At 45.0% G+C, this 252500-nt stretch overlaps 14 protein-coding genes and 1 pseudogene across 20 annotated transcripts in view; 8 read left to right on the top strand and 7 right to left on the bottom strand.

The window, feature by feature from the left end:
* Positions 1-19920: 19920 nt before the first annotated feature.
* htr1b (5-hydroxytryptamine (serotonin) receptor 1B) lies at positions 19921-21072 on the bottom strand (the record flags this gene model as incomplete). Its single annotated transcript, XM_084451040.1, has 1 exon — positions 19921-21072. The coding sequence occupies one exon, from the start codon at positions 21070-21072 to the stop codon at positions 19921-19923; it is 1152 nt and encodes a 383-aa protein (XP_084307166.1).
* A 21184-nt stretch (positions 21073-42256) lies between these two features.
* LOC311319479 (snake venom 5'-nucleotidase-like) lies at positions 42257-53971 on the top strand (the record flags this gene model as incomplete). Its single annotated transcript, XM_084451039.1, has 9 exons — positions 42257-42598; positions 42908-43130; positions 43318-43510; positions 44065-44258; positions 46723-46877; positions 47943-48051; positions 51529-51678; positions 51977-52177; positions 53619-53971. 9 exons carry the CDS (start codon positions 42257-42259, stop codon positions 53780-53782), a joined length of 1731 nt encoding a protein of 576 aa, XP_084307165.1. The 3' UTR covers positions 53783-53971.
* A 1369-nt stretch (positions 53972-55340) lies between these two features.
* Positions 55341-83144, bottom strand: LOC311319159 (sorting nexin-14-like; the record flags this gene model as incomplete). Of its 3 annotated transcripts, none has more annotated exons than XM_084450626.1 (28): positions 83025-83144; positions 82837-82910; positions 82511-82589; positions 82362-82405; positions 82175-82262; positions 81863-81947; positions 80695-80851; positions 80337-80412; positions 80141-80185; positions 79841-79921; positions 79056-79170; positions 77685-77840; positions 77365-77489; positions 76524-76582; positions 75920-75946; positions 73680-73812; positions 67238-67424; positions 66565-66648; positions 64213-64313; positions 63049-63160; positions 62747-62787; positions 62504-62623; positions 61462-61585; positions 60196-60360; positions 57561-57656; positions 57177-57268; positions 56303-56359; positions 55341-55465 (listed from the first exon to the last, which is right to left on the bottom strand). In XM_084450626.1, exons 1-28 carry the CDS (start codon positions 83127-83129, stop codon positions 55424-55426), a joined length of 2670 nt encoding a protein of 889 aa, XP_084306752.1. In that variant the 5' UTR covers positions 83130-83144. The 3 variants fall into 3 exon arrangements, with proteins under 3 accessions (XP_084306752.1, XP_084306751.1, XP_084306753.1); XM_084450625.1 differs by having other exon boundaries at positions 55424-55462; positions 82837-82901; positions 82989-83144; XM_084450627.1 differs by having other exon boundaries at positions 55424-55462.
* Positions 83145-84762: 1618 nt separating this feature from the next.
* Positions 84763-104922, bottom strand: LOC311319285 (heterogeneous nuclear ribonucleoprotein Q). 4 transcript variants are annotated; one of them, XM_084450787.1, is made up of 12 exons: positions 104809-104922; positions 102754-102913; positions 101472-101590; positions 100995-101102; positions 100570-100683; positions 99805-99981; positions 98806-98941; positions 97828-98033; positions 90822-90971; positions 90385-90506; positions 89927-90252; positions 84763-86172 (listed from the first exon to the last, which is right to left on the bottom strand). In XM_084450787.1, the coding sequence occupies exons 2-12, from the start codon at positions 102899-102901 to the stop codon at positions 86144-86146; spliced, it is 1635 nt and encodes a 544-aa protein (XP_084306913.1). In that variant the 5' UTR covers positions 102902-102913; positions 104809-104922; the 3' UTR covers positions 84763-86143. The 4 variants fall into 4 exon arrangements, with proteins under 4 accessions (XP_084306913.1, XP_084306914.1, XP_084306915.1 ...); XM_084450788.1 differs by having other exon boundaries at positions 84763-86169; XM_084450789.1 differs by lacking the exon at positions 102754-102913 and having other exon boundaries at positions 104809-104904.
* An 8746-nt stretch (positions 104923-113668) lies between these two features.
* On the top strand, positions 113669-114766 carry LOC311319478 (5-hydroxytryptamine receptor 1E-like; annotated as a pseudogene). Its single transcript has one exon. The product of its transcript is annotated as a 5-hydroxytryptamine receptor 1E-like (transcript).
* Positions 114767-119419: 4653 nt separating this feature from the next.
* cga (glycoprotein hormones, alpha polypeptide) lies at positions 119420-120501 on the top strand (the record flags this gene model as incomplete). The annotated part of the gene is made up of 3 exons (XM_084451038.1): positions 119420-119513; positions 119912-120102; positions 120427-120501. The coding sequence occupies 3 exons, from the start codon at positions 119420-119422 to the stop codon at positions 120499-120501; spliced, it is 360 nt and encodes a 119-aa protein (XP_084307164.1).
* Positions 120502-121233: 732 nt separating this feature from the next.
* Positions 121234-136475, top strand: znf292a (zinc finger protein 292a; the record flags this gene model as incomplete). The annotated part of the gene is made up of 8 exons (XM_084451037.1): positions 121234-121383; positions 126764-126918; positions 127140-127218; positions 127731-127866; positions 129183-129385; positions 129531-129667; positions 129927-130068; positions 130182-136475. 8 exons carry the CDS (start codon positions 121234-121236, stop codon positions 136242-136244), a joined length of 7065 nt encoding a protein of 2354 aa, XP_084307163.1. The 3' UTR covers positions 136245-136475.
* Positions 136476-137499: 1024 nt separating this feature from the next.
* Positions 137500-146319, top strand: orc3 (origin recognition complex, subunit 3). The gene is made up of 20 exons (XM_084451270.1): positions 137500-137627; positions 137769-137823; positions 137924-138021; positions 138275-138419; positions 138870-138974; positions 139099-139271; positions 139587-139729; positions 139954-140113; positions 140800-140913; positions 141083-141216; positions 143204-143267; positions 143485-143601; positions 144204-144283; positions 144377-144510; positions 144623-144711; positions 144809-144906; positions 145047-145188; positions 145300-145416; positions 145712-145791; positions 145954-146319. Exons 1-20 carry the CDS (start codon positions 137604-137606, stop codon positions 146057-146059), a joined length of 2178 nt encoding a protein of 725 aa, XP_084307396.1. The 5' UTR covers positions 137500-137603; the 3' UTR covers positions 146060-146319.
* Positions 146320-147549: 1230 nt separating this feature from the next.
* On the bottom strand, positions 147550-150579 carry LOC311319852 (akirin-2-like). The gene is made up of 6 exons (XM_084451475.1): positions 150447-150579; positions 149458-149654; positions 148985-149134; positions 148488-148637; positions 148317-148388; positions 147550-148146 (listed from the first exon to the last, which is right to left on the bottom strand). Exons 2-6 carry the CDS (start codon positions 149633-149635, stop codon positions 148136-148138), a joined length of 561 nt encoding a protein of 186 aa, XP_084307601.1. The 5' UTR covers positions 149636-149654; positions 150447-150579; the 3' UTR covers positions 147550-148135.
* Positions 150580-156996: 6417 nt separating this feature from the next.
* Positions 156997-158451, bottom strand: LOC311319475 (cannabinoid receptor type 1A-like; the record flags this gene model as incomplete). Its single annotated transcript, XM_084451036.1, has 1 exon — positions 156997-158451. One exon carries the CDS (start codon positions 158449-158451, stop codon positions 156997-156999), a length of 1455 nt encoding a protein of 484 aa, XP_084307162.1.
* Positions 158452-177087: 18636 nt separating this feature from the next.
* On the top strand, positions 177088-185356 carry LOC311319474 (interferon-induced GTP-binding protein Mx-like; the record flags this gene model as incomplete). Its single annotated transcript, XM_084451035.1, has 12 exons — positions 177088-177135; positions 178533-178729; positions 179571-179705; positions 180196-180350; positions 181207-181345; positions 181454-181652; positions 182097-182175; positions 182521-182643; positions 182784-182916; positions 183044-183153; positions 184832-185017; positions 185126-185356. Exons 1-12 carry the CDS (start codon positions 177095-177097, stop codon positions 185354-185356), a joined length of 1728 nt encoding a protein of 575 aa, XP_084307161.1. The 5' UTR covers positions 177088-177094.
* Positions 185357-187112: 1756 nt separating this feature from the next.
* Positions 187113-190462, top strand: LOC311319859 (peptidase M20 domain-containing protein 2-like). Its single transcript, XM_084451482.1, has 8 exons — positions 187113-187518; positions 187732-187880; positions 188051-188193; positions 188441-188595; positions 188762-188888; positions 189032-189139; positions 189320-189479; positions 189964-190462. The coding sequence occupies exons 1-8, from the start codon at positions 187132-187134 to the stop codon at positions 189977-189979; spliced, it is 1245 nt and encodes a 414-aa protein (XP_084307608.1). The 5' UTR covers positions 187113-187131; the 3' UTR covers positions 189980-190462.
* A 1368-nt stretch (positions 190463-191830) lies between these two features.
* Positions 191831-208863, bottom strand: LOC311319316 (gamma-aminobutyric acid receptor subunit rho-1-like; the record flags this gene model as incomplete). The annotated part of the gene is made up of 10 exons (XM_084450835.1): positions 191831-192133; positions 192851-193047; positions 194782-194934; positions 195315-195455; positions 196410-196492; positions 197612-197835; positions 198373-198440; positions 201050-201156; positions 201392-201448; positions 208757-208863. The coding sequence occupies 10 exons, from the start codon at positions 208861-208863 to the stop codon at positions 191831-191833; spliced, it is 1440 nt and encodes a 479-aa protein (XP_084306961.1).
* A 2052-nt stretch (positions 208864-210915) lies between these two features.
* tonsl (tonsoku-like, DNA repair protein) lies at positions 210916-235128 on the top strand (the record flags this gene model as incomplete). Its single annotated transcript, XM_084451034.1, has 28 exons — positions 210916-210965; positions 211117-211212; positions 211925-212067; positions 212995-213178; positions 213505-213634; positions 214619-214790; positions 214977-215091; positions 215895-216091; positions 216652-216804; positions 217918-218043; positions 218661-218853; positions 219096-219151; positions 221172-221261; positions 221615-221687; positions 221947-222110; positions 222353-222476; positions 223503-223744; positions 224299-224794; positions 227068-227246; positions 228454-228554; positions 228720-228876; positions 230008-230086; positions 230355-230662; positions 231779-231950; positions 232919-233094; positions 233218-233291; positions 234595-234716; positions 234917-235128. Exons 1-28 carry the CDS (start codon positions 210941-210943, stop codon positions 235126-235128), a joined length of 4359 nt encoding a protein of 1452 aa, XP_084307160.1. The 5' UTR covers positions 210916-210940.
* A 15666-nt stretch (positions 235129-250794) lies between these two features.
* Positions 250795-252500, bottom strand: part of stac (SH3 and cysteine rich domain) — a gene marked incomplete at both ends in the record, with an annotated part of 43209 nt that continues 41503 nt past the window's right edge. The window contains 2 exons of the mRNA XM_084450717.1: positions 250795-250893; positions 251968-252105. Of these exons, the coding sequence (XP_084306843.1) occupies positions 250795-250893; positions 251968-252105 (237 nt within the window). The remainder of the gene's footprint in view (positions 250894-251967; positions 252106-252500) is intronic.

Below are 252500 nucleotides of genomic sequence, written 5' to 3'. Positions count from 1 at the left end.
TAAAGAATCACACCAAACCTAAGTTTTAGTATAAATATAGTGTGGTTTAAGAAAGTACCAGGCAGCTCCCTACTAGACTATTAAGATGAGTGGGAGAAACACTTTTATACCATAGCAAATTCACACTACCAGTTGGCTGAAGTATACTGTGTCTCACCAAATAAGTGACCTGCAAAAAATGTTGCATGCTATTTATGGGCTGGGGTGGGGGTGGGGGAGGGATCATCACAGATAAAATTAAGTACCCTCGTATTCAAACAGTCCAAAGCTGACAGTTGTTCCGGGAAATTAATTGGCCTTCACTGCATTATCCTTTCCCAGCTCTGAGTTGGGGAGACCCCATGGGACTTCTGCTGCGGTCCCTGAACGGGGGGAGGGGGGGTAGGAGGGAGGAGTAACAGGCTTGTGTAGACAGGGGGGCAGTAGCTGGGGGGGGGGGGGGGGTAACAGGCTGTGTAGATGGGGGGGAGGAGCGATGTCAATAAATAAATAAATAAATACACTTTTTTGTATAGCACCTTTCATACAAATAAATGCAGCTCAAAGTGCTTTACAACAGAGAATGTACATGCACAGAGTGTCACATAATAATAGACTTAATGTAGGAAAATAAAATGGAAAATAAAACACGATAAAAAAAATAAGAATCAAGTCAAACACGGTGTAAAAATTACGATTTAATAAAATATTGTACTGGAGAGATATAAATTTAAAAAAGAAAGAAAAGTATAGTAGCCCGCAAGTACAAATGGAGCTAGTTAGAAGCTAAAGTGAAGAGATACATTTTTTGCTTTCTTTTAGCGAGCTGGCTTCCCTGATATCTATAGGTATTGTGTTTCATAGCATAATTGACAAAGACTGCACTCCCCATCTTCCAACTGTTGCTGGGAACCTCTAGTAAACCAGCAATGTTCTTGAAGGCACGTAGCCTAGTTGACAAGGGAGTTAACAGTGTAGCTTGGTCCTCGCCCATTAAGGGCTTTGTAAATAACGAGGAGGACCTTAAAATCAACTCTAAAAGTTACTGGAAGCCAATGCAGAGCAGCTAAGACTGGACTAATGTGCTCTCTCCTCTTGATTTTTGTTAATAGTCGGGCTGCAGAGTTTTGAATGAGCTGAGGTCTCTCAGTGGTTTTTTGGGGGAGGCCAGTGAAGAGCGCATAAGTGGAGCTCGGAGGTGGAGAGCCAGAAGAGTGGGTCAAAATGGAGCCCATTTATCATGCTCTCAGATGACAGGTAGCAGGGGGCTGGGGAAGAGAGGGGGGGTTAAGTGGCTTCCAGGAGTAGGCTGGGGGAGGCAGCCAGGGCTGGGAGGTAGGAAGGGGAGAGGGGGGGGGGGGGGCAGATAGGGTGGGGTCAGGGGGAGGCAGGACAAAGCACCAAGGAGAGAGGGATGGAGGCTGGAGTAAACGAGGGAGGGCCGAGGAGTGGAGCTCAGAGGATGAGCCCGGGAGAGATGGAGGAGTGGGGCTAGAGAGAGAGGAGGGGAGGAACCAGGGGAGGTAGGCTGGCTGTCAGCTCTCCAGAGGGGGCTGGTGTCTGTCCCAGGAGGGCGGGGCCGTTTACTGGGCGAGAGACCACCACTGATGCCTGTAGGCTACGTAGCCAGACCTGTCACGCTGCCTTCGCCCATGTCTTTTACAGGCCCTCCCTATAGACGCGCTTGGATGTATAGTAATTATGGTGCTTCTGAAGAACTGTTGAAACAGCTTTGAGATCAGGGGCAGGAGAGAGAGAGAGAGAGAGAGAGAGAGAGAGAGAGAGAGAGAGAGAGAGAGAGAGAGAGAGATTGTCTTAAGATTAACTGGGACCTGCTGGTAGAGTGGTGGAGCTCAGAGACAGAGGATATTGCGATGGATAGGGGGGATGCTGAGACAGTGTCAGTGCTGAAGGGTGTGTGTGTGTGTGTTTGTGTGTGCTTGTCAAAGACATATTACTGAACGGGCCCAGGGGCCCAAGAGCTCAGGGGGCCCTTTGCATTTCTTGTCGCATAGTCAAAAGGCTTAGTCATTCATTAAATAACAGAGCCTCAAAAATCCTGCTGAAAAACTTAAGCAATAGCCTAAACATTCACTTTGAACACATCACAAGAAAGAAACGATCATGATACCTGTAGTTTTTAAGTGAGTGTTTATAGTATTTTAGAGGGGCTGAGTACCCCATGCAATATGGGCCCTTCAATTCTTTTGGGGAGAAATCCAAAAAGTAAGTCCTCCCCACAGAGTTGAGGTCCCTTGAGTCAAAACCGAGCTGAATAAAGCTGCTTTTATTGTGAGTTTTCTCAAATCATCTGCAAGTTGGGTGCCATCTCATTAGACAAATTCAAAAATGTGATAAATGAAATGGCTGGGGGGCCCTTTACGTGTCTGGGCCCAGGGGCCCATCATTTCATAATCCATCTACGGTGCGTGTGTGTGTGTGTGCATGTGTGTGTGTGTGCGTGTGTGTGTGCGTGTGTACAGTATGTGTGTGTGTGTGTGTGTGTCTGTGGCGCATTGTATTGGAGAGAGTACATCCAGACCTGATAACTGGTTATTAGTGTCATGCCACTCAGATCCTCAGGTACTGAACTTTTAACAGTTCCAAAAGCCAGGACCAAGAAACACAGAGAGGCAGCTTTTAGTTTCTATGCCCCCAACCTCTGGGACACCCTACCGGAGTGCCTAAGAAGGGCCGAAACAACGGAGGTCTTCAAGCGAGATCTCAAGACGTACCTTTTCGACCTAGCCTACTGTACAATCACTAGCCAGGACCTTGAGACACAGAAAGGCAGCCTCAAACCTACCTGTGAATCCTCTGTATACATTGGTATTTATCCTGCTATGCACTGTATGTATATCAAGTTGTGTACAGAAGCTGGTTACCCTGAAACAGGCTTGTTCTGTTCTGACAGCTGTGTTGCTTCAATGGCTCAGCGTGCTACTAACCGTTTTCTGCCTCCCCTAGTGCCTCTCTCTCTCCCTCCTACCTTCTAACCAGGTCCAGTGGATGCCCTACTGTCGCCCGCAGACCACCCTGAGTCCGATAGATACCCCCGTGTCAGCTGTGGAAGTCGTAGTATTTAGTACACACACACACGTACACACAGACACACATCAGTCCACATCCAGCTTAGGCCTGGACCTGATGCTCTTAGCCTTTCTTGCTCTGAAAATTAAATTTAATGTAATTTATTGCTCTATAAATGTTCTTAGCCATTAGACAAATATATTCCAGGACCTTGCTCCAGGTTGCCTGTTTTAAATATCTGTGTGGTTTTTATGGCTCTATGTGCTACTAACCCTGTTCTGCCTTCCCTCTCCGTAGTGCCTCTCTCTCTCCCTCCTATCTTCTAACCAGGTCCATGGGTGCCCCACTGTCACCAGCAGACCTCCCGGAGTCCGATAAATACCCCCGTGTCTGCTGTGGATGTCGTAGCATTTAGTTAACACACACACACACGTACACACAGACATACACCAGCCCACTTCCGGCTTTAGGCCTGGGCCATAGCAAACACACACCAGTATTTGCCATGTCTCTCCTATGATGCTCATGCCTCTCTTACTCTGAAATGTAATTTAATGTAATGTATTGCTTTATAAATGTCCTTAGCCGGTAGACAAACATACTCCTGGAGCTTGCTCGATCGCCTTGTTGAGAGGGGTCAGGGAAGAATTTTTACAGCTCACTTATCTGACCCCTGGGTGATTACTGTTTTTTTGCTTCCCTCTGGAATATGTAGAGGTGGGTCGTATGCCCACCTCCCTTGTTCTCTGTAAAGCGCATTGTGTTGCCTCTGGGTATGAAATGCGCTATACAAATAAAGCTTTGATTGATTGATTGATTGATTGATGTTCATTATTAATTTGTAGTGTAGGACAGCAAGAGGACAACCAAGAGCTCAACCAAGACCAGTTCTCAGGACAGTCATTTCCTCATCATGTTTAAACTGTGCTGAAGGACAATTATGTCTGTTATTTATTCAAACTGTCATTTTTTTATGACATTCACTGGATCACTAATTACAGATATTTCATTCTGTAGTCATTAACTACATGTTTGACGGTGTCGGGTGAGGGAACTTTGCTGGTCAATGAAACTGACTTGAGTAGACTTTTGATTAACTGTCACAGTGGCAAACGTCCGTTATGGAAGCTGTACCAATGATGAATGTGTCACAGAATATGTAAAATGGTTTAATTTGTCGCCAAATCTAATGGCCATAGACTCCAAAATCATTCATTCATAAAGATGGTAATTCTTTAATCTCACAGTAAATATGTTAGTCCTGAGAATCCTTCTCACATAAAATACTGTATGACCTCTGTGTTTCTCATAAAGGGAACTGCACATTAAAGGAGCCAACTGTACATCGAGCCAGTTTACGTATATTGATTATTCATGAATGTATCATGTTTATTCATATATCGCTTGTAAAGTGGCACACATCCTACAGCCCCCTCCTTTACTATCCTGAAACCTGCCTTCTCAGCAGTAGAACATGGTACGATACATTTCCGGGGCCTAACAGAGCGCTAATAGCTTCTGTGACATTTTAGTGTTGTTGTTTTTATGGCTTGATTACCGTTACCGCTAATCTATTCAGAGGGTCCCTGGTTGAATATGTGCTCTCACAGTCATCCAAAGGTTAATAGACAATATGTATGATCCACGAGGTGGGTAAAAATAGAACTCATTTGAATTCTTCAAGGCTCTTGGTGAAGCAAAATGTGAGGTAGATCCTGTATTTTCATCTGTGCTGGTTCTTTGTGGGGTATAAGCAGATCAAAGTATGATGCTGGAACTATCTATGAATGTCACAGTCAAATACACTAATGACAATAATGACCCAAAGTCACCTACAGACAGGATTGATCAATGTCATATCTGGCACATTGTTTTCCATGCTCACACAGTGATTTATTGGTTCATTTCGACCCAAGAGGTCTTCATCAGGTGCATCAACCAGAACATGTGAGGTTGAGAGGAAACAGACAGGTCCAACATGGGGCCGTTGTCAAAATGCAATTAAGAAATTACCATAAGCAATCAAGACTCACATAATTTATAACAGGACTACTAAAATACCATATGGAACCATAGCCTCATTATGAATGGTGAGTTACAGTAACAACATAGAGTGAGACCCTTTTTTTCTTAATAATTAACTGGTTAGTTATTGGACATGGGTGTCAAATTAATGGAAACAGAATTGATAGATCTCACCAATTGATCTCTCAAATTGGAAAGGCACTTAAAGACCAGGGATGGGAACTCATTAAAAATCTGTTAAAGTTTGAAGTCAGACTCAACTATATGCCAGTGTGTGAACTGACTAGAGTCAGAGGACTTGGAAGGGCCCTCACCAAGGGGCCCTACTATAGAGAAGAATGACAACAGAGTCCACAGTAGATATGTGTTTGATGGCCCCCAGGGACCACGATGATCAATGTTGCTCTGTTTATTTATCATCTGAACTCAAGGGGTGAGTATTTGGTAAAGTATAAGGGGTAGCCATAGTTCTTTTTAGTTTTATCTTTAGACTGTAGACAATCACCTTGTGTCTGTCTGTTTTTGGTCAATGTAATTTTATTTCTTAGCACCATTCATACAAATCAATGTAGAACATAGTGCTTTACATAAAAAGATGGATAAAAACATAAATCATGTGAACACAATGAGAGCAGATTAAAAGAACCAGGCCAGGTCTAGCCTGGCTTATGTGTGTTGGCTGGCTTGTTTCTGTGCGAGACTGGTAGGACGGTAATGTCTGATAAATAAAGATGGGTCTTGTCACCTGGACACATCAGTTCCAATGTTTCCAATGCTAATCCAGCACAATGAGAGCGGGATAGCTAGTAAGCTCATGGGCTCACAACAACTAGTAGGTGCTCCCATAACATTAATGGTAGCGGTCAGTGGCTAAAGCAGTTACACTGATGATTCCTGTAATGTTAGCTATTTTGCTGCAATGGGTTCAACTTTTGTTTCTGGATAAAGGTCATGACTTGCTGTTTTGCACTTCCCTTTAGGTGGTGAATAAGTAGACCCAGGACACAGTGGGTTATTTGGACATCTACTAGGATCTTGATATTATATTGATATGAAGATATGAAAGTAAAATATTTGCTCTTAGAAGTAAATTGTAATTAAAATGGTTCTTAGCTAAGTTAAAATAGCCCTTTTGCTTAGGTAAGTGAAGTTTCATGTTTATCTGACACTTGTAAATATGAGCGCCTCTCCTAACTAGGCCGACACCGATTTATTTTGACGGCAAAGTGAATTGACCAGCAAAGGACTGTTGTCTGGCATGAGCGAGCGGAATGCGACAACGGGACTGAGAAGGGTTACATTTCAACCAGATATTCCAGTGAAACCAGGTAGTCAAAATAACTTACCTGATATAAAATGGACACCGTAAACGCATTTTTGATGATGTCCTCAGTCCAGTCCGTACGCTTAATAATGGCGATTTCGTCTGTCTTCCTCTGCTACCGTTTCAAGAATGCGCGTGCATACTTGTGCTGACTAGGCTGTAAAAGGGTCTATAATTAACAAAAATGACCCACGCTTGTTACATAACTTCTATAACATCCAGTGACAAAATATGTCATGGTACCTTGGTATGTCCACACCAAGGATTGAACTCACAACCTTTGCAGTGATAGGCAGCGCACATGGAGGTATAATATAAACAGCGCACTATCCACTCGGCCACCGCTGACCTGGGAAATCTGTGGAGTCTTTTTGTTTTGATGTTCTGGGACCACTGCCTCTTCTGGTAGCAACAATGGAACTGCAGGTCAACAATGACAACAGGGAAGGAGCGACAAATAGGATTCCCTCTTCTTGGTGTGTCGGCTTACAGCCAACACAAAAAGAAATAGAATTTTAAAAAACCCTGTGTGTGTGTGAAAGAGAGAGAAAGAAATGTAGAGCAAGAAAAAGTGTTTGTGTGTGTGGGTGTGTGTGTGTGTGTGTATGAGAGAGAAAGATAGAGAGAGAGAGAGAGAGAGAGAGAGAGAGAGAGAGAGAAAGAGAGAGAGATAGCGCTACTGAGAGAAAGTGTGTGTGGGTGTGTGTGACAGGGCAGAATGAGAGGGGATGAGGCCCAGCACTTATTAGCATACGCATCTCTCTGCCTGTGCGCAGCTGTAGACACGCCATGATCTCCATCTGGGGAAGGGGGATGCTGTGAAGCATGTCTCATGATAGGGGCCTCATCCTGGGCTTGAAATAACCCATGATGAGGTTACTCTGGGGAGAAATGCTGACTGCTCTGTGTGTTGGTGTGCGCGGGCATATGTTTGTGTGCGTGCGTGAACTGGAGGCTGACTAGAGTCAGAGGACTTGGAAGGGCACTCACCAGGGGGGCCCTACTACAGAGAAGAATGACAACAGCGTACGCAGTAGATACATACACTGTATGTGTCTGATGGCCCCCAGGGACCACGATGAAAATAAGTTGTGAACGTTATTGTGTCTATCCCTTTCAAAGTCAAATATGTTGCTACTGTACATCTTTTATCACTGTTCTGCACTTTTTGACAAGAAAAAGAACAAAGAGAAGAAAGATATACTGTATACTGTACCGTTTATTTCTTCCACCATATCATATCATGAGGTGGGTTGGGTGTGAATGTTTGAGATTTTTGAGCCTATTGATTACCTTATTGTTATTGTCGGGTGAAATCCTTGTATCTCCAAAGTGGCACGTTTCCAGAATGTTGAAAAGACCATGTCCAATTTCTATGTTCTATGTTTTTGAACATAAAAATTTGTTGTTTAGAATACATATTATTGGCCCCAGGGCTGGAAGGCATACACAGGTTGTAAATGGTAGTTCCAGCTTTCAATTTATGTTAAAAAGGAAAAAATTAGTTACAGTAGAAGGTTTTCAGCCGACAGGGTTAGGGTTACAACTCTATGCTAGGCAATCATAAATAAGTAATTACAGTAGCTGTCTGCTATGAATGCAGGTATTATCTGAGTAGATATAAAAGGTCAGTCAGCACATCCACTCCTAGGATCACTTGTATCAAAGATATTGCGATTTGTAATTTTTGCAGATTACACTTTTTTTTTTATAGTTCTGGACATGATTTAAAAACTTTAGCAAATACAATTGAACAATAAATGGTCAAACTTAAACGATGGTTTGATGAAAATAACTTATAATTAAAGCAATACATAGTGTTTGCGCCCCCACAGGCTCTGCGAGTAAGTGTACTGTCGTACTGTCGTAACGTTATCAGATTGTCTTTTTCTTTTTCTGGCTTCCTCCGTGATGTTTTGCTTCGGTTTTCTCACCTCCGCCATGATATCATTGAGCTAAAAAACACATGATATCCATAGACGCCGGAATAGTTAGTTACTACTGTGTTGTTTAAGCACAACGTTGCGCATGCGCACTTCGCCTGAATGCTGCGTCCCGGGGGCACAAGTTTTAAAAGGTAATATATGTCAATGTATTATCTTTCGGACGATTCTGCGTACTTTTAGTAAATCTAATTGGAGAATTAGGACCAGACATGTTTGTAAAGGTCCAAATATCGCGATGCATTGCTTTAAATCTTTTTTTTTAAAAAGAAAAAAAGAAAAAAAATTCTTGTTACCTTTCAAATTAATAACTTCTGGTGGTAGGGAGTTCCACGCTGACATTGCCCTATACATCACCGCACTCTTTAATGCATTTGTCCTAGGTTTTGGCATAGTAAAACATTCCAATGCCACCTGTCTTGTTAAATACATATGTATATCACTTGTATAACTAATAGATTCATATAAATAATATGGTTCCTTCTTCACACAAATATTTCTAAAAAAATAAATAAGACTGGCCATCAATCTTTGTTCCACCATAGACCACGATAAGCTCTTATGCATTTTTATTACATTTGTTCTATTCCTACATTTAAGTGCTAAGCTAGCTGCCTTATGTTGGGCAAGCTGTAGTTTAGCTGGATCCTTTTTTGCAGCACCTGACCACACAGCTGCACAATAATCTAAATGTACCAAAACAGAGCTTGTATAACCTGCACCACCGATGTCTCTGTTCAATAATCAGCACATCTCCTAATCACTGCTAATCCTCTCCCCATTTTATTATATAATTTATGTGTGTAGACCATGACAGATTTCTGTCTAACGTTACACTAAGGAATTTTGCTTGATCAACTTGTACAATTTCTGTTTTATCTAATGCTAAATTTAATTTAGGATTTGACTGTAACATAAATTGAGTTCCAAATAATATACTCTTAGTTTTGGAAATATTTAACACCATTTTATTATTCTTAACCCACTCCAATACCTGCTGCAACTCTTTATTAAAGGAGTAGTAAAGGGAAAATACATGTTTAGCCCTGTTTTTAAAACTAGCACTTTTGAGAAAGTCTGATAATTGCTCTACCTACTACCTACTTATGACCAAAACGGTGGTAGAGCAATTATCAAACTTTCTCAAAAGTGCTAGTTTTGTCAACGTTTTGATCTGAACCATTGTATACGATCATACATGTAAGTAACCTTAAAACAGGGCTAAACATGCATATTCCCTTTACTACTCCTTTAATATGTGCAATTTGTAATCCTTTCTTTGGCAAATTAGGCCATTCAACTTCGTCCCTTATGTCGTCCAGTACTGATCATCCTTGCAACCTCCTCCCCTATAAAACAAGTTGGTAGCCTATAGCTACTATGTCTCAAGCTTTTTACTAGTATTTGCTGGGCGTGCGATCAGCTTATCATACCTTAGACCCCGTTTACACCTTGCATTAAAATGCGTCTCGTATCGAGATTGTATCTAGATAATCATTTAGCATGATTACATTTACACCTGGCATTAATATGCGTTTCGATTATCTTCAACCCGATCCGTTTGAGATCCGATCAACTCTGTCCAGCTGACAATCGAACGTCACATCCTGTTTGTGTTTGAATATTTTTGTCCAACCAAATTGAGAGTAGACACTTTTGTCTTGTCTGGACTCCAACCTTGACCAGGATCCATTTTAATGCATTCTTGCTAGCTGCCATGGAAGCCTGCTCCTTGCTGGTCTGGAACCGGCGCGTTCCAACGGCTACGTATTTCCACCCACGTTGTTGATATGTGGATTTAAAACGCATTTCCATTTACACTTATATTAAATGTGGTCAAAATGCGTCCCTGACCACCTCCGGAGGTGGTTTGGCCGATCAACGTTTTGGGCGCATTTACACCTGTATTTTCATGTGGTTTAGCACAATCAGATTGCAATCTGATTAACAAAAACACATTTTAATGCAAGGTGTAAACGGGGTCTTAGATAAGCAATTTCACCACGACTTCTTCCTTCTCTGGCGAACTGCCCCAGTGTAGTCATTAATGAAGATGTTAGTCCCTTTCAACTTCTTTGCTCTCTGGAATACTGCAGATCTATCCCTGAATCTCAGAAATGAAGCCACTACTGGTCTTGGTCGGTCCGCTGGTGTGCCGCTGTTCCTTTTCGCCATTCTGAACACTCGCTCCAGCAGAAAGTCCCCTGGGAATTGTAGTTTCTCCTTGAACAGCACTTTCACCTTCTCATCCATCTCAGTCCATCTCTCATTCGTAGACTCCTGAATGCCTTCGAACACCAGGTTGTTTCTTCTGGCCTGTCCTTCCAGGTATTCACCTTTCTCTGTCATGGCTCGCAGGGATTCACTCATAGAGCGAGATTCACTACTTGCCGACTTGAGGTCATCAGTCACCTTTGCAAGATCCGTTTTCACTTCGTCCACATCTTTCTGAGTGAACTGCAGGCTTGTTTTCAGCTCGCATAGCTCCTTTTGTCGCACCGTTTGTTTGATGAGTCAATCAGCATCTCCACAACTCCCTTGAAAGTTCTTTCTTGCTGTTGTAGCACATCCAAGAAAAAATGTTTTTGCTGATGTAAGAGCTCACGTATTAGTGTCGGTGAAGCTGTCTCATCTTCAGCCTCGTTTCCAGGCTGTGCATTCTTCTTAGGAGGCATATCTGAACCTCTGCAAAGGATAGCCTGTTGTGGTAGCTCCTGGCTGTTAGCTTGGGCTAACAGCTAACAAGTGTTAGCTTCTGGCTGTTAGCTTGGGCTAGCCTGGTGGCAGCTGGCTAGCCTGGGTTAGCCTCCAAGCACTCAGAGTAGGTGACTGATTATATTGTTGGAAAGTTGGAAAGTCTTTAGTGCAAATGTAACTGAGTTACAGACACTGAAAATTATGCACAAGGCAAAAAGTAAAACATTACCAGTTAATTTACAAAAGTTGTTTGTTTTCACTTCAGAGAATGATGACCACAGAAGAAAATATGATTTTAAGCATCAGTATGCACGGACCACATTAAGACAGATGTGTAGGGTACTGCAGTGGTGGGTGTCAAACTATGGAACTCCTTGCATAATGAGCTAAAGCACTGTAGTACAATATTTCAATGAACATTCAGACTCTATGAAGATGCATAGTTGGGTTTTGACCTTGGATTATTATTTATGTATTATATATATTATGCATATGTTTGGTTTGGTTTATTTTGCATTGCGCTTGTTGGTGGAATGGGCTGACAATTAAGCAATGCTGTGCTCATTTGAATAAGGGGGCAGGTAAAAATAAGATTTTATCTACATCCTGCTCCTTTTTGATCATGGATGATGATGTGGAAATTGAAGCATTATTTGTCTGTTTAGATGATACAATTTACTCATCCATGTGAGAAATAAAGATGTTCATTCATTCATTAAAGAGATTTTCCAGCTGGTATGAAGTAAAACGATTGTTCTGCGTGGCATGTCGGGGAACGTTTATCACAATCACTCTCAGAGAGGCAGGCAAAACCCAAGGTGTGCTGTGACAGCTGAAGCCTGTGAATAAGCCTAATGAAGGGACTAGCCATCACTCCCCACATAACCCCCACAAAGTTCATCAACCTCTGGTAGAGAAAGAAGCTGTGTGAGTTTAAATGGACAGAAATAAATGTGTGAGTAATACCTCATTCCAGTATCAAGCCCTTTATTTCTGTACCCACCCAGACCAGTTCCGGCCCAGATCCATTCCACCCCAGACCTGCTCCGGCCTCAGATTGCACTAGAATACTATGTCCAGAGTTATCAGTTCTCAGAGCTGGTTCCTCCACGCAACCGCTGGTATTGCTGTCTATTTTCAAGGAGTGATGAAAGTGACAATGTCTGACAGGTGATATCCGTGTCTTCATTGATTGATTATCACTTTGGTCGGATTGGTTCACACCAAGGTCAACTATTATTAGTGGAGGGGAAGGATAGGTAATGGAGTGACAGCCGGGAGGAGCTGGGGGCTTTGTGGGGGAGGGTGATGAATGCTGGGGGCCTCAGAGGGCAAGGAGGTTGCCATCTGAACCATAAAGCTGCATACAAATTAAGTATGGCTTGAAGCTTTACAGCTTCATCAAAACTGCACCAACCTCACTCATCGTGCTCCAGGGGGGAACATGTCTATGTTCCCCGGGTCCTATGTTACCCGGGTTCTATGTTCCCTGGATCCTATGTTCCCCAGGTTCTATGTTCCCCGGGTCCTAAGTTAACCCGAAATGCAAAAGAAAAACGTGATTATGCCATCACATGTTAATGACAAATTAATAATCGCAGAATTCCGTGCAATAATCGCAGAATTCCGTGCATAATGCGAGGTTTGCATGATTTCATGCCCGCATTTTTTCACATCAAGTTTCAGAAATGTTGCATGTTAAAGGAGTAACAAAGCTAGCATTTTCGAGAAAGCTGATAAGTGCTCTACCACCATTTTGGTCATACAATAGATGTGGATGGGCATCTTGAAAAATCATTCAAAAACATTAACGTTAAACTCTCGATTTCAAAGACAAGAAACTCACCTAGGTGTTAGTTGGCGTTCTTCCATATAATTCGCCATAAAGTAAGCTTCTAGTTCATCTGGAAAGGCTTTTTAAAATATTTAGCTTAGAACTATTTAGTCGCAGCACATACGTGTGTAAACTTCCGCAAACTAGGTAGCCTAGCAACATAAACAATAACAATAGCTACCGTAAGTAGTTCCGCTTCCTGAATCCCCTCTGCGGATTGATCTATACATCTACAACGGTCGCTTCAATACAAGTCAATGGATTTCATAAAATGATCAATAAAACCCTACAGGATTCGTACTTTGCGGCGAATTTGATGTCAGAACACCAACGGACACCAATTACCCCCTCGGTGTGCTTCTGAACATAGAACCCTTTTTTGGGGGGAACATAGGACCCGTGGAATATAGGGATGACCCCCTCCAGGGCTACGAGCTACAGATGAAGAACTCTGGAGGATAAATCAGACCTGTTTAATCATTGTGTACAGTACTAACATCTGCATGTTTTACAAACCACTAATTCAAGATTCAAAATTTAAGATCTGTATATGGTTCACACATACTAGGAATTAATCAGATCAGATCATGCAAGAGAAAATATGTATTTATTAAGAATTAATATACTGCATACCGTCACATTAATTCGACAGGAAATACTCTCTTTCCATGCATCATTGAAGAGGTTGGCCAAGTCCTGTCACTTTCCCATAGACAAGCTACAGTCAGGTGTCTGCTGAATAAGCAGCAATCTGGATGAATCCCATTCAACCATCATCCTTATGACAGAAAGAGGTCGTTCTCTGAGTCTGTAATGAGACCCTGTAAATGGAAAGTGGTGTCCAGGAGCCTAGATATCACCCATTTACTCAAATGCACTCATCCCATGAATATTTTAATACTGTGACGGTGGTTTTAAATGTGTCCTCATAACTTATGTATATGTTATATATATGTGTGTGTGTGTATATGCAATTAGGTGCAACTAAACAGTACAACTGAAATTACGTTGTTGTTGCTGTTGTGCTATTCTTCGCCTACTGTGAGTATTCCCATTAGAAGAACTAAAGACTGCAGTGAAGCTAAGCTAACATCAGTAAGCTCTGTAGAGGCATAGGCAGCCTTCTACGGTAGGTGTGGGTAGTAGGCTAAAGCTCCACCTCAACACATGTTTTGGGGAGGCATGGGGGTGGGGAGATAGCTGGGGAGGCATGGGGTGGAGAGGCATGGGGGTGGGTAGACAGCTGGGGAGGCATGGGGGTGTTTCTATAAAAGAATCCGAGCTTTGCTCTCAGCTTTGTTGACTCTCGTTGTCTTTTATCATTGTCCTTATTCAGCTCTGCGTATGTGTTTTGATTTCAATAAAAGACGGCACCCAATATCTCACACAATACCACACAGTCCAGTGTCCCTTTCCAGGTGTATTCCAAATGAATCTCTCCAACACGGGATTTGAGCGACAATCAAAAGCTGTTTTATTACAGGAGGTTTATAGCATACAAAAGACGATGGCATCTAGTCTAATGTCAGCTGGCCTGCCTGCGGCTGTCTGCTCCAAATCAAAGCATCTGAGCTTGAGCACGGTTCTTATGGTTCAGGGCGTTCCACCCCCCCCTCGTCTCTTCTCCGATGAGACAAAGTCTTTCCCTCAATCACAGTCACCTCTTTTGGCAGGCTGATGGCCTCCATGAGCTCCCTGACCAACTCCCCATTTTAATGGGCTTCTCTAATGCTGACAGGAAACCTCTCTGTTTCCAAAGCTCTCTAAAGTCATGCCATGTGCATACCGACCGACTACATGGATGTCTGCAGTCTTTCCCTTTGAATGGAAAGTGATGGGAGGCATTTCACGTAGGTGATTACGCAACGCCTGATGATAGATGGTTGAGTTGTGTAAACTCATTGGCGTCCGAGTGAACTGATATTGATCTCCATCAATAGTGAAAGCTGTCCACGGTTGCACCTCTTCTGCAAGAGGGACACTGTAAAAGCCGTGTGTCATGTGTGTGAAAGTTATTTTTATCCTTATTATAAACAGAACACTTTGTTGAGACTTGAAATTCATTCACATGTGTCACTGAAAACCGTGTTGTTCAGGTTCCAGGGCACTGAAAATGGTGGACGGGTCTGCCACTAGGGGCGCTATCTTATCCACATACTCGGCTTGACTTGGCCACTTTGTAGTTTGCACAGAGGCGCCGTTCACCTGAAGGCTTCAACACAGGCCACGCCGGGCTGTTGGAGGCCCTGTGAGTTCTCTTCAGAAATCCCTCTCTCTCCTCAAAGATTCTAAGGAGGGGCTTGATCCCCTCGACCGCGCGCGAGGAGAGTGGATACTGATGAGTACATGGAGGAGGCCTGCCTGTAAAGGTGACCGGTTCCATTTTCAGAAGCCCACAATTTTGTCTTTTGCCTAGATTGGCAACTATGCTAAGTCAGGTTTGTTTACCCGATTCAAATTCCATTTGACTTTCTCTTGTTGGAAATGAAGGGATGAATTGATTTGTCAACACATCAAGACCCAGTAGGGGTTATCCTACCGGTCCCACCTACACAGAGGTCATGAGAGACACAGGTCCCAATTCAAGCAGGAATGGCCTGGTTATTCTCACCCTAATAGGCTCCCCCCCCCTGCACCAATGCACCATGCATGCCTCGCTTTCGCTCTCTCATTTTGATGTCGGTTCCCTCTAGACCGCGATGAGGAGTGACTGTAGCCACCCCCCCCTCGCATCAAGGAGTAACTCTACATTTTGGCGTCCGTTCAAGGTGGTTGTTACATACAGGCCTTCTTGTAACATGGCAGCCTAGGACGTGGAGCGGTGGCATCTACTGATAATGGGGAGCTGTATGAAGTTGGAACAGCTGTTGTCTCCTCTGTTTACAGTTCTTTCTCCAATGGCCTCTGCTCCCACAAAAATGACAGCGCTCTCGTTTATCATCCCTAGCTCTGAATGGGATCTGTGGAGCTCTGGCTTTCCTCTGTACTCTCCTGACCTTGGTGGTGATTGCTTTCATTAGAGTGTCACCGATCAACGGGTGACTGGCCTGAGCCATGTTCACATCACCTACATCGCATGGATGTTTTACACTAGCCGACCAGCATTCAAGATTGCCCTCTGCACCGACAGTAACACCCCCCGATCGTAGGGGGCGCAAGTTCGAAGCAGCTGGTGGCAATGATTTACATTTACGATCCCTCCTCTCCCTCCTGAGCTTGTCAGGGGGCGGAGGGCGTGGCTCCTCCTTTAACCTCTCGTCATCGCTGTCTTCATCTGACGGCATTGTCAGCCCCGCCCCCTGCAGTGGGACGGGCTCACTTTGGTAAGATGAGACAGACCTCGGCCCGTCATTGACGGTGTTCCTCCTCCTCCTCCGACTCCCCTCCCTAAGCCTACTCTTCCTCTCGCTGATAGTCAAGCGACTGGCTTACTGTAGTTTGTCTCTGGTGCGGCTGTAGGGGAGGGGCTGAGTCGGGAGCTCCAGCACTCTGCTGAAGCAGATAAGGTTTGAGTCACACACAGTATGATTTTATCACAGTGACCTCACCAACGCTTCCCTAGACTGTATATATATATACATAGGCCTATGCATACATACATGCACATCTAGCTTCCATATGCAAGAAGCTCACCGAGGGGGTAATTGGTGTCCGTTGGTGTTCTGACATCAAATTCGCCGCAAAGTATGAATCCTGTAGGGTTTTATTGATCATTTTATGAAATCCATTGACTTGTATTGAAGCGACCGTTGTAGATATGTAGATCAATCCGCAGAGGGGATTGAGGAAGCGGAACTACTTATGGTAGCTATTGTTATTGTTTATGTTGCTAGGCTACCTAGTTTGCGGAAGTTTACACATGTATGTGCTGCGACTAAATAGTTCTATGCTAAATATTTAAAAAAGCCTTTCCAGATGAACTAGAATCTTACTTTATGGCGAATTATATGTCAGAACGCCTAACTAACACTAAACACCTCAGTGAGTTTCTTGTCTTTGAAATTGAGAGTTAAACATGTTTTTTGAATGATTTTTCACAGTGCCCACCCACATCCATTGTATGACCAAAACGGTGGTAGAGCAATTATCAGACTTTCTCAAAAGTGCTAGTTTTATCAACGTTTTGATCTGAACCATTGTATATGATCATAAGTAACCTTAAAACAGGGCTAAACATGCATTTTCCTTTTACTACTCCTTTAAGCATAAAAAAGACGATGGCATCTAGTCTAATGTCAGCTGTTCTGCCTGTGGCTGTCTGCTCCATATCAAAGCATCTGAGCTTGAGCACGTTCCACCCCCCCCCCTCGTCTCTTCTCCGATAAAGACTGTCTTTCTGGTTTCTTCTGTGGCTTATGGCCTTGGGAGGTCAAGCTAACCTACGCCGCCTCTGCGCCCAGGTCTCTATCTCTATCCACAGAATGTACCAACGCTGGAATGTCATCCTTATCTCATAAGTCTATGGAAGGGAGACACAGTTTCTTACAGAAACTCTGACCGACAGCCATACTCAGGGGTCAATCATCAGAATTAGAAATAGCTGACAGGATCAGATTAAACCAACTTTTCTCTGAAAAACAGCCATATTCATAAGCTTTTTTGTTAACTCCTCAACAAGGATAACTTTTCATCGTTGAAAATACCCAGATATTTAAAGGAGGGCTCTCTTGCAATGGCAGTAGCATCCAAAGAGCAGATTTTTGCCTCAGTATCCTGCGGTGCATGGTATCTAGTGAATAGGATACATTTTGTTTTTACAGCATCAGGACAAGTTTAGACAGTGCTTCCCCTATATGGAGCAGATGTGTAAAGAACTGTATCATCTGTGTAGTAATGTACCTTACAACCTGAGGAGGCAATGATTATGTTATTTATGTATAAAGTTAAGAGTAAGGGCCCTAAGATAGAACTCTGTGGCACTCCTTTAGTGACCTCCAGAGGTGTAGATTGAAGACTCAGGAGCAATACGTTGTCCTACTCGAGAGATAGCTTTCAAACCAGTGGCAGGCGTTTTGATCCAGGCCAACTGAGGCCAGACTTTCTAACAGAAATCGGTGGTCCACTGTATTAAAGGCCTTTGACAGATCGATGAATATGGCAGCACAGTGCTGACCACTGTCCAGAGCACAAACAATATTGTTTATAACAGGGGATGCTGCTGGACAGTGCTGTGCCCAGATCTAAAACCAGATTGCTAAGTATTTAGAATGCAATTTCTGCTCAGGAGAGGGGGTCTATCTTCAGTAGGGAGTCACCCACTTCTGATTCAGATAATGTATTAAAAAAGAAACTACAGGGGCTTATGTTAATTGGGAGCGCATGAGCTGGATTGCGTGAGTCATTCTGGTTATCCTGTCTGTCGTAGCGAGTTAGCAATATCCATCGGGTTTAGCCTATCAAATAAATGACCTGCAGTGATAAAGTGATCATTAAAAACATGACAGATATCAGCCTTGTCACTTATAGGACCAGATCCAGATAAAACCTCCTGGGGGAGTGTCGGGGTGGAGCTGTTTGTCATGGATTTGATTGTTTTCCAGTATTTAGCTGGATTACCAGCACTTGAGTATAGTGAATTTGAATAGTGTGTAGAGTTTGCTTTCCTGGTAATAGTAGGAAAGCAAAATGTACATACTATTTAAATTCACTAGATGCTCACAGTGTAGATGTAAGGGAGGGTGGAGGCCTATTTGTCATTTGATCCTGTGTTCCTTTTATTGTTCCGTCCACCAGAGGGAGCCTCTCCTGTCTGACCATCAGAGCTAGGGGTCAGTTGAGACCAGGGAGGAACTGACTTCTAGATGTGACCAGTTCACAACATATCCTCAGTCATCAGTCTGAAACAGAGCAGTTGGAAACAGAGGGAGTTGTAGCAGCAGGCTTTTATTGTACAGCATTTTCTCAGAGTGAAAATATGAGGTCCACACAACCAGTCAGCAACCCTTGGAGGTTTAAAGCAATATACTTCGCAAACAGATGACGACAGACGGATTTTATAAATGCTCAAGATACGTTGTTTCTGATTATTTGTCTCTCACGTTATGTAACCGAAGGCAGTGGAACTGACCGATACAGCCACACATGAATACAACTCCTACGTAGGAATACACAGTTCAAACCCACTCACAGGCAAACACCATGTCATGTTTGTTCAGTAGAATTGAACTTATCCATCTGCTGTCAGCCACAGTGAGTAAATATCACCCACCATAAAGTCTGTATGTGCATGGCTTGGCTTCACATTCAGTTGATGAAAAACCTGGTAGGGGATCCACACAAGGTTATTATTTTTTATTTTTTTATGAGGAAGGTTATTGGAGAGGACCCAAACAATTCAGTTTTTATTTGCTCAAGTAAGATATTCTAAATGAAACATGGTGACCTTGTGGCCCATGAACCAGAGCTGTGGGTTGAGCCAATAGTGAACCAATGCTGATTAGACCAGACAAGCCCTTTCCATCACTTATCCACAGAATAAAACATCACATAGATACATGTCGAGTTTTGCAAAGAAAACAAAAAATATATTTTACATACACAAGTATGCAAAAGAAGTAGCCCACAATGTCATGTATAAATAAAGTTGTTTTGAAATACATCATATCACACATATAACATGTAACCTGTGAAGTACAGATATACTGTAATCGTGGTTTTAAAGCAGCATCTCCAGACGCCTCGTGCAGCCTGTCGAGGCGCCTTAATAGGTCAGTCACCATGGGAATAGCGCGCAATGTGCTGCACCAACATGTCCCGCAAATGGGAATCCATGCAGAACACGAACAACCTATCTGAATTCATTCATATTGCGTTTTTTTTTATCAGTCAGACTAGACACCTAATATGTAACATTTCACCTGGATATGACTATTGCTTAAAGTTGTCTTCTTGGCCCAAATACCTGGCTTCCATAAAATCAGTGTAATTATATAGCCTACGTGTATCTTCTCTTGCAATACAGCGTCACCTTATTTAGTTCAACCGTGACAACTTTTACGTTATAAGAAGCTTTTCTTATACCAAACGATTTTGGAGGAGAGAATGGGCTACAGGGAAAGGCTTAGGTGACGTGGAAGACAGTTACATTTTCAGGACCTGCAACATCTAAAGCGCACGAGTTTGTGGAAAGCTTTCTTAAAGTCATCATTTGACATGGTGTATATGATGGGATTGATCAGAGAATTCAGATAGCCAAGCCAGGTGAAGAAGTCAAACAATTCGGGGTAAAAGCAGGTTGTGCAGGTGGTCACCACCAGCGTGTAAATAAAAAACGGTAGCCAGCATATGATATAGGCGCCTAAAATGATGCCCAGTGTTTTTGTTGCTTTTCTCTCTCTAGCAGCTGAGATTCTTTTCTTCTCCAAAAGCGCGTCTGACACAGTTACTTTCACTTGGTTGTCGCTCGCCAGGGACCCGGTATCACTGGAGTGCGCATCGTGCCTCCCGCACTGCAAAGAGCTAGTCGACGCCACGGACCCGGGGGAGTTGGTGACCAAGTGCGCTGAAGTGAGCCGTTTCCCGTGCACCTTCTTGGGGGATTGTTTCAAAATTAGCCTACGGACTTCCACGTAAATCCTTCCGTAGAGCGCAATTAGCAACAACGTGGGGATATAGAATGCCCCGAACGTGGAGTAGATAGTGTAGAATATATGATCCGTGTTGACGTTACAGCTGGTTAACTCCTCCGCCTTCACCTGGCGCCAGAAGAGGGGCGGCAGGGAGATGGAGATGGCGATGACCCAGACGGTAACGACCATCGCCGCCGCGCGCGCCGGGGTGCGCTTCTTGGAATACTCGACGGCATCCGTGATCGCCCAGTACCGGTCCAGAGCGATTACGCACAGGTGAAGGATAGATGCAGTGCAACACGTTATATCTGAGGACAACCAAATGTCGCATATCACCTGCCCCAGAGTCCAGGTGTGACTCACCGTATACAGGACGCAAATAGGCATCACCAAAATGGACACCAAGAGGTCAGTGACGGCCAGAGAAGCTATGAGAAAGTTTGCCGGTGTTTGCAATTTATTAGACTGTGAAATAGTAGCAATGACAAATGCGTTTGACAAAGTAGTAGCCAGAGTGATGACGGAAAGAATCACGGCCAAACTGGTCTGATAGGCAAGACTCTTGGCGCTCTCGTCCAGTTTTGATGAATCTGTCACAAACGTGTCGTTCGTGGTGTTCATGGTGTGTCCGTAGAGCGCAGGAGTGGGCTTGAAATTATTTGACATTTCCATCCCTTCGGGCGCTTTTCAGCATCAGAGATTCCCAATAAGTCTTTGAGATTTCACACTTTTCTATGAGACGCAACCCATATCCCCACAAGTAGCCTATCAAATGTCCATTTTCTCTTTCTCGCTCTCAATCCAACTGATCAAAAACAGTACAGCCTGCCTATTTATTGTTTTGGGGAAAGGAAATTGGGTCCGTTTCTTCTTCATTTTCGTTCATTGCAGTTACGATCCGAGTGTCGTTTTTAAGGTGAAACAGTACGTTTTGATGGAAATATCCATTTTACGCAATCGAAATAATTACTCGTGCATAAAAAGATACAACACAGTGTATTCAAAGTTTGCATCAAAATGTTGAAAAGTAGAATAATATTATAATACATAGGCCTACATAGTGCAACAGCAGGAAAACGCACCAAAGCTCTCGTGCGTAATCCTTAGAAAAGTGAAGTTATCTTGCTGTCTGCGCTGTCTCTGTACTCCACTGGTGAAAAACCCAAAATTCTTGGTTTTATACAGCTGCAGCCCGTGACAGAAAACAAGGAGCATTGATCACAGTGTTTGTCCATACTCAGGACGAGAGGTAGGTATACCTACTGGGTCTTAGTGCCCCAGCGCTCCTGTTGTACCTGTCACAACCGACCATGCAAAAATGTTTGATGTATTAATTCTAATTAAACAATTTAAATTTTAAATTGAAATAGCTTCATTCCTATTCATGAAAAAAAAAGATTGATGGAACCATTTATGACAGTAGCCAACCACATCTGAAAAAAGGTTCCAAAGAAAACAGTAAAGCCTAATTTATACTTTGTGAGCCGTGAGCCACATTTTGTGGCTCATGGCTCACGGCTCTGTGCATTTATACTCAATGAGCCGTGTCCTGCTGTGTCCATGGCAACGTAGAAGCTGCAGGGTAGGCTACTCGCGCGCACCTGAGCGCAGCCTCTCCGTTTCCAAACAATGCGACATGGCAACCTCACCTCACCTCTGCTTACTGTACCCCGCAATTATTATTGCAGCATCAAAGACTACAAAGTAACACAATCATGCTATCTTGTTACCAAACAAGAACATGTTTCTCATCTCCTAGCAACACAGAACGCTTAGTCTCTCCAGGCTAGTCAACCAATCAAATATGTGCAACATATAATGACGCGTTGTGAGCCGCTAGAAATATGAGCCTGCGAGACGTTCCAAAGGATGTCAATGAGCCAAAAATGAAGTAATATATACCAAATAAATACCACATATGAGCAAATATAACCTGCTCCGCTATAATGAAACTGTTAAAACTAAGATACCTGGATAAAGAAATATTTTTTTCGAAACGATATATTTGATTGAATTGTGATTTGATGGTAGGTAGACAATGCTAATGCAGGGACATGCAATACAGCGGGGAGAGCAAAAATCCACATGAACGTGTAATACCCTCTCCTGATTGGACACTGCTACGCGTAAATTAGCATAAAATAGGATGGATGTCTATTTTATGCTAATTAGCTCGCGACTCCACGACGCGCCGCCAGTGCGTTTTCCCCGCGACTGGAAGATCATTCGACGCAAACGCTCTCCATTGGTTTTGAATTGGACGCGGAAATTGACGCGAGTGACAGTTGACCAGTTGGGAGGGCCAGGCCCCCAGGATTCGAAATCTTAAGTGAAGCCCTATTGAACCGCGCCATCTTGGCAAATTTGTAGTTCTTCCGGTACCTTTTGTACTTGCGCAGTTGTGCTTTTCTGACCTTCCGGTGCCTTTTGTACTTGCGCAGTTGTGCTTTTCTGGCCTACGCGCGTCCACGAACAGGTTCACATTTATGTGAAATGTAGACGCACGTTCCCGGCTCTCCCTGCTTTGAGTTAGCAATGAAAACCGGCTTGCATATTAACCTGTTTTTGTCAAATATATCCATTGGAGACATTATTTTTTTTATCCAGGCATCTTAGTTTTAACTGGTTAATTATAGCTGAACATGTTTTGTTTGCTAGTAGATGGTATTCATTCCGTTCACAATAACGTTATTGCAGCCAGGCTAAATTCCTCCAGGGAGCCAGTGACCGGCGAGTTGAAGAGCTTCACTCCCCGCCAGCAGGAGCTTTGGCCGCTGCTACGGCATCTCGGATAACCCGCTGAGTTCCTGGCTGCTATTTCACATTCGCCCTTGATCAATCCCAATACCGCCATGGTAATAATGAATCAATCGTTCAGATCGGCAGTGCTACATGCATGTTACAACATCATTGTTAGCTTTATTAACATAACCATAGTCTACATTTATCTCTCTAACGTTGGGCTATCCATCTTACACCAGTCGGCCATTCGATATCAAGCTAGAAGCGGTCAACGCCAACGTTGACCGAAAACACCAAAACTTAACCATGTAGGCTAATTATTGTGGATTGTTGAATGGCAGTGCATCGTTTCATCGTTGTGCCTACACATCAACTCATTTTCAATGTATGTGAATAAATTCCTGTTATTCTAAAAATATCCCGTTTCTGCCCATTTCTGGAAAAGGCTAATAATTGCTATGCTAAATGATCACTCCAGTTTATCACTGTATCCCACTACCAGTGGCGCAGTTCAATAGGGCTTCACGTTTGATAGCGGTCAGTGAATGGAGTGGCTGTATCCAGTTCTATTAATATATCCATGGGACGGGCCCATAGACATATACACTAGACGCCCCATTGACGTTGATTTGATTGCTGCCGGACGAAAAATGCGGCCGCCATCTTGGTCCGGTATGGAGCTCCGCGAGTAGCCTACACTAGTGATAGGTCAGTCGCGAACGATACGGCTCTATATGCCGGCTATTTTAAGTGAACGATGATAAATACATAGTTGTTAGCTGATAGATACAACTAAAACTGTTGGATGCTGCTGTTTTGCACTTTGTAATTTTTTATTTTATTTATGTATTATTTATGTTATTTGACTGTTATGGATAGTTCAAAGACAAAAATATGTGTTTCTTCTTATCTTCTAGAGTTATCTCTTGATGCAGGGTTACTTTTACTGACTGAAACTGCTGAGAAGAGCGGTTGTCACGTGACAGCGGTACCGGACCAATATGTCGGCCGTATTTTGTGCCGCTCAATCCATTACAATTCATCTCGTGTATGTTCGCAGAGGCATAAAACAAGCTTTACCTCTACTGAGCTTGAACAACATTCAAAAACATGCACGTCTCTTCTATCTCAATGTGTCTGACGTTCATAAATAAAGGTTTAATAGATCATGCCCAAGCCACAGGACAAACAACCTGAAAACTGGACATAGGGCCAAGAGAGTCTCAGCCTCAGCAACATGATCAGCCGCGTCCTGATCAGGCTGTAGTAGCAGCAGCCCGTACATAGTGTGCACAGGACCATGGACAGCTACCCCTATAGAATAATAATATAAATATATCTATTCAGCTATCTCTGACCTGGTACTTTGTACCTTCCTAGCGCATTCTGTTGCCTCTGTGTATGAAATGTGCTATACAAATAAAGTTTGATTTGATTTGATTTGATTCCTCCACCTCTACAGCCAGAACCCGTAAATAGGAGCTTCCAACCAGGCAATCAGAGCAGTAGACAGGCCCCCACCTCTACAGGATAAGACCACAGACATGTGCCCAGCTGACCGTCCTCAGTGGAAGCCTGGACCACTGAATCATATTCATTAGGCACTCGATCTTGTTTTTGACTGGAGGACACCCGTCAGGTTTTCATGCTTTATGGCGGCTTCATCATGCTTTATGGCGGATGTTACTGACATATATGGTGTTCTTTTTTATTATTTTGAATGTTTGGCGGTTTCCTTTTCACAGATCACCGCCCGTCCGCCTTTCCGATTATGATCTGCTGATCACTCCAGGCTGACCTGTACGGGGATCATAAATATTCAGTATAATAATAACCTGTCGTGCAGGTGGACAGAGGGGAGAGATTGCCCTTCATGCCTCCCACCCCCTACAGGAGGCTACTGTGTACGACCAGCCAGACACTAGGGGTTACGTCACACGGTGAGGCTTCTACTTATTCATCCATCTTGGTTTTGGTTTTATTCATACATCATCATGGAGCATTTTAAAGCTTTTAGTAGTGTTTCCTGGTGATATTCCAGTCTTTTTTATACTCCGCCTACGCACTTGTCAGTGAGACTTGTTTCATGTTGCAAAATACTTTCTGTTATTTACAGTCAAGAAAGCTGTCAGGAGTCTTGAATGTTAGATATACAGAGATACTGTATATTCGTGGGCTTTGTGTTGGGTCTGCTCTGACCTCCCTCAAAGGCAGACGTCTGCATGACATGAGCTGGAAGATAGATCACACAGTTTGTCTTTGCTATCACCTTTCAAAGAGGAACCTCTGCGATGCATCGATTGTGGGTCGTCTAGACACTGGAGCGGTGTGGGGAATGCAATGTTGATTCCTAACACGTGTCTGACTGTGTCCGCAGTGTGTCCCTCCTTCCTCCCTTGACTTCTACATACACAGAGGTGTTTCATAGTAGTCATAGTAGTAGTCATAGTAATGTAGTTGGGACATGTCCACAATGCTGTTTTTTAATACAAAGGGCCAATTCCAAATCGCCTCCTAGAACCTACACTCTTTTCCTTGAAAGGGTCTAGAGAGATCAGGTAGATGTGAGAACATGATGAAGACCAAAATTATGAACTCTCCTTCATGGCCAGGGTTCCTGAGGGAGTGGGGTTAAATAACTTATTTGTTTACCACAGGGAAGGGTTACACTTCCCATACTGCTTACACTTAATCCATAGGGTCCGTGTAGGCATGGGCCATGCAAGGTTAATGATACCTATGACCGTAAAGGCTGTGCACACCTTCAAATCCTTGTGGACGGGTGTGTTGGAGGTCAGGTCCATGGAGGAGAGATTCCCGCACACGGTCCTTTACTTCCAAACAAACATGGGAGGCCTGCCCTCAGTACTCAGCCCTCAGCACTTTCAAACAGGTCGGCTCAGTTTGTTTTTCTGCATGCTATACTGAATTGGATAGCGATTACTGAGGCTGTCTAAGATTCATGGGATGTGCGTGATAACTGTGGGGGAACAAGTGATCGAAGTATCGAAGTCAATCAAAGAAAGCACCAGAGAGGAGGGAGCTACCAATATACTAACACACATTCTCATTAAATGTGTCATGTCCGTTGTTCATTGCACAAAATAATTAATGGAACTCACCCACGGCTACAAATGAATTTTTTTTCTCCTAAGTGACATTTTGTATGCAGGCTTGGAACAAAGTGGAACATTTCTCACTGGAAGCGTTGTGTGCTTTCTCTTCCTCCAATTATTGCTTTGAACAACGATAATAATTAATGAAAAAGGTATTATTGATTTAGCAATAAAACTGTTATGCTCCGGCCATTCCTCCAGCCCCCTACGGCGGTCTGACCCTCCGCCTCAGAAGAGCCTCAGGCTGGGAATGCGCTTCCGGCTCGCCCCGCGGCACACCTGACCCCCGTCGCTCACCAGCACACCTGCTCCTCATCTACAATCACCTCCAGCCCTTCAAGAACCTGGCCTGCACTCAGCTCCATGCCAGATCTGACCACGACCTCACATGGTAAAGTATAGCTTCCTCTCTACTCTTTCATAAGATAATATCAGATGCACTTTAATAATCCCCGGGATGGAGTGGGTGGCGGGATTAGGGCGTTACAAGCTTCAATGTGTTTTTCTACCCACACACATGAACACTGAGCATGACTTGGGCATCTGTTGTACTTTAAGTACTGTGTGTAGTGTATAGTTGTTTTTTTACTTTGGAAATATTGCCCATTTGCACTTAAAGTGTATAATCTCTGATATGTTTTATTATCATCAACCTCTTTTCCTCTTTTTATCTTTTATCCTTGTCTACTGTTTCTTGAACCGTGAACCAAGCCTTTTCGCTTCAGAGATTTTGCCTGCTTTTCTGTGGGTTTTGTTACTCCCTTCCCCGCCACTTTTCTTTTTGCCTGTGGGATCCCGGAGCCCTGCGGGGGCCCTGCAGAGCGAGCCTGACCTCTCTCACCTTTGTTTTCCTGCACCTCTTTTTTTCACCCCTGTTTTTGTCCATTAAAACCACCCGCTGGGTTTTGCACCTGCCTCTCGAGTCGTGCGTCTGAGTCCAAAACCAACAAGGTCATAACAAAAACTTTTTTATTCAAGCTGATGTCCTTGGTAATATGTTACTCACCTGAGGGAAATCTGTTCCACTCATTGCATTGTCATGCTGGATGTGATCAGCGCCCTGTGTGGAGGCTCATAATGGATGAATCACTACTTATATCTCTGCAGGCTTCAACAGATTATTAGTTTAACACATCTGATATCGAAACGCGATGCTCGTCTGCGTCTTGAGTTTATAGATAACCAACACAATGCGGCGCTGGCTTTGGTGTACTGTCTACTTGCAGCCTCTTTTGACTAAATCTTTTCATCTAAATCTGTTTAAAAGAGTAGTAAAGGGAAAAGGGAAAATGTATGTTTAGCCCTGTTTTCAGGTTACTTATGATCATATACAATGGTTCAGATCAAAACGTTGACAAAACTAGCACTTTTGAGAAAGTCTGATAATTGCTCTACCACCGTTTTGGTCATACAATGGATGTGGGTGGGCACCTTGAAAAATCTTTTAAAAAACATGTTAAACTCTCAATTTCAAAGACAAGAAACTCACCGAGGTGTTAGTTGGCGTTCTGACATATAATTCACCATAAAGTAAGATTCTAGTTAATCTGGAAAGGCTTTTTTAAATATTTAGCATATAACTATTTAGTCGCAGCACATACTGTACGTGTATAAACGTCCGCAAACTAGGTAGCCTAGCAACATAAACAATAACAATAGCTACCGTAAGTAGTTCCGCTGAAAACATCCCCTCTGCGGATTGATCTACACATCTACAACGGTCGCTTCAATACAAGTCAATGGATTTCATAAAATGATCAATAAAACCCTACAGGATTCATACTTTGCGGCGAATTTGATGTCAGAACACCAACGGACACCAATTACCCCCTCGGTGAGCTTCTTGTCTTTGAAATCGAGAGTTTAACATGTTTTTGAATGATTTTTCATGGTGCCCACCCACATCCATACCTAAACGTGGTAGAGCAATTATCAGACTTTCTCAAAAGTGCTAGTTTTGTCAACGTTTTGATCGGAACCATTGTATATGATAGTAATTAACCTTAAAACAGGGCTAAACATGCATTTTCCCTTAGATACTCCTTTAACTCTGCTGTCTAGATTGTGTTGCCAGTGTCTTCCCAGTTCTATGTAACCGTTTCTAGTGGCTGTCCTGTTCTGTCCAGTTTATTACTGTTCTGCTTCTCACTTGGTGGTTATTGTAACCCATACGTTTCGGCATGCCCAGGGCAGGATTAGAACCATGCCCAGGGCGGTATTAGAACCAGGGCGGGATTAGAACCATGCGTAGGGCAGTATTAGAACCAGGGTGGGATTATAACCATGCCCAGGGCGGGATTATAACCATGCCCACGGCGGGATTAGAACCATGCCCAGGGCAGGATTAGAACGGCCTTGTGTGACCCAGTTGAGGAGCAGCAGAGAGCAGAGAGCAGATCATCACCATGACTCTACCCATCTATCTCCTCTGATCACCCAACAGACTACAGATTACATATTACAGATTACAGTTGAGGAGCAGCAGAGAGCAGACAATCACCACCTATTTGCTCTCATCACCAAACAGACTACAGCACAGCACGGCACGCACATCCAGTCTCAAAACTGGTCCAACAAGGGCTATTTTTAGTCAGGCAATGAGGTGGTCAGCAAGTGTCCTACTATCCCTACCAGACCACATGCAAGCAGACAAATATTTTATTATCCTTCTTTTAATCCTTTTACAAAGTCGACAAGTGTTCTTTATGTTTCTAACAGGTTTTGGGACTTTCTCTAAATGTGTCATTCCTCCCCAGACAGGAGGGATTTCCGTTTTTTGTCAACGCTGGCATGGAATCATTTGTTGACAGCTGGTGGTTGACACCAACTAGGGCAGGCGCCGAAGGAGGTCAGATCCCTGTGTGTGGATGTGAGGCCCCGCCACCCCCGCAAACTGATCACTGTAGGGAATGGTTTACTCCAAATGGTTTACTCCAGATGGTTTACTCCAATCCCAGTTTGAGATGGGCAAGATGGAAGAGGTGAAAGAATTTAAGTTTGCTTTCATGTAAACACCCTGAAACGGGCCAGGAAGATTGCGCCCGACCCCTCCCACCCCGGCCATAATCTCTTCGTGCCACTCCCCTCAGGCTGCAGTCTACCAGGACCACGTCTGCACGCCACAGAGGCAGCTTCTTCCCCACGACCATCAGCCTCTTCAACAAGGCTTGTGTTCCCCTCTGACCCTCCCCCCCAGCTCCACACTCCACCACTGTTGTTACTTGCACATGACCGCCAAATGTACTGTACATAGGACATCACGCCACACACACTATACTGTATACACACACACACATACACATTACATTTTGCACACTCACTGTATACACTGACCGCACTGCATATTGAATATTGTTTATCTTATTTTACACTCGTATTTTGTACTTGCTCATTTGCACTGTCCTGTCTTTGCACCATCCCATCTCATCCCGGCATCCTGTCCAATATTGTCTCCATGTCGTGCACCATGCCTGAAAAAAAATCCTAGTATGTTGAAAAACTACAATGGCAATAAAACAAGTTATTTTCCATGACAGAGGACTCTCAGAAGACCAACTCTACGGGTCAGGGTGTGGTGACTCGGGCTGTGTAATGGGTCAGGTCAGTGTTTACTAAGCGGCTACCTTTAAGTGCTCTTCTCAACTGCGAGCATTTTCCTGGAAGGGAGCATGTGACAGGACACAGTGCTGCTGATGGATGATGATAGACTGGTGGGGTCTGCTGATGGATGAAGATAGGCTGTCGTTGGGACTAATTCCATTGTGGTAAAGGCTGGCTGGTGCTGAGTGAGGAGCATTTAGGTGGCAGATGCAGACAGTTCCTGGAAGTGGCCTCATTGGCTTTCTCAGCAGCAATTTAGTTTTGGAACTGGTTCAGATTCAGATTCTAAATTGGCCTACACTTTGTTGACAGGGGATGGCTGGTTAATTCATGGAGACAGGCAGGGTTGTGTACGGTGACGGTAATCTCTGTCCTCAGACGTGTCTGAAGACATATCGTGTTGTAACCGAACCACAAAGACACACGCATTTCATAATATATACAGTAGAAATACTTTACTCAGATGGATGAAATGAAATTGTAACAATATACATGAACAAACTACAGTACTCTACAGTTAGCGCACCAAGACCTTGACCAACAACACCAGGGGTGAGTTCAGTCTGAAAACGGTGTGCCGTTTTGCTACAGTTTCATACAAACAAACAAACATGTTCGGTGAGAGGCAGCACATAACACTGTGTACGTGGCGAAACAGACACACACACACACACAAATGGCTGGAGCATCCACCGATGAAACTTCTCTCTGCTCATAACCCCTCCGACGTCCTTCCCCCAAGGGCAGCCGGGAGCAGACAGTAGGCAGCGCGCAGGGGACGCACCCGGTGGCCAAGCAAGTGCTTCTGTCCGTCTGTCCAATTCTTCTCATCTCCATCGAACACTAGATGAGACCAACGCGAACTCTCTATCTTTCTACTGATGGTGCCATCACGCTGGGCCCATAACCTGTTAAACACAGTGTCTCTTGTTCTGTTGTTGCGTTAGTGCTACACACACCATGACATTAAATAGAGGACAAACAAACAAACGTGACCACAGGATTGCAGGATCAAGGAAGCAACAATTTATTTAGACATGCGCAGTCACATTGATCAATCAATCAATCAATTATTCAATCTGTGGGAGAGCAAATATACAGTATCAACCGTTAGCGATCTGTTCTTCTGCATGTTATTCATATTGGGTTCTTAGGGAGGAAACCCTTGTGAACACAGAGAACATGCTAACCCCACACAGAAAAGCCTGAAGACCTTCTTGCTGTGAGGCGACAGTACCGGTGCCGCACGTAAGCGATGTTGGGGTTCAGTGTCTTGCTCAAGGACACTTCGGCACACTCCGGAAGCTGGGACCTTGCGATCCCCAGCCGGCCGCTCTACCTCCTGAGCTACATGCCGCCCCGTTTCCGGGTTGAACGTTTCCTCGAAGCGGTGTGAAGCGGTGTGAAACGGGCTTTGAGGTATGTTTTCTCTTGTTTGGTGGGTGTGTCAGAGGTGTTGCCCAATCAGCAGACTACTATACCTGCGTAAACCCAGCCATGTCTTCTCAGCTGCCATAGGTGCAACGCTTGCATAACACAACAGGGTGTCCACCACCGTTTCCGTTTCAATAAATGCTTTGCAACATTTTGTCGGGGCTGAACTCACCCTGATACACTTCCTGTGTTACGTTCTGTAAAGGTCAGGGGTCATCATAAAGGTTAGTAATAAAATAGTCATGTTGAGCACATTACAACATATCATGGAATACCTTTTGAGACACCTGAAGATAAACCTCCCAAATCTCAAGGTGCATGGAGAGAAACGCCTTAAACCTGCGGTGTACTTGCTTTTAACTCCGCGTCTGCTGCGTAGCTACCACGCATCTCCTGTCTTCCTTTGGAGCGTTGGCTGCATTTGATTGTGCAGGTCGTCAGAAATTAATGCTCCACAAGAAAAATATGTGCTTGCCTAAGCGTACGCATTGTTAAACAGCAAGTATAGGCTACTGCAGGCTTTAAAAAACAAGGATTGCTGTGCGGCGGTGCATCGCTCTATCAGGATCACTTCATGGCTACACCTACAGGGGCCATTTGGCGAGATAATCCCAGAGTCTCTCCGCCATGTGATGAAAGAAGATGGATGGCGTCATGTTGTCTCCTCACGGCGGTGTGCACACAGAGATTACCGTTGAGAGCTAGTAGAGGTCATCAGGAGCATAAGCCCCTGGCATCTACAGCACTTGACGTTGTTTGCAAAAGGTGAGATAACATGTTATCCAGCACCTCCTGCTGGGCGTCAAAGATGTTTGTTTTCAAAAGGGAGGGAGGGTGAGGGCTGTGTGTGCATGTGCGTGCACGTGTGTGTGTGTAGGTGTGTGTTGCTGGACTAATCCTCAGTGGACACAGCAGTGCTAATAGCACACATCAGCAGGTGTGTGCTGTGAGAGTTTGCAAGCAGCAAGCCTCATTGACGTGCCAACACTCTACCTCCCAGTCAGCACTCCTCTACAAAACCAAGGCCGTGGAGAATCTGTGTTTGGAGAGGAGGCCATTAGGGCCGTACAGCACCTCTGTCTCTCGCGATACCAGACCTTGGAGATCTCCGCCTCCGAAAGTCTGGAGACGTTGTCATAGAAATTTAAGCTTTTCAGAGATTATTGGCTTGGCCTTTTGTTTTACAGTCTTCTCCTACCTCCTGTTTGCAATCTCATACTTTTTGAGATTCAAGAACCCCTGCCTGTGTTTCTCATTTATGGCAGGATGACATCCCCAGGGGGGGGGGCAACCAGGCCTTTATTGTCTGAGAACCTGTGACCTCCCATTGTTGCACTGTCTTTTCAGCCCATTTGGTCATTTCCCGCTCTTTCCTATATCACGTGTCTGAACTCTTGCCATTGTTGATGACGTCTGCCATTACTGATGACGTGTGAATGATGAGTTAGCCAATCGGATCTTAGAAACGTCATATCCGGGTATAACTTTGAATATAAGACCGCGCAAGACCAAACTTCTTCACTTTGTGGGTGAAACACTGTTTCTTGTGTTCAATTTCCTTAGTCCAGTTGCAACTGTATGTATTTTGGAATAAAGAACGGTTCAAAAGTCTTTGAACGGTTGATAAGAACCTCGGCAAAACTTCTTACTTTTGATTCATATTTGATAGTTACACGTGCCATATTTGATAGTTACACGTGCCTCATCATCGTAAGCTGTGTAAAAACCACTATATGACAATAAAAGTTAAAAAAAATAAAAAATAAAATTCTATTTAAAAAATCCACCCACTTTTAGCAAGAATGTCTTCAGCCTCTAGTTGAGTGTAGTGTTTAGAGACTGACTCGTGAGTCTACCTTGACTCGCACGTCGCATTACTACACTCACCACCACTGGTCATCAGTTAACTCTCTCCGGGTCGCGCCTGCTGCTCCACCTACACTCCAACTCGCACCAAACGTCAACCGCTTGTTGAAGGAGAGGGTATTAAAACATGAACATATCTAATTCTCAGTTTAGTTCAGTTTTTTTTTTTTCTTTTTTTTAACAGTACAAAGAAAGTGAAAAACAAAAGGAGGTGGATGGGATGTTGGAAGCCCTAGAGGACTTATTTGAGAACCAAAATAATAATGATAAGAATACAAAACATGAATCACAGTCTGTCTTGCTCACATGTGCACTTGTGAGCACATGTGATCAAGTGCAAGTGCACATCTTGCACTTGCTCACATGTGAAGTCAGGATCCATCACTGAGCCCTCAATCCCTGTGATTATGAAGGTCAAAAACATACCCTCACTGAAGACACTGAGACTGGTTAGAATGGAAAAGATTCAGATGAGTTAGATGGATTAGACTGAGATTGGTTCTATGTATCAGATAGCATGGGACTGATGATAAGGCAATGCTACATACATACATGCAAAGCTATTACAGTCTGAACTACAGTGTGTTAAACAAAGGACCATTCACCTCTGGTCCATATTTCCTCCATATACTATGGGAGTCTTCAAATGGGGTAGTTATACCAAACATAATTTGTCTTTAATAATTAAATAATAGTCCTCCAAAATAATATGTTAGAAGGATTGTCTCCTCTTGTGAATAAGAGTGAATGCAGTTTGCCAGCTTTATGAGCAGCTGCGGAGCTGTCCTCCCCTTCTCAAGACAGCCATCCCAGTTGGGACATTGCAAGCCTCCAGGAGGTTAGAAAAGCATTAGAAATTTGATGATTCCAAGAGGGAAAGAGGAGAATATAACACGCCTGGGTGTAACTAAGCCAGTTCTTGTGTTAATTTGACTGAAATCAAACTTTCGTGAGTGATGCTTAAGTCATGCACCAAACCCCTGCCATTTGCACTTCAAGGCTTCAATCTTTACTTTTAATGCGGTACAACTTTTCTCTGCTAATGACATCAGCCAGGCAAAGCTTAGCTCGGCATTCCATCCGAAGCAGTGTTTGAAACTGTCAAAGGGTTTGAGCATATGTGTACTTTGTCTGAAGACCTTGAAACATAATTGGCGTAGAGAATGCATACTCAGTATCTGATCTTGTTAAACCGTGGGGAAACCATTCAAGTTTTAACACAGTGTGACATTTTTTGAGAAGCTAGCATCTGTGAATAAGTATTTTGCACACCTGAATCAAGTCTCAGTGACAGGTGTGTAGGAGGGGAGTACCTGCAGTACTAACAGTCTCACACAGCCTTCATTTGCTCAACAGAATCTTCGTTTAATCATACAACCTAAGTGAAGGCAGTGTGCAGGCGGTTCTCTTTCCTCTGAGAAGCTAGCGTCTTCCTTTTCAGGAAATACTTCTATTGTGACTCATCATGCGATTACACCTGGACTTGGATAAACAGTAACATGTCGTGTGACATCATGGTATGAGTATTCACTTGTTCCAGCATTCAAAAGAGACAAGTTAGAAGAGGCTCTCCTTGATTCCTGATCCTGAACACACTACTCAATTCATGACCCCGTTCCAATACCTTATAAAATACATACATTATGCCTCTTATAGAGAATAACTCATATGAGATGATACACTGGTAAAGGCTGTGTAGAGGAGCACATGATTTATCTCAGAACAGACTCGGGCAACTCAGAAGGGCAGAGAGGAGGAACCAGTAAATCCATCAAAATGAAAAGTAGATGTATTATCCCTCAGCAGCTGACGGCCACAAGGTGAACTGCTGGGATGCAAGGAGATCAGTTAATTCCCATGGGGAACTACATTTAATGTCTCTCTCTCTCTCTCTCTCTCTATGTTTATCAGTATACTGCACTGTAACTTTTATTCCTGTATTCTATTTGTCCTGCTTTTTGTTTAAATGTCTATAATGACTTGCTTTTTGTTTTAATGCTTTTAATTTGTCCTGCCTTTTGTTTTAAATGTCTATTATGTCTTGCTTTTTGTTTTAATGCTTTTAATGTCTCATGTAAAGCACCTTGGATTGCCCTGTGGCTGAAATGTGCTATATAAATAAACTTGCCTTGCCTTGCCTTGCCTCTCTTTCTCTCTCTCTCTCTCTATAATGATGCCATTTTTACTGGTCGTTAAAGGTACAGTATTAGCAGGGATTCCCATTGACGAATCAGTGTTTTGTTTCGACGGCAAACAAAAGAGGTTTCAATCAGAGAAGACGACACAGGGTGGGGAACAGGGCTTTGCTGGAGTTGTGTGGGAATAATCCGCAGCAGTCACGGTGAGGGTCAAATTATTACATTTAAATGAATTTTAAGTGAAGTATTTGGTTTACTTCTACTATTCGTGCCAGTGAGCTGAGTACAGGTACCAGAGGTGGGGATGGCTTCTGTCACCTGGCTGCAGTGTGGTCGTGGCGCCCGCAATGTGACTCGATGTGACTCCAAAATCAAAATTAAGGTCAAATGAAAATAGGACAACAAAAAAAAACACTTCGCGTTCACACCCTCTCCTAATCTCTCTTGACTCTCTCAACCTCCCTGTCAAAATATGTCCCTATCCTGTCAAAATATGTCCCTATCCTGTCAAAATATGTCCCTATCCTCAATTTGAAACAGTTTGGTTATATTCAGTGCAGTCCTTGTCCCCCACACGATGAAATTGAAGGGGGAGACATTATTGACCCCTGTACGTTTGTTTGTGCATGCATGTGTAAATGCTAATGGTAAATGGACTGCATTTACATAGCACTTTTATCCAAAGCACTTTACGATGGCATCTTATTCACCCATTCACACACACATTCACACACCAGTGGCAGCAGCTGCAATGTAACACGCTAGCCTGCTCATTAGGAGCAATTTGGGGTTGTGTCTTGCCCAAGGACACTTCCACATGTGGACAGGAGGAGCCAGGATTCGATCCCCTGTCCCTACGATCATTGGACGACCGGCTCTACCTCCTGAGCCACAGCCGCCCCCACGTGCGTGCACGTGTCTGTACCAGAGCCGACCACCTGAGGGCGCTCGCCACAATTCATTTTTCCCATTGTCAAGTACATTGTGTGTAGTGTTTTGTACATAAAAAGCTATGCTTGGTGTCTCAGTAGTATAGAAAAGTATACTTTTCTACTCAGAAGCCTATCGATTTTCTGAATTCAGAGTTCAGAGCTTGATGTGTTTAGTAGCTCTTTTGATGCCTGTTCTAAATGTTAGGATTCTCATGTGTAGTATCAGGGTCAGGAGCATTATCATTAGTTCTAGTCGTGATATTTCACAATATAGATCAGATCACTCTTATTTTGGTCGTTGGGTCATGCTGGGTAATCAGTGATAGAGTATGGCTAGCTAGGTCATATGTGTCCAACCGTGAAGAAGTTAGTCATGCATTTAGGTGGGGAGTCTGTGGAGATTGGTTGTAGAGCTGACAGCTGAGCATTAGACTTCCATGTAGCCAGCTGATCCACTATCACGTGATTAAAGTGAAATAGCCTACAGCTATGAATGGGCAAATTAAGAGAGGATTGTGGAATGCATACTACGTGGAGTTAGGAACATTCCAGTGGTCTCGCTAACAGCCCTCTCCTCAGAGGGGAAGGGCAGGAATGTACCCACTCACACGTCCCCTAATCTTTATTCCCTGTTTCAGAAAGCTGGGGCCGGAGTACATCAGCATACCCCCACTCTGAGGGCAGATAGCACCAAAAATGGGAACGTTTTCTGACCCTTTGTCACTGGCTGGAGCCAGGGCTGGAGAGGAAGGAGGACAAACATATGAATGCGTAATGCAAATGTGTTTCTGTATGTAATTTCCCAAATCTGAACCAATCAACTGCGTGCATTTATATCGTATACTCTTTGAATATGTTTTTTGGTCATGAAGGATGTTATGAACAGACGTTGACCTGTTACTGAGTTGCAGGAAGTTCCGATGTGTTTAACAAAGTCATGTTTGGTAGCAATCTGTAACAAAATGGGTTAACTGTACAGAAAGTTAATGCGAGTATGTGCTCGAAATATACTCTAAGAATAAGAGACCATTTTGTGATCAGGATCAGGGAAAGTCAGAGGATAGGATAAAGTCTGGGCTCCATGGCCAGATGAGCTAGACAAGTTGACCATCGTAACCCGAACCCCGTTCAGGGAGGGCTATAATAACTGGTGTTTCCTCTCATAGGCCAATCCTAATAAAAATATATTGAATTCCTTCATTTCAGACTGTTTTTTATACTTAACTGCATATTATTATGCCAAGGCGTCTATTCTCCTCCGATTGTGTCAGCGCTCGCGATCGGCCCCTCCGTTTGGCCTCGTGAAAGTCAGTTACAGCACGCCATGTTAAGTCTACGGGAAAACCAGTAAAACCAGGGTAAGCCAGGAGCCTGCTGGTTATCTCTGCCCCAGTGACAGCGCAGGGCGAGAGGTCATGTTTTCGGTAGCGTGTGTTTATTGGTTTATTTGTTAGTAGCCTTGTGAGACCGTTCTGATCTCTCGAGCTCACATTCTGTTTCTCTCGCAGATCAGTCTGGACACTCACCATAGAGATCCGCTTGTGCCCCGAACAGAAAACGATCTAGCCAATCAGCGGTCTATGAGGAAATACTAGTGGGTATGCTGGGCGGGTTTAGGTGTGCCAACAGTAAGGGGCGGTCGAAGTTAGCGTGTGATAGACAGTAATAGACAGATGGTTCATCCAATCACCTGCCAAGTATTTTTGAAAGTCCCTGCCCTTTTCCAGGTTCCGAGAGTTCCCAGATGGTTATGAAGTAAAACGTCAGGTTAATTTATTAGCAGGATTATGCAAAAACTACCGACACATTTTCATGAAACTCGGTGGAGGGGTGTAGCAGTGTAGCATGGGCGAACTTAGAACTCATTAAATGTCGAATTTCGAAACGCCTCCGGCTAGACTCGCACATGTGACATAATTTATGCTGAGCACAGGATTGTGGGTCAGAATAGCCAGAAAAGTGTGCTGGCTTGCATACTGCAAAGTACCTGTACGCCCGGATGTAGTAGAACATCCTGGTATTTTTTCCATACTGCATGTGGCTTACTATGTATTGGGACATACAATACATTTTTGGCATACTATAGTATGGAAGTATGCGATTCAGAACGCAGACCATTTCTACTTTACTACTTTATGTTTTTTATTTCAGTGCAAGAGAGCTTCCCAACTTAAAACACATTTGATCACATTTTTCATATAAAGCGGCACTGCATTATGCAAGCAGAGTAACCTTCAGCATTGAACTCTGGAGGGTGTAGCCTACATACAGTACATTCCCAAAGACGCACAAGCTCAGAGATTCAGTTAAACAGCCTCCCAGGAGGCTCTACAAAAGTTGCTTGCTTGCTTAATTTAGAGACGCAATACAATGTAGAGTAACTGTATGCACATCTTCCTGTGCAAAAAATGTGTAACATGCACACACGAGTCGATACAGTAATATACTGTAGGCGTGTTTTGCGTGCGTGTTTGTGACTAAAATGGGTTTGTGGCGGCAACATAATTATCTCGTCTAGACCGGCAAAGGCAGGTTGGCACGACCTCCAAAACGAGCCTACAAATTTATCCTGTGTGACGAGCGATAGTACTGCGACAACGCCACCTACCGACTCGCACCCCGGGAACTATACAGTGAGGGAAATAATTATTTGATCCCCTGCTGATTTTGTACGTTTGCCCACTGACAAAGAAATTATCAGTCTATAATTTTACTTTAACTGTGAGAGACAGAATAACAACAACAAAAATAAAAAATAAAAACATTTCAAATGAGTTATAAATTGATGTGCATTTGATCGAGTGAAATAAGTATTTGATCCCCTATCAACCCGCAGGATTTCTGGCTCCCACAGACTGGTTAGTCCATGAGGCACACAAATTAGTCCTCTCCCTTTGTGCTCCTAATCTTGAGAGTGCTCCTAATCTCAGCTCGTTACCTGTATAAAAGACACCTGTCCACAGAAGCAATCAATCAATCGGATTCCAAAATCTCCACCATGGCCAAGACCAAAGAGCTGTCCATGGACGTCAGGGACAAGACTGGAGACCTGCACAAGGCTGAAATGCAGCTTGGTGAGAAGGTGACAACAGCTGGTGCGATTATTCGCAAATGGAAGAAACACAAAATAACTGTCAATCTCCCTCAGTCTGGGGCTCCACGAAAGATCTCGCCTTGTGGAGTTTCAATGATCATGAGAACGGTGAGGAATCAGCCCAGAACTACACGGGAGGATCTTGTCAATGATCTCAAGGCAGCTGGGACCACAGTCACCAAGAAAACAATTGGTAACACACTACGCCGCAAGGTCCCCCTGCTCAATGAACATCTGAATGATTCAGAGGAGGACTGGGTGGAAGTGTTGTGGTCAGATGAGACAAAAATCGAGCTCTTTGGCATCAATTCAACTCGCCTTGGCCGGGTTTCCCAAACGAGTTAAGAAGCACTTAACTCCAAAGTACTTCTTAACTCCCATACAAAGGGTTGCTTAAGAAGGGTTCCTTAAGAAGGTTGGTTCTTTATCGGGAAACCCGGCCCTTTTTTGGAGGAGGAGGAATGCTGACTATGACCCCAAGAACACCATCCCCACCGTCAAACATGGAGGTGGAAACATTTGTCCTCATTCCTGAACGCAGTTAAGAAAAGGTTAACAAGAAATGTCTTATCTCCACAGAACAGGATTTAAGAATGCGGAAATGCAGTCAGATTGGAGCGTTATTCAGCAAGGGCTGAATTTGAGAAATCCGAGGTGATTGCGTTCACATCAATTCAGACATCCTAGGCTTGAAATAATAATAATAATAATAATAATAGTAATAAATGAGAATATTTGTACCATTTCCAATTACGTTTCACATTTATAGTCATGATTCTACGAGGCATCATGGTGTCCTAAAATAAATAAAAGCACTACACAAACACTGCAAATGGCAGTGAATAAATAAATCAGCACTAAACTCAGTCGCTATAGGCTACTCACTCAGCACAACACCACCTTATATTCCATAGTCGTCAGAATGGACACATCTACATTCTGTAAAAAAAAAAAACGTGAATATCCATAACTAAAAATATATCATATAGGCCAGTATAGATGGGGCATATAAAGACCCACAAGTAGCCTACTAATGCATTTAACTAAACTGTACAATTTAATCTGCTCTCAGCACGTCCCATCCCTTTCATTAGGCTATATATTTTGCATTTTGTATTCAAGTACATACACGTCATGTTTTCTATTGTTTTGTATTGGGGGTTTTTCACCTTGCTTAAAGTCGCACAGAAACGGACGTTTGAGATCATCTAACTTCAGTAGTTTGACGTATTTCCGACGCAAACAAGCTATGAGGGTGGTACAATGTTTAGACGAATTTAAATTTAATTTAATTTAATTTAATTTAATTTAATTTAATTTAATTTAATTTAATTTAATTTAATTTAATTTAATTTAATTTAATTTTAAATTAGACAGATTCGATAGAAGGATAGCGTTGATTGACGGGTGGATGTCGTGAGATTACTGGCCTAAAATCTAAGGTACCTGTTGTCGTAATTGCACGTGACCTACCGTTTTCCAGGAAGTAAGAAATTACTGTACTTTGATATAAGATTACAACAAAAGTAGAATTTTGTAATTTTGGCGGTTTAAGAACACATTTCCACGCGTTCATGAATCCGGCGGGGATCTTTCGTAGGGTTGGTCTTACGAAAGACATGTAAGAAGACACTTAAGAAAATTTTCAGGAATGGGGTCTAAAGAGGAATGTGACAAAATCCCAGATGTGTGCAAACCTGGTGGCCAACTAAAAGAAATGTCTGCAGTGGCGTGCACAGACATTTTGGGGGGCAGGTGCTCAGTGAAAGATTAGGGCACCTTGCGCGGCGAGATGTTGACGGGGGGGGGGGGGGGGGGGGGTGCTGACAGATAATGGGCCACATACAGTAGGCCTACACTATTAAAGAAAAAAAAAAAAAACTTTCAAAAGGGCACTTGCCTTGTCCAGGGGGCAAAGGGCACGTGCTCTAGCACCACCTCGTGTCTATCTGTGCACGCCCCTGAATGTCTGAGTTGTGTTTTTCTGGACTTTTTCTGTTCTCACTGTTTAAAATAAACCTACCATAAAATTAGGCTATAGACTGATCATGTCTTTGTCAGTGGGCAAACTTACAAAATCAGCAGGGGATCATATAAAAAAAATTCCCTCACTGTAGCTAAATGGTTTCCCCTTAGCTCCATGAGTTTCCCAAACAGGCATTCTAGCAAATGAAGCGCAGAAGACATAATTCAGTTCACAACGTAGGCTATTTATTGATTAGGCTACCACAGTGTTTATAATGGCTAGACCTCTAAACAAAGGGTAGATCTCAGCTCAAAGAAAAAAATCTAACAAAGCTTACATGTCGGTCGGCGTGTTGAGGAATAGCCTACAGTAACTGGAAATAAGTAACTGTAGGCTATTACAGTAGGTCTATATGGCATGGTTAATATAAACAAGGCCTCTGCGGCAAAACAGCCGTGGCTCCTGTAGTGCAGGCAAAAGGATACATACATGTGTGTATCATACATAGCTTATTTGACCTCGGAAGACTGAGACCTCGGAAGATTAGAATGCCCCCCCCCCCGTACTATTACCTGGTGGTGGGCACGCCTGCCCCTCCAGCAGCTCGCGATGCACTCCCTTGATTTTGATACATTTCCACGGAGAACGGCCTATAGACAGGCCTAAACACCCCTACAGCAGAATACCATCCTCTCCCCACCTACCCAAAACAACATCCTCTCCCCACCTACACCAAACAACGGGAAGGGCGGCACTTCCCGAGCAGAAAGCAACCTTTCTAGTCGGCACCAGAGTTGGGTGGAAAATTCACCATCTGATAAAGGCAAACTGACTTGGACGGTACCTCCCCTGCAGACACGAGGACGCTCTCTTAAAGGGACGGTACTATAGTATACCCGTCACAGTATCAGTATAAACTTAAATCCGCCAGTTGCTGTCAACTCTTCTGCGCGTTTACGCACGCCGAGATGGGCATCTGGACCTCTCCGTGTCAGCGCGCACGCCTGGCTTTGCTCTTTCTCCCCGTGATCCTTGAAAGTGTTTCAGCTTTTGAGCTTACGCTGCTTCACACCAACGATTGTCACGGTCGGATTGAGGAGACGAGCCGGGAGTCGGGAAAATGTAGGTCTGGTGGTCTTTGCTTCGCAGGAGTGGCCAGGAGGTACACTAAAATAGCAGACATCCGGAGCAGGGAACGCAATGTGTTGTTGCTGGACGCTGGAGATCAGTTTCAGGGGACGGTCTGGTTCAACTACTACAAGGGCGCCGAGGCGGCACATTTTATGAATAGGCTCGGATACGATGCTATGGTATGGCACGCATTCAAGACTCGAGTTTTTATTGGCTCGCCTGCGAAACCTTACACCCGTCAAGTTAACTGAGCCGATTTTATGAGCCAGGTTCAGTGCTTGACTATGGCTATTTGATAGCCTACTTGAAAGTTGATTCATAATCCATATTTATGCAAGCAAGTGTGCATGCATGCATGCACGCACGCACACACACACACACACACACACACACACTCGCACAAACAGTAAAAGATTAGACAAAACAGTATCAACTGTGCAAAAAAATCGGTTGATATACTGTACAGATTGTTTCCTGGTCCCACACAGGCTTTCGGGAACCATGAGTTTGACAACGGGGTGGAGGGTCTGCTCAGTCCATTCCTGAGGGATGTCAACTTCACGGTGCTCAGTGCCAATGTCAAGGCAGACCAGACGCTGGCCCCAGTCATCAGCGGCTACTACCAGACCTACAAGGTGTTCACTGTGGGCGCGGAGAAGGTGGGCGTGGTGGGTTACACCACAACAGAAACCCCAGACCTATCCCTACCAGGTAAGCTACATAGAAATAGTCCATTTAATGTAAACACACTTCTTTTTACAAGGTATTCTTTATTTGACTGTTTGAAGACATGCCATTTAGTAGACATTTTTTGTCCAACTTGACCAACATGTGAATATATTTCATATAGTCAGCTTATAGCACGTAGGTGAACCCATTGCCTCTGTCCACTCATTAGGTCCACACCTGAGGTTTGAGGATGAGGTGGAGGCTCTACAGGTGCAGGTGGATAAACTGATGACTCTGAGGGTCAATAAGGTCATCGCTGTAGGTCACTCCGGGTTCCAGGTGGATCAAACCATCGCCAAGCGAGTGAGGGGTGTAGATGTGGTCATCGGAGGACATTCCAACACTTTCCTCTACACAGGTAAGTAAGGAACTAACAACTTATCTGTCTTCCTCATTCTTTCTCTCTTTCCTTCTGGGTACGCATGTAAAACAAGATACGACAGAAATCTGAAAATACAGGTTAAATGTCACAGAAGTCAAATTCGAAAACAAAGCACAAGCAGTTAGAAGTTAGCTCTTCCTCTTTCTTCCTGTATCGCTCCCTCTCTCGTTCTCTCTGTCCCACCCCCTCCATCTCACTCCCTCCATCCCTCCCTCTCTCTCTCCTCTCTGGCTTCTGTGGACATTTTAAAAGGCAGCTGAAGACCCGTCTGTTTAGACAGGCTAGCCATGTGTGTCTGTATTTCTATGTTACTGTCCTGGCTCTGTAATTTATTGTACTTTTTTCTGATGTTCTGTGTTTTTAATTCTGTGAAGCACTTTGTGACCTGTGTGTATGAGAAGTGTTATACTAAATAAACTTTAAGCCTACTTACTTTACTCTCTCGCTCTCCCTTCTCTCTCTCTCCCACCCCCTCTCTCCATCTCTCTCCCTCCATCTCTCTCTCTCTCTCTCTCCCTCCCTCCTGGCAGGCAGCGCCCCGTCCTCTGAGGTTCCAGAGGGTCCATACCCATTCATGGTGCGGTCAGAGGATGGCAGGGATGTCCCGGTGGTCCAGGCCTTTGCTTTCGGGAAATACCTGGGATACCTGAAGGTGACCTTTGACCCAGAAGGGAAGGTGGTGAAGGCTGCTGGGAACCCCATCCTGCTAGACAACAGCATACCCCAGAGTAACTTGCCTGTCTACCTGTCTGTCTGTTAGTCTTGACCATCTGTCTGTCTGGACTGTCTACCTGTCTGTCTGTCTGTCTGTCTACCTTTCTGGACTGTCAGGGGCTGTCTACCTGTCTGTCTGCGGGTTTGCCTGTCTGTGTGTCTACCTGTTGTTGTGAACATTTCTGTCACAGAGTATTGTTCAGGAGAGATTCAATGCAAAACGTTCTAAGTTTAACAAAGTTTATTATATGCAAGCATGCAAGCAGCACAGTAGTCACATACAACACATGCAAACAGCGCAATAACATACAAACACCCCCAATAACCCGTCTCGAGAAGGAGACCGTCAAATCTCAGCTGCTTCATGCACACAGCAGTCTGCAATTTGAGAAATGGCGGCCCAGATCTGCGGTTACAGTCAACATTTAAACATTTAAAATAAGAAACCTTGGTGTCTCAGTTACTTCCCAGCCTTCGCTTCCCACCCCCCAGTCTAGCTGGATTCCTGTTTTGTCGACAGAGAGACTGGCATGGCTGGGGTGCGAGCAGAGACAGTTACTTCTTCAAAAACAGCATTCTTTCTGTAGCCAAGGTGTGAGAGGCCAGTTCTGTGGCCTAAACAGCAGACATAAAGAGATCTAACTCTGGTCTAGAATGTCAAATTAATTTAAATAATATCTAATAACAAATAATTTCCTTTACACTGTCTGTCTACCTTTCTGGACTGTCTGTCTGCCTGTCTGTTTGGAATGGCTGTCTGCCTCTGCCTCCCTGCCTGCCTGTCTGTCTGTCTGTGCCTGTCTGCCTGTCTCCCTGCCTGTCTGCCAGGACTGTGTATCTGTCTGACTGTCTTGCTGTCTGTCTGGACTGATGTATGTCTGGAGAGGATTTGTTATAGTCAGCAATCTAGTGTATTCTGTCGCTTGGAATCCAAAACATGTTCCCATAAATTCCATATATCATTATACATTATCAGCATCATAGACCATAGACATGTTGTGGCTCGGTGTTGCCTGGAGGGAGGGAGGGAGAGAGAGAGCGAGGGAGAGAGAGAGAGAGATCGGGAGAGAGATGGAGAGGGGGTACGAGAGAGAGAGAAGGGAGAGCGAGAGTAAAGTAAGTAGGCTTAAAGTTTATTTAGTGTAACACTTCTTATACACACAGGTCATGAAGTGCTTCACATAATTAAAAACACGCAGAACATCAGAAAAAAAGTACAATAAATTACAGAGCCAGGACAGTAACAAATACAGACACACATGGCTAGCCTGTCTAAACAGACAGGTCTTCACCTGCCTTTTAAAATGTCCAGAGGCCAGAGAGGAGCGAGAGAGGGAGGGATGGAGGGAGTGAGATGGAGGGGGTGGGAGAGAGAGAATGAGGGGGAGAGAGATGGGGGTGCGAGAGGGAGATATACAGGGAGAAAGAGGAAGAGAGAACTTCCTGTGAATCTTGTGAGAGGGAGAGATACTTCTAACTGCTTGTCTTGTTTTCTGTTTTCTAATTTCATTTATGTGAATTTTGCCCTGCATTCTCAGCTTTCTGTCACATCTTGTTTCAGAAGGAAAGAGAGAAAGAATGAGAAAGACAGATAAGTTGTTAGTTCCTTACTTACCTGTGTAGAGGAAAGTATAGGAATGTCCTCCGATGACCACATCTACACCTCTCTCTCGCTTGGCGATGGTTTGATCCACCTCGAACCCAGAGTGACCTACGCCGATGACCTTACTGATCCCCAGTCATCAGTTTATCCACCTGCCCCTGCAGAGCCTCTGTCTGTCTGTCTGTCTGTCTGTCTGTCAGTCTCTCTTGCTGTCTATCTGGCTTGCCTGTCTGTTTGTCTGCCTGCCTATCTGGACTGCCTGCCTGCCTGTCTATCTGCCTGTCTGGACTGATGTATGTCTCGAGAGGATTTGTTGGTAACACTTTATTTTAGGGGGTTAGATTTTGTGTGATTTTAAGGTGGAAAGGCAGAACAGAACACTTCTTGCTGTGAGGTGGCAGTACAAAGCACCAAGCCACAACACGTCTATGGTCTATGACGTTGATGATACAGGCACAATGAAAAATGGAATATATGGGAGCATGTTTTGGATTACAAGCGAGACAATACACTAGATTGCTGACTATAATAAATCGGTAACACTTTATTTTAGGGGGTCGAAATTACCTAGTGATTTCCTAGTAATAAGGTGGTAATTACCGTGTGAAATTACCTAGTAATTTCCTCATAATAAGGTGGTAATTATGAAGTAATTTCTTAGAAACTAGGTTGAAATTACCTAGTAATTTCCTAATAATAAGGTGCTAATTATCAAGTTATTTTGTATTTTAATAAGGGGGTGATATACTAGTAATAAGGTGGTATTTTATCAAGTAATGTAATATAAATAAGGTGACAGTAAGCAGCAGTAATGTCAACGTAATGAGGTGATACAACTCCTTGTAAAGTGGAGTGTGTGTGTGTGTGTGTCTCAGACCCGGCAGTTCTAGCGGAGGTGGAGGAGTGGAAGAAGAACCTGGCCCAGTACTCGTCCCAGTACGTGGGAAAGACCTTGGTTTTCCTCGACGGCACCTTCGAGGAGTGTCGCTTCAGGGAATGTAACCTTGGTAACCTAATCTGCGACGCCATGGTGAGTGACCGTTGCACGGTGGCATTCTTCCTTATCCTGTCATCAACCAATCAGATTCAGAGAATCGTTCACCTGCAGACCAGTGGGTGGCTCTGTGATTTGGTTGTGTAAATGGAAATACCGCCTCTATTATGCTGAGACACAGATGAACTAAGCAGCTGTTGTTCTGTTCTGTGCTGAGTTTATGGTCCTAATGTTTACTCAACTGTTGTCTCTGGATTTGAGTTTGATAATTGACATTCAACAAAAACAGCAACAAACACATTTGATTTGTCACGCGGTGAGACACATGCACATCACACGGTGTAGAGCATCCACTGCTCTTAACCCATCCCGACGTCCTTCCCCCAAGGGCAGCCGGGAGAAGACAGTAGGCAGCGTGCATGGGGACGCACCCGGGGGGGCAAGAAAGTGCTCCTGTCCATCTGTCCAGGAATGGACAGCGTTAGCGATCTGTTCTTCTCCATGTGTTTCTGATATTGGGTTCTTTGAGAGGAAACCCTTGCGAACATGGGGAGAACATGCAAACTCCGCACAGAAAGGCCCAAAGACTTCTGGCTGTGAGGCGACAGTACCTAGTACCTTACGAGATAAGTTAGGCCATCTTTATAGGCCTACTTATAGGAAGGGGGACAGGAGAGAGGAACAAGGGAGGAAGAAGGGCGGTCTCCGATCCCCCGCTTTGGTTTCGAAATCGGACTCTTTTTTTCACACACCACCACACCAAGAGATCAGTTCCACAGGAAACACTGATAGTAGGATTTAACAAAATAAACGCACAGCAACAACAGTTGTCAAATCCTAATGCCAAGAAGCCTGTGTGAAAATGCCTACAGTTACAAGGGCATGCCTGTACAAGTCCCTGTAATAACCTAGAGAGAGCCAAGAACTAGAACCAGTTAAAGTTAAGTTGCTATTGCAGAATCCATCACTTCTTCTTTCATCTGTAGACGCTCAACACAATGCAAAGATACTTGTTGAGTTTAGGTCACTTAAGTATTTGTCACCATATATCCAATCTTAGAACAGCTTCTGACTGCGTTTTGTAATGGCTTGTTCCCCTAGGTTCACCACAACATTAAATACGCTGATGAAGTGCAGTGGAACCATGTCGGGTTGTCTATCCTCAACAGTGGAGCAATAAGAAATTCAATAGATGATCGCCACAACAATGGTGCGTCTCATTTCTGCCTGAAACCTATTCATCCCATACACTCACTGTAGCTTACTGTCGTTGTGATCAGTGCAGTGTCTTGTGTTGCAGAAAATGAACACTGCTGAACATGTTATACTGTAAACTGAACCCCCAGTAATGCTTTATTTGAAGCGGTGCGCATAAGACTGCCATGATGCTGTCATGACACTGTCATGACAATGACATGACACATGAGGAATCTTTATGACTGTTTATGACTTGTCATTAAGTGTTATTCGGTCAATTATGCAATTTCTAATGCAAAGTTGACATTGTTTGAGATGTCTTTGTTATGATAACTTGACATTAACCACGACGACATAACCTGTCATAAATGTGACCTAGCAGGCCTAATTATCAAAAATAATGTCAACTTCACATTAAAATTACATAATTGACCGAATGAAACTTAATGACAACATTCATTAAGATTTATTCATGTTTCATGTCAATGGGCCTCATTCACCAACGAATTTAAGAATTTCTTGGGAAGCATTTCTTTTTAAACTTCATTAACGCCATTTCCAAGAAGATTCTGGCATTCATCAATGTTCTCACATGTGGGAACTAAGAACAGAATCTACGAATACGGAAGAGCAATCTTAAAGGTTGATGCTAGAATGGACGGGCTGGAGGGCGAGGGGGAGGGAACTCCGCCGCACGTCATCAAATGCTCACAGCGGCATCAACCAATCACAGCAACGTATGGTTTCTGGCAAATTTCTACATGTAGGACTGCACTCGCGCTAATCAACTGCCTGAACGTCAAGAAATACCTCCTTTCAGTTAAAATGTGGTTACAACATCAATGTGTCACAAAACATACATTTGTTTTGATAATCTGTATTAGTTCAAGCTAGAAAGAGAAACGATATCAAATGAAGGGTCCTTGATATTGTAGTGCTCAGGATTATGAAGAACGAGGCAAACAACTTCTCTTATATAGGCTACAGGCAACTGCGTGTACAACAGAAAAAGGATATATACAATAATAATTTCATAATGACCGCTGCAAGATTGTATCAATAACCATTTGTAATCTGATTATAAGATAATTATTGTTATAAAGGGTTACTGACCATCATATTGATGTATTTAACTCTATATTTCATATAAAACCCAACCCACAACACTGAGGCTAGTTAACAGCTAACGTTACCTGACTTTGCTAGCTGTTGATTTCTTTACCTTTGGCATTGTAATGCTGGTCCACATTGTAAGAAATAAGCTTAGTCCTCGACTCTTCCTCCACTCCTTTAATGAACTCGGCGGTGGTAGCAAATTTCTGAAAGGGATTGCAGCAGTGGCGATTGCTCCTATAAACCAGGGTAAGGCTGGCTTACCCATACAAATCCAAATAAAACTAGATTTGTGCGCCTTCTGTCAGTGAAAGAATGCAAGAAAATCGATTTTCAGACTGTTTTTGATTTAAATGTGTCTTGTATTCTGCCATATCGCTTCATTTTCATCCGTGTTTAGCGTTTTGGTAGTGCTCCGTCACCCCCTACAGTCCTCATGGAAATACAGTCCACGTTACGGTCCGTTGACAGCTGTTTTACTAGCTAGTCATTCACTTAAAGGAGAATGCTTGTTTTTGACAACCTGGACCTTATTTACGGCATATTATAAGACGTTTGACTCACCGAGATAACTTTGGTGTAATTCGGAGGCCTGTAGAAGAAATTTAAAATCCAGCGTGAGCCAAGTATATCCATGTAATGGCGGCTGATGGGGCACTGAGAATGCAGCTTCTAAAAAATCTATTTTCTGCCGGTTGTTTTTCATCAATCTGTCTTTATGAATCGCTAGTTGTGCTTACATAGAGCGTAGGCCTGTTGTGGTTTTTCACATGCCTCTGTAATATGATCTTTAGAAACGTCTTTAGAAACGAAATAGCTTCCCCACTTGCTCCAGCACGCATGCGCACAGCTTAACTTACATGACTACCAAGTTATACAACACATTAATACTAGGGCTGGGTATCTATACTGATTTCCAAAAATGAATGAATTAATGAATTAATGAACTATTCATTCCTTCATTTATTCATTCATTCATTAAATAAAAGACACGCCTTAATACAGAGCTATAACGTTACCTGTATCAACCTCGTCCTCATCATCACCCATCCGACGTGACTTCTGTACATTAATCAGCAGTAGGCCTACCAAAGACTTTTCATTCATGTTCATCTGTCGGCTTCCCATCCACTAAATATTAACAGGTTCAACTATTATAAGCCCCATTCAACTCTGCCTGTACAGCTAGATAAACTCTGACCACTAGACAGGGGCGTAGGTTTGATTTGAGCTTTGGTAGGGACACACTGGGTTGTTGTTTCACATAGTCTGGATTGAATCTGGGTGGTGGCCGAATTAGATTAATTTCCGTCGCCACTGATTGGGCAATGTGACAACGAATGACAAGGTTTATCCACAAAACCTACATCTGTTGAGTCAGACTATAATCTCACCTGTAACCCTGATGCATCTTCTGCCTCTCCTGATCCTGCCTTTCTGCTGCTTTGACCCCAAAAAATTACAATGTCCATTTATTTTTCTTTAATCTTTTTTTCTGGTGGCATTTTGCCCTCCACTCACCATCTATCATAAAAGGGAAATGATTGACAATATCAAACTACTTGCAGACAGGAAACACTCTTTTCCGTGTAGCCTACAGCCTATTCTTTGTAGCATATGAAATATGAACATATGCATCTTTCTAAAATGGGTAGTTACAGCCCTTGATTGTGATTGGCTGAGACGTGTTCCAAGCCCGACGGTATCGGCCGACGGCCTGTACCCAGCAAGCCAAATGACGTAATGACGACGTCTTTCTGAGTCGTCTCTGAAAGACGTCGCCATGACTTGCTGGGATTGCTGTAAAATGAGTTATGATTGTGTTTACTTCAAATCAACAGTTGTATAACATTATAGGATTGCAATACTAGGCTATAATATTTGTATCATTTAACTTAATGGTTTTCATTATTTTACTACGTGAGAGTGCTGTCTGTCCAGCGCGCCAGGTCCAACTGTGTGCTCTTCTCCGGATACAGCGTTAACTGAAAGAGTAGCCTATCACCCCATGCATTTTACTGACGCTGCTTAATATGACAGGTGGAGTCCGGTCTTTAGATATTCTTTTGGGCATGTCGCGTTGACTGTGTAGGCTATTTAATAGGTTACTTTTTTTTTTAGACTGTAGGCTATTGTATATTGTAGATTCTATCACTTTGAGATTCTGCACTGTTCTGCCTTGCTATGTTTATGAACCAAGGCAGAACAGTGCAAAATGTCAATGTGATAGAATCTACAAAATATTCTCGTAGTAGGAAGTCTACTTGGCTAAATTAAAATCGGATTGATTGATTGCTTTTTTCCCCCCGCAGTAACTCTATACACAATGCCTTTTGTTTATGGTGTGCTGTATGATGCTATGATCTGTGTGCTCCAGGTACCATAACCATGGAGGAGGTGCTCTCAGTCTTACCATTCGGCATTACCATGGACCTGGTCCTGCTGAAGGGCTCCACACTGAAGAAGGCTTTCGAACACTCAGTCAGGAGATATGGCAGCAACACTGGGGAATTCCTCCAAGTCTCAGGTACCAGTCAGCCAGTGAGAAACCAGACAGTGAGGGATCAGCCAGCAAGGAACCAGGCAGTAAGGAACAAGGCAGTAAAAAAAAACAGGCAGTAAGGTACCAGGAAGTACAGTACCAACCAGTAAGGAACCAGCCAGTAAGGTACCAGGAAGTAAGGGATTAGTTTGGACACTGTTCTGTAGTGTATACTGAGACATTTGTAAGGCGTGTTTTGAATTGCTCTCTCTCTCTCTCTCTCTCTCTCTCTCCCTTTGCACAATGAGAGAAACCCCTGCATTGTCTCCTGCCCTCCCTACAGGAATCCATGTGGAGTTTGACGTCTCCCGGCCGGCTGGGGAACGGGTGACTGCCCTGAGCCTGCGGTGTACCCAGTGTCGGGTGCCCAGATATGAGCCCCTGGACCTGGAGAAGAACTACAGGCTGGTCCTGCCCTCCTACATGGTAGACGGAGGAGACGGCTTCTCCATGATCAAGGAGGAGAAACTGAAGCATGACACTGGTGAGCTATAATAATATAATAATAATCTTTATTTATAGAGCACATTTCAGACACAACGTGCCTCTCAATGTGCTTTACACAACATAATAAATACAAAATGCAAATACAATAGACAACAGAAAAACACAAACGTAAAATTCAGGCATGAGAAAACAATGTAAAATAGGAATGACATTATGCTAACAAAATTAAAAACCTGCATTGTTATTACTCAGTGGGGAAATGCCCTTTTGAACAGGTAGGTCTTCAGATTTTTCTTGAATGTATCCACGGTGGCAGAGTTAAGTTAAGTTAAGTCTAGTGGAAGCTTCATTTGACCATCCGCGCCTAACCAGGTCTCAGTCAAGCATATAGCATCTAAATGTTTATCCTGAATAAGATAATTTACTATAAAAGATTTGTTTGTCTATGACCGGACATTCCAGACGGCCATATTTAGCATGGTTTGAGCCACTGGAGTTGTGGGCAATGGAGCTGGGTAATATAGAGTGGACTGTAGTGGCACAACTAAAAGATTATCCCGTTGGACATTAGAATATATAGTTTTTGAACTCCTATTTTTGATCAGGACAAGGGTATTCTGCGGTTCCTGGGTGCTCACCGATCCACACCCACCATGTGCCACTGTACCAGTCCAGACTAGTCACGTGGGCCCCAAGTACCTCAGGTAACTCGGGTGCAATGGATTTGTCCCGAAAGTCTAAATTCTACTGCGTTTCTCACAAAATAGTGTGGACAAACAAAACTATGACTGGAACGGCAATGTGATAAACCTCTGTGTCTTAAGCCCCAGACGCACTGGAAGAGTCTGACGCTAGCGTTTTGAAGAACACCAATTGTTTTAAATGGCCTATCACGCACCAAAAGCATTTTGTGGCGAGTCAAACTGCCTTGACGCTTCTACTCTGAACTTCGAACATCTGGAGAACATCTGGACCAACCAACCACACTTTCTCTTGCTCGTGAGGTTAGGGTGTCTCCTCCTGCCTCCTCTTTCTCTGCTTCTCTTTCTCATGTTCATGAATGTCACTCTCTTCTCTCTACCTAACCTCATTCAGTAAACAATTAGTTCATACTTTTGAATGAATTATCAAAGTAATCATTTTACTCAACAGTAAGTGAAAAAGTAACATGATAATGAACGTCCATTACTGAATATAATTTAAGTTTCCCAATTCATAGCATAATGTTATTAGGGAACTAACTATATTTCTCCAAATGCAATGCTAAGTCCATACTGAGGCAGAACTGCATGCTGGTGATGTAAGGTATGGATTTCACTGGGAAACAGCTGGTGTTAAGATTAGCCTTCTGGACACTCTGGGTCTGTCAAACAGCTGTTTCTCTGAGCCAGCACACAAACATTCACCTATTAAGTGTAAACAAACCTTTAAACGCCCTGACCATGAAGACAGCCTGATGGCTCTTCTCTCCCCTGCAGGTGACATGGACATCTCGGTGTTCTCCAGCTACCTGTCTGCCATGAAGCGTGTGTACCCAGCGGTCGAGGGCCGCATTCGGGTCAGAAACTCTGCCGTGTCTGCTGCCGCCAGCCGCTGTCTGGCTCTGCTGAGCCTGTTCTGGTCCATATCCACATTTCCCTGAGGGACAGACCAGCATATACAACAGCCCTGGAATCTGGAATCCCTCAGGGTGTGTGTGTGTGTGTGTTGGGGGGTCATGGTAACACACACACCTTGTGGATCAAAATAAGCAAGTGAATGTATTTAGTAGACCTAGGCCATCACAACTTGCAAATACTGTTTAGCACTTGGGTTTGACTTACCCATTGCAGAGTAACCAATGGGTCATTCTTATAAGTTCCAGTTGTGAGACAAATGAAATGCACCTCAATGAAGGTCCAGTTCTGCTCCAGACCATAAGAGAGATTGGTGTACTGTTTACCTCTTTGGGTAGAGGGGGGAGGGGGGGGAAGAGAGATCCTCTCCTGCTCTACTATGGTGCCAGCGACTAGGGGTATTTATATGTTTGAATATTCAGAAGCTGAATGTCTTTTTGAATATTATACCATATGTAAATTAACATACACAAGCCATTGCCTTTTGCATTGTATATGTTCTATAACATTCTATTTCTGTTTCGTAATGTTCACTGACATCTTGACTGCCATGTAAACAAGTGCTGTATCTGTGCCAGTGTTTCACCTGGACAGAAGCTCCCCAGGGATGAACACCAGGACCCTTCATATTCCACTGCATACGCTATACAGTGTAGGCTACTATACTGAAAAAGTTGTTTTGCCTATTCAGCTTTCCCAAAGAGTGTGTATGATTTTTTTTTTTATTACAAGGCGTCCTTACCACCATTTAAGAGTATAACTTTGAGTGTCACTTTCAAGGTTTTCTGACCGGTCTTGTGAGGACGAGCAGCTGCGATCTTTCAGATGAGTCACATGTGGGTCAGACAGGGTTGACAGCCTGAGGAATCTTAAACACGCCCTCCCACGTACACCGCACACACTTCTGTTTTAGTTCTAACGAGGTAAATGCAGCCTGCTTCACAGTAAAACACATACTTTTATATCAATAAATATTTTTGTATCTTAAATACCTTATCATGAGTACTCTCAATGACATCCTTCATTTCCAGTGTTATTCTCACAAGTAATTCACATTATAGAAAACTGCTACAGGGTTATAAAAGGACAGATTATGGAGAGTTACAGTAGCAGGAAGAATGATCAAAGGTCACAGCGGTACCACAGGCCAGGTGCAGTATATTTACAGTTATACATGAATGGGTTCCCTAAAAACAGATTAAAGGTAGGATAGGTGATCTCGGAGAAACCAGGAAGTGTAAGCTACTGTAGATGCACTTCCTTTGATCAAATCTAATATGCGAGTCATGCAAGCAGGAGCGCTCCGAAGTCCCGGCGTGAAATGAGCTTCTCAGTCATATTGTCATAAATGAATCGGTCTGAATCAAAACATTTTGTCCCACTGCTTCTCTTCGTAAATCAGACCGACTTTGCTCACTCTACTCAACTACCAGGAAGAGTCAGCTAGATATTGAAAATCCAACCAATCCAAAAAAATAGGAAGGTTGACAGGCAGAGGGGGGGGCGGGGGTACTGTAGGCCATCCATTTCATTTCCCTTTAAGTCTTGTCTTGGTCTTCACAGTCCTAGACTAGTCTAGACGTGTGTCCAGGAAACCAAAGCACACATAGTCTATTACACATGCAGCAAGAGGAAACGGAGACTGATAAAGGCATCCCTTCCTCTTCCTACATCCACGGAGCCATGAGGGAGGTCTCTTTCTGGGCCTGCTGGAGAAACACAACACACAGACGCTTCAGGGGGCTGAGGGACGGGCAAAGACATATTACGGAACGGGCCGACCAGGCCCAGGAGCCCAAGAGCTCAGAGGGCCCTTTTAGTCATTCATGTCAATAACAGAGCCCCCAAAATCCTGCTGAAAAACTAAAGTAATAGCCTCAACATTCACTTTGAAGATGTCACAAGAAACAAACCATCATGATACTTTTTAATTGAGTGTTTATCTATGGTACTTTAGAGGGGCTGAGGACTCCATGTAATATGGGCCCTTCAACTCTTGAAAATCCAAAAAGTAAGTCACCCACAGAGTTGAGGTCCCCCGAGTCAAAACCGAGATGGGTAAAGCTGCTTTTATTGTGAGTTTTCTCAAATTATCTTCAAATTGAATGCTGTCTCATTGGACAAATTCAAAAAGGCGATAAATTAAATGGGGAGGGGGCGGCATCATTTCATAATCTGTCTATGGGGACGAGGAAACAGACAGTGTGTGTAAAAAAAAAAAGACGGGACAGGCCTTTTCAAAGGAAAACGGCAACGCCCGAGAATTTCTCCTGCTGCTTAGGAAATATAACACACCCAGTGCAACAGTTACATAGCCTTATGAGACCATAGTGGAACTGAATGTGAGCTCGTTAGATCAGGATGGTCTCACAAGGCTAACAGTCACAGGGCTGAGGGCTGTTTTTCCAGACCAGGCTAACCTAGCCTAAGAGGTCCTTTCTAATGGAGAATGGAGGCCTGGGAGTAGGCTACATACTGTACTAACACATCCATATGTGTCTCCTATTCAGGCCAGATGTTTGTGACATAACTCCTAATTGATCTACCTTGTTTAGTTCAGGGAAGAGCTCTTGGATGGCGATATCCAACAGTACGTAAGTCAGCTGTGGAGACAGACACAGGCAGACAAACATGGATGCTTCATAACAATCAAAATTAGAGTCTGATTCATGCACTGGTATTACCAAGAGAGACAAAGCATTATAAAAATGGTGGAATCAGTCCAACTTGGTTTATGTGTTAACTTTACACAGTGAAGGTATATGTGGAGCATTCTGGCCACATGGGGTTTAGCATGTACCATATTAGCATAGGTGACTGTCTGACCCTCATAGTTTTCATATACTGTACCACAACGACTCAGGAAACACTTCCCCGAACCTGTCTAACTTCAGGAAACACTTCCCCTAACCTGTCTAACTTCAGGAAACACTTCCCCTAACCTGTCTAACTTCAGGAAACACTACCCCTAACCCCCCATTCAGGAAACACTTCCCCTAACCTGTCTAACTTCAGGAAACACTACCCCTAACCCCCCATTCAGGAAACACTTCCCCTAACCTGTCTAACTTCAGGAAACACTTCCCCTAACCTGTCTAACTTCAGGAAACACTTCCCCTAACCTGTCTAACTTCAGGAAACACTTCCCCTAACCCGTCTAACTTCAGGAAACACTTCCCCTAACCCCCCATTCAGGAAACACTTCCCCTAACCTGTCTAACTTCAGGAAACACTTCCCCTAACCTGTCTAACTTCAGGAAACACTTCCCCTAACCTGTCTAACTTCAGGAAACACTACCGCTGAGTGTGTCTGTGGGTGTGTGTGTGCATGTGTGTGTGTGCATGTGTCCATGTGTCTGTGTCTGTGTGTGTGTGTGTGCGTGCAAGCGTGTGTACGTGTGTGTGTGTGTGTTTCTGTACCTGTTTGTTAAGAACAGGTTGTTGCAGTCCATCGAAGAGTAGACGAACTCCTTCATACTTGGCCTCTTCTCCAATACATTTTCCCAGGAAATCTAATAAGAAAACCTTTCTGTCATATAACTCTTTGTTTTTTTTGCACATTAATGTTTTCAATAGCACATTAATGTTTCCTCATTGCTTGGCCTCACACCAACATATTTGTATAGGAGAACAATCACTTATCACTTTGTGATGGGAAATGTACTCACATTTTTAACTTGGTATGTCTGTAAATCAGACAGTGACTTGGATAACACATTTGGGAGGAACTCTAAACACTTTTTGAAGAGATAAGAGCTAGAGACGTTTAATACTCTCAGTGAGATGACAAAAACCAGGACTGACCTGGAATGTATTTCATCATCTCCTCAAAAGTCTTCTTGGCCCTCTTCTGCTTGTCAGGTACAGAGCGGGGAGCGCTGGTCTCACAGAACACTGCATCTGCAACACCAGAAGAACACAGACGAAACATCTACATTACATTACAGTCATTAAACTGACACTTTAATCCAAAGCGATTTACAATAATTGCATTGAACGTAGGAAAAGACACTACTTGGCATAGTGCATCTCCTTTCTAAAACAAGTGACTAAGAACATAATCTAGTGCTGAAGGCAAAGTGCAAGAATAGGAAACTAAAAATACAATAGGTTCTTTAAGAGGGAGGATTCTGGTAGTATTTCTTGAAGAGGTGAGTTTTGAGCCTGAGGCTAAAGATAGGCAGCGACTCTGCTGTCCTGACGTGAGTGGGCAGTTCGTTCCACCACTGCGGGGCCAGGACAGAGAAGAGCCGTGACCGTGTCGATCGACCACAGGGGCCTCGGAGTGACAGACAGCCAGTCACCCTGAGGTAGCAGAGCGTAGTGGTCGGGAGGGGGTGTAGGGTTTAACCATGGCCTGGAGATAGGAGAGAGCTGTTCCTTTCATTACCCTGTAGGCTAGTACCAGAGTTTTAAACTGGATGCGAGCTGCTACAGGGAGCCAGTGTAGAGAACGGAGAAGGGAAGTTGTGTGGGAGAACTTGGGATGGTTGAACACCAGGAGAGCAGCAGCTTTCTGGACAAGTTCCAGGGGTTTAATGGCTGACGCCAGGGCCCCAGCAAGGGGAATGTTACAGTAGTCCAGGCGGGAGATGACCAGGGCCACGTAGCCATTTCGTCAGTGAGGAAAGGACGAATCCTCCTGATGCTGTAGAGCAGGAATCACACAGGCCTTACCTCACAAAGGCCTTACCTCACAAGGAAGGACATATTATCAAATGACTCAATCCAAAATCAGCTATAGTCCCTGACCAGGACCTGGACATGAGCATGTGGACTTGGTCCCCAGGCGCCACTGACGAGGCTGCCCACAGCTCCTGGCTGCTCCTGGAGGAGGACGGCTTGGGATGGGGGAAATGCAGTGAATGAATTCCACCAGCGGCCACTGTAAATGCATGTGTTTGTATTGTGTGTCGCCTCTCACTAAGGTGTGTGTTGAATCTAACTGTGTGGCGAATAAACGATCCTCCCAGGTCCAGTAATTATTATTACAGCATGAAGATTAAAGCGACAGAGAAAACTCCACCTTCTCAGTCTCAGTGCCCCAGGTTGTAGTACAGTATGGTCAGACCAAGTGAAGGTGGTAGTATTATGCAGACCAAGTGAAGGTGGTAGTCTGATGCAGACTAGGCTTGTCACGGTACTCTGTACTTCGGTACTAATTCGGTACTTACATTGCTGCGGTACTGACGGTACCCGTTTTTCCATGGTACCGAAGGTACCGTGTTTTCTATTTAATTTGCCGCTTGTCTTCTTCTACGCTGCTGCGTGCTGCTGTCCAATCACGGCGCACCACCCATGACAGCAGCGTAGAAGAAGATAGTCTGGGGCCTCGTTCGCAGTTGTTTCGCCGGTCTAGAGCGGAAGCGTGATGATGCATCGCATAATCTTCCGGTCTGGACCGGAAGAAGAACAGTTGTTGTAATGTTTTTACTGTAGGCTGCACATGGTGAAGTTTAGAGTAGATAACATTCGCGATGGCATCACCAGGCATAACACCGACGAAAATTGTAAAAGAAGATGCGAGGAGAACTACCGGTTAAGGAAAAATAAAGCAAGCGGAAGTAGGAGGCGTGTTATGCTTTATGTTATGTTATGATTTATATTTCGGTGCTAGTAGACCCAAGTTTGGGGAGATGCCATTTGGGGAAGAACCGTGATGGGGATCTCTGTTCCTTTTTATGACCTGCGCTAGCCTCTTGCTAGCAAGTTAGCGATAGCACTAGCGTGTAGCACTGTTGACACTTGTCACTTGGTTTGTCTAAATAAACGCGTCGTCATTCGGTCGAAGCTGTGTGATGAGCGAGCAAGAACACTACACAGTTCAGTTGAATTGCTGCTTGCGGTACTCATGCACGTTGTACTTTACACGCGTGCATGTATTACTCACACACGCGCGTACGCCGTGGTACCGAAATTGGTACCGAGTACCGTGGAAATTTACTGGTACCGGTACCAACTACTGAATTTCTGGTACCGTGACAAGCCTAATGTAGACCAAGTGAAGGTGATAGTATGCAATTAAATTTCAATGAAATAGTCTCCCCTGACCTTCATTCCCCCTTATTCCGGCGCCTATGTCTCTTGGTTCAGACCAGGTGTGTATGGTTCTGTTTGGGTCCTTGGTTCAGACCAGGTGTGTTGGTTCTGTTTGGGTCCTTAGTTCAGACCAGGTGTGTATGGTTCTGTTTGGGTCCCTTGGTTCAGACCAGGTGTGTATGGTTCTGTTTGGGTCCTTGGTTCAGACCAGGTGTGTATGGTTCTGTTTGGGTCCTTGGTTCAGACCAGGTGTATATGGTTCTGTTGGGGTCCCTTGGTTCAGACCAGGTGTGTATGGTTCTGTTTGGGTCCTTGGTTCAGACCAGGTGTGTATCGTTCTGTTTGGGTCCTTGGTTCAGACCAGTTGTGTATGGTTCTGTATGGGTCCGGGGGCAGGTACCTCTGAGCAGGGTGATGAGTGAGACCAGCCGGTGCTCTTGGACCACCTGATCCAGTTTGAGCTGCAGGTAGTGGTCTGTGTACGCCTCCAGCGTGTTCTTCAACAGGATCCTACCGCCCATCAGCAGGTGGTGCAGCCAATCAGGGATGTGGAACACCACTCGGCCTGCCAATCACAAGGAGTCAGGAGGGAGGGTGTGGGCGGTACTAATACTGTAAGTCATGTGGTACTGAGTGAGGCGCTGCAGAGTTTCCCCTAGGATTGTTTTCAGGGGGAGAGGTAAGCCCCCCAAACTACTAGTTGTCGCAGACATGGTGTTGGCAGTGTTATCATAGCAGACCTGCAAACTCTGGAGTAGTGAAAAAGGTGACGACATACAAAACTTAAACCCTCTAGATTCACTGAAACTACCATGGTTAACATAAAAAAGGTGACTGTAGCCAAAAAGTGACAAGTTCACAGGTCTGCATAGACGACGTAAGGCGTTTGTTAGCATAGCTATCTATGTTTGTTAGTATCCGTGCATTTCTCTACACTGAGCTGAAATGAAACGAGTGCACATAACTTAGGTAAATAAATACTAACAGTATTTATTTACAACAACGTAAAAACATATTACTAGAAAAAAAAACATTTTCTGCAGAAAATGCATGTGAATGATGAAAAGAAAAGAAATCGCAAATGCATTGCTGAAAATGCGGCCTAGCCTAAATGTGAAAAATGGGAGCTAACTTGAATGCAACGCCATTTACAACACATAGCCTCGCTAATGTTTTCCTACATAGTTACTAACATCAGAACACATACTGTGCACTAAACTATGATTACATTATTTACGTAGCTAGCTAGCAACTTAAAATATTTCCATTTCATCATCTCTCAGAAAATGTCCGCTAGCAGCAATGCTAATTTTCACTATGTTAAACTCCATTGATTGATGCTAAAAATTAGCAATCTAAAAGTCTATATTTATTTATTTTTTGTTCAGGAGGGGCGGGTGGTCCCGTTCGGGGGGTGGTACACCCTCCAAGGCAATGGTAGGGGAAACACTGTGCTGTGTGTGTGTGTGTGTGTGTGTGTGTGTGTGTGTGCGCGTGTGTGTATGTGTGTAGGCTATTTGTGTATGTGTTTGTGTGTATTTGTGTGTGTGTGTGTGGGGGGGATGGCTGTGGGTGTGTGGCTGTGTGTGTGTGTGTGTGCGTATGTGTGTGTGTGTGTGTGTGCGTATGTGTGTGTGCGTGCGTGTCTGTGTGTGACCATACTTACCCACATACATTAGGTAGTCATATACGCCCTCCACAGTGATCATCTCCATAAAGTAGTTCTGGTTGTGTCTCTTCTCTGCCGTCTCCGATCGGTTGGCATTGTTCTTGAACAGGTCATTAAACAGCTGTCATAGAGAGAGAACATAGGGGATGAACACGTCATGAACAGGTCTTTAAACAACTGTAATAGAGAGAGAACATGGGGGATGAATACGTCATGAACAGGTCATTAAACAGCTGTGCGGCACGCAGCTCAGGAGGTAGAGTGGCCGGCTGGGGATTGCAAGGTCCCCGGTTCAATCCCAGCTCCCGACCGTGCCAAAGTGTCCTTGAGCAAGACACTGAACCCCAAAATCGCTTATGTGTGGCTCAATACCTAGTAGGTACTGAGACCTTCTTTTGGGAGGAAACCCTTGCGAACATTTATGTATTGGCTGTCCATTTATGTACCCTCCCCCTCAATTGAGAGTTCCCTCCACAGCTGCGAGTGAAACTTAATTTGGAGTGACACTCGGTGGTGGAGTGGGAGTGGGTAGGGGCTGGTTTGGGATTGGGCCACTCGGTGGTGGAGTGGGAGTGGGTAGGGGCTGGTTTGGGATTGGGCCACTCGGTGGTGGAGTGGGAGTGGGTAGGGGCTGGTTTGGGATTGGGCCTCTGTTTCTCTCAGCGTCAGCTCCTCAAGAGCAGACATGTTGTTGTGATTTTGGAGAGGACAGAGGACTCATTAGTCAGCATAGATGAACATGAGCACAGACGGTTTGTACAGCTACAAGTAGCCATACTGATCCCTGGAGAGAAACAGAAACATCAATTTTACTTGCAAATGAGTAGATTCGCAAGTGGAATTGATGTGTATGGTATTTCTCATCAGAGATTCTATTGACTGTAGTGTTCGTAGTTATGACACAGAGACTTGGGTCATGAAAGTCCTATCAATCCAGACTTTATCATTCGATCTTTCCCCCCTTTACGACGCCTGTGCACGCATGTGTGTCAGTGTGTGTGTGTGTGTGTGTGTGTCTGCCTGTGTGTGTGTGTCTCACCTTCTTGTCGTTCTCTGAGGTGGGACTGAGGATGGTGAGTTCAGGGCGGCTGGGTTTGGGTTTGGGAGATTCACAGGAGTTGAAGAAGGACTGAAGGAAAGGCTCCAGGTGCTGTCCTTTCTGAGGGAGACATTATTACTGTTTACAATGTTTCGAAAATATATTTCCATATAAATAAAGGTAATCCATAAGCAACATTATCTCATCCAGCTGACTTGGGTACCGTGTGAATGTCTGACTTACCTCCTTAATCAGTTTGCTAGGGACTGATTTTATAATCTTCCCTGTGAGACAAAAACAAACAACATCTCCCATGAGCTTTTGAATGGTAGAATACCAGATACCAGTACTTAATACCAGTACGTAATAACAAAGTCAAATTATTTTGTTTTGTTACTTAATGTGCACTTGATTCAGATATCCTTGCATGCCTGGGTGGACAGGTTTTCTACTTTTAGTACAATATCATACATTCCATTGCACTGGACAAGGAAAATCAAGCATTTTGAAACAGGCAGCGGGTCCTGTCCATGTCACATGGGTACCTAGGTTGACATCAGGCAGCATCTTATCCAGGAACTGTGACTCCATGCTGTGTGGAGACAAGAAGTCCGCCAGCAGCTGACTGTTGCTCAGCTCGGGATGCTGAAGAAGTTTCTGGAAGATGTGAGAAATCAGGACGACAATCTTCGTTTTGTTTACACATTCATTCACAAGATTAAGGAGTACAGATGGGCCAGATGAAGAGATGAACTTGGATGAAGTCCAGGGGTCTTTTACACACACACACACACACACACACACGCACACACACACGTACTGCATACACATTCGCACACACACATACTGCACACACACAGACGCACGCACAAATGTACTGTAAACACACATGTACTGAACACACACACCCACACATACTGTACAAATAAACTGTACACACGCACACAAACACACACACATACACACACACACGTCGTAACATGATAAAGGTTGTACACGAAATTCCTAAAAGCAACATGCATAACAGTTATGAAAATGTCACTACACTTATCTCCGTGCAAGCTTCAGACCATGCATACACACATACTCTAGGGTGAAAAAGATATGGGTGATATGAAGAGAAGACAACCCTGTGGATGAGCTGGTTTTTCTACACTGTACTCTGAGTTAACACTATTATTAGGTGAGCTTTAATAAAATGTTCACATTTCAAAGTTTCTGTTAGGTCTACTGTCATTCAGCATCACAATGGCTCATCTCAGCCATAGGCAGATTTGTGAAATTACATTTCTTGGCTTCTCTCGATGCAATTGCTGAAAAGTACAGTATGTGCCACTAATTATATACATATGGCTTGCTTTATATAAAAATAATCCATTCAAGACTGATTGTAGCCATAATCGGGTGGATCACGAAGCTGTTTCACATGCCCCCAATTTTAGAATTAGTTCTGATTCATGATTGGAAACATAGGCCACGTTTATTAACCACAACTTTTTGCTGCATATGCAAGTCTTTGCCTTCAGACATACGCCACTAGATACTACATATACACAAAGGAGGCGCCAAATCAATACTGGACTAAAATTAGTTTTTAATAGGAACATTTTATCAAGACTGATTTTAGTTCAAGTTTGTGTTTGGACAGTCAATGTGGTTGACAGGATGATGGGGAGGTAGACAAGTGTTTTAACATGTTTTCTTGCTACCTGAAGATACTCCTGGAACTCTTCACGTTTGGAGGTCAGGAACTCATAATTCTTTGGACCGATGATTCTTTTGGAGGGCAGCTGTGCATCAGGAAAGGAGCCTGTGGAAACAAATGAACCAGAACCACGACGGGATAGAAGGATGAATGGTCCCACCCACTGACAGCAAAACATGTTCAAGTGAAATGACTGAGCAACAGGATTCCCATTCGGTTTGTGACTCGGTTGATACTTTGGCAGACGAGAGTTGTTGGTACGAGACTTGAAAATTGACAAATCATCAAATGACACTTCATCCCGGGTTGGTTACAATCAAGTGTTCATGAGAGGAGAACACAAGTACATACAACATTTGAATGATGACGGAATGACACAATATGATTGGACAATCAAAGGGTGGTATGAGAGTTCATAAGCTGGAGAATGTTTTAGAGGCAGGCTCTGGTTCGACTTGAACTGGTTCCGGACATAAGTCCACGGTGGAAACTGCTGGTGCATCACTTAGACAAATCAGAGTTCAACAAACAGCAGCGTTTTCCAGTAACCTGAGACTGGCTATACCCCAAGGACTTTATTCTGGCCTAACGAGAAGGCGTTTGAATTGATCGCATTTACCCAAAACATCTTTCTTCTTCGTCGTATGGGTCTGTTGTTGCGTCCCCCGGCTGAGGGGCTATCCTTTTACCACCCCAAGCCTGGGTGAGGAGGTCAACTGGGCTATATATCCGGGCACACCTCTAGGAGCCATGTCACCGTTTCGTCATCCACCACCTTCAGGCCATGCATTCCGTTGGGTGTCCGGTATATCAGACAGTCCTGGATGACGTGGTCTGCGGTTTGTTCCTTGGCGCCACACTCGCACAACGCACAGGATGCCAAGCCCCATCTGTGCATCGATGAGCGGAAGCGTCCGACGCCGGTCCGGAGACGATTAAGCCTTCACCTCCCACTCCGCAAGCCAGGTGTAGTCCGCCCATCCTGCCTCACTGATGTTAGATCTCTGCATTGCTGCAGGAGATCTCGTGCGGCAGGCACAAAAGGGTGTCTCGACTTGAGGTGCCGGGGAGGCTCCGCTGTTACAGTGAGCCTGTCTTGGAGCAGGTGGTTAGGCTCCACGGCCCGGCAGGCGAGACGTGCTGTGGTTCTTGGGCGGTGGAGGCCAGCGGGCTGGATGCCTGCAGGGATGGGAAGGATGTCCACAGGAGTGTGACACAGGCATCCTGTCACAATGCGCAAGGCTTTGTTGATAGGCGAATCGATGAGGCGGGAATCTCCATTTCAGGAGGTGTGCCACTAGTGTCTGCGTGTCCTGGCTCAGGGCTCCATGGCCTGCCAGTCTCCAGCTGAGTACACCAGAGCGAGGTCGTCTGCGTAGGCATACTTCCTGGAGACAGTGATCGGCATGTCGTAGGTGCAGATGTTATAAAGGAGGGGGACCAGGACAGATCCCTGGGGGACGCCGTTCTTAAGGCGTCGCAATCTGCTTTGCTACCGGTGGGGAGGGTAAAGCTGCGGTTTCGGACAAGCTCCATGATCATGCTGACCATCTGCCTGTCCGGCAGCAGGCAGAGCTGCTTGCAGGTGTCGTAGGCAGACGTCAAGTCTATAAAGATGGCTCCGGCCTTCTTTTTGGCCGAAAAGCTGTCCTCGATGTCTTGAGTCATCAAAGTGACTTGATCTATGGTCGATCTCCCGCGTCGGAACCTGGCCTGCTCCTGTGGGAGCAGCGGGTCGATGATTGGTTCGATGTGGGCATAGATGAGACGCTCAAGGATCCTGAAGGGGATACATAACAGAGAGATGGGGCGGTAACTCTTGGGGTCCCCTTCAGGCTTGCTTGGCTTAGGGATCGCGACAACTAGGGCTCTTCTCCAGATTTTGGGGATCTCGAGCTGGCGCAAGCAGGAAGAGAGGAACGCTCTTAACCAGGACTGTAGTTGACATGTAGTATAAGCTCTTGGCAGATAGAATCAGGCCCCAGAGCTTTCCCTGGCTTTACATGCTGGAGGGCAGCAGCGAACTCCCCTGGTGTGAATTCACCGGAGATGTTACCGCTGCTAGGAGTTGTGGCCTTCCAGAGGTCAGACACTTCTTTTGCCACAAGACGTGACGATTCACGGTCTTTGCCCTCGTATGTCCCACTTTTCACAAACTGTGATGCAGTTTTGTTTGCAGAGATGGGGCAGTGACGGGGGAGTGTCTGAACCTACCAGTGAGCCAATACATCTTTATTGCGTGGACTCGGCAAATGCCCACATTTGTAAACTGATAATACTCTGCTAACTCCTATAATACTTACAATGAAACTGTAAAACTATAAAACTTACTGTACCATAGAACTAGAAAACTTACCATGGAACTCGGTGAGTTTGGATTCCAAGACATAGAATTCCAAGTATCTTCTGTAGACAGACCAGTGTTCTGTCTCGTGACCCACTGCAAAAACAGAAAAAAGAGATAGAAAACATTAGCATTGCATGCCAGTGGTACCTCCCCCTATCCTACTCCAGAGAAGCTGGCAGTGGTCCATGTCTCAGGCTCCAGACCTACGCCAGACCTGCCCTGTGCCCCAACTCCTCCAGTCTTTTCCCTGAAGCTCTTCTATGCTCCCCTATAGATAGTCTACAGGACTAATGTGGAGAATCTGTCTCTCTCTCTTTCTCTCTCTCCTATCAGACTCCCTCTCTCTCTCTCCTATTAGACTCCCTCCCTCTCTCTCTCTTATCAGACTCCCCCCCCCCCTCTCTCTCTCCTATCAGAATCCCTCTCTCTCTCCCTCCCTCTCTCTCCTATTAGACTCCCTCCCTCTCTCTCTCTTATCAGACTACTCTCTCTCTCCCCCCCTCTCTCTCTCTCTCTCTCTCCTATCAGACTCCCTCTCTCTCTCCCTCTATCTCTCTCTCTCCTATCAGACCCCCCCTCTCTCTCTCTTATCAGACTCCTCTCTCTCTCCCCCCCTCTCTCTCTCTCTCCTATCAGACTCCCTCTCTCTCCCTCTCTCTCTCTCTCTCTCTCTCTCCCTCACCCGCCTTCCTGTCGTTGCGTTCCACGTCGATGCAGAACACGGGGGTCCTCTCTCTCTTGACCTCGTCGTCGTAGAAGTCGATGTACGGGATGGTGATGCTCCAGGCCGACAGGTTCCTCGGCGTGCTGGGCGTGCTGGCCGCCTCCAGGGGAGAGTCGTCCTCCAGAACCATCATGGCCTCCTCCACCTTGCGAGGGAGGGGGATAAGAGGGTTACCTTTGTGAGTAACAAATCACAAGAAATAATAGGTGTACAAGTGTGCTAAAAACAGGAAGTGGAGTCCTAGAACAGGAGCTAGCATAGCTAAAGCCTGGTTACTGGAGCATCTAGAGAGTTAGCTGTGGAGGATCTGGGGGGGTAGGGTTGTAGTTAAACACATACTGAGGTTGACATCCTCTGGAGAAAGTTATGTTGGGGAATAAAAACACACACTGACAAATGAGACAAGGCACTGGGTCTCCTCCAGTGAAACAAACACAAGCATAAATCATCCCGCCGTCAAGTCAGCATCATCAACTGTTTTGTTGGTGCGGCTGGCAGCTGCTGTTTTGACCTAATGTGATTAGGAAGAATGTTCTCTGTCTGAAAGTGAGAAACCGGTGTTGACAAACAACACTGGCTGAACCGACGGGTCAGGGCCAGGCTGTCGAACGCACAGCGGAGCGGAGCAGTCTTGTCGCTTGCCTGAGTGTTCCTGAGTGATGTGGATTTGTGCATTTTCTGTATGTATGTATATTTAGAGTGTTATTATACATATGTATGTATGTATGTACACCTATATTTATGCATACTGAATGTATATATTTCTTGTAATTTAATTTAATCCATCATGTATATTATCTATGTATATTCTTTATTCCACTGTAGTTTTTTCGCTGCAAATTTCCCCCACAGGGATTATTAAAGTATATATCTGTCTGTCTGTCTGTCTGTCTATCTATCTATCTATCTATCTATCTATCTATCTATCTATCTATCTATCTATCTATCTATCTATCTATCTATCTATCTATCTATCTATCTATCTATCTACTGTATGAGCCAGTAATATTTTTTTTATAGCTGTAGTCTGTAGCTTCAGTGCTACCATACAAGCTAGCGACGAGGGAATATTCCATCTGCCATTGAGGGAATATTCTGTCTGTCATGTAAAAATTCAGTCTGCTTCAGTCTCACGGTTTGTGGGTTTGGGTACCCATAAGGCCAGAGAGGAATGGCCTCCTATGTTGCTGAGTGGATCTCGGCACACGTGCACGCTTTGAACCAGGTGTGGCCACACTGAACTCACCACAACAAGCTTTTTTTCCGTCTTTATCAAATTATAATAATGAGCAGAGCCAAATAGCAGTCTACAAAGACATGGTTTTCACATAGGAGCTCAATCATGTATCTCTCTTGATTCATCACTGTAATATTTAAATGTTTTAAATCTGATGAAAATCTTACATACGGCAGCCTTAAAGAAGTGGTAAAGGGAAAATGCATGTTTAGCCCTGTTTTAAGGTTACTTATGATCATATACAATGGTTCAGATCAAAAAGTTGACAAAACTAGCACTTTTGAGAAAGTCTGATAATTGCTCTACCACCATTTTGTTCATACAATGGATGTGGGTGGGCACCGTGAAAAATCATTCAAAAAACATGTTAAACTCTCAATTTCAAAGACAAGAAACTCACCGAGCTGTTAGTTGGCGTTCTGACATATAATTCGCTATAAAGTAAGATTCTAGTTCATCTAGAAAGTTTTTTTTTTAATCTTTAGCATAGAACTATTTAGTCGCAGCACATACGTTTGTAAACTTCCGCAAACTAGGTAGCCTAGCAACATAAACAATAACAATAGCTACCGTAAGTAGTTCCGCTTCCCAAATCCCCTCTGTGGATTGATCTACACATCTACAACAGTTGCTTCAATACAAGTCAATGGATTTCATAAAATGATCAATAAAACCCTACAGGATTCATACATTGCGGCGAATTTGATGTCAGAACACCAACGGACACCAATTACCCCCTCAATGAGCTTCTTGTCTTTGAAATCGAGCCTTTAACATGTTTTTGAAAGATTTTTCAAGGTGCCCACCCACATCCATTGTATGACCAAAACGGTGGTAGAGCAATTATCAAACTTTCTCAAAAGTGCTAGTTTTGTCAACGTTTTAATCTGAACCATTGTATATGATCATAAGTAACCTTAAAACAGGGCTAAACATGCATTTTCCCTTTACTACTCCTTTAAGATACTACATCTGATCAGTGTTGGGCAAGTTACTTAATAAAAGTAAATAAATACGGATTACTTTCTCTAAATTGTTATTAGATTACTTTACTATTTTATTCTGTGAAAAATAATCAGATTACTTATTACTTTACATTCAAGTTACATTTTAAAACCAGATCATTCCTTACCCTAATCATAGAAGAGCTGATCTAGGATTGGTTTTGCGTCTTAGATCATAATAGACACTAGAAAATCTAATCCCATACCAGCACTCTTCATACATTCTGGACCCTGATGACTTAAACAGTCAGTTCAGCCACGACTGCAGCGACCACATGCGCACATCAACCAAATGAAAGGGAGAAGGCATGCACGTTACTTAAGGTAATCACATTTTTATAAGGTCAGTATCTGTTATCTGATCACTGAAAATTCTTATGTAATCCCTTACATTCCAAGTTACCGGAAAGTAATCTGATTACAGTAATCCATAACTTTGTACACCCAACACTGCATCTGACACAGATACATCTATTTTGATGTAGTCTGAAAGTCTGAGTTCATACAACCAATCATGAATCAATGTAGCTTAATCTACTACTCAACAGATGATTATGAGAATGTGGAAGATTACATCATAAACTGTACATTCACCTAATAATTAAATGACTCACTATTCATCCAGCCCAGATGGTCCTCCTAACCTGTTATTGAACATGACTGAGAGAGTGACAGACTGTCCAATATGCTGTGACCCTCCAGGCACCTGGTAGCTAGTATGTAATCAGTCACTTTTAAGATTTGGCTTAATCTGTTACCAGGAAGCAACCCCTATGAAACACCTGTCTCGTTAGTAGGCCTATGGATCTCTAGTGGGAGCCAACACACGGGCATCGATCACGAGGGCGTACCACACTAACAAATGTGGACGTGGACGTATTAAAGATGCAGGAGCGGAAAGTAGCGGCGAGCTAGCCAGATGTATGGAGGATCGAGATGACTGGAAGCGCTGATGGAGGGCTCGTCCTAGAGACCGAGAGAGAGCTCTCTCATCTTTACTCCACACTGCCACCCCGTGGTGGCTGCAGGTACCGACCCAGTCAAGACCAAGAGGGCAGTCATGGGCAGTGTTTGGGTTTGCTGACACGTGGTCGTTGTTCCAGACCAGGGGCCTCATTTATCATTGAGGTACGCCTTCTTTTACACGGTCTTTTTCGCGAGTTCAGGCGTACGCCATTTGCCCCCCCCACATTGCGATTTATCAAGCCGTAAGGGCGAAAATTTAGTCGCCTTTCTCCGCGCTTTTGTAGGACACCTCTCCAGTTGGCGTACCGATTTACACGGTGTTCTACGCCCTTCTTGAACACAGGGGGAACTGGCGACGCCGGTGGTGCGTCGGTGAATTACTATGTTTGACGGAGAGAATAAGAGCGACAGTTCATGAACGCACAATCATGTAGGCTACTAGGCCAATTCAGCACAAACATATATCGCAATGCAAGATTAGACGTGTCCTCTAACCGGCTCATTCATGCTCCGATATGGATTTGTTCCCCAAAATGAACCTATGCGCTGTCCCAAACCTTTCCGCGCTATATGTCACACACCTAATGCAGGCACTCCATCAAACGGCAATAATTGACCAATTAGATTGTCATTAATATGTGATCATGTGGACCTGTTTGCTCTTTGGTAAGCATATAAATGACAGTCCTCCTGTGCGTAATGCGAGCCTAAATGAATCCGGCGCTACTCGGCCTACTAGCCGAGATAGAACTCCAAAGAGGTGACGGCGATGGCGACTGCACCCACATAAGGGCACCATCAGTGAATGAATACGTCTATGTGAATCGCTAAAATGTGCACACTAGAAATACCCAAATCATATGTGACGCCGACATGCTCATCACAAGTGTAGTGGCACGGTGGCCTGGCTCCACGCATGACTCATCCTGGCGCACAGCAGGGTAGGGCTAGACTGGAGGCAGGCGCTGCGCGTGACGGCTGGCTTGTTGGTGTGTCCATAGCCAAGATACATATTCTTTGTCTTATTTACTTTTAATCTTTATTAGCATTTTCCATCCATACAACGACAATACAATAAAACATAAAAACCTACAATAACAGCTTATGGGTACATCCATCCATGCAGCTTTTTTTTCTTACTCAAATATGACAATTTTAATATTAGTGGTATCATCACACTTCCTTCTATAATCCATCCATTTTTCCCATCTCCCTTCAAACTTTCCTTCCTGCATCCTCAATGCATGCGTGAACCTCTCCCTAACATACATCTCCTCCACAACACCCAGCCACTGCTCCTTGGTTGGGCGTTCCACCTTATACCAAGCCCTCGTTATTGTCTTATTACTAGCAACCAATAGTACTTTCACTAGGTATCTGTCCCCTCCTTGTACATCATCCCGTGTTATGTTTGCCAAGATATATATTCAAAGCTGATAAGAAGGTGGAGGCACTGGAGGCTGCAACTCGCGGGGGCATGACCGTCAGGTCCAGGACCACTGCAGACTCCCCCTCCTCTGAGTCCCACCCCACGTCAGAGTCTGGAGAAACAATTTCAATCATTTTCTTTGAGTTTGTCTGTGAACTTGATTATGCATTAAACATTTCATTGTGCAGCCATATTCATTTGATATGTTTTTCTGTTGGCAGTCAAATAAATGCTGTGATTTACCGGGTGATTTAGATGAGTATTAATCTCCCATGGGGGACAATGTCTAATGTGGTCCAACATTATGAAGTGATCATCTGGGGTTATTGTTACATGTTTGTGGTCCTAAATCAATCATAGCCGGCCACATGATGTTGGGAATGTTTGCTTCACTCGCAGCCACATGTTACAGTAGGCTATGTCCGTGTATGCCCAACCCTAGATGCACAACACGTAGCTAAAGTAGGCTACTAAGCTGTAGGAGCAAACAGACAAACGTAGGCGATTTATACCTTCCGAAGAGGATTGCCTTCCTCATGTGGACCTCACCAACTAGCACATGCACCTCCGTCTCCGAAAAGTTCCTCTTCTTCGCTCTTCGTTCCATGTTTCAATGTACCGCCTGGGTGCTCCACGCTACCTTTTTAAGCCGGTTCCTTCCGGGAAACCACGTTTGTCCACTCACGGTTGTGACCATATATGGTTGGATTAGGGCGTGGAGGGGGCGGAACACGGGGCGCGTGCGCGTACGCTCCCTTCCCCGCCCGTCTCGGATTTACCGTGCAGAAAAGGGCATACGACATTTTTGATAGATCCGAAAAGCGTGTAAATATTCTCGTCGTACGCTACATTGTGCATTTTCCGCGTTTTCGTCGTACGCCCTCTTTTACACCTGAATTTACACGCTCTTTGATAAATGAGGCCCCAGTACTGTGGTTGAGGGTATACACCTGAGCACCACCGATGAAAGAACTGTTATAGATGAGAACTTACTGTAGAATAAAGGGTTCTATCAGGGGACAGTATATCACTGAGATATTGCACATCAAAGCTTTTACAACACCAAAGGTTATTTGTTCTTAAAAATGCTTTCAAAAAATAGATGAATAAATACCAGTGCAATGGAAAAACTGTTCACAAGAAACCAGAACCCTGCTTCTCAGATGCTACACCAGTTTTAACCAACGTCTGCAGAGGGGGAAAGTTACAAGCGTGACAATAGTCAGTGAAAAATCTCCCAGAAAAGTAGCGATCACACGGTACAACTGTGTTTCATAGTGTTAGTGGGATTACACCCCTTAATGATCCCTTTGTCAATATGACCACAGTATGTAAATCTCATAATTGTACAGTCTGTCTATGTTTGGTCCCTGTAAGTAATCAACATTCCAGCCACCCTGGAGCCTCTCCTCTCCATTGTTAGTACTACCACAAAGATGTTGGTACTGTACAAATAATATCAATCACAAAGCAAAGTTCAAATTCTACCACATTAGACATGCACAAACATCCCAATAATTAAAATGTCAGACACAACTCTTAATAGCTCCTAGGGTCACACACTGTGGTGAACTAGCTATCAGAGTACAGCACAGCGACTCCTTCAGCCCCAAGTGTAACCGAGTGAGACGCGGAGCAGCCGGCGAAAGGACCGAGGGACCGTCACTATCGGTGCCAACCAAGGCCCGGGTTCCAATCGCACCCTGGGCGTGCCCTGAAACATTTTGGGGGTTACATGAGCGCAGCTCCGCCCTGCCGACTCACCATGTCGTCCTCCCCCTCCACCAGGCTGTAGGACGGCAACATGGCGCCCTCCATGGTGGTGCTCTTGAACACGCCCTTGATCTTGCTGCCGATGCGGCTGATGCCGAACGACTCGCCCCTCTTCGAGGTGTTCCTGGTGGGGGGGGGGGTCAAGGAGAAGACCAGGGGTCAGTGTGTGTGTTGGTGGGGGGGGGTGCAGGGCTGCATGCACACGGCTTCAGCACATGCACCGAGGGGGAGGGACTGCCGGGAGGGAGGGGGGGGGGGGGGGGTTGGAGTTTCATTCAAGAGGGGAGGAGCCAGGGAAGCCATCACATCAGACCACAGCTGCATGTCAGCGAACCTCACAGAGGAATGCCTGGGGCTCCCTTTAAGGGGTTGCGGGATAAACTGGTCGGCCATGGGGAGGAGTGGCTGGTGGTTTTAAGGCACAGATGTTGATGGAAATACCATTGACATAATCACAGGTATGTTTCAGGATGTCAAGAAAAGCTGTCAAAGAAGAATTTAAGTAGGATAGCATACAGTATTATCTGACATACTGTATCTGAGATATGTAGTATAGTTATATGCCGCTATCTAGGATGATACACACACACACACACACACACACACACTCTTTCAGTCTATAGGAGCAGTGTCAGTAAATCCAGATAGAGGACAACAGAGCAGAAACATGAGGGCGTTGGCAGGTCCCATGCAGAGAGGAGAGGGAGGAGGGGTCATGGTGTTTGTTGGGGCGAGGATTGGGTGAGGGCTGAGGTGAGGGTTGGGATCAGGAGGACTGGGTGAGGGTTGGCAGAGGGACGACGACAACGCCACACGGCTAGTGGATATGGACACCCTGACTTACTTGGGCGAGCCGTGGCGAGGAGTTAGATAGCCGGGTGGGAGGGGGACAGTGGACTGGGCATGGAAGGGGTTAACTGATGCAGGTGAGCAGGAGCCGGTGGACAGGGAAGATGGAGACTCGGGGCCCCAGACACAGTCCCACTCCCAGGAGCTAGACCCGGACCCCCCCGAGGTCAGTCAGCCAGTCAGTCAGGCAGGCAGGCAAGAGTGATGGCACAGTTAGGCCAAGCCGGGCCCAGGAAGTAGACAGAGCCATGGGGGTCACAGAGCCACAGACACAAGCGCAGTCCATGGCGGCGATGGATGGATGGATGGACGGACGGGTTGATGGACGGATGGGTGGATGGACGGATGGCGGTGAAAGAGAGATAGACAGGGAAAGTTAGCCGACAGGGCTGCTGGCGGCGGCGTTCACGCAAGCGGGGGGGCGTGAACGGAGAGTCGCCATTCTCTACAAACTCCTCCTCTTTTACCTCCTCCCTGATAGCCAGAGCACATGGCTGCCATGACCACTGCCTTTACAACAAATACTGTTCCTTATATACTACATATGAGGAGAAAAGCAACAGGCTGTCCTGCCTTCCTCGCGCCTCCTCTCTCCCCTTCCTCTCCTCCCTCGGAGGTTCGTAACGTGTCCATCATTAGCTTCGGGACACCATCCTGATCTCGCCAGCTCGCAAACTAAATTTTAGTTTTTCTCCGCAGATCAGTCTGGACTTCCTCCTTTCTAGAACGATTATTCTCTGATTACGGGCCAGTCAGGGATTGGGTTCTGACCGCTGTTCTGCCCCACAGTAGAACATTGCCCCTAATTTGTTCCCGTGGCAAAACAATCTCCCGAAGCAACGAGCAGTAACGGTAACGTTAGTAGAATAAACAGCCATAAGTGCAGTTATTGCAGAAATAGACTCAATAACAACAATTGAATAAGAACAAGAGCACTAGCAGAGTTTCTCAGAGGAAAATATGTTTTAGCTTTTCTTACGACTGGATTTAGCAAAAGTTTTGTTACACTGATTGGCTGAAGGAGTTAGTCTGACAAAGCAGCTCACGTGCACAATAATTGTTCAAGGTCGGGGGAAGGTCAGACTGACCTGTGGAGAGAAACAGAATGTGAGCTCGCTAGATCAGGATGGCCTCACTAGGCTAGTCCATCATGCCTTCACGCCTCGCTTCAGGAAGATGTACCTCAGCTAGGTCTGGTAAACCAAAGCACAGGGCTGAATCTAGGACAGTGTAGTCAGAGTTTGTTACAAAGGCAGCAAGGTTTCCTCACACTGCCTTCTTCCATATCTGGTGTGTGTTGCTGACCATCGCGCCTACAGGCAGGGGATATAGCCACTGTCTGGACACCACACTGAGGGCCAGGCCAGAAGGCGCATACTCACCGGATATCATCCAGACTCAGGCTATTTCTGGAACAATAGGCACAAAAAATGAAATCTAGGAAAGGCTACATAACCAGTGGCCCTGTTCTGAATTAGAAAAAGCAACAACAACACACACACACACCACCACACCCCATGATAACACGTCAGGGGACACAAGACTGTACTTTAGTGCAGTGGTAGAGGTGTGTGAGCAGGTAACAGGGTTGAGGTGTAACAGGGTAACAGTGTGAGCAGGTAACAGGGTTGAGGTGTAACAGGGTAACAGTGTGAGCAGGTAACAGTGTGAGCAGGTAACAGGGTTGAGGTGTAACAGGGTAACAGTGTGAGCAGGTAACAGGGTTGAGGTGTAACAGGGTAACAGTGTGAGCAGGTAACAGTGAGTGGTGAATGAGCCAGAAACACAAAGAGGTTCTCTGGGAAGAGAAGAGAGCCACAAAGCTCCTCTGTGGCGTCCAATCATGTCTTTTACTCTAGAAACACCACAGACACACAATAAAGACACGCTTTACTATACTGTACAGTGAGGAGAGTAAATACAGACAGCCTGTGGTTTCACACAAACAACAACCACCACAACAACAACAACAACAAAAACACCCACCTGCTTAGCTTGGAGTTGCGGGTGGGGGATTCGGCCCCCCTCAGAAGTTGCCGGAAATACTGAAGGAGAACAGACAGGGAGGCAGGACAGGGACGTCATCATACACACAGTATTCAGGCCTTCAGCCTTCACCACATACAGTAGCTACTGTAGCTCACCAGTGGTCACTGGGTTTGCCCAATGTAACTTCACAAGTTGAATGTTGAAGTACCTATTTATTTGTAGTTGACGGAAAACAATAACTTGAACTGAACAATAATGCTAACGCAGCGTTTAGGTGTTAGGTGCTAGTGTTACTTTCCTGATAAATAAATCAAATAAATCAAGAGTTATGACTAGTTGTGTGACTATGTTTAGTGGCCGTACTTAGCCATACACCCCCTCCATTCAAATCGAAACAATACGCCAGGAGAGATATGGGATCTTTTAATGCATTACTTCCAGAGTGGCTATTCAGGCCGGGGTTTGTGGCTGGACAATGGAGGCTGGCTGGGACTGGGTGTGCAGCTGTATTCAATGAGAGCGCCTGCGGAGAGAGTAATGCATGTTGGCAGCTTGGCGCGCGGCCAGGGTGAGCTCATTGGCCAGTGGTGGGTCCCGTGTCGATGACACAGACGGCAGCTGGTGGCGCTGGAGGGACTGGCCGAGCATGGAGCAAATTAAACCCTAGACTTGCCCCTTAGACTCCAGCCCCAGACCCTAGACTTGCCCCTTAGACTCTAAATAGAGTGTGTGATAGAAGTGGGATAGATGCTAGTATCTAGGATGCAGGGACTGACGAGCTGATTCGGTTGTGCAGGTCGTGTCTGGGGCGATCATGCATTTCCGTGTGGGTGCTCACCTCATCGCTGTGGCAGAACATGGGGGTGAAGACGTTCTCCAGGAGGGACAGGACGTGCTCGTAGGCCTCGAACAGACAGCGCATGGTCTGGAGCTTCACCACGCCCACATAGGGGCCCTCGGCGACTGTGGAGAGGGAGGGAGGGAGGGAGAACGCCTCAGATCGCGCCGCCGCGTTTGACCAAACCCTCAGGCTGAACTCTTATTCCGTTTACAAGAGAAAAAAAACCAAACGAAAACGTGTGGGAAAAAAAACCTGTAACAGCTGAGATATGAGTAGCAGTTAGAACCAGCGGTGCCTGCGGCCGCCCCCACACTCACTGTTGCGTATCTCCTCCACTATGAAGGGGTCGAAGCGGATCTTGTCAACACTCTCGTCCAGACAGTAGGTCTCGTAGATCTGCTTCACCTCCTCGTGGAGCATCAGCATCTCCGCGTCCGACAGCTCCGGACACAGGATCTTATCGTTGAACTCCTCTGGGGGGAGGGGGTTAAAGGGCAAACTAGGGGTCAGGCCAGGGTCGTTTCCAAAAACAATCTCAAGTCCATTCTCAGTCTAGACTCCCGCGTTGACCACAATCCACTGGGTGCGTGTCAGAAAGATGATAGTGGCTCTGACGCTGTGCTTTGTAACAAGTTGCTGATACCTATCCAGTGCTTTCAGACGGACTGTATTCAAGTGAGCTTAGAGAAATAGAATAACGCTTGTTTCAGAACAGACGCCAAGGATCTGCCTGTAGCAGGCAGGTGCTCTGAGAGGCCTGGTACACTGAGTGACCCCGAGCAAATCAGGCCTGACATCACATTCAGATTCTCTTTCACTTCAGTGTGAAGTGCCTTGGAGATGAGAGTGAGATGATAAGACTACAACTATTACAGACAGCTCCCTGGACACAGGACTACAACTACCACGGTCTTCTCCCTGGACACAAGACTACAACTACCACAGTGTACTCTCTGGACACTACAACTACTACAGACTTCTCCCTGGACACAAGACTACAACTACCACAGTCTACTCCATAGACAATGCAACTACTACAGACTACTCCCTGGACCCAAGACTACAACTACTACAGTCTCCTAGACACAAGACTACAACTACTACAGACTACTCCCTGGACCCAAGACTACAACTACTACAGTCTCCTAGACACAAGACTACAACTACTACAGATTACTCCCTGGACCCAAGACTACAACTACTACAGTCTCCTAGACACAAGACTACAACTACATTACATTACATTACATTACAGTCATTTAGCAGACGCTTTTATCCAAAGCGACTAACAATAATTGCATTTAACGTAGGAAGAGCCAATGTACTACTACTTGCCAGAACTCACAAGTGCATCTTCTTTCTAAAACAAGTGACTAAGAGCATAATCTAGTGCTGAAGGCAAAGTGCAAGAATCACAATCTAAAGTACAGTGCAATACAATACAATAAGTGCTTACTACCACATACTACTCCCTGGACACAAGACTACACTACTGGAGCACAGCCTCCCTGGACACAAATCTACAGCTACTACAGTTTACTAGACACAAGACTACAGCAAACTGTAGCAAAGATGCTAGGGGATGTTTTGGGACAGGCCAGGGACGGCTCTTTTATTAAGCTCATTGCGTTACATTTTTGGTTTGAAACATGTCATGTAAATAGCGTTGGGCTGACTGCGGTCCTTACCTACGGTCAGGCAGAACTGGAGCACGTGAACGGCCCCCTCCTGCTTCAGGAAGTTCATGAAGCGAAAGAGGAGGTCCTGCTGCTCCCGGATCTCCTTCAGCTCCAGCTTCAACACCTGGGAGCAGGGAGAAGAGAAGAGGAGAGGATGAGAGGGAGGGAGGAGAAGAGAAGAGAAGAGAAGAGGAGAGAAGAGAAGAGAAGAGAAGAGAAGAGAAGAGAAGAGAAGAGAAGAGAAGAGAAGAGAAGAGAAGAGAAGAGAAGAGAAGAGAAGAGAAGAGAAGAGGAGAGGAGGGGAGGGAAGAGAAGAGAAGAGAAGAGAAGAGAAGAGAAGAGAAGAGAAGAGAAGAGAAGAGAAGAGAAGAGGAGGGAGGGAGGGAGGGAGGGAGGGAGGGAGGGAGGGGAGGGGAGGAGAGGAGAGAAGAGAAGAGAAGAGAAGAGAAGAGAAGAGAAGAGAAGAGAAGAGAAGAGAAGAGAAGAGAAGAGAAGAGAAGAGAAGAGGAGGAGAGGGAGGGAGGAGAGAAGAGAAGAGAAGAGAAGAGAAGAGAAGAGAAGAGAAGAGAAGAGAAGAGAAGAGAAGAGAAGAGAAGAGAAGAGAAGAGAAGAGAAGAGAAGAGAAGAGGGAGGGAGGGAGCCGAGGAGAGAGGAGGGAGCCGAGGAGCGGAGGAGGAGAAGAGAAGCGCAGACATGATCAGGTCCACGAGGAGACACAGGAGGACTGCTCTGTATGAAAGGCGGTGGATGGGACGGAGGACTAATATAGTGTAGATGGAGTCCTTGCTACTTACTGAGGTCTTCTTGTTTCTGGTGTCAGAGTACTTCTGCAGGAAGGGGACCAAGGCTGAGCTGGGCTCTGTAGCTGCCTCAGGCTACGACACACACACACACACACACACACACACACACACACACACAGTCAACAGGAGACCATGATGTAACACATACTCCACTTCCATCCATCCTAAAGGCTATAGCACACACCCACACACATACACACAAATGTGTGCACACACACAAACGCTAACCTATCAACACCCTCTCACAAACATTCAATACAACAAAAATTATCAGTTGACGAATTAACTTACTGGAGAATTGTCAATGAATATAAGAAGCAAATGGTTCACCGTGTCCTAAAATAGTAAAGAGATCACAGGTTAGGAAGGAAATCCAACAAAAACAATGGATATCAAGTCCCTTTTGTCCGATTGAGGGACATTCTTTCACCGCAGGCCCTGACAACCCTGTGACCTCTAACCCCGGAGCTCGACAGGACAGACTCACTGGGTCAGCCAGGAAGTCCATGGAGGGAAGGAAGACAGAGCCAGCCAAGACCTCTCTTATTAGGAGAGTGAGAGATCTGAAAACAGCGACAGGGAGACCGGGACAGGAAGTGGGAAACAGAAGAATAAAGAAGAGAGAGTAACCCTGTCTCGTAGCAACCGACGATTACAGCTGAGCACTCAGGAGTGCACTTACAATTTTAAACAGGAAAATGAAAGCAAATGATTCGCTGGAAAGATGACAGCTGCATCATAGATCCACACTGAGGAAGGATTATAGTGGAACAGCTTTTCAGAGCCCGGTGAAGTCCCCCCCCCCCCCAGACTGGAGGATGTGAGTGTGGCCCAGCGCCCGGTACCTGCAGTCGGCGGCCTTGGGGGGCAGGATGTAGGGGAACAACATCTCTGTGAGCTTCCTGAGGTACAGCAGCTCGTCTCGCCGACTGCGCAGCGCCACGTGGAGGTCCGGTCCGTACTCCTCTAGAGCGGCCTGCTGCAGATACTCGGAGTTCTTCACTGGGGAGGAGAGGGAGAGAGAGGGAGAGAGAGGAGGAGAGAAACAGAGAGAGAACTCTGTGTTTAATTCTGAATAAAGAAGAGAACCAGCACTCACGAGATAGACAGTATAGTCTTTAAAGCTACATGAGATAACTCGGCACTTTGGCGGCCCCTCTGGTCGTGATCAAATCGGCACTGCGTTTTAAGAACCACACTTCCCACAATCCAACACTCACTCGCTGTAACGATGGGAAAAAAATGATAACAAATGCGCGTGGCGCACACTGGATTGGAAGATTGTAGCTACTTTCTGGAAAGATGGCTTCAACGCAGGTAAATACTGGTCTTCTTTCTTGTATGTGCATGTAGATTTTGTTTCGCTGGACAAAGTGTTTGTTGTCTTCCTGATATTGTGACACACAAAACGTGTCACTTTCGTTTCCACCACAAGATTTCCCGCCAGTGTACTAGCCAGTACACCGAAATACTAAAATAATAAATTCACAGGGTCTCATGCAGTCTCATGTCACGAAAATTATTTTTGGGGTCTTGCTAAGGCCAATTCATAAAGTAATAGCAAGTAAAAGTGAATATTGAACCATGAAAAAGTTATCTCATTGAGCTTTAAGGTTTAATGGGCAAACGGGCCTGTTTCAGCCTTAAGCCATCAGCATGAGGCCTGATGAGGCCGATATGCGTCCATTTGCCCATCAAACTTTAAAGACTACTGTATACTGTCAGTCTATACTGTCAGTCTATATTGTCTGTCTATATTGTCAGACTATACTGTCAGTCTATACTGTCAGTGTACTGTCAGACTATACTGTCAGTCTATACTGTCAGACTATACTGTCAGTCTATACTGTCAGACTGTACCGTCTCGTGAGTGCCTGTGCTCTTCTTGATTCACTGTATCTCCCTACCGGGCACCCGTGACTGTTCATTGAAACCAGGAGTTGTGCTCAAGCTTCACCTTCTCTTTTTAGTTCTCTCAGAGCAGTGGATGAATGAATCAGGCTGATCCGTTACCTCTTTGTCTTGCTTTGCTGATGATCTCGATGTGCTTCATGGAAACTTTCAGCAGTTTCTGTGTGATTAGGGAGGCAATGTCCACCTGGACCAGGGGTGGAAAAGGTCATGAATTATGTTTTCATCCATCTGATATCACATATCAATACATCACATATCAATACATCACATATCAATACATCACATATCAATATATCACATATCAATACATCACATATCAATACATCACATATCAATACATCACATATCAATATATCCCATATCAATACATCACATATCAATACCGTCCAGGGGTCTGACGGTTGTTCTCACCTTCTGTGTTCTCCTCACAAGCACGGCGGCGACAAAACGCAGAGTCACTCTCAGCTCGTCAACGAACGCCTCGTCACCTGTGATATCCCTGCCAGGAAGCAGAAGTCAGGTTATACAAATCACATGTCGGCTCTCAATGTGTTTTAATGTTCAACGGAGCACATCTCACATAGATGCCATCACTTACCTATACCAGGGGTACACAAAGTTTTCTAAAACCAATTCCAGAATCTTGGAACAAAGCGCAAAAACAACATTAGATTAGAGCATGGGTATAAATGTGCTAAAAAGGTAGGAGAGAAATGCAAAGAGAATGGTTTTATTCAGTGCCCTTACTTCTGAAAGAGAAGCATCCACTTTGGAGGGAACCTTCAAGTCCAACCACGGTTGATAGTTCTCCAATAATAAAGTTGGCCTGTCGATAGACGGATTTAAATGAATAAACCCCCAATGCCCTACTTTGGATTTTCATGCAGCACTACTCGATAAGAGCTTCTGGGCACTCGGGTTACTCAATAAAATCAAATCACGCCGAGGTACATAATCTGGCCACTAGGGGGGAGTATAACACCAAACATCTACAGTGCAGGTAATGAGCTGGCTAGAGGGTTGAAAAACAAAACCTCTTCAAAGCGATTCCCACGCTGGACAGTGTGTATCACCTGTGCCTCTTGCACTTGATTTTCCCGCAGACCGCACAGCTGTGCCCCAGGGGAAAGAGCTCCGGCTGGTCCAGCTGTTGAGGCAGAATCATGGATGATACCCCAACTCAAGACTCTGGGTGTTTCTGTGAAGACGTGACTTTTCCTGTGACCTCTGAATGAGTGTGGCTATCATTAAAAGACTTCACCTTGGTCTTTGGCTTTACGGACGGAAGGATGTTGGGCAGCAGAGACTCCGGGGCCAGGGAGCAGTAGAAGGTGACGACGCCCGCCAGGAAGGACCAGAACACCATGATAATGTGCAGGTATCTGTTAACATTACATACGGGACACAAACACACTGATGGTTAACATAGGAAATGGCAAAAACCTTGGTTGTTGATGTCGCCACAGTCACTAAGAAAGCTATCCATGTATGTCCTATGTCTTCCATTAATCCTAAATATGAGAATGATGATGATCAATCAATCAAAGCTTTATTTGTATAGCGCATTTCATACACAGAGGCAACCCAATGCGCTTTAATGATGGTGATGATGAAATAGGAGGCTTATTTCTCAGTGTATTTAGGAACAGAGACTATAGTAGGTACCTGTTCAGCAGAACGGTGGACAGGAGGAGGACCAACAGGAGAAAGCAGAAGACGGGGTACTGGCGGCCAAGCTCCCGGACAAGGTCCATCCTCACCCGGCACCTCAGCGTCTGCAGACAGGCTCGAACGCATCCCATCTTATATATAATAATAATAATATATATCCCATATATTATCTTCGGATAATATAAACACACACATAATACGTTGCGTTTTGGACTGGGCAGTGAGCATTATAGTGTTGGGCGTTTTCCACTCATAAAGACTGCGACATAAATTTGAAAGTGTAAAGATATACCCAGGAATAGATAGACACGGATTCACTAAAAAAAAACTATCCTCACCATAAATGTGGATCCGCGGCCTAGTTGGTCAGGAAATGCATTTACTTATCATGCAGCCGGCGACATCTGTTTCTCTGTTGACAAGTCACGCCGCGCAGAGGCAGCAAAACAGAAACGCTCAGTTGAAATTAATATCCTAACTGTCCGCTAAACGGATCAGCGGCAATTGCGGCGTTTTTCGACACTCTTGGCTTAATAAAAACATGACTTATCCTTTCAAATGCGCTTGCATTTCTCCAATATCGCCTCTGTCTGTTTCATGCGTGCCGTTATTTCTGCAGCGCGGCTCCGTCACTGCTCGATGTCACCTCCGCGTCGACGCGCTGAGTAACGGAGCCGCTTCTCCACCCTGGGGGCCACATCAGACAGGGTCTGCGGCTCTGCAGTGTGAGAGAGCCTCCAAGCTCCTAAAAGTGACCCGTTTTTGCAGTCTCAAACCAAGATTGATGCCAATAAGCACAAGTCGGTGTTTGATCTAAAGCTATTTATCATCACCGATCTATGGAATGGGGTTTTCACAAAGCTGTCTTACTGTGTCTGAGTCAGACTTCTGCACCAAGTAAAATACGGATTTTTTATTTTTTTTACTTCAGTCCATGCTCCAGATTTTAAGTTTTTAGGTTTTACTCAATGCCAAAGTCAGGCTTACTCAGTTATCCAGCTTTGTGAAATCCCACCTGGTCTCCAACGGTCGCTCTTATCCGCTAGCCTAGTTCTCATTGCGCTGTATGTCTGCCAGGAGCCGAGGCTGGAGGGAGGGCCTGCAGATTCATACAGGGAACAGTTTGGACACATCTTAGCACAACACGAATCCTCCGGTGGTGTTTGAACTCCTCCAGTCTAAGATACAAACATCAGACAGCACCCGAGTCCACTCACCAGGAAGATGTCATCCAAACAGTAAGACAACAGATAGAAATCAAAAACTTTATTACAAAAATAAGTTACACTCACCTCCATTGTACAGTATAAAACAATTTATTTGCAGGAATGCAAAAAACGTTGTTGGCCACCAACAATAGTTTAAAACTGCTAACATCTTTTTTCAAAAGGTGGTTGTAATGATTTTATTGAGAGGGAGTTAACTGTGTACAAAACCGGATGAATAGCTCAGTCTCCTTTATGCTATACATGGAATACAAGTCATAGCTGCAGTATCCCTTTGACCACTGTGATGACCAGGATCCCTCAACAACACCCAGCCACAGGCACACATGCTGGCTGGCTGGGGCAGTAGGAGTTCATAATTCAATCAAGACAGAAGAGGGAGACTGGACCTCTAAAGCAGCTGGTCTCACCATGGGGGAGGGACCCTCTGTTAGAGGATTTTGCCATGATTGGGACAGGTTGTTTTTTTTCTTTCACAACAGAGATTAGTATTATAATGATGGGTGCTAAACATAATTCTGTTGTACATCCTTCAAAATTACTCTATTGGTATTTGATATTACAAAAAACACAAATCCATAGTTTCAGTGGGAAAGGGAGACCGCAGGGCTTAGTCAAAGGCAGTTGGGGAGCCTCTGTGATGTTCGAAGCCTTTACAAAAGTAACATTTTTTTTCCAAACTATACAACCAGTAACTACATAATCTGAAGAAGCAAGGCAGCTAATTCAGTTCAAAATAGGACAGAAGCAGGGCTTGTTCCGACTCATCTTATGAGATTATTTTGCATGCCCAGTTTGACTGTTTGCAGTGTCAGAGCTGCAGCAAAACGACTATATTACATTAAGTACATCGGTTGGCGCTGCTGCTCTTGTGCATATTTTGTGGTGAACAAGCCCTGCTTTCATCAATATAGTTTCCCTATTTACAGTACAGGCAGGGTGGTCTAGTCCTCTGTACTGAGGTAGTCAACCAACCCTTTAAAGACAAGTTCTGAAAAGAACCACTTTCCTGGAATGCCTGACTTATTCATGCCAGGTGGCTACACCCTAAAAACCTGCAAATGTTCTTTCAAAAACATCCAAATCAAACCATTTAAGATTAACATGGATATTCCGACAATAAAAATTGCGATTAGCACAAAAATATACAATAGCATCAAGCTCCTTTGAGCCACTTCAAACTAAGAAACTTAAAAAGTGCAAATTCTTCAATAATTATTTAAAAATGGCATTTTGAGGGGCGGGGGAGGGGGAGATTGTAGGGGGGGCTTACAGGGGGCGGTGGCAAGTCTTCTAAAGGCGCCGGTCTTCTTTTAAAGGGGGAGGGGGGGGGGGGGGGTGGCAGTTTTGAGAGGGGGAAGATGCTTCTTTCTGTAAGGCTGGAATATCATTGGACCTTTTCGTCGAGTTTTTCCATCCACATCCATTGCAGCTTACGGTGTAACCCCACACAGCAAGTCAAGTCTTCATCACCACAGACAGGTCAGGACCGGCCTCGACCACGCTTCCCTGCTGGCCACGCAACGAGAGAAAGACAAGGATGACATTAGAACAGGATTCTCTCAAAACACAACACACCCCTTACGATCATTTATCCAATCATGGGTAGGGATGGGAATCGGAAAACTGGTTCTTGTTGAGAACCGGTTCCCAGTGAATCGATTCCTTGGAATCATAAGCCAAAATCCATAACGATCTCGCTATCGATTTCTGACGTTGCTGCGCATGCGCAATGTCGTCACACGCACGCTGTCTTGTTTTGTTTTATTAGACCGCGGTAGAAGAAGCCAGCAACATGTCGTCTAGGCATAAACCTTGTGGTTACATTTCATGCGACAAGATGACAACACAGGTTTTTGCAAGCATTGCAAGTGGCCATCTCATCAAAGGGGGGAAATACTACAAATATGCAAAAACATTTGGCCACACAGCATGCGATAACTTTGCAGGAATGTGACGTTTTTGATGCGCTCCGGAGTGACCACAGCAGCGCAGCCAATGTTAGTGTAGTCGAAGGTAAACTCCTCCAGAGTCCGTCTATTGTGTTAGTGCCATTTATTTAATTGTGTAAACCAGCTTTCACTATATGAATAATCTCCATTTCCATCCATGTAATTTAGATGACATTCAGACAGGCTGGTGGTCGTCTGTCTGAAAAAATACTGATTTGTTTATGTCAGTTTTATTTTTAGTTCAAGGTGAATACACCTAAAAACCGCACTGTAATTGGCATGTTCAAAGTAGTACATATAAAAGAAAATGTATGTTAATAAACCTGTTTGTATTCTTTTTTGCCCAATGAGAATCGTTAAGAGAATCGATAAGGAATCGGATCGATAAGCAGAATCGAAAATGGAATTAGAATCGCTAAAATCGTATTAATTCTCATCCCTAATCATGGGCCATGACAGGATGTAAAACCGGCTTCTATATTCCCAACAGGTTTCATGCACACGTTGGTCAGGGTCTGCAGGCAGGCTGACAGGACGCTAGCTGGGGGTGCTGAAAGAGGACACCTGTCAGAGATTAGCAGTGACGCCAGCCAGCAGGTGTCCCTTTCCACACACACAACCGGACGAGCTCAAACCACGTTTGGAGCTGAATTCTGGAACTTTCAGTGTGCGTCAGTCAATTTAAAACACACACACTGAACCTGTTGAACCCTACCGATGATGCATGTCGTCAGCATGTAGTTGTTTAATTAAAATGTTAAAAGCAAATTCCCAGCTAATGATCGTGGATCTCCAGAGCATCCAGGAGCTACGCAGAGCTGGGCCTCAGAGCACCCATACTTATTCAGAGATCCTTACTGCACCTGAAGAACAAGCCTCTAAGTGCATAGCCAGACAGCGCAAATCTGCATTTCCTCTAACGGCATGACTGACTTTATCACGGTTGATCATATGACCTAGTCACCTAGCCATACTCCATCTCTGATCTATCCAACATAATTGAACTACCCAAATAAGTCATCTGATCCATGTTGTGTTTGTGAAATATAACGACTATAACTGCTCTTATTCAGTTGGGGGCCTATCCCACTCTATACGGCCATCTAATGGTTGGGGACATTGAGCGAACGTCAAGGGGGGGGCATCGTTGGCCCAAAGATGCGCCGTTTCAAGTTTCATTATCGGCATGGACAATACCCGCCCACTGACTCCCATTCAGGTGGGTATAAGGGCACGACGAGATATCGTGCCACGCCCACAAGATATTGAAAGATATAAAAACGTGACGACATGCATCATCCAGATTAAACTGTCTCGTGATAAAACACCAGTGGATTCCTCCCGGCCGACCGAATCTAGTTAGCCTGGTTTTGAGCAGTCTGAAGGCGATTAGTGTCGTGATAAGCACAGAGAATACAAATTGACCTATTGACCTCCATTTAGCTGGGACTTTGCAGCTAAATGATATTTGCAGCTAACTGATATACATTTAAATTAATTTGACCCTTGTACGTTAAGTGCGTTTGGCGTGAGAGCTGTACCTTAGTGCATGTACAACACCATGTACAGTTGTGTAAGTGGAGTGGGCTTTTCTATTTTCGATTTATCTATAGAGTTGGCATATAGGCTCATTATATTTTTTTTTAAATAAGTATTTGAAAGTAGTGAATCAGTGATTAAAATACTTAATATAAAAACAACCTCAAGCGATTAACATTCTGTAGGAAAAGAATACTGAAAGAAAATGTTTATGAAACAAAAATGTTTATTAAAACTGAACACCTCTAGCTCTGAACTCTGGATTTAGAAAGTCGACGATTACTCAGTAAAAGTATAGGCTATTCTACTCAGGAGCCCAAGCATAGTTTTTTATTTACAAAGCAAAATGTATTTGGTTATGGGAAAAATTTGTGCCGAGCGCCCCCAGGTGGAGGGCTCTGGTACACGTGACGAATGCAAACAGGCACCAGCGTACAGGGGTCAAATTAATTAGGGCTGCCCCCTGAAAGTCGACAAGTCGAATCATCAGTCGGAGACCCTTAAGTCGACAGATTCTTCAAGTTGAGAAGTCGTTTTTATGCTCCACTGTCAAGATGTGCTGGTGGGCTAAGACAACTTAGCCTGGTATGACCATCCTGATCTAGCGAGCTCACTGCTTCGCTCCGCAATATTGGTCTGGCCTTCGCCCCATAGAGAGCGATTATGCCTTGACGGACAAACACCTTCAGCCAATCAGCGTTCAGCAAACTTTTGCCAAATCCAGTCGGAAGAACGGCAGAAACGTCTTTTCCACCAAGGAACTCTGCTAGTGCATACTCTTGTTCTTGTTTAAGTGTTGTGATTAAGTCTATTTCTGCAATAACTGCACTTATAGCTGCGTTTATTCTTCTAACATTAACGTTACCACTCGTTGCTTCGGGAGCCGCCATGTTTGTTTAGCGAGCGGCAGGCACACAAACCAATCAGGGGCTGCTTTCCACTGTGGAGCGGGACAGCAGTTAAAACGCAGTCCCTGATTGGCCCAGTATGGTCTGGATTTTGGCATAATCGCTCTGGAGGAGGCGAAGGCCAGACCGTTCTGTGTTAGTGAAACAGAATGTGAGCTCGCGAGAACGGGATGGTCGTACCAGGCTAAAGACAACTCACCTGCCTTGTGATTTATAGAGGACAGGCCAATCATTCATTTTAGACCTAGACTATTTCTGTAGCTATTTGTTGTGCAGTAAAAGGAGACTTCAGACTGATCTAGCGGACGGAAGGAGGCAGGGAATCCTTCTCCCCTCCGCTGTGTGCCTAGCCTACTGTGCGCCAGCAATCACCAAACGGACTAACACAACACAAAACTGCTTTCCTAGATCAATCTTCTTGTATTACCTGAGATATATCCGCTAGGGCTGCACAATATATCGTTTATGCATCGCCATGGCAATGTGTACATGCGCAATAGTCACATCGCCAGGGCCTGCAATGTTGTTCTCTTTTTCCCCTGCTATGTTAACTCAAAACATGTCATGATACAAAACTTTTGCTCAACTTTTTAATTTTGATGACTGTCAAAAACTAAGAGAAGCATTATATTATTAGTAGGCGTTTTGAAGCGCAGTCAAGACACTTGGCTACCGGTGTAAGCAGATGCGAGGATCACTGTTTAGTTCTAACCTCATATAGGACATCGAGAGGTCGGGATTTGCCCTTTATGACTTGAGCACAAGAGACAAAACATGAATTTCATTACCAACACGATAGCTCAGCCCTTTATCTCTACACACACAGGGGAATGACAATGTCCTCCCCCCTCCCGCCCTGCCACTGACCTCTGCTTGTTCCTGGCCCTCCTCTCTGGGAGAACCCCGCTCGGCCCCTGGGTGTGACGGCGCCGCGGCCCCGGGATGGGGTGACCCCTCCGCGGGCTCCTCCGCGGACTCCCCGGCCTCGTCCGGTGGTTTGGAAGTCCTCGTAGCCGTAGTAGGGGTCTTCGTATCCGCCTCGGTAGTTGTGGTAGTCGTATCCGTAATAGTCGTAGTAATCTTCATATCCGTAGTAGTCCGGCTGGTATGAGTAGCCTCCCCTGCCGCCCCGGCCCCTGCCTCTGGTTGGAGGGGGCATGTGGGGGGGGCCGTAGTAATAGTAATCGTCATACCTGCGAGGGGGAGGGGCACAAGGGAGAGAATGCTTTAGTTCAAAGAGGATAAATTAGGTTAATGACTGCAGGTGACAACGACGACAACTATATTTCTATCCATTCAGACTACAGTAAGGACGTTCTGCTTACATCTGTGTTTTAGCCGCTTGCCTCTGGGCTTTGCGTTCTTTTCTCTTCTGGTCGGGTGGCTTGGCGAAGACTATTTCAATGTGTTCTCCCTCCAGGTCTTTGTTGTTGAGATTATCCAGCGCCTGTCAGGAGAGGAGAGAACGGTCATAGCTAGCTACTAGACAGACGGATGGATAATTTATTGATCCCCAGGTGGAAGTTGTTCATAAAACTAAACTGAACAATGGTACCACATCTCTATTGTGGAGCCCAAGGGTTAGATAGAACAGACTGTCCTCAAAGTCTCTTCTTCTCAAACCACATTTGGAGGAGTATTTCGAAGGGGAGGAACCTCAGTCTCCTCCACTGAACGTTGAGAAGCATGCGAGAAGCGAGAGGACCCGAGGACACTAGTAAAGACTACTGAGATCCAGCCGAAGGTTTGCTGCGGTCCGTACCTTCACAGCACCGTCCCTCTCCTCAAAGTGGATGAAGGCGTAGTCCTTGAGCTTCTTCACCCGCTCCAGCTTGCCAAACTGACTGAAGGCCTTTTCAAGTATCTCCTCGGTAACAGTACTGGCAAGGTTCCTCACAAACAGCACTTTGACCTGGCAGCAAGAGAACAAGGCAGAGTCAGACAGTTTAAGGGGAGACACGGTAGGTGAAAACATCGTTTTTCAACGCCCTGGTCAAATTTGAGATTTTGTGCTAGTTTGCTTCCATAACATGTCTTCTTTCATACTAGTGGAAATAAAACATCAAAAATACGCATTTAGATGTTTATTTTACTTCATTTAGTCTGTTTGCGTCTGTAGATTCTTCCTAAAATCACCAAAAGTTAGCCTTTTTTCGGAACGTCTCGCAGCGTTTTCTTTCGTCTGAATCCGGTCATCCGGGTATCGTTTTAAAGATCTGGCTCTCGTGCACAATGTTATCGCAACCAAACCTGATAGTTTCATTTGTATCAGCAACCAATCGTGGAAATACAAAGGCGGGTTTGATGCTAACCGTGAAATCTCATTGGCTGTTGTGGATTTCTGAGAACGTGATTGGTTCAGCGCGTCATGTGACACGTTTCCACTTCCTTATATCTAATCCAAACAATGCCGTCTGTAAAGCGTTCTAAACGTAATAAGCAACAACGACAACAGTGTTTGCCCGCAAGGTTGAACAGAAAACATGAGAAACTAAATGGAAATGTTTACATTTATGAGATATAAAGTGCCTATTCGCGCAAGTTGTCATTAGCCGGTGCTAGCATGTCCAGTGAGCAGCAGGGAGATGGGGCTGGCGTTAGCATGTCCAGTGAGCAGCAGAAAGATGCGGCGCGTTTGAATGAGCTGATAACTGGGTTGATTTGTCCTAATTGTGCAGGGACTGGTATTACAATTAACATAGATCCTCAGAATAGTGGGTTCTGTAGTACTTTGCTCTTAGAGTGCAGTCTTTGTGAGAAATGGCTATCGCAAAAGTGTCTACACATCGACTCGGCTTCATGATACAACTAGGAATGATGTTGCATTTGATGTCAATGTGAGGATGGTCCTCTTAGCGCACGAGTTAGGGTTGGGGTATGCAGCTCTCCAAAAGATTAGTAAAGTGTTGGATCCCAGGGCTTCATCTGAAAACGTATCAGAAACATGACAAGAGGGTGACAGGTAGGCTATTGAAACGTGTTCCCTCTCTCTCTCTCTCTCTCTCTAGCCAATATCAGAAGCCTATACATATGCACAGTAGTCTCTCTACCTGTGGCATATCTACATGCATCCATAAACTGACCAAATAAACTGTTTTAATTTCAGTTGCTGAAATAGAGAGAGGTCTGGAGTCCTTTCACAGAAGCAGAGAGCAGATTAGGCAGGCATATGCAGATGTGGACCCAGAGGTAGGTAAGCTGACTGCCAATAAATGCAAAATGTTACAAAATTATTACAGTTATTGAGAATTATTATAATAATTCTCAATAACCAGCGTTCAGTGGACAACATGAAGGCGGCAATATGGGGTAGTCCGCTTCACTGATGACAACCCCATGCGCACCAGGAACATATTGTGGTTTTAGAACAGTTTTGGGGACTGCAGCTGAGTGGGTTCTACAGACCAGCTGCTTAGAACAGTTTTGTGAACTGCAGCTGAGTGGGTTCTACAAACCAGCTGCCTAGAACAGTTTTGTTGATAGCTAGTGTGGTGCCATCTGAGGAGTGACTGTAGACCTATGACGGCGTAGCTTGATGTCTCCTATGGTGTTGCTTTTGACGATGGTTATATCACTTGTTTGTTTGGCAATCTATATTTAGCTTCTATTGGTGTTTACCCTGCATTGTTTACCACATCTTGTCCTGTGTATTTATGAATCAGCTTACTCTTCATGTTCATTCATTCATTCATTCATGTTTTCTCCATGTAAAACGCTTAAAAAACACAAAAAGCTAGATAATCTGTTTTCTCATGCATGTCCTCGTCAAATGTGTCTATCTTTGTCCATGATCTGTTTAACAAAATAATACAAGCTTTCTAAAAGGGAATGTTCTCTTCCCTACTAACATTGTCTCGTCTCTAGTCTCGTCTTACTAACATCCCACTCGTGGGCTGTACCTTGACGTGGTGAGTGGGCTTCCAACTAAACAGGTCTTACTTCTCTATACAAAATGTCTACTCCTGGACTATTCTGAATCCACAACATGCTGTGTTATTCAGTTTTCAGTTTCTATGTGTTTTCAGATGTTGTGTAATGTTGTTACTAATGATGTGATTGGATATTGTGTTTGTAAATATTGGTTTACAATGCAAATGTATGGTTTTTTACAATACAAATTTTCAAAGCCCGTTTTCTCAAAATGAGTTATTTATCATCTTAGGGACATCAAAACCACCACTTGAGTAGCACCTACATACACCTAACTTTCCAGTTTTGTTCCAATCCATATTCTGAGAGTTTGTCCAAGGGGGATTTTTTAAATTTCATTCATAGCCTGATTTATATAACAGTTTATCCCTAAAACATGGCGAAAATTGGTCTTTTTATGACTGTTGACAGTATTTTCTGATTTCTGAAGTGAAGAAAAGAGATATCAAAAATCCCCCTTGGACAAAGTTTGAATAGGGATATGTGAACAAAATGAAACAAGAATTTTGAATCTGGCTTGAACCAGTTAAAAAAATTGATTTCCCAAAATTATGCAAATTGGCGCATATTTAGCGCATATAATGCATAATTTGCATATTTATCCATAAGATTTCAGAAAACTTGTAATACAAAAAAGATGCTCCTTAATGTACCTAACAAACTGGGGGAGTTTGATGGTGATACCTATTAAGGCTTTTTTTTTTCCTATTCACCTGGGGTGTCTCCCCTTAACTGAATGATTCACATCTGGGACAACTTAAAAGAGACTGGCAACCAGAGTTGGGGGTTACAGTTAATAGTACTCAGATTATTTTTTTGAAGTAACGCATTCGTTTTTAAATATAATTAATCAGTAATGCATTGCATTTTCAATTAAGCAATGCGTTATTTTTTACATTTAAGTTCCTTTTGCTTCCGTCATTGTTATAGTGGAGCGACTAAGAGCTTATTTTGGTCAGAATCTTTCAGTTGATGATGCACAAAGCGTGAAAATTGTCATGAGCAGTCTCCATGGGTCACTCTACAAGTATATTGTCCTGGACATTTGAAATGTCAAGATGGCGGCCATTTTTCAAGATGGCTGACACCTTAATGGAGCAGTGAAGAGATAATGGTTTATTTGGTGGTACAAGCATGACAATTGGCATGAGCAGTCTCTGTGGGTCACTTGACAAGAAGCCACCCACAGCCACTTGAAATTTCAAGATGGCGGCCGCCACCTTAGTGGAGTAGTTAGGCCCAAGTAATCATTTAGTTGGTGATACAAGCAAGAAAATTGTCATGAGCCATCTCACAGGGTCACTTGACAAGAAAATGCTGTCAGACACTTGAAATGTCAAGGTAGGGGCCATTTACAAGATGGCTGCCGCCCGCCATGTATTGGGTTCCTCAAAAGGCCGTCAAGGCTGTTGTGTTTTGTCTGACTCCTCGCCCACGACCTATCCAGTTCGGTAAAACTTGCCAAGAGTCGCCTCCCACCGGCATAACTCACAGGGTTCACCGAAGTACACAAGCTCCCTTACCACGACAAGGTAACAGTCACAAGGGAGGCTTTTTTTTAACCAACAGCCACTAAATTGATCAAATACTAAAAACAAAAAGTAACATATTAGCACAGTTGTGGTTCTGAACTGAGTGCTCTAAAATAACCTTGTCTTGAAATGAATGGCTGTGGGTGGCTTCTGGTCAAGTGAACCACAGAGAGGGCTCAGGCCAATTTCCATGCTTGTACCACCAAATAAACCATTTATCCCTTAACTGCTCCACTAATGTGTCAGGCATCTTGAAAAATGGCCGCCATCTTGAAATGTCAAATGTCCAGGACAATCTTCTTGTCAATTGACTCATGGAGACTGCTCATGCTCCACTAGAGGGAGAGAGAGTGAGAGTGAGGAAGAAAAATCTGTGTCCCGACATAATCCTGTGGGTGTGTCAGTGTGCGCACGTGTAGGCTAACATCGTGCCTGTGGAGAGATTGTTTAGCCTGGGAAATCTCATTCTTACCCCCAAGAGGAACAGACTATCTGACAAGAGTTTTGAAAAACGTCTTCTCATGCGTTACAATCCCCCCCACTTTGGAGTACCAGAACCAGAGAAGGCTAAACTACTGGTTGGGTGAGTCAGTGATGACGAATGAGTGAGAAGAATGAATGAATGTGGATTTTCGTGGCTGCTTAAAGACTGTTCAGACGATTTGAAAAAGTCTGTACTTTTAGTTAGGTGGTGTGGAGGTGTCTATTTTTGACAAGGCTATGGCTATAAGCCTATATGCACTTCATTTGTCAATTCATAAATCAGATGTTTATAGCAGAGAATATTGTGATTTGAAAAGCCTGTGTTTAGAGCCTGCACTTTATTTTGTTATTTTATTTCATGAGCTATTATTTTAATGTTTAGGCTACTATGTACTTGATAGTTTGTATAGCCCATGTACCTAGACGTTAAACCAGTGATGAGGTCTAATACCGTCAGCTGCAATACCTTGCCTGTATTTTTTTCCATATCCATCAGTTCAGCTCGCTCTTTGATAGTTTAATAGGAAGGAAATATAGGCCTACCGTTATTGGTCGAGTGAATCTGTGATTTTTGAAACGCAGAATGCACTATAAATTTGTTGCCTAGGCCTAAGTGTTTTTAGCCTGCTCTACTTTTTCTTTATACATTTTTGGAGTTACTATTGATTTAATGTTTTGCCTACTATGTACTTCATTAAGCCAGTCGTGGTTAATAAGTTAACATTCCATGGTTACATGATGTCGGCGACAATGTGCCTCTTCTATGTTTTAATGTCTATCTGTTCAGTTATTTGCTCTGTTGGCCGTTTAAAGGATAATGTTCGTTTTTGACAACCTGGACCTTATTTACGGCATATTATAAGACGTTTGACTCACCGAGAACTTTGGTGTAATTCGGAGGCATGTAGAAGAAATGTAAATTCCAGCGCAAGCCAAGTATATCCATGTAATGGCGGCGGACGGGGCACTGAGAATGCAGCTTCTAAAAAATCTATTTTCTGCCGCGAAACGGTTGTTTTCAACAATCTGTCTTTATGAATCGCTAGTTGTGCTTACATAGAGCGAGGGCTTGTTGTGGTTTTTCACATGCCTCTGTAATATGATCTTTCGAAACGTCTTTAGAAACGAAATATAGCTTCCCCACTTGCTCCAGCACGCATGCGCACAGCCTGGCTATTCTCCGTCTGTAGGCTACACTCGCGGCTCACATTCTCTACGCTACGATCGGCTTGTTGGTGCCTGGAATATTGTGTGCAATATGGCTGAATATTTATCAGATTTTGAGGATATAGAAGATGACTTAGAATATGATGGAAGCCGATCGTAGCATCGTCCTCTCGAAGATGCTTCAAGCGTGCATATGAGGGGGAAAAAAACTGTTGCGCTGCTCGCTGCAGTGACAGAGCGAGGAGAGAGAGAGAGAGTGCGCGCGCGCACACATACTGCACCGCGACTCGGGGATCTTGGGAGAGAGAAGCAGAGCGCCATTAGCCTACAAACAAACACGGCTTCACTGTCGCATGAACGCAACTCAATATATACGGCTCTTATTAAAACACTGTCTTTCTTAAAGTATCGATACTTTAAAGTTGGGTATTGTACCGTTTTTGACAGAGTATCGCGGTACTTTTCTAGTATCGATACACTGTGCAACGCTAGTAGAGTGAATAAATTGCTACAAACAATATAACGAATATGTGCATGGAATTATAAAGGAGTTTTCATGTTTTCTAATGCAGAGGAACTCTAAAGTACTCGCTGGGCTCACACTGGGTTTTTAGGCCGATTTATCCCTGATTCAGCCCTCCCGACAATCGGAGGAGAAATCTGGTCTGGAATGTTGGTCGGTACTGACGCTCGGCCCAGATGGATCTTGTAATGTGAGGGGTTTACAGATCCAATCTGATACCTCCCAATCGGGTCGCAGAAACCAGCGGGTTTGAGATTCACAAGAACATGTTAAGATTCTCCTTATATGTGTGATGCAACCCGATTTCGACATCGGTTAGGATTTTAAATATCCTGTAGTGGGAGCCCGGCATAAGAGTACTGTAACGTGTTACTTTTCTCAGAGGGTATTATGCAGTACGTAAGTTTACTTTTTCATGGCAATAACTAAGTAACTCAACAAGCTTCTTTTCAAAGTAGCGTTCCCCAACACTGCTGGCAATGTTTTAATTTTTGCATCAAATTCAAAAGGAAGAGACCACGTAACATTTCGCTCAGTGTTGACTTTGTGTCATGTCTTCAGACTCTGTACCCTACGACTGTCCTATGACGACGCGCGGGGTATATTGCAACAGGGTCTGCTCAGTGTCCATTCAGATCTTAGCGGTAAGCTATCAGTGTAACCAGAGTTACTCCAGTAAAGATTAAGGATGTCATCATGTGGACACTGTATACAGAAGCGTTTCAACATACGTTTCACATTGCCACACCTAATCACAACGTGGCCATAATATATCTATAAAAGATAAGTTGATGGAGTGAAAGTGGGGATGAGTAACCATCCAACATTCCCTCCCGGGGGACATGCCTCTCAGACCTGGATTACACCAATGCGTATTCGCATGACTACGTATTCAAACCGTGAAAATGATCCCACGATTACACGGGCGTTTTGGGCACAAACACTACAACGCAGCTCTGGACTTTTGTCCCGAATACGCAGCTCAGGGCGTATTCCAAAGCCTCGTGGGTCGTTTCCGCTGCAGTAGCGTAATTGCTAGGCATCAACGGAGGAAAATATAAGCTCTTTCTTTTGCGTTGAATACGCATCAGTGTAATCCAGGCCTCCTTCACAACGCCTCCTTCGGTCCTCACCTTGGCCATGACCTCTGGGTCGGGGTCCTCGATGGGGTCGGCCCACTCCACCGTCACCACGTTCCCCCACACCTTCACCTTGCCGCTCATCAGGCGCCGGCGGGCCTGGGCGGCGGTCTTGTGGTCTTCGTACTCCAGGAAGCAGAAGCCCCTGTTCTTCTTCTTGTCATCCGGCTGGTGGTACAGGATGACATCGTTAAGACCCTCTGTTGAAAGACAGGCAGGGGGAGGGGGGGCAAGAGAAGAAAGAAGTTGGTGAATGAACAGAACAGCAGTGTCATCTTACTGTCAGACCTCTTTGGAAGTTCTATCCATTTCCCAGCAGGGCTAAAACAGGAGTTTCAAGAACACGATTGAAAGTCTGATCTTACAACACAACTGACATCAGATCTGGAGGAAGTGTTTCTCTCTCTCTCAAGGGCTTTGCCTCTGCACAACGACTATCTTCTGTCTCCAAGCGACTGTGGTGGTGCTACAAGTGTGGGGTACGTTATAACAGTGCCTGCTCAGTGTCCATTCAGATCTTAGCGGTAAGCTATCAGTGTAACCAGTTACTCCAGAATACAGTAAGGATGTCATCATGTGGACACTGAATTCAGAAGCGTTTCAACATACAATTCCCACAGTCATTACACACACCACCTAACATACAGCATGTGCAATAGTTGGTATGTGCAACAGATTGAAAGACTATACAACTAGCATTTCAAACTACAGCTATGCAATGCAAGCATTAATACAAACTGACTAAGGTGTACCTTCTGGCCATGCAGTTCACAGTGTGTGATAAAAAGTGGTGACTGTCATTCATAAATAAACAAGAGAAAACTAAGTGTCAGAACATCATTGCAGGGCCAGGAGAAAAATCCGCTTTAACAGGAAAGAGAGGAGCAAGAGTGTGTTACTGGCTGGCTGGTAACCTACAATTCAACTGTTCCAGTCAGTAAGTCTACACACGGTGAAGCTGGCTTTCTGTACCTGTGACTTTCGCGAACTCTTCCACAATCTGCTCTTTTGTTTTACTCTTGGGGATGGAGCCAACAAACAATCTATTATTGGCCACTGAGATGCACACGCCGATGTGTTTGCCTGGTCGTATTTCATTGTTGTTGCACTGCGAGGGGGGAGGGGAGTGGCAAGAGAGGGAGAGAGAAAGAAAGAGAGCATGTCATTTAGTTAGCAAATCTAGGCTGAGACATCCATTCCTATCATTACTTTAAGAGAGGAGGTTGACCACATGCGGTAGCACGCCTGGGTCAACTATGTAACAAAGGCTTGTCTGTGAAAATAAAACTTTTAAAATACAATTCACACAAGCGTTATGCGCTTGATTTAGACCTTGCAAAGCTGAGTTTGCACTTTTGAGGGGCTTTAATGATATAACTATCAACTATCTATTATAGACACCACTGCAGGACATTTGGGACAACAGCTATTCCACCCCGAGACTGGTATATAGACTTGAGCCTTACGAAAACCTACACACATATTCACCGCTAACACACACAAATGATAAGACATTATGATACCAGGCATGCCTTCCTGATGCATTTCACGTTACCTTCACCTAAAATCAATGCTTTAAAGAAAACTAAGGTAAAGATGATGTCAAACTGGAACTACCCAGTGTACCTTTAAGATAAGTAGTAAAAATAAATTAACAGCAGCACTTATTCAAAAAGAAATCAGTTTAGATTACATGATATTCTGTATGTGAAGGTTGATTGTATTTGTGGTGCCAACTAAATTCACCACTATGCACTAGTATTACGTGTTGAGTATTTGTTTGCTTTAACCGTTTACTGTTAAGATTATTTGATGGAGTTTGAGAGAACTACTAATTGTCTATTTTGGTTTCATTTTGGTTTTATTGATATTGTGGATTGTACTTAATGTCTGAATGTATTGTGTGGTCCCCAGGAAGAACCGCTACTACCGAGGTAATAACTGATGGGAATCCCAAGTAAACGAGCGCACCAGCTTGACGGCCTCTTGCGCAGCCTCTTTGGTGCAGAACGTGACGAAGGCGTAGCCTCGGTTGAGGCCGCTGAGCGGGTCCATCATCAGGCGCAGGTCCCAGACAGGCCCCGCCTTCTCAAACAGCGGCACCAGCTCGTCCTCAAACAGATCTCTGGGGATCTTACCCACGAATATCTGAGGCGGGAGGGGGAAAGTAGGAAATTACCGTTTAAAATTAGAATTTTAAATGGGAACATAAGAGGCGTGAATTCAAATCAATGTAATGGATATTGTATGAAGTGGTATCCTGTGAAAATTCACCCTCTGTCTATCGGCTACTGTGGTGGTGCTATGAAGACAATAAGGTACGTTGTAACAGTGTCTGCTCAGTGTCCATTCAGATCTTAGCGGTAAGCTGTCAGTGTAACCGGAGTTACTCCAGTAAAGAGTAAGGACGTCATCATGTGGACACTGAATACAGACAATAATGATCTTAAACGCTTGGCTAGCTAGTCAGTCAAGGAAAAAGATCAACGACGTCAAACACCCTGGAATTACTGTTTAAATCAGGTGTTAGAGCAAAAAGGGCCTCCTTCCTTCCTCTGTTCCTGGGATACATCACAGACCTGAGGGTGGCAGGATAGGCATCAGCTGTGTAGAGGAGCACAGGCCTTCGCCTATACAGTCACGTCAGATCAGACATCACCTCAAGGAGGAAGGCTGCACTTCTAGAGGATTAAAATGGGGGGGGGGGGGAGTAGCGTAGGGGGCGGGGCTACGTACCTCTGTACCAACGGTGGGCTGTACCCCCGAGTGGGCGGAGTCTGGCGGGGGACCGCCATACTTCCTCTGTCCCGTGGTCACGTCGAGCGTGTAGCCAGTCCTCTCCAAGAGGGCCTGGGACCGGGAGAAACGGGAGTTTTAATAAAGCACCGCCCCCAAGAAGACGAGTAGCGTCAGAGATAAAAATCCTCCTTCGCTTAAAATCACCTGTTTGTTTTCCGGTGTCCAAGAGCACACTTGTCAACTTGCCTTGAAGGTGTACATATCAACCCCGCTCATAGAGAATTACAGCCATATGATCGGTGTGGCCGCCTAAGCATAGACTGTTAACGTGGCGATCGAGTTTCAGAACTCCTGCGTGTTTCACCAAATGCTTTGACCATATATGGCAGCGAAAAGGGAAGTGTTGGGGACGTCCTGCTCACCTTGATTTTAGCCTCATCTGGTCCTTTGCTGGAGTCTGAGACTTTGGTCCCCTGTTTCTCTCTCTGTCTGTACGTCTTCATTACTCCACACAGAAAGGCACTTTTGTTCTGTGGAGTACAACAGGATACTACATAAGCGCATACACAATTAAAATTGATTACATTAGAACAAATGGCAGGGTTTCTGTGGACAGTAACCAAAATGTTCGGGATACTCATCATGATACCGATTGTATGGCTTAAAATCAATCAGTGTGTCCTACTGCCCAATACAACGACCAGTCCACCCTCCTGTTCGTCTAGCCTACACACACCTGAACGTGAGAGGTCGCTGTTACACACACACAGCTGGCACGCACGCACACACCTGAACATGAGAGGTCGCCGTTACACACACACACAGCTGGCACGCACGCACACACCTGAACATGTGAGAGGTCGCTGTTACACACACACGGCTGGCACGCACGCACACACCTGAACATGTGAGAGGTCGCTGTCCTTGAACTGCAACAAAACCTGCAGAGCCCCGTCTTCGTTGAACTCCTTCAGAGCCTCGATCGCTCGGTCATCTAAGTCACTGTGTGTCACCAGACCTGCAGCAGGACAGGAGAGCACCAGAGAGACGTCGTCAGACCAATGACAGGCACCAACAAACACAGGATGGCATGCAATTTCATCCACAGCTCATTACAGTCTTACAGGGATGTCAAATTAATGTTAGAACAGTTACTTTCACTGTTTATTGTTGTATTGTCATACTGATTCTGATGATGTCTGTCTAATTAAAGATTTCAAAGATTGGAAATAATGGAACCAAAGAACAATCATTTAAAAACATCCGGCCAACACAGTCAGCCCTATGCTGTAGAGTGGAGCATTGTGTAAGAACAGCACTTTCTTCAACCTTTTTTTGCAGAACTAATCACAACAGATGTTATGGTGTAACCCGATCCGGCGGTCCCCTGCACTGTGGGGCTCTCCTACCGAGAGTCTGCTGTAGAGAGGAGGGCCCATCACCTGGCCCAGACACCAACAGCTGCTGTCATTGTTTCGGCTATATGCCCATCTGGCTGATTGGAGGCTACTCTCCTCTTGAAGTAGCCTGACCCCAAGTGGACCCGCCCCCCCCACCCCCACCCCCCCGACTACAACCCTAAACACTTGTCGCCTAAATCTGAGTCAGCTACGGGAGAGTCTAAGAAATATGGTGAGGATTCCACCTGACCTACTATGAGTGGGGACAGGGTAAAGCGCTTATGTTACTGCCATACTGCTTGTACCTATGCAGTCTTCTTAGATCTAAGCAGGTGAGTAGGGAGGTAGGGGTCTAGGGATCTATCTGGGATTCACAGCCCTTGGCTGAGAACGGGGGAGGACAGGGAGACCTCCACACAACGGCAGCCTGACGGACAGAGCTTCAGCTTCCAGCATCACCGTTTGTGATGTCAGAGGTGTGTCCAGAGGCATTTATGTCTTCTTCTGTCCAAATGTGTACATAACATCGTAAGGCAACTGGACATAGGCACGCAATAATTCATTTCACACCAATGTGGTGTCTTTCATTTTTCCTTTTTTTGGTTAAACACTGCAGTACCCATTTTGGTAGGAAACCACAAAAAGTTGCTTGAGGATCCCAATTCCCACATTCAAAGGTGATATATAATATATAATATATATATATATAAAATGACAGCACATGCAATTGCAAAAAAAAAAAAAATTTGTGTGAATATGCTGGATATTCAATGTGCCTTACCTGCTATGTAAATTTCGTCTAGTTTTTCAGCAACTTTCTGTGGTAAACCAGCTTCTATTAAAGTCTGGAAGTTCTCAGAATGGGTAACTGCAGAGGAGGTTTCCATAGGTTCTTCTGGACCATTTCCATTAATATGTTCTGTGGCCATGTCTCCAGAAATCTGTGCAAATGCAATGAGCCAAATTAATTCCTGGGGTTAAGGGCAAAACTGGGTGGCTTTTCAGGAAGGTGCAATGTTGTAGTGAGGAATATTTCAGGCCACAATGTAAGGTGCAGCATGTTTGAGTGCCGGGCATGTGGGTAAATGGAACAACGTCAGACATCACATTGAATTGGTAAAGGTGTTAATTCTTCATGACAGTGGACCAAGTTAATTTCCCGCCTTGGGTATCTGATAAGGACTTGACTAAAGCAACAAGTTGGCTGGCTGGCTACTTCTCTGCTCCCTGTCAGAGGGGCTTGGTCAGATCTCTAGCTCGTCTGGTCTCTAGCTCGTCTGGTCTCTAGCTCTAGCTGGGCTGGTCTCTAGCTCGTCTGGTCTCTAGCTCGTCTGGTCTCTAGCTGGTCAGATCTCTAGCTCGTCTGGTCTCTAGCTCGTCTGGTCTCTAGCTGGTCAGATCCCTAGCTGGTCAGATCCCTAGCTCGTCTGGTCTCTAGCTCGTCTGGTCTCTAGCTCGTCTGGTCTCTAGCTGGTCAGATCTCTAGCTCGTCTTGTCTCTAGCTGGTCTGGTCTCTAGCTGGTCTGGTCTCTAGCTGGGCTGGTCTCTAGCTGGTCAGATCCCTAGCTCGTCTGGTCTCTATCTGGGCTGCCCTCCCCAGCAGGGCCCGATAGATGAGACACGTGTTCCTCCTGCACCGTCTGGAGCCCGTGTTTCCGGTGGCTGTCCAGTCAGCAAGCATGTGTACCGTTACAAAATGTACCAATCAACTCAGCTAGCCTAATATCGCAATGCATTTCGACAACTTTTGTAACTTTTTTGTAACTAGCTAACGGCTAGCAAACTAGCTGGCTCTTATTGGCTGGCCAATGTCAAAAAAATATGTAGCTAGCTAGCGTTAGCTAAAGGGTGTGCTGACTTCACGAGTGTGGCAAGCAAAAGAAGGATTGCAACTGAAATATTTTGCAGCTAAATGTAAACTTGTTCCCAAACTGTAACACTGGGCGATATTATCTGGTTAGGTAACTTAACGTTATACACGTTAGCTAACTCACTGGCATGTCTGACCCACTAATGCTCAGCCAACTCTGAACAGGCTCATATTTAACATAGTCGAGCCATGAAAAATCCCTTTCCAAATGTGACTTTAGCCACAGACCTCCAATAATCGGTGCTCATAATTGCATTAATTAAAGGCTAACCGTAACGTTAGCTGTCAAATTGTCTTTCCAGACAAGTGGGTATCCTCACTATCAAGCGTTATCTCGGTTATACCCGATAGCTAACAGGCTAGCTAACGTGACGTGTGGCCTACAGCCTGCACCCTGACACATGTTCAGCTGGCTAACGTGTTAGCTTCTCCCCAGACAAGTCTGTCAGACAATAACAAAGCACACTAACTACCTGTGAATGGGACTGGGGTGGCTCTCTGATGAGTATGCATGTGATAGTCAGTGTTTAAGTGCTGAGGGGGGATCACCATGTTAGTTAGCTGTATGTCAGCTCTGTCTCAACAACACAGAGTTTAGCTTTAGCTAGCTCAGCTAGGGCTAGTGACCATGAGCACGTCCTTCTTCATCTGTCACAATGAGCCAGCCAGCTAACTAAGGTAAAGATCACTTCCCCTTCACGATCATGCGAGGGATCATGGCTAACAAAATTGCTTTATCGACTGTAATTTGTCTGGTTATTTGCAGGTTGTGAGGAGGCCTAGCTAGCAGGCTAGCTTCATGGTTTTGTCAGCGTGCCGCCACATAGGAAGAGTCCATTTTCAAAAAGCCGGTCTGGACAAACCCCGTCCCAACCACCAGTTTCCACATTGTTACAAACACCACACGATATCTGACTGTATAGATCAATTAATGAAGACGTGACTAATGAGTTGCGTTCGTCATACCTGCCGATGGATCACCAACTTGTATGGTGTTGATTATTTCGGAAGGAAAGTGTGATAATTAAAAGAGGAAAAAGTGTAAAACTCCCGGCACTGGTCCGGCTCCACTCATTCACTCTTGAGGATGTAAAATGGCTGCCACGTTCACGCCGCGAGTTGGGTCTCATCGACGGGGTTTCCCGGACACCCGTGCACGGGCTTGCCTGCTATGCATTTCTACAGTAGCCCGGTGGAGGAGGATTATTGACAGCCATGCATGCACATGCAACGGTGCAGACTATGGTGTATTGTGTGTGCATACTAAAAGCAGGTCAAACCAGACTTTGCATGTCAATCCAATACTATTAGTGAAGCTTTTTCGCATAAAACTCTTTACTATGAGATTGTTCACATCACAAAACTCAAAAGAGCTCAGTGTTTTGGATGGGGTTGACAGGCACATTATTTAATGACATAGCATTAACAATTTGATATGCAAACAATATCACATTAATTAATATGTTTATATTTTGCAACACATTAAAAATGCAACATACTATAAATATTATGGGGGGGGGGTAAATTATGCAGCATAGCCTAATCTTTGTCGTTTAGGTGATAGGCTACATTTAGGCTATAGGCTAGGTAAAGTACGCCTACTCTTTATTGGGTGTTCCTATGTGTCAGGACAGTGCTGGGCAGTTGCTCGGGAGCTAAGACCCTTATAGCGCAATGGTTGAGACGGACACCCTTGACATTTCCCCTTTTCACCACACTGTGTCACCCTCTCCACGGACCTGGCCAGTAGCTCGATGGGGGCAGTGTGTGAACAAAGAACTTCAAACGTCCGGAATGAGAGTCTAATCAGATATATAATAAAACCCATTATTATTGTAATTCTGTGGTCCAATTTCACTCATCATTACATGATCTTGCTTAGGCCTACGTCATTTGTCTTAGGAATCCGCTGGGAATGATTTCTTCGAATAGGCCTAAAAGACATAGGCCTATAAAATCCTTATTTATTGTTAAGGACAAACAGTATTGAAATATAACTTATGTTCCCGTGCTTTTTACCCCACTCAAACATTTTATCTAACATTCTGTTTCATCCTTATCTCATCCTTGTAATTTGTGTATTGTAGTTATTTGTACCCTAATGAACACATCTCAGAGCCAGCAGTAGGCTAAGATTTAACTGACCGTAGGCTACACTGTAGCCTATATTAAATGTGACAAATAAAATAATTTGAATCGGAATCCTATGAATTCCATAACAAGCTACTCCTATAGCGTAGCCTAGCCTACACATTCCAAGCCACTCAAAAAAGCCCATAAATGTAATTAATGCCATTGCCTATTGAGTGCCATGGCTAGTGCTTGAAGTCCTTGTTCAGGTCATGTAGACAAATTGTTGCATTAATTGTATTTAAAGGGTCTCCCTTCATGTCCCTAGATTACTTAGTTAGGCTTTAATTCAACAATGGCCAGCGCTGTTGTGAAAAGGGACTGAGGACTGTTGGTTCTGGACTTAATGTGCACCTCTCTTATCATTCTCATAAGAATGATAATGCCTTTCATCAAAATATGTTGACTCCATAAATAAAGTTGATCCCTATTTATGTACATTATAATTGCAGTATGTAGGCTACATTTAAATATTGCTATGATAAATCAAGAGGGATTAGTGACGGAAGTTTGAAGACCGCTGGATCCGCTATAGCTGTGAGGATTTGGTAGGAGCCAGAAATACAGGCAGGAAAAGTAGGTTCATGGGGTTTAATCCACATTTGTAGACTGGCACACAGGGGATCACACCAACATGAACAATGGATCAACAAAGACCAAGGCAAACATGAGGGCTTAAATACACAGGGAGAACAATCAAGGAAAGAGGTGCATGTGTGGAGACAAGACCAGGAACAGGTGTAGACACACTCAGACAATTACTAGGCATACTCTGTATCTAGTGCATTTTCCACTGGGGACTATGGACTAGAGGGAAGCTAGGGCACAGGAGTAAGGGGGCTAGAGCATAAGGAACTAGGACAGGGACTGGAGTTGGACTAGGGAGGAAATTAGTGGGCTGGGGCTGGGAGGACAGAGACCGGGGCGGGAGCTTTTCCAGGAGACACAATAAAGTAGGTTGTTTATACACAAATAAAGTTTGATTTGATTAGGGGCCAAGCATGAAGTGCGAAGCCCCTATTGTAATTGATGGTATTATTAGGGCCCGGGCACTGGCGGTGCGAGGCCCTATTGAAATTGTAAGGATTATTCTCCTACCTTCTTCTCCCCAAACAAATGCCTTTTTGGCGGCCTTAACTTCAATGAAAACCCTTGAAACTTTGCATATCCGTCAGTCCCGGTGAAAATGTTGATATTTCATGGGTGACGGAAATGGGCGTGGCACAACGGCTCAAGGAAAATTTTAAACGGAAAGCCCCACCTTTCAGTTTGATGTAGGCAAACGAAATTCGGTGGGCATATGTAGTTCACCAAGACACACTAAAATGTCTCTTGGAGCTATACCCAACATCCAACAGGAAGTCAGCCATTTTGCTCTTAAAGTGCCATTGTTTCCTTGTTTTTACCATTTCCATGCCTCGTACTTTAACAAACTCCTCCTACAGATTTCATCTGATCAACTTCATATTCGGTCAGCTTTATCTTAAGACATTTGTGATCAAAATGAATTTTAAAAAAAAAAGTTTTCACCAAACACCCTTGCCGTGGCGCCCCGCCAAATTTTGACATTTCGCCATAAAACAGGAAGTCCTCATAACTCCTCCATACATTATCGGATTTGTCCTTCTTCTTCTTCTGTTGCGTTTCCGGCAGTGTAGACGCGTCGATGCGTACTGTATTACTGCCCTCCACCGGTCAGGAGTTGTACTGAGTACCTAAAGCAGCACTTCATATTCTATCATACAGTCCCGTGTTGTGCAGGAATTGTAGCACTGCTTCTGTGATCAGCTGGTGGTTCTCACTCAGGCCAAAGAAAGAATGAAGGGAGAATGAACAGACTCCTAATGCAGTCAGTGATCTGTACAAGGACTGTCTCTGCTCTCTGTACCGAGTACATTCCATAAAAACATGCTTCCCCACTATTCCAGCATGACCTGGGACCCAGCAGAACTTCACCTCACAGCTGGCCTACGCAATTCTATACAGAACAATCATTATGTCATGGATAAGATCGGGCCGTGCTTCTGATCTGCCCTCTCTTAATGCAGCTGCGGAATCTGAGCATATGAACACCCTGTCTGGTTGCACATCTTCAACCCACCACAAGGCCCAGAGGATAGCCAGCAATCCTGTCACAAAGACAGAGCTGCCGTTAGAGATACGCAGCCCTGATCGAAGGTCCAACTGTGCCACATAGACCCCAAACCCTGCCCTCCCACTCTCTGGATCCCTGGACCCATCTGTGAAAATCCCCAAATGTGTCACCATTTCACCCTTAAGAAATGTCTCTACCGTTACCGGGACCCCCTCCTTGTCTACCTCTTCTAAGGTCAGGTTAACGTCCCGCTCCTGCATTAACCAGAATGGCACCGGAGCCCAGGTCCTATGACTTGAAATTATTGAGTGCTCCATGCCCACCTCACCAGCCCACTGGTTAACAGTGTCAAAAAAAGATCTGTGTTCAGCCCCGCCCCCAGACTCCCATGACCCTTGCAACAAACATTTTGCGGGAAATGCTTGACCAGCACCGCGTCCAGTACTGCAGCCCTAACTTGAGTCGCCTTAGGGACAAGGGCATTTCGCCCATTTACACTAACAGAGCAGGCACCGGAGAGGTTCTAAACGAGTCTCAGTGCCCTAGCCTGGAGCACATCTAGTTTGCTAAGTTGTGACTTGGAGGCTGACCCATAAACAAAACACATAATCAATACTTGATCTTATCATTGCTTGATATATTAGATACATGGTCTCCCTGTCTGCCCCCCAGTCGCATCCAGCCAAACATCTCATAGTATTTAGCACTCTTTCACTCTTTTCCACCACCTTTGATATGTGACCTGCCCACGTTAGTCGTTCATCCATCCAGACGCCAAGGAATTAAAAAAAATTAACCCTCTCTAGAGGAGACCCATAAATACTCAGGTGAAGATTTGGGAGCTTCCTTTTAAAACCAAAGACAACATATTTCGATTTTGACGAGGAGATCTTAAGTCCCCACTTGTCTCCCCATTCCACTATAGAATTCAGGGCTCTCTGGGCCTGCTTTAAGATAAACCCGATATTCCTACCTCTTTTCCAAATGGCCCCGTCGTCAGCAAATAAGGACTGTCCAAACCCTCCTCCAATATTAGTAAATATATTGTTGATCATTACATTAAACAGGACTGGGCTGATAACACTTCCTTGCGGGGTGTCATTTTCTATCTCCACTGTCTTAGAGCCCCCCCCCCCCCCCCCCCCACTCTCACTTGAATTGTCCTCTTCCTCAAGAAGTCTGGGATCCAATTTAACATCCTGCCCCTAACTCCATAGTCATACAGCTTAATTAGCAGCCCCTCCTTCCATAAAGAGTCATAGGCTTTCTCAATATCCAAAAACACTCCTACAACGACCTCTTTATTCACAAATGCCTTCTTGATGTCTTGCTCAAGAACTGCCACTGACTCCATGCCAACCCTGAAGCCATTCTAAAACTCTGTAAAGAGACCCCTAGTTTCTAAGAAATACACTAATGCACTTTGCACGCTGTGCGCATGCGTGCTGGAGCACGTGGGGAAGCTATTTCGTTTCTAAAGACGTTTCTAAAGATCATATTACAGAGGCATGTGAAAAACCACAACAAGCCCTCGCTCTATGTAAGCACAACTAGCGATTCATAAAGACAGATTGATGAAAACAACCCTTTCGCGGCAAAAAATTGATTTTTTAGAAGCTGCATTCTCAGTGCCCCGTCCGCCGCCATTACATGGATATACTTGGCTTGCGCTGGATTTTAAATTTCTTCTACAGGCCTCCGAATTACACCAAAGTTATCTCGGTGAGTCAAACGTCTTATAATATGCCGTAAATAAGGTCCAGCGTCCAGGTTGTCAAAAACGAGCATTCTCCTTTAATGTCTCAAGCTACGGGGGAATGTCACCTCCGGGAAAAAGAGCACTGTCGTCAGAATCCATTGGAGAAGTTGCTCTCTCATTGGCGCGCGGGGAGACAGGACAGTGCCAAGCCTCGGACTGCATTCCTCCGAACCGATGTGATGACGTCCAGGTGCAGACGCATAATGTCTCATGTAAAGCACCTTGAATTGCCCTGTGGCTGAAATGTGCTATATAAATAAACTTGCCTTGCCTTGCCTTGCCTTGCACGCGCCAGAGAACACATTGGGTTGCAGTTGCACGTACTGCAACTTTAAAGTCATTCTTAAATTACAATGGATTCTATTAAATGTGATCTGAGAAGAGGAGTTAATCAGAGGGTATGGCTGTACTTCAATCATGTATTAACTTGCAGTGATAACTTTCACTGTTCTTATTTAATGTGTAACCTGCAGAGGGAACAATGATGAATAGGCAGTGGTGACTATTACATTAGGCTTGCCTGGCCTGAGGAAATTGCCTTTATCTTTCACGAAGGAATATGGAGCAGAGGAATGATTATAGGACAAAGTGATGATGAATGTTTGACATTGTTGGATTCTGGAATGAGTCGATGGAGGAGTCTCAATAGAAATGTATTTCTGTGTGTCATCCCCTTTAATGGTATGAAAACTCAGGCTGTATGGATTTGATTCGAAGGATGGCCGGCTACCAGAATTATATTTTACTTGTACTGTAAACCAATGACTATGGAGGGATTGAGTGGAAGGAAATAGGCAAGGTGAGACAAACATTTGAGACAAACTATTGAAATGCAGCCTGTAGTCTACATGACATGATACTTGTTGAGGAAAACTTGTGTGAGGAAAAGTAGCCTAATGCTGAGAAGTCCATTTGAATATTGTTGACATGATACTCAAGCAATCTATGCGTCTCCTCTCACCTGAAGAGATATTCAAATGTCTATCTGGTTGCTCTTCATAATAAAAACTCACAGATCAGTCACTGTGTTTCTAGTCAAAGATCCAATGAGGTTCTGTATCCCATTTCACATAGGCCTATTACATGTCTTTTGTTCCAAACAAAGACATTCAGACATTGAAAAAATATTTTTTGCATTAGTGATGCCATATCCAGCCATTGAAATGAGATAATACAGATACAATATGTTTGTCTATTAAATTAGGTTAAATGTCCCTTAACGTTTTCTATTGAGGTGTCACTCAAAAACAGAAATTGATAACTAGTAGCCTTATTTCAACACAGCCTAATTTGCGAAACAGAAACATTACACCTTTTTGTTTGACTGAACCAAGTTTGTTGATCCTCACCTGCTTTTGGATAATGGACTGAATTACATTATGGATTATTGATTGGATTATATTATGGATTATTGATCGGATTACATTATGGATGATAGACTTAAATATGTGAACATTTTGGAAAATGTATTATAGCCTATCTTTTAAATTTTTTGTTGCTTGTTTTAGTTTCAACTCTATATCCGTTATTGTGTGATGACAGATACAGTGTTCATAGCATCTCAGTTTACTCCTCAGTAGAATGACCGTGAATAGACTCCTTAATCTCTTGTGCCACCTTGTGGTGAGACTCTTTCTCTGTCTCACAGGGAGAGAAATTCTCTGAATATTGCCCCATGTGGCTTGCAACTCTTGTTGTAAATAATCTTTTTTAATTCCTTCCAATATGTGCTATGACTCACTTAATCAACATTTTGTCATTCCAAATAATTTGATTGTATTAAAATGTCATATAGCGTATAGTGTCCAGAGGAGAAAAGGATGCAGAAGACAACTCCTGTTATTTATGGGTTTCTTTATGTCTCTTGAAAAAACCAGGCCAGGTCCAGCCTGGCTTATGTGTGTTGGCTGGCTTGTTTCTGTGCGGGACTGGTAGGACGGTAATGTTTGATAAATAAAGATGGGTCTTGTCACCTGGACACATCAGTTCCAATGCTTCCAATGCTAATCCAGCACAATAAAAGTGGGATAGCCAGTTAGCTCATGGGCTCACAACAACTAGCAGCAGCTTCCATAACATTAATGGTAGCGGTCAGTGGCTAAAGCAGTTACACTGATGATAACATAGTCATCCCCACTGGGAACTCCGGTCTCCTGGGTGGGAGTCCAATGATATCACCACTACTCTACTTGTGCAGTGGAGATCGGCGGGTTGGTTTTGGTGTCCTTCTTCCAGTCCCTAGTGTGGGTTGGGGTTAGAATATGGGTTGGGGTTGGGACAGGATCTGATCTATAAGGCAAGGGGTAAAGGTTGGAGTGAAAGGATCAGGGGTCAGTGGAGTCTGGTGGGTCCTAGAACCGGGTAAGCCAGGACGCAAGATTACTTTTCGCAAGAACACCATAGAGTTTAGGGTTAAGGTTAGGGTTAGGGTGAGGGTCAGGTGTAGGGTTAGGTTTAGGTTTAGGTTTAGGTTTAGGTTTAGGTTTAGGTTTAGGTTTAGGTTTAGGGTTAGGGTTAAGGTTAGGGGTTAGGGTCTTCCTTAACCCTAAACTCAATGGTGTTATCGCTAAACTGGGTTGCGAAACGCGTAGACGCAGCCAGGACCAACAAAGCACGCACGCACGCTGGGGGGGGGTGCGCTGTCAAAGCCCTGATGGGTTTCACAACACCAGAAGGGCGCTGAGCATTGGCATTTATATGTAAAAACATACAGGAAAACTATAGTAGCCTAGGCTGCTGATGTTTTTTTAAACATATCAATAAAGGCCAATAATTTGAGAGCGAGCGAATAAGAGGGCAATATTTAGGCCGAAACAACCAAGCTTTTAGGGACACACTAAATAAACTACAGAGACATTAAGACAACAATGGCCAAGCACCACGAAGAGAATGACAGGACGATAAAATACACCCCCTTAGGACACAGCACTCAATAGCCTACTCCCCTACTTCACTAATCAGTGTTTAGGCTACTAGCCTACTAGGCTACTAGGTGTATTATCCCACCGCTCCAGGTCTTGATTTGGTCTTGATTTGATTTGGTCTTGACTTCCGTAAGATAGAATCATTTTATCTGGCCTACAATGTTAAGTGAATAACAAGCTAGTAAGACCGGTGTCAATGGACCGTAACGTGGACTGTATTTTCATGAGGACTGTAGGGGGCGACGGAGCACTAACAAAATGCTAAACACGGATGAAAATGAAGCGATATGGCAGAATACAAGATGCATTTAAGTCAAAAACAGTCTAAAAGTCGATTTCAGGCTTCCCCTTATGGTGTCAGAACGATGGCTTATGATCAAGTTTTCAAATCAAGTTTTATTTGGATTTGTATGGGTAAGCCAGGATTACCCTGCCTTATCGCCACTGGTAGGGGTACCAATAATTTGCAACACTTGGGACAATTTAATTGTTCCTATCAAAACGTAAACAACTATAATTCCGCACCAAAACGAAGTCCATTAGGCTACGGCACTTGTGCTCAAACACCACAACGCCTTTTATCAAACTGAAATAGCCCTGCCAGTGCTAACCATCTCTGGGCTACTGTATTTAACATAATAACATCGCATTCATAAGCCATCGTTCTGACACCATAAGGGGAAGCTTGTCAACGACATGCAACAACAGGTCCTTTAAAGTCCGAATTTCTGAGAAAAAAGTCAGAAATAACTTCTGAGCCTACAGAATTTCTGACTTTAAACTCAGAAGCTTAAAAAAAAAAACTCAGTTGTTGGCCCTAATGCTCTTCCGTACTAATCTCACTATCCAAGAGTTCTGGTAAACACTTTCTAAAACCTTCCCCTTCTCCACAGGTGCTGCAAGTGTGATGGAGGAAGCATGGGAGCACCAGAGTGTGGGGTCCATCCGGGGAGCTGGAGGATAGCTAAGGTAGCGATTCCTCTCAGTGTGGTTACTCTCTTCACTGCTTTATTAAACGGGTCAGTCATTCTTGTGATCCTGACCACCAAACAACTACAGATCCCAGCCAACTACCTGATCTGCTCCCTGGCAGTCACAGATCTCCTGCTCGCCATCTTGGTAATGCCGCTCAGCGTCCTCTACATCACCACAGAGAGGTGGCTTCTGGGAGGTGTAGTCTGTGAGGCCTGGCTGGCCATGGACATGGCCTGCTGCACCTGCTCCATCCTGCACTTGTGTGCCATCGCGCTGGACAGACACCGAGCTATCGCCAACGCCTTAGAGTACGCCTGCAAGAGAACCCCTCGAAATGCCGCCATCACGGTCACTATAGTATGGATCATCTCTATCCTCATCTCTGTGCCTCCTCTGTTCTGGAGGCACAGCCTTTATGACAGCGCCATTATCGGGGGAAACTACACTCGGTGTGTCAGAGAGCACAGTCACATTGGCTACACCATCTACTCCACCTTCGGGGCCTTCTACATCCCCCTGGCGCTCATCCTGGTCCTCTACTGGCGGATCTTCAGTGCAGCCAGGACACTGTACCGCCGACGCAGGCCCTCAGAGCCTCTCTGAGAGAGGGGAGATGAGGGTCGGAGCTTCCTGTGCGGCTGCAACTCTGCACAGTCCCCGTGCACGTTCGACCAGTCGACCTCCGACCCGGAGTTTCACAGCACGGAGCTCGGCAGACTCGGCTCCTCCGCCTCTGTGAGTCAGGCGGTGCAGGAGAGGATCCGCGAGAGGACCCAGATCCGCGTCTCCAGGGAGAGGAAGGCTGCCCGGGTCCTAGGGATCATCCTGGGGGCCTTTGTGCTCTGCTGGTTGCCCTTCTTCGTCAAGGAGCTGCTGGTGGGTCTGTGGGTACTGCAGCAGGCTTCGCCCCAGGTGTCTGATCTCCTCACCTGGTTAGGGTACATCAACTCACTCATCAACCCCCTGGTCTACACCAGCTTCAACCAGGACTTTAGGCAGGCTTTCCGAAAACTTTATGAAAAACTCAAGAGAAGAAAGTAGTGTTACTAGGGTGTGTGTGTGTTTAGATCTGGGTGGTGCCAAAGCTAAAATTCAAGAGAAAATGTTTGATGTTGTGTTGCCTTGCTCTGCTCTGATGAAGGTCTGACGACCAAAAGCTCAGCAACACTGAGGCCCTCTACAGGAAAGGACAGAGCAGATTGTTCTACCTTAGGACGCTCAGGTCCTTTGATGTGTGTAGCAGGCTGCGGATGTTCTACCAGTCTGTGGTAGCCAGCACACTGTTCTCTTTGCCGTGGCCTGCTGGGGAGGCCACACCAGGTCTGGGGAGACAAACAAGCTGAACAAGCCTGTGAGGAAGGCTTATTTATACAGATTATATGTGTGTGTGTGTGTGTGTGTGTGTATGTATGTTATATATGATATATGATTTATGCATACTGTATTTATTTCTTGTACTCTATTATGTACATTCTCTACCGTTTATTATTTACTCTAACCTATTCTGTACATTCTCACAGCTGAAACGTGGGTGGATATCTGTTTTATACTATTTTGGCTTCTTCTGTGTTTCTAGCAGCTTAGCTAAGATCCAGCCAGGTTGAGCGGTGGTCATCCTTCATTGTCTTTTTGAATAAAATTTGTTCTATTTGAAATGACGCGAGGCCCTATTGAAATTGTAAGGACTATTAGGGCCTGAGCACAAACGAACGAAATTCGGTGGGCATATGTAGTTCATCGAGACACACTAAAATGTCTCTTGGAGCTATACCCAACATCCAACAGGAAGTCAGCCATTTTGCTCTTAATGTGCCATTTTTTCCTTGTTTTTACCATTTCCATGCCTCGTACTTTAACAAACTCCTCCAACAGATTTCATCCCATCAACTTCATATTCGATCAGCTTCATCTTAAGACCTTTGTGATCAAAAGTTATCAAAAATGTAGTTTTAACCAAACACGCTTGCCGTGGCGCCCCACCAAATTTTGACATTTCGCCATAAAACAGGAAGTCCTCATAACTCCTCCATACATTATCCAATTTGTCCCATATATATTTAGCTTCTTGAAGGTTCTGTCCTGAACACATCTATGTGCAGGGTGCGATTTGTAAAAATAAAATAAAATTTCAAATAAAATTTAATGTCCAGAAATTTACACAGGAAGTCCGCCATTTTGCTAATTTCTGACATTTCCGTCCCTCGTACTTTAATGAACTCCTACAGATTTAATCCGATCGACTTCATACTCGGTCTACTTCATCTGAAGACCTTTCTGATTAAAAGTTATCAAAAAAAAAGTAAGTTTACTCAGGGGCGTAGGTTTGATTTGAGCTTTGGTAGGGACACACTGGGTTGTTGTTGTTTCACATAGTCTGGATTAAAACTGGGTGGTGGCCGAATCAGATTAATTTCCGTCGCCACTCGCCACTGATTGGGCAATGTGACAACGAATGACAAGGTTTATCCACAAAACCTACATCTGTTGAGTCAGACTATAATCTCACCTGTAACCCTGATGCATCTCCTGATCCTGCCTTTCTGCTGCTTTGACCACAAACAATTATAATGTCCATTTTTGTCTTCTTTTTTTCTGGTAGCATTTTGCCCTCCACTCACCATCTATCATAAAAGGGAAATAACTGACAATATCAAACTACTTGCAGACATGAAACACTCTTTTCCGTGTAGCCTACCGTCTATTCGGTGTAGCATATGAAATATGAACATAATTACGCTGGACTTTGACTATTGAACTGAATTGCATAAACAAACCAGACATCTACGTCTCGTTTGTTTAGCCTACTATGCAATTCAGTGGGCGAGTGAACCTAGCTAGTCATTGCTCAAACCTAGGAGTTTGCAACGGTTATACCAAAACTGATTTATTACTAGCTAAAGACAACTGTTATGACAACATTAAAGCACCTTATCTCTGCTTCAGCAAACGTTACGAGACCTAACTTATAGCTAATAGCAGGGGCAGGGGGAGGGGCAGGGGGAGGGGCAGGGGGAGGGGCAGGGCGAGGGAGGGAGGGAGGGAGGGGGGAAAAGTAGGCTACTGTACGTTGTTGATTGGATAGCTTGCTAAACGCAGCTCGCACGTTGTGAATGGTAATTGAAAACTACAGTTTTCAATCTGTATTATTTTTGGTAGGGACAATTCGTGTTGCCGTGGCTTTGGTATGGACATTTCCATAGCGTCCATAGGCTACCTAAAACTACGCCTATGCGTTTACTAAACACCCTTGCCGCGGCGAATTTTGACGTTTTGCTATAAAACAGGAAGTCCTCATAACTCCTCCATACATTATCCAATTTGTCCCATATTTCCATGTCATATTTCTCACGTTTCATGAAGGTTCTGTCCTGAACACATCTATGTGTCAGTATTGCGTCATACTTATAGCGCCACCTATTGGTGAAACAGGAAGTCCTCAAAACTCCTACATACTTTATCCCATGCTTTATCCAATTTGCACCAAATTGCTCACACTTCATGAAGGTCGTGTCCTGGACACATCTGTAGGTCAGTATTGAGTCATACTTATAGCGCCGCCTACAGGTCAAGCAGGAAGTCATCATAACTCCTACAGACATTGTCCGATTTACACAACATTTCTCACGATTCATCAAGGTACCGTCCTGAACACATGCGTCAGTATTGAGCATGGATGTATTATTATGCTTAGAGCGCCACCTACTGGTGACAGGAAGTTTCTCTCAGTACTGGACTAGCTAGCACACCCTTTAAAGGAGAATGCTCGTTTTTGACAACCTGGACCTTATTTACAGCATATTATAAGACGTTTGACTCACCGAGATAACTCTGGTGTAATTCGGAGGCCTGTAGAAGAAATTTAAAGTACAGCGCGAGCCAGTATATCCATGTAATGGCGGCGGACGGGGCACTGAGAATGCAGCTTCTAAAAAATCTATTTTCTGCCGCGAAACGGTTGTTTTCATCAATCTGTCTTTATGAATCGCTAGTTGTGCTTACATAGAGCGATGGCTTGTTGTGGTTTTTCACATGCCTCTGTAATATGATCTTTAGAAACGTCTTTAGAAACGAAATAGCTTCCCCACTTGCTCCAGCACGCATGCGCACAGCGCGCAGACTGGCTATTCTCCATTACGTCTGTAGGCTACACTCACGGCTCACATTCTCTACACTACGATCGGCTTGTTGGTGCCTGGAATATTATGTGCAATATGCCTGAATATTTATCAGATTTTGAGGATATAGAAGATGACTTAGAATATGATGGACGCCGATCGTAGCGTAGAGAATGTGAGCCGCGAGTGTAGCCTACTGGAGAATAGCCAGTTTGCACTGCTGCTCGCAGCCCAAGTTCTTATTATTTTTTCAATTGCAGGCAAACACCACAACAGTTAATAGCAAATAACTAAAGCTCTATCAAAATGAGTTCAACTGAGAACCCATTAAAGAGCGTTTAAAACAGTATGTACGATCATGATTACAATCATGTAAATACTGTACTGGACCATTGTAATTTGGATTACAACAAATACAGGTCTGGGAGTGAAAAAAAGCAATGACAGTTACAACATAAGCTAAAAAGCCCTTAAATCTCAGAGACTTATTGTGCCATCCTCCATGCCTATTGAGTTACATTAGTCTAATGCCAAGGCCTAGTCACCAACGCAACCAGGCTCACAAGAAGTAAAAACAACGCTAATTTGAAAGATATAGAGATAGTGAGAATGAATATTCATCCTTGACATTTAAAATCAGAGGTGAACAGATGAATACTCTTGTCGCAGACGAAGCATGTACTGTATCCATGCCCCAGGACATGAAAGGCACGTGTGTGCTGAAAAGTCATGGAAAGGGAAAGCAGAACAACTCCAAATGTAGTCATTGGGATTTTAAGTACTTTTAAAATGTTACATTCCACCTGTAAAACACTATGCCCTATAACAGTACACTTTGTGATCTCAGTGTAGCACTGTCCCAGAGGAATATATAGCATACAGTACAGAACTTTAGTGTAAGTGGCTATGAGAAACCTCATTCACTTAATTTCATGACAATCCAACTTTCTTGTATTGTCTCTTTCATGCCAATCACTATATTGTTTCTGTTTATGAGCCTAAATGAAAACAGTAAAACGAAGGCCCTCAAAGTTCATCATGGCTGTTAACAAAATATATAATTGGTTGACTAACAACTGACCATGAAATCTGATAATGCAACTTCCTCCTGACCTTTTCATGACATCATTACCATGGTTACCTGGAGGCAATCCATCTGTTTCCAGGATTATTGGTACTCAGTATGGAGGGATGAGGGGTGCGTGTTATGACATTTGAGGGTGCACGCAGTTCCTTCTTTAATTCAAGGGATTACCAGGCAGCTAAGTAGCCAATGAGCTAATTACTAACAACAATCGCTGATAAGGCTGGAGTTTTTTTTTTTTCTCATCCCGACAGAGCACATGGGCAGAGGGACACTGGTATAAAAATGCATGGATGGAGGCAGTGGCCTCTTCACTGAACTGTCTCCTGCTAAAGCACCAAGAAAGGTAATGTCCTTCATCTCAGAGTTTTTGTAGTCCTATACTGCAGCGGTGTATTTTTCACTTTTATGTGAGGTTTTAAATGGATGAGAAATATCTTAGATTATGCAATAAGGTCTGTGTTTCTGTTTTCTCAGGTTATCACCATGACCAAGATGTGCTCATTGAAATCAGCTGGATTGTCTCTTGTCATCTTGACAGTACTGCTTTACATTGCAGATTCCTACCCAGACAGTGACATGACAAACAGTAAGTTAAAGTCGCACAGAAACGGACGTTTGAGATCATCTAACTTCCTTAGTTTGACGGAAGTCTTTTTTGCTTTGCTTTTTTCATTTCTGTGCGACTTTAACAGACTCCAAATGAACAGTGTCTCTATGTCATGAAAATAGACAGTCTTTGTTGATGGTTCACATCTAGGGTGAAATTTAACAGCTGATTGCTTTCAAGATAAACTAGAAGCAAGCATGTCTCAGTGTATCGTATTGCAGTAATATAGAGTTGAGATCTTTTACACTAGCAAGGCTGAGGCAGCATGGCATACTATCTTTATTTCCTTATACAAATTTGCCATGCATGACATCTAGAATGTTGATGACTGTTCATCCAAAATTCTGTTTCTAAATTCTATGTTTTTATCTTCATAGTGGGCTGTGAGGAATGCAAACTGAAGAAGAATTTTGGCTTCTCGAACATATTGAAACAACAAATCTTCCAGTGCGTGGGCTGTTGCTTCTCCAGAGCTTATCCCACACCTCTCAGGTCCAAGAACAACATGCTCGTTCCCAAGAACATCACCTCTGAGGCCACATGCTGCGTTTCAAAAGACAGCCACCCGGTAAGGATCAGTTTTGATCTCACAATATGACAGTGTGGGGGGTGTAGTGTAAAGTACAAACCCTCTTTGCAAGACAAATCCAAATGATTGCTGTAGAATCCCTGTCAATTTGATAAAATAGCTTACCTCTGGAATACAATTATCCTATTGTAACTTATTTCCTGTGGAATCACTTTCTTTCAATTGTAATTGTAATTTTGTATCATCCCACCATATACCATCCTATATGACATGAGTGGCAGTATGAAAATGACCATGCAGTGATTGTACAACTGAGACACTGTCTCACTCTCAACCCACCCAATCCCCATCTCCTCCTCTCAGGTGCCTTTCTACGAGTTCGTAAGGAACCACACAGAATGCCACTGCAGCACCTGCTACTATCACAAGTCACCATGAACCAGAGAACAACAACGGAGACCTCCACATAGTAGCTCAGTTTGGTGTCTTAGGAAAAATCATGAACTAATAAAGACAAAAATGGTTGCGACAGTGACAATATTCCTAACACTCATACATGTGTTTTTGTGATTATAATAATAGACTAACGCTATAGTGTACTATGTTGCTAAAGTCGAGGTAAACTAAACTCTGAAAATTGAAATTCAATAAAATGCTAAATACATGCAGATTTAGTTTTGACATTATTTCATATGTACAGTAGGCTATCATTGTGTTGTGTAACGTATGACAGTATCACATTGAGTGACACTGTCACATCATGCTGTGTAACACATAATGTTGTGTAACATTACTGTAATGTAGGCTAATATCAACCTGATTGATCCCTCAACCTGACCTAACATTATGGATAATACTAGTCTATCATTTCACAGTGTATTTTTTGAACCAACTCACAATTATACACCTGCAAAGGGGTTGACACTGTGAATAAACTCATACATTAAGACATACATTAATTTAATCATAGCTTACAGATAGATTTACCTTCTGATTAGCATGTGTCATTGTAAGGTCATTGATGCTTTGTTGACATCAAAGGAAGTGGAGCAGCAGCAGCAGCCAGAGCCACTCTGCGCTCCCCTCCCCCCTTGCGTGTCCGTGCGTGTCCGTGCGTGTTGAAGCCTGGCAGCGTGCATCTGTGCGTACGCGGCCGTGATTGTTGTGAAGATGGCGGATGGGGAGACAGAGAAGGAATATGACACACGGAAAGCTATCGAGGTGCTCCGAGAACGCTTCCAGGAATTGACCGCGACACTCAAAGAGAGCCCCAGATCACCGTCGGAGGCCTCGTTGCATTTCTGCCAGGAATTCTGCCAAGTAAGCATGTTTCCTGTCCTGCTCATCCTAGGTGGCCAGCTTCCTGGCCGTGATGCGCGTGTACGTTAGCTCGACTAGCTACAACAATGTCGCTAGACTAGCAAGCGAAGCACATAAGAAACAAATTACCCCGTATTTTTTACCGTGCAAATCTAATTCCTTAGTGTGCATGCACATCGTTTTAATCTGACGATGCATGGTGTAAGATGGTACTATGCACTGTGTGCACGCATCATTCATTTTTTTCCAGGCTATGCTGCTAGTTAGTTAGCTAGCGGCTAGCTGGAGCTAGCTGGTTTGCAGGCTCCCTGTGATCATGCAGTTGAAAGATGGATCAATTAACGTCGGGTTGCTTAGCTAGCGACGTTTCAGTGAACAAGTGCAAAAATGCATTAAGGTTTCGCCCTCTATATGAGATAGAAACCCGTTTTAACCTTCCAGGACCAAGGTAATGCAGGTCTTAAATAAGCCGTAGGCCAGCCGCTTCAACATCTGTCCATTTGTCCATTGTGTTCAACCAGATCAATAACATAGGTGCCAGAAAGAGGCCTCGGCAACTGATTTTAACTTTACACTCAAGAAATCATATACATTGATTAGCAACTATGCAAACCAATGTTGGAAAATTCACTGTAGCTATTTCTCTGCCTAGATAGGAGCAGTTTTGGTGGGGTGGGGGTGGGGGGGTGTTAGCTTTTTTTTTTTTTTTTTGTCACCCCTCAGCATCAGGTCATTAGAAATTGAGAGAAGTCAATAAAGATGACAGATATCTGAATGTGTTGATCTTTTGATTCACTGACATAATGACAGAGCTTGTGATAAACGTGATAACTTAACCTATGGCTGTAGTAAAGAGGTGCTTTTCCATAGCCCTTTCTTCAACATGTCATTCCTCACGCTTACTCCATCAGGATTTTCCAGCCTTGTAGACTGTAATTAGAGGGATGGATTGTTGTGATTGCAATGCAAGTTGTTCTTTGCAGATTGCCTCTAGAAGGGTGCAGGCAGGGGGGCACTTTCATTGAACAGAGACTAGGTTTCCCCTTCTGCAGGGAGGGAGAGAGGGGGATCGACCAGAAATGTGGTTTATCTTATTTTCCTGTCGCCCCTGCATCAGTAGTACCACTAGACTATACTGATGTGGCATCACCGGTTTGTAAATAGGCTATATATGCTTTATTACATACATGGAAAATATTCTATCTTTTTCTGTGAATATTAATTTTGCTAAATTGCCTACCCGAATTTGAACATCTACCTATAGTTAATCACATCAAATGGCAATTAGGTGTTAGATTGATATTGTATTTAAGATTGTTTGATGATCAAGGGTTAGGCGTGGTTGTAGCGCTTACAGTTCTAAATAAGCCAACAGTTTACAGTTCACTTATTCACTAACATGGCATAGCCTACTCCTGATTTCACTTATTATTATTCACTAACATGGCATAGCCTACTCCTGATTTCACTTATTATTATTCACTAACATGGCATAGCCTACTCCTGATTTCACTTATTATTATTCACTAACATGGCATAGCCTACTCCTGATGATTTCACTTATTATTATTCACTAACATGGCATAGCCTACTCCTGATTTGACTTGAATTGACCCAAACTGTGACTAGTCCCCATAATAGGTGCCTTTTGTTATCCAACCTGATTGTATAATTTATTGTAGGCCTATATATTTTTTGTAAATTTTGTACATCTTGCAAACTTTATACTGTATATTATACCTTTTTGCACTGCCCTTTTGTGCCTATTGTACCTGTGTTGTGTGTATTGTTGTGTGTATTACTGCAAAAAAGGAATTCCCCCTCAGAGATTATTAAAGTTGATTATCTATCTATCTATCTATCTATCTATCTATCTATCTATCTGTCTGTCTGTCTGTCTGTCTGTCTGTCTGTCTGTCTGTCTAGACAGAGACAGACAGAGAGACAGACAGACAGAGAGACGGACAGACAGAGAGACGGACAGACAGAGAGACGGACAGACAGAGAGACGGACAGACAGAGAGACGGACAGACAGAGAGACAGACGGACAGACAGAGAGACAGACGGACAGACAGAGAGACAGACGGACAGACAGAGAGACAGACGGACAGACAGAGAGACAGACAGACGGACGGACAGATGAACAGAGAGACAGACAGATGAGTCATTTAGGCCCACTAATGGGTTCAGTTGCACCTCAGGCCAGTCCCTCCTCTCCGACGTAAAGACCGCAGACTCCAGACTCGCAAAGACCGAATGCGTTTTTGTTTTTAACCGGCGAGAGGCAGCAATGCACTTCCCGTGCCTAGTCTGCCGGAACTTCAAGTAGAAGAAGAAGAAGAAGTCAAAACAGCACAGATTGGGTGTTTTGCTCAGCGTGTTCCAGGCAAACCAAATCGCCTGAGATGTTTGACGCATTCGTAATATAGCTATCTCTGTGGGCTTTTGGAAATGTTCAGACTTTGTGGAAAAAGCAAGTTTACACCGTTTGAGAACCAACCCGCATCTGAGAAGGAGGAGGAACCACAGGAGAACATCTGAGAAGGAGAAGGAACCACAGGAGAACATCTGAGAAGGAGAAAGTGATTATTACACTAATCAACGTGCAGTTGTATTTACCAAGACAAGTTATTTTCACCCTCTTTGAAAATGTACAATAGGTGGCTTCAGCACACTGGCAACTCAACAGGATGCTCAACGCTGAACAGGATTATCAACGCTGCATCAAGTGCATCAAGAATGTGTGAAATAAATGTAAAAAAAGTACAAGTACATTTACATTTAAAGTAATAAGTGTTGCTTTTTACATGCAGCTTACATGCAAAAGTCCTTATGATATAGACTTCAATTGTTCAGTCTTTAATTAAAATCAAAAGGATTGCATGTAATATTAAAACATGTTCAGGCACTCCACAGAGGTGGTGCAGGAGGAGGAGGAGGAGGAGGAGGAGGGTGGTGGTGGTGGTGGTGGTGATGATGAGGAGGGATTTCTGAGATAACTTAAGGCAATCTAAATTGGTCAACATAAAAGTGACAACATAAGCGAGATTTGTCAAGGTCTGTGCCTCCAGGGAATGCATTTGTATTGTTTAAATATTATGTTGTACAAAGTATTATATTAAACACATGCTCATTTAAAGTTGCTAGAGATAACATGTTTATGTTGACAAATCTTTTTCTTTTTTTTGTATTAAAACCCTTAACAAGGCTTGTGAGCCTGACTCCTGGTTGCTCCTGATATTGTGGGGTACCAACGTCATAATATTATTGTTAGAGGTGGGAACCAAAAACACATTCATTTTGGACTGATCAACATTTTTTAAACGCTAAATTCATAATCAATATTTTTTGTGGGGAAAAGCAATACATTTATTCCGCACCTTTCTAAATGTTTTTTTTTTTTTTTTTTTTATACATATGATCAGTCTATGATGTTATCACCCTTAAAAGCTGTTCTGTAAGGATTTATTTTACTCTACATCTTAATTGTTGTAGTCATTACCAGAGAAACCATGCATTCCATTATCTATTCTCAGACCAAAGCACCAAGTATCCTTTAAATACAGGGAAAGATTGGGAAGCTGTAGCCTGGAAGCCATACTTCCTCCAGACACCCAGAACGATTTGAGTGGGCGGGAATACTTGCCTTAAGCCAATCAGCGTAACAAAACAGATCAAAATTTTGCCAAATCCAGTCAGAAGACCAGCAAAAGTTTATTTTCCGCTGATAAACTTTGCTAGTGCATTCGCTTGTTCTTCTTTAATTGTTGTTATTGAGTCTATTTCTGCAATAACTGCACAATATCCTCTATTTCATCTACGGGAACAACCAGGGACTGGTTAAAATGCAGTCCCTGACTGGTGCCCCACTTTCTGGGAAATCGTTCTGGGCGGCTGGAAATCCAGACTAGCGCAAAACCTTTTTCTTTCTTCTTTTGCGAGGAAGTCTGGCTTCCAGGCTAAAAAGTCTGCTTTTACTGAAGTAATACTACTCATGTTCATGGTGGGTAGGTTCAATACCTTTAGAAGATGCAGGATGAACTTCGCTCCACCCGCTGGAAATCTGAAAGAAGCAGTGAGCCCAGACTGAAGGACATGGGTTCCACACACTTGCGAATTTGCAGTTTTTCCACTTTGGGTCTCTCAGATATTCAGAGCATATGCTCGGATGTTTACTCTCCGATGCCGTGACAGACTGAAAGCTCTAAAGAGAGTGCAACACTGCATTGGTCCCAAGTGTGTGGAAATATTTTCTTTCACGTTGAACTCCTACAACAATTATGATATGTATCCTTCACCAGGACAGAAAGATGCTCGGTCTCTTAGCACCCTGGGTTAGGGTTATCCTTGTAAAAGGAACAGCTTATCCTGTCCTTACCGGACTTGTTGTTTGAGTCCTTGGGTTTTCTGAAAGCACTGAGGTGTTTGATTTTCCGTTGTCATCGCTGCCATGATCGACTGTAACTAATCCCCTCCATCTTTTTTCTGAATCTCATAAATCCCTCGGTTGTGACATGAATCTTCCAGTTTCCGTGCTGACTCTTTGGCCCAAATGGAAATCTGACAGCATGTTTTGTTTGTACTCCATCCACAAGAATTGTTTTGCCTGTTGCTGCTATTTAATATGACGCCGTTGGCGCACAAATGAGTATGTGCTTATGCAGAGGACGTCCGTTGAGTAGGCAGTCCTTCGTGTGGCCCAGGACACATTCACGTGCACACTGCCAAAAGAATATTGGCCATATATTGGCCACCTCCAAAATGGGCTCTGAGCGATCGGCTGTCAATGTGTCCCGGGTGCATTCACACCTGTACTTAGAGCTGTCCACTTGTGATCGCATCACCAAGGCGCATATTAGGGCTGCACAATTAATCGTGAATTAATCGAAATCGCGATTATGACCTCCGCAATTAACTAATCGCAAAAGGCCACAATTAATGTGATTAATAATTTTGCTTTGAATTGAGTGTGCTAGGACTACACGGACGAATCACAGGCGCTTATGCTGTCTGTCCAATCACATGCATTCCCGCTGAGTGCGCTGTGCGTAGCAATTTCACTAAGAAGACAGATAGCAGTGTCACAAGAGTACCTGCAGCCGTGAGTAGTGAAAAAATGAGCGAAAACGAGGTCAGTGAGTTGGTAGCAAGAAAGCGATCAACGTCCGTGATTTGGGAGCATTTTGGTTATTATATATTAATATTATATATTAAATATTAATCACAATTATTAATCGCAATTACCATTTTGAAGCAAATAATCGCGATTATTATCTTTTGTCATAATCGTGCAGCCCTAGCGCATTTTAAAGCCAAGTGTGAACAGGGCCTAACATACAAGGAGGCACTCTTGTCATGATTTGATTCTCTGACCTGTAGGTCCTTGTGGAACATGCAAGCCGGTGGAAGACAGATGAGGACCCACTGCCTTTGCTGGAGGTGTACACCCAGGCTATACTCAGCTATGCAAAGGCCACCCCTTGTCTCTCCTCCGAATGTGAAAATGTGCCACTTGTACTTGAAAAGCTAGCACTGTGAGTACAAGGAAAATTATGTCAATGTCTGATGTGGTTTCCTTGTAATATGTTGATTTTTTTCCAAAATAATGTTTTGTCGTAATACTGTGAGATTTCCACATAGGCTTGAGTAGATCTCCATTATAGAAATCTAGACTTTCAATGTAAGGAAATATAAGTGAGTAATGCAGAACTTTAGTTAAAGTACCCCTTTAATGTCTGTGTTGCAACACCTGCAGGAGCTGTGTGGAGCTGCTGCTCTCTCTGCCAGAGCTTGTCCCTGGTGCCTTATGGGAGGAGTTCCAGTCCTCTGTGAAGGTCAGTGTGCTCACTAACTGAAAAGTAGGCTGATGAAAGTGGACCCAGGGTGAAATATTTGACTACAAACTCCTTAATAACTTATTACATACATACATGCATCCATTCATTAAATCCATCCATCCATCCATCCATTCATCAATTCATTCATTCATTCATTCCATCTATCCATCCATGCATTCCTTCATTACATCCATCCTTTCATTCATTCATTACATCCATCCATCCTTTCATTCATTCATTACATCATCCATCCTTTCATTCATTCATTACATCCATCCATCCTTTCATTCATTCATTACATCATCCATCCTTTCATTCATTCATTACATCCATCCATCCTTTCATTCATTCATTACATCATCCATCCTTTCATTCATTCATTACATCCATCCATCCTTTCATTCATTCATTACATCATCCATCCTTTCATTCATTCATTACATCCATCCATCCTTTCATTCATTCATTACATCCATCCATCCTTTCATTCATTTCTTTGTAATTTACAGATGGCACACGGCCTTTTGCAAGAGTGTGGCAACACGCAGCTTCACATGCTCTCAGCTCTGGCCCAGGAACATGGCGTGTGGTCCAACTCCACCCTCCGCAGCATCCTCTCCAATGAAATGCCTGAGATGGAGAGAGGTGAGATGTTTCCCACGTCTGTGTAGAAATGTGTTTTTTGGCGAAGTACCTGGCTAGGGGACGCGTGTCCACATATGAGATGAAAATGTCAGTTGTGATTATAGTTGAGAGCAGGATCTGCACAGTGGTGAGGATTCTGAACTAATCTTGAGGTTGGTCCACCTTTTAAAGGAGTAGTAAAGGGGGAATCATGTGTAGCCCTGTTTTAAGGTTACTTATGATCATATACAATGGTTCAGATCAAAAAGCCTACCTAGTTTGCGGAAGTTTACACACGTATGTGCTGCGACTAAATAGTTCTATGCTAAATATTTTAAAAAGCCTTTCCAGATGAACTAGAATCTTACTTTATGGCGAATTATATGTCAGAACGCCAACTAACACCCCCTCGGTGAGCTTCTTGTAAGTAAGCTTTATTTATATAGCGCTCTTCACAGCACGGATGCACAGAGTGCTTTACAGTAATAAATTAAAATGGCAATACAACACGAGACAAAATTAAAATGACAGAACAGAAAAAAACAACATTGCGAGCAGCAAGGCGTTATAGATGGCCAAAGGCCTGCCTGAACATGTGTGTCTTAAGAAGTTTTTTTAACATGGGTTCAATGGATGGCTCTCTCAGGGCCTGGGGAAGAGCGTTCCAGAGTCTTGGCGCCACCGCCTCAAATGCTCGTCTTTGAAATCGACAGTTTAACATGTTTTTGAATGATTTTTCACGGTGCCCACCCACATCCATTGTATGACCTAAACGGTGGTAGAGCAATTATCAACTTTCTCAAAAGTGCTAGTTTTGTCAACTTTTTGATCTGAACCATTGTATATGATCATAAGTAACCTTAAAACAGGGCTAAACATGATTTTTGCCTTTTCTACTCCTTTAAGGCTGGAGAGTAAAACCTTTATTTTGACTGCACATTAGGGGTGGGAATCAGTAGTGATCTCATGATTTGATTCAATTTCGATTCTTCGGGTCACGATTCAATTTCAAATTCTTTCTTGCAGATTCGATTTTCGATTATGATATAATTTTCATTATACATTTCCACCATTTGACTGCAGTAAACCATTAAATACAGGAGGTCTCGTAATGGTAGGGGAATCACTGAAATACACCCCTAGCACAAAATTATTGGTAATATAGGATCAAATCCCAAAATAAATGTATTATGAGGGAGGAGGGGGTTATTTAAAAAAAAAAAAAAAAATGGGGGGAATTTATGAATCGACGGATCGATAATCGTCAAATAGAATCGCGATTCTCATATGAATTGATTTTTTTTACCACCTCTACTGACCTCTTCTCGTTCCCCTAGTTCATGAATTTCTGGATTTGGAAGGACCCACACTACTCACCATGCGAATAAAGCACCTTATGAAAGACGACCATGCCGAGAAAGCAGCCGTCCTGGCCAAGGTGTGCGCAGAGTATCCGGGATATGAAGGAAAAGGAAACTTCAAGCAAACACACCTGGTTTACACGTGTATGACGAAAACACAAGAGCAACTCATGGAGGAGGCAAGTAGTTACTTTTACATGGGGACATTCTACTCTATACCTGTATGGGAATCTCTTATTTATCAACTAACACGTATTCTCTCTCTCTCTCTCTCTCTCTCTCTCTCTCTCTCTCTCTCTCTCTCTCTCTCTCTCTCAAAACCAGATGGCACAGGTGGACTGTAAAGATGCTCTGGAGATGATCTGTAACCTGGAGTCAGAGGGGGAAGAAAGAGCAGCTCTCTGTCTGTGCTCTGTGTTCCTGAAGAGACAGTTCCTCCTGGGAGATGTGTATTGTGCCTGGTGAGTTATGTCCCTTCATCTGTACTTCCCACTTGTTCTCATCTCATCGTTCTGTATTGCCTGTGCCGTCTTAACTGCATCACCGAGTGGGTGGATTTCTTCAATGAATCCATACACTCTTGAATTACCCACACACAATCTATGTTGGCTATTGCCATTTACTGAAAAGCCTTTTTCTTCAGACTGCCAGCAGTTGTAAGCACTGTGCAGCTGTTATATCATGCTTCTGACTAATGCTTTATTTTCTGTGACCTCACAGGGAGCTCACTCTCTTCTGGAGTAAACTGGTGATGCGTGTGGAGTCCTCGACAGAGGCGTTTCTTGCTCAATGCAGGAAGATGGCCCTGCTCTCTAGGAGTGTGTGCCACATCCTCTTCCTCATAAAAGTGATCCAATCTGAGGTGAAACAGGCTACTTCTGTAATTGCAGATTTAGCATGTTACTTCATATGTTGCTGCTGTGATATAATGTAAGCAAACGTATCCCTATGATTCACTTGTTTCGTTTTCCTCAGGTTGAGGGGACGGGACTACCGGCGTGCATTGAGATGTGCATACAAGCTCTGCAGATGGCGTCCAACGACAACACGGACAGCAAAACGACCATCTGCAAAACCATCTCCTGCCTTCTGCCCGCTGACCTGGAGGTCAAGCGGGCATGCCAACTCACTGAGTTCCTCCTCCAGCCTACTGTGGACTCATACTATGCGGTGGAATCACTCTACAATGAACCAGACCAAAAGCTTGAGGAGGAGGAAAGTCTGCCAGTACCGAATTCACTGCGCTGTGAGTTACTGTTAGCCTTGAAGACACAGTGGCCTTTTGATCCAGAATTCTGGGACTGGAGAACCTTAAAGCGCAATTGCTTGTCACTGATGGGCGATGAAGCATCGATTGTGTCGTCGATCGACACTCTCAACGACACTGACGACTATGAGGCGGAGGCAGCAGAGCGAGGGCCTGAGTTCACTGACCTGGAGGATTTCCTCACGAACGCAACGAACGAACTTAACGAAATCGCAGACGAGAAAGAGAAAAACAGGGAAGCTAAGAAACTGAGGGAGCAGGGGTTTGTGTCCGCGAGGTTTAGGAATTGGCGGGCCTACATGCAGTATTGTGTTTTGTGTGACAAAGAGTTCCTAGGTCACCGGATTGTTCGTCACGCACAGAAGCATTTCAAAGATGGCGTCTACATGTGTCCGATTTGCGCGGACAGTTTTGAGACTAGGGAGGTTTTAGATCCACACGTAGCGTCACACGTAAAGCAGTCTTGCAAAGAGAGACTGGCGGCTATGAAAGCCCAGAGCAAAGCCCCCCTACGCAAGCCGCCCCAGTCCCCAGGCAGCCAGTCTAAAAGTCTAAAAGACACTTTTGTGAAGGTGGAGGCCAAGGCCAGCAACGATCACACCAGTGCCGTGTCCTCAGTCCAAGTCAGTCCCCCGAAGCTCGCCCATCCCAAGTGTGAGCAGGAATTCACAGACGATTGCTCCTGCCCCGTTACCAACTGTCACAAGGTTTTCAAGTTTTTCCGTCATCTGATGTGCCATGTGAGAGCGCACAAGGACGATGAAGAAGCTGCCCATTTCCTCAAGTTACAGAAGCAGAAGGTGGTGTGCCAGTACTGCAGACGGCACTTTGTTAATGTCAAGCACCTCAACGATCATTTGCAAATGCACTGTGGCACCAAGCCATATTTCTGCATACAGCTGAACTGCACGGCCAGCTTCAACTCGAATTCTGAGCTCCTCATGCACAAAAGACTACACACTGAATTTAAGGCACAGTGCATGTTCCCTAATTGCGGGAGGGTTTTCGGTGAGGCGCATCTCCTGTACGACCATGAGGCGCAGCATTACCTTACATACACGTGCAGGATTGCCGACTGCGGGAGGAATTTTGATTCGCACGAACAGTTCAAATCCCATCAGGAGAGCCACGGCCCGAATGACGCTCCCGTCACCAGTGAGGCCCTTCTGGAGGCTAAAGTGGAACCATCGTCCACCCAGTACATCCCGAGGAAAGAGGAGAGATGCTCAGCCTTTGTCCGCCTGGAACGGATAAACACACAGGATTACATGAGGGACGGGGCCCTCAAATCAGCCTCATCAGCATCGAGGGCCTCCCAGGTCCCTAAGGAACTGGGCCCCGTGAGAGTCAAACACTCTGTCGAGAGCATGTTAAATTCTGTCATGAGCCCTGCGACGGAACCACAGAAGTGTTACACTCCGTTGACTCCGCCTCCTGCGTTACAGGTGGGGAACAGCAATCCGGATCCTCGCGTTCCTCACCCTGTGGCAGCAAACAGCGAGAATCCCACACATCCCCGTACAGATAATCCTGTAGAAGAACCCGTGAGAGAACCCGGTAACGGAGTACCTCCTGTCAGTCAGAAAGCATTGCTGCCGATTTTCCCTACGCCACAGATTAAGCTTGAAAACCCTTTCTCGATGCTAGGGTATCCCACCACTCCTGCTGCTGTGAGCGGCAGCGATGAGAACGCCCACGGCTGTCCGTTCGATGGCTGCCCGCGTTCTTACAGCACCAACAAAAGCCTATCCAGGCACGTGAAGAAAATACACCCTGACATTTTCGAAGATTGGAAACTGGCCAAGAAGTACAACAAAGTGGCCAAGATAACGTCGAGAAAGGTTTCGTCCAGCAGGGCTTCGGACGTCAAGTCGCCGGGCCAAGAAGACGGGGCGCAGCTTCACCTGTCACCTCTATGCAATAATACTGGGTTACAACAGATGGAATACCCAGTGGTGTGTTCAAGCTCGCCCACTCCATGCTATCCTGTCTCTGTTGAGCCAGTGCCTATCACTCCAATGATCAACCACTCCATGTACCCCCAATGGGGCAGCCCCCAGAACCCCACTGGACTGATCCAGGCAGACATGTCTCAAGCATGGTCTTCATCGTCCGTCAACAATTGCTATGCAGATGCCTACCATATGAGTGACTACCCTTCCAGGAGCTTAGCCCAGTGGCAATCAGACCCATATCATACCCCGGCTGGTCACCCCCCAGACAAGGAGCATTCAATGGCAGCTATCCACATTGGTAATATCCCACACGCTACTTCAGAATCAAGTTTGATGAATGAAATGTCTCAATATGTGTCGAGCTCTCTTATGTTGGATAACGGGCTACAGATGCACAATGGTGGACACCAATACGGGATGGTCCATTCAGACGTTCCTCCAGATAGTGTGGACGCTTCCCTGATGAGAAAGAGCTCTGTCAATATGGCTGGCCAGTTAGGTAATGTGAGCGTGTCCGCTGTTGAAAGCATGCCTGGGGGAAGTTATAACCCTTCCTATGTTTCTAATGCATCTTCCAGTCTTAGCCCAAGGCCCCCGATGGAGATCCCAGCTAAAGAAATGGGCCGTGACAGCCAGCCCACACCACAAGGCGCGGTGGAAGTCGCCAACACAGAGCGTGTGACTCCCAGTTACCCACTTCCGATGGACAGCTCTGTAGACAGCATAGTGAGTCCAACTGTGCAGACAGATTTACCATATGAAGAGGAGGCAGAGTCTGAAGCCGTCCCCCCGGACGACAAGACTGCCGAAGTTGAGACGCACAAGGGAAAACGCAGCAGACAAAGCAAGAGGACGAAATGGCCGGCTATCATAAAAGACGGGAAGGTCATCTGCAGAAGGTGCTTCAGAGAATTCTCAAGCACCAAGTCCCTAGGAGGTCACCTGTCCAAACGCTCCCAGTGCAAACCGTTGGATGAAGTGGACCTGACGGCTGATTTGCCTATGTCTTTTCTGGACTTTCTCAATGACCCGCATGTCCCTGATACCAATGGAGCAATGTACAACATGGCTAATGGGGATTATCCACAGGAAGGTGGTAATATTACTACTCCAAAGCCCGGTGAAATGGCGCAACAGGAAGGCAAAAAATCTCTGGATTCCAATCCATCCTCTGGTGGTCATCCCAACCACACAGCAGCGCCCAGTGGCAGCCAAACCGTTAACAACAAGGAGTCTAACCTCATGGACATTCAAAACGCCTTCCAGAGGTTGGATCTAGTTGAGGCTGCTCGTGAGAAAATGTTGGCAAAACGCTCCTCGGAGCAAGCTGTCGTTCACAGTGCAGTCTTGGACAGGGATCAAAGCGGAATACCCAAAATGAGGGTCAAAAAGGAGGAGCAGTTTCGTGACAAAGCCCTTAAGCCTTTTAAGTGTGAACAGGATAGTTGTGACTATGGATTCATGACAAAAGAGGCATTATTTAGACACCTCAGCCGGATGCACGATTACTCTTATGAAATGATTGAGGAACTGAAGAAAACCCCAGTCAAATTAGCTCCATATCCTTGTCAAATTTGCCCGAAAACATTCACCAGAACCACAGGCCTGAGAATCCACTATGAAAAGGTGCATCGCCTGTCAAAAACCGAGATGGCCAAGTTGAGGGTGGGCTGTCGCAAAAAACGGTCAAGTAACCCCGACACAGACACGGAGCCAGATGGTAGTAGTCACGGAAACGCGTCCTCAGTTGGGACAGCTATTATTAAACAAGAACCACTTGATGTTGCTATTGGCGGGCTGATGGAAAGCGTGGATCAGGAGGGAGGTTCGAAGGCCCCTGAAGACATCGCAGCTGCAGATGCAGCAGAACAGGTTCCAACGCATCAAGTTGCAGTTGAGCAGGTGCACCCGCCAGAAAACAGCTCAACGAGCTCTGAGAGGTCATCGTATGAATTGGCGTTGCCACACAAGGCTAGACATGCCCTAGAGGAGCGAACTGAGCCGGCCCCGCTGGCTGCCCACTCTCCCAAGGTGGACCAGAAGCCGTCAACTGTAACAGTGCAGGAGGCCCGTTCAGACACATCTCTGGGCCAGGCAACAGAGGCCACGCCCGGCCAGTCTGACTGGAAACCCGGACCCTCCCCGGAAAAACCCAGCAGCTCGAAAAGCACGCCGTCAAAGGACGAGGGCCAAGTGCAAAGGAAAGAAAAACCCAAGAAAAGGGTAGGCCTTAAAATGGGCGACGGCGACAGTTCGTTCAGCATTTATAGACCTTATCGCTGTGTTCATGAAGGATGCTCTGCAGCTTTCACCATCCAGCAGAATCTGATCCTACATTACAGGGCTATGCATCAGTCCTCCCTCCCTCAAGGAGACCACGATGCTGGGAAGGTCAGTGTCGCTGCTGGACAAGAAGCAGAGGTTAATGACAGCGAGGTCAGGTGTCAGGTGAAAGACTGTTCGAGGATATTCCAGGGAATCACAAGACTGATTCAGCATTACCTTTTGCTGCATAAATTTACTCGAGATAAAGCCACTGCGATGGTGTCCAGCATGAAGGTAGGCACATTCCAGTGTGACATGTCGCAGTGCACACTCTCCTTTGACTCTGTGGATAAGTACATTGAGCACATAAAGAACTTCCACAAGGAAATTAACATCTCTGAGAGTGGTAGTGTGGATCAGACGTTCAAATGCGAGCATGAGGGCTGCGACCGCGTCTACACCACGCGATCGAACCTGCTCCGTCACCTGATGAAGAAACACGATTTTGTGTGCGACGCCAAGACACAGCAGAGTAAACCGACAGCGGTCAGTCCCAACAACGGGAAGGAAAATATTGAAAATAAATTCAAATTGAAGAAGAAAAACACTAAGAAGAAAGATGGCAGAACGCTGGAACACTGGACCAGCTTTGGTAAGCCCACTCTCAAATCACACGACGAGGCATCAGCCATGTGCACCAAAAAGTCATCTTTGCAATACCCGTGTATGATAAAGGGCTGTGACGCAGTTGAGCGGGCTGAAAGGAACATATTTCGACATTACACCACGCATGGCCTCACAGAGCGTTACATCGAGGACCAGAGGAGCCTGTTTATATTCTGTAAAAAGCTCTCGCGCTCCAGGTTCAGAGATTCAAATAAATCCGAGGGCATGTCAACAAGCTCCTCCTCAGTGGAGTCGGACTCCGATGACAGTGACGCCGAGAGTTCAAAGGTCAGCAGTCAGGCGCAGGAGGCATCTGAAGACATGGGCAAAGATGAGGCCAAGCTATCAAATGATGAGAGCTCTGAATCCACCACTTCCACTGGTGAAGAGAGGAGGAAGAGAGGTCGTCCGCGGAAGTCCGATCAAAAACCAGCCTGTCCAGAGAGAAGGTCTACCCTGAGGACTCGCTCAGCTGTTATGACGGAGAACTCAGATCCGGATGCCGCCGCGTCCCCAGAGGAGCAGTCTGAGGATGGGGAGTCGTTCACGCCTCTGGGGTTTGAGAGCTCTTTTCTACAGTTCCTGGAAACTGCCGACTCCCCCGATACTCCCAAAAGGAAAATGACTGAAGGTCCTACCACAGAGCTGCCACCGAAACGGCAACGGACCCTACAGCAGAAAACTGCGAACATCATGAGCAAAATACCAGATGAATTCAAAGGTTGTCAAAACCTTGTGGATTTTAGAAATCCTCTCAATCTCAAATCGGTGAAAAATGTTAAGATTGTAATGGACAAAACTTTTTCAGATGGTGCTGAACTTTTGTTAAAGCAACTTCAAGACATGCGACCCATGGTGATCATAAAAAAGTGGCTCTATAGTTGATAGTTGATGAATAGCTCACATACTGAGGTTTTTAACTCTCCACTCTCACTCAGGATATGAGAAGCAACATGCTGCGGACAGGTGTGATGATACCACATCAGATTTACAATAGCTCACAGTTTTTGGTCAGTTGATCGTTAAATATTTTGTATTTTATGAGATGTATGCTACAGTTGATTTGGTTTCTGTATGTTATTAGTCACAAGAACCAGGTAATCTATAGAACATAGATTTTAGACTTGTTTGTATTTATGATGCTTCTAGTACTAAAAATTGTTTTTGCTAAATTGAGAATTTTAAGGAAAAACAGAAGTCTTTTATATATCCCTATGGGATTTTTCCGTTGTGTTTGTATTTATTTTTATTTTTTTCCAACACTAGTATCTGTAATATTTACATGTCTTCCACAAAGTGTTCAATAAAATGTAACTGTTTGCTTTTGGAAACCCTCTACAGATCTTTGTGTGTATGTTCTAAGCTCATTATAAGGAAGGATCATCCTCAAGGGCTGGGGACCCTTAAATGAATAATTCACCCAAATATGAACTTCCAGTTTCCAGCCCAGTTTTTAGGCACACATGACTATTGAAAGACACCCTGCAGGCGTGAAGATGGGCTCAGCCATAGCTACAGCACAGTAATGCCTTGGATCCAACAAATAAATCCATACATGCAGTAGTCCCTTAACCCACACGTTGCAAATATCGCCCTAGGTCTATCCAGTAGTTTACAATGACATGCCTGTACAAATCCATACGCTTGTTACTGTATAGTTTTTATGCATTTGAGCGCTCATGTTGCTGCAGTCTCTGCTGTCACACTCCCGGGGCGACATAGGAATGCCCCAGTTATCGAGTAGACTTTAGTTTAATAATATATATATGGATGCATACAATAATGAACATTATAATTATAAGAATTAACGAATGAATGCCCCTGGTTAAATAAAAAGGTATCCTTGATTTACACAGTGGGCATTTGGTGCGTTCAAGGTTCAGCAAAGTTGTGTAATGTGTAGGAGTTTCAATGGATGGAAAGCGCGCTTCTCCGCCAAGCCGATTTCATATTTGGTTCACAACAATTACTGTACTCTACAAGTTATCATATATCGATCGTCGGGTGGGATTGTGTTGATGTAGCCCTCGGTGGTTTTACAACATCAGTGATGGTGGCATTGTTTTGAATGCACCCCCAGAGCTCAGCCCAAGAGCTGACACGTGGGTGGCTACGTCAATACGGCGGGAGAAGTGTTGCACATTGTTGTGCATGTTCATCTGGATGGAAAGAAGTTACGCTGTCCAGCTAGCTGTGTGTTCAAAGTAATAAAATAAAATACGTAGGTCAGCATTAAGACCCGAAATGGCAACGTCGTCATTGTCAAAGGTACTCTAAACGGTTGTATTTATACCTGGTATTTTATTCACATCCGGAGGAAGTTTGCTTGCTAGAGTTTGACATAATGTGTGCTGCTAGCTTCGCTAACGTTGCTTTGTGCCGCTTGTCATAGTTTTGTCTTTCCCGCAGGGCTGTTTTGTGTTCAAGCCTAGTGTTAAGAAGAAAAGTAAGACCGTCAGCGTGGGTGAGTAATCCCTAAATATGCCACATTGTTTACAAAGCATCTATGGTTGCTTTGACAACATTGAGTGAATGTAATGGTGTGCCTCCCTTCCCCTCCACAGAGGATTATTTCACTAATGGCAGTGAAGATATAGACAATAGTAAACTAAGGTTCAGGCTCTGCCGGACTCTCCAGGACAAGATTAAAACAGACACTGAGGTGAATATACTCTGATTTCTCCCTATCATCACAATCACCGCCAGGTTTAGTTCACCACAATCATCAGCACTGTCTATGGATAAAAGTTATGATCATTACTCAGGCATGAGGGCAGTCAAATTATGTTTTTAATCAAACGGCAGTATGTGTATGCATGAGACTGAAAAGGATTAGGCAGGTGGTGGTGTAATATCTTTGCTTATATTCAGGGGTTGCTTACTCCAGACTTGATGTGACTTATGTCCATTCGCAGGCATTGCAGGACGAGCTGAACAGGAAGACCCTGGATAGCCTCCTGGAGTTTATCAGGAAGTGCGCCTCGACATTCCAGCGGCGCTCAGATGACTGGGCCTCGCGTATGAGAGCCAGCGAGATCCCCACGGCCGCCCTCGGGCTGGGTACGAACCACGCATCCTCATGCATTACATTACTTTAGTTTATCAGACGCTTTTACCCAAAGCGACTTACTATAATTCCATTAAACGTAGGAAGTCGGTGTGCCACTACTCGCCAGAACTGTGCATCTCCTTTCTAAACAAGTGATCAAGAGCATAATCTAGTGCTGAGGCCAAAGTGCATGAGTAGAAAAATATAAATACAATATCCTTGTAGTACTTCTTGAAGGGGTGAGTTTTGAGACTGCGGTGAAAGATGGGCAGGACTCTGCTGCCCTGACGTCAGTGGGCAGTTCGTTCCACCACTGTGGGGCCAGGACATGCGTTTTTTACAGAAGAATCCTTGTTTTTTCCAACGCATCATGTGTTTATGTAGTGTTGCCCAGTAGAGATGGTATATAACTCAAATGTGTCTGTCCACCCGTCTCCTCTCTACTCCTGTTGTTCTCTCAGGGGTGAACGTACCAGATCACGATATGACTTTCCAGAGTCTGGCTGCCATCCTCCAGCAGTCTGTCACTCCCTATGTGGTCTCCCTACAAGCCAAAGAGTGTGGAAGTTAGTATCTGGAACGCCCTTATATTTGAAGTTGTCAATAAGAAAATAGGTTTGGTTTTGACACAGCTGTTCATTCGTGTCTCTGACCTCTTGGTATTGTGTCTTCAATACTCTCTCCTCTCAGCACTGAAGCACCTCATGCAGAGGGTCCTCGAGAGGCTGATGGGCACCAGTGTGTCCGTGGATGATGAGGAGGAGGAGGAGGGAGAGCCTGAGCAGCGCACTACCCCGGCCAACCAGAAGAGGGTGCACTGCTCCCTCAGCACTCTCTGTGACTGGTACAAGGCCAAGACTAAGGTAGGAGGAGAAGACCACTGCTCAGGACTTTAGACTGCCAGGCGGAATGTGTTGCTTGTGATGCTTCTTGTACCACTCCAAAATGCGAGTCCAAATATTGATCTTCTTTATCAGTCTTTTTCTAGCGTCCTGTGTTTTTTTATGTTTCTTTGTCCTTGTTTTTTTGTGTTTTGGTGCTTTTTGCCATTGATTTTATTTATTGATGTTTTGTGAAACACTTTGTGACCCCTGTCTGTGAAAGGTGCTGTATAAATAAAATGTACTTACTTACATACAGTCTTGACTCTGAGGGTTATGTTTGTGTTTTCCTCATAGAAATCTTCTACTGCAACCCCAGGCAAAAAGCGGAGCTCTGCCAGCATGGAGGTGCCCCAGCAACAACCTCCCGTCGTAGTCGTCTTCAAAGACTTAGAGGCGTTCAACCCCAGAGTGCTACAAGACTTTATCCATATCTGCAGGTAGCACACCTACCGAGGTCACCTCCCCCGCACTCTCCCTGAGAATCATTAAGATTGACATTCTCAGAACTGCAAGATATAGTGCCTGTCTACACATTGCACATATTACCTGTGGAAAGGTTACACAAAGGCCTTGTCTGTCTGTCATGCAGTACACAAGACAGTGTGCAGAGTGTCTTCGCTCACTAAGCCTTCATCTTCCTGGTTGTGTTGTGTGGAAACAGTCGGTACGTGGAGCAGCTCCCCCTGATGTTTATCTTCGGCATCGCCACGTCTCCCAGCACCATCCAGAGCATGCTGCCTCACTCCGTCTCCTCCCTGCTCTGCATCCAGCTCTTCCAGTCCCTGTCCTGCACGCAGCACCTGGCCACCGTCATAGACAAGGTGGGGACAGTAGTTTCCTGTTCCGGGTCAAACCGCTAATGCCGAGCTCACGCTGGAAGATTTTCAAAATCCTAACCAATTTCGAAATCTGGTTGCATCACACACACAAGGAGAATCTTAACAGATGTTCTTCTCAAGAATCTCAAACAAGCACACACTACAGGATTTGAAAATAACAGGTCATCAAACACTACAGGATGTTATCGTGCCCGAGGGGGCAACTAACCACTGGTCTCGCTTGTAAAGTAGTGACGTAATAATCTAAATATCAAACATTCGATATGATCAGGGTATCTGATAATGGGTCTGCGAGCCAAATGGGAGGTATATGGTTGGATCTGTAAACTCCTAACATTACAAGTCAATCTGGCCCAAACATCCATACCGACCAACATTCCAGACCAGATTTCTCCTCCGATTGTTGGCAGGGGTGAATTGGGGTTGAATCGGCCCAAAAATCGTCTAGTATGAGCCCAGCATAAGATCTACCCTGTAGTTGTGCTCTGAGTACACCGAGGTAGGATGAGATTGGAGATCCATCCTCACGAATCTTGAATTTTTTCACTATCATCTCCCAATATAGTTTTTACTCACTACTGATGCTATTTTGAGTCTGTCCTACCTGTCCGGAGTATAAGATCCAGACCTTAGTGGAAATGTCTCTCTCTACGCATCTACCTCTCCAGCTGATCCTGACGTCCAGTTTCCCCTTCAAACTGAGTGCTAAGGTGCTGCAGGTGCTGATCAGCATCTTCCTCTACCACGACTTCTCAGTACGCAACTTCATCAAAGGCCTGCAGGTGAGGAGAGATTCATCCAGTGTGTGTGCGCGCGCGTGTCTGGACGTGCGCAAAGATGTGTACTACCGTGTGCACAGAGCTGTTTCAAGTGAAGGCTGTGTATATCTTTGTGTGTGTGTGTCTGTGTGAATGCCTGTGTTTCTCTGACTCCAGTCTGCCCCCTCTGTAGCTGGCCCTGCTGGAGCACTTCCACTCCCAGCCTCTGAGCGTGCTGTGCTGTAAGAAGACTGAGGCTCTCAGCCACGCCACACAGCTCAGCCAGCAGGACCTGGAGAGGGTCCGACAGCTGCCCTCCTTCAGGAGGTAAACAACTGTCTGAACACTAGGGCCGGCCCGAGTAATTCGAGTATTCCACTATTTGTTTGGTACGTTGGTATTCAGAGCTCAATTTAATATTCGGAGTATTCGTTTTTTGTCCCGATACTCCAAACCGATACCAACGTTACACTGAGTGACTCGCAAAAGTGCAACTGAACTGAAGTGGATTTCATGTTCGTGTTTTCTCCCTCAAAACACTCTCTGTGGGTCGAAAATGATTCTTAAATTGACAGCCCTAATCCAGCTATTAGCTTGCTATTTAGCAAGCATTAGTTTTCCTTTGCAAACGCGACACAAGCACGTTGGTAGGGAGAGAGTTGAAGTGAGGAAAGCTGGATCATGTAGCCTACGTTTGGTAGAAAACAGCCCAAAATGTTTTTTAAGCCATTTTGAGTTTTGATGACTTTGGTAGGCTACTATCAGCCTCTTGTTTAATGTGGTACAAAATAGATTTTTATAAAACTGAATTGGCCAGAACGCAAATATGAAACCTTGTCAGAACGTGAAAGTGAAACCTAAACTTGGGCAAACTGACACAGTCACAAGTCATGATAAAATAAACCCACACATGATTACATCATGAACAAAAACAGCTAGTGAGCTAAACAATCTAGCAACAATCTACGAGTAGCTGGAGGAAAAAGTTGGACAACAAGAGAACGACTGTCTGGCGCATTGCTCCACTTGTCACCGGTAGATATAGACTTTGCAATGCTACCACCTAGGGATTGAGAACAAATACTATTCGCTATTCACGCGTTCCCACCAACAAGTACTTGAAGCCTGTAAAATGGTATTCGGGATAGGCCTTCTTAACACGCATACACACACGTATCTTACAATGTAAGTAAGTAAAGTTTATTTAAAGGTGAATGCTTGTTTTTGACAACCTGGACCTTATTTACGGCATATTATAAGACGTTTGACTCACTGAGATCACTTTGGTGTAATTCGGAGGAATGTAGAAGAAATTTTAAATCCAGCGCGAGCCAAGTATATCCATGTAATGGCGGCGGACGGGCACTGAGAATGCAGCTTCTAAAAAATCTATTTTCTGCCGCGAAAGGCTTGTTTTCATCAATCTGTCTTTATGAATCACTAGTTGTGCTTACATAGAGCGAGGGATTGTTGTGGTTTTTCACATGCCTCTGTAATATGATCTTTAGAAACGTCTTTAGAAACGAAATAGCTTCCCCACGCGCTGGATTTTAAATTTCTTCTACAGGCCTCCGAATTACACCAAAGTTATCTCGGTGAGTCAAACGTCTTATAATGTGCCGTAAATAAGGTCCAGGTTGTCAAAAACAAGCATTCTCCTTTAATTTAGCACCTCTCATAGACAGTCACAAAGTGATTCACAGAATTAAAAACAGACATCAGATAAAAGTACAATAACAGAGATAAGACATAAACATACGGCTAGAAAAATGCCTGTCTAAGCAGGTGAGTCTTTAGCTGCCTTTTAACAATGTCCACAGAGGCTACAGCTCAACCTGTGGAAGGACATTCCACAGCTTAGGCACTATAGATTCAATGACTCGGTCGCCTTTTATCTTGAGCCTCGTTCGGGGGACAATCAATAGGCCCTGATCGGACGACCTCAGTGACCTGCAGGCAACATATGGGTGGAGAAGGTCACCCATGTGATCACAAAGACCTTGAACTGTCTTGTGAGATGGGCTGCTACAGTAGGTGATGTAAGATTGCCTTGAGAACCAATGGTTCTCGAGCCTAGCGGCCCATAGGACAGGAGCCTGTCTCCTGATTCCTTAGCGTGACTTACCCCCTTACTCACAGGGACTTGCCCCCAATGCAACCCTTGATGCTGAGTGCCAAGTACCATTTTTTATAGTCTTTGGTATGACTTGGCCAGGGATCGAACTCCCAATCTCAGGGCAGACACTCTAACCACAAGGCCACTGAGTTGGTCAGACATCAAATGTGATGTGCCTTCCTTCATTGTTTGTTCCAGGTACGTAGAGGCGCAGGAGCCCCAGGAGCAGGTGGAGCTGCTGACCAGCGATGAGCACGTCAAGGTAAAGGCCCTGTCCACAGCCACCTCAGACTGGACTCAGCCCATCCAATAAAAGCGGGCTGGGCGGGGTGGGGGTGGGGGGTGGGGGGTAACAAGTAACATTTTCTGAAGAAAATGTGCGCAGCCAAAAGGTTTTACTTTAAAGTGGGAGTTTAAAGCCTTAATTGTTAGTATTTCGATCAGGTCTAACCTGTTCTTTGCGACTTCGTTCTGCTCAGGAGGTGTGTCAGAAATTCCTGAAAGAGCTTCATAAATACCACAAGAACTACTACCCCATCCTGAGGTGTCTGCACGTCCTGACCGCCACTCTGCCCAAGTTTCCTCTGGGGAAACAGGTGAGAAAGTGTCATAGAAATTGTTATCCTCAGCCTTGTTCTTTGTTTTACAGTTTCACTCTACCTCCATCAACCTTTCACATGCTAAACCCCTGGCTGTGCTAACCTCATTTATAACATCACCAGGAGGTCGATTCACCCCAGACTTTCAGTCTGGCCTAGAGTGACCTTCCATTATTCTGTTGTCCCTACCTGAAACCTATTCAAAATGTACCGCTCATTCTAATATCACGTGTCTGAACGCTTGACCACTGTTGATATCTGCCATTTATTATGACGTGTACAGATGGGTTAGCCAATCAAATCTCTGGAAGCATCACATCCGTGTATTGCTTGAATATAAGACCGCTCAACTCAAGACTGTTTCACTTCTGTCGGATGAACCACTCACGTGCGTTATCCTGAAGTCCTTGCGCTCGTATGTTTTTTTAATAAATCAGACTTAACCTCTTTGAGCGAACCTTGGCAAATCCTTTACTTTCAATCAGATTTATTTCCACTACAAATGTTCGCCAAAACAAAGTTCTGCTGCCGTTACCAGGGCATTGCCAATGTGCTCTGCTTGTTCATGGAAATGTATCATCCGTTTTCCTCCTTTCCAGATTAGAGAGCTGCACATCTCATGTTTGGAGAAGAATGTGTGGGGGAATGAAGAGTACCAGTCTGCCATGCAACTCCTCAGGTGAGGCTTCAGAAGTAGGCCGTATCTCTCCGCCATGTCGAGCGTACGCTTCTCCAACAAGCCGCTGACGAGAGACCCATGACTCCCCTCCAGGATGCTGGCCAAAGACCAGCTGTTCACAGCCCTGCAGACGTGCGCCGAGATCCTGAAACCTGGCAAGACCAAGAAGACGAGGGCTGCGCTCGTCCAGCTGAAAGAGTTTCTGGTCAGATTCGACCAGCTGGACAGTAAGTAGGGATGACGGTGACGGTTATTATTCAATTGCCAACTCTGAATATTTATTTCCTTCTTATCTGACCTTTTTGGTATTCTGTCTGACCCCAACCCTGCTCCTATCAGATGCCCCCACTGAGAGTGCTGATGGGGAGACCCTGACGTCTCCGGGGAAAGGCCTTCAGAAGAAGACCGATCTCTTCCAACTGCAGAAGGTACAGTAGCTCTCTGCCTGCTAGTGTGTGACAGGTGTGTTCCTCCTCACTATGACTGATGCAGTATAACGTATCCTTATTCTCCCCCGTGTCCCAGTCACTGCTGGAGATGAAGGATTCTCTCCGATCCAAGAAGATGACTCGGTTTGAGACCCTGCGAAGCGAAGCTCTAGCGTTCATCGACGGCCTTGTGAGGTGAGAGAGGTGCCATGACGCACGGTCAGGAATTAAGTCAGAGGTTTTGATTTCTCCAGGCTTTGTCCAAAGGTTTAGCACTGAGGACGCACTGGGTAAAGCTGATATGGTGGTCATTCTGTATACCTTTGTTTTCCCAGGATGCATCTGGCCCCGCCAGAGTCCCAGCCGTTGTACGAGGTGTACTACTACAGTTCCTCGGCCGTCCTGAGACGCCACCTCAACGCCACGCCACGCACCTCCATCCAGACCGCCCTCAGCAATCCCTACCACTACCTACAGGTACCTGGGTCCTAAAAAGATCATCCCTCCCTCCCTCGCTCTATCCATCCATCCATCCATCCATCCATGGACGTGAAGATGATGTTGATAACGCTGATATTGTGTTGTTAGAATGACAGCCTCCGGACCGAGGATGGGTCAGTGTCCAACGCCGCTCCGGACATCTGCATTGTGTACAAGCTCCACCTGGAGTGCGGCCGTCTCATCAACCTGTACGACTGGCTGGAGGTTGGTCTCATCACAGCAGTGTGAACGTGTGGATAGTAAGGATAGGATAAATTGATGTGTTGTGTCAATGTAATGTACGTGTTGATGTGTCTTAACAGCTCCAGGACCATGACGGAAATAAGTGTTTACACTTTCTCATGTTATCCTTTGGATTCTTGTTGTCTTAATCCATCAATTAATAAATTAATAGTACAGTGTACGTACATGTTTCCGGGTTAACCACACCTTTCTCTGGAGTTTGGCCGCTGAGTTTGATGCCTTAACGGCTCATAGTAACTGTATTCATGTCTTCCAGGCTTACGCCACTGTGGCCTCGGCTGCAGAGGGCAAGGATCCTGACTCGGCAGATTACGGCAAAGTGGATGAACTCAAACAGTATCCTCTCATTCATTGTTCGATCTCTTTATTATGTTTTATTTACAAAACGTTATGAGAATAAATTGTGTGAATTGTGCCAAGTCAGATTACCCTTAAGGGGCCTTTAGACAACACACCCACCCAACGACCGCTTGTTCCTTCACCCGCTCCCCCCCCCAGCGCTCGTTTCATCCAGGCGGTGTCAGAGCTGGAGTTCCTGGGCTTCATCAAGTCCACCAAGCAGAAGACGGACCACGTCGCTCGACTGACCTGGGGGGGCTGCTAGCCTCCGTGTGCTGCAATTAGGTGGCATGGTTGTCTGTTACGTTATCAACTAGGCCTTAAAGAGGGTCATACTGCTCAATCATGAATTGGTTCGTTTTGTTTTAAAACGCCTATGTCAGCATCGGACCATCTGGCAGGCGACTGCGTCGGAGGCCGATTGCTGCTTGGAACATCCCTCTTTCTTTCCTCTTAGCAGTCAGATCGGATCATTGACGGGCCTGAGTGACCACCACCACCACCACGCCAGTACTGTAGCGCTGGGGGTGGACTTAGCACGCCGTCTAGACGAGTCATAGCCCCGAGACCCTGTTGTACATGTCAGTCAGTTGTATTTCTAATAAAAGCTTATTTAAATGAAATGTATTGTACTGTGTGTATGAATAATACAGTTTAAGGATGGGTTCATTATTCATAAAACATGTGCCCAGTAAAGATCCACACTGTCACTAATATGAATGAAAAACTACTTACATGTCATAGTCAAATTACATTACATTTACATTAGTTTTTTAGCAGATGCTTTCATCCAAAGCGACTTATAATTGCATTTAACGTACTGTAGGTAGTCACTGTACTACTCGCCAGAACTCACAAGTGCATCTTTCTAAACAAGTGACTAAGGGCATGATCTAGTGCTGAAGGCAAAGTGCAAGAGTAGCTAAATATAAGTGCTTAAGAGGGAAGATCCTGGTAGTACTTCTTGAAGAGGTGAGTTTTGAGCCTGCGGCGAAAGATGGGAAGCATTGACTGCAGTCCTGACGTCAGTGGGCAGTTCACTGCAGGTGGCGGAATTACTCAAAAAGCCAGTTTTCCTTATAAAACGAGTCAAGTTTGTGATTAGATTTTTTTCAGTATCCCATTACGTCACAACAGGAAGGTTCTGGTTGCTGCAGATGGGTTAAGGATGCATACAAATTGAATAATTAAACTGGAGTTGGATCTCTCCCTGTCCCGCCCACCCAGATATGGAGGTGAACGGACTAGGTAAGGTATACCATTTCCTTGGGATCTGGGGTTAAATGTACCTGGTAGGGTATACTATTTCCTTGGAATCTGGGGGTAAATGTACCTGGTAGGGTATACCATTTCCTTGGGATCTGGGGGTAAATGTACCTGGTAGGGTATACCATTTCCTTGGGATCTGGGGGGAAATGTACCTGGTAGGGTATACCATTTCCTTGGGATCTGGGGGTAAATGTACCTGGAAGGATATACCATTTCCTTGGGATCTGGGGGTAAATGTACCTGGTAGAGTATACTATTTCCTTGGGATCTGGGGGAAATGTGGTCCTTGCTCTATTGGCTGCACCAAGCCGTCAGTGAGAATGAGTCCAGGGCAGTAGTGCTGTAGCAGTCGTGTCTACATGATCAAGACTCTGTGACAAAATTAACCTTCTAAAGGCACGGTATCAAGCTTACAACAAGATCTTTATATCCTCTTCACAACATAACACACTACAAACATGTTTAAAACATTTTATTGTTTGGTTTTTCCACTAAGTACATATAATTGAAAGTAATACCAGGAAAACAAAAATGTCAAAATAAATAACATTTGGATAGGGAGAAAAATATCAAATGAACCCAATTTACACTCCTAAAGTCCAATACAAAAAAACATGAACCAGGGGTATCGGCAAAGACTTTGTCTCATCGTACTAATCCATATCTTCCACTTGCTCATAGATTGACCAGCAAACCTTACATGAATTTCTACATTGCTTTATCATATATACATGTAACAAAGAAATAAAACAATGAATAACAAAGTTGGAATGCCAGGTGTCTTTATAAAATCAAGAGAGGAGTGTAAATACAGGTGCAGCAGGGAAACGTAGGCCACTGGTATAGAGAGAGAGAGATGGGGTCCATGAATTTACATTAGTAAGCACCTAAGTTGCTTACGACAGAGTGGTAACCACTGACAACGGCTTGTACAAACCTTTGCCCAAAGGAGAAATATGGCACAGTAAGAAAAAGTTTCATAACTGAATCCCTTGCAACGGATGGTTTCAGAGATTTTTTTTCCCTCAATAGCTCGCAGTAAAGAGAAGGTCGCCTGGCACAGTCGTCTCCCTCAGGAAACATCTGGAAAAGAACAGATAAAAGGAGACGGGAACCAGAGCTCCATTAGTATTTTGATAGTATAACCTTTACCGTCTGTTCCCACTGAAATGCCACAACAGAATCCTTCACAAGGAACCAGGAATGACAGATGCCCTGCGAATTCAAAAAAGGGAGAGGAATACAACACTCACAGCTTGCAGGTTGCTCTCCAAATCTTCGCATCAACTGGTCATGTGTAAACTTCACAAACGTGTCATATTGTTCTGTAACAAAAAGGGGGACAGAGAGGGAGAACAGTGATACCGATGCACGGACTTAGAACTTCTGTATCGGACTGTCGTTCCTCAAAGCTGCGCACACACCTGCTAATTTTGAGGTCATGGTCTCCTCATACTCCTCCCGGACTTTCTCCTCACGCTCTTTCAGTAGACGCTCACAGATCATCCCCACTTGTCTCAGGGTGAACAACGGCTGCTCTTTCCTCGATGGAGAAACGCCTCCAGCAGGTGTGCCTTCAGAAGACGAGGAAGGTGATGAGTGCCAAGTTTCCATTTTAGAACCCGAGGAGAAGTAACTCTGAACCTGCCCATGTTCTCTCCTCATTCTTGAGTGTTGATATTGACCATGATCTTTGTGGTTTTATTCTCGTGAGTATTGCATGTTGATATCGATGTCTCTATCATGTTGATTTGATTTCTACCATCTTGAATGTAAAAATACAAATCCCTACATTACCACATAGCCCAAAAGACAATAATAATCTGTTCTCTTGTGTGCCAAAGCTGATTGGTTTGTTTTTATGTGTGTGATATTATCGATTCCTTATTACGGCAAATATTTACTGTTGACTCAAACCGACCTGACATACTGGACCCCCCCATGAGGGAAGGGTGAGGGGGGGAGTCAGGCGATGGGAGGTAGCAGCCCTCTGTCTGTTGGTACCCTCCATCTAGATGCTTCCTCTTCTGAATTCGTTTGTACTCCTGCTTGATGTTGTTCAGGATTTGTTCTAGAATGGGGCGGGACACAAAGGAAAACAAGGGAAGAAGAGAATGGGGTTGTGTTGGACAACAGTGGTCAGATTTGCCTCTACGAAGTCCTTTCATAACTGCAAAGCTAAATCCAATGATGGTTAACTCTAGGCATTAGTGTGCAGCACAAAATGAAGCCATACTAATCTGGAATCCAAGACGACGCGACATAATGCAAAAGAAACCACCAGCTGATTTATTACCACCCGCAAATGAGTCAAAGATAATCATGTTAGTTTGCTACACCAGCTATATTGAGTTTAGTTAAACCCAGCTAAGCCAGTAATCTAGTTAACCTTACCTGCAGTAAGTCTGGACGACGACTCCCCAAAGGGCGAGGGCTCCATACGAAGATACTTCCTCGGGGATGATGAAGAGGATGATGTGGACACCGGGATGCATCTTCGTCTTTTGGGGGACGTGGGACTCATCAATGGATCAAAATCCATCGTCCTCTTCAAGGTGGCTCCACACGCCATGACTTGTCGTTTGGCTAAACTGAGCAAGAACGAAGAGCAGTGTGATTGATGGTGCGTTCGTTTATAACTGGGAGGTGGCAAATTGCGACTTGCTACTAGGAATGACTAAATAAAACACCCATGAACTCGCACTTCCTCGTCGCAAATTCGGATATGTTTCTCAGCCCCCAGTTGCTCGAATGCACTAGATATAACTAGGTAACTGTGATATAATGGTATAGATATAACTAGGTAACTGTGATATAATGGTATATAGCTCGAATGCACACAGGTCGGAGGTAGGTATTTTGCCACTTGCGACTTGCCACCTCCGACCACAAACGAACGCACCATTAATGAAGCTGCCCAGCAAAATGAGCTCACGTTAGCTGGATCCTAGATGGCTACCGAGCTAACGAATCGTTAGCTAACGTTAGCATAAGCACAAGCTAGTGTTAGCTTCCCATAGCTAGTCAAAGCTAACTAGTTTGTTAAGCTACACGGTCGCAAACAGGAGCAAAGCTAATTTAGGTCACTAGCACTACGTGGATAGAAACAGGCCAGTGGAAAATCAATCTGCTAACTCACGTTAATAGTTAGCTAACTAGAAAGCTCAGCAGTAGATAACTACAGTAATATAGTATATAATAATACTTGTTCTAGCTAGCTATACAGTTAGATCACACTTTTGCACCCGCAAAAAGCCAGTGAGCGACTAACTACCTCACGTTAGCTACTAGCTAGGCACAGCTAACTTCTAGCGTTAGCTAACGTGAGCTAAACCCAAAGAAAACGCATGATCTTCACAAAAGTTGTCCTCCTTTCCAATCACCTTGGCTCTGGTCTTCAGTGGATGGTCGTATTCTACAGCTCCTTTTTAGTTCTTGGTCAAGTCACGTTATATCCGGCTATTATACACGTTTTGAAGGAGATTGAGCTAGCTGGCTTTGCTACTGGCCACCAACACTAGCTCTCTGAAGCTGCTGCTTGTTTCTGATCACTCGACTGGTTCTCCTTTTGATGACGTAAAACGTTGAACTATGCGCTCAAGGTGCGCATGCGCTGATCGGTCTTCTCGTCTTTTTAGAGATTGGGATTTTTAGGAGTTCACAGAAGCGAGAGAATATCTTGTCCTTTCAGATAGGACTGATGAATACATATATTTATGTGATTGTTTCTGGCGTTTTAATTTGCCCCCAATCCCCTTCCATTACCACAGGTCACTTCTTCGCAGTGGTGGTTTTCCATATGCCTATCCGCAAGAGGGCAGTATATCACAGCATATTTCAGAGAGACGCCTGCAAACAAAATGCGAGGCCCCCTACCACTCGTGATAGTCTTACAACAATGCATGTTTGAAAGTGTCATGTTCAGTCATCATGAACGTCCTTCACGTGCTTTGTATTGGGTAGAATAACTGTAGCCTATGTTGTTTGTAAGCAGGGCACATTGGTAAAATATACCTATGTTCTCCCCTGTCTAAATAAAGACATCTGTCTCTAGAGGTTTCACCAGGTAACAAAAATGTTACAGGGAGCAAATACAGAAGGTTAGTTTACCAAAATAAAGGTCTCATAATATGAACAAACCAAAAAACAGCACTAAGAAAAATAAAGGCTTGCAGGAAGTAACTACTTAATAAATAGTCCTAAGGGTTATTTACAACATGAATGAGAAATGGGTAATTTTCAATAGTATACAGTAGGGTGCTCCTACATCCATAGCACTGGTCTCCAAACGGTCTTCATCAAAACTATGTTTTGGTTGGGTTCGCGGCTATTCAGGGACTGAGGTAGGCCTAATGTTAACGGAACGAGTAGCCAAACCGTATTGTCAGCACTTTGAGGTTGTGTCTCAAAGTAGGCTACTTTATGAACAGAATAACAGGACCCGGGGGCTTTAATCGGCCACACGACACCGCTCTCTCTCATGGGATCCTGGGCTGTGCACTCGGGGGTCAGGAGCGCATGCGCGCCTCTGTCTTGGGCTCCTTTCAAATCCTACTGCTAGCCTACGAGTAGTCTTCAAAATAACAACACGCCATTGAATATGAATGATTCATAGAGAGCGATTACTCTTTATTTAATTTCGCCAATAATGCCTATCCATCTCTATCGAAAACGTGGACAATTAACGACTGGATTTAACGGACTGATTCCGACCAGCCTTTTAAGCGCACCTATTTAATTCTGAATGTGGGGGTGTATTAAATAAGACGTATCGTTGGGTCTCAAGCAAAAAGAAAATAGCTTAAATCTATTTAAATCTAGTATACATTTATTTCAATTAGCTGGCCGCCTGGACTAGCCGTCAAGTCAGTGTTGCCGCTGTGACGTGTACACGTTACGCCGTAGTGCCCGTGATGTCACAGACCGGATAGAATTATATCCGGTCTGTGACATCACGGGCACTACGGCGTAACGTGTACACGTCACAGCGGCAAGGTACATATCCTGCTTAACAAGTGGACAAGCCTCAGTGCGGTGTTTGCGATGAGAGGAACATGTTGTAAAGATCTATCTTTGCCAATATGTTCGCTGATGGAATAATTGATCTTTTTAGAACCCGAGAGAGGGTGCCAGTTTCATGTAGACCTGCAGACCAAGGTCCTGAGGCGACGCCCTTTCAGACCCCGTTCCTGGATCTTGATGTGAAACTCCTCTGCACGGTAGTTTTTATTGCGCTCTATGTGATCCTGATCGCGCTTTGGCTATTATTTAAATGGAGAAATCGCCAGCTGGACAGTGTGACAGCCCAGTGTGACACAGCCCCGTCCTCCTCCAAGTTCTCTCTGCGTCGGAGGCTCTTTCGCAAGAAGCGGGAGGGAGTCTTTCAAGGGGCGGCCATTTCCACCTCGGACTCTATGGTTAAGAGGACACCTGACACAGCCCCGTCTGTAACAGGTCCATCTGTCAGTCCACCACTCTCTATGACTAGGACCAGTAGAGGACACAGCCCCGCTAGCGCCTTATCCACCCCCATGGCATCTAGTGGTGTGCTGGTAAAGGACCAATCTGAGCCGGACGTTCCACGATCACCCGAGCCCCACTGGAGACGAGATCTGGAGCTCTCTCGGCGTCGGAGGCTCATTTGTAAGGAGTGGGAAGAAGTCTGTGAAGGAGCGAACACTTCTACCTCGGACTCTCTTATGAAGAGGGTACCTGATACAGCCCTGTCTGTAACAGGTCCATCTGTCAGTCCACCACTCTCCATGACTAGGACCAGTAGAGGACACAGCCCCGCTAGCCACCTATCCACGAACAAGGTTTTTAGTGGTGTGCTGGTAAAGGGACAATCTGAGCTGGACGTACCACGATCGCCCACGGCCCACTGGAAGCGAGATCTGGAGCTCTCTCTGCGTCAGAGACTCTTTCGCAAGAAGTGGGAGGGAGTCTTTCAAGGGGCGGCCATTTCCACCTCGGACTCTATGGTTAAGAAGGCTCCTGACACAGCTCCATCTGACACAGCTCCATCTGTCAGTCCACCACTCTCCATGACTAGGACCAGTAGAGGACACAGCCCCGCTAGCCACCTATCCACGAACAAGGTTTTTAGTGGTGTGCTGGTAAAGGGACAATCTGAGCTGGACGTACCACGATCGCCCACGGCCCACTGGAAGCGAGATCTGGAGCTCTCTCTGCGTCAGAGACTCTTTCGCAAGAAGTGGGAGGGAGTCTTTCAAGGGGCGGCCATTTCCACCTCGGACTCTATGGTTAAGAAGGCTCCTGACACAGCTCCATCTGACACAGCTCCATCTGTCAGTCCACCACTTTCCATGACCAGGACCAGTAGAGTGGACAGCCCCACTAGCTACTTATCCACCCCCATGGCATCTAGTGGGGTGGCGCTAAAGGGACAATCTGAGCCGGACACTCCACGATCACCCGAGCCCCACTGGAGGCGAGGTCCGGAGCTCTCTCTGCGTCGGAGGCTCATTTGTAAGGAGTGGGAAGAAGTCTGTGAAGGAGCGACCACTTCTACCTCGGACTCTCTTATGAAGAGGACACCTGACACAGCCCCGTCTGTAACAGGTCCATCGGACCCAGTCCCTTCTATCACAGCTCCATCTGTTAGACCACCATTCGCGATCACCACCCCCATGGCGTCTAGTGGTGTGCTGGTAAAGGGACAATCTGACGCGGACGTTTCACGATCACCCAAGCCCCACTGGAGGCGATGTCCGGATCTGACTCTCCGTCGGAGGCGCATCCGTGGGCTGTGGAGACGAGCCATCCTGATAGCCCGCATCACTGGGATGCTGCTGCCGGACAGGCTGAAGGAGGTGGCTCGCAGTGAAGAGTCCCGTCAGCACATGTCACCTGATTGTGTCCAAGACCCGCTTATCAGAGCGAGTTGCCCCTTTGTTCAAGCGTTCAAAAGAAAGCTTGCAATCTTTGAACATGGGCTACCGGCTCTGAACCAGTAAATATCCAAGGTCACATCCTGCTAACAGCCTGGCCGGAAACAAGACGTTCAAGACACAATACATAACAAATAACCCCACGATGACAGACCGACCAACACCGATCTACCCAACCACCCACCTACCAACCACATGTAGAGGCCACTGGGGCAACTCGGGCTCTTGAGATGACATCTGTCCTCACATCCTGGTCCAAGTGGGTAGGGTCTATGCCTACCTCTTCAGGTCAAGGACGTCTGGTGGATGCAATACATGAACAAAGTTGACCTCTATATTGATCTACCTCTCCTGACCACAAAGATACGTCAGCGGAGACTGAGGATAGCCAGCCATAGGAAACGCCCTCCTGACCTCATCACTTCAAACCTTGTCCTCTGGGAACACAAGCATGGTGAAGACACACGTGGTGCTCGAAAGACAACATACGTGGACATGCTGAGGAAGGACCCTGGCTACAGTGCTGATGAACTAAACTCTGGTATGCTGGACCAGGGTGTGTGAAGACGTGTCATCTAGACCATCACCATCTACCCCATTGGCCTCAACATTTGGTTTGTTCGGTTTGGGGTTACTTGTTATGTCTTGTGCTTGTACTGATTTCATTCATGAATAAAGTCTCTGAACATTTTCTGCCTGTGTTTGGGTCCTATCTCCACTGTATCCCACGACTGTGTTCACTGAGCTGCCTGGACTGCCTGTCACACACACGTACACACAGACATACACCAGCCCACTTCCGGCTTTAGGCCTGGGCCATAGCAAACACACACCAGTATTTGCCATGTCTCTCCTATGTCGTTTTTAGCTTCTCTTACTCTGAAAATGTAATGTATTGCTTTATAAATGTTCTTAGCTGGTAGACAAACATACTCCAGGAGCTTGCTCCATCAAAGCTTTATTTGTATAGCGCATTTCATACCCAGAGGCAACACAATGCGCTTTACAGAGAACAAGGGAGGTGGGCATACGACCCACCTCTACATATTCCATAGGGAAGCAAAAAAACAGTAATCACCCGGTGGCCAGATAAGTGAGCTGTAAAAATTCTTCCTTGCCCCCTCTCAACAAGGCGATCGACTCCCCCAAATGGTTCTATGTTGCTCCATATCTGAATGTCTGTGTGTCATGTGACATTACTGTTAATGACGTACTGTATTTGTGAAACTGTATAAATGTACATAACCTTTAAAGTTGTCTCATGTTTCTTTCATGCGTTATGTTGCCCAGATTTGGATAGAAGACGGTTAGCTCTCTCATACTTGGGCCTCAAACTCAGAGATAAATCTAACGCACCTCAAATCAAATGTACAGTGTGTGTACTTGACCTAGGTTCTCAGTATGTGACTCATGCACAGAGCCACAAAATGCATTAATTGGCGGAGGTCTGTGCTCTCTCAAGCACCATCTCGTTTCTGTTAAAGCAGAGGGCTGAGCATCTTCTTGTCAACAAATGTACACCTCTCTTTTTCAGACACAAGAGGGAGTCAGAGTGTAGGGAATAAGCCATTTCCTGTTTGTTCAAAGACAGCTCTTTGAGCTGCAGGAATCAGGAAATTAAGTTGACCATCTTTTGAATAAAGGCTCAAAACAAGTGTCAAAGACATTTTAGAGGACTATTTCGTAAATATGTTTGTGACAACCTTGGTAGCATGATCATTGATTGATTACTGCATGATTTAATGATGGATTATTAGAAAACAAGAAATATTGACCTGTAGGTCTACTGTATGTTACACCTTCAGAACTAGATACTGTACAGTGGCACTTGGAAGTGTCCCCCATCCCCAACCCACGTTGACATTTTACATACCAACAAACCTGTGAGAAGGTATACATTTAACAGAATCAAAATTGACTGTGAAAACATATAAAATGTTATTGTACAGTTGGCTATATCAGTTGCACTTAAAAAAATGTTCTCTTGTCTTTAGTCGTATACCGTCTTGGTTGCTTCTGTGTGTTTGTAACCACTGCCCATAGCATAGCCTATGTTGTGGTCTGTGCATGTATTTCACAAATGCCCCAGTGTTGCCCAACCCTGCTAACCAATTCAGTTCACAGGAGTGATTCATGTGTGGTTTCCGGCAGTCAGTGGTGTATTGGGGGGTATGCGGAGGTAGGCTATACCCACTTCTTTATCCATGGACACACAGTAGGCCTATACCCACTTCTTTAAGGAATCGCTGTTCTACAGAATGGACGGCTCCATGACCTTTGACAAGGCTCTGAGGGAACCATTTTGCTGACAGACCCTACTATAAAACACTGTAGGCTACTGAAGTGTGCCAACAATGAACTGAATTTGCTTTTCAAATAAGCATACCTAGCTGTAGGTAGGACAATGAAGGTCCATCTGGAGATTAAAAAAAAATACAATTCAGTTAATATTCCGCTGTACTTATTCATAGGGATAAGCATTGTGAAACCTGTGAAATTGTGTATTTTGTTACTTGCAGACTTGCCCCTTGACTGTATATTGACTGCCTAGAAAAAATAGCTTTTCTCTGTACAATTTGAATATAGAATTGTGAATTGTATTTCTTATCGTCATACAGTATGTGATATGAAACCATTTTCATCGCTTTTCTTTTCTCCATGAGGCACATTTTAGACAGGTTGACTTTAATTGAGGTAGAGAGAGGAGATACATGTTCTTGACCACACAGACAGGGTTATCTATGCTCTTAGTCACTTGTTTTAGAAAGGAGATGCACTTGTGAGTTCTGGGAAGTAGTAGTACATTGGCTTTTCCTACGTTAAATGCAATTATTGTAAGTCACTGGATAAAAGTGTCAGTTAAATCACTGTAATGTAGGCTAATGCATAATTGGTATCTGTACTGTTTGAAGTAATAATGCCTTGATTTATGTTTTTGTCTAAACAAAACATTTATGGAGACCTGGAACCAGGGGTGTAGTGGTGACTAAAGAAGTGGGTATATTTTGTTACAATTTTTACATTAGTGGTGTTTAACAAGCAGCTCCACAGAACCCGGCGTCTCGGTCTCCATGGAATCAGACAGGGTCACTTTAGCCGCCTTCACTGTGGTCTTCACACAGCCGGCCGTGGCCCTGCCGGCCGCATCTCTGACACTCCTGCTGCTCCTGCTGGCGCTCTCCCCAGACTCGCCACTGTTCTCCAATGGCTGGGCCACCTCCCGGCACGCCTGAAACATGCCGAGGAAGGCCCTGCGCACGTCCTTGCTCCTTAGAGCGTAGATCATCGGGTTGATGGTGGAGTTGAGCAGGCACAGCATGCTGCAGAAGGCGAAAACCGTCTTGGTGGAATCGTTCATCTTCCAGAAGAGGTTGTACACCATGATGGCCAGGAACGGCCCCCAGCAGATGATCAGCACCACCAGGATGAGCAGCAGGGTCTTGGCCAGGCGGATGTCCATGCGGGTCTGCTCAGGCCGCACCACCTGGACCTTGGTGCCGTTGGCCGTGTAGACCACCACGCTCTTCTGGGAGCTGCGGCCCAGCATGTGCACAGTGTGCTGGTGCGCCTTCCACAGGATGTACGTATAGACATAGATGATGAAGAGGATGAGCACGCCCGTCACCCCGATCCAGAACATCAGGTAACTCTGGTCAATGTAAGGGAAGATGTCCGAGCACACCGAGCCAAGGTGCTTACAGTTCCAGCCCAGCAGGGGCAGCACCGCGATGACAATGGAGATGGCCCACATCACGCAGAAGGTGATGACGGCCTTGGTCTTGGTGACGATGCGCTTGTAGGCCATGGGCCGGTGGATGGAGATGTAGCGGTCGATGGCGGTGAGGAACAGGCTGCCCACCGAGGCCATGAACGAGGCGATGACCCCGCCCAGCTTGACCAGGAAGACGTTGGCGCTGTCCTTCTTGTGGAGCACGTGGAAGTCCAGGAAGCTGTAGACGAAGATAACGCTGCCCAGAAGGTCCGCTATGGCCAGGCTGCCGATGAAGTGGTAGGACGGGCGGCAGCGCAGGGTGCGGGACTGCAGGATCACGCACAGCACCAGCAGGTTCTCCAGCACCGCGAAGGTGCCCAGGGTGAAAGCCAGGACCGTCACTGCCAGCTGCTGGCCAGGGGTCAGGATCATGAAGCACTCCATGTCTACTAAGTCCTCCCCACACTGGACCGAGCCTCCCGCCCCCACCACAGAGGTCCCATTGTCCATTAAGTCAGAGATGTTGGTTGGAAAAATAGGCAAGAGGCCAGTGAAGATGAGCTCCTGGTCTCCAGGCGCCAGTCCAGGGAGGGCGAGGCTGCTGATAGAGGCAGGGTGAGGCTTTTGGAAGGGAAGTCCACTCTTGGCCAGGCCAGGGACGACAGAGGGGTCATGATAGCGGGCATCGTTGGAGCTCAGGTACTGGAGCCCTGTGGTCAGTGTTCTGAAAGTGGTGTCTGCTATCCCGTCCAGAGCAGACTTCATGGCTGCTCCAATGGCAAGGTGAATGATGTAGCAGGAAAATGGCCGAAGAAAGGCCTGGGAGAGAGCAAAAAAAACAACAGAAGAATTATCATTCAGCACGTAGGAAAGTTATTTCTTTGTGGTAAAACATTGAAACTAATATTACATCAATAACTTCTGTTTAAAAAAAAAAAAGTCTGTCAAAACGTAGGCTGTACACATATGGTGAAGTCATTATGAGTGTCCCTGTGGGTAGACTGTGTTGCTGGGTGACATGACTGAAATCCTTGTATTAACCAGCTGGACTCAAGAACAGATGCAACTCAGACAACGGTGGGAAAATTAACAGTCCATGAGTCATGATAATGATTGAGACGTGTAGCCTATCTGACCTTCTGTTTTGCCAAGGGGGAGAAACTTTTAAGTAGGCTATATAGGCCAACAAAGCTCTTCTGTTAATTAAGAAGTGTAGCCTAATTAAGTATTACTTAATTACTTTATGGAATTAATTACGCATCTAGGGAGATATACACTGCTAGGGAGATATAAACTGCATTCATTCCATTGATCCTCTAAAGGTCCCTCTGCGATAAACCGAAAAGAGCCTTGAGTTGATGTGTGTTAGTCAGTTCCCGTGAAAATTAAAAGATCATTGTGATTCGGTCAGTATCAACGTTGACAATAACTGGTCACACTTTACAATAAGGGTCACAAAAAACATTAGTTAACTGTTAACTAATGCTTATTTAGGGTTAGGTTAGGTTACTAATGTTAATTAATACCTTAGTTAAGGTTAGGGTTAGGGTTAGGATTAGGTGAGTTAACCTTAGATAACATAAATAACATTAGTAAATGGTTAATAGAGACATTAGTTAACTGTTACCTAATGCTTAATAATGCATTAACTAATGCTTATTAATGTACCCTTATTGTATACCAATAACTTCAATTTAGTGACATAAGCAATGCTGATTCTTTGGCCACTGACAAAAGACAGGCTAATTGAATTAATTTTATTATTAGAGAAATAACACATACATATTCAAAAACACATTTTGAGTATGACATAAAGAAAATCTTAATTATCCTACCTTTACATTTCTTTCACAATTTTTTTTTGATTTGCGCCGCAGATGTCAGGCTATTATGAGGAGGAGAAAATAATTTTATGCACTCTTCGGAATCGTACTGACATCAACAGTTGCTTCCAAGAAAATATCCAACAGACCTTGAAGTTTGTTCGCTTTTTCAGTAAATTCGTGGTGGATATTTGGATAAATGCGCTTCTCGTTATTTGCAAGTAAAGGCAGGAGGCAGCGATATTTCTCTGCCTGAGACAGATTATTATAAAGCACCGCTTGTGTCACGTGGTTGGTGGTGCTTCCGCGCGACAAGTGCAGAGAGATGCTTGCAGACGACCTCAACATAGACGCTCATTCTCATGGCTATATGACATTATATTAAATGTGTGGAAAGCAATCTAAATTATTAAGTCAAAACATTTATTTTTTATGTTAAATATGTCTAGAAATAAAACTGTCATGAAATATTCAAGAGTAAAATGGGACAAAGAAAAAGGTTGGGGCATTTGGCTTTATGACTAGAATAGTTTCCTAAGTTTAGCACAGCTGAAACATTACAGTATTTCCACCATGCACTCCCAAGACACCCTCTCTCAATTTACAAACATTTTCTTAGGCATAATGACGTGTTGTGCCGAAAAACAACTGCACCGCAGAATCCGATTGGTTTAAAAACCACGACTCACACCTGTCAAACCTACACTAGATTAACAAGTAGACTCAAAAGAATCATTAGAACATAGTTTCAGATTTGTGAAACCTTTATTCTATTTGTGAAAGCCAGAAAATGGGAAATTCACTCTTTTTTCCCCATCTAGACCACATTAGACCAGATCCAGAAAAAAACCTAGACCTGTCAAACCTGCACTCGATTATCAAGTAGACTCACGGGACTCATTAAGATGCTGTTTCAGATTTGTGAAACCTTTATCCTATTTGTAAAAGTCAGAAAAAGTTCGATTTCACTCTTTTGTCCCCATCTGGACCATTAGACCAGGTCCAGATCAACCAGACCAGGTCCAGCCTGGCTTATGTGCGTTGGCTGGCTTGTTTCTGTGCGGGACTGGTAGGATGGTAATGTCTGATAGATAAGATAAGATGGGTCTTGTCACCTGGACACATCAGTTCCAATGCTTCCAATGCTAATACAGTACAATGAGAGCGGGATAGCCAGTTAGCTCATGGGCTCACAACAACTAGCAGCAGCTTCCATAACATTAATGGTAGCGGTCAGTGGCTAAAGCAGTAACACTGATGATTCCTGTAATGTTAGCTATTTTGCTGCAATGGGTTCAACTTTTGTTTCTGGATAAAAGTAATGACTTGCTGTTTTGCACTTCCCTTTAGGTGGTGAATAAATAGACCCAAGACACAGTGGGTTATTTGGACATCTACTAGGATCTTGATATTATATTGATTGTAAATAATTGTAATTAAAATGGTTCTTAGCTAAGTAACCTAAGTGTAGGCAGACTTGAAAGGTCAATTGTAATAATATCATGAATGAACAATTGTAAACATAGTACTCAGACTAGGTAATACTCAAGTCTTGATTGAAACTTTTCCTAAATGCTTTATTAGACATGCACATTAAAGGCCATAAGTTGTTACTTTGCATGTGCTCTCAGGACATGTTGTGGTTGTGACCATCTTTGTAAAGAAGAGAGGCATGTAATGCACATGTATACAGTAGTGCAGAGTCAGTTGTCTATTGTATAGACAATGTGTTCAATTGCTCAAGTGTTGTCAGGTGTTGGTTCGAGTGTTTGAGTGTACAGTGATGCATAGTAAGTTGTCTATTGTATAGACAAGGTGCAAGGTGTCACATGTTCACTTGTTGGTCCAGGGGGTGGCATGTGTGCCATTGTTATAATGAGAGTGAGGGCCTATGTATAGTACAACCAGAGTACTATAAATGGACAGTCTTCTTCTGAGCTGTTGGTTGGCAGGGGGCTTCTTCCGAGCTACTCTTTGGCAGGGGGCAAGTGATGCCTTGAGCCTCATCATAACAGAAGTGAACATGTGACACCTTGCACCTTGTGCCCCTCTATACAATAGACAACTGACTCTGCACTACTGTACACTCGAATCAACACCTGACAACACTTGAGCTGTTTGAGGTTGTAACGTTGCCTTCACGAGGCGCCCAGAATATTCGGGGTTTCCTCACCCCCATTCCATATCAAGTAAAGACAACAAGATATTTGTTTGTTGTGTGGGTGTACATAAAGAGACTGGTTGGAATTACCTAAATATATATTGTTAAGGAAAACATGCACAATGTCTTGTATTTTGAACAAATGCAGATTAAGTTCAAAACGAGATATATTTGTGTAATGGTACAAACATATTTTTTTATTGTTAATATCACAGATTTAATTATGTTACATTTACAACTGCTCAGAATTATTTTTTTCAGTGTACAGAATAAACAGTTTCCTCGTTACTAGGATTCGCTAAGAATGATACTAATTGCTCGAACTGTCAACATCCGAACCAGAACACGTTTCAGTTCATGCCCTTATTTTGAAAGACTCGTGAAAGAACCCGGGTCTTGGGAGGCCGATGCAATGACAGCTGCACCACAAGGGACGTCCCTCTTGGAGGGACTGTCAGTGTTCCCTTGATGAGTGAGTTATATCAGCTACTCCACAGTAACTCGGTTACACTCAGCCCTCCAAACTCACTCCATACCACTGGACATCTGGGTCACAGCACCATTGTAACCCGGCATGCCCCGGGTAGGATTAGAGACCCGCTATCCCACTTGGGAGGCGGACACGCTGACAGCTATGCCAATAGGGACGTCCCTCTTGGAGGGACTGTCAAGGCAAGGCAAGTTTATTTGTAAAGCACATTTCAGCAACAAGGCAATTCAAAGTTCTTTACATGAGACATTAAAAGCATCAAGATTGCAAGAAAGAAGTGCAAGAAACACATTTTAAAATGTCATATGAAACGAAATGCAAAGAAAAACACATTATAAAAGGACATTAAAACAAAATGCAGGAAAAATAAAATACAAGAATAAAAGTTACAGTGCAGTGTACGAATGAATAATTATTTGATTTAATAAAAAGCAGTGGCAAAAAGAAAAGTCTTCAGTCTTGATTTAAAAGAACTGAGAGTTGTAGCAGACCTGCAGTTTACTGGACGTTTGTTCCAGATATGTAGAGCATAAAAACTGAATGCTGCTTCTCCATGTTTCGTTTGAACTCTGGGGACAGAAAGCAGATAACATAGCAGCAGGTCAGAAATATTTTTTAGCCCTAAGCCATTCACTGCTTTACAGTATAAACCAACTGCAGTATTTTAAAGTAATTTCATTGACAGACAGGAAGCCAGCGTAAAGACCTCAGAACTGGAGTGATGTGATCCACTTTCTTAGTCTTAGTGAGGACTCAAGTAGCAGCGCTGAATTTTAATCGTTCTTCTTTGGCTCCAAAGACAATTTCTTCAGCTTTATCTTTGTTTAGTTGAAGAGTTCTGGCACATCCAATCATTGATTTGTTCAATGCACTTACTCAGCGCTTGTATGGGATTATAGTCCCCTGGTGATATGGTGATGTAAATGTGTATCTTGTTTGTGTAGCTATGGTAACATATTTTGTTTTCCATAATTTGAGCTAGTGGGAGAAATTTATGTTTTTTATCCACTTACATGAGAACAGAGGAGAGGAGCAGAGCAGAGGCCTCAGGCAGCAAGATATGATCTAATTACTGCAAAGCCATTTTGCAAATAGCTTTGGGAATCTTTAAATTTGGTTATTGGGAACAGCAAACATTATGCACACACACACACTCACATGCTTTCCGATGATTGCAACTAATAGAATGTAGCCACATTTTCAGTTCCAGCTACATGTTCAATCATTATTGGTCAGTAAGCTGCTGGTCTATCATTACACACACATACACACACACACACACACACACACACACACACACACACACAAACTCTCCTTCAGCTTTTCTCTAAGAGACTGTGTTCCTTGGCTATAGGTCCCAACAAGAGAACCAAACAGTAAATAATGGAGGTGATGATGATGATGATAATGACAATGATGATGATGAAGATGATGATGATGATGATGATGATGATTGAGTGACAAACTAGAGCACACTAGTGTACCCGAGTGACAAAGTGTCCTCATAAGTCCCAGGTAGTGGTAGCCAGTAGTTGGTCAAACTCACTCCTCAAAGGAACTCTAACGGACCCTCCAAGAGGTCGTAAGAGGTTTGTGAGAGAAATTGACATAATACTGAAATATACTCGCACACATTGAAAACAGAACTTGGTAACTTTCCACTGTGAAATGGGGAACTTACGACAGGCGCGCCCTACATGTTGATTAATCACTACACAGTTTAAACAGGGTTACAGTATGCATCAAACTGATGGTTAAACAATAGATTGGCTTTAAACGCATGCTTAGCTGGCTACAATGCTGTTAACACACTTATTCGTTACCCTATCAGTAGCTTTGGTCGATCTCGTGCTCCAAGGTTAATTCTGGCATAACTAACCCCTCATTACCCAACATTTCAGCCCAACTGAATGAGCCTGATGCTGGATCTGGCTCTGTTAAGGCCGCGAGCCCTGTGGCCGTCTCGGGGTCAGGATCAGACTGGGACGGCCCTTCGACGGGGGACTGCTCCCCCGCTACCTCCACCTCCCCCACCTCTTCGGCCCGTGTCTTCCTGTCTCCCCCCCGCCTCCGATCTCTCCTCTTCGGCTTCCAGTTCCCCATCTTGCCCCCCTGGTCCCTCCTTTGACAACATACACACATAGACATACACACACATACTGTACACACTGACATGCATACAATAGTCATGCACACACGCAGGTACAGTAGTGCTGCTACAGTATGTATATGCTTAACATACAGTACACACACACACACACACACACACACACACCTTTCACACAACTATACAAACACCCTGTACAAATACTGTAGATGTGCTCGCCTACACACACACACACACACACACACACACACGCACACACACACACACACACACACACACACACACACACACACCACTATGTCAATATTGTAGTCAAATCTTCATTGAACCTCTCTATAAACATTTTCCTCTGGACAGTCAGCTGACTGGGTGTAAAGACTGAATGATGATTCTGTTACGGCTCGCATGCCCTCGCCTCCACAACCGCCTCCCTCTCTCCCCTCTGGGCCCGCTGCGCGCTCGGGGCGTCCTACGCGCTCTTCCGCACGTCGCATCGGCCCGGGCATACAACGTTCTGACTCGCCGGAGTTTCCCCTCACTGCCGGGCGTTCCCCGTCTCCGGCCAGCTCCGCGGACTCGGCAGTCTCCTCCCTCTCCGATGACGAAGAGTTGGATCCCGACATGCCCAGCACATCGGCCCGTGCGCAAAGACAAGAACGGCGCGCTCGTCTCCGACGATGACGCGGGCGCGGCTCTACTCACCGGTTTCCAATTATCATCACCACACCTGTCCCTCGTTCTGCAATCACCTTCAACCTCTACAAGAACCTGGTCTACACTCCACTCATCGCCAGATCTTACCATAATACTCTTGTGGTAAAGTATAGCCTAGCCTACAATCTCCTTACCCGTATTTTGTAGTGTTTTTTCCCGTTCCCCGTTTGTGATTACTCTCACTCACCCTGCCTCCCCTCCTCATCTCTCCAGTTCCTGCCTGACCCACGTCTGTACGATTACCCCGCTCCTGCCTGACCATCGCCTGTACGACCCCGCTCCTGCCTGACCATCGCCTGTACGACAACCCCGCTCCTGCCTGACCATCGCCTGTACGACCCCGCTCCTGCCTGACCATCGCCTGTACGACCCCGCTCCTGCCTGACCATCGCCTGTACGACCCCGCTCCTGCCTGACCATCGCCTGTACGACAACCCCGCTCCTGCCTGACCATCGCCTGTACGACTACCACGCTCCTGCCTGACCATCGCCTGTACGACCCCGCTCCTGCCTGACCATCGCCTGTACGACTACCACATCCCCCTTTGTGATCTTATTAAATCGCCCCTCCGGGCTTTACCGTTCCTTGCCTCCTCCTTTCCTGTTGCGCCTGGGTCCCAAAACCGAACTCTAACAGATTCCGTGGTAACATTTTAGAATAACTACCCTTCACAAGACATTTATTAGACATTTGTTATTAATTCATTATTTTATTCCACCTGGGTTAAAAAAGATCTATTCATTGCCATGTATATTGGGCCAGACTGCGCTTCATTTGGACCTATGTGAACACAACAATCGCACACATGTGCACAGTAAAACAGCCGCTCCGAGACCCTCCTGAAGGGGTGGTTTCAGAGCGGCTACAACCGAATTCTTGTGCGCTCCAGTTGTTGTGTGAAAGCGCCCATCCTCAGACCGCGGTGAATCCTTGTGTACGCAACATGTTTGATCTAAAACGGCCGCCGTCATGCTCCGCTGTTTACATCCGGCATCATGGAAACAAGACACTCCACTAGTTAGGACGACTTCTGGGCCGCGGTGAAAATAGCATATGTGAAACCAAGCCTACTAGCTGAAAAAATGAAATTTCACTTTCATTTTCGCATTTGGTGCGCATCATTGACATATGTGAAAACACCATAACTCTCACAATAGAATTGACTATCAAAGCAGCTTCACAACGACACTGGCGACTAGCACTTAGCACTACCTATTAGAGTAAGAAAATTATACTTAATAAATTCTAGTACAGTCTGTAGATCCAAGTCCCTTCCCCAAGTTAAAAGCAATCTGGAGAGGACTTGGGCCTGTGCTGTTTATAAATCCTGGGTTGAGTAGGCTACTCCCTCAGGGCAATCACCAGGGCAATTAGTCTATCTCAGGCAGAAACTAACTCACAACAGTAAATTATGATGTTGAAAATGTTTGGGACTGGAGATACATCGCCACAGCAGCACTCCATGACTATTTGTTCATATGGTAGCTTCATCAGGCCCTCTGAATACCCGGCGCATGTGGGCTTCAGGCCTTAAGCACTGCACCACCAAGCCAACCCCACAGTGGGCCGATTGCTCGACGGGGTGAAAACGTAAAAGTCACTGCCGTAATGAGGGGGCTTGTCATTCTCATAATGATTGGGTATTCACACTATCCTCGCGGCAGCTGTCACTTCATTCACAAAGTCTGTGTCCATTGACCTTCCCAGGAGGGCCCCCGTGTTAGACAGAGCTAGGGGGGTCACTGCTGGAGGGGGGGTATATACTGTGTACAGAGCCCCCTCCCTTCCAGTATAGAACCAGAGCAGGGGCCTCATTTATCATTGTGGATACACCCTTTTTCATTTACACCTGATTTTTGTACTTGCTTTTCTCCGCAAGTAGTGATGTATCATGCCAAAACTCGATGGGAAATATTGTGAGATACATACACAATATTTCCCATCGAGTTTTGTCATGATACATCACATTATTTGCGGAGAAAAGCAAGTACAGTACAAAAATCAGATGTAAATGAAAAAGGGTGTATCCACAATGATAAATGAGGCCCCAGGTCAAGCAGAAGATACGACCTGAGGTGTTTACCCCTGAACTAGGTTGAGTCTCTCCAGCTATACTGCAACAGAGGACGCTGCGGTTGTAATAGCTAACCTTGCCTTTGACTTTGACTAATACAATGACTTTAGTCTGGGTTGGCTGATTCACAGTCACACATTCAGAAGGTTTGGATTTGAACTGGGTCGGTCCGTCTCTGTTGTGTCGATAGCCAAGGTCGAAGGGCTCGGCCTCCACTCCACAGTTATTGTTAATGTTTGATTGATTAAAACATGTCAAACAAGGACGCCTGTTCCCAGAAAGGGAAATCAGCATAATCACAGTTTTCATTAAGCCGAGATCGGATGTTCCTAGAATAATCCTTCACTGTGGACATAGATGCTTAGTCATTACTAGCTTCCCTCCTTTTTATGAATACTGTTCAATACTGTGTGTGTGTGTGTGTGTGTGTGTGTGTGTGTGTGTGTGTCTGTGATGGGAGGGTCATAAGGATTATTATTGTCATTGATGTATGAGGTTTGGGTCCTGCAGACGGATGTGCAGGATCACTATCTATAATTAGAGGAAATTGGACTTGTCCAATTGTGTCCTCCTGATAAAAACATGCTTGAGGTTTGAGTCCCTGCTTTCATTCTGATATGAAATGTGTTGCTATATCCCAACCTATATTTCAGAGCAGAACAGACTCTCCTCGTATAGTATTGTGATAGCAGAACCCAATTAAATGCCAAAGGCTTTCCAAACTAAAAATAAGAACCTTGATGTCATTGTTGAACAAAGCAGTCCTATAATAGAAGTCATGGGGAAATTGTAGGTTCTGAAATATACGATTTTATCACAAATTCTGTGGCCAAAATATCACAGCTAAAAGTGTCAGGAAGTTGAACGTAGACATAGGAGTGGGTTGGTGTGAAGACTGCATCTCTGCACTCCTCTCCACATTGTGCTGGGAGGATCAAACTGTTGGCCTTGTTGACGTCAAAACTACCTACCCCACCTTTAAGTGCTTAAATTTTAAGCCTAAACTCCATGCCAAAAAAAACATGACAAAGATGGGAAAGTCACAAGGGATAGGTTTCTCAGTTCAGAGGGCATCAGTAAGGTTAAAGGACAATGCTCGTTTTTGACAACCTGGACCTTATTTACGACATATTATAAGACGTTTGACTCACCGAGATCACTTTGGTGTAGTTCGGAGGCCTGTAGAAGAAATGTAAAATCCAGCGCGAGCCAGTATATCCATGTAATGGCGGTGATCGGGGCAACGAGAATGCAGCTTCTAAAAATCTATTTTCTGCCGCGAAACGGTTGTTTTCATCAATCTGTCTGGATGAATCGCTAGTTGTGCTTACATAGAGAGCATAGGCCTGTTGTGGTATTTCCCATGCCTCTGTAATATGATCTTTAGAAACGTCGTTAGACACGAAATAGCTTCCTCACTTGCTCCAGCACGCATGCGCACAGCGTGCTGGAGCAACGATTGCGCGCTGTGCGCATTAGTGCTGGAGCAAGTGAGGAAGCTATTTCGTTTCGAAAGACGTTTCTAAAGATCATGGCATGTGAAAACCACAACAGTTATGCTCTATGTAAGCACAACTAGCGATTCATCCAGACAGATTGATGAAAACAACCGTTTCGCGGCAGAAAATAGATTTTTAGAAGCTGCATTCTCGTTGCCCCGATCACCGCCATTACATGGATATACTGGCTCGCGCTGGATTTTACATTTCTTCTACAGGCCTCCGAACTACACCAAAGTGATCTCGGTGAGTCAAACGTCTTATAATATGTCGTAAATAAGGTCCAGGTTGTCAAAAACGAGCATTGTCCTTTAAGAGCCTGCTCAGAAAAAAGGTGCTTGCCTTTCAACACTTGGCTTGATTCCCCTCCATATAACCTTCCCGGTGGTGTTTCTGGAGCTGAAGGGGGGTGGGTTGGGGGGCGAGGGGTCAGTTGAGTCAGGCCCGGTGAGCTGAAGGGGGGTGGGGTGGGGGGCGAGGGGTCAGTTGAGTCAGGCCCGGTGTGCTGAAGGGGGGTGGGGTGGGGGGCGAGGGGTCAGTTGAGTCAGGCCCGGTGTGCTGAAGGGGGGTGGGGTGGGGGGCGAGGGGTCAGTTGAGTCAGGCCCGGTGAGCTGAAGGGGGGTGGGGGGCGAGGGGTCAGTTGAGTCAGGCCCGGTGAGCTGAAGGGGGGTGGGGTGGGGGGCGAGGGGTCAGTTGAGTCAGGCCCGGTGAGCTGAAGGGGGGTGGGGGGCGAGGGGTCAGTTGAGTCAGGCCCGGTGAGCTGAAGGGGGGTGGGGTGGGGGGCGAGGGGTCAGTTGAGTCAGGCCCGGTGAGCTGAAGGGGGGTGGGGGGAGAGGGGTCAGTTGAGTCAGGCCCGGTGTGCTGAAGGGGGGTGGGGTGGGGGGCGAGGGGTCAGTTGAGTCAGGCCCGGTGAGCTGAAGGGGGGTGGGGTGGGGGGAGAGGGGTCAGTTGAGTCAGGCCCGGTGAGCTGAAGGGGGGTGGGGTGGGGGGCGAGGGGTCAGTTGAGTCAGGCCCGGTGAGCTGAAGGGGGTGGGGTGGGGGGCGAGGGGTCAGTTTGAGTCAGGCCCGGTGAGCTGAAGGGGGGTGGGGTGGGGGGCGAGGGGTCAGTTGAGTCAGGCCCGGTGAGCTGAAGCCGTGTGCATAGCTGGCACCGCCGTCTAAAAGATAAGACTCCATTATTAATTGTTTATAAGCAAGTCATGAGAACCAATGCTTCTCGAGCCTAGTGGCCGATAGAGCAGGAGCCTATATCATGTTTCCATAGCGTGAGGCAGCTTGATGGACAAGTACACCCCCTGGACATGACGCTAGTATGTTGCAGGGACTTACCCCAATCCAACCCTTGATACTGAGTGCCAAGCAGGGAGATATCGGGTACCTTTTTCTTTCTTTTTTTTACAGTCTTTGGTATGACTCGGTCAGGGATCAAACTCCCAACCTCCCAATCTTAGGGCGGACACTAACCACAAGGCCACTGAGCAACATTTAAGATGAGAAATACATACCATTCCTTGCTTGCTCTGATGGCATAGTGTAGTAGGGGCTGGCGTTACATTTTGGCGTTCCTAGAGAAATAGACAGAAATAACAAAATAAGGCAAATGAACACTATCAAACTTGTTATCCATGAGCACAATACGGCAATTGTACCTAGCTCCATATAGTTACTTTCCAACTTTAGATAAAGGAGGCCTGTGGGATGAACACACTTGAATACTGAGTGAGTAATTAAAAGAATAGTTTACCACCTAACATAAAAAGTCCACATAATAGCCTATTGGTCTACTTAATAACGAGGGGTGCAAGTTGCAACACACACCTGTCATTAGGAGGTGCTGGTCAACTACACAAACGCTATAAAAGAATAAAAGAGTTGGCGGACAGACTGAAACGTTGGTCATATGGCAGCTACAGTACATGAGTACGCTGACTTAAACCATTGGTCTACTTACCATCATTACAGAGGTCCACTGACCCCAACTCGGCCAAGTAGCTTCCACATAAGCCTACAATGAGAGAATACAAAACATGAACTATGAATGCTGTAACTCGAACAATGGACATACATACTGTCCATCCGGAGGTAGTAGTGTGAAGTGGTTCACTTACCATTATTAGCCTGGCCAAATGACGGAACGTCCTCTGAGTTGCTTCCTCCAGAGGCTAAAAGGGAACAAAAGACATGAATAATGGATGCTTTTGAACACATATCACATGACTGATGTTTTTAACGGAGGAACTAAATGCTTGTAAATTAAGGCTCACATGCAATTACATTTTGTTTCTGCCATTTAATTAGTTATGACATACCACTGCTTGCATGGGGTTGGTGCTGAGGGGGACTGGCTGGATTCTGGCAGCACTGTAGTAACAAGTGGAATTATACATGACAATATGTAGGCTACAGTAGGTGTAGCAGTTAGTGCCATAACTGATAGGTGTCACCACTGTACCTGGAAAATGGACATCAGGCGGCTTGACAAATTCTCTCTTAACACTGCCTGTTTCTTGCTCCCCATCCATGTACACAGGATTTGGCCTGGAAAAAAAACAAAAAACATTCAACCTTCCCAGCAAGGAGATGTTAAGGAGCCCATGTCAGGAGCTCATGGCCTGTTTCTGTAGAATGAGGCAGCTTGATGTTCAAGTACACAGACATGACACTAGTCTAACACAGGACTGACATCCATGCCTCTCTGACCAGCTTCTGATTTGTGGATCGTCCAACGATCATAGGGTCAGCGGTTCGAAGCCTTGCTCCTCCACATGTTGAAGTATCCTTGGGCAAGACAGTGAACCCCAAATTGCTCCCAGTGAGCAAGCTAGCACCTTGCATGGCAGTTGCCACCATTGGTGTGTGAATGTGACTTAATGACCATAGGAAAATGTGAGTCTCAAGGCCCTACGGTAGTTGAGAAGAACTAGGATACTCTGGAAAAGCTAGGGCCATTAAAATAGTAGCCTATAGACTAATGTAGCCTACTTGTGAGCTAGTGTAACAAGTCACCCCTGATCGTTCTACACAATCGTTCTACACACCAGACACACAAACAATGTTTTTGTTTCTTTTATTTCACTATTCAGAAATGTCAAGTATAACGCAATTCTGTATACTATCATGTCAAAAACATGGATCTCAGTAAGGAGAAGTGAAAAAACAGGCCTGCAGGGGAAGTTCACACAGCCTGTGTGTTCTCTGTAGATCCCAGAGCAGAGTGACAGAGGAAGTTCACACAGCCTGTGTGTTCTCTGTAGATCCCAGAGCAGATCTGACTCATCTGTGGCCATGGAAGCCTGCTTGTGTGGCGCGTTTATTTTTTTTATGTTGCACCGGTCTTCCCACAACCCCCCCCCCCCACACACACACACACACACACAATAATAAAATGTATGCCAAATTGTAAAGCCTATAAACGCAAGGATATGGACAACACAACCAGAGAGAGATTTTTGCATGCTGCGCCAGTTGCCCCGACCATACCATCATGACACTGCACAACCAAACAACAGTAGGAATCCACAGGACTACCCGCAGGCTAGGTTATGTGAAACTAACACCTCCTATTGGGGGTGTTGCACAACCAGAAAGTTGATTATTGCTCACAAGTCTTAAACCTAATGTAACTAAATCAAACAGACTACTGAAGAAACACTATCACTGAAGCAGCTCAAGTAAAGTTAATGGCAACTTGTTAAAGCATGAAGAATATGCTCACTCTATTATAGGCGAGTCAAGCAGTTCAGAATCCCTCCAGATTTAAATCTGAACTCTGCCATGCCTATCCAGTGTGTTCCACTGGGTTTCAGCTTGCTATCCTACCATGGATGCTCTATCTGGAGACACTCTGCCTCTCTATGTAAACCAAAGACATTCAGGTTAAGAAAGTAGAGGTCATCAACAAGGCTCATGTCCCCCACTGACTCTGACTCTGCAGCACTATTGGCACATGACTCTTGATTGTATTGTACAGGATCACATAGGCTACATAACACATCGACCAAACATACAGTATATTGTATATAAACCCATTGCATGTAATATATAAACACACTGCACATATATTGCATATTAAACCCATTGAGCATACATAAACACATTGCACATGCATAAACACATTGCACATATATTTGCCCTTCTTGCACTATAACATATTTTGCAGTCCTGTCTTGTTCCTTCACCCTGTATTGTTGTTTATCTAGTGTTATGCAGCAACAGTCCAAAACAAATTCCTAGTATGTGTGAAAGCGTACCTGGCTAAAAATAAATCTGATTCTGAGACAGCTAAACTCTATTGGAATGCAATTAAAATATGGTTATTTAGTCCAATCCAATGACCATTTGAGACCAATGTACACTTCCCACTGTCAGCGAGGGACAATATCATTATATCATTCAAAAATATAGGCCTACTGTAGCCTACATTGTTGTGGACATCAAATCAAATTTGTCATAGTGTGTTCATTGTATCTGAGAAAATATGTACAGTGGGTCTCAACCACATAAACAATGTACGGTGGAGAGTAAAAGACAAGTCATTTAGAAAGTGGAACTAAACTGTTAACTTCCCGTAAATGGCGTGGTTTCCAAGACCTTGCCTTGCTAATTTGCTAGGCTATTCAAACAAACAGCCTAGCAACATTGTCCAATCAATGAAAAGTAGGCAACTGTGTGTACGACTGATTTAATGAGACACAAATAAGAAATGCGTTAGCCTACAGCGTTCACTTATCAATAAAATATCTATCTATCTATCTATCTATCTATCTATCTATCTATCTATCTATCTATCTATCTATCTATCTATCTATCTATCTGTCTATCTATCTGTCTGTCTGTCTGTCTGTCTGTCTGTCTGTCTGTCTGTCTGTCTGTCTGTCTGTCTGTCTGTCTGTCTATCTATCTTTGAAAATGAAAGTGTGTGTAGGCTAGTCTGGTCGGGGTTTCCCCGTGTTCACGGAAACCCCAGTTCAGTTTCCATAATGAGGCGGGGCTAGGAAAGTCCGAGTTTAAGAAACACACCTTAACATTTTAAATAGTCTAGCTTCACCATCCTCATCCATCTCACTACCAGCATCAACAAGGTAAGACGTCCAGCCAGCGGTGGGTCGAACCATGGGCCCCCCTTCCACCTAAACCAATAGCCTAACAGAAGGATATGGGATAAAGGCCTATCTAGTTAATTCCATGCTTTTTTAAAGTTTTAAATTACATTTTAGATTAGCAACAGGAATCATTGACAAGTACAAACAAGTGGCTCTGTGGCTCTTTTTGCAAGGTCTTGTATAACATTCTCGTAGTCTATCCTATTTTCAAAAGTTCACTGAATGGTTCACACAACATAGCCTAACATATCTGTAGCCTAAAAGAAAAGTACAAAGTAAAAAAACATCATGTTAAAGGTAGTAGAGGCTGTTGCAGTCAAGGGGCTGGTTTTTACATGTGTTGCAGGATATTTGATACGAGCGCATCTGCATTTTGCATCTGCAAGTCCTGACTGCGCGCGTAGGCTCTCAATACTAAGGGTTGATAACCCAGACAGTCTCTCTTGTGCTCCTACTCTGGATAAATGTGCATGTCTTTTATTATTTAAACATGGATATACTATATGAAATAAGTGATTAGATTGACGATGTGTTAAGAGGTTGTTGTTGTTGTTGTATTATTATTGTATATAGGCCTATGTTGTTGTTTATATGTGCAATGTATGCTTAAAAGGGAATGTTAACTGAGAAATTATCTAAGTATACAGTTACCCTGACCTGTATTATAGAGATGTGTAGACTATATTCTAAATATGGACATTGTGTTTTTGTAGCCCTATATAAATGGTTTGTGATTTATTTATTTATTAAACGAGAAATGGATTAAGATACTAATGCAAATTGTGAATGAACTTCAGGTGCGTGACACGTGGGTGGGGCTAAGAAACTTGTTATCCAGAGTGTGGGTCGTATTGAACTGTATTGGACTCTCCCTGTTATGGAGTGACGCAGCACCGAACTAAACTAAAGAAAATAGCGTTTTGTCGTGAGCACATTAGTTATTTAAAAAAGACATTGAGCTCCTTGTGCTCCTCAAATGTGTATTTATTAGTTGTGGATGAGCAGGGTTTTGGCATGGTCTTTGATTTTGCCACGCTTTCCTTTTTAGTAGGCTGTAGAGTATTTCAGAGGGAGAGGATCTGGAATGGAAACTCTGCTGAAAAGTTGTCCTTAAACTGGGCTGCTAAAGCACTTGCGTACTCAGGCAGATCCATGTCTGATACGTGGCATTTCGCTGTGCAACTTTGCTCATTCCAACAAATCTAGTCTAACGTTTATTCGAGCTGGGCAACGGCAATATCGATATATGCGTAAAATACCGTCACTCTAAAATGTTTAGTGGGGCATCCTATGCTCCGGGTGCATGTCTCTCAGACAGATGCAGCTGTGGAATTGCACCGACAATGGTGACCCACCGAATTGTGACCCTAGAGGTCGCCGTTGCACATTTTCTGCAGGTATGATAGCAGTCGTCAGCTGTTCTCTGTATCTCTGATGATCCTAGACATGAATGTGTAATGTCCACATGAAGGTGAGGGGATTGCAAATCACCATAATAAAGCATTTGGTCAGTGTTTGACTTATTGTCATCATGATCATATTGTGCCGAGAGCGTGCTCACATATTCTGACTGCTGCTTCTGTCAGATGCCGCCATAGAGAATGAATGGGGAATTGTAGGCCTATTTCACTCCTGAACCAAAGTCCCAATTGAATGGCGGTCAATGGGCTGTTATTCTGCATGCTTATAACAACAGTAATTGACTCCAAACTTCTCAAAAGCAGAGGGCTAGATTTTGTAAGCCCAGAGGAATCCAATGATGTCCATTTTCAGTGCAACACTGGAACGTGCCAGAACGAGAACACAAATTCAGTATTGTAAGAACATTTTATATGCATGCATATGTGAGAGGTTCAGTAGGATACTGTTTTATTTAGATCCTTGGCCAAAATGCTGTTCTTGTAGCCGCTTCATTAATTTTCTTTCCTTTTGTGAAGTGTAGGCTATATTCTTGTTAGTGCGTAAACAACATTTTGTTGTGTTATTTGATTGCCACATAGTCATTTTTTGAGTAGTATGAAAGGACAACATTAAGCCTTGAGTTGTACAGTACAATCCTAAGACCGTATACCGTAAAAAACGATGCGTTCTTATGCTACGTCCATTGAACGGCTACTGGCCGATATAGTGAGCCGCGGCGGTTCTAGTGTTAAGGAACACGTCTTTTGTGGAAAATCGTCTTATGTAGAAATACGTGTATATAGCTCCAGTATACCACCGCTATATGTTTCAGTTGGTACAAATTAAGATAAATTCAACAGGCTATTTTAATGAATATATTATTAGAAACATATTTTTGATTGACAGACAGGCTAGGGGCCCCTTTGAGGTGAAAAAAAACAAACATGGGAATAAAAGTGAATCTACGCCCCTGATTGAGACAGCTCATGCCCCAGAGTGACAGGTGCTATACCACAAGTTAGCTTTAGTACAGGACCAGCCTGGGCTATTTTATTACCTCCGCCCCAGCGAAAGCACAGGGTGAGAGTTTATGTTTTGGCATGTGTTGGTTGGTTGGTTCTTTAGCAGCAGTACGGACTGCAGGAGAGGGGTGTAGCTTGGGCCAACTTAGAAGCCTTTACATTTTAGAGTGGATCCGAATCACGGGGCGGTTCCACAAGCCACCCAAACACGGCTGGTCATTCACCTCCATTCATTTTTTGGACTTGTCAATAGGGGGAAGTGAAATGGCCATACTGTATCTCGACATGGGAAGATCACAGAGACACAGGGTTTGGACTGGCATAAAGCTCTTGACCTAACCAATGCAGCAATACCAAACATGTACTGCTCGCATGCATGCGCATGGAGACATGAAATGCATAGGCTAGGCCCGACTATTACCCGGGTATGTTTTGGTAGGGGGGGTTAATCTGGCATGCTATCCGTGTATAGGCCCATCATATTTTTGGTTTGGTCTAACATGTAAGCATTTATTTGAAATTTAATTAAGTAGTTAATTAAAATATCAGTGATTAAAATAGTTAAAGGTGCAATAGTCAAGATTTCGATGTAGACTAATCATTAAAAAAAATAAAAATCTTGTGAGCCAATAGTATTATGACTCCTGATCGCTCCTGCCTCCCGAGATACCGTGATCAGTGGCGTAATACTATGGCTCATGAGCCTGGTTAGAGGTGGGAACCAAACCTGTGACATATCAGATGGAGGTAAGCAAAATGTTCATTTTAGATCAAAATTTAAGGTAGCTTTTCATTGGTGTGGGTGGGTGGTATTTCTACTGAGGAGTGAGTTTTAAACAGTTCAACTTGTTTACACAGAGTAGCAGAGGATCTGCATAAATGCTTGAGCTTCTATTCTATCCAGGATGCTGATGGAACACTAAAGCAACCATCCTATCACAGAATATCAAGTGTTTTCATCTAAATGTTTTTGTCTTGATAAATCTCCTGTATTTCAGGGTAGAAGTCACGAGAATGGAATCTCCAATTGAAAGTCCAGACAATGATGATCCAAGGTGAGAAAAGCCTATAATTTCTGTTAAAATATGGTGTAGTTTTGTGCAACAGTGACTGCCCGTTTTTTTAATGGCTTTGTATAGGAGATATAGAGACACTACTATTAAGACGAGAACTATATTGGATTTATACACTGAACACCCTTGCTCCAAGAGGTATGAATGAAGACTTATCTGTAATTCTGTAGGGTGGTACTGTGACTGTGTTTGTGTGCTCTGTGCTTTCGCTCTATATTTATACGAATACTTGACTGAAATTGTCTAAAGCTGAAACTGTAGGGTCCTTTCTGTATATGTTGAACATGGATATTGTTATATTGTAATTTTGCTTATGGATGCTTTTTTGATATGTATAATATACATGCACCATAGATTATATTTTTTAATGCACAGAGTAAACTGTATCAGGAGTCAGGTGACGCTGTTACTTAGCACAATGGGTTTCACCTGGTTAAGAAAAAAGGGGTTAATTGTCTAGCCCATTAGGGTCATGTGACCCTGAGATACCATATACATGTTTGGTGTGGCTGTTTATCCAGTTGTCTGAGGAAGAGCGTTGTTGTTGGATACTTTGTATCCATAAATAATCTTAATGGGAGCTACAGTGTGCGGACTCTTACTTTCTTTGTTCGGTTTTGGAAGTAAATTTCCTATCCATTCACTACATTGACATTTCAGAAATACCAACCAGCTTTCTGATGAATCATGACCATAAAACATTTTATTCTGGAAAAAAAACTGTGTACATAATTATTTTAAGAGCGAATTATTTTAAGAGCAAGCAAAACGAACCTGTTTTTCCTTGAAACAAGGTTCATATCATACAATCTTGGGTCTTTTACGGGACCATATACCAGTACCACTGGAGAACTGGAGAACTCATGGTAAGTCTAACTTGGATGGTTACGACATTATGGCTAATGATCTAAAACCTCTATTCAGAATATGAATGGGATTTTCACTTCCAGAACCTCACTGACCCCATTTACACCTAGTATTAAAATGTGTTTTTGGTGATTAGATTGCAATCTGTTAGTGCTAAAACACATGAAAGTACAGGTGTAAACGCACGTTTTGAAGATGGATTGTGATCTGATCCGGAGGTGGTCTGGGATGCATTGTGACTACATTTAACACAAATGCGTTTTCAATCCACATACAGTAATGATAAATCGATGTGGCGTTCGGTTGTTTGAGCTAGATGGAGCAATGTGATGTCACTTGGATCTCACTGGAGACACATTAATACCAGGTGTAAATGTAGTCAGGTTAAATCATATCTAATCTGGATACAACATGCATTTTAATGCCAGGTGAAAATGGGGTCACTATTGCGCTCTATATGTAAATTATGTTAAACACAACACATCATTGTACTAATCTTGTATGAATAACAGGACTCCAAACAATGGGGTGTTCCAAGAACAACTGGGGGAGAAGGTCCTTCCCTTCATCGACCTTATTGACAGCCTGAGATCAATAGGGATTGATAAGGACCTGCCGCTGCCATCCATTGCTGTAGTTGGAGACCAGAGCTCGGGAAAGAGTTCTGTGCTGGAGGCCCTTTCTGGGGTGGCACTGCCGAGAGGGAGCGGTGAGACACTTGTACACCGAGAAATGCATGAAGTTGAAGGATCTGCTTGAAGGAACTGAATCTGTTTATTTGTGTGGTGGAAAAATAGATATTGCACATACTTAAGACACTAAGAGACACATTAAGATAATACAATATTTATTTCAGATACCTGGTAGATACAAAGTGCACTAGGGACCCCATCAGACAAGCGGAGTGAGTCTTCATGCCACCCGTGTGAGAGGGAGTGACACCCATTGGTTGGGCACAGTTATAAACAGGTTCCAAACATGACACATGCGACCCCTCCCTGGTGACAACACAGGGCCTAACAAGATAGCCAAACAAGTTTGTGGCCAGAGATCAAGCTGACATTTGCTGAATCCTCCCATTGAATTTTGCTATCCTCCCACCTGCATTTTGTTGTTTCAGCATAAAAGGGATCAAAACAGGAAGATCATTGCAGATCTTTATCCCATCTCACGGCCCTGCACTTCAACAAGAATACATGGGCCTGTCAGTATAGGACAGAGGCATAACTTCAGAGTACATCACTGTTACAATTGCATAGATGAGTTCATACATGTACATTTCCCTTACATTTGTTATATCTCTTCTGTTCATGCAGGTACTTACATACTTAAATATTCACATCCTTTCTAGTTAGCTGGGATGAGGGCTCCTCATTTCCTGCAGCTTGAAGTATTTCCTGCTCTGTTTATGCAGGAAAATCACTAGATCACAATCATATACTTAAACCACTTCACACATGACAGCAAACTTTAGGCTAAATCATTTTGTTTTTGGTCATCAGATTGCTACGTTAGAGTTAAATGCATTGCCATGTCATCATTTGTTTCAGGTATTGTCACTAGATGCCCACTTGAACTGAAACTGCGTAAAGTGCGAGGAGTGGTGTGGACAGCGGTCATCTCATACAGAGAGCAAAGGATTGAGTTTAGCAACCCTGATGAAGTGGCATACCATGTTAAAAAAGGTTTGATAGACAATGAACAATGAACTGACAGTTTGCATAGGCCAAGATGGACAGATATGATAGATATGAGGATAGATTTATATAAACTTATATTAAACCCCATAGGAGAAAATTTTACATTTCAGCAGTGGGAAATTTGGAAATGGAAACAAAGGTTGGAAATGCAGAATACTGTATACATATAGCGAAAAAGCATAAAAAAGAACAAGGAATATATTGTTCCATACATACAGCATGTGTAAAATATAGAATACATACAAACCTGTACATACATACATACTGTATAGATATGTATAGTAATACTCACATACATGCACACCTCCACAACACTCAGTAACGCTCAGGCATGTACAGTAGATAATAGTACCATAGGACAAGTACATTTCAGGCTAATCAGTGGCTTTGCTAGTGCCAGGTGTTTGTAATCAATCATAAAAACATTGTGGACCATGCTGAACTTCCGTATATGTATCCTTTCTTTTTTAACCAGCCCAAGATGCATTAGCCGGAGAGGGAGTTGGGATAAGTGACGAACTGATCCGGCTGGAAATCATGTCCTCGAAGGTGTGCGACCTCACTCTGATTGATCTCCCCGGGATCGCCAGGGTTCCTGTACCAGGCCAGCCAGAAGACATTGGAGATCAGGTATGTGTGGATATCATCTCAATGTCATATGTCAATTTAACAATTGCTCAGATTCAACACATTGATCAAACCTGCCTATTTAGTAATTAATTATCAATAGATTTATATTTTATATTCTATATTTGATAAATAATCCCTTACTAGATTGCTCATTTTATGGATCATGTCAATATTTTTGCAAAAGCGCGAAACTATCACTAGCTACTGTCGTAACTATTTACAGAGAACTCAGTGTTTATATACAGTATTCATGAGATTTTTGTAACAGCTGGACAGCATTGTGGAAAGTGTAAAATGTTTACCCTATTACCATAAAAGGTTAATTTGCATGAACTTCTCTATTATGAGAAGTTACTTTTTTCTTCTTATTCTTAAAAAAAATCAGATTTACTTTGATCAACAAGCTTGAGGGACACTGCTTTGCTTTATCTAATTTAAATAAAATTCTCGCAAAAGTTCTTCAAGTGAAAGTCTGCCAGCATTAATAGCAATGAAAGTAATGGATGACAATAACATCTACTCTGAACATATTCTTCAAAAGCATAATTAAACGGTTGATGTCTTTGAAGATGGTAGATATTAAATTATTGTGTTTCTGTCATGTTCTCAACTTCCTGTGCAAAACTTTACATTGTAAGGTTGTACTTTTTGCTTATGGTGCTCTAGAACTATACTGTAGTCACAGAGGTTTGAAGAATCATAACTCTTTATGATATGCATCATAATGCACTAGTTAAAATATGTTATGAATAAATGTATAAAAGGTCCATACCATGTGTCACTTGATTAGTGGACTACATTTTTCATATTCCTCCCCATTTAATGTATTAATGTAACTATTCTCTTTTTACCCCAGATCAAAACTCTTATCAGAAAATTCATTAAAAGACCGGAAACCATTAATTTGGTGGTAGTAGCATCTAATGTAGATATTGCAACAACAGAGGCCTTGAAAATGGCACAAGAGGTGGATCCTGACGGCGCAAGAACACTGGGTTAGACAAAAATTCATACATTTCCAAGAAACATTTCCATTCATTGTAATTTGTTACATTTGCAATAATTTACTACTTTCTATTATTTATTTATTTTTTTACTTTCAGCTATTCTCACCAAACCTGACCTGATAGACCGGGGAACAGAAAAGAATGTGTTGGATATCGTCCGCAATAAAGTTATCCCACTCAAGATGGGCTACGTTATTGTGAAATGCAGAGGTCAGAAGCAGATTGATGATGGTGTTACTCTTGTTGAGGCAGAAGAGATGGAGGAAGAGTTCTTTGAAAATCATGAATATTTCAGGTAAGCATTGCAGCATGTAACAGCATATATCATATAATAAAAAATACTAATTTCAAGGGGCACTTTTTTCAAATTACTCATCATCCGACTACTCATAGTATTGCAATAAAACAGACCGGACAGGAAAGAAAAAACGGATAAGACTGGGGTATAATTCTCCCAGTACTGTATGTTTTGGTGCCAAAAGTTTGAACACAACACAATGCAAGGAATTAATTTGTTGGGGTAGTAGCTAGCTAGCTCGGAGCAGGCACATATAACACCGAGGTTACATGCAGCTTATTAACTTAGAAGTTATTTTAATGATGAAGCCGTGATGCAAGCGGTTGCTCTAACACAATATTTTAGCCTATGGGCATGATACCTTCTGTTCTTAAGTCTTATGGCATTACTGTCTTATGGCCTGCATTCAACCCGACTCTGCTTGCTTCACTCCAATGCCAGCTGCCTTTTCCAGGAGGAAATGTCAACAAGACATCATCTTGCTACTAAGCTGACCCGGTACTTGGTCAACCACATCAAAGTGAGTCCGAGAATGTATCCTGGTTATTATCTTACAATCTTAAATTCATCACTGTTAATGGCCGGGTTTCCCGAACGAGTTAAGAAGCACTTAACTCCAAAGTACTTCTTAACTCCCATGCAAAGGGTTGCTTAAGAAGGGTTCCTTAAGAAGGTTCTTTATCGGGAAACGCGGCCAATATCAATCACTGTTAACATGGATGTGTATACTGGAAATTCTTTCTAGAATGTGTGAAGTTGGCATTAATCACACCTTTAGAGATCTATAATTGGACAACAGCTGACATGATAAATACATACATGACCCAAGCCTGATGCCTTCATTTATTAATTTGTCTCTGAACAGGAGTCCCTGCCACAGCTGACAGAACGCATCCATCAGAAACTCTGGACTGTGAAAGAAACGCTGAGTACATTCCAGGCTGGGCCTCCCCAGGAGACCAATCAAATGAGGAAATACCTCATAGAGGTAAGCAACCCGTCAGCTGTCTCCTCCCGGCTGAGAGGAGTTCGAAGCAAAAATAAGGGGGGGACCTTTGCCTCAGTGGTTTCTTTCTCAGTGGTTTTTCATTATTCACTTTTGTTGTTGTTGTTTGTTTCTCCCCGTAGATCGTTTCAAATTTCAACAAGAAGATTGATCAACTGTCCACAGGCGATATTGTGAGCAAAGAAAATCTGTTCATTCTCCTGAGAGAGGAGTTCGATCACTGGAACAATACCATCAGTGAAACCAAGGATGAGTGTGAGCATGATTCCTACACATACACCACTGTGTTCACTTACATACAGGCAAAGTTAGCTGTGTAATAAATATTACCGGTATACAACATGCTGATAATCTATGAGTATCTTTGTGTTCCTCAATGTAGACGGCAAAACGATGCAGAGGGTGATGGATGAGTATGACCAGATGCACAGGCGAAGAGAGATTTTGGGTTTCAGCTGCTACAATGTGTTTGAAGACCAAGTCAAGGACCTGGTGATGAAACTTAAGCCACCAGCTGTAGAAATACTGAAGAACACGAGATGTAAATGAGCAACTCTTACTTTTAACTTTTTCCTTATTTGCCATTCTGACACTTTCAGTAGTACTAAGCACTGTATACTACATGTTTTCAGTAGTTATAAGCACTGCATCCTACATGTATTCAGTAGTTATAAGCACTCTATCCTACATGTATTCAGTAGTTATAAGCACTCTATCCTACATGTATTCAGTAGTTCTAAGCACTCTATCCTACATGTATTCAGTAGTTATAAGCACTCTATCCTACATGTATTCAGCAGTTCTACGCACTCTATCCTACATGTATTCAGTAGTTATAAGCACTCTATCCTACATGTATTCAGTAGTTATAAGCACTGTATCCTACATGTATTCAGTAGTTATAAGCACTGTATCCTACATGTATTCAGTAGTACTAAGCACTCTATCCTACATGTATTCAGTAGTTATAAGCACTGTATCCTACATGTATTCAGTAGTTATAAGCACTGTATCCTACATGTATTCAGTAGTACTAAGCACTCTATCCTACATGTATTCAGTAGTAGTAGCACTCTATCCTACATGTATTCAGTAGTTATAAGCACTCTATCCTACATGTATTCAGTAGTTATAAGCACTCTATCCTACATGTATTCAGTAGTTCTACGCACTCTATCCTACATGTATTCAGTAGTTCTAAGCACTCTATCCTACATGTATTCAGTAGTTATAAGCACTCTTTCCTACATGTATTCAGTAGTTATAAGCACTCTATCCTACATGTATTCAGTAGTTCTAAGCACTCTATCCTACATGTATTCAGTAGTTCTAAGCACTCTATCCTACATGTATTCAGTAGTTCTACGCACTGTATCCTTCATGTTTTCAGTAGTACTAAGCTCTCTATCCTACATGTTTTCCAGTGATGGTGCAGAAGCAGTTCACAGAGGTCTCCAGGGCCTGCTTTACAATGCATCCTTTTCTTCTGACAACCTCAGTGGTATTTATACTTCCATCAATAATATACATTACATTACATTACATTAAATACTGCTCCTGTGCAAGAAACATGCATACAGAGAAGTCCAAAATCTAACGCCATCACTTTATTGAGTATTTTATAGTATAGAGTATATGCTAGAGATCGGACAGTTTACTATTAAGCTAACTGATCATTTGTTTTGTTTAGCTATCTGCAAAATAGTTGGATGAACCATCCCTACAATTATTTCATGAAACTCAATAACTTGCTAACCTCAGTAACATTATTAATCTACCACTGTAAAGAAGAGGGCAAAACATTCCAGAAGTGTTCAAGGAAGCCTATTTATTAGCCCAATGAGGTTTTACAGCATCCAGACAGCTGGCTCTGGTTTTATCATTCGATCCATGGTCGGGCTACAGCTGTACATATAACACATCGTTTGATCAACTTCAGGCTGAAGTATAAGAATATTAGAGAATATTTGCTTACCTACGCATTATGATGTTCAACTTCATCATAGCAACATCTAGCAATTCATTTGAGTTTGTAAATGCATAGGCATCGATATAGTACATCGATATGTACTAACTGATAATGCACCGAAAAGTCATCCTTTGTGGAACAAATTTCTGATAGTTATTGCTAGGCTTGAAAATATTTTTTATGTTTTTCTTGAATTTTTAGAAACATATTGAGAGTATCCAGACAAACCAAGAGGCCAAAGTGGTGAACAGGATCGTGGAGCAGTTTGAGATGGAGATGCAGGTTTTCACACAGGATGAAATCTTTAAAAAGACTGTCGCAGCAACGGAGGGAAACCTAACCCATGACAGGGCCAACTATCCCAGCCTGCTCAAGGCCTACTATGAAGTAAAACATGACGCCCTTTTGATATTGAAATCTATTGATCAACATCATCAGTATTTACAGTATAATGTGGGCTTGGGAAATCTTAAAACTCTATATTTATATTAACAGATAGCATTGCAACGTCTGGCGGACCAGGTGCCCATGATGATCACATACTTCATCCTGAAGCAGTCGGCCTTCATGCTGAACAGTGAGATGCTGTCCCTGCTCAGCCGAGAGGATCTGGCCAACATCCTGCGTGAGGAAACGGAGATCGTCCAGAAGCGTGCGGAGCTGGCCGAACGCATCGAGCGCCTCAGCATGGCACAAGACAAGCTGAACCAGATATTGACCTTTTGACCTGCATGGTATTGACGATATATATTATTGAACTTTTATTTAACCAAGCAAGCCTTTTATTTAACCAAGCAATCTTTCAACAGAAAGAGACAGCAGCCATCAGACATCAGTCCAATCGTATTGATGATATTGTATCTTGTTCTGCACATAATCATTATCCACTTTAAACAACGTGTACCCCAGGACCTATGATAATTGACACAATACAATATGCACCTACATCTTTAACAGGGACCACCAGCTTCTTTTTCTTTTCTGTTGTTTTTTGAGTTTCACCAGCAGGAGGCACCGTAGAGATAAAATATTGGTCCTGGTTGAAGCCAAATTCCCTCAACCCTGTTTTAATGTCATGGCTTGTGGGTGCTGATTAGAGACACAAATATGTTTTGGTTATTTAATATAAATATATGTGTACATTGTGTGATTTATTGAATATGATTGAATTATCATATTCAATATATTATTACATATATATTATTGAATATGTATGTGTATTGCATGTTTTGGTTTATTATGAATATGGATCTATTAGGATGTGGATCTTAGAGAGTCAGCCAGGAGTGTCATCAGGACACACCCTGTTTGTTGTTTTTTGTCCCGTGTGCCTGTTTGAGGTTTGGTGTAGACAGCAGGGCTCAGGCTCTCAAGGTCGGCTACTTTGTTGTAGCCTACGTTTTCTTTGTTTTCTGAACTCCCTCCATCCATCCATGGATGTTTTCTGAACTATTTAGATTAAAATTGAAATGGACCATTGTTTGCAAGCATGGACCCTACTGTTTGATAAAATAAACATTTGTTTGATTTTAAACACAATCAACAGTCTATGGATTTATTTTTGTTTGCAAGCACATCTGACCACAGTGGCATCACATACTGTACCTGAAGCCAAACAAGGAATTGTTTTATGGATTGCCTTTACAGTGCTAGAAAGCTGTTTTGGGGTCAGTGTCAATAGGCCATAAGGGGATGGGGGGCACTGATACCACTATCATTATTATCATATGGTCTAGGTTTGGGGGGCCAAAACTTCTAGCAGCGTCCCTGCATAGGCTATTAAATGGAACAGTCCACATGGAACACCTAAGGTGCACATAATAGCCTACTGACAGGCTCTGTCCTTCCCCGTCTCATTTCTTCTGCAATCCTTGTACCTTGTTGTCTTCCTGCACATGTGCATTTTGAGCGTTGAACACCTTATTCTCTTGGTGGTCTATAATTATTCCTTGCGCCCAAGACTGTGCACAGGCACTAATGTCAAAACAAAATATGTTATACAGTGATTTAAATTTTAAAGGTATTCACAGCTCAGTTTGTCTTGATCAAAATGTGTTTCCTGTTGCCTACATGCAGTATTACCAACAAACTTCAAATTGAACTTGAAATAATTTACTTGGAATCACTCTTGCATGTGCATTAACCAACAATGTGAGTGAAGCCCAAAAATTATTAGTTTAGGCTACAGGCTAGCTCCTCTACATTATATCAGTGCTTTTCAACCTGGGGCGAATTAAGCGATAGCAATGTTTGATGATTATAATAATTGACATTGGAAAAGCTATCTGCTTGATAAAATAAATATTTTAATTGAAAAAATCCATCTGTTTTTTTCAATAAGTGCTGACTACTGGCTACTTCAAATCGTTACATTATTATTATCAATGACATCATCTAGCGACAGCCAATCAATAGCTACTTTGTTTACAGGCGAGTTTGCAGCACGTCCAATCATTCAGGCTTCCGCAATGGACCAGGAAGATCAATGTCGTGAGAGACTAATGCGAGTCAAAGACAAAATACAACTCTCTATAGGCAAAATTCAAGATGAGCTTGTCGCTTTAAACAGAGACTTGTGGAACTGTCCAGAACTCGCATATGAAGAGAAAGAATCTCACGACAGACTAGTGCGCTTTTTCGGGGATGACGCCTCATGGTGCGTTGAAAGTCATTACAAACTGGCAACCGCGTTTCGAGCGACGTGGGGACCTTATGGTGGCCGGGAGGGCGACAGCACCGTGAATGTGGGGTTCCTATGCGAGTACGACGCGCTGCCAGGCATGGGGCACGCCTGTGGGCATAACCTGATAGCAGAAGTTGGGGCTGCAGCTGCACTTGGTCTGAAAGGTGCGTTGGAAAGTGAACCAGACCTACCCTTTCGTGTAAAGGTAAAACTAAAAGCCCATACCGTGTATATTAAGCATCCAAATCCAAATAATGTTGGTACTTAATATTATTTATTTATCTGAATTGAGTAAAAAAAAATCCCTTACAATGTCCAACTGTCAATTAGACTACATTATAAGGGAGACTATAATGCTGGCGCATTTATCCTTCAGTGTAAACGAGTGACTAACTCCACATTGTGGTCCTGTATTAAGGTAACTGTCCTGGGGACCCCAGCAGAGGAGGCAGGAGGGGGGAAGGTGGACCTGATCCTGGCTGGAGCGTTTCAGGACCTGGACCTGGTCTTCATGGCCCACCCTGCTCAGCAAGACGTGGCCTTTATGCCCTGTGTGTCCATCACAGAGTGAGACACGTTTTGTTAGTTTGTGTAGCCTACCCGTTTGTTCCCTCCTTCTCTCCCTCTCTCCTTCCCTTCTCTCTCTCCCTTCCTCTTTCTCTCCCTCGCTTCTTCCTCCAAGCTTGTCATTCCATCATGGCCGTCCCTAACCCTGCGTTTTGCTCCGGTGTCGACAGCGTGACAGTGAAGTATCATGGGAAGGCGTCCCACGCAGCGGCCTACCCCTGGGAGGGGGTGAACGCCCTGGATGCAGCTGTGCTGGCCTACAACAGCCTGTCTGCCCTCCGCCAGCAGCTCCGGCCTGACTGGAGGCTCCATGGTGAGGGGGTGGGGGGGGGCTCCACAGTGAAGGGAGATGGAAGCACCATGGTGAGGGGGGGGGGGCCTCTACGGTGATGGGGGGGGGGGGGGCTCCACGGTGAGGGCTGGGGGCTCCATGGTGGGGGGGGGGGGGGGGGCTCCACTGTGAGGTGGGGAGGGAGGCTCCATGGATGGGGGCTCCACCCCATGGTGTGTCATTCATCTGAAGCCTCTGTGTGCTCCCTCTCCTCCTCGTCCTCCTCCAGGCATCATCAAACATGGCGGAGAGAAGCCCAACATCATCCCGGCCTACAGCGAGCTCCAGTTCTATCTACGCACACCATTCCTCAGTGACCTGAACCTCCTCAAAGACAAGGCCGAGGCCTGCTTCAGGTCAGCCGCCATGGCAACCGGCTGCCAAGTAAGCAAAGCTCAACTGTTTAACTTCAGTTGATCAATGTTAGCCTGAGCTTTTGACTTTAGCCTTGACTATGTAGATATGTAGAAATGAGGAAAAAAACATTTTTCAACTTCATCATTCAAATTAAGATAAGCCATGCCAAATAAAACTGTCATTGTGTTTCTAGGTGGAGATAACCTATCCAGGCCACACCTACTCCAACATACTCCCTAATTTCACCCTGGCACAGCTGTATGAGGCGAATGGGAGAGCCCTGGGAATCGAGTTTGAGGAAGAGCCTGGCAACTTCTCTGGTGAGAAATGAAACATTTTAGGTGACAATATATTCAAGTGAAATACAGAAAATAGTGTGGACTGAGTTGTCAAAACAATAAGTAATCATACTGGGTTTGTTTTGCGCACAGTGGGGTGCTGAAAGTGTTCTCTGTCCTCTAAGGTTCTACTGACTTTGGGAACGTGTCGTTCGTGGTCCCGGGTATCCACCCCTTCTTCTACATCGGTTCCGACGCCCTGAACCACACTGAGGAGTACACTGCTGCTGCAGGTACGCTAGTACTCGCAGTTCCTCGTTAGCGACACGGTCATAGCACTCAAGGCTTTAGGATCAGGAGATAAGAATACAACACAGAGGGTAGGAGAAATCACTTATCGACATATCTGGGGTGGTTAGCTACTCTAATGACATGTACTGTACCGTGTGCTTCTTTTCCTGACCTGCCATCAGGCGCGGAGAAGGCCCAAGTGTATGCCCTGCGGACGGCCAAGGCCCTGGCCATGACGGCCGCGGACGTGCTAAGCCGTCCCGAGCTGCTGCAGAGGGTCAGGGAGGAGTTCACACAGGCCAGGCTGAAGCAGGGGCCTGCAGGGAAAGACGCCGCTGAAAGGTAGCTAAGTATGAAGCTCTCTGTCTGATTAGTGATTCAAATGTGTCCAATGTGTGTTTCTTTTTTGGTAGCAAAAAAGAAACATGATTGTCAACTACTGTACTGTATATTAATACTGAGAGCCTTTACTGTTATGTAACCCTTTACTGTTATGTATGCAGTGTGGTGTGTGATTCAAAGGCCTCTGTTCATATTGTGTCTGTCTGTCAGTAGTACTGTACCAAGATCTTATAGGGTAAACTTCAGTAGCAGTGTTGCCAACTCCTCTGTAAGGGAAGTAGCTATTGGCTCTCCCAAAAGTAGCTTGAAGTAGCGAGATGACATAATCAACTAATTTGTATAATATCCAATTCTGAAAGAGGCACAATGAATAGAAAAGGCTGGCCAGGTAGTTTACAAACGAACTATTTATGTGTTTACAAATGTATTTTTGTTGCCATATAACTATAACATTAGCTTTTTTTTTTATTTTCTTTTTTTACAGCTATGCAGTGGTCTAATCGGAGGCCTACTCTGCTCGTGAGCTCGGTTGTAACGTGAACCGTGAAACGGGATAGGTTAGATGCTTTTGCAAAGCTTTGTGAACACAATAATTCCCCAAACTCCCTAGATTTGTTTCTAGTTGCTTTTGACTAATTACGTCGCCAAGGGGGTTGGCATAGAGGTCTTCACGGGTCGGGTAAATCCTACAGGACCCGAACCGGACCCGAGACCCGTCCGGGTCCACATTTCCACGCCTTTATTATGGTCAATTGGGTTCGGGTGGATCCGATTCTATTACCTCGCAGCCTTGTCTAGAGCTGCGACACAGGAAATAGAGAGGAACAAAGGTTACCAGTCATTACCGAAGCAGTAGGAGAAGAATAAAGAGTTTTTATCAAAAGTATACTTCTCATTAAATAATATTCTAGCAATCACACCAACGGACATCTCAATAAGGGTAGAACTGCCGTTAACTTGGCAGGGTTGTACCCAGACTTCCAGATCACAGTAGGGGTGCAGCTTTTATGCGGAAGGGGGGGAAGGGGGCTTAAGGACGGAGGCAGTTAGTAGACCAGATGAAACTACTCGACTCCAGCCTAAATGTATTCATGTGAATCCCAGAGATGTGCAGGGCCTGTGGGCTGAAGAATTAACTCGTAAGGAGAGGCTGGGCTGGGTCAGGAGACATTTATTACACGTTTGCTTATGAACTTAATATAGTGTAGCTTTCAAAGTTGTGTTGAGCGATAATACTCACATTGATAGGTTGCCCTTAAAGTCATGATTGTCACAGTAATACTATAATATTCATCCTGTAGCTAAGTATGAAGCTATCTACCAGATTATTGATTCAAATGTATCAAAATGTAAAAGATGCTAAAACCTAAGAACGAGTAAGACTAAACTCCAAGCCTCACTACTACACACAAGCTGAGGACATGAGCTTCACTACAGCAGTATAAAATACTGGTAGCAAAAAAGAAACATGATTGTCAACTATATTAAGTGCATTTACAGTATTCAATCTGTTAAATTCTGTACTTAAACACCTAAACAGTTTTACATCTCGAACAGTGAATAAACACATTTCCCTTATTTCAATTCTTGTGTGATGTCCTTTCTTTGTCAAGGCAAACCATCCACTCATTTCTGCCAGTGTCATTATTGAGTGTATGTGAGTGACTAAAGTTATATCATAGTTTTTAAAGATGAGGATAGTGATTGCATTTACCTAAAGCTCAGAGGTAAAATCTCATTAAAAACATTACTCCCCAGAAGAGCACAGACAAAAACACACTACTACACCATCAGTTTATAGGGCATGTAAAAGGTTGCTATTAAATCAAGGGTCACACCCAATTTATCTAACACCTCTAGGCATTGTGCATTAGCTTTTGGTTAAGCATTGTCTCTTACTGTCATGAATAAAAAATGATTCAACGTCCTCTTGCATCGTACTATTTACAATTTACAAAAGTACCAAAATCAAATAGACATATGGAATCACAACTGAATAAACCCTTACATGTTCAGTTTCTGACACAGACACAGACAAATAAATCAAGAGCATATTACATTTGATAGATTAGTTTCAGAGGTTTTCAGAGGCTGGGTTGAGAAGGCAATGTCTACCTTGTGTTTAATAAGCAGTCACTCTCAAAACGCCAGTGAAACCAAAACACATCTTCTGTCCATGTCAACGCGGCCCTCAGCAGTGGAGTTCCATGGTTCCCCAACAGGGTTCCATGGTTCCCCAGAAGGGTTCCATGGTTCCCCAGCAGGGTTCCAGAGTCTGGTCCAGGGTCCCTGACTCCCGGCTCTCCCCGGGGGGGCACCCCTCAGGGCCCAGACACTCACAACCATCAGAGTTAGGAGTAGATGGACCAGTAGATGATGTTGAACAGGGCATAGGACCCTGGGAAGATGACCCTGGAGTATTTGTCTATGGCATGGGTGTCTATCCAGATGTTGACGTACGCTCTGGTGTTCTTCACGTGGCCCGTGATTTGAGGGTCACCCATCGCCACCTGCGTCAGCATTCGCTCCTGGCGCCCGCCGTTTTCCGGCATCCCATAATTTCCTGTGCTGTTGATGTCCATGGTGCCATAGCCGGTGATCTGGGGGTCTATCATTAACTCGTCAGGGTTACCGATGCCACAGGTACAGGGCAACTGTAGAGGGGGAGAGAGATAGAGAGAGTGTGTGTGAGGTGATTAATAAAAAGTTTAATAGCAATTTTTTTTTTTTTAAACTACATGAGGAGGCTCACTCGACACAAAATTCTAGTTTCAAAACTGGGGCGTCGTGTCCAGATCAGTTATAATAACAGGATGTTTGTGTTAGAAATGTTTCTCTTCAGGCCACATGAACAGTTAGGCTCCATATGCCGTGACATTTGGCCCTAAAGGAGAAAGGCCAATATTGTACACCAGATGTAGTCCTATAAATAGACGTCTACAGGCTCTGCTCATCGTTCAAAAAAAATGTACGCACTTAATTCTTATCACTTCATTGCATTTCATAAGGCTTATATCTTGTTTATCAAATCATCCTCATATTGACATTATTTCATGAAGGGAAATACGAGATGCTAAAGGTGAAAGGTTGGGGAAGCAGATTTACATTACAGTCACATGGTTACAATTAGGGTTGTGCGCAGATAGTCGCCACTACACGGCGCAGCTTCTGCTAGTCGTTTAGGCAGCCTAAACTAGGCCGAACATTTTCAAATGTAGCCTACAATTCGTTGGCCAAATTTTAACAAACCATGTATATGCATTATTTGTGATTCAGCAATGGAAAGCATTGAAAGATTGAAAAGATGGCTCGTGTTTCTCCAACAGGGCCGGCCGTGAAAAGCCTCCATCAACCAATCACACCCAGCTCACCCTCTCTCTCAGTTTCCTCTCTTTCCTCTCCTGCACAGTGGAGAGGTAGTTGACCGCCGCATACTCTATCACGGAGAGGAAGACGAAGACGAAGCTGACCCACAGGTAGATGTCCACGGCCTTGATGTAGGACACTCTGGGCATGGAGGCGTTGACCCCCGTGATGATGGTGGACATGGTCAGCACTGTGGTGATACCTGGGGAGGGACGCCGCCGCAGAGTCAGTGACATGACAGAGGGCCTTCACTGTCTATTAAATCAGTATCTTGAATCAGAATAGTAGAAAAAAAAAAAAAAAAAAAGATTTCAGCTACAGCCTGGAGCAGCAATCTTCCATGGGTGGCTGCTTCTTCGTTTTGGTAGGTTGGTTGATTAGTCCTCTCCCTCGGGGTCCAGGCTCGGGGCCGAGGGGGTATCCTTTTACCACCCCGAGCCTGGGTGAGGGGGTCACCTAGGCTATATATCCGGGCACACCTCCAGGAGCCACGTCACTGTTTCGCCATCCGCAACCGTCAGGCCACGCATTCCTGGATGACGTGGTCTGCGGTTTGTTCCACGGCGCCACACTCGCACGCTGCGCAGGATGCCAAGCCCCATCTGTGCATCGATGAGCGGAAGCGTCCAACGCCAGTCCAGAGACGATTAAGTCTCACCTACGCCGGTCTGGGTAAGTCCATCCCGGTAGGGGAAGGACCGGTGGCCAGGATGAAATCACAGAGTCTGGAGGTGTTCGCCTCCCACTCCGCAAGCCAGGTGTGGTCCGCCCATCCTGCCTCACTGATGTTAAGATCTCTGCCTTGCTGCAGGAGATCCCATGCGGCAGACACAAAAGGGTGTCTCGACTTGAGACCCCGGGGAGGCTCCGCTGTTACAGCGAGCCTGTCTTGGAGCAGATGGTTAGGCTCCACGGCCCGGCAGGCGAGACGTGCTGTGGTTCCTGTGCGGCGGAGGCCGGCGGGATGGATGCCTGCGAGGATGGGAAGGTTATCCACCGGAGTGGAACACAGGCATCCTGTCACGATGTACAAGGCTTCATTGAAAGGCGGATCGATGAGGCAGGTGTGAGAGCTGCGGCACCGCACCGGTGCGCAATATTAACTGGTCAAGTAGACCAGGGTTAGGGCTGCCGTACACAATGTTTTTGCGCCGGCTCCCCAGCCTGATCGGACCAGTCGCCTCATCAATGCCGCACAAGTTGTTAACTTCTTGTGCAGTGACTCGAGGTGTCGACGGAATGTGAACGACCTGTCCAATGTCATGCCGAGATAGGTTGGTTCCATGCAGCATGGCAGGAGTGTTCCATCGATGTGTATTCAGAGCTCATGTTTGGCGTCCTTGTTGTTAAGAAGGAAGGCCGCCGACACTGTCTTTGCCTCGCTGATCTTCAATCTCCATTTCCGGAGGTATGTCTGCATGTCCTGCTTCAGGGTCTCCTCCACGGCCTGCCAGTCTCCAGTGGACTACACCAGCGCGAGGTCGTCTACGTAGGCGTACTTCCTGGAGACTGTGTTCGGCAGGTCATAGGTGTAGATGTTATAAAGAAGGGGGGCCAGGACAAATCCCTGGGGGACGCCGTTCTTAAGGCATCGCAACCTGCTTCGCTGTCCTCTACCGGTGAAGCAGGTACCTGGTGAGGGTAAAGCTGCGATTTCGGACAAGCTCCATGATCATACTGACCATGTGCCTGTGTGGCAGCAGGCGGAACAGCTTGCAGTTGAGGCCGCGGTGCCATACATTGTCGTAGGCAGCCGTCAGGTCTATAAAGATGGCTCCTGTTGGGTGGCTGTCTCTTCCGTAAGCTTTGTAGCACTACCACATCTTTCGTCTGATGACCTACAGCACCGTGGACATGCTTTTAGTTCTACCAAGCTTCTGGGAAGCCCATCTGTAGCCATCTAAGGGGGTTGGGTGGGGGGGGGTAGCTGTCCTACCCAGAGGCACCCTGGCGGGTACTGCTCGGCGGTCGATCCAGAAGGACACCCAGGACAGCATGACCATCAGGGTGGCGGGGAAGTAGGTCTGGAGCAGGAAGAAGAAGATGTGGCGTCGCAGAGTGAAGTGGATGTAGAGACGGTTGTACCAGCCTGGAGGAGGGGGGGTGTATACAGACACAGATTATATTATACACCGATTATGTACCTGTAAGAACCTGTGAGGAGGGAGGAATGATCACTGGAGGGAGAAAGGGAGATCATTACAAAGTCCCCTTTATTGTACACCTTTTAGAAAAATATGTGCTAAATAGAGACATGAATGATTCTTCATTTTGTCCCTGTCAACATTTGAACGGTAGCCTAAAAGGATCTACTGTACCAGAAACCAAACAGGGTTCTCACAGTGTTTTCCAGAGAGTCCTCCCACAGGGACAGCTGAAGAACCCTTTTGGAACCTGTTTTATTTTTTATTTTTTTACAAGCAGAATGTCTACTGTTCTTCATCCGCCAGAACTGGTGGGCGGGGCTACCTGTGCTGCTGTAGAAAGCCAGCTTCGTGGTGGTGTGGAACTTCTGGATGAGGAACTGGGAGAGAGAGATCCTCTCATCTGTGTCCAGCGACTCGTTGCCTTTCTTCCAGTATAGCATGAGGTCATCGTCTGTGTATGCATCTGGGGAGAGGACAGTCAAGAATACCAATCAATTCAATCAATCATGATAATGAAATTGTTATAATGCTGTGAAGTATGAACTATAATCTTTTTAGGGAGTTTGGTTCTTGGACTGGTTTGCATAATATGACCATTGCCAGCATTTCTGTCAATCAATCAATCAATCAAAGCTTTATTTATATAGCGCATTTCATACCCAGAGGCAACACAATGCGCTTTACAGAGAACAAGGGAGGTGGGCAGACATCCCACCCCTACGTATTCCAGAGGGTGTGGTGAACACTAATATCTCAAAGAGTGAAAAGTCTGCCTATAACAGGGTTTCATCCATCCATCTATCATCATCCTCTTATCCGGGGTCGGGTCGCGGAGGCAGCAGTTCCAGCAGGGGGCTCCAAACATCCCTTTCCCTAGCAGCATCAACCAGCTCTGCCTGGGGAATCTTTAGCCGTTCACAGGCCAGTGCGGAGATGTAGTCCCGCCACCTGGTCCTGGGTCTACCTCCCAGCCAGACATACCTGGAACACCTCCCTAGGGACAGTTCTCTTTTCGATGCTGAAGCCATTAAAACGGAATAGTAATCCAGGTGGTGGTTTTCGTGTGATATACAAATGCCCACACCTACAGTATTGTTTGAACCATTCTATCTATGTGCAGCGATCATGACAGACGGTTGTTTAAAAAGGAGATGCACTTCTGCAGTTCTGGCGAGTAATAGTACACTTCCTATGTTAAATGCAATTATTGGAACGTTAAGTCGCTTTGGATAAAAGTGTCTGCTAAATGACTGTAATGTAATGCAATGTAATGGTTATCAAAGACTAAGCCAAATTTGAGGTTAAGCTTTAATTGAGCATTAAAAGGCTTAATTGAAGCGTTTAAAGGCTTGATTGAAGCGTTAAAAGGTTTAACTGAAGCGCTCCGAGGTTTAATTGAGCCACTGAAAGCACTCACAACTCTCTATCTCCAGGGAGCAGGTCTGCGTGTCCAGAGGGAACCGACTCAGGTCCATGTTGCACATGGCGGTGACTGTGACCCTGGAACGCAAGAGGAACATCATCAGACTGTGACTCTGGAACGCAAGAGGAACATCATCAGACTGTGACTCTGGAACACAAGAGGAACATCATCAGACTGTGACTCTGGAACACAAGAGGAACATCATCAGACTGTGACTCTGGAACACAAGAGGAACATCATCAGACTGTGACTCTGGAACGCAAGAGGAACATCATCAGACTGTGACTCTGGAACACAAGAGGAACATCATCAGACTGTGACTCTGGAACACAAGAGGAACATCATCAGACTGTGACTCTGGAACACAAGAGGAACATCATCAGATCAGACTGATCACGTCCTGTCTGTCTAGCGCTGCACTGGTCTGACCAAGAAGGTTACTGCTCTACTGTATTTGATTCAGACATCTAGGTTGTCTGTCCAGAGATAAACATCTTAAGTAGTGTCTTATCTTGCTACTGACTCATCTTGAGAAATAATATAATCTAATAATAATCCAAATAGGTCCATTATAATAAACACATTGACACAAACACTTCATATAATATGATCTAGATTGTCTTGTTGTCAGGGGTTCTTGTTAAGGACCCAGGCAGATTAGTTTTTATGCATTCCAACAAACATTAGTGAGCACTCTGGCAGAGCGGAGCACTTTTTGATGTTATTTACAATAGGCTTGTCCGTCTGGCTCGCTCACAGCCCTCTTCATGAGGTACTCTTAGAAACACTCTGATCGAAATATGTTGCACACAGCAACCTTTAACCCACTGTTACAGTAGATATTGTACTGCATTACTGTATACAATTCAGGAGCAAGCAACCAACACACAGTACTTTCAGAGGTTGCAAAAGTAGAAAAGAGACTCAGAGCTAGAAGACACCACCAAAGGAAACTGTTGAATAAAAAATGCCCCCCCCCCCTCAACAGGCTACATAGAAAATAGAAAGGTGGAGACTATCATTTTGCCTACACTGTACCTGACCTAGTCTAAAAGACGAAGCTGGGTCTAGCCTGTCTCTGATACTTTAGCGTATTGGATAATCCCTCTCCTAACCTAAGATGGATGCTACCATCTGGCCTGTCCTGTAAGCCTGATCTAGCCCGACAGACCGAGGGGAGGCAGTCCAGGCTGTACCTCAGACTGTAGAGCACGTTGCCGTCGGGGTAGACCCTCAGCATGACGTTGTCGGTGGTGGTGTCGTGGATGAAGGACCTCTTGGAGTGGACGAAGAACATGTCAGGCACCCAGATCTTCTTGGCCAGGCGGCTGTCGAAGGTCATGCTCAGGTTGTTGGTGCTGGGGAAGGACAGGCGCTCGTCCTTCCAGTAGTGCCTCAGGTACAGGGTCATGGTGAAGTCCTGGAACAACGAAGAGAGTTCAAAATATTGGCATTTTAACCAGTGTTTATTGGGATGGTGTACTGTTATAGCACTGCATCTAAAACAGTGAAACAGAAATGTCTGCCTAAGTACAGAAGAGGAATGTATTCAACAGTTCTAGTGACTGGCTCACACTTAAAGTACCCCATGTGACCACAGAGCTGGGAAGGTCTGCATTCTCATCTTTGGCTCCTAGTTCTTGGAATTGCCTCCAAGACTCTCTGAGATTGGAATCACTTCCTTCTCGTGGACAATTCAGGACTCTGATTATGGACTATTGTGTTTCTGTTTGTAATTGTTTTAGTTAATTAATTTGTTACTACTTCATTTTATATTTTATCTCGTAAATGTTTTTATATGTCTATGTATGTGACTGTGTATTACTGACTGTATTTGTTTATTGTGAACTCAACACACTTGAAAATGAGGTTCACACCTCAATGTGTAATTTGAGTATAAATAAAGGTAAGAAAAAAAAAAAACATGGAGAAAAATATTACCTTATATTCTACTTACCATGTCCACCTCTGAGATGGTGTCCAGGCTTTCCACCTGAACGTCTACTCCAACTGGGATAGGGGGTCCTGAAACAACAGGAGACCATAAAAACTAGGTAGGGGGGGCAGAACAGCAGTCAGAACCCAGTCCCTGATTGGCCCAGTCAAAACGTAATCGGAGAGAAATCGTTCGAGATAGGGGGAAGTCCAGACTGATCTGCGGTGAGAAACTGAAAGTGATCTTGTGAGATCAGGATGGTTTCACAAGGCTAGCATCCCACCACCACAACTCCCATCTCACACACACAATCAACACACACACACACACACACACACACTACTGCCACTCCATGATCTGCTCCCACAGACAAGGGAAGAAAATACAAACAGACTGCAGAAATAATCTCACACACGTCCAGAGCAAACTGGCTGAAAGCAGCAACACTGCCCACAGCAGTCAGACGTACAATAACGAAGTGAATGGAACAAAAGGTGGATGGTCAGAGTCTTTGGGGTTTGTTTCTTTTTGTTTGTTTGTTTGTTTGTGTTTGTTTTTATTGTATAGTATAGTTCTTATATACGTGTATGGTCGTATTTGTGATTTGTGTATGTACACTATGAGTATACATATATGGGTGCATGCATGGGTATTTATATGATGTACAGTCATGTAGGCCTATAGATATATTTCTGTTATAAAAGTAAATTCTGCTTTTATTCAATTGTTAACAGCGAGCATTAATTAATTAAACTCAAACTCAGCCGCCTCACACAGCTGTAGTTGTGTTACATACACATTGAAATTGCATGTTTTATTCAAAATGTGTACAATATGTGCTCATGTCTGGTTTGCATAATATGACCATTGACAGCTAATGTTGTTGATAAATGCAGGCTACCCTAATGTGAGGGCTGTTTCTCTTTGGTATACGCTTCATACAGTAGTATCATCCTAATGTGAGGGCTGTTTCTCTTTGGTATACGCTTCATACAGTAGTATCATTGTACACAATTAGAGCAGGTTTTCAGTGAAGAGTGCCACAGGCCTGGATTCTATTTTTGACCCATTTCATCCCCTCTCTCTCTCTCTCTCTCTCTCTCTCTCTCTCTCCATCTCGCCCCCCCCCCTCTCTCTCTCTCCCCTCTCTCTCTCTCTCCCCTCTCTCTCCCTCCATCTCACCCCCCCTCTCTCTCTCTCTCTCCCTCCATCTCGCCCCCCCCCTTCTCTCTCTCTCTCTCTCTCCCCTCTCTCTCTCTCCCTCCATCTCGCCCCCCCGTCTCTCTCTCTCTCTCCCCTCTCTCTCTCCCTCCATCTCGCCCCCCCCCTCTCCCTCTCTCTCTCTCTCTCTATCCCCTGCTGTAGTACACAAATGCAATTAGGTCACAATGGATCAAAGTTGCTGCAGCCTCCCAACATCTGGAATCTTTCCAGCTGTGTTTGTTCTTCTTATCCAAGCAGACTTCAGATTTCAGAGCTCAACGTTATGGGTCCATAGCCTCTCTGATCTAAATCTCACCATCATTGTCAAAGGAGGTCATTCTCATCGTGATGTTTTTACTGAGATTGGATACTTGGACAACATCCACATAGTTAAACACAGTAAATATAATGTGTGTGCTTGTTTATATAGACAAACAACTCTTAAATGTTGAATGCAATGCAGAAGCTCCTCGTTTTATAGGGTCATGTTGATGTGTCCTCAAACACGGCACCCATTTGCTTTAAGCTACCCGGACTAAGGGTATTATACAGTATGTTCCCTAAATGGAAGAGCGTGTAAAACACAAACATGTCCAACATGAACATTTCAGGCCCCTCTTTAATACAGCACTGTGGCAGAAAGCTTCAGTATGTTTAATCCTAGAGCCACGGACAAACCAAATCCCTTTACACTCAACATGTAGCCAGGGACACACAGTAACAGTCTCTCTGTGTATGCACACACGCACGCTCACACACACGCACACACACACCATGGACCCTGCCGGCAGGAGAAATGCATGCACAGCTTGTTGCCGTGGGTGCCGTGACGATTCCAGATAGAGAGCAAGCTCAGCTTATAAAAGCCTCTCCAACAAAGCCCTTTGGACAGATCCTTTGCGTTGGCTGGCTGTCTGACTCCGGTGGTGAATGACCCAGCAGTAGTTATTAGGGCTGTGCAATAAAATGGATACATCAGTACATTGCAATATTTTTTTCCGCAATACTGTATCGATTTTCCGCGATACAGTATCAATAAGGTAAATTATGTGGCGAGTATCGCAATGTATCACAATATGTATTGTATTGTATCGTGACGCAATGAATCGTGATATGTAACATATCGTGACCCATGTATCGTGATATGTAACGTATCGCGACCCATGTATCGTGATACGTTCAGTATCGTATCGTGAGGTCCTTGCAAATACCCAGCCCTAGCAGTTATGAGGTGAACGGCTTATGGAGACTTATGTGCTTTCACATACAGTACTAAAACCTCATGATTGCACAAAGTATATTGTAGAGATACAGAAAACATACTATCTGCTGGTGGCAACCAGTACTTTACACCAAGCCCTTCTCCAAAGTGTCAACACAATTAATCAATCATACTGTTCACAACAGCAATAGAACAGTTGCTACACAAGTATAAAAGCAACCTGACATACAGTAATATGGACTGTTGATGATGGTGTTTTAATTTAAGTCTTACCTCCAAACGCTGGCCTCATGGTGAAATCATGGTCCTCTATCCTCAGAAGCTGCTCAGACTTCGTCATGGGGGATTTTGTCATATCTGGACTTCGCTTTAGAATCAAGCTGTAAAAAGAGTAAGAAAGGGAATACCAGCTGTCATTTCCAAGGCCAAGTGTGTGCGTGCGTGTGTGTGTGTGCGTGTACGTGTGTGTGCGTGTGTCTTCGTTCTAAGCCAACTTTAGTATGCTCTAATGAGTCTTTTTAATATTCTCCCGTTTGCCCATGTACTGTAATACCACAGGTTTAAACACTCGTGCTCACAGAGGGTCCATGTCTGCTCATGAGATGGAGCTCTGACCTTCCAGATTTGTGGTGTCCTCCTCCTCCTTCCAGTCGTAATGTTTCTCTCCTTGATCTGCTTATAAAATAAAACATACATGAATTTGTTTTCTCAAAACAGTGAAAGTAGGGACAAGGCCGCCACCAAAGTAGTGACACACACTCTGGCAAACTCCGTTATCACAGACACCAAATCGTGGTGGTCAAAATGTCTGCTAAAACTATCTGCAACAGCTTTGCCTCTGATGGTCCCAACTATCCAGAAAGGATGGTTGGCCCACCCCCACTGACTCTGTCCCCTTTGCACTACTTGCACACGACCACTGACTGTACTGTACATAGACCCGCACTACACACACACACACACACACACACACACACACACACACATATCACAACAGCACACACATTGTATACATAAAACATCGCACATATATTACACTCTGCACACACGCTGTATATATACACTCACCGCACCCCATTCTGTGTACTGTATATTGTATTTTGCATTTGTACTTTATTGGATATATTGTATTTCCACTGTCGTGTCTTTGTACTGTCCCATCCTGTCCTGCACCCTGTCTAATGTTGTCTCCATCAGTGTTATACACCATCGACCTAAATCAATTCCTAGTATGTGTAAACTACAATGGCAAAACTGATCTGATCCTGATTCTGTGGATGCACCTCCCGGCAGGGTCCTAGTCGTTTCTATCCACTGAATATACACAGAGCACAAGGACACTTATCAACAACTGAGCATAATTCTTTTTTCAAATATCCCTCTCAAAACTTGTAGATCCACCTATGGTCCTATAATTTCTCATCTTATTACTACATGGAGACTAGTATCCATCACACGCCAATATACATTTGAAACATGCCCACCTTCCTTTATTTAACAACTCAGCAATTTGTTTGGGTGGGCGGCCAACTTCTTTTCCACAGTGGAAGGACAGAGGAATTAACACCCTTTCTGACATAGTCTCACATAATGAGCTTAGATCTTTTCAGGACCTTAAGTCACATTATGATTTACCAGGTACTTCATTTTTCTTTTCAATCAATCAATCAGTCAATCAAAGCTTTATTTGTATAGCGCATTTCATACCCAGAGGCAACACAATGCGCTTTACAAGGGAGGTGGGCATACGACCCACCTCTACATATTCCAGAGGGAAGCAAAAAAACAGTAATCACCCGGGGGCCAGATAAGTGAGCTGTAAAAATTCTTCCCTGACCCCTCTCAACAAGGCGATCAAGCAAGCTCCAGGAGTATGTTTGTCTACCGGCTAAGAACATTAATAAAGCAATACATTACATTAAATTACATTTCAGAGTAAGAGAGGCTAAAAAAGCATCATAGGAGAGACATGGCAAATACTGGTGTGTGTTTGTATGGCCCAGGCCTTTTACCTACAGCTACGCAGCGCATCACGCGCTTATGGGGTTCCCTGGGGAGAGGAGTTAAAGACCCAACCTATCCATAAAATATGTACTTGTAAATCAACTAAAGGCTTGGTATCTACTTTATATATATTTATTACTAAAGCTGCAGAAAAGCTTTCAAGTCAATAATCGCTGGTGTCATGACCTTTCTATTTCTCCTGATACAATTAATTGGAACAAAGTTTGGTTAAATATTTCTGTGTCCTCGCGGAACCCCAATCATCAAATTACACATTATAATTTCGTGCACAGACTTTATTGTACCCCTAGTAAATTATTTAAGATGAAGTTAGTACAAACCCCTAATTTCCAATTATGCTCATTGGAAACTACCGGCACGTTTATTCATATGGCTTGGGATCGTCCTGCTGTCTCTTTATTTTGGAGCACTATCATTGACAAAATTTCTTCTACTCTAATTTTATCGATCCCCTATTTCCCTATTATGTTATTATTGAATGATTTCTCTACCCTGACCTTATCTAATAAACAACAACGCTGGCTGCTGCTGTGCTTAACAGCAGCTAAAAACTAAAAATGTTAGCCATGAGATGGAGTTTCCCCACATACCTAGTCTGACCATCAGTGGGAATCATCTGTGGTGGAACTGGCTAAGCTGGAGATGTCTGTGGCCCGCATGCATGGTGCAAAAGTACAGAATGTTAATATATGGTCGTCCCTTATTGAAGCCATGCATGCGGGTGACTGACCTTCCCTGGTTGTGATATTTCAAACCACATCCTTTTTCTGCGTGCATTTGTTTGTATGTATATACAGTGCGTGTATTATTTTTTCTTTATCTTTTAACCTTGCTGCCATTACCTATTTGGTGGGCGGGACCTATGGGAAGGTGGGAGGGATCTTTAAGGGTGTGTGTTTGTTACTGTGATTGTTGTTTATGTGTATGTTTATCTGTTTGTTACGTGTTTTTTTGTTATGTGTTTTTTTTTTCCCCTCTTTCACCCTGCTTTCACCCCACTACACTGAAGTTACAGTAATATGGGTACTGTAGAGCAACCTATGAATGAATCATGGTCAAAATGTAATGGTGAGTTCCTTGGCACATGCTGCACCCCTCCACTGAGTTTCATGCATATCGGGCTGGAAGTTTTTGTTTAATCCTGTCTGCATGCAGACAGACACACACACACACACACACACACACAGACACACACACACACACACACACACACACACAGACAGGGGCGAAAACATTACCTTCTGCCCAGGGCTTTGCCCCTGGGGCGGAGGTAACAAACAAAAAACATTGGTTATAAGCATCAGCCACATCGTTATTTTAAACATCAGTATCAGCCCAAAATTGTGAGTCTGATGGTGAACAGATTGCCAGTAGAATTTGTTCAGATCTAAAAAAAAATATCCTGTGGGACACATCACAGATGGATAGCTGGCTGGCTGTGTCTAAAGGAGGCTTGTCTGAGGGATTACCACATGAAAGGGCCTTTGGAATAAATCACTCAAAGCTGATAGTGATGCTAAAGGAATACTATATTGTGTTTGGGACAGTTTTGTCATCCTCATCAGGGATTAAAACTAGCAACCTCAGTTCCCTTCTCTGCTTGGTATTGTGAAATTCAGCAGCATATTTCACATTTTAGTAAGCCATTGTACGTTCAATATATTGTATATATTATCATATACGTAGGTATATGTCATATGAGGAAAATGTAGACTATGCCTCATCCTCACAATGTAGTTTTACAGTTTAAATGTCCTAGAATGCTTTCGTCTTCTTTGCCATTGACCACTTAAGCAACCAATGTCAGATGTCCCAAATAAAATGAAATATGATGTAATGGAAGTTCCTGCGGTAAGATCAAGTATATTATGTTTTCCACATCAAACATTTATCCATGGTTTATGTTTTTTTTTTCTGTCACTGAGTACTTTACAGTGAAGCTGTCAATAAATCAATTAATCAATAAAAATAAAAACAATAAAAAAGGTCTAATGATTATGAATTACAAATGTGCTAATCAGTCAGGAATATGCATGATTTTAAATATTAGGGTCAATGATGAATAAAGCTTCTAAAAGGGTCTTTGTAGGGCTAAAGCTATATGATGCAATGGTAGCATTAGAATGTGCCAGATGCCACCAAATTTGGGTTGACCTCCGGGTCCAAATACGTGCACGTGATTAAGTGTGCATACGTGATTAAGCACATGGCACCAAAATCTCAGTCCAGCCAGGCAAAGCAGTCAACCCAGCAACAGGCGAGTGGAGACCGACATCCACAGCTGTGATCATCCACTAGTGATAGGAAATCCCACATCATCACCAACACTGACAAATGGAAGTGGAGATTTAGGTCCCCCTCTCCTCTCCTAATCGCTCCTAATCCCCTGTCGGATACGTCTCATTTCCCTGGTCACAGAGAGCAGACCAGGGGAGACAGTAGCACACACAGGAAAGAACATGACAGGTAGACCCAGAGACTATAGTCCCTCATAGAAATTCACTATGTTGTGTGGGGTCCCGATTCAAAACAAAACAAATGACCATGTGCAATACAGTCAAAATAGGAATTAAATGAAAAGCAAACAGTAAGTAAGTACATTTTATTTATATACAGTAGCACTTCTCACAGAGAGGACTCACAAAGTGCTTCACACAGGTTAAAATGCATACAGGATCCACAAAAATAAACACACACAGGAAACCAACTAAACACCAATCATGTCTTCATCTCATCTTCATCTCATCAATCATGCACCACTCCAGATCCAGACATAATGTTAGCAGGAAAGAAATTACAGACTGTTATAGTATATCTGACCATATATATACCACATGTATAATATATAGGTCTGGGTATCGGTACCTTTTAGGTAGGCTATCGACCGAAATAACCCAGTACCAAGTAGTATCGAAAATGCTCCATTCAAACGATACCTGCATTCGATCCTTTTTGTACACACACTGTACCGAGGTGTCTGTTCTGTCTTACCATGCATACATGTCTGTGTCTCTCCTGAATGCTGAGCTTATTGCTCTGTCCACATGCTATCTGTCTTAATACTGTCTTTAGAGTCATTCTGTTTTTAACCGCTGTATAAGCTAATGTAATGTATTAGAAATCTACTGTATTTGATATGCTTTTTTACAGGTTGCCTTTTAAATATCTGGCCTGGGACAGCAGATTAAGATCTGACAACCAGATGACCCTGAAGGTCCCACGCTCAAAACTTGTCACAAAGGGAGACCGTGCATTCTCAGTGATGCACCTGGGCTATGGAACAAGCTTCCTCTGAACATCAAGTCCGCCACCACCCTGGACTCTTTTAGAGCACAGCTTAAAACTCACCTCTTTGTCGCAGATGATCTATAATTTATGTCCTTGTCTTGTGTCTTAAATGTAGTTTCTTGATTATTTTGTGTCTCTGCAGTCCTTTGTTTTTGTTTGTCTCTTTTTGTACCCAGGCTGCGCCCTGGGCTGATGTAACAGTTGGTTGGGGGGCGCATTATAAATAAAAATAACATAACAGATGGAAACTAGCCTTTTGGGCTAAATCTGGCTCATTTATAGTTTTCCTATTGATCGGTGTGCATTGTCACTGTACAAATAAATGAATAAACAAACAAACAAACATCTAACATCTTTAGACACGAAATAGCTTCCTCACTTGCTCCAGCACGCATGCGCACAGTGTGCTGGAGCAACGATTGCGTGCTGTGCGCATGCGTGCTGGAGCAAGTGGGGAAGCTATTTCGTTTCGAAAGACGTTTCGAAAGATCATATTACAGAGGCATGTGAAAAACCACAACAGGCCTATGCTCTATGTAAGCACAACTAGCAATTAATAAAGACAGATTGATGAAAACAACCATTTCGCGGCAGAAAATAGATTTTTAGAAACCATCGCCATTACATGGATATACTGGCTCGCGCTGGATTTTAAATTTCTTCTACATGCCTCCGAACTACACCAAAGTGATCTCGGTGAGTCAAACGTCTTATAATATGTCGTAAATAAGGTCCAGGTTGTCAAAAACGAGCATTGTCCTTTAAGTAACCTTAAAACAGGGCTAAACATGCATTTCCCCTTTACTACTCCTTTAATAGCAGACAAACAATCATGCAATACATTAAAATGATCAGTAATGTCAGGTTTAAAAGAAAAGTGCAATTGAATATTGTCTGCATAACAATGGTATGAAATGCCTTCAAAATGCTGATGAGGCCAAGAGGAAGCATGTACAGAGCATGTACAGAGTGAACAGAATCGGACCTAAAACCGATCCCTGGGGCACCCCACAGGATAGGGGAGTGGACTCAGACATATGAGACCTAACAGCCACAGAGAAACTTCTACCTGAGAGATATGAGGCAAACCAATCAAGGGCGCTCCCTGAGACGCCCACCCACTCTCTAAGCCTGTCTAGCAAGATGTGGTGATCCACAGTATCAAACGCTACACTGAGATCAAGCAGCAACAGGATAGAACATGATACATGATGAGGACATCATGATATCATTTAAGACTCTAAGAGTTGTCTCTGTAGAATGTTTCTGATGAAAACCGGACTGGAATTTGTCAAAAATAGTGTGGTTATTCAAGGCACAGTGAGCTGGTTAGCAACAACTTTTTCTAAAATCTTTGAAATGAAGGGCAGCTTAGAAATAGGCCGATATTTACTAGGTAGGTTGTTCTCTGTAAAGCGCATTGTGTTGCCTATGGGTATGAAATGCGCTATACAAATAAAGCTTTGATTGATTGATTGAGTGATAGACAGGTTTCCAGGTTAGGCTTTTTAAGGAGAGGCTGAACAACAGCCTGTTTGAAATAGGAGGGAACACAGAACCAGCGAGCTATTAATGGTAGAGAGCATAAAGGGGCCAATGAAGCTGATTACTTTCAGCAGAGGCGTTGGTAAGATGTCTAAAGAGCTGGAGGAGCTTTTCATGCTGCTCACTAGATAAGCAAGAAACATCCCAGAATTGACTGCCGGTTAGGGCAGAACAGAAGTGGGGAGGCGGAAGGGATTACTGTATACTAGATCTAACACTGGCAACCTTGTCCACAAAAAATGAGAGTAAGTTATTGCAGTCATCAGAGAACACAGGTACAGCAGGCGGTAGGGGACTGACAATATTTTTTATGGTGCAATATTCTTTATGGTGTCAAAAATTTCACCTACTCAAGGAGATGAGATTTGCGAAATAGGAAGTCCTTGCCACCTTGACCACAGTGTTGAATTTGGTTGTACGTTCTTTAAAATGAATTTGATGGACCTGGAGATTTGTGGACTTCCACAGACACTCCACTCTCTGACAGTCTAAAGTAACGAATGTCATCATTTAGCCAAGGGGATGGTGACTGTGCAGGATTTGAGCTGAGCAACTTCATCTAAAATGGCAGAGCAGTGCGAGTTGAAAGATAATGTCAGTGTGATAATAACCAGTAGTGTAGTTGAAAGATAATGTCAGTGTGATAATAACCAGTAGTGTAGTTGAGGAGTATCCACTTTATCCACAGACACACAGTAGGCCCTATACCCACGTCATATACACCACTGATGGAAGAACTGGACAATTTCAGTATATTTTGCTGTTATACTGTAGTAGCCTATGCTCACCTCTTCCATCACCACTACACCACTGGTCATAATTGATGACTCTGTATGGAAGGTATTATCTATTGGGTTGTGTGTGTGTACGTATGTGTAGATAGATAGATAGATAGATAGATAGATAGATAGATAGATAGATAGATAGATAGATAGATAGATACTTTATTGATCCCCCTATGAGGAAATTTAGTGAACAGACAGAGAGAGAGAGAGAGAGAGAGAGAGAGAGAGAGTTTGTGTGTGTGTGTGTGTGTGTGTGTGTGTGTGTGTGTGTGTGTGTGTGTGTGTGTGTGTGTGTGTGTGTGTGCGCGTGTGTGTCCGCGTGTCCGGTGTGTATTACCTGCTCTGTTTGTAGGTGTCGAGCTTGTGGCCCCTCTGCTGAGCAGCCCTCCCGGCCACCCCTCCGAGGAACACACAGATCAACACGAGGACGGCATCCACCTGCATGGTGCTACTCATAACCCCACGGACACACCCTCGGTCTTCCTTCCTTCCTGGCAGTCAAACCCCACTCCCGGCCAGCAGGACTGAAAATGCTCGCTGCTCTTGGGACATGCTCTTCTCCAGCATTAGGGCTCAGGGACTAGCAGATCATAGCATAGGTAGGCTACATCAACAGCAGCAGCGGTGGTGTCAGTGAGCTCTAGTAACTGCGACAGCGGTAACTCTACAGTAGCTCTGGTAACAGCAGTAGCGACGGTGCCAGTAGCCTACCTAACCTGATAGCTCCGGCCTGACTGAACAACATCCCACGGTGCTTAATCTCCACAGTGGGGAAAACAATTTTGACTAAACCCATATAAATCCTTGAGCGTCAGATGGCATGATGGCACAGATTTCATCCCTGCTGTGGCGGATGTGGCCTCACTCTCTCTCCATTCCACTGAGCTCTGACTCTACAGACTGATCCTCCGAGACCTCATAGGGGATGGATGCGTCGGGCTGGCTCATTTGAGACGTCAGTTGTTGGGAGATAGGCTACACACGGGATCGGGAAGGCAGGAACACTCTATGGTGCTTATATCCTATAGCTGAATCTTTAATACTGGGTCTAGAATTGTTAAGTCTTTCTGTTTTCTAGGATATCTCACAATAAATGCTGCGCTGCACAGTCGTGCATTGGAATGCTGTAAATGCATTGGAATGCTGTAAATACATGTCAATCAGCTACAATATCACATGAATGAAACATAGGCTACAGCCTATTTCTTAAGGACATAGATGTTAGAATTAATTATTGTAGGCTACCCTGTTGTCATTGAATAAACACATCCCATAACCCTAACCAACCTTTTAAATAGGCTAGTATCCCTTTCCTCACGTGTTCACGAACAGGCCAATCACAAGACTACAGACAATGCACGTCACCGAACTGAAGGTTTGCAACCCCCTAACTAAACAGCTGGATAATAAATCATGAATTTGGGTTAGTTCCATGGACGTCAATCTGAAAATTGGTTTAAGTATTTTGCATTGTTTGGTTTAGATATTTTTGGCTAGTCTCTCCATAGTCAGCGGGATTTGGATTCTTGGTGACACAGTTAGAAACATCAATTTCATCAATGATACAGAATCCCATCATAAAGGACCATATGGATATCCATAAACGAATGTGTCTTAATATGGACATTGCTGGACAAACCCAATTCTCAATCCCATGACTTCTAGCCTATGCACTTGCGCATGTCCCCTATCGTGTGGATTTTAGAGAACATATCATATGTGGGAAGTGCGTGCATATTTCTCGAAATTGATGGAGAGCTATCAATAAGTATATAACCTTCTCTTGATCTTGATCTTGAATTACTGCTGTGACAATATGGACATTACAGTATGCCTCCTTTACACACCATGCATCATGCAACACGTAAAAGACATAGATACAAGACTATCCGGGCTATTGAGAGAAAACGAATGCAGGCAGACTGTAGCTACGCATAGACCCTTAATACATCCATGGCATAGACATGGGCTGTAAACTACCTATCAATAATGCACAGTTGCTGACATCTACTGGTGAATCGGCGATCGCTTCCCAGATACCTTGATTAGATATTCTTGTGAGATGAAGTCTAGTTTAGAAGCTACGGCTATGTCGCAGAAATTCAGCAGATCACTCTAAAAAATAAAAAAAGACCTAGCCAACTACCGGGAGTGTAAAGATTTAATGTTTTCGTGTCTACCCCTAAATACCCCGATAGGGTGATTGTTTGAAGCAACTTGGCAACCCATCCCTACCAACGTCACTAGCTGTTTGGCGGGACATTGGAAAGGAAGCTTGTCGAAGGACACAACACACAACTAAATTGGTCCAGTAATCGTTGTTCATGACAGCAGTTGATCGCTATTTAAAGCAACATATTAACAATGTTATGTCGCGACAGTAAGGATCTGATGGCGAAATTGTAACTTGTGCTAATGTTGTTGGTGTAATCTTAGCTAATGTTGGCTAACTTGCTCCTAACCTTATTTAGCTCTTGCTGGTTGGTGAATTTGGCTGTCAAGGACACTAATTGCTGACAAAATGAGCTCCTCGCGGGAGATTAAGCGTGAGTATGAAACATTAGTGTTGGATAACTTCTGCAAAACGTCTAGCTACGATGACTTTAGTTGTGGATAACTCCGTACAATGGATGTATGTTGTATTGTTTTGATGAGACGACGTCTCACTGCCTCGTCTTCTCTCCTCTGGTGTTGTAGAGTTAGAGAAAGCCAAGATCAAAGCCCAGAACAACAGTAACATTAAAGAAGAAGCCAACCTGTGCAATCAGCTGGGGGAGTTGCTGTCCAGAAATGGTATGTTGGTAACATGGGCAATTATCATTGGCTAACCCCCATCCACAAGCAGGGGTTAAAGTTAACTCGATTTACTAGCCGATGGCTGGCAAAATTAAAATTAAAAAAATCTGCCAGGTAATTTTTTTTCATTTACCGGTTGGCTGGTAAGCCAAAAAGTTAGTTTTAAAGGAGTAGTAAAGGGAAAAATCATGTTTAGCCCTGTTTTAAGGTTAATTATGATCATATACAATGGTTCAGATCAAAACGTTGACACAACTCGATTCCCGGCTCCTCCACATGTCGAAGTGTCCTTGAGCAAGACTCTGATCCCCAAATTGCTCCCAATTCGCCTTATTCACCTCAGATCAGTCTGACGTAATTGGGGGTGCGGATGCGGAAGTGCCCGTTGACTTCAATGTTAAAAGTTCAGTGTAAAAACCACTTCAAGAGCCAAAATAGTCAAAATAACTGAATCACGTTTGGAAATACATGGAGGTGAATGAGCCATAGTGAGCCGTCAGCTGCATTCACTCCCATGTATTTCCAAACGCGAAAACAACGGCAGTGAAAAACAATCAGAGTCTGGTAATGTTGAGTTTGTGTGTGTGTGAATGTGTGATTGAGAGGTCATTGTAAAGTGCTTTGTCCGTTAAGGTAGAAAGGCGCTGTATAAGTGCAGTCCATCTACTCTTCCACTGTGTAAGTACATTAAATCACTTGTCTATCTCAGGTGACTACGGGGCTGCCATCCAAGAGCACCGTCAGGAGCTGGCTCTTTCTGAGGTGCTGAACGATGTGATTGGACGAGCTGTGGCCAATCGTAAGATTGGAGAGTGCTACGCGGAGATGGGCAACATCAAGGCTGCTTTGAAGGTGAGTGAATGGGTCTGTCCCAATTCAAGGGTTGCATCCTACCTAGGTCGCAGCCTACGCGGTCTACGTAGGTCGCGTCCTTCAGGCCAGGGAGGCCGGATGTAAACGTTTTGTGAAATGGGACGGTCTAGCCTACGGAGGATTCCCAACTCGTCATTTTGTTGCCTAGGCAGCCCCAAGCGCGTGCCAAGCGCACCGCGTGCCGGTAGCGCGACCTGTCCTGAGGTAACATAGCGCGACCTGTCCTGTTGTTATGGAAACCCCACAGAAAATGCCTATCTAAATCGTCTATCTAAACTCGTAGATACAGGCGTAATTTGGATGAAGTTTCCACATATTGGGATTCTATGGTGGTACTATCAGGCATTACATTTTATTAAAACGTAATAATATTAACATCAAAGAGGTTTAAAAACGTTTTAAAATCCGAGCAATGGTGACTTGTACAGGAATTCATCCGGACCAAAACGCATTCTGGGAGGGAGGCCGCGAGGGCAGGCCGCGAAGGATCCATCAATTGTGTCCTTCAAATTCGTCAAAAGTAGGCCGCATTTGTGGTCTGCATTCGGAGGACTCTTCGTAAGCTGAATTAATTGGGACAGCACTTGTCGCCCCGCTGTGACGTAGCAGCCTTCAAATCCGGCCTAGGTAGGATGCAACCCTTGAATTGGGACAGACCCAATGGCTTCAGTCAGTCTTTCTGTCTGTGTCTGGACGTGAAACGGGTTGGGATTTCAACCGCTGCAGCAGACAGAGGTTACCACTTGATGTCACTACACGAGTTGATGGATAGTCAATAGATGGTAGGGCTGACAACCATGTGACCAGAGGACAAGGGACAGGAATTAATGTAAAAATGAATGAGTCAATAAATGAATAAGGCTGATTCTGTGGTGTGTGGGGGTTGTGTTTGTTTCGTCTCTACAGCACCAGGGGTGTCATCTGGACTTGGCCCGCTCTGTTAGAGATCACGCAGAGGAGCAGAGGGCCTTGGCCACCATTGGCCGAACCTTCCTCTTCCAATTTGAGTCTGACCAATCAAAAGACAGCTTGAAGCAGGCGGAGGAAGCATTCAAGAAGAGCCTGGCTATTGTAGACGAGCGTCTGGAAGGTGTGTGTGTGTGTGTGTGTGTGTGTGTGTGTGTGTGTGTGTGTGTGTGTGTGTGTGTGTGTGTGTGTGTGTGTGTGTGTGTGTGTGTGTGTATTTAGTTCTACTATAAAGTAAAAATTATACAACAGGTAGATAGAAAAGTGCGAAGGGTCTGGAAATTGTTGTATCAAACCTGCCCTATATTAGATAAACGGTTTCAAGGGTGAATGGGATTGTGGCCAGGCTGATCTACGGAGAGGAACAGAATATCAGCTCACGTGATCAGGATGGCGACGCCAGGCTAACTATGTACCACCAGTTTTATATAAGTATGTACCCACCGCCAGGCACGGTGACATCTCGGGAGCTGAGCGAGATGCGGGCACGTCTCTTCCTCAACCTGGGGCTGGTGTGCGACCACCTGGGGGAGCCCAAGCGATGCAGTGACTTCATCCGTCGCAGCGTTTTCATCGCAGAGTAAGAACATCACCTGAACCTGACCCACACTCTCCTCCTAACCACGGTTATAATAGTTTTGCTTTTTTCATTAGTTTTTATTTTTATATCGTTTTAACTTTTTGTTTTCAATTTCAGTTTAGTTTTGATTAGTTTTAAAGCAGGTTTGCTAGTTTAGTTAGGTTTTTTTTTTCTTCTGCGCTAGCCTCGTGAGACCATCCTTTCTCAACGTTGTTTCACTGCGTGTGAAACAAACCATCTGGCGCACGTCAGGTTACTTCTGCGCAGAGGCACAGCAAAAAAAAAAAAGGATAGATTTCATATCCACCCAAAACACTAGGCTTATGTAAAAAAAGACTAAAACTAAGGACATTATCTCAATAATTGTAGTTTATTTTAGTGAGTTTTGTAAACACACTACAGTTTTAGTTAGTTATCGTTTTTTTGTCAAGTCTAGTTTTTATTTTTATTTCAGCTTACTAAAATGTTTTTTCACACCTTCACACCTGCAAAACAGAATTTAAGCCCGTTAATTCCCATGACTTTCCATGTTTTCCCATTCATTTCCATTGGGGAAGTTTGTGAATATTGAAGAGAAAGAGGAATAATCGCACACTGGATTACAGCTCCCAATACTTTATTCGAGCAACGTTTCGACCACCAGGTCTTCTTCAGGCAAAATGACTTAAAATGACAGGTCGCCAGGTAGCCTATATATAGGCGGTGAGCCAGTGACATCACACTGACATCATTGTCAATTAAGTAAGCCTATGGTGCATATCGGCCATCACATTAATGTAGTAGAAAGTGCAATTAAAAGTACAAACACATGATCACATAATAATAAAGACATAATAGAACAATCTAATAGAACAATTTATCCTGCACCTGGCCTAAAGAGAGGTTGGATGTGCACACAGCTACTCGACCTTACTAAGTTTGTGAATATTCCCAGAATTTTGCAACCCTAAATGAGTTTGTGATTGTTCTGTGGTTCGTGCATAGGAAGAACCAGCTGCTGGAAGACCTCTACCGGGCCAACTTTAACCTGGGAAACATCTACTTCCGTCACGGGCAGCATTCCAACGCTGTGCGCTGTCTGGAGCAGGCCAAGGAGTGCGCCCGCAAGATGAAGGACAAGTTCAGTGAGAGCGAGTGCTTCCACTGCATAGGCAAGGTAAGAACTAACACACTTTACACCTCTTTCTCTCTCTCTCTCTCTCTCTCTCTCTCTCTCTCTCTCTCTCTCTCTTTCCTATCTCTCTTTCGCTCTTAGCTCTCTCTCTCTCTCTCCCCCTTTCTCTCTCCCTCTATTGTATCTGTGTCTGTACCTGTTTGTTCACGTGTGTGTGTGTGTGTCCAGGTGCAGCTGTCTCTGGGGGACTTCGTGGCAGCGAGGCGTTCCCTGAAGAGGGCCTTCACGCTCGGCTCCCAGCAGCCAATAGACAGAGAGGCCGTCAAGAAAGCTTTCAAATATGGTGAGACCGAGAGAGAGGAGTAGAGCATTGGACAGATGGAGAAAGATGGAGGTGGAGCTATAGAGAGATGGAGAGAGAGAGAAAGACTGAGTTAGTGATATTAAAGGACCATACCGGTCTAAATATGATTTGATCTCCTCAAACTAGTCACCCAATGTATATCACATTACTGCAATCCATTTTCTGAAGCAAAGCTTCACGTTAAAAGATATTTGCATTTTTGCTGTTTTTATTTCAAAAGTTCAACGTGATGGCTTCAAAACCTATTTTTAAATTGCTGACAAACTCGCCCCGGTTAGTTTCAAATAATTTTCAGTAGTTATTATTTTCGTTTTAACCCTCTTTGGGTACCCTATGCCAGCGGTCTGTCTTCTTCCTGTTTACATGGTAGCCGTTGCTAGGGACGCCTGTAGAGAATCTAGCGTACTGTAGGTGGATTAGAGAATAGCGCAGGAGTCAACGGATTCAAACGAAAATAATATAAAATGGAAACTACAGAAAATTATTTGAAACTAACCGGGGCGAGTTTGTCAGCGCAATGGGGGAACAATTTAAAAATATATTTTAAAGCCATCACATTCAACTTTTGAAATGCAAGTAAAATGCACATATCTTTTAACGTGAGCTTTGCTTCGGAAAATGGATTGCGGTAATGTGATATACATTGAGTGACTAGTTTAAGGAGATCAAATCATATTTAGACCGGTATGGTCCTTTAACCAGGCTTTGAAAAGAAGCTAACATTGAAAGCATCCAATAAATGATCACAAAATATGCGCATATTCTGTTCATGGTTGCCGTAGCGATCCGAGGCTGTCAGCTTGAGGAGGCGGGGGAGGCGCTGGGGGAGGGCCGGACTACCCAGGAGGCTGTGGGTCTGGCCGAGCAGCTGGGAGAGGGCCAGACTACCCAGGAGGCCGTGGGGCTGGCCGAGCAGCTGGGAGACCTGTACTGTAAGGTGGGCTGCTACCGCAAAGCCCTTGATGCATACCGGGCACAGGTGAGAGACACTCACAAGCACACCCTCAAATCTCAAACACACACACACACAGCCTCACACCTCAAACACGCACACAACACACACACACAATCACACCCATGCATGCGTCTAGCCCTGACCATCTCACTTCCTGTTTGGTACCCTGTTAATGTTTTCAATGCATAACTCCCCCCTGCCCCCAGCCCCCCCCCCACCAAATGTACTGGATATGCTGGGTTTAATACACTGCAGGACCCTTCTTCCTGCCGGTGACCGTGTGTGTGTGTGTGTGTGTGTGTGTGTGTGAGCGTGTGTGCGTGCGTGTGTGCGCTTGTGCGTGCGTCTATGTGTGTGCCTGTCTGTCTATGTGTGTGCATGTCTGTCTGTGTGTGTGTCTGTCTCTGTGTGTGCGTACACGTGTCTGTATGTCCGTGTGCGTGTCTGTCTCTGTGTGCGTGTCTGTGTGTGCGTGCACGTGTCTGTGTGTGCGTGCACGTGTGTGCGTGTGCGTGTCTGTCTGTGTGTGCGTGTCTGTCTCTGTGTGCGCGTGCACGTGTCTGTGTGTGTGTGCACGTGCGTAGCTGTCCGGTGCCGAGGCGCTGGGGAAGCCGGCCAGGGAGCTGGCTGTCATCCACGTGTCCCTGGCCGCCACACACACCGACCTGCGACAGCACTCCCAGGCCCTGGAGCACTACAGGCTGGAGCTGGGCCTCCGGCAGGGCAACCCCACCGAGGTACACCAACCCTGGGCTCGCTCCGGCCGGGAGCCCCCTGGGGTGACTGGGGCTTTCGGACGGGGCTGGACAGGCTGTTCTCTTCTTGCTTTCTTATAACTATGTTACATAAAGACAGAATGTGTATTCTCCGTTCTGAGAAGATTAGGCTTAGTCGTGTTGCACAAAGCTATGTCAGTTTTCATTTATGTTAAAGGGCAATGCTCGTTTTTGACAACCTGGACCTTATTTACGACATATTATAAGAAGTTTGACTCACCGAGATCACTTTGGTGTAGTTCGGAGGCCTGTAGAAGAAATTTAAAATCCAGCGCGAGCCAGTATATCCATGTAATGACGGTGATCGGGGCACCGAGAATGCAGTTTCTCAAAATCTATTTTCGGCCGCTAAACGGTTGTTTTCGTCAATCAGATTGGATGAATCGACAGTTGAGATTCCTCAACGCGAGGCATTGTAGTGGTTTTTCAAATACGGGGTCTTTAGCCTCTGTAATATGATCTTTACACGCCTTTCCCCACTTGCTCCAGCACGCATGCGCACAGGCCAGCGCGCAGACTGGCTATTCTCCCTCACATTCTCTGCGCTACAATCGGATTGTTGCTGACGAATGACGACGACAATATTCTCGGCACCAACAACGATCGTAGCGCAGAGAATGTGAGGGAGAATAGCCCGTCTGCGCGCTGGCCTGTGCGCATGCGTGCTGGAGCAAGTGGGGAAAGGCGTGTAAATATCATATTACAGAGGCTAAAGACCCCGTATTTGAAAACCACAACAATGGCTCGCGTTGAGGAATCTCAACTGTCGATTCATCCAATCTGATTGATGAAAACAACCGTTTAGCGGCCGAAAATAGATTTTGAGAAACTGCATTCTCGGTGCCCCGGTCACCGTCATTACATGGATATACTGGCTCGCGCTGGATTTTAAATTTCTTCTACAGGCCTCCGAACTACACAAAAGTGATCGCGGTGAGTCAAACTTCTTATAATATGTCGTAAATAAGGTCCAGGTTGTCAAAAACGAGCATTGCCCTTCAAATGCAAGTTTTTTGTGTGTGTGCGTGCGTGCGTGCGTGCGTGTGTGTGTGTGTGTGTCTGTCTTTCTCTCAGGAGTGTAAGACGTGGCTGAACATTGCGGGATCCCAGGAGGACAGTGGCCATGCTCTGGAGGACATAGACTCCAGCTACGCTACGGCCCTGAGCTGTGCCCAGAGAGCTGGTCTGACTAGACTACAGGTGAGATATCACACAGAGAGAGCTGGTCTAGACTAGACTACAGGTGAGGTACAACGCAGAGAGCTGGCCAGACTTAGTCTCGCGATGCCAGGCTCTGGAGATCTCCGCCTCTGAAAGTCGGGAGACATCCCCATCGAAAGTTTTCGCTAGAACAACGCCAAAAAACAACGCTACCAACCACACCGGCACCACCCGGCACCACTGCCTACCTGTACATCTCCAATAGGGTGTACATCTCCAGTAGGGTGTACATTTCCAATAGGGTGTACATCTCCAATAGGGACACCGGAAATGGTGTCCTCCAAACAAACTGGAGTGGAGAATCAAAACAAAACATTCACCACCCCGTTAGGAAGGACCACCCTAAAGAATTAGGATTGGTTCTGCAATGCAGGGTTTTTTTCAATCTCTCAAATTGTTTCCACCCACTTTTAGCGAAGAAATCTTGACGAATGTCTTCAGTCTCTAGTCGAGCGCAGCGTTCAGAGACTGACCTGTGAGTCTAGGCCAGACTAGACTACAGGTGAGCTATTAGAGGATGGTAAACTGTAGCCGGGTTCACTGTCCATACACCTCTATCTTGTCCCGTGTCATACCTAACGTCTTAACCCCCCCAGAAGCGCGTGTTGAGGGCGTGGCTGGCGGCCCAGAGGCGGGGCGGCTCGTCACAGGATGATGACACGGAGGCGCGCCTGCAGGAGCTGTGCGGTGCCGACGGCGGCAGCGCGGACGGGAGTGAGGGAGAGGAGGAGGAGGAGGAGGAGAACAGTGAGCCTCTGGAAGACAGCGATATCCCTCTGTCAGACTCGGGTGAGGAAACCAACCCCCCCTCCTCCATCCCCGGCGAGGTTTGGCCCCTGCAGGGACCGGTAGCTCACAGGCAGAATCAGGGGGCTCCACAGTAGCTATCGCCCGCATACCGACCGTCCGGTTTTGTTAGTCATTAGATGATTTGCACGGCTTCTGCTCAATGTTTCTCACCCGTCATGAATTGTTTAGGTTCTAGGAGGCTGAATGATAAGACTTTAGTTTGAGTGTGTCTGTCTCCTCAGACGATGATCTGGAGGAGTACGATAAGATGGTGACTGGGAGAAGGAGAGCCGGCAGGGTGAGTATGGTACCAGTACTGGTCTGTGGCTCAGTGCTTGTGGGCAGCACGGTGGCTCAGTGGTTAGCACTGTCGCCTCACAGCAAGAAGGTCCTGGGTTCGAATCCCGGTCGTTCCAGGTCCTTTCTGTGTGGAGTTTGCATGTTCTCCCCGTGCCTGCGTGGGTTCCCTCCGGGTACTCCGGCTTCCCCCACCATCATAAAGACATGCAACGTATGATGTGAATGAATGTTGGTGGTGGTCGGAGGGGCCTAGGCGCTGATTGGCAGCCACGCTTCTGTCAGTCTGCCCCAGGGCAGCTGTGGCTACAGATGTAGCTTATCACCACCGGGATGACTGTGTCTGAATGAATACTCTGTAAAGCGCTCTGGGTATCATGAAGGGCGCTATATAAATCCAGCTTGATTGATTGGTCCTGCAGGGCTCTGTTCTAGACCGGAGCTTCTGGGACCCTCTGTGTGCTCACTGCTCTCTCTGCTTCTCATCCTCTCTTTGGGACTCATCCTCTCTCTGGGACTCATCCTCTCTCTGGTTCTGAGCCTCTCTCTGGTTCTGAGCCTCTCTGTGGTTCTGAGCCTCTCTGTGGTTCTGAGCCTCTCTGTGGTTCTGAGTAGGGCTGGTTATCATTTCAAAAATTACGATACCGATACCCTTAAATTGATACCGATACCAATTGAATACTTCAATGGATACTTTGAATTTAGTTTTTGCATTTTTTCCATTCCATAACCATGATGTGAATGGAAGCATTCCGTTGTGTAAAATGCCATCAATCCTCCCACATTCAAATAATTTTTACAAGAATACATTTTGAAAGTGTTTAAAAGAGTATCAAACTGCATTTATTACAATATAAGTACTGACAGTGACTACACATTTTTGAGTCATCCGTGACCTTGCAGCTAATGTGAACGGTGTGTCAAGGCTGCTGCTGGGGGTGGCAACATCAGCAGTAGCAGTTGTGGTAGTAGGCCTAGGGGGGTCTTAACATTAAGCATAACATTAGTTAATAACGTTAGCCTGAACACATTTCGCTGCTACAGAAGTTAAAACTACCACTAAGTAACCAATGCACTAAGCAATGCATTACAGTTGGGTTGCTAATGCTAGCTAGCTAGCTAGATAATGGGGGAAATCCACGTTTTTATGCATTTCAACAACTCGCAGTTGCAGTCGATTTCACCAGACGGATTGTAGCTGTCTGCCGTAATGGGCCAATCACGTGTCGCATTAAATTGAAGAACGCTTCATGTGATTGGACCATATTACAACGTCTTTTTATCCTAGATCTCAATACAAAAAGGATGGAATGAAGTACTGGTTTGACTGAAGATGTTTCGATGCTACTTGGTATCGGTTTGTTTCCATCCAGTACAAGGTATCGAGTACCGATACCCAGCCCTAGTTCTGAGCCTCTCTCTGGTTCTGAGCCTCTCTCTGGTTCTGAGCCTCTCTCTGGTTCTGAGCCTCTCTCTGGTTCTGAGCCTCTCTCTGGGACTGAGCCCCTCTCTGGTTCTGAGCCTCTCTCTGGTTCTGAGCCTCTCTGGTTCCGAGCCTCTCTCTGGTTCTGAGCCTCTCTCTGGTTCTGAGCCTCTCTGGTTCTGAGCCTCTCTCTGGTTCTGAGCCTCTCTCTGGTTCTGAGCCTCTCTCTGGTTCTGAGCCTCTCTGGTTCTGAGCCTCTCTCTGGTTCTGAGCCTCTCTCTGGTTCCGAGCCTCTCTCTCTGGTTCTGAGCCTCTCTCTGGTTCTGAGCCTCTCTCTGGTTCTGAGCCTCTCTCTGGTTCCGAGCCTCTCTCTGGTTCTGAGCCTCTCTCTGGTTCTGAGCCTCTCTCTGGTTCCGAGCCTCTCTCTCTGGTTCTGAGCCTCTCTCTGGGACTGAGCCTCTCTCTGGGACTGAGCCTCTCTCTCTGGTTCTGAGCCTCTCTCTGGTTCCGAGCCTCTCTCTCTGGTTCTGAGCCTCTCTCTGGTTCCGAGCCTCTCTCTCTGGTTCTGAGCCTCTCTCGTCTGTCTCCCTGTCCTCAGTGGAACAAGAGGAACGAGAAGGGGGAGACGTCCCTGCACAGGGCCTGCATCGACGGCAACCTGAAGCAGGTCCAGTACCTGGTGGAGCAGGTGATACTTCTGACCTCTCTCTCTCGCTAATTTCTCTCTACCTCTCTCTCTCTCTCTTTCTATCTCTCCTTTCTCTCTCCCTCCCTGTCTCTTTATTCCACAGATATGAAGTCTCTTTCTCTCTCTCTCTCAGGGTCATCCTATTAACCCCATGGACTACTGTGGTCTCTCTCTCAGGGTCATCCTATTAACCCCATGGACTACTGTGGTCTCTCTCTCAGGGTCATCCTATTAACCCCATGGACTACTGTGGTCTCTCTCTCAGGGTCATCCTATTAACCCCATGGACTACTGTGGTCTCTCTCTCAGGGTCATCCTATTAACCCCATGGACTACTGTGGTCTCTCTCTCAGGGTCATCCTATTAACCCCATGGACTACTGTGGCTGGACACCTCTCCATGAAGCCTGCAACCACGGGCACCATGGTAACACACACACACACACACACACACACACACACACACACACGGCTTCACTCAGCCTCACTCTCTAACACAATTTTCTTGTTGAGCTTGAGTGTTGGACTTTTGTGTACCATTTAGTTGACTATCTCTCTCCCTCCTCTCATTCACCCCCCCGCCTCCCTCTGTCTCTCCCTCTGTCTCTTTCTCGGTCTCTGTCTCTCTCTCTCTTGCCATCTTTGTCTGTCTCTCTCTCTCGCCTCTCTCCCGCCCCTCTCTCCAGAGATCGTGGCGTTGCTGCTGGAGCGGGGAGCTAGCGTGAGTCACCCCGGGGGTCCTCTGTGTGAGGGCGTGACGCCGCTGCACGACGCCCTGACCTGCGGACACTTCCTGGTGGCCAGACTGCTGGTGGAGAGAGGCGCCTCTGTCACCGTACGCAACTCCAAGGTGTGTGTGTGCCTGTGTGTGTGTGTGCACATCCATGGTGTGCACGTGCATGTTTAGCATCTGGGCACTTGTTTGTGTTTTCTACAGGCTTCCATCGGTGTGTGTGTGTGTGTGTGTGTATGTGTGTGCGCGCGCGCGCGCGTGTGTGCGCCCATTGTTCAGGTTTGTGTGTGTGTGTGTGTGTCCGTCCGTCCGTCCGTCTGTGTGTGTGTCTCATCATCCCCTCCCCCCTTCCCCCTCAGGGTGAGACCCCCCTGGACAGCCTGCATCACTGGCAGAGGATCTACAGCCGAGAGCTGGACCAGGAGACCAGGCAGGAGGCCAGCCTCACTGAGAGGCTGCTGAGGAGGGCCCTGGCTGGGGGAGGTGAGGAGGGCTGAGGAGGGCCCTGGCTGGGGGAGGTGAGGAGGGCTGAGGAGGGCCCTGTCTGGGGGAGGTGAGGAGGGCTGAGGAGGGCCCTGGCTGGGGGAGGTGAGGAGGGCCCTGGCTGGGGGAGGTGAGGAGGGCCCTGGCTGGGGGAGGTGAGGAGGGCTGAGGAGGGCCCTGGCTGGGGGAGGAGAGGAGGGCTGAGGAGGGCCCTGGCTGGGGGAGGTGAGGAGGGCCCTGGCTGGGGGAGGTGAGGAGGGCTGAGGAGGGCCCTGGCTGGGGGAGGAGAGGAGGGCTGAGGAGGGCCCTGGCTGGGGGAGGTGAGGAGGGCCCTGGCTGGGGGAGGTGAGGAGGGCTGAGGAGGGCCCTGGCTGGGGGAGGAGAGGAGGGCTGAGGAGGGCCCTGGCTGGGGGAGGTGAGGAGGGCCCTGGCTGGGGGAGGTGAGGAGGGCTGAGGAGGGCCCTGGCTGGGGGAGGAGAGGAGGGCTGAGGAGGGCCCTGGCTGGGGGAGGAGAGGAGGGCCCTGGCTGGGGGAGGAGAGGAGGGCCCTGGCTGGGGGAGGAGAGGAGGGCCCTGTCTGGGGGAGGAGAGGCTTGGCTCCAGGGGACACCAAGGGAGAACTCAGTTCAGTTTAGTTCAGTTCAGTTTAGTTCAGTTCAGTGTGTCTGGATAGTTGTCTAAGCCCACTGTTCTACTGCTGAACCTTTTTGGGAGTGTAGATAAGCATCGTATGGGATATTTAATCTAGGGCTAGTCATCACACACACACACACATAGTCATCCCACACACACACACACACACACAAACACACACACACACATACAGTAGACAAAGCCTAGTATGTGATTGTTTTAAAGGACCTTCAATTTATATTTTTAACTGTACTCTTTTTAATCTAGGATAGGAATTTAACCTGAAAACTGTTCCACTGTGTAACAAGTTGAAAATCGCTCTGCTGTGTAACAGTGTAAAAGTCCTCTCCTCATCCCCTTCTGTCCTGTCCTCATCCATTCGTCTCCTCCCCAGTGCTAGCGGCTCCAGTGCCAGCCCAACCCTTCCACGGCCTGCAAGACAGCCAGCTGTTTGACGCAGAGAACTCGGAGCCGCTGGCACCGAGCTCTGGGGGGCGCCAGTCATCCAGCCAGCGCCCTCCCAGGGCCAGGAGCTCCCCGGGGCGCGAAGCTGCAGTACCGCCCAGCCCCACACGGAGGCGCTCCAATGCTTCAGCACGCCGCCACAGGGGGACTGAGGCCTCGGTGCTCTACGGGGTAAGGAGGCTGGAGGGCACCAGAGGAGTGTGGTAGTAGGAGGGCAGGGGTTGAACATCAGTGGGTAGCTAGGCCTCTTTGGTTCAACCTGGGTGGGCCTCTTTCTCAGTGTCACTGTGCTTATTAGGCTGTTGAATATTGCCCATCATTAAGTCTCAGCTTAAAATGCACTTGTTTTCACTGGCTTTTGAGGCCTGATAGCCTACATCCCCTGTCCTGTTTTGTGTCCTGTCCTTTTATTGTTCTGTGATGATGTGCACTTTATTCTGTTTTTTGTTTTAGTTTATTTTATATATTGTACAGCACTTTGGTGCAACCTTTGGTGACCTTGACCTTGACCTTGACCATCACGGGTACAGTTCTGCTGTGGTCTTACAGTGCCGATCACAATGGCTAAGACGGGGACAGAGTTGGGGACAGTGAGGGGAGACAGAGACAGAGACAGACAGTCAAAGAGAGACAAGAGAGAGAGACCGACCGCCCCAAGTCATCAGGCACTGGCATTCAGGAAATCCCCCCCATGTTTTGTTCCTCACCCTTCCTCTCTCCCTCAGGATGACAGCAGCTCCTCTGACCACAGTGACCTGGACCGCACCCTCAGCCCCCTCCGGCCCGTTCGTCCAAGACTACAAATCCCAGCGGACCCCGGTCAACAGGACGCCTCAACCAACCAGGACGTCGCTTGCGCCGCGCCCGACGGCCGAGAGGTGGCGGAGATGGCGGCGCCGCCCCCCTCTGTCTTCGCCAGGGAAGAGTACCACAGCGCCATCCGCAGCCTGGGCAGTGCCAAGACCCGCCTCATCTCCCAAGGTCACCTATCACAGCCCCAGTTCAGCAGCACGCCGGCCAATAGCAGGTCGGCGCTGGTTCCCGAGGAGGAGTACCTGGCAGATGATTGGCTAGAGGATGACCTTGGGGACGTTCAGCCCAAGAAGAGGAGGAGAGTAGGGGCAGAGCAGGAATGGAGGAGGGCGGAGCCTAGTGCGACGTCGGCGTCGGCGGGGAGGAGCCAGCACAGGCCGTCGGCAGTGAACGACGGGGCTAGCAGGGGTGTGTAGCTAGCGACCACCACACACACACACACACACACAGGCTCGGCTGTAGCACCCACATGAACCGAGAAGCCGCAATAACAGACCTCCCTTTTAGATTCAAGATTCAAGAGGGGGTCAGAGGGGGGACACGAGCCTCGTTGACGAGGCTGATGGATGTGGGGAAGAGGCTGTTTTTGTGGCGTGAGGTCTTGGCCTGGTCCCTCTCTTGAGGCCTGGACCTGTATTTATCAAGCGTCTCAGAGGAGGAGTGCTGATCTAGGATCAGAGCCCCACCTCTCCATATGATTTCATTCAAACGGGACAACAGATCCTAGATCAGCACTTCTACTCTGAGATGCTTGATAAATACCTTCCCTGGTCGTTTTTCCTCCACAGTGTCCTGGGCTCAGTAGATGCTACTCTTACTAGAAAAATCATTTCTTCAAAAAACGTTCTTAACTCTCCCCTTCTTCCTTCCTTCTCTCTCTCTCTACTCGTCTCTCTCTCTCCCTCTCTACCCGACCCTCTCTCGCACGCGCGCCCCCTTTCTACCCGTCTCTCCATCTCTCCCTCTCTCTCTCTCTACCCGTCTCTCCATCTCTCAAGATGTCTATTCAGTCCTTTTATGGCTGTTTGGGTGTAGGGTGTTGTGTGTGTGTGTGTAGTGTGTGTACTGTGTGTGCGTTTGTGTTGCTGTCTCTGCGTGAGAAGTGAGCGAGAGGGCTGGAGGTGTTGGTGGTGGCTGGAGGTGTTAGCATTGTTCCCCTTCTCAGAAACTGCGGCCTCTCCTAACAGAGTCAGCCCTGGTCAGCAGAACTAGAGGGAACGTGGTGACACACCACCGCTGACGGGGCTGGACCCTTAGCTTTTCTCCAAGTAGCACTGTGCTACCATGCTGAAAGATTTAGTAGCACACAACATTTTTTAGTAGCACAATGGAAATTCAGCAATTTTCATAAAGGGGACATTTTCAAACAAATAAAGTGCTTATTTAGCCTAATCCTAACCAGGGGTGAAAGTAGGATTAAGTTATTGCAGGTACTACTACTCCAACCTTCAAGTCCCACCCCCCCCCAGACAGTCCCACCCCTAGACATGAAGAGACACAAATTACATTTTTTATTTCCTGTTTGGGGTAGAAATTAGACACACAACATAATTTATAGTTTATAAAGAGAATATATAGCGAGAATATATAGAATATAATAGTCCCTGCCTTCTCTCTCTCACCCTCAACTGTTTTAAATAAGAAGAAATTACAAAATGACTAAAACTAGATTAGGCTACTTAATTCAGTGTAACTGTAAAATTGTGTCCAGCTTCAAGGCATGCTGCATTGTTCCAGCTGCCAGCTAACATTAACCTACATACAAATAATAAGAAGCCATTGTCTATCTTGTCTGCCAGACAAGGTTCATCATATAAACATAGCCTACTGTTGTGTTCTGATACAGTATCATCCATCCCATTGACAGATGGATGGCCTAGTTCATGTCCCTTCTCTGGTCTGTCAGTAGCCATCCTGTTCCTTCTGCTAGTTCTGCTTCCTCCCTCTGGTCCTCAACTTGCTCTGAAATTCTCCTACTTTTAACAACAGTATCACCAGCTTCTGCATCTCTCTCTTTTCTCTTAAACATTAGATCAATTTTTCTTTGCATTTTGCCTTTTCATAACATTCAACAAGCATGTGACGTTTTTAATGTTCCCCCCTTCTTTCCCTCAGAGGGTTAACGGCTGGCACGCTACCCAGCGCCTAGGCAACCAACGTCCAATCACACACCCTTCCGAGGATGTGTTTGCGGAAGCATCGAGCACTCGACTGAGCTCGCACGACTGTGTCATTCATGATTTAGGTTGTTGATCGTGAAACATCACAACTTATTACTTGTTTTTTATTTTTTATTTATTTTGTTTTGTTTTGTGCAAAAGCGACCGCTCACTGCTGTCTGCCAAAATCCACAGCACTCGAGTCTACAATGCAGACTGCCGTGCAACATAGTACGACAAGCGAATGCGGTGGATCATAGGCAAACATGTACTGCATAGTGTGCAGTGTCACTGTCTCACATAGGCTAATAATAATAATCTCTCCCTCTCTTTTTCTTCCCATCTCTCTCTCTACCCGTCTCTCCCTCTCTTTCTCTCCACTCTCCCTCTCTCTTTCCCTCCGTCTCTCTCTCTCTCACCCCCCTCTCTTTCTCTCCCTGTCTCTCTCTACCCATCTCGCCCTCCCTTTCTCTCTACCTCTCTCATTCTCTCTCTCTCTCTCATTCTCTCTCGGTCCTGCAGTTCCGTCCTCCTCCAGCGGGGGTGTCTCTCTGAGGAAGGGCTCGTCCAGGCCGCGGCAGGTGAAGATGACTCAGCTGTCTGGCATGGTCATGCTGGGGAGGAGGGAGGTCAGCCGGTCACAGAGCCCCACCCTCAGCGACGACCTCCGACCCGACACGCCCCCGACACACCCCACTCAGGTGAGAGAGAACCCTAGATCCTAGCTCCTTATCCCTCTAGATCCTAGCTCCTTATCCCTCTAGATCCTAGCTCCTTATCACTCTAGATCCTAGCTCCTTATCCCTCTAGGTCCTAGCTCCTTATCCCTCTAGATCCTAGCTCCTTATCCCTCTAGGTCCTAGCTCCTTATCCCTCTAGGTCCTAGCTCCTTATCCCTCTGGGTCCTAGCTCCTTATCCCTCTAGGTCCTAGCTCCTTATCCCTCTAGGTCCTAGCTCCTTATCCCTCTAGATCAGGGGTCGGCAACCTTTACTATCAAAAGAGCAGTTTTTGGCCAAAAAATGAATACAAAATCTGACTGGAGCCGCAAAACATATTTGAGCTTAAAACGAAGGTAATGTTTCCCCTTAGATTTATTTTCAGGCGTGGTGGTATATGCACCCAGGGGGGACACATAAAGGGGGACAGGGGTGTCTGGGGGTCCAAGGGGGAAATTTTGAGCACCAAACACTGCATTCTGGTGAATTTCTATGCAGTCTGCTGCTATCTAACCTGACGCGCCCGATAGTTTGCTTCACATAGTCATCTGGGAAATCTCCTTTGGTATTGTTTGGAAAAGGGCAGACACTTTCAAAATGTCTTGGCAGGTGATGACCCGCCCCTCACTGTCGTCACACTTAAACCCACCCTGCCTGTATTTCAAATTCCTCACAACCAACGTTGATTCGCCAGATCGTTTTCTGATCTGGCACAAACAGATCTTTATGGAGAGTATCCAGACTGATTTGCGAAAGAAACAGAATGTGAGCTCACAAAATCAGGATGGTCTCACGAGGCTAGCTGCTATCTAGCTAGTTAGCTAACTTGAATGCCAACATGACCATTTATTTTAGTAATAAATAAATGCATTTAATAGTAATATATTGATTTAGTTATTAATTTCCATACAATGACCGCGTTTCCTAATAAAGAACCTTTTTAAGGAACCCTTCTTAAGCAACCATTTGTATGGGAGTTAAGAAGTACTTTGGAGTTAAGTGTTTCTTACAGTAACTTGTTCGGGAAACCCGGCCAATGTTTGTCAAAGCCAGTGAGCCACTGTGTCACGTACAGTATAAGTGTCTCTTGGTCGGTCAGTACAGTCAACACCGAAATATAAAAAGATAAAACAAAGACTGTTCATGGTTTACGAAGTCCTCAAGTGTGTGTGTGTGTGTGTGTGTTTTAGGTCCAAGCCCAATCATTGTCTGCCACTGTGCCGATGCCTGCACCAATCAGGATGAGGGTCAGAGTTCAAGACAATGTATTTCTTATCCCAGTTCCACACAGGTTGGTGCGTGTGTGTGTGTGTGTGTGTGCGTGTGCGTGTGTGTGTCTACTTGTGCATACGTGTGTGTGCATGCCTATATTTGTGTCAGCATACTGTGTGTGTGTGTGTGCGCGTGTGTGTGCGCGCGCGTGCGTAAGTGTGTAACCCCCCCTCCGTGTGTCCAGCGAGGCAGACTCGTGCTCGGTCTCCTGGCTGTGTGAGCAGGCGGCCCAGCGGTACTACCAGGCCTGCGGGCTGCTGCCACGCCTCTCCCTGCAGAAAGAGGGCGCTCTGCTCTCCCCCCACGACCTGCTGCTGGCCGTGCTGCACACCAACGAGGAGGTGAGGGGAGGGGTACAAGGAGGGAGGGTAGAATAAGGGTAAAGGCTAGTTCCCATAAACGCAGAGGCCGTTTAGGGTTAATTTAGGGTTGGGTTAAGGTTACGGTTAGGTTTTGGTTTAGGGTTGGATTAAGGCTAGGTTTAGGGTTGGGTTAGGTTTAGGGTTTAAGTTAGGTTCAGAGTTAGGGTTAGGGTTAAAGGAATAGTAAAGGGAAATAGCATGTCTAGCCCTGTTTTAAGGTTACTTATGATCATATACAACGGTTCAGATCAAAAAGTTGACAAAACTAGCACTTTTGAGAAAGTTGATAATTGCTCTACCACCGTTTAGGTCATACAATGGATGTGGTTGGGCACCTTGAAAAATCATTCAAAAACATGTTAAACTCTTGATTTCAAAGACAAGAAGTTCACAGAGGGGGTAATTGCTGTCCGTTGGTGTTCTGACATCAAATTCGCCGCAAAGTATGAATCCTGTAGGGTTTTATTGATCATTTTATGAAATCCATTGACTTGTATTGACGCGACCGTTGTAGATGTGTAGATAAATCCGCACAGACGTTTACACACGTATGTGCTGCGACTAAATAGTTCTATGCTAAATATTTAAAAAAGCCTTTCCAGATGAACTAGAATCTTACTTTATGGCGAATTACAGTATATATTAGAACGCCAACTAACACCTCGGTGAGTTTCTTGTCTTTGAAATTGAGAGTTTAACATGTTTTTTGAATGATTTTTCACGGTGCCCACCCACTTCCATTGTATGACCAAAACGGTGGTAGAGCAATTATCAGACTTTCTCAAAAGTGCTAGTTTTGTCAACGTTTTGATCTGAACCATTGTATATGATCATAAGTAACCTTAAAACAGGGCTAAACATGTTTTTTCCCTTTACTACTCCTTTAAGGCTTAGGGTTGGAGTTAGGGTGTGACCGGTCTCTGCGATTATGGGAACTAGCCACTACCATAGAATAAGAAGGCATGACTGTACGTTAATTATGATATTATGGTTATTTGCAGGTCATGGGGGATGATGATGATGATGATACTATGGTTAATTGCGGGCCTTGATTTTTGTTGTTGTTATTGTTTTTGTTGATGTCGATGGCCATGCTGTGGCATATTGCAGGTCCTGGCTGAGGTGATCTCCTGGGACCTCCCACCTCTGCCTGAACGCTACAGGAAGGCCTGTCAGAGCCTGGCAGTGGGTGAGGAACACACACACACACACGTATACACACATTCCTGCGCGCACACACACACACACACACAGATCACTGAAACCCTGGTGAAGAATTCTGGTGTCCTAAGAAGTCTATCATTAATCTGTGTGTGTGTGTGCGTGTGCATGCACATGTGTGTATGAGTGTGTGTGTGTGTGTGTGCGTTCGTGTGCATGTGTGTGTGTGTGTGTGCATGCGTACGTGTATGTGCGTGTGTGTGTGTGTGTGCGTGCGTGTGTGTGTGACCCTGCAGAGGAGGACCGGCGTGTCTCCCGTCTGTGTGAGCTGCAGGACGGCGCTCCCTCGGTGGCGGTGTGCGGCCTGGGTTTAGCCCCGCCCTCTCTCGCCCCCCTCCTCCGCTCCCTCAAGCTCCAGGCCGGCCTCGCCGAGCTCCGCCTCTCCAGCAACCGTCTCCGCGACGACCTCCTCCCCGAGCTGGTCGCCGCAGCCGTCACCATGCCCCGCCTCCGCATCCTGGACCTGTCCGCCAATCAGATCACAGCGGAGGGGCTGAAGAAGGTGGCGGGGGCCTTAGAAGGGAGGACCCAACCTGCGTTTCCGGTAACGGCCCTGCATGGCTAACTTAGATTTGTTTCTGTCGCCAGTGAAAAACATTGTGTCAATTTTTGTTTATTTTAAGTCTATTTTTATGTGAAGCACTCGGTACATGTACATTTATCTGTTGTAAAGCACTTTGAGTTGCATTTATTTGTATGAAAGGTGCTATACAAATATAGTTTATTATTATTATTATTGTTATTATTATTGTAATTATTATTATTATTAGTCTTGATATTTCTGTACCAGTGGAGAGCCATGGACAGTATTAGTAGAAATGTCCCAGTCTGACCTTGCTGGGGTAGTTGTGCACAAGACAAACCCCAGCCTATTACAGCTCAAGATGTCTATTCAGTCCTTTTATGGCTGTGTGTGTGTGTGTGTGTGTGTGTGTGTGTGTGTGTGTGTGTGTGTGTGTGTGTGTGTGTGTGTGTGTGTGTGTGTGTGTGTGTGTGTGTGTGTGTGTGTGTGTGTAGTGTGTAGTGTGTGTGTATAGTGTGTACTGTGTGTGTAGGGTGTAGTGTGTGTAGGGTGTACTGTGTGTACTGTGTGTACTGTGTGTGTGTACTGTGTGTGTGTGTAGTGTGTGTGTAGTGTGTGTGTAGGGTGGCCTGTGGCTAGTGTGGACAACCCCACCCAGTGTTGCTGTCTCTGCGTGAGAAGTGAGCGAGAGGGCTGGAGGTGTTGGTGGTGGCTGGAGGTGTTAGCGTCGTTCCCCTTCTCAGAAACAGCGGCCTCTCTTAACAGAGTCAGCCCACACCACCGCTGACAACATCCTGCCTGCCCTCGTTCCTTTAGAAATAGGAGCTTTGTACTGGATTAAAGACCTTCTCCTCCTCCTTTCTCCCTCTCCTTCACCACTTTTTCTTTTCCCCCCATGTTCCCGTTCTCCTTTCCCTTCCTCCTCTCTCTCTCTCCTTCCTCCTCTTCCTCCTCTCCCTCTCTCTCCTTCATCCTCTCTCTCTCTCTCCTTCCTCCTCTCCCTCTCTCTCCTTCCTCCTCTCCCTCTCTCTCCTTCCTCCTCTCTCTCTCTCCTTCCTCCTCTCCCTCTCTCTCTCCTTCCTTCTCTCTCCCTCTCCTTCCTCCTCTTCTCCCCTTCCCATCCTCCCCCCCCCGTAGTGTCTGGAGGAGCTGGACCTGAGTGTGAACCCCCTGGGAGACGGGGTGTCTCAGGCCCTGGCCAGTGTGCTGTCAGCCTGCCCCCTGCTGGCCCGGCTGTCCCTGCAGGCCTGCAGCCTCACCGCCCACTTCCTCCAGCAACACCGCCTCCTATTGGCTCACGCCCTCGCAGGTAAGCAGCAACACCGGCTCCTATTGGCTTACTCCCTCATAGGTAAGCAGCAACACCAGCTCCTATTGGCTCACGCCCTCGCAGGTAAACACGGCCTCCCGCTGGACTGAGCAGCCACCCGTAATGACTCTGGTGGCGGTTCATTCTCCGCCTTCAGATGTTCATGTTAACATATAGTGCTCCTATATTATGTACTTAACGGTAAAGTAAGCGCCCTTTGTGGTGATGCATGCGTGGTGGGGTGCCTGTGTCAGTTGAAGAGCGTGCGCGCTCGAGAAGGTACTATGCGTGTTGAGCGTGGAACGACAGAAAGTGGAGCCGAAATCAACCTGTTTATTGGAATTTAAACGTTGTGCTTATTGGAGTTAACAGTTCCCACATCATCCAAGAATGGCTTCTGCCAGGCTGACCTCAACTGTTAATTATCCAACTCTTGAGCTGAAGCGCTCTCTGTCTGATACACTGAGTAGTATCGCCGAGTAGTTACTAATCAACTTCAATAAGCATTAATGAAGATGAATAAATAAATAAAATAAAAATAAACAAAATGGATAAACATAATCCATCCATACCGGTATCTTATCTTCATACTGTATAGATTTGTATTTCTTCTTTTATTTTTAAATTGTGTATTGTAATTATCTGTAATGAGCACATCACGGAGCAATTTCGCTGTGATTGTACACTGTACGTTACATGTGACAAACAAAGATCTGAATTTAATTGAAACCTTTATTTATTGAGGGAAGACAATTGAGAGCAAGCTCTCTTTTTCAATGCCGGCCTGATTACAATGGAAAAAAACATAGCAACTAGGAACATGATACGACAAAACAACATAAAATCAAGTATGAAGTCATAAGATCCAGAATGAAAACAAGACAACACGTAACGAAACATGTACGGTCCACAGACAGTCAATGTTTCCACGATCGCTTTGTAAATGTAGGACCGTTGTCGTCATACAGGCACGGGCCACCTGAAGTCGGTGTGTCTGTCCCAGAATGTCCTGGGTTCCACGGGGTTCGAGCTGGTCCTGAGGACGCTGCCGCTGCACTGCCTCACACACCTCCAGCTGTCCGCCGTTCACCGAGGACCTGCCGACCTCCCGGCCCTGGAGCACCTCGCTACAGCCCTGTCCCGGGTACACACACACACACACACACACACACTCCTCCTGCTGTCCGCTGTACACCGTGGGTCTGCATTGGTCTGTGGCCTGCTGAGTAAGGACAGGCCTCTGATTGGTCCGTATTGTGTTCCACAGGATGACTGCTCCCTGACACATCTGAGCCTGGCTGGAAACGGACTGACAGACAGCAGTGTCGCCACTCTGGCCAGGTGTGTGTGTGTGTGTTGGGTGGGTGGGGGTGTGTTGTGGGTGTGTGTGTGTGTTGGGTGGGTGGGGGTGTGTTGTGGGTGTGTGCGTGTGTTGGGTGGGTGGGGGTGTGTTGTGGGTGTGTGCGTGTGTTGGGTGGGTGGGGGTGTGTTGTGGGTGTGTGTGTGTGTTTGGGGGGTGGGGGTGTGTTGTGGGTGTGTGCGTGTGTTGGGTGGGTGGGGGTGTGTTGTGGGTGTGTGCGTGTGTTGGGTGGGTGGGGGTGTGTTGTGGGTGTGTGCGTGTGTTGGGTGGGTGTGGGTGTGTGTGTGTGTGTGTGTTTGGGGGGTGGGGGTGTGTTGTGGGTGTGTGTGTGTGTTGGGTGGGTGGGGGTGTGTTGTGGGTGTGTGCGTGTGTTGGGTGGGTGGGGGTGTGTTGTGGGTGTGTGTGTGTGTGTTGGGTGGGTGGGGGTGTGTTGTGGGTGTGTGTGTGTGTGTTTGGGGGGTGGGGGTGTGTTGTGGGTGTGTGTGTGTGTTGGGGGGGTGGGGGTGTGTTGTGGGTGTGTGTGTGTGTGTGTTGGGTGGGTGGGGGTGTGTTGTGGGTGTGTGTGTGTGTGTGTGTTGGGTGGGGGTGTGTTGTGGGTGTGTGTGTGTGTTGGGTGGGTGGGGGTGTGTTGTGGGTGTGTGTGTGTGTTGGGTGTGTGTGTGTGTGTGTGTGTGTGTGTGTGTGTGTGTGTGTTGGGTGGGTGGGGGTGTGTTGTGGGTGTGTGCGTGTGTTGGGTGGGTGGGGGTGTGTAGTGGGTGTGTGCGTGTGTTGGGGGGGTGGGGGTGTGTTGTGGGTGTGTGTGTGTGTGTGTTGGGGGGGTGGGGGTGTGTTGTGGGTGTGTGCGTGTGTTGGGTGGGTGGGGGTGTGTTGTGGGTGTGTGCGTGTGTTGGGTGGGTGGGGGTGTGTAGTGGGTGTGTGCGTGTGTTGGGTGGGTGGGGGTGTGTTGTGGGTGTGTGTGTGTGTGTGTGTGTTTGGGGGGTGGGGGTGTGTTGTGGGTGTGTGTGTGTTGGGGGGGTGGGGGTGTGTTGTGGGTGTGTGCGTGTGTTGTCTGGTCCTGTCTCAATGTGTGTGAGAGCTTCCTGTGTCTTTCATGAAAAGCTCTCTCTTCCCTTCTTGGCAGGTCTCTCTCTCTCTCTTTCTCTCTGTCTTTCTCTCCGTCTTTCTACCCCTTCTTGGAACTTGCGACATTTTATTCGGAGAATATGTGCCACAGACTATTTTCCAATGGGCCTTTCTAACTCTGTGTCTGTCCGTCCGTCCGTCTGTCTGTCTGTCTCTGTCCAGGTGTCTTTCTGCGTGCCCCTCCCTGGTGTCTCTGGACCTATCAGGGAACCCAGCCGTGACTTCAGCGGGGCTTCACAGCCTCCTAGACGCCCGGCGACCTTTGACCCTCCTCAACCTCCAAGGTACAATGTGATGCAGGCCCTGTAGTCTTCCTCAACCCATCGCTGACCCTGGGCTTTCATGACACAAGACCATCTAATCTAACAAGATCTAATAATTCATCTGTGATTGTATTCACTTTCTCCTCTCTCTCTCCTCAATATCTCTCTCTCTCTCTCTCTCTTTCCCTCCTTTCTCTGTCTTTGCCCCCCTCCCCTCCAAGGCTGTCAGGTGTCCGGGCCCTGGGACAAGGCTGATCTGGACACTCTGTCTGAACTGGTCCAGGACCTGCGACTCTGCTCCCAGGGACTCAACAAGCTGGACCGCCAGGCCATACAGCAGGCCTGGGGTCAGCGGCACCACCACAGGGGCCACGTCCTCTCCCGGAACTCCAAGTGCATGCTCTCTGCTGCCCCCTCAGGGCTGGAGGGCTGAAGAGGAGCACTCTCAACGCTTCCACTCCACTCCCTCTTTCCTGCTGAGTCAGCCTTTCCGTGCTTACTGACACACGATAGGCCCGAGACAAGGCGGCTCAGCCCCTGTCAGTTTAAGGCCTCTCACCCACCCCCAGTTCCATTCCTATTGATATGTGGAAAATCTCGGAGGGACTTTTCTTTCTGCATTATGTAGGTATGACATTGGTGGTATGTGTTCCTGTCCGTTTGTGCATTTATATGTGTCATGTCACGCGTTTGTGTGTGCTTCAAAAAGGAAAACGATCAAAGTGAATCTGATACGATGTTCAATCTTTGTTTTCTACCACAAACCAGAACCTTTTTACCAAGCAGCCTCTCAGTGTGAGCTTCCTAGCTGGAGCTATCAGCTAGTAATAAAGTCAATCACCACTGTCACCCCTCCGTCTCTCTCCCTTGGCTAACACGAAACACACTGCTTTTATGTGGCATAGTGCATGTGTGTCTGTGTGTGTGTGTGTGTGCGCGTGCGTGCGTCTGTGTGCTTGCTAGTGTGTGTGTGTGTGGGGGGGGGGGCATGTGGGGCGGGTTTGGGGATATGGAATGAATCTAAGTCAATGCAATGTCCCCGAAGTGTGTGTGTGTGTGTGTGTGTGTGTGTGTGTGTGTGTGTGTGTGTGTGTGTGTGTGTGTATTTATGGTATGTGCTTGTGTGTGTGTGTATTTACGGTATGTGCTTGTGTGTGTATTTACGGTATGTGTTTGTGTGTGTGTTAAGGGAGGCGTGACCAGGATGCATGTGGTCGAATAGCTACAGTATCTCAAGTGAATTCTTTTAAGTGAGATGGAGACCATGATGAGAGGCTTGTCTGTCACACGCTCTGTGCTATTCTTCCCCCCAGAGTGAGTCAGTTGGTGTAAAGCAGCCACAGGAAACTGAGGAACAAACAAACGTCCCAGTTAGAGGGTGTTGATCTCACCCCCGGCTTCAGAGGAACTAGACTGCACACCACTCAGACACTGCATACTCATTAGATTAGATGGTATTTTTTGTGACTTTCTTGTGCAACAGCACTGTGAGGACTTGTGCAACAGGTGCAAGAGGCTAGTTACTGTACAAGTCTACTTTAGACCGTGGTTTTGGAACGTACTTCCAATGGTTAAAACAATCTCTTAGTAAAGATGACTAGCATACCTCTGTCAGACCCTGCTGTATGCAGTCTCTCTGGCATATTATTTATGTTCTCTGTTGCATGACAAGTCCTGAGCTCCACAAAGACCTGGATCCAGTATGTAGGTGGTTGGTAAAGGGGGAATACCAATATGTTCCCATTCCGGAGTTCTGATACTGCCCAGATATGACTTAAATCCAATTTGGATATTCCTGGATGTGTCCCATCATTCCTCAGAGCCAGTCCGGAGCTTCCTAGGGTCTGCTATGCAGGTGCACGCTGATTAGCTATGAACTTAGAGGCTTGTTCTTCAGGCGCAATGAGGGTCTCTGACTAGAATGTGTTCTGAAGCCCGGCTCTTCGTAGCTCCTGGATGTTCTGGAGTTCCACGGCCGTGTTTTTAACATGTCAGTCTAGACGGAATGAGCATCTCTCAGAACGAGAAACGGCGAGTGAAACCCAGTGGTCAGAAGCTGCATGTATCAGACTACACTGAATCATTTAGCTGCAAACGGACAGAAACATAACTGCATCTGCTTCACATTGCCAGGTAGTTTGGTATTTAGCATCATGCCCTGTAATAAGGTTATTAACAATCATATACAATGGTCCAAATACAGTATTGGTGCTCAGTCTTAGAGATAGTGCTAGAAACCCATCATATGCCCATACAGATCCATTGTGTACTTAGCCATGACGAGCAATGAGCACTAATATCTCAACAGTGCAAAGTCTGTCAAAAATGTTATATGGACTGTTGCATATGATCGTAAATAACCTTATAATAGGGCTTATGATGCTAAATACCAAACTAGTCCTTTAAAGTTTGCAGGTACCATTAGGGATTTTGCGTGACCATTTTCTAGGCCATAGAATGCTACTGTAGCAGCGGTGGGTAATTTACCCGAAAATCAACAAATTACACTTCAGACAAGAACTCTGGTAACATATTTTGAACTCTTCCAATGCACAATTCTATATCAAATGCTAAATATGAGGTTAAATTTAAAATAAAGCATCAATAAGAGACAATTACAAACATGTTGCGTGTGACCCTACCTCATATACAGCAACTCTAGCGCTGAAATCTGACATGAACTCCTTCGGAGACTCACCTGTGTACACCAGTATAGAGCCGATGAGGAGAATGACAGGGGCCCTCATTGCTCACTGTGATGAGGAATAAGGACCGCAGATGTAGAGAGAGTGCTGCTTTGACCAATTTATAGTGATCCCCCACCCCCACACCACCATCACTAGCACCACAACATCAACACATTTCGCTTGGTCACTTGTGCAGTTTCATCAATAAAGATGTTAACCACCACACCTCACACGTTCTGCAGAGCAGCTTCCTCTGCCAGTCTTATGCATGATTGTTCATGTACTCTGCATCTGCAAGTCCCAGGACTGTGAGGTCAATCACTCACGCTCAAACTCTTTCAAAAAGGTTTGAGCGGTTTGCACTGCCGACACCTTCCCAACTGTGTGTATCTGTATAAGCACCAAGCGTACATTATGCACTCTGCATCCTCCCACAAGATCAGATGGGAGATGCTCGGTGAAAAAGGTTGGGTCTATTCGCAAGGCCTTTTGCATTAGGCCTTAAAAAAAAGTATGTTCTAAACCATGGTTGGCTGAAGAGGTGGCTTCAGCTGTGGTATTGTAGCTCTGAGGTCAGAGGTCATTTATGTGTTTATTTCTGATTTAACCTTACCGGTAATTAGATAATGTTCTAATAATGTATCAAACACTATCAGCTCTGTCCTTCCTGCTGTACCCCTCAGTCAGTTGGAAAACCCTATTCTAGATAAGAGCTCTTACAGTAGGAACTTCTATTATTGAGCAGAAATTTGAAGAAGCAGAAGTTTGTGACAGCACAAGCTGAGAGGTAAAGTTTTCGGTGGCATGTTAGTGTGTTAGTAAGCAGGATTACATAAAAACTACCAGACCAGTTTTCATTAAATGGTGGAGGGGTGCAGCATGGGCCAAGGAAGAACTCATTACATTTAGGAGCGGATCCAAATCACGGAGCGGATCCACAAATTAAAGCATAACTTAGAACTTGGCCAACTCCCTGTGTGGGGGCGCTAGAGACACAGGGTTGGACTGGGGTGTGCGAGGGGAGATTCTGGCTTGCACCGAACTCCCCCCCGCCAGCGGCAACCCAAGGGGGGCACCACAGAGCCACCAAAACATGGCTGCCCATTCACCTCCGTTCATTTTTTTGGACTTTTTTTGGGGGTTCAGGAGTGAAAATTCCCTCCCATTCTTTGTCAATGGGAGGGATTGAAGATTGCTGCACTTTGGTAGCAGCAATCTTTTTACTGAAAAGAACAAATCTCTTCCAGCTGTATATAATCTTGGTGGCATGTTAATGAGAGCTGGATCACATGCTGTGCTGTCAGGGCTTAAAGATGAAGAGGAAAACATACACAGGTGACAAGTAAAACTGGGGTCCTGTTACACCCCATTAACAGCCATGGACATTTTGCCGCCGATGCTGCTAAAACTATTGAACACACGTCACGATGAATCAGCATGGAAATACATGGTCACACAGCAGAGCTTCCTGAACTGTTAGTAGGCCGTGAGGAGGGAAGAGGTCTGGCATGACTGGCAGCAATGAGGTACTGTGTATTCTCTGTGGGAGATGAGAGTTAGTTAGAAGTGCCCTCTAGTGGCAAAACCCCCTAACCACAACCACCGTTAACAGAACAAGACAGATGTTAACAGTAAACATGTTGTCCCCCACCCATGATTATTTGTGTGTCTAAACTAAAAAGTAGAAGGCCCCCTGAGCACTTTCTTTCAGTTCTTGAAATCCAGTAAATGACTCTCCTCAATTACCTGGCAAAGATGTGCAGATGTGCAAGTCAGTTTTTTGCGTGCGTCCTGGCAATGTGAAGCAGATGCAGTTATGCTTCTGTCCGTTTGCAGCTAAATCAAATAATTCAGTGTAGTCTGATACATGCAGCTTCTGACCACTGGGTTTCACTCGCCGTTTCTCATTCTGTAGCTGCCATCAGAGCCAGTTCAGTTTTACTATCAGTTAGTATAATTCATAAGTAGGATAATAAATACATAAATAATTTGACATAAATACAAGAATAAATAAAGAATAAAAATGCATGCAGATATTTTGTGTTAAATATGGTTAAAAACATGGATAAAAGGGACCTATTTACATAGTGGAACTTGTAAGGTAGATGAGGTACAGTATGCATTTGTAGACTTGTCTAGCCATGTTTTGTGCGCTAATTTGATGGGTTATGCTAGAGATGTAGCGTAGCTAGCAATTCCAATGTTAGCAAGTTTGCTAGTTGCATTATGTGTATCAGCCACGAGGCGATTTAATGTTAGCTTTAATGATTGTGCTGTGTCATGATTATTGATTCTTTGTTATTCTCTATGAGAATTATCTTATTTGATACTCATTTTATCCTTTTATTTCTTTCATTCAGTTCTCACGGCCAAGGCTTGAAGGCATACAAGCAATAAATGCCCGTATATAAAGAACACCTTGTGCTCGTGTGTGATACTTGACCTGGGGGAGCTACACGTTCTGAGAGATGCTCATTCCGTCTAGACTGACATGTTAAAAACACGGCCGTGGAACTCCAGAACATCCAGGAGCTACGAAGAGCCGGGCTTCAGAACACATTCTAGTCAGAGACCCTCATTGCGCCTGAAGAACAAGCTACTAAGTTCATAGCTAATCAGCGTGCACCTGCATAGCAGACCCTAGGAAGCTCCGGACTGGCTCTGAGGAATGATGGGACACATCCAGGAATATCCAAATTGGATTTAAGTCATATCTGGGCAGTATCAGAACTCCGGAATGGGAACATATTGGTATTCCCCCTTTACCAACCACCTACATACTGGATCCAGGTCTTTGTGGAGCTCAGGACTTGTCATGCAACAGAGAACATAAATAATATGCCAGAGAGACTGCATACAGCAGGGTCTGACAGAGGTATGCTAGTCATCTTTACTAAGAGATTGTTTTAACCATTGGAAGTACGTTCCTAAACCACGGTCTAAAGTAGACTTGTACAGTAACTAGCCTCTTGCACCTGTTGCACACTCCAAGTCCCCACAGTGCTGTTGCACAAGAAAGTCACAAAAAATACCATCTAATCTAATGAGTATGCAGTGTCTGAGTGGTGTGCAGTCTAGTTCCTCTGAAGCCGGGGGTGAGATCAACACCCTCTAACTGGGACGTTTGTTTGTTCCTCAGTTTCCTGTGGCTGCTTTACACCAACTGACTCACTCTGGGGGGAAGAATAGCACAGAGCGTGTGACAGACAAGCCTCTCATCATGGTCTCCATCTTACTTAAAATAATTCACTTGAGATACTGTAGCTATTCGACCACATGCATCCTGGTCACGCCTCCCTTAACACACACACAAACACATACCGTAAATACACACACAAGCACATACCGTAAATACACACACACACAAGCACATACCATAAATACACACACACACACACACACTTCGGGGACATTGCATTGACTTAGATTCATTCCATATCCCCAAACCCGCCCCACATGCCCCCCCCCCCCCCCCACACACACACACACGCAAGCACACAGATGCACGCACGCGCACACACACACACAAAGACACATACGCACTATACCACATAAAAGCAGTGTGTTTCGTGTAAGCCAAGGGAGAGAGACGGAGGGGTGACAGTGGTGATTGACTTTATTACTAGCTGATAGCTCCAGCTAGGAAGCTCACACTGAGAGGCTGCTTGGTAAAAAGGTTCTGGTTTGTGGTAGAAAACAAAGATTGAACATCGTATCAGATTCACTTTGATCGTTTTCCTTTTTGAAGCACACACAAACACGTGACATGACACATATAAATGCACAAACAGACAGGAACACATACCACCAATGTCATACCTACATAATGCAGAAAGAAAAGTCCCTCCGAGATTTTCCACATATCAATAGGAATGGAACTGGGGGTGGGTGAGAGGTCTTAAACTGACAGGGGCTGAGCCGCCTTGTCTCGGGCCTATCGTGTGTCAGTAAGCACGGAAAGGCTGACTCAGCAGGAAAGAGGGAGTGGAGTGGAAGCGTTGAGAGTGCTCCTCTTCAGCCCTCCAGCCCTGAGGGGGCAGCAGAGAGCATGCACTTGGAGTTCCGGGAGAGGACGTGGCCCCTGTGGTGGTGCCGCTGACCCCAGGCCTGCTGTATGGCCTGGCGGTCCAGCTTGTTGAGTCCCTGGGAGCAGAGTCGCAGGTCCTGGACCAGTTCAGACAGAGTGTCCAGATCAGCCTTGTCCCAGGGCCCGGAGACCTGACAGCCTTGGAGGGGAGGGGGGCAAAGACAGAGAAAGGAGGGAAAGAGAGAGAGAGATATTGAGGAGAGAGAGGGGAGAGAGAGAGGAGAAAATGAATACAATCACAGATGAATTATAAGATCTTGTTAGATTAGATGGTCTTGTGTCATGAAAGCCCAGGGTCAGCAATGGGTTGAGGAAGACTACAGGGCCTGCATCACATTGTACCTTGGAGGTTGAGGAGGGTCAAAGGTCGCCGGGCGTCTAGGAGGCTGTGAAGCCCCGCTGAAGTCACGGCTGGGTTCCCATAGACACAAGTGACACAACAGTAGGCCACTGACAGCTGATGTGGTCCCTTGCTCAGAAAGGATGTTTGCGGCACTGGTGAAAAGCCAGCGAGCAACTATACAGGACATTGTATGTAAGAGAGTGGAGAAAAAGAAAGTTTCAGTATGTGATAAAGAAAATAGTGGAAAGAAAATATTTTATATATATTTTTTTTTTTTTATATAAATATATAAAAAAGAAAATATTTTTGCATTTCATTTTATATGACCTTTAAGACTGTCCTAGTCGAAGTTGAGGGAATCTTGAATTCGAAGCCCTTAGGATACATCCTCAGACATTGCAGATCCCGATCCAATCACCCCCCTACCCACCCATGGTGGGGTGGCTAGATTATTTTGTCCAAAATATTCTGAAGCATCAGGTTATAATCATCTAGATGAATCTGAAATAATTACTTTCAATGACAAACCAAATGATATTTCAGGATATGGTCAGGTCACATACTGTATACTGTATATCCAGCTAATGTCTGAAGTTGTACATATATTGTTTCCTATACAGTAGGTGTTTAATAGGTGTTTCATACTGTTATAATACTGTTAGGCTGGTGAAAGAAAACAAGGTTTCTCATCTTCTGCTGCATTAATAGAGGTTAAATAAATTAATAAAACAACACATTTTTCTCATCAACCCACACTTGCACAGCACATTTGCACAAACAATAGCATTTGCTCAAGTTACAGTATCTTCTTTTGAAAGTGGCAGATAAGACTCAACAGCCTGATTAGTTTTCAAGAGATTAGGATGCTTCTCAGTGTTGAAGGATGATGACAGATACAGTAACTGTAGATTCTCTATCTACCAAGAGGGGAGGAAGGAGCTTCATCTCATACTGTAGTAGGAGCACATCTGGCTGTGCTCACATTTTCTGCAGGAAATGTACCTTCTAGTTCTTTCTGAAACGTTTGAAATGTTTATTAAAAAATATTTTGAAAAAAATTATTGCTATAAAGCGTTGGTGCCTCAATGATAGGGGACAACATGTTTATCATGGACTTGTTTTATTAGCATGTGATTGTGAATGTACAATAATGCACTTCCATCCAGCATGTTATTGAACCGTTATGTACAGTAAGTAAACATTCACTACAAGCAATATTATTTGTTCTAATTTAACAAAGAGGAGCCCAGAGAAAGCTCAAGCTGAAATAAGTACACATCTCTGAGCAATGAAGGATATACAGCATGATGCATCTCAACATCAGCAGCAGTGCCTACCTGTGGGAGTTATGTGAACAAAACTACATGTTCAGTACCTAACAAACTATAATGAACCATCAATGTACTTCAAACTAGTCTCATCTGTCCCAGAGAGAGTCTGCTGGGGCCCAGACTATCGACCTATCCGGAGGATTTTTTAATGCATCGACTACTTGAAAACATAATTTCTATAACAAAACCAAGGACTCTCAAGGAAAGAGAGAACAGAAGGGCATCAACCTGACCTGAGTTTTTGGAGTGTGCGGTCTCTTTGGATGAATACTAGGAAGGCTTAACTCATATTTTTGACTTGTACTTGCTTTGAGCAGCACCTCTCACTCTGAATGTGTGCTCTCTAATTGGCATCAAACCGGCCATGGATGAGCACAGTGTCAATTTGACACAGGCCTGTCGTGGGGCCTCACGATGTTCAAGAGCATTTATCAGCTTTTGCTTGTACTTGTGGAGCAGTCTTTTGCACGCTGCGGGGAATATTCTCACGGTGGAGCAAATGCTGTTAATCTTCTTATTAATATGGTCCTGCAGAAACACAGAAAACAGCCATACATAGTGTAAGACTCAACATACTGCACAGTGACCTAGTGTATAGTTTGATTGTTCAAGAGAAGCAAGCATATAGGCTGTAGGTCAGTATTTACCACAACAGTGTCGTTCCCCAGAGACGCCTGAATACTGCTGATGACCATTTTGCATATTGTGCAGCTACCTGGAAAAGGCTTCTGGGGGAGTTTAAGAAGAAGCAAAAGAGGAAACAGAATCAGGTAATTTCACATTCGTAGGTGTACAATAAAGTTGTTAGTTTGCATGTACTTGTTTCACCTCTGGAACCGAATGACAGCCATTAAACAGTCACTTTTTGAAAGTACAAAAACAAGTTGTGCATGCACATAGGTAGATAATTAGACATGCCATGCAAGGTGATAGCCTGCTCATTTGGAGCAATTTGGAGTACAGTGCCTTGCCCAAGGACACTTCAACATGTGGACAGGGGGAGCCAGGATACGAACTGCCGACCCTACGATTATTGGACAACTCACTCTACCTACTGAGCCACAGCCGCCGTGTGCAGGCCACCAGCACAACCCGTGGAGTTATTGCCTCAATATAATCATTATTGCTTGAATATAATTTTCTGTATTTGTTTGAGTGTAGGCCTACAGTGTAGCCTGTGTTCTTACCTTAAGATTGTCATGGTGTGTGAGGGCATTCTCCATCCAGTTTTCCCAATCATTTGACGGGCGCATCTCGACGACAGCTGCCAGAGAAGCATCGGATCAATTTCTCAGTCATTCAGTACTCAATCATTAGCCTACCATGGGACTTCAGAGTGAAACTTCTTGATTACTATATTTTGTGAAATCGTGTCATAATTATTTTGTAGGTGACATTTAGTAAATTAAGTATTTAATAGCGATCATATGTAGGCTAATTATCCAGCTATCATACATGCTTGACAGTTTTACAAAATTAGGCAAAAGAAGAAAGCTGTCTACAGTATTTTTTACCTGCACAGAGCAGCAACACCCCAATGATGGAGACTGCAGTCCTGGTCTTCATCTTCTCTTCTGGCCACAGATGAACAACACACTACTGTACAGTATCTCCACAGGCGCATTTATCCATGGGCAGAACAACATGAGTCAGCAAAAAAAAAGACAAGTGTGACTTCCTTTTCACCCTGTCAACTGCCACAGCTGAAAACTAATGCATCTTCAGAATCTGACCGCCACTACCTCTGGCCTCCCCTCCCCCCACTCCCGTCTGGGGTTCAGGCCACACTCTACGGTGCGAGGTGTTCCCTTGGCCTCGTCTCCAGCACTTAATTTTTTTTTTTTATTATTTTCCCCGCTGAGATCTGGGGCTTGTTAATTTCTGTCAAGGTGACAGGCGGTGGCTACCTCGCCCCAAGGCCCTAGAAATAGCCTCGTTCTGAAGTTGCCGATGTTTTGGGGAGGATAATTTCCTGTGTGTTCCAGAGGAGACAACATTCGTGGACCACTGAGAGAGAGCGACTCCACAGGGCCCCCACAGCGATGCCTGCCACAACCCTAAAGAACCATGCTGGAATGACGGTCGTGCCCCCGTCGGTTGCAGCCTCCACCTCCAGCGCCACGACCTCCAGTGCCTCCACCTCCAGCGCGCCGGCCTCCACCTCCAGTGCCATCTCCACCTCCAGCGCCTCCGTCTCCACCGCCCACACCTCCACCTCCGGCTGCCAGCGTCCCTGCCTCAAGGGTCCCTGAGGGAAACCGTCTGGGCTTCCTCTCAGACGCTGTGCTGGAGGCCCAGACGGGGACCCTAGAGGCCCAGAGGTACATGGCAGAAGGGATTGGGGCAGTTGTGCAGCAGTTGGTGGAGGTCACCACACTACACGACCAGAGCCAACAGGACATCCTCACTGCACTTCATTCCCTCACACATGCTGTCACGGACCTCACACAGTCACTCACTACCACACTCACGGACCTCACACATTCACTCACAAACGCACTCACACACCTCACACAGTCACTCACCAACAGACAATAAAATGGTAACAATGTGAACCTTGTTTGTGTCTTCATAGCTGGCGCATGACCTCAGCGCGGGCCCTTTGGCCCCGCTGGTAACCCTCATGACGGGGAGGGGGCTGAGGGCTTAGGTCTTCATTTTGTGGTGGGGTCTTGACTGGTTCTCATTCTTATCAGCTTTGAATATGTATCTCGGCCAACATAACACAGGATGATGCACAAGGAGGGGACAGATACCTAGTGAAAGTACTATTGGTTGCTAGTAAAAAGTTAATAATGAGGGCTTGGTATAAGGTGGAACGCCCAACCAAGGAGCTGGGTGTTGTGGAGGAGATTTATGTTATGGAGAAGTTCACGCATGCATTGAGGATGCAGGAAGGAAAGTTTGAAGGGAGATGGGAAAAATGGATGGATTATAGAAGGAAGTGTGATGATACCACTAATATTGAAATTGTAATATTTGAGTAAGAGAAAATAGCTGCATTGTGACTTGATGGAAGTACCCATAAGCTGTTATTGTTAGTTTTTATTGTGTTTTTTGTTTTATTGTATTGTCGTTGTATGGATGGAAAATGCAAATAAAGATTAAAGTTTAGAAGAAAAAAGAATATGTATCTTGGCATATGCACTCACCAACAAGACGTCACGCGCCTGCCTCCAGTCTAGCCCTACCCTGCTGTGCGCCAGGATGAATGAGTCATGCGTGGAGCCAGGCCACCGTGCCACTACACTTGTGATGAGCATGTCGGCGTCACATATGATTTGGGTATTTATAGTGTGCACATTTTTGCGATTCACATAGACGCATTCATTCACTGATGGTGCCCTTATCAATATGTGGGTGCAGTCGCCATCGCCGTCACCTCTTTGGAGTTCTATCTCGGCCAGTAGGCCGAGTAGCGCCGGATTCATTTTGGCTCGCATTACGCACAGGAGTGTAAGATCACATAGGACAGGTGATAGTGAGACACACGGAACGCCATTTCAATCAACTGCTTTATTCTCAGCCCAAACCTATCTTATATAGACGTAGAGCTCCCCCTAGCGGTGCCTACTATTAACTACCACAACAAGTAGGACTGCCATTTATATGCTTACCAAACAGCAAACGGGTCCACATGATCACATATTAATGACAATCTAATTGGTCAACTATTGCCGTTTGATGGAGTGCCTGCATTAGGTGTGAGGACATATCGCGCAGAAAGGTTTGGGCCAGCGCATAGGTTAAGTTTGGGGAACAAATCCATATAGGACCATTAATGAGCCGGTTAGAGGACACGATATTGCATTGAGATATATGTTTGTGCTACATGATTGTGCGTTTATAAACTCTCGCTCTTCCTCTCTCCATCAAACATTGTAATTCACCGACGCACCACCGGCGTCGCCAGTTCCCCGTGTTCAAAAAGGGTGTAAAAACTATTAATACATCCATGGTAAAAACCCGTACGCCGAGTCGAGAGGTGTCGTAGAAAAGCGTGTAAAAAGGCGACTAAATATTCGCCCTTTTTGGTTGATAGATCAACCAAAGGGGGGGGGGGGCGTAGGCCCACGCCTGAAATCGCGGAAAAGGCCGTGTAAAAAAAAAGAGGCGTACCTCAATGATAAATGAGGCCCCAGGTGTTTTCTGGATTGGGGGGGGGGTACAGGAGCCTTGGGTTTGTCACACACAGTACCTATATGTCTCTATCATCTCTATTTATTTACACCAAGACTATAATTTGATAATAAAGAGATTTAATTCGGTGCATACAAATATATACACACAGTGGTCGTTGACATCTGAAGAAGCTCAGTGCACGGTCATTTAGGCTACTGTATCTACCTTTGCCACATTGCATTTGTCAAAACAGTAAACAACAACAAGGACTTGACCAGTAAATTCTGAAAGCATAGACCAGAGAGGAAAACCTGGAGTTTATTCATGTTTTAAAGCCAACGTCTGTAAAACTTCCAGTGATCTCTACTGGTGAAAAATACTGATGAAGAATCCAATATAACTTAAATATTAAAATTGGATGAGTACACCTGGCTTAACTGTTCTGTGCCAGAATACTGAGGAGCAATAGTGTGTTTATATGGATGGATAGACGCTAATTTAATCTTAGCTCTTCAGGTATAGATATTCATGTTTTAAATGGACTAAGTGCAAATCAATAATGCTTTGACCATTTACACTACAACCATTGCAGCAAGCACACATACATGTACATCTAAACTCCCTTATATTTAGCTAACTCCCACACCTTCTCCAAGATGTTACCAAATACAACATTTTCTTCTGTGTGTCCATAGACTTTTGCAGTGATACAAACCATTGCCATGAGACACATTCAAATCCAATACAATCCATGACCTCATAACAGTGTCCCTCACTTCTGTCTAACTTAAAGGAAAATGCTCGTTTTTGACAACCTGGACCTTATTTACGACATATTATAAGAAGTTTGACTCACCGAGATCACTTTTGTGTTGTTCGGAGGCCTGTAGAAGAAATTTAAAATCCAGCGCGAGCCAGTATATCCATGTAATCGCGTCGGACGGGGCAACGGGAATGCAGTTTCTCAAAATCCATTTTCGGCCGCTAAACGGTTGTTTTCATCAATCAGATTGGATGAATCTACAGTTGAGATTCCGCAACGCGAGCCATTGTTGTTTTTGTTTTCAAATACCGGGTCTTAAGCCTCTGTAATATGATCTTTACACGCCTCTCCCCCACTTGCTCCAGCACGCATGCGCACAGGCCAGCGCGCAGACTGGCTATTCTCCCTCACATTCTCTGCGCTACGATCGGATTGTTGCTGACGAATGACGACGACAATATTCTCGGCACCAACAACGATCGTAGCGCAGAGAATGTGAGCCGGAGAATAGCCAGTCTGTGCGCTGGCCTGTGCGCATGCGTGCTGGAGCAAGTGGGGGAGAGGCGTGTAAAGATCATATTACAGAGGCTAAAGACCCGGTATTTGAAAACAAAAACAACAATGGCTCGCGTTGCGGAATCTCAACTGTAGATTCATCCAATCTGATTGATGAAAACAACCGTTTAGCGGCCGAAAATGGATTTTGAGAAACTGCATTCCCGTTGCCCCGTCCGACGCGATTACATGGATATACTGGCTCGCGCTGGATTTTAAATTTCTTCTACAGGCCTCCGAACAACACAAAAGTGATCTCGGTGAGTCAAACTTCTTATAATATGTCGTAAATAAGGTCCAGGTTGTCAAAAACGAGCATTTTCCTTTAACTAGGCTGGCTCCAGCCCCTGAATCCGCGTAAATTTTTTGAAATGTAATTCAGGGTCTGGAAAGGCTCTCGTCCAGAGTGATTTCTTGGTTGGAATTCCAACCAGGCCAATCACCATCCTTTGAATGTGATGACGGTATTAAACTGTGCAATGTGATTGGTTAGGGCTCCGTCTTCGGCAACGCCCATCTCGGAAAATGGCTGCAATGGGAGCCTGTCCCAACTGACTGAATAATGAAGTGAAACGACATGGCAATATGGTGTGTGTGTGTGTGTGTCAGGATATAACTTAAACATCTTGGCAAATCTATTAACCTTTACAAAACAATGAATAGAAAATGTCAAACGTAGCGTACAGAGAGAATACCAATTGACAGTCAGGTGAATTTGGTATTCACTGAAATAGAGAGAGAATACCAGCTATAAAGTCTGGGACGATCTAAACAATGTTATAATTTTCAGATTCTGGTTTGCATTGGTTAGCCACTAGATACAAACTCAAACGATATATTTTGCAAGGGAATCATTTCTTTGAGCGATCCTGTCATCTCACACTGCATCAAGCTCCTTTTGAAGTTCCTCCCCCCGTGTGGTCCCTGGCCTCCCTCCCGTGTGTGGTCCCTGGTCTCCCCCCCATGTGTGGTCCCTGGTCTCCCTCCCGTGATAGCAGCAGTGTGGAACTCTCTGTACCAGAACCAGCGATCAGACTCAGAGCACTCTGGAGTTGGGGAAGTACAGTCACTGTGAGTTGGAGCCTATACTGAAACTCTGTGGGAAAGACATTGTACTGTGGAGAAGAAAAACATAGGTTACTGAAGTTCTGTGTTTTTGATAAATGTATGCTGGTTGTTATAGTGACTGCTAGTGTCAGGAATTCCTGTTACAGTATGTGAATATTAATATGCTTTGGGAGAAGAATGTAAACAAGTGCTGTATTTTCATATTGAGAAATAGAGCTTGGTTAATTGGACGAGATGTGTGAACCCAATTAATACACAGGAACCCAATTAAACCTCATTACAGAGAGGGACGCTGAAGTTAACAGGATATCTTTGTAGGCAATCAGAATGACGTCTGACAACAGATCTGTAAACACATGTTTTGTCTCCATTAGCTTCTTCTAGGTGCTGCTTCTACGCATGACTGCTGTAGTCAGGGCCGCTGCTCCTACATACAACCGCAGGCTCATGTTGTATTCTTCTCTGGACCTTCTCTGGATGGTCTGCACCCAAGAAACAAACCACAGCAGTGCTTCGAAAGACAGACCAAAAAGAATATAAAATCAAACCAGATGCATTGATTAAATGACCCGCCCCTCCCTAAATACCAGCTCAGTCAAATTTCTCCATCTCAGCCACTCTCCTCATGATCATAGGGGATGAGGAAGGTTGGTCTCCAAACCTGGACCGAGCCATGTCCCTTCAGAGGTTGGACAGAACCATGTCTCTTCAGAGGTTGGACAGAACCAAGTCCCTTCAGAGGTTGGACAGAACCAAGTCTCTTCAGAGGTTGGACAGAACCAAGTCTCTTCAGAGGTTGGACAGAACCATGTCCCTTCAGAGGTTGGACAGAACCAGGCCTGGCGGGAGGCAGTTTGCCGCCCTAGGCAAAATAACAACAGTGCAGGTGAAGGTGAAGAACATGTCTTCCTCCGCCTCCTCTTCCTCCTCCGCCTCCGCCTCCTCCTCCGCCTCCTCCTCCTCCGCCTCCTCTTCCTCCTCCGCCTCCTCCTCCTCCTTCTCGTTCTTGCCCACGAGAGAGAGTCTGAACATAGCTACTATCAGAGCTATCACTGTGCATCATGGGGCTGTCTCTCTCTTCTTTCTCTCTCTCTCTCTCTCTCTTGCTCTCTCCATCTCTCTGTCGGTCTCTCTCTCTCTCTCTCAGATGTTTTCCAGGACATCACAGGACACGTATCCCCTCTTCTTTCCACTGGCCACCAGGATGAAGCCTCCATGTTCATCCTCACTGCTCACACAGATCTGCACAAACAAGATACCAAGAGTCTGTCAAGATGTGAAGAGAAGATGTTTGCTTTCGGTATATATTGTATATACTTTTTTTTTTTAAATAAATCCTGGAGTGTTTATATAAAAGATACAAATATTTAAATGTTATGAGAAACCATTGGCTGTGTGTTTATCACAGACTGGCTGTGTGTGTTTTGTTTATCATACTCGGACATAGCTTCAGGCTGGTGTGTTTGTGTTTGTGTGATTTGACTATGGACGATGGGCTTGTTTGGTGAGGGAGGGGGTGGGCTCCAGGTCAGGGTCATGGACTGATCTTCAAAAGCATTTTGCTGCATCTCCACTGAGGTTATAGGCCTCCTCGCTCCCCTGAACCCTAAAACGCCCACAAAGTATTGTGGGGGAGAAAGAGGGGGTTGTGGCCGAGAATAGCCATTTGATAAGCCAAGACCAGATTGCTATCGCAACCGCTGGGAGGGGACTCCCTATTGGCCAGTTCAGGTCAAGTGTTTGATGTGAATGTTCCGGGAGGCGGTCTGTGGAGACCTGGTGGGAGGAGGGGGTAGGGGTGTGTCTCAGGGCCTGGTGGGAGGAGGGGGGGTGGGAGGAGGGGGTAGGGGTGTGTCTCAGGGCCAGGCGGGAGGAGGGGGTAGGGGTGTGTCTCAGGGCCTGGTGGGAGGAGGGGGTAGGGGTGTGTCTCAGGGCCAGGCGGGAGGAGGGGGTAGGGGTGTGTCTCAGGGCCAGGCGGGAGGAGGGGGTAGGGGTGTGTCTCAGGGCCAGGCGGGAGGAGGGGGTAGGGGTGTGTCTCAGGGCCAACAGAAAGGTTTGGTTCAAACCTGAACAAGCCTATGATCTAAAGACTTTGGATTGGTTCAAACCTGAACAAACCTACGCCCTAAAGACTTTGGATTGGTTCAAACCTGAACAAGCTTATGCCATAAAGACTGTGGATTGGTTCTGCAATGCAGTTTTTTTTTAACTATGTAATTGTTTCCACCCACTTTAAGCAACAAAATATGCATGAAAGTCCTCAGTCTCTAGTTGAGCAAAATATTTGGAGACTGACTCGTGAGTGCTGTAGCCTACCTGTCCTTCCTTTAGGGTGATCTGGCCCTGCTCCTTACAGCCCATAAAGGTCCTGCCGCAGCGGAACACTCGCTCCCCCACCCGCACCTGCTGAGCAAAGGATGCTGGGAAGAAGCCGATCCGGTCCTCGATCATGCCCTGAGGATGAGAGAAGATGTTCTAGGTGACATACTGCGAGTCACCCTCAGAGAAGAGAAGAACAGAGACTAGAGAGAGAGAGAAAGAGAGAGAGGAGGGGACTAAGGAAGAAGAGAGGGATGGAAAGAGGGTTTTTGGGATGGAGAGAGATTGATAGAGATGGAGAGAGATAGATAGAGATAGATAGAGATGGACAGAGATGGATACAGATGGTGAAACAGAAAGCTTTGGTCGGACGGTTTAAACGACGTTGAAGACGCAATACTACAACATTGACAAACACATTTGTCCCCTGTGCTTTGGGAACAATCACTTCTTTTATAATGTGCCCAACGGCAGGTGTGTCCTCATCCTGGCCCTAATGAAGTGTCTCTTGAGCCGATGGGGATTACAAC

This window comes from Borostomias antarcticus (assembly GCF_949987555.1).
Source record: "Borostomias antarcticus genome assembly, chromosome: 16".
NCBI classification, from domain to species: domain Eukaryota; kingdom Metazoa; phylum Chordata; class Actinopteri; order Stomiiformes; family Stomiidae; genus Borostomias; species Borostomias antarcticus.
Note: the sequence above shows the minus strand (reverse complement) of the source record. Positions and strands in the feature narration are given on the sequence as shown.

Excerpts from the sequence above, each read along its gene's own strand:
- LOC311319285 (XM_084450787.1), bottom strand. The coding sequence starts at position 102,901 with ATGGCCACAGAACATATTAATGGAAATGGTCCAGAAGAACCTATGGAA. Across the intron at positions 100,684-100,994 it reads CAGATGAGGCTAAAATCAAG|GCCCTCTTGGAGAGGACTGG; the intron begins GTGAGCAGGACG and ends TCCCGGTCCCAG. Across the intron at positions 99,982-100,569 it reads AGCCCACCGTTGGTACAGAG|ATATTCGTGGGTAAGATCCC; the intron begins GTACGTAGCCCC and ends CTCCCGCCTCAG.
- orc3 (XM_084451270.1), top strand. The coding sequence starts at position 137,604 with ATGGCAACGTCGTCATTGTCAAAG. Across the intron at positions 138,975-139,098 it reads ACAAGCCAAAGAGTGTGGAA|CACTGAAGCACCTCATGCAG; the intron begins GTTAGTATCTGG and ends CTCTCCTCTCAG. Across the intron at positions 139,272-139,586 it reads GGTACAAGGCCAAGACTAAG|AAATCTTCTACTGCAACCCC; the intron begins GTAGGAGGAGAA and ends TTTTCCTCATAG.
- LOC311319852 (XM_084451475.1), bottom strand. The coding sequence starts at position 149,635 with ATGGCGTGTGGAGCCACCTTGAAGAGGACGATGGATTTTGATCCATTG. Across the intron at positions 149,135-149,457 it reads GTCGTCCAGACTTACTGCAG|AACAAATCCTGAACAACATC; the intron begins GTAAGGTTAACT and ends GCCCCATTCTAG. Across the intron at positions 148,638-148,984 it reads GGGGGGGTCCAGTATGTCAG|GCACACCTGCTGGAGGCGTT; the intron begins GTCGGTTTGAGT and ends CGTCTTCTGAAG.
- LOC311319859 (XM_084451482.1), top strand. The coding sequence starts at position 187,132 with ATGCGAGTCAAAGACAAAATACAACTCTCTATAGGCAAAATTCAAGAT. Across the intron at positions 187,519-187,731 it reads ACCTACCCTTTCGTGTAAAG|GTAACTGTCCTGGGGACCCC; the intron begins GTAAAACTAAAA and ends TCCTGTATTAAG. Across the intron at positions 188,889-189,031 it reads AGAGCCTGGCAACTTCTCTG|GTTCTACTGACTTTGGGAAC; the intron begins GTGAGAAATGAA and ends CTGTCCTCTAAG.